The following is a 288,358-nucleotide window of genomic DNA, read 5'->3' as shown; positions in this document are numbered from 1 at the left end:
TCTCCTTTTTCGCTATATATTCGAACACCCCAGTTCAAGTTCGTCTATTTGCTGATGATTGTGTTTTGTTTAGAGAAGTTACCTGCATTACTGACCCCCAATGTGACCTTAACTATAACTTAGGCAATGTGTTGAAAGGGTGTGAGCAATGGGGAATGCTTATTAATGCAACTAAGTGCGTCTATCTCCCCATAACGCGCAAGAAGTCCCCTTGGACAACACTTACATTTTTGCTGCAGCATCTTTACCGGAAGTAACCTGCTATAAATATTTAGGCTTAACATTAACGAGTGCCTTATCATGGAACTTACACACAAATACCATCTGCTCTGCCGCTTTCCGGAAACTATGCCTTCTGCGCCACAAACTCAAGACTGCTCCGCCTAATGTTAAACTACTCTCTTACTTTTCCTTAATTAGGCCAAAGCTTGAGTATGCTTCCATAGTTTGCGACCCTCACACAAAAATTAACATTAAGAACCTAGAAAGAATTCAAAGAAAAGCAGTACGATTTATTTACAGTAAATTTAAGGCCACTGACTCCCCCACTGTATTACTAACTGATAACAGCATTGAACTGTTACAAATTCGAAGAAAGAAAAGTCGGCTAGAGTTTCTTTCAAACTTAATTAATCATAGGCTAACCTTAGACACCGCAAAATACGTATCCCTCTTGATAAGCAGACCCGCTCGACACCACTACCCTCATTATCTAACACCAATTTTCGCAAAGACTGACACTTTTCAGTACTCTTTTTTTCCACAAAATATAGATGACTGGAATAAACTAACTGAAGCATACCCCCAGCGCCCGTGAGCTGTATACAATTTGTGTAAATATTCTTCTTATTTCGTGTATTAATTATAGTTGTACTGAAATCAAATTAAATATTTTCTTAATCGTCTACCTTATTACCAAACAACTTGTGTGAAAAACGGGTTACATACTTGTTTCATCTTGTTCTTCTTTGCATATAATTTTTTGTACGTTTGTCGCCTTGCTTCGAATTCTTGTCCGCATTATTGTATATATAAATGAATAAAAAATTATTTATTTCCTTATATCCTACGAGTAATGCCGAGACGTTGGATCGTTCCTCGCGTGCAGCCAGTTCTTTTGTAAATTATTTTCATTTTCATTACTTCATCATTTCTTTAATTCATTTAGTAAAAACAAGTCATTTCCCTTATGTTCTCTTTAGTGGCTTTGTTGGTTTCTTATGATATGATTAATAAAATTCGGGCCCCTCGGTTGCATTTCTTCGCGTGTATATATATATATATATATATATATATATATATATATATATATACCCCCTTCATTGCTTTAGTTAATTTTCATAACTGAGGTTGTTCCGGAAACAGGAGCTTGATCAACAATCTTCAATGCAGCTATTCTTAAGGGAGTGGCAGCCCTGGGGTGCATTCTCACAAATTGGACGCAGTAGTAAGCAGAGAAAAACAGAAACAAAAAAAGGAATTTTTTTGTTTTTTTAAGCACATGGCTCGACAGCTTCGGGCTCGGGCTATTTATTGTGTGCTTTTCTTCGTGCAGTCTGTATTTCTACGAGTGTCTATGCTGGTGTCCTTGTAAATTTCAAGCTTTCATAACCTTTCTCGGATGTTTAGCCGCAGAAAACTGTTAACCGCCGCGCTGGTGACGCTGCCGATTCTACGTTCGGAAAGAGTACAGGAGTGCAGGCCCACTTCGCCTGCTTCATCCGCCGCTGACAGGCGGTCAAGCTGCCGTGCATAGAAACGGCACGCACGTTCAAGTGGGGCCGCATTGCGAACAAAAAAAAAAAAACGTACACGCGCTGTGAGATACACATGCACACATGTTAAAGTGTCAATTCTGTCAGCATTTTCACTCCATTCGTCCTACTTTTGCCCTTTCTCACTTGGGTCTCGTTTCCTAACTTGGAATGATCTCTATCCTCGCACACAATTTAACACTTTTGTTGTGGGCCTATGCCGCTAACCGGAGATGCAATGCTTTTATATTTGACAAACGTCCGTTCAAAACTAAGTTCTAGCAAATTCTTCTTGTTTTTATGTTCTCAGTGGGTAAAGGCCCAAAGTTTCCAATGCTCAGGCTGACAAAAGTTATGTACGCATTGAAGCCTCGGCACGGCCTTGCAAACTGCTTAGCCTATCTTTCAAGATAAACTTTCATCGTCTAGGAGATGTTTCGTCTTCTGTGTATCCACTGTCTAAGATGAACTACGAGCAATGGGTTGAGGCGTGAAATACGTACTTCACCGACAGTAGTTTGGCAAAATGTGTGCAGTGGATTCTTTTCTGTTCCACGCAGTTTGTTTATGCCACTTGAGACAAGCGCCAAATGTGCATGACTCATACATCTACTGGTTTCACCGTCCCGTCGCTACAGCTTGAGGCCTCCCCGCATGTCGTCTCCACGACTGTAGGGCGCACCCTCGCTCTTTTATCTGAAAGAAACGGTTCAGAATGCTCGAAAGCTTTGCTAATAAGAACGATGGTAAATATACTGCAGAGGGGGAGTAAAACCACGAAGAAGCTAGATTTTCTTACCTGTCCTAAGCCTGCACCGCCGCTGCACTTGTCACGTGTACGCGCCACTATACGTTTCACGCCTCGGCATCTGGGCGTGCGCCTATAAAGTATAAATGCACGGCCACTACCGTCTCTGTGCAATTGCCGCGTTCAGAAATACTACCTGGCTTTATCTCGCATCTGCTATTGTAAATATCAAGAAATATCGTCGCAAACAGGTCATGCAAAAAAAAAATGACCCGGATGAGTGCTCCTGGAAAAGAGTTGCTGCACAGTACTGCATGTTATGCGATTTCGCAATAAATGCTCCGCCTCGCTGACATGAGACGGCCGGAATGAGGACAGATAGTGCGCCTGGAAACGAGCGCCGCGGCCGTCGGGAATGAAAAGGCTCGCATCGCCTCCGTGTCACGGGTTAATGCCACGGCTCACCGTCAACAAGCGGCCAATATGTAGCTGCCAAGCTTTGCTCTGCCTCTACCAATTGCCGATCGCAAAATGAGAGTAGTCATTTGTAACATTGGTATTGTTGTGCGGCACGTCGCGATAAACCACTTCAGCGCATCTACACTGTGGACAGGCGCCAGCACAGCCTGTGGGCGCACCGGTACTCGATGCCTTGGTCACGTGCTGTGCCAACAACCACGTAATGGACCAGCTTGGAAACGTAAGAGCGATGCCCACATTCCCTATTTCTGAGGTGAAAAGTAAGGAGCATAAGGAACCAGAAGAGCAGAGAGATCACCTTTCAAGGTGCCGCCGATGTGTAAACAAGATTGGTGCGGTTTGCCAGTTTCCTACCCTTGCTGGAATAAACGTAGGCTGTTTCGTGGCGATTTCAAAGATGCCTCAACGTGGCGTTTCGCTACTACGCGTCAAACTCGTAACACGCATAATTATTTGTGAGGTTTAACGGCCGGACGCGACACTATAGGGCTTCGAGAGATGCTCCAGTGGGAAACTTGAGAGTTAAATGTAAATCCTGCCCATTTTTTACGGTGCACGGCCAGCTCAGCGGCTATATGCTGGTGAGGTGGCGGGTTCGACACTTGGCCGTGGCTGAGGGCAAAGACGCGTGCTCAGCGGAACTCCACGTGACCAAATTGAACCTGGAGCCCTTGAACTAGCACGGCGTCCCTCATTGTCCTCTGTGCGCCTTCGGAACGGTAAAAAAAAAAGAAAAAAAAAACCACCACAAATTAATGTCAACATTAGCACTCTCGTGCGTTTCCTCGTAACTTGAAGAATAGTGAGACACATTTGACGCTGTAGAAGGGAGCGCTGAATAAACGGAGGTTTTCACTCTGTTTGTTTTTTAATTCGAGGCGTCTGCAGCCATAATGAGAAATGTTTACCCGAAAAAAAAAAAAAAAACTTACTTCCCTTCCGCTCTGTGAAGATGGGCCCCTTAACGGCAAACTGCACCTCCGCCGCGGGTCGACCCGGCATTGCACTGTCTGCGGCCTACGTATGGGAGTTTTTTGCTTACCATGCCAACAACGACACGAAAATTTCCTTGGACGCTAGAGGTATACAGCTTCGCTGTATAATGTCGTACAAAGTGACTGTGCCTGAAGGAAAGGCAAGTGTCGGTGGCAGGTCTTTGAACGATGACGAATATAAACCGTAACAGAGTCAACGTGTTTGGGATCAGATAGTGCCTGGTAATATTAGTTGCTGCTGAATTTGGGGCGCAATGATGTAACCCCCGACTGGTGTGTAGCCGCTGATACTAGTGCAGGAAGTGAATGGTGCTGTTGCGTGCATATGATAAAATCACGAATGTGATGCGCAGGAGCAGCATATTGTTCTGCACAGCCCCACCATAGGTTGCACACGACACAGTTAACAGCTGTCAGCAATGGAAGAAATTAACGTCGTCAATGCACGCAATCCGCGCTCCGAGAAACGTATCTGCCAGTGACGACAAACAAGAAATCGCTGCGTATTAGTATTAAAAAATCTAGTGGTCCGTTCATAGAAACGGGATGTGGGGATATTGTTTTTGCGTGTGAAGACAACCAAAGCACACTTTGCAGCAGGCAGCATTGCTATCCGTGGCGCCCACCGCGAGGGCGGATGGGGCCACGGCCTTGCTTGGTTGTCGGGAAGGGCCGCGGACGTCGAACAGAGCCCGAAATCTCACCCTGCGGGGCGGTCAGTTTGGACCGCGGTCAGCCGCCACGATGAGCGCCTCTCGGCTAGGCTGACCTGTATGCACGCTATTAACTACTCAAAGCGAGAGCTTCCAGATAGCTGGGATTTGTTACCGGCATTGGTCGCATGCACCTTTGACGTCGAGAAAAAAACGAGCGTCATTGACAAACGACACTGCTTTTGGCGGAGCGCCAGAGAGCGGCTCTTCCCACGCTCAGCGGCAACGCGAAGAACTCCGCCGCTGCAGGCCGACAGCGCTGCACGCGGCGCCAGTCGGCCCCCGAGGCGTTCGCTGTGAAAGCCTTCAGGCGGCGCGCGCGCATAATGCATGCGAAAAAGCCGATCGCGCGGCCAGAGCTCTCTCGCATTGCCCACGTGCAGTAAAAATGGGAATGCGACGGGTTCATCAAAAAAAGAAACAAAAAATGCGACACCGGCGGCGAATATGAATGCGTGACAACACCGCTTCTATTTTGCACATCTCACAAGCGCGAGAGGAGCAGCAACTAATTTATTTATTTATTTATTTATTTATTTATTTACTTATGATACCCTCAGGGTCAACAGACATTACAGAGGGGAGTGGTACAAAATACAGAAAAACAACAAAAATTTAACTACAAGAAGCAGCACAATGTTTCTAATTATGCGATAGTAGTTATGAAGAGGCAAAATACATGTTACAAAAAAATACTATATATATACAAAGAGCTTGCAGGGACGACATGGCCACAATTAGCACATGACCGGGGTTGTTGGAGAAGTATGGGAGAGGCCTTTGCCCTGCAGTGGGCGTAACCAGGCTGATGGTGACGATGATATACAAAGAAGCAGTCCAGTTTTTCTAATTATACAGTAATAGCTATAAAGAGGCAGCCTAAAACAAGATGTTACAAGATGTTTAATGAAGACACAACTTTTTCATGATCTGAAATTGTTGCTACCAATTTGGGAAGGCAATTCGAATCATTTGATGTGCGTGGTATGCAGGACTGTAGGACTGATTCTGTTTTACACAACGGAATGCCAACTTTATGAGCATGATCCAGACGGTGCGAAACGTAATGGGAAGGAAGTATCAGTAAATCACCCAGGTAAGGATGACGATACAGTTTGTGAAAAAGGCTTAAGCAAAGCATCGTGCGTCGAGAAGCAAGCGTATAGGTAGATTAAGGTTAGCTTTCATTGCCGTGATGCTCGGGATTCGATTGTAATTAGAGAGTATAAAACGGGCCGCATTATTTTGCACCATTTCAAGCGAATGTACCAAATTATTATAATGCAGATCCCAAACCAAAGCGGCATATTCTAACTTAGGGCGAATGAGTGAATGAGTGGGCGAATGAGACGAAGGTGATTTTGCAAAGTTACGACGAAGATATCCGAGCATGCGATTAGCGTTGCAGACAACATGAGAGATGTGAGTATCCCATGTTACATTGCTACTGATGTGAACTCCGAGGTACTTATATGAAGATACGCTGTCGAGTAGTGAATTATTTAGTTGATAAATGGGTAAACTAGTAATCTTTCAAGACACTCGCATGAATTTGCATTTTTTAATGTTTAGTTCCATAATCCATGTATTGCACCATTCAAAGACTGCGTTAATCTCAGCTTGAAGAAGAGCGGCGTCATTTGGACTTGTTATTTCTCGGAAAATTACGCAATCATCGGCAAACAAATGAACGGATAATGATGATGTGCGCACAAGGCTGGTCAGAGTGTTTACCACAAGCGCGCACGTATGCAATAATACTGTTTCGCGCTTTTTTTTTTGCATCACGTCAAATGTCACGCAGCTTACTTGAGGTGCTGCTCTTACAATGTAAATTCCGTGGTGGCTTTTTTGAAAATTAGCGACAAGAAACCATCTTGGTTCGCAATAAACATTTCAGCACAGTTACATGCACATAACTAGAGCACCTTGAAGATGTTAGACACAAACGTAATGCTGACGAATGAATAATCATAATCTAGAACACAAGTCACCGATTGTTCATTCGTGAAGACTTGGATTGTGAACTTGTAGCTTTTGTGTCGCGACTTGTGAACTACTCGCAGGAACTCGTTCTTCAGTCCGTTTGTATTGCTATATGGGCTTTTTCTTTCCGGCGTGTCCCTTTTTCTTTTATTGCACGTCAAAAAAAGAAAATTCAAGAATGCCACTTCGTACAGTCACTCGATTTTAGCGCGTTCTTTTACATGCGACAACCTTCCTGAAATTAGGTGCAGCGATAAAACCGCAAAGAAATTTCTCGTTTCTCATGTATTTATATAAGCGCTCCCGAGCTAAACATTCCTCTTAAATAAAACTAGAAATTCGCACTTCAAGCAGTTTTTTATACATTTATAACGTTCTCAAGTGTGTTACTAATAAACTTTTTATGAAGGTGCTCAAAACTGATCAACGCACTTCGCCGCTAACGGGGCGTAACATTAAAATATGCATTGTCATGGAAGCCCGTCAAAATTCGTCGTACATTTTTTTTTCTTTCAAGTCAGCTGCGGAATCGCAGTGATTGAAATCCAGCGACTTGCCACGCTGGCTCAGTGGCTATTTCGTTGCAAGCTGCTGTAAACAAGGTCGCGCGATCGAGTCCCGGCCGCCGCGGCTGCTCTCAAGTGGAGTGAAGCGTAAAAAGGCCCGTGGCGTTGGGTGCACGTTGAAGAGCCCCAGGTCCAGAGCCCCCGGTGTGCCTCGTGTCTCTATTGTAGTTATGGCACGTATGAACAAAATAAATTTAAGTCAAACGTGTGCAAAGATAGCCGCCTAATGGCGCATCCCGAACACGAGACCACAGCCACAAGTGTGGCGAATATCAGGCAGTGGTTTGTGGCCGTGATAACGTTTTCTCCGCAGTACTTGGAAACCGTAGCCAGCTAGTGGCATGACTTTGTGTGCTTCTATTCCCCACAAAACACTTTTAGTTTTATTGTTTGTTTTTATTCGCATCGTATATAATTACTCCGTTCTCAGCGCTTATTTTTCGTGTGTTGAATTCATCGGGAAGCAATTACGATTATTTACCACTGTCTGTATTTGGTTGTTTGTTTGTTTGAAAAGCGTTCACTGTCAAATACACGTATCCGTTCTTTTCACTGCATATTTTGGTTCAATTGAACCATATACTCCCTACTCTGACTTCGGGTAAATGTAGCTATGTAGATAAATGCGAGTAACAATAAATAAATGTTATTCAACGAGAAGTTCATCAGCAAGCGCATCCAAAACCTGATGGCATACACATCCTACGAGTGAAATATAGTCCTGGCCACCATTGTCGAGACACGCAGCGTCATACCCGTACCTGTCCCGGAACGCATGCCTATTGCCTGTGCATTGCCTGTGCATTGCCTATGCCCATTCGAGCGACTGTATTTGTGCTGGCGCATGAAGAGCCACTCGTGAATTCCGCGTATTTTACCTGAGCGCCAGAATGGGTGCCACGAACCAGTGCCTGAATTCTTTGGAATTCCGCTAACGTCCGTAACGTGAACAAAAAAAGATAGCGACCGAGAGTACGGCGCAGAAGAAAGAAAGGGCACGTTATTTCAACGCGCGCCGCGCCTGCGCAGTGCACCCGCGCTGGCGGCTGTCGTCTGCGCGCAACACAAACATGTGTGCCACGGTGTGTAAGAACCGCATTGCTCTTCGAGCGTGCGCGATGGTCGTTCGGGAGTACCCGTTGCTGGGCTAGTCGGTTCACGTCGCTCAGCGGGCCACAAACGTGATCGCGCAAGCAGGGAAGGACTGGACGAAGCGTCCACGCGGCAATCGCCGCCTCCTTCGCAGTTTCGCAAATTCGAGAGAACGTTTCTGGTAGCGGAGTTTGGCAGTGGTTGCTCGGTCTGCGATCGACAGCTCCGCTGGCTGTTCCGCCACCGTGCGAATGGCTCGGCCCGAATTTTCCCGTCAATAAAAATTCCTCTGATATATTGAAGACTGTTTGACGTAGTAGTTCTACGGAAACCCGCAAGGTGGATAGAAGTGCATAATAATAACAACAATATAATGATTTATTTCCATCACCATTACATTGATGGAGGGGATGGGAATAAAAGCGATTGACGCTTGACTAAGTTCCCACCCCCCGTACAGCAGGCAAGCAGTGGCATGCGACGGCACCTCTGTCACGACAGCAAATACAAAGTCAAACAAAGCATTAGTATAAAAACAAGTATGCAAAATAAACAATCACCTGCGCGTGTAAAAAAAATATAAACCGATTGAAAAGAAATACAAGTACAGCAACTGAGAACAAAAACGCTAACGAAACAGCGAAATAACAGCAACCAAAAATGCGCTTATAACACAATTAGACACAAAAACCTTCACAGATGTCTAAATGTTGGACAATCAAAGGGACGCGTTAATGAGAAAGTAGTTGCGAAGGTTAGAGCAGCTAATACTTCCTAAGTCTATATTTTCATCAATTAGTTTGTTAAGTAAGGATAGAAGTTGAAATGCTACCATTTGGCGCCCATAGTTTGTTCTTACTTTTGGTAATACGCAGTGTGGTTTATGCCGGCGTGGATATGTGCAATGAAATAATTCAATCGGGGCTAAGTCAGATATACTACTTATGCATCTTCTTTGTTCTAGTTTGTAGGTGCGTAGTAGTCTATAAGCATAGAGGCTGAAAACGTTAATGATCTTGTTCTTGAAAAATAAGTTTTTTGTTGAGTGTCTACTTGGCAGGTTATGAACTAATCTGAGGGCCCGTTTTTCGAGAGTTCCTAGTTTTTTCAGACCGGTTTGTGTAGCAGTGCCGAGACCACAGCCATTCTGTGTTTCTCTTGTGTTGCCCCGAAACCACCGCGTGGCGTACTTCGGTGCGCGTGTGGTTTTCTCTGGCCGAGTGAATTTTCGCCTGGCAGAGTTTTGGACGCCTTCTGGCTAGCAGACGAGAAAAAGAAGCAATGGTCGCTCACCGCCATCACAGTGAAGACTTGACGGATTACACCGTGTTCGCTTGAGCGCAACCTCTCCGGAAAGCCTTGTCTCGCCGGTATAAAATGCCGATCACTATGCGTATGGTGCTCGGTGAACCAAGCGTCTCACGTTTTCGTAGGGGAAAATCAGACATCCACCCGTTCGCAGGCGGTGCTTCCGGGTTCGAATCCCGGACTAGGACGAATTTTTCTTAAAGTTTGAGTCTTTCCTTTCGAGGAACCCGTTTCCTTTGTAGCAATTGCTACAAACGGGTCGATGTCTGAGGTTCCCTTCATTATTGAGCAGGGGCGTAGCCAGGAGGGGGGGGCTTATGGGGCTTCAGACCCCCCCCCCCCGAAATTTTTTCGTGCTGTCCATGGGCCGTCGGCCAAAACAACCCCCTGCGCCGGAAATCATGCTCGATTTTGTCTAGAATGTCCTTTTCACGCTCGAAAAAACATTTTAGCGCGAAAATTGCGAATATGGGCTGGATTTCGCGGCAACGCCCATGCACCGGGAGTCACATATCGTAACGCAAGGAGCTCCATCCGAGCGCAAGCTTGCGGCCGGGCTCATCGCGGCATCTCGCTGAGGCCGCGCAATCGGGAGCACTTGGATTTCAATTCTGACACTTTATGGGTATAACGTTCTAATAAACTTTTGATGCGAAACGTGCATTAATATTTCCAAAGTTGTGCTTTGGATTTTCAATTCCGGAACTTTGTGGTCTTAATGTTCTTATAAACATTTGACGCCAAAGGTGCATTGCCTTTTCTAAAGTCTTAGACCGGAACATACAATGATGCAAGCCAAACCAACACACTTTCGGACAAGTTGACAAAGCACGCAGCGAGATACGATGGGACGAAGCGTTGTGGGGGTTCATTTGTGCCGTCATGTCGCATAAAAAAATATCGACATTTTTTTTTCACCAACGCCAAAGCATCCATGTCAAGACAGTAAAGCCAGCCCGGGTAACTACGTTCTTATATTTTTTTTTCTTCTTTGACTTTTATTCGTGAGGACACATTGCGCCTCTTGAATTTTTTTATTCTCGCTACCCTACCCGCGGGCTGGCAGAGCCAGCCAGAGCGCATGCGTTTTTCTTGTGTTGCCCCGAAACCACCGCGTGGCGTACTTCGGTGCGCGTGTGGTTTTCTCTGGCCGAGTGAATTTTCGCCTGGCAAAGTTTTGGACTTCTGGCTAGCAGACGACAAATAGAAGCAATGGTCGCTCGCCGCCATCACTGTGAAGACTTGACGGATTACACCGTGTTCGCTTGAGCGCAACCTCTCCGGAAAGCCTTGTCTCGCCGGTGTAAAATACCGAGCACTATGCGTATCGTTCTTGGTGGACCAAGCGTCTCACGTTTTCTTCGATATTCATTCGGTAGCCACATTAGGTGCCCAAAGTAGGCATTGGATTGTCGCCAATATATACTCTCCTTTGCGTTTTATTTTTTTTATTATTTCTGTGCCCACGCCCTAAAGAAGGAAAAAAAAATACATTGTTGCGGCGCAGCGAATTGTCGCATGGTGACAGTTTGTTACTTCTTTCGCGGAAAGTAATCGGACACGGCACGCTTCGGTTGCCGGATACTATTATTATATTATTGTAGTAGCAATTATAGGAAGACTCCGAGCGCATTCCTGCTGTCGTCGTCGCACTAATGTTTCGTATGAAGTCTCAGGGCAATAACGTCGTGACTGCGCGCCGCATGCTGCATGTGCGAGTGAAAGAGTAGGCGGGCTGGAATGGGTGAGCCGACGATGGTGGCTCAGTCTTGCGTGCGCAAAGGAGAAAAGCGGGGAGCAAGCGCGCCGCCTTCCGTCGCACGCGATACATCGGGGAGAGTGGATGGAATGGTGGCGGGATCCAGGATTCTGTGAATTTTTGATTGCGCTACATGTTTATTTCCCTTGTTTGACGCATATTATATAGTGACTTTTTCTTAGATACGTAGGTTTATTGGAGACTTATACGTATATTTAAATATCTTGTTGCGAGGTTTTGTGTATACGTGCAGTGAACTTTGTTTCCAGTGACACTATTTTGCCCTCTATCAAGCATTTGTATATTCCACTGTATCTTCGAATTTCTAATGAACGAGGGCGAGTTAAACGAAAGTCAGCCTACCCACCCCGCGCAATAATGGTTCGGTTCATCATCTGCGAGACATGCGCGTAGCACACAGGCATCTTTCATTTACAAAAGTTACACGCAGATGTGAGGGTAAATGTTCTTTAATGCTCTCATACACTGGATTGAACATGGTTGCGTGACGTAATGGACACTTCAGAAGTTGAGCAGCGGGGTGCCGTGAATGTTTAGACAGCATAACGCCTTTCCCAAAAAGAAATTAGTCGCCGCATGGCTGTCGTGTACGTTGAACACTGCATTTCATTGGCCACTGAGAAGCATTGGAGCATACGGTTGAAAAAGGACGTGAAAGTTGAAAAGACGATTCAAGACCAGGCCAAAGCCATCGTGCAATCACCCCCAACACAAGTGCAAACGTTGATGAGCTGATGAGACAAGAACGGAGGATAAACATCGATGAACTGGCAGAGCGTGTGAACATCAGTCGCGGTTCGATTCACACCATAATTCATGAACATCTCGGTCATGGGCCCTTGTGTGCGCAATGGATGCCCAAGATTTTGAACCACCGCCAGAAAAAGGTTCTGCGCTGCCTTGACTCATCTGATCCGGTATCACAATGAGAGTGACGACTTCTTGTCTGCAATTGTGATCGGGGACGTACCATAGTGCCACTACACTCTTAAAATTTTCACACCCTTATGGGTGTAATGCGGGTGTATTCATCTTTTCACCCCTGTAAACACCCTTGAAACACCCTTTTTTAACGGAAAAGGGTGTCCCACAAGAAAACACCCTTGGAGCACCCCAGTCTTTCTAATTTACACCCTAATTATAAGGGAGTAAGTGAACAAGCTTACAGTATATGATAAACGAACATTGCCAGTTAAGGCGTTGATATTGGCTATACATGAAACGCGCGCTACCTGCGCTTGAATCAGGCAGCTGGAATGATTAGATCGGGGCACCTAGGCAGCAGCGCACTGACTCCGAACAGTGGTCAAAACGGAAGTTTCCCACGAATGTTGATATCGAACGGATGACACTAACGCGCAGACTTTGCATAGCCAGATATCTGCAAGAGGATTCATGTGATCAATAGCAAAATATTTACAATGCTCTCACTGAATACTTAAAGGTGTGCAACCAGTTAGACTGGGAATGGTTAGGAGTGAGGGCTAACGGTAAATAGCTCACGAACTTACGGTTTGTAGATGACATTGGTATACTCAGCAACGCTGCAGACTATTTGCAACAAACGTTTGAGGAACTTGTCGAACAAAGTGTAAGGATGATTGAGAGTTAGTATACAGAAGAGAAAAGTAATGTTCCGCAGTCTGGCGAGAGAACGAATGTCATGGTCGGCAGTCAGCCTCTAGAACCTGCGCAGAAATACGTTTATTGAGGTTAATTACTCGCAGGGGCCTCTGATCAAGGAAATTAACAAAAATAAAACATTAGCTGGAGAGCTTACGGCAGGCATTACTAAATCATGACCAGGGAGCTTACTGCTAACCATGGCTTTTTACCGTTACTAACGTATGGGGCCGAAACTTGGAAGTCACCAAAGAAGCTTGGGAAGACGTTGAGGACCGCGCAACGAGCGATGGAATGAAAATTATTAGGCATGATGATAATAGACTGGAAGACAGCGATGTGGATTAGAGAGCGAACGGGGATAGCTGATATTCTGGTTGACATCCAGAGGAAGAAGTCGTGCTGGGCAGACATTGCAATGCGTAAGGGAGAGAACTGCTGGTCTATTGGAGTCGCAGAATGGGTGCTAAGAGAAGGGAAGCACAGTCGAGGACGGCAGAGAATAATGTGGACGTGATGAATTTAGGAAACTTGAGGACACGTGGAACCAGTTGGCACAAGACAGGGGTATTGGAGATCGCTGGAGAAGCTTGCCTCCTGCGATGGACATCAAAATAAGCTGATGATGATGATGATGTGACGACATCCATGCCAGCTTCGCGGCATGTCATTCATGTTATGTCATGCATGCGTGTGATGCACGTTCTGATAGCTCGATTTACGTCGATCGCGGGGGGGGGGGGGGAGGGGCTAGTAGCGGCGTACCCAAGTGGGGCGCGCCGGGCACTTGTAACACTCACTAACAGTAAAATTTTTGCTGCTATGGCAATGGCCCCGCTCCTTCCCCCTCCACGGTCAATTGGGACACCCCCCCTCACACGAAAAAAATTTCTGGTTACGCCACTGTGGGGAGGGGGGTGTAATATTGCTCTAGACCCCTCCCCCTAACTTGTCAACGGAAGCGGGGGACGGGAGGGCAGCTGCCGCCGGGCCGCAAACCTTAAGCAGCCCAATTACCGGCTGTATTTCCCTTTGGCCGTGAATACTGCTCTAATGCCATTACACTGTAGGATTCGTGGCGGTTCGAGGGCATGCGACAATAAAAAAACACACATACAGCCATCAGCAAGTCTTAGCTTGAGCAGATCTTTGGGAGCTGGGCAAGACTCTCACAAAAAAAAAAGCTTGGCACCCCTCTTACAGGCATTGTTTACTCTGGGTCCCACCGCTGACTGTACATTTCCGGTAAAAAAAATCACACAGGAACTCCTCTCGGATTTGTCTGAGTGTGCGTAAGCATTGTGACTCTTCCTCATCTACACGCAGTCCATGTCGTTATCAATGTTATGAGACTTGATCCGACAAGTATAAGCGACAGCGCTGCGGCGACACGAGCTGCTCTGGTCGGCGGCGCAAGCGAAGTACTGCAGCTGGCGGGGCTAGGCGCGCTGGTGACGTTCCGTTCGTTTTGAGCCGTTATCGCTTTTTAGCCCTCCTCATCCGCGACGAACCATTATCAACCGTTCTCCGGCGGCGGCTGCTTGTGGCACGGCCGCGCGAACCGTATCTTGAAAGCGAACTGCATTGTGGACAGAGTGTGCCCACTGCTGAAAACTTCACGCGCTGTGTTCTCACCGTTTACTTCGCTTTGAAAACAGACGCGCGTACACCTATCTTGAAAGTGATCTGCGAAAAGCGCATAGTGCGGCATAAGCTGAAAGCTTCGTGAGCGCAGTGTCCTCGCCGCTTCGGTCGCGTTGAAGCGAGAGCTAGCACGAAGGTGAATTCACTCGCTGCTGCGGGTTCTATTTTCAAAGATATAGTGCGGTACGGACTGACGGACGGATGGTTTTTCTTGTTGGGGAAGTATAGAAATGCTTACGTTATAAAAAAAATCGCAGGGTTCGCGAATTTCGCGATAAGAACCAACACCAACCTACTCCCCCGCCCCCCGCTAAGCGATCCCGTCTTGATCGCCCCCTCCCAACCACGGGAAAAGGGACACTACCTTTCTATCTCAGTTGAAGAAAGGATGATGAAACGTTAACAACGACAATAACGGCATTTTCTAACGAGTTGTCTTGTGGCCTCTGAGATTTGCGCGCGAAGCTGGCGCGCGCGAACCTGAGAGGCCATAATTGGCCGCTTAATAGCATAAAAAGACAAAGATAATGCCAAACGACACAACTAAAAATTGAAACAAAGAACTGATCTTAGCTATACTGTTTGGGGGAAAGAAATAAAAAATTAGACAGCCGCAACACACGCCACTAAAGCCACCACCGCCGGCATAACGCGGAACCAACAGTTGGCAACATTCATTCGCGCGTCATTGCTTCGTCCGCTTCGTCTCCGCAACGAGAGCCGCCATCTTCTCGCGCCTAACGTTTTGTATGGCTTTGTTCTCTGCAATCCGCGCACACAGCTCATCGGTGGCTGCATGTCTGCTCGGCGTCGCAATGGGGCCTGCGTCATTTTCTGGTGCTCGCGCAATCGGTGTGAAACATGTCGCATGTGAAATGTTCGATAGAAGTGCCTCACGTCCAAGTCAAGCCGCCGTACGGGTGTATGGCTGTGCGCCCCGTTCTCGGAAGCGTCGACAGGTTCCCGGCATGCGCATTTCAGGTACGTGCAAATGCGTTTCGCCCTCCTATTGAGCTCCGGAGCAAAGCGTGCAATATTGCATGTGAAAGATGCAGTGCCCGTCATCATGGTGTGAATTTCGAGCGGCAAACGAGAACTTTGGCACTTAGAGCACACCGCGGCTGCCAAGTCAGCGTGGAAATTGTTTTACGTTACCGTAATATGTTGCTGTCAGTCTAATCTGCGGCTTTTGGACAGCTAGCCCATTGACTTTTGCTTGTGGCAGCGATAGGTATATAAATGGAAGCGGTAATAATTTTCGAGAGCAGAGAGTTGTTTCGCTCGATGTTTGGTCGTATTCATGGCGTTATGAAAGCTAGAAAACTAACTGGCTTGATCGTGCTTAGTTCCAACTCCAAGGGGCGTAACGTTGGCGCTGTATATGTTTGTTTTCGGTGTCACGAGTACCACTTTCATGCTTTTGTTGCATGAGAGTGGTAGCTGCTGCATGCCGTCTGGGTAGAACACAATAAAAGCAATTTCCTCACTCATACGTATGCAATGTGACGTAACAAAATTTCCAGCGTTTTATTCGGAGCGTAAATATCCAGTATAGTTTAGTAAGAAACTCAAATTCTGTCTTAGCTTAGTAGGCGTGAAACAAGTGAAACTCTCATTCCTTTTTGAATTGTTCGCCCAAACCGCACCGCCCGCAGATGCGTCATCGGGTAATTGACAGTAGCTTCGCTACGTGAGTTGTTTTATGCGCCAATATTGCCCGGTTAAGTATCCTGTTAATTTATGCCGACGCTCGTTCATCTTGATTTTAAGCGGTTACTATCCCCGAGTACCGGACGATGCCAAACTTGTGAGGTGTAGCAAACGCGGGTAATTCAAAGTGGCGTGGCCGCAAGGTCCTGTTTTTACGTTTCCTGCATTCAAAGCCAACAGACACAGTATCACTGATTTATTTTCCATTTCTGCTGTACTTGATCAATCTAATGTGACAACTGCATTTACTCTTTAATGTTCTCCATTTACTGTGTATTCAGCTTGGCTGCCGCCCTCTCTTCAGAGGATGCCGCTGTGATAGCTCTTTCGTATAGCACATGCCTCTAGGCCCTTGTGTTTCAAGGGCTCTGGCGAGGCAGCAGTGCTCCAAGTAATTTTACCATCCTATATATTTTGTATTTTGCATCATTCTTCCACGATGGATTTTAATCTTAATAGTATTCGTCATTAGTCATCGCCATAATTTTATAGCACGTAGATTTTACGCACTTTACAGCGACAATTGTTAGGCCAGTTTACAGCCAAGTCACATCTTCCATAATACATCGTCAACATTACCACTTGTCATGGCGCTCTTTGGCCAAACCTGGCCCTTGCGCCATAAAACACCACACATCATCATCATCAGCTTGGCTGCCAGAAAATGCTTGAATTTCTTTTAGTATCCAAGGGACGAAATATTTCACTGACGGCCGTGTGTGAAACACGCAAGATGACAAAACTGATGGCAAAATGATGAGATATTTCTTTTATAGCGTTTGGACTCGACTTTTGGTGAGGATGTCGATCGACCTTGGGCCTGGTGACAGCACACCCGACATCGCCAAAGTGCAGCCTATCAGTTGAGTGCCCCCGAATGGACCATCAACATCGGAAAATGAAGCAGAGCCAGGTAGGGGCAATTTTTACTTTGGAACAGAATACTGACAGCTGCCTCTTTTTTTAAGAACTAAATAACATATTTACAAACCAATCCTTTCTCTTTGTGCAGCCTACATAGAATTGTTTTTTGCTTATTATACAGACCTTCAGAAAGCAGTTCTTCTGAACCCTTTTTGCATGCACAAATAAATAAAGAGGAGTGCACTTTCTGAAGAAATTGATGCACTGAAATGTGCGTTCGACACACAGTGAGATGCAAAATAACCGACAACTTTAACGCGGTAAAAAAAAGTTTGAAACCTGTTCTAACATCATAACCCACCTTGGCATACGGATCCAAATATAACAGCAACAGAGGTGCATGCAGAGAAGTGTTTGTAAATGTTTGCAAGATATGTACATTGTCTAAGAAATTGTTTTTATTTACTTGGAGCTTCTTGGTGCCATGGCAGTGCAGTAAAAGCTCAAAATGATGCCTCTGCTCCTAATAAAGCACCTTCAAATTTTAAAATTAAATTATGGGCTTTTACATTCCAAACCTAAAGTTTTGGGAACCTGGCTTCTTTAATGTACACCTGAATCTAAGTGCATAAGCGGTATTGCATTTTACCCTCATTGGAGGGCAGCTGCCATGGCCTAGATTGAAGCTGGGACCAGCATGACTGAGCAGCATGGCATCATAGTAAGTGGGATATAACACCAGGTCAAAATGAGAAATACTGCTTAGAACTACCAACTTCTTGGCTCACAAGCACTTTGCACTAAGTTAAAGGAGTATAGAGTACTGACAGCGACCGTTTATGTACCAATTTCTTTTTAGGCTGACTCCATTATTAGGGTGCGAAGCTTCAATTAGTCAAAACCAGCCTAAATTACAGAACCAGCTCAAAACACGCACCATGTATAGCTGGATTTGGACATGCAAATGGAGTCAATTCATGTCGCCGAAAATGGAAGTGGCAGTCACACTATTTCATGCATTTTGCCTAAAACATAGTCAATAATAATTAATCAATTTCTAAAATATTCTTTTCAAAAAGTTTTTTTCAAGCATGAAAGGAGGAGCCAAATGGTGTTCAGGTGCACGAGCGGTTAGTTGCACGGCACTTCTTGCATGTGTTCACTGGCTTCTTTCAGGCTTGAAAAAAAAAATTTGTTGCACCTACTGAGCAGTAGAAAGCTGGATTGGGAATTTTGCAGGATGCTCTACAATTTTCGCACTGACACTTTTGCTTTGAATAAAATATTTGAGCAGTTAAATAATTGTTAATAACTAATTACCTAATTAGGAAAAATGCAAGAATTGGTTTCACTTCCTCAAAACGATGGCAAACGACATTACCTTGGTGCTGTCCAGCTACGTGGCACTTGTACATATTTAAAGCTTGCACATGTCATACAGACCACCTGGTAATTCCAAGGCATATATAAAAGTGGCTAAGTTGTGTGAGCCAGCCATGTGTAGCGAATCATGAGAAACAGCCATGTTTCTTTGACTTAGGGGCATGATAAGATTTACATGCTCGACACCTTGTATCAGTGTGCTCTAGGCCTGTTCGTAGTTTAGCTGCTACATCACAGTATTTCTCCACGTGTAAGCTCATATGCATCTTTCAAGTATATTGCCTCGTGTGTCCAAAATAAACCATCTTCGCGCTTCCTTCATTTTGTCTTCATCTGTTGCTGTGCTAAATTTTTAATATGCAACTGCACAAATTTTCATCTAGTTTTCATAGTTCCTCGTTGTTTGGTGGCTTTATTTCTGAACAAGTTGTTTTCGTTAAACCCTGTTGCACACAGCAGTACACAGCATTTCTGCCTTGAGTGGGAATTTTTTTTTTCAGATTGACATTAATACACCTTGCCTGGGCAATGTAAGGCATTCTACATAACACGGCCCTGCAATAATGTTTTATATTGCATTCCAGCATCATGCAAAACTGTTTACTTACCAGATTAGAATATGTATAAGTGTTGGAAGTAGCAGAACTGGAAGAAGCCAGCAGATAATGAGGCCAAGGAAAGCATACAGGAACATGTTTTCAGTTTTTTATATGAAGTGTAGAAATGATAAATTCTAGGTAAGTGAAAGTGGATTAAAAGATATCCACCTGTGGGTGGGGAACGGACCCATAACCTTCACATTACGCATGTGATATACTAACCACTGTGGTACTACGGCCGTGTTCGAGCGTCGACAATCTGAGGGGCCATTGTGGATGGTTGAATGCTGCCTCGGTGGCGCAGTGGTTAGTGCATCGCATGCCTAATGCAAAGGCTGTAGGTTCGTTCTCCCCCTATGCCTGGTTGTGTTTTTTTTTGACGATTTTCATTTCCCTTTATCATTTCTACATTTAAATAGAAAATTACAAATAAGTTTCCATGTGCCTTCCCTGGCATCTTCCAGCTGTGATTCAGAAAAATTTTGACCCTCAGTATCCTTTCTTCTCGTTTGGAAGAACAGGAGCTTCATTTTAAAAATAATGAATTCACCTTGTTCAGCATCTCAATGTGGTCTCAAATCTTATCACAGCATGTGTAATACTAAGTGAAGTTTTTGTTAAGATGATGATATAGCATGGGACCTAATTAGTAGCCTTTGTGTACAGATATATGAGTAGTCTAATAAATAGGAGGATTTTAAGAAGCACTTCTAACATGGTCTGAGCATGTGTTTAAAAAAACTCATCTAGCATGATTTCAGGCATAACTGTTGCCCCTGAAAAATATTTGGATCATCTGCATTGGCATTGTTTTTAGAGAGCACCAATACTGCTTTGATAGAAGTAGCCTCGTGGAACATGAAGCATCGCTTCTTGCTGAGTCAAGGAAATATTATCTGCATATCTGAGGTGCATGTGTCATATGCTCGAATGCTGCTTAAAGGCTGCTTAAAGGCTGCTAATAAGAAAATTACTTGACTTGCCTTCCAGAGATTGCTTCAGTAGTCTATGCTACTCGATCATAAACAATTTACCATAGTGAACATTCATCACAGTTGGCTTTCCAATGTTTATGCAAAATACCACAATTGCCTTCTAGACATGTGACTGCACTAAAACTTGGAATTAATGACCAGTAAGATTTATGGGACAGCAAAACTTAGTTTATTACTCCTGTTTCTGCCATAGTTTCTTACAGTAATTACTAGAGGGAACTCTGGTGCTGGAGTCGTACCACCATGGGAATGATGGGAAGCACATGGATTTGTCTGATATTCGTGCTTGTGAATTCAGACGTTCTTGTGGCTTCGTATATTATACGCTATATAAATCTTATTGTTGTAAATTTCAGCGCAGTCTATACTCTTCGAAGTGCAGAAGACGGCGCCAACACGCGCAATTGCTATTAATTGCAACGATTGAGCTTGTCCAGGTGGCCAAATCGAAAGGCGCCAAGCGTCTCAAGGCACTGGTATGCCCGCGATAAATTCATCAGGGCGTTGCACTCGCTTGTCGTTACATGCCTCCGTGGCTTAATGGTTTCAATATCAGACTTCTGTTCTAGAGTTCCTGTGTTTGAATCCTGTCGTCGGACGATTTTAATGTTTATTTATTTATTACACAGTATATTGTTGAAAATGACTAGTTTACAAAGTCACAAAGCCGTTTGAAGCCAAACAGACGAAATTTAGGCAAATCCATGTACTTCCCATAATTTCCATGCTGGTACAGCCGTTCTTGTTTGATCTCCTGTGGACACTAACGTCAGAGTTCCCTCTAGTAATTATTGTATGAAACTCTTATTTCTGCACCTTGCTCGTGCAGAAGCGGCACCACACCTGCTGCGTAAACATGCACTACCTTTCGGCCAAGTGCAGGGAATGCTGTGAACTCGCCCTGTACAAAGCCTGCACTAAGTAAAACAAATCACAACATGCAGTTGCTGCCACGTTGAACTGGTGGAATGAGTAGTGAAATGCAGCACCTCCTGAACTAGTTCAGAAAGTGCAGGTTATTCAAGTGGAGATTATATGGTAACAGAAGTTGGGTGATTCTGCATTACATTCACGAAATATGCTTCATGATACTTTTCCATTTATTTCCTCAGTTATTAAAATCCCTTTTGCATTGTTGGACAAAACTACAGAATGCCAACATATTTTCTAGCATTCACTGGTAGCAAACATGTCAAAACTTGTTCTAGTTTCTGGATTGCCTCTTTAGCCGTTAACCCCCAAGTTAATTCCGGAGAAATGTACCAAATTTTTTACGTACTCAATTTTTCGGTGTCATTCTCATTCTAAAAATATATTACTTCATTGGTCTCTGGTTAGAAATAACACAAAAATAGGAGCTGCTCTTGCGGGCAGCTTTCCCTCAATGCCGACTGTAACTCATCTTTGACAATAAGAGCAGCGTAACATCGGGCAGAAAGAGTGCGACTCGTCATTGGCGATATTGGTACTGCCTCCAGTCACTAGTACAGCTTGGGATCAATGGTTAAACGTTGCGACTTTGTTGCTGCCCAATTTTAATTCTGCATCTGTTACACTTGGGTGTAGCGTGTGTATGTACGTGTGCATGCATTAAAATGACTGCACGCTAGAGCAAAGCAACTGTAGTGCAGAGAGGCATTAGTCATCTTTATATATTTGCTTTGTAAAGATGCACTAAGTTTATCTTTTGCAGTATAGACTTGGCGCTCATTGGCCAAAGATGCCCTTGTGCTACTAAAACCTATCAATTAATTCGCTTTCGGTCTGTGAGTTTTAATTTGTTTTTCTTGAACTGTGCAATTCCCACTCACAGGACTGCATGTCATCTGAGGTGTTCCTTTTTCAATCAAGAATGTTGAGGTTGTGTTTGTGAAACTCGATTTCTTGCCTCAAACGAGCTTGTGCAAACTGACCAAGCTGATAATTCTACCTGCTTATATATTAAGTATGTTGCGGTTATGAACCCTCATAATGAATGACACATAGTATAAAAATTTTATCTAATAAAACAATTTAATGAAATTTTTCATGTTTTTCGTCTTCATGTTCACTTCTCTACCTGTCTGCATGCCTCACATTTTTTGCATATTAAATATCGTATAAACTTAACCATGCTTTTTTACCACAATGCAGGGGGAAAAGGTTCCGGTAACACCATGCATTCAGTATGGTGGCCCAGATGTGTATGCAAGCAACCTCCTTCATGTGGACCAAGAACTACTCTGCAGTGTCTCGCAGACTTCCATACGAAGCCCTCAACATTCTCGTCTCAGTGGAATGGCTGCTCATCTATCTGCGTGTCCATCACCAAGACGGCCAGTTGTAAAGCTCCTGTACCCGTTTAAGAAAGCTTAATGATTTTTTTATTTAGTTTTCACGCTTGGCCGTAGAATGTTAACATTTTTGATGTTTCAAACATTTTTACCTGGCACAAAGTGGTGCAATAACTTTAAACCAGTGTAATGTATTTAAGTGATGCTCACTCTAATGCCTATCTGGTTTTGTTTGTGTTTAAGAAATTTGAATGTCTGATGAGGTAACGGCATTGTAATTTGTCATCGTGGCTCGTTTCAATGAGCTGCTAGGAAATAAGACGCACAACTTATCACACGCCAGTTGTAGCATTTTTGTTTTCATGACTAAAGTATGCACGTTTCAAAAGATGGAAAGTGGGGAAAAAAGCCTCAAGGACATAATCATCCTAGGATTGTCATGTCCTTACAACTCTGCAATGACTAATGCCTCATAGATCTTGGGAGCACACTGGTCGCAATGCCTACAGGTATACTTGATAAGAGAATAGCTTGCACTGAGATTTGAGGTTTGCCACGCAGTTGATGGCTGATGGCTTTTGTTTGTCGTGTTCATGTGACTACTATGTATTCAATATTCATTTAGATGTGCTGCGGTTTTTTGCAGTCACCTATATATATATATATATATATATATATATATATATATATATATATAAATAATGTGTGTGTTCTTCGTTTCAATACAAATTTAGTTGAGAGTTAGCGCTCATCCTGTCTGCTTCTGGTCTGTGTCACTTCGCGCTACAATCCAAGATCATGTTACTGTACCAACTCGCCCAACTTTCTATCCTTGTGTTAAAGACGCGCTCAGACTTGTTCTTACTTATGTGACCGGTTATTTTTGTGATTTATTATAAGATGCAGTGCTTTTCGAATGAAAACGTGATAGTTCGTAGTCAGGTTACTTAAACTGTTCTGCTTAAAATTTAATTAAGCAAGCCTGTGCCATTATTTGGTGCTTATGTCTTTGTATTGGTATGGTTTTACTCCTTATTTTCCTTTTTTACATTTAAAATGTGCAAACATTATTATGTAACCATTTCTCTTTAATGAAATAAATACTTTTCTTCTGACATTTCGTCACAAATTTTACAATGATTTTGTTGAATTAGGTAACCTTAGACTAGCTGATTGTTATTCTGGTAGCTCAACTTACAATGCCTGTGGAATATTCAATGCAAGCACATGGTGAAAAATAAACTAAATTATTGGGTATAAGCAGGTCACTGGCAGTAAATGGAGCATACGTATATTTCAGGAAATAGTGCATGCTTATATATTGAACAGCTGCACATGCTGTTTTGTTCGTAAATGCTGAAACATTATTCGGCGTGGAAGCACTTAGTTCTTTGGCTTTCAGTGCTGCCTTTAAGTCATGTGTGAAAGTACTAGTAGAAGCATCCCGTGGAGATAAATGACAACTTTAATGTATAGAGGTATAAAATGTGTGCTTAAAACGGCAAAAAACTGCTTGACAGGCAAACGTATGCTTCTGTAGTACTGCACTTGTTACCGTCGCCAATCCATGCATTGCTTGCGCTCAATTGCATTCAATATGAGCTACAACAATGAGCTGTAGTGTCTTTCCCCCCTGTTCGAGCTGGTGTTGCGAAAATTTTGGACCAAGAAAAGTGGAGGTTTTTAATTATTTCTGAAATGCATGTAACCATGCCTTTGACTGTGTGCTGTTTCCACGGGGTTATAAGTACTGGTGCACCAAGGTGCGGGAGATCCTGTGTCCTTAGTGCAGCGCGCATTGTTATTGCGCTCTGCATCCTGCTGGCAGTGTACTATCACTGCAGAGGAAGATTACGAAAAGCATGGCCTGTGTGCCTTGCTGCAATGGCGAAACCTTAAATTGTTTGCCTGAAAGGGTCGCACGTTATGCTACCACATGACGGACCAGAAGCGCAATATGAGGAAGCCTCAGATTCTGGCTCATACTGAACAAGGTACTACCATAGCTAAGGCTAGGCAGCATTCACAACAGCTAGTCTGCCCATTAACTACGTGGCTGTAGTGAACGCTAAAATACTTGCAGGGATAACACCCTTTTGGAAGGGTATTGTCCATGCTACACCCATATTGAAAGGGTGGTGTCTATGTTACACCCCATATAGAAAGGGTGTTGTTTGTTTTACACCCATAGGCGAGGTGACGTCATATTAACACCCCTTCTTTTGTGGGGTGTTAATTTGCATCCCGTTGCTTGGGGTGTAGCGATACACCCAAAAAGGGTGTCACCCATGGGACAAGTCATTTACACCCTTAAGGGTGTTAAAATTTTTAGAGTGTACTACGAGCCTGAAACACGACGGCAAAGCTTACAGTGGAAACATTCGAATTCACCGCCCCCAAAGAAAGTAAAGACCGTCATTTCCGCCGGAAAGGTGTTGTTTACTATGTTTTTTTCGATCGTCAGGGGTCATTACTGATAGAATTTTCTAAAGCCGGAGAGACTATCAATCGTTTCCGATATTGTGAAACGCCGGATCGGCTGCGTGTCGCAATCAAGAACAAACGACGTGGAAACTTGACGAATCTTGTTTCACGACCTGGCTGTGGTGTTGGGCTGCTGAGCACGAGGTCGCGGAATCTAATCCCGGCCACGGCGGCCGCATTTCGATGGGGTTGAAATGCGAAAACACCCGTGTACTTAGATTTAGGTCCACGTTAAAGAACCCCAGGTGGTCGAAATTTCCGGAGTCCTCCACTACGGCGTGCCTCATAATCAGAATGTGGTTTCGACACGTAAAACCCCATAATTTAATTTTTAATTTTTCCTCAATAGCCGTCTCCACGTCGCTGATGTGGTTAATACAAAACTGGCAAAGTTCAAGTGGGAAACGCTGCAACATCCGTCATGCAGCTAAGACCTGTCGCCCTGTGACTTCCACATTTTGGGGCAAATGAAAAAACAGCTTAAGGGAAGCAGGTTCGTGTTGGACGATGACGTGAAAGAGTCAGTTGCAGATTTGTTGAAACAGCAACCTAAGAAGTTTTATGAGACTGGAACCACCCGACTCGTTAGTCAATGGGATAAATGTCTAAATGCTCATGGAGACTACTTTTAAATGAAGAACCCCGTTTGTCATATTTGCACTGGCTCACTTTCATTTGACTCGCCCTCGTATATTTTGCAGAACGGCTTTATATAGGTGCTCTCTGTTGGGACAATAATTTCGGTGCAACTACTCACGATACGCGACCGGTGACAGCTGCTCCTCCTTAATACATTGGAATAAATGATAGCGTCATTTAGATTTTTCACTGGCCGTTGCATATGTACAAAAATGTAAACAAAGTTGTTGAATGACAAAGTTTCATTAACATATTTGTCCTCAACTTGTTCATTTCATGGCCTTTACATTCTTTATATCAGTGGCATGTACTGCTTAACTGATTTTAAAACTGATATAGTTCTAAGGATCGTGTGTTTTCTTTACTTATTAAATAGACAAAAACATGGAAGCATTGATATCAGTTATTTTGAGCACAATTTCTGGCACATACGAGTATATCTTCTTATTAAAAAATACATATATTACTTGTTTTGACAGTGCGTAGCGTTCAAGAATTCGCTTGCAGCATCTTTGGCGATGGCAATGCAGTTATTATTCATGTATTTGATCTCTCGACAAATTGTTTAAGAGGAAGCTTTAGCTCGGGCCCAACTCCGACGCGGCCTATTCAAATAAATGTAAAACGCACAAACGCTTTTCTGAGATAACCCCTGGATCACTTTTAAGGGAATTTGTTGAATTTGAGAAAGTTAACTTCTAGTATCTGTTGGAAGTGGAAGTTCGATTTAGGGCATGAATTTTGTTTACAATATTACGAAAAATTTGAAAGCGCGAAAAAAAATAGAAGCACGACGTTTACAAACTAAAAGCTCTTCATCAAAAACAGATATCGCGGTTCTTCAAACGGCATCTATTATGAGAGTCAAAGCGGACAAATTCGGCATGTCAATTTGTGTCTTACGTGAATTAGTTACGTGGTGCACAAACAGTTCTGCAAAAGCCGTATTTCGATAATGCTAAGTTGTTTGAGATTCATTTGTAACATATCGATTTTGTCCGCTGTAGATGTACTATTAGATGCGATTCACAGGATTGTGATATTACTTTTCATTGTTGAGTTACGGAGTTTTAAACGTGATAGTTTCGTTTTCTGAAAATTTGAGATTTGTGCCAATTTTTAATAAAAAATTGACAACCTAAATGAAAAATTCGAAACCAGAAGACAGTAGAATTTAAGTTTTTCATTTAAATGCAACGAACCTCATGAAATTTTGTGCAGTGGTTCCCGAGAAAAACTAATTCACCTTCTACATGTATTTAGATAGGAGCATCCGAGATAAAGCTTCCTCTTAAGGAGGAGGCCAAGCTGCAACATGAGCCCACCTCCCCCCCCCCCCCCCGCCCCACCCGAACAAAATTTCTGGCTACGCCACTGTTATTGCAGACTGTGTTTACTCAAATATTCTGCTTGTGATCAGTTGATGAAGGAACTGTCTAATTCTGTCTGCTGATGCGCCTCTGTTTGAAAGGAAGAGGTTTTATTAGGAATGGCTCATACCCCCTTAAGAAAGCAAAAAATGCAACTTAAGGCAAAGGCTACAAGGGCTCAGCAATGTTGAGGGAACAGTGCAAACACTCATTGAAATCACTCATGCAACACACAGAACAGTATACGTAGAACAAGCACCCAAACCATTGCAGCATTGCATAAAGCATTGCATACCCCCCTGGAAGTACGCTGCGGGCGAGGATGCTCGCCAAGCGAGAAACGAAGTGCGAAGCGCCGGGAACAAGGCCTGCAACCGCGGTTCCTGCTTTACCCACGCCGAGAGGATACAATGTAAAGTCGAAGAGAAGTTGGCGCGAGTCTGACCCCGCCATACGAGCGCGCGAAGCCGCAGTTAAGCGCAGAAAACGAGTCGAACTGCGAAAGCAACGATGCGGCGATGCGAGGCGGCAACGTCGAGAGCAGGGCGAAGCTCGCAGACAACAGCTTGCCGCAGGTCACACTGCGGCTCGTTATGTCTTGCGAGAAGTCTGACCCCTCTGATCGTGTGACTCAATGCATTGCCAACTGTGCAGCAGGCTTTCGCCTTGACGTGTTACAGGAGTGCAACACGCTGCTGAAGTTTTTGCTCGCCTCTTGCAGAGCCGCAATCACCGTTTTGATTTTCGTTGAAGGTCCCCCCGCCCCCCAAACACCGCGCCCCCGAACGAGGATTACGTCAACACAGGGGTCACGTGAGGGCGCTTTCCGAGTCGCGCCCACCGCTGATACCCACGATGACGTAACGACCGTCTTCATCGTCGGAGCCAATCGGCGGCCACGGCGTCTCCCGCCGGAGACGCTGCCGCTGCTCGTCTTTGCTAAATTAAAGCCACTCGCGGTGACTTGTGGCCGGTTATGGCTTTCTCATTTAGGGCATGAAAAACCATAATAATTCACTGAAAGCTTATTTTTGTTGTTTCTTTTGTTTGGGTAGAGCTTAAGCTTCCCTTTAAGAGGAACTTCAATGGAAACAAGAAATTCGGTTTGTCAAATAATTTGCTTTGACCAACTTGACGGACAGAAATTGCGATATAGTTACACCGATATATTAGAATGAAACGCAACACGTAAAAAAAAACTATTGCGCTACGTATAGTTCAAAGCATTGTGTTACGCCTTCTTGGATCATTCGGTACTTCTTGGGTATGGCAAATCGGCGTACAAATACCAAAAGCTGACATTTCCCCGAACTTTCTAAAAAATTCTTGGTGAACTAACGCTGAAAAAAAAGAAGAAAACGCGCAGTCGAATTTAAGGCATTGTCAGCTGCATCAGGTGTGGCGCCAGTGGTGGGTTCTCGCCAGCGCGCTCGAGCCGATTCTCAGCTGAACCTCGAGCTCGTTTCATTATGTGATCCCCGAAGCCTTAACACCGCTGACACTGCGCAGTTGTCGACTGAGTGCTAATGGCGTCCGGCTCTTGTCGAGTGACGCGGGGCCGAGCAGGCAACGGCAGCTGACTCGACCCGTGGCCTAATGCCGCTGCGTTCGGCTTGTTGCTGCTGAGTCGGTCGGCATGTCGTCGGAGATATTTGTGGAAACATACAAGCATTAAAGCATTTGCACTTCAAGCAAGCTGTAGCAAATAAGCAAGTAAGCCCTGTATGCTGCAACCGCCCCAGTGGTGACAGTGAGCGCACCTCTTTCTTGCGTAACCAAACAATAAATCACCCTTAAAACCTGCAACCGTAATCCCTGCTCATATGTATCTTTCAAGTACACTGACCCCTTAGTGGAACAGCGCATGATGCATATTTAACGGCCTCTTCTATTTACTTGATTTTATTTTCTTTCGCGTGGCGTATGTGGCATTCGTGTGGGACCGTTCTCGAGGGTGTGTGACACACAACTAGTGCAGTGATTTAATTTATCCAGATACGTGTCGTAGGCGCTGCTTCTCTGCACCCTCTTCTGCAAGCATCTCCTTTGTCATCGTGAGGATAAAATCTCACTCAATGTACGCCTACCTGCGTGAGTCGGCATTGAGCGGCCTAGTGCACAAAGTTAAATATTTGATAACATTAATGTTGTGACCTTACAAGCGGTTACGCACTGCATAGGAAGAAAGTGAACACAATTGAATGTGATGCCGTCAGTTGTATTTCGCACGCCGCTTGATTAAAGCTACACTTTGGTAAAGATTGAACTCGTGCGGTGTATCTGCATATTTTCTTTTTTTCGTTTCTTGCCGCGATAGCTAGACATTACGCATTCAAAGTATACGTTTTGTTTTCATATTACACTGTCCGCTCATTTCGCAATCATTCTAGCCATTCGCTCGGACTACTCTGGCAGCCGAAATAATCGGTCGGTGAAGCAGCCACGTCAACGAGAAGATTCGCAGAGTGGCACAATGCATGTGCAAAAAGAGGGCCAGGGTTATCTTGCTGTGCCTGAGAGTCGCTTGCATTAGCTCTAATGAGGAAAATGTCCAGGGGCCGTTTGTTCATGAACTCTTGTGATTAGCAACTCTTGCTGCACACGCGAGCCCTTTGTTTGGACAAACACAAGAGAACAGCAAAATCGCTTGTAGCAGAAGCGTCACTGACTCGCGGCTGAGCTCATAAAAGAAAATAATCCTGCGCCAATGGCTGCAGGGCACGGACTCTGGCGGTGAACGTTTGTCCAATAAGACGCCAAACTAAGGCTCCTGCAAATTTTAGCCGGTATCCAGCCGAAGGCAACGCAAGATTCACATAGACTTGTTCCAGATAGGCATAATTTTTTTATTATGTTGGGCTAAAAGTCCGAACGCAGCGGCTAAACAAATAAAAATGAGAAGTCGCTTTTCTTGTTTTCCCGAATATTTCCACTCGTGTGCTACTTGATGACACTGTACAGTTTATAAGTTCCTAATACAGGCTAGCAAGGAGACAACACGCGCGACTAAAACTCGCTGGTATATCTGGTTGGTAGCGCAAAGTGCGGCTTTTTTGCCTCTAAGTTGTCATTGTGTATCAGGCGATCTTTACTGGAAACAGACTCATTCAAACTCACCTAAAGCGCTATTCTGGCACCTGAGCTGGGTTACTTGAAAGGCAGAAATTACTTGCATGACAAATACTCAGCGTTAGAGCAAACATTTAAATTATCCCGAGAGACATCTTCCACCGTGGCAGAACTGTTTGCAATCCTGTGTGCTTTGCGTTTCAATACATCAGAAAAGCATTCGCAAAAATGGGTTATCTTTAGCAATTCGCAAGCCGCTCTCACATTACTTCAGAACAATAAGAAAAATTCTTTGACCACGTTGCTATTGTATGAGACACTCAAAGAACTTACAAAATCAAGCGCAATGAACCACGTAAGTGCGTTTCAGTAGATACCTGGGCACTTCAATATTCCTGGTAATACTGTAGCGGACGCAGCTGCGAGTCGGGCGCACAATAACGCAGAGACAACCAATCTTCCCCTATTGCGTAGTGAAGTCCGTCTAATCGTGAGACAGATTTCCTGTCGCCCGAGCAAAACTACCTGGTTTGATCAGCAAACTAAAAACTCGGAGTTATACTTTATAGACCCATGTATAAACTTATCAATGCTGGAAAATCTAAGAGACAACAGAACATTTGAAACATTGGTACACCGCCTGCGTCTTGGTACTGCATTTGCGAACCACTTCTTGTACAGGATAAAACGTGCCTCTTGTCCGCAGTGTTCTTGTGCTCACCCAGACGAAGATGTGCATCATCTTCTCCTCGAGTGCACGAAATACGATCCACAAAGAAGGGTACTGCAAGCAAATTTGTTAATATTTATCAGAAGACCATTCACTCCAAAAAAAGATACTTGGCCGATGGCCAACTGCGGGCATTTGAAAAAGAGCACTTCTTGCTCTGAAAAAGTTTTTAGAGGACACGAACATTTTGGGAAAATATTAAGTTTCACGTGATCCGAATACGCTGAGTAACATAAATGTTCGTGGTTCATAACTCGTTTATGTGATGATCGCATCTTTTACGCAATATGTATAATTCTGTTCTGTACTTGCAGTGCATTACATGTGTTGTGTGTTTTGGCTGTCCAGAATGCGTACGTGTACTGAACTCATGCACAAAAGCTTGCGATCCATGTACTGTTGGACTGTATATTTTTTATTCATCCAGTCCTCTACTGAGTGTCATATTTTGTGTCGCTATTCTCCCTCTTATACGCAAATTTGTTTGCTTTGCTAAGTGACAAGGAGTAGCCGGTGCCACCATAAAGGCACCGGCTTATATTCATTTCAATAAAAAGGAAACCAGTTCGCTATCAGATAACTAAGAAATAATCACCAATTCGTTTTGAGGCATCCACTCTATGAGCCCGGGTGTCAATTACCGAACGAAGCCAAGCAGCAGCGAAGCACCGAGTCCCGGGCTTCGAGGTTGTGCGGCCAAACGGCTGCGGCCTTCAGCGCCGCTGAATGAGGCCGCCGCCGGGCGGCGGGACAGCACGAGGTGTTGCCCAGTTTTACCTCATTTCACTTTGACCCTGATTACTGCTCGATTTTGCAGTTGAAAATTTGTTAGTTTTCCCTATACATTCAATGATTTCGTGACATCTGCACCAAGATGACGAGTCTTTTTATTTTCTTGGGCACTTGTGGCTCGAGAAGGCGGTTTCGGTTTCGTTCTTCTCTGCGGGCGCTTCCCGCCGTCACGGCGTCCGCGTCCTCGAGCGAGGCGACCGCGTCGCAGGCGCGTCAAGCGAGCGGTGTTCCCCGTCTCGCGTGCGGATCACCGCGCACAGCGAGCAATAGGCTTCGCCGTGTTCGACATTCGCCGTGTTGCGGGCATTTCTCAAGTGCCGCTTGTCCTTGGTGGCATGCAGGACGACGCCGTTCTCGCAGACAGTGACAACGAGTAAATTGCCCACGCACTTTACTACGTCTCTATGACGGCAGCGACGATGAATAAAAGCCTGCACGTCGTGTCATGTTGCTTTTCTGCATCACTTCACGTTATAATCGTAATATACTTTTTTTTCCGAGGCCAAATGCCTCCTCACCTTCCCCCCCCCCCCCCTTATCGCATTACATTCGTGGTCACGTTATTTAGATGCCAATAGGGTAACGCACTCAGCATTAAACGTTGACAGCGTGGTTGGTAGACGAGTACACGTGCTCCTCGAGTAAACAGCACTGTTGATCAGCTGACCCGACATTACGGAGACGACATGGAATATAGCCGAAATACGGCTGTGACGAGAAGGTTATAAAGGAAGAGAGGCTTCTGTACGCGTGCATTAAGTCTGTCTTAACGTGTTTGTTCAGAACTTGCTTCAGCGCGGGGGCTCCTATATGAATGAATGGTAGACAATAAATGATTATTTTGGGTAACCGTTGCACCAAACATGATAAGATTTTTACATTTAAAACAAAAAGTTAAAATCTAGTGACTATCGGTAGCGAACTTGTTATTTATGCCGTCAATTTGAAAATACAAATTGTTTAAAATCGCAAATATTTAGAAAACGACACCACGAAGTTTACATCTGTAACTCAGCAATAAAAAGCGATATCAGAATTCTGTAAATTGCATCTAATAGTACATTTAAAAAGTAAAATATTGATGTATTATGCGTGGCTCTGAAATTGACGACTAACACGTGAGTAGGACTTAAAAAAAATTCTTGTAATCAATGCAACAACGTCAAGTAATATGTAACGAAATAGGAGTGAGACACTCTGTTTAGTCCGCTATTTTGATGAACTTTCTCTTGTTCTCTTCCCGCATGTCTCAGTCGTCGTCTTTCTTACGATCAAGTAGATTCCGCTTCAGGCACTTCACATAAGATATAAATTGATATATCAAATTTGTGGGCTTTGAATGCTCTGCCGCATGCAGTTTACAGAAGCTCAATATCTTCGTGCTTTCATGTTTTGCAAACGTAACAATTATTAAAACTTTATTTTATTACAACCAAGCCTGAAATCAAAATCCAGCTTCCATGAGCCACTAGAATTCAACGTTCCGTCTCAAATGCAATAAATTTCATTAAAATCGGCCGCAAAAACGCTTCTGCGTTTGGCGCCTATTTCAGTCGGCGGAGTCGGCCCGAGTTCCTCTTGAAAGCTGAGAAAGTTGGTAACTATTAAAAATACCGCGTGAAAGAAAGGCGCAGCAGAGACGCAAATAACGCCTTGTGCGTCAATCCGCTGTCGTCAAGCAATAGAATGCGAGAAGGTTACCGGACGGTCACGTGCTGTAGCACACGGGCATTGACGAATCCTTCTCCTCTTCGACAACGTTTCCGGATTGCGACCCTGGATTGTATGACGTCAGGAAAGGCTCGCAAAAATTGAATGTGACACGAAGCGTAGTCCTACTACAGCGACGGACCACATTGTTTTCAAAGGGCAACTCCGCAAATCCTCAAGTATTGTCCCAAGATTGCCACTGTGGAACTCGTCTTCTAGTTATTTCGTTCGTTATGTATTAATGAAGCATTCGAGTCCATGGAGTACTAAATCCGCACTAACGTATACATAATTCTTACTCATAACCACGAAACCTTTTCCAACAATGTTATGCAGATCCAACGCACGTGTTGGAACCTATGCGAAGCGAAGCTTTCGTAAAGCGAATGAGTAAGCGCTACACACGCTGTGCACATCTGTGTCCATCTTCGTGCTACGCAACGGTTACGTATACACGCGCAGCACAGGCCAACATTTCAGGCTGTGAGACTCGGCGACGGAAGACAGCGGTGCCTGTCGAGCCAGTCCGACACACTGCACCTCAACTGCGTCCACCATTCTGCGGGATGGGCCGCACGTACCCGCTTGCACGTGCACAGTGGCGCATGGCTCGACAGTGAAGCGGCCGAAATTTAAGAAAATTTTAAAACATTAGGCAGAACGTCGACTATCATGCGCTATTCTGTTAGGAGCACTGTGTACTTTAGATGTGCCTATTGCCCAACAATATATGTACTGGATTTATGTCATAGCTTTACTTTTTGTCACGTGCGTTCCTGACGACTTCGCAGGTCAGTGTTGCAAGGAAGCCCTTAAACTGGATCCCACTCTACCCTTTCCTGCGCCGATCGATATAGATGCCCTATGTCGTCTCTTGGATTTTTGCCTGAGGAACACGTACTTCGTCAAGTCAAGAGCAAGAATTTCTCCAGGAAAATCTCTGGATCCGGCATGGGGGCTTCTGTCTCCGTCGTGTGCGCCAACTTCGCTTTGGAGGCCATCGAAGCATTGTCGTTCAACCCTATCCTCAGATTCTTTGTGCAATATATTGACGACTGTTTCTGCATAATTTTCCGCAATGACGTCATAAGGTGCTTGGTCCAAGCTGAATTGATTTAACATGAGCATACAGTTTACAGTGGAACACGAAGAGAGAGACCGGCCACATCGCATTCCTTGATCTTCTCATGGAGCGAACCTTCAGAGGCTTTGTCACAACAGTTTATCGAAAAACCCCGTACACATGGAAACACCTCGATTTTCTTTCCGTACAACCCCAAGGGCTGCCTCGTAACTGTTGGACCCGTAACGGCTGCTCACCCCAACTGCTGCGGGAGCTCAAAACGCCAAGCGGCGCCGAAGGCAAGCGCGCGCTGCCGTTCCGTCTAGCAAGTCACGTGACGCGCGCAGAGATCCAACTACTCCACCGGCGTCCTGTATAAAGTGCCATGCGAAGAATACGACGCAGCCTATGTTCTGGAAAGCCTTCAAAAGTCGCCTAAAGCAGCACTAATGCGACGTCGCCAAAGACAACTCTCTTTTCAGCGCATTATGCGAACACCATGAGAAGACCGGCCATTCCATACACTGCAGGGACTGCGCGTACGTTATGGCCACGTGGAAACTATTGCAAGTGTTAAAGGACCCTGCTATTACCTACGCGACTACTCCTAAAATCACTGCGTATTCAGACGACGTGCCAAGCAATAAACGGGACACCGTGGTAATCTGCCCGAAATCTACACAGGCGCATCGCGCCATCTCACCCACGCGAGCAATTGCGTTTGCTGTCGCGCTGCACCCGTACGGACCTCGAAACGTTTTTGTGTTCTTTACATTGCTGGCGAGTATTTGTTTTACTTCACTTCGTTAGCCAGTGCTTTTACTGGGGAGCATACTGTTTTGAAAAGGACTGTTCTCTTGTTTAGCGCATTTGTCAGCCTCGCGCCGAGTCGTTCCCAGCTCTAATGTCTTCGGAGGGCGAACGCTCACGTGGAGGCATTTTTCTCTTTCCGCGAACTCAATCAACAATTCGAAGAAAGTAAAGAGTTGTTGAGATTATTGTCAGAAGTTCCCTGCCTGGAGATCGAAGACCAAAAGTTCCATTGAGCGCATTGCTTCTGTCAAGAGATAAAGTGGCCAAATCAAGTTATCTCAGAACGCCAGTGACACGCCGGTTGACATCATGGTCTCGGAACCGACTTCGCAAAAGGAGCACTTTGTGTGCTTTGACCGCGCTATCGGATAGTGCCGCCTCCCTGCACAATCGAGTCCGTAAACTGATACTCACTTCGAAGGGAGCATCATGTTTCCAATACACGGAAAACCTAATGACACATGACACTGTGACCTTTTCTAACGAGATTTTCAGTAATGTCGAGAAACGTTTATACTGAGCGAATGTGGCTGTGTTTCAGAAAGCTGTTATTTTTCTTTCTTTCTTTTTGATAACTTGGAGCAAGCAAATAAGAAAACGCTATTTGCCAAAATAAGCTTAAGTGCGGTCATTTCTTAGTGTCCACAAAATAATGTTGCATGTGAGACCTTTTACTATGTGGACCCCCTGTAATATGGGGGTGCAGATTTTTGAGCTTGTAGGTTAATTGCATCAATTGAAGTCATAGCGCTAAATTGACGCGGACAAGAAAGGCGACAGGACCTGCACTAACTGTCAACTCTAACTATTAATTGATAGCGCACGTTCGGTGGTCTTTCTTTTCCACGTCAGTCCAGCGCTATGGCTTCAATTGATGCTCCTGTAATCTGGGGAAGACAAAGAAGACGAGTTCTCGATCAGCTGCTAATCCTGCTTCGCTCTGGTTTTTCGGTTAAATTTATGCGTACCGACGCCCCAGGGGCGGGTACGATATCAAAAGCAATGACGGACGTTCCGCCTCCTCTGCCGCCAAGGTTGCGGGCTGGCCTCAAAGCTGCAAGTCGGTCTGCTGCGCCCGACCACCTTAACGCGACTCTGCCAAGGTCATCGAGCTGCTCAGACGTCACGTGCATTCTGACTGCGGATATACCGAGGTCACAAATCGTCGGTTGAAGAGAAAACTTCGTAGGACATCAAGCGTGAATGAGTTTAACTACCATAAACCGCCCACACAGCAAGCGTACACAATCGCCTACATCCCCGTCGCTGCTACAGGCAACCTCAATTCCCTGAATAGGCAAACTCTCAATGCCTATCTCGAAAGGCTGGGTCCAGGGCAAATCAGAGAGGTCCGAATCAATCCCAGAAGAAACATACTTACTGTTGATGTGACTACACGAACCATCCTCGACACTTTGAAAGGTGTAACTGAGCTAGGAAATATACTTGTCCGCTCATTCATCGTACATGGAGGCAGCACCACCGCCGGTGCTATCTACGATGTCGATACAGATATTGATAATGTCGATCTCCCAACGCTAATCTCCTCAACTGCCCATATCACAGACATACACCGCCTTGGACGGTCGAGGTGCATAAAACTCATTTTTGAGGGAGAGACCTTACCAACACATGTAAGAGCGGGTTATGTGCGACATCCTGTTCGTCCATACATCCCAAGGCCCTTGCAGTGCCGTAAATGCCAGAAAATCGGGCATATAAGTGCTGTGTGCGTGAACAAGATGACATGTCCGCGCTGTGGTGGTGATCACGATGAGTTGACGTGTGCTGGCTCTGACTTGAAGTTCCCTAACTGCGATGGGCCGCACGAGGCAACGTCGAAGGACTGTCCAAAATTAAAGACTGAAATGTCCGTGCTAGGAAAAATGGTACGAGATCGACCTACACAAAGAGAAGCGGCTACCAAGGTCCACCGCCGCCAGAGGCGCTCACGTAATCACAGAAGGAGATCAGCGTCGACAACAGGACAACCTGTACTCAAGGAAAAGTCGTCGTGCGCTCCTGCTAGTCCTCAAACGTCAGAGCCACCTTTAACCACGTCTACTCTTCTTGACACCAAGGACACTACTATGTGGCCTTCCCTGCCATCTCGGAGTACAGAAGTGCAGACAGAACGCCAGCGTGAACATGAACCTCCATCGTCGGATGGGCAAATCAAGGCGATGCTTGCACAGTTGATTCGTTCCTTGCGAATGCTGCGCATAGGAGTTAAGACGCCCGTTGCAAAGGCTGCGGCGCAAATTATCGACGCACCAGTGCTTCCTGCTGTATAAAAGCTAGCAAAGGCCATGGCATCATCAACTCCAAGGTTGTCACTACAGGAAAGGATAAGCGCTTCCGTAATATTCCAGTGGAACGCACGAGGTCTACGGGGTCGCCTGGGAGATATTAAACAGAGAGTGCTCAAGCATCGGATTCCAGTTATCGAAATATGCGAGCCGAATATGACATCGCCATTTAGACTCTGGATACGAACGATTCGCGTATGGGACAAGTGGAAATACTAGCAAAGTTTTACTATGTGTGCGATGTAACCTCACGTATTCGATAAACCAAGTTCCGGTGCATAACAGCAACGAGTACGTCTCTATAACACTGAAGCTAAAGCGCCAGATAATCTCGATCATCGGTGGCTATATTTCGCCCAGGGGAATATTTGACTCTGGACACCTGAAACTTGTTCTTGACTCTTGCCAAGGACCTCATATTATTGTAGGCGATTTCAACCCGCGCCACCATCTTTGGGGTAGTAGGATCACAAATCTTCGAGGAAGACAACTTCTTAACTTCACAAGCAGCAATGGTCTTTACATCCTGAACGACGGCTCACCAACATTTCTTCGTGGCACAAGGTACAGCAGCTGTCTCGATTTAGCTATGGCTTCACGATGCCTTTCGTCTGCTGCTGCCTGGTGCACAGATGCTGAAACGTATGGCAGTGATCACCTACCTACTTATGTACAACTGAGATGGTTTACAAGACTTGCAAGTTCTCATACGCGACGCATTGACAGGGGTGCTTTTGAGAACAAGCTGGAAGAATCCTGCAACTGTATAATTTCACCGAAAGAGCTTGAAGAGCGCATTACAGCAGCAATGTACGCAACAACACGCATCATCCGAACATCAAATTCAAGAACATCCGTTGACATTATATGTGAAGAGCTGCGGGCAGTCCGACGTCGCGCCGAGAGAAAAAAACAGGCGAACTAAATTGATATCAGACATGAGGACGTCACGCCGTGTGCAAAAGAAAATTCAAAGATACTCAGACAAGCTCGACAGACAACGTTGGAGGATTTTTTGCACCAGCCCGGACCCAAGAAAACCGTTGTCCACAATATGGCATGTTGTACGAGCTCTACCATCTTCTCCACAACAGCTACGTCCCTTCCCAGCTTTGGCTATAATGCAGACGCGCAGTGAGAAGGAAATCGCGGAAGATTTCTGCGTACACCTCTCCGGATCTACAACATCAGTAGCTTCAGTGCTCAGGTGTGCTCCTCCAACAATGGATGATCGTCTCGACCTCCCATTCACGCTGCAAGAACTACGTGCAGCGATTTCATCTTCAAGACACTCAAGTGCGCCTAGTCCTGATGGCATTACCTATTCTACCCTGCGCCATCTAAGCCCTCGAGCGACTGAAGAGCTTCTGGCTTTATACAGTCTCTCTTGGTCCTCGGGAACTGTGCCTGCACACTGGAAGACAAGCAAAATCGTGGCATTACTGAAACCAGGCAAGACACCCCATTCTATGCTTTCCTACAGACCTGTGGCGCTTGCCAGTTGCATAGGTAAAACCACGGAACGCATGGTTTTGACGTGCGTGGAGTGGTTTTTGCAGAAGTGTAATATATATCCAGACGCAATGACACGTTTCCGAAAGGGTAGGTCGTCAATCGACAGCGTCATTGACCTAGTAATAACTGTTGAACATCAGAAACGACGCCATCGATTAACGACTGCCGTCTTTCAAGATATCAAGGGTGCTTTTGACAACGTTCTACATGATGCAACTTTAAATGCCCTAGAATAATGTGGCGTCGGGGGACGTATGCATGAGTGGATAGCCAGCTATCTTCAAGAGAGAACGATATTCATGACAACTCCAGACGGTGACACAAAGAACCCCCCCGTCAATCGTGGAGTGCCTCAAGGAGGCGTATTGAGCACAACCTTATTTAATATCGTTCTCATTGAACTGGTCAAAGAACACGCTGGCACAGTCTCGGTCTCTGTGTACGCAGACGACACCTGTATATGGACCACGAGCTTAACGCGCTTGCAAGTGCAAACGAAGCCGCAGCGCGCGGTGTCAAAAACGTCGACATACCTAAACAGTCGCGGGCTGCAGCTCTCGCCGGGAAAAAGCATAACCATAGCATGTTACACGGAAGTCAATGGCCTGCTACCCCGTTATGTTTGATGGGAAGATTATACCTTCAGTAACCCACTGCAATTTTCTCGGAGTCATCATCGACCGTGACTTATCTTGGTCGAAACACCTCTCTGGATTAAGAAAAAAGCTGGACAGCTTTACTCAGATCAATCGACATATGTCTCGAAAATCATGGGGGCCATCCAAATCATCTCTTCTGCAGCTCTACCAGGCACTTTTTGTTGGCTACTTCCACTACAGTGCGCCTGTACTTTCTCGGTTAGTACAACTGCGGTACGCACACTTGAAAGTGCTCAGGCTCGCGCACTGAGAATTTGCCTAGGACTTCCACGATGTGCGTCTACTTGGGGCACTATTGCAGAGGCACGTGCGTGCCCAGCTCGAGTTTATCTGCAACATGAGCCATTGCGAGTGCATCTAAGGCTACTGACTAGACACAGGAATCATCCACTCACTAACGTCACAAGCGTACGGCCTGTGTCCGCCTACTCGAAGCCGTGTTGTCGCAGCAAGACTTATTGCCGTCGGACTTCGAACCATATGACATACCCGAGGTTCCACTCTGGACGATGCCAAAGCCAACGGTGACTCTCAATCCCTGGAATAACGAAGAAGTCAAAAAATGCCGCTTGCTGGCCTCAAGCATATCGCGGTATCATACATTGCTTACATGTATGGATATTACGAACAAGTTTTTACAGATGGTTCTGTGACACAGACCTCTTCCGCGGTGGCCTACATGGTACCAGGAATGGGGATCGCACAACGGTTCAAGATAGGACACAGGACGTCGTCTACAGCAGCTGAGTTGACCGGAGTTCGAGAAGCAGTTCGCTGCATACTGCAACAGAGTGTCGAGAAGTGGACAGTGTTCTGGGACTTAAAACCAGCACTGCAACTCATCAGCAATTATATGAATGACAGAACCGCATACAGTCCTCTGGTTTATGACATCATGTATCTGCTTTCTGAGGCGTCTCATTCCGGGCTTACCATCATGCTGCAGTGGATTCCTGGCCATTGCGGAATAGCTGGAAACGAAACAGGCTGACGCGGAAGCAAAAAAGGCGCACACTGACGAACCATTATAAAAATTGATTTTTCCCGGTATGAGATTAACGCCTTGCTCCACACCTCCATTAAATCTTCTACGGCGCGACATTGGGACAACCCCGAAAATCGGCAAGAGCGCCTCCATAGACTTGACGCTGGATTACAATTCCGGCTTCCACTTCGGTTGCGGAGAAGCCAGGAAACACTCATTCATCGAACGGCTGGGTGTGGCATACACCCATCGATACCTTCACAAGATTGGACAAGCACCGGACCCTGAATGTAGCGTCTGTCACACTCTCGAGACAATAGCTCACGTACTTTGCGTGTGCCCTCAATATGCAGCCGAACGAAGAACACTCAAATCTAGTGTTGACTGCTTGGACTCCCGCCTCTTTTCAGAAGAAAAGCTTTTGGGCGCGTGGAGGAGTGTTGACTGTGCCCAACGCGCTATAAAATCACTTTTCAACTTTTTAAGTTAGACTGGTTTAGAGGATCGCCTCTAGAAGCTGTGAGACGTGCAGTCAGTGCGAAATGTGTTAGCGCAATAACTTTTTGTGACAAGATTACTATCTGTATGGACAAGATTACTCTTACGTGTATTGCGTCTTCACTGCGCACCCGCATATCGGACAACGTGTATCTCATTGTACCATAACATAATCACCCACCACCTACCTTTCCCTGTATTTCCCACTTCCCCTTTCCCCAGTGAGGAGCAGCAGGCTAGAGACGCGCTCTCCAGGCCGACCTCTCCTCCTTTCTCCTCATTAAAATCTCCTCCTCCTCCTGTAATCTGTTTGATGCAACAACCCGCCAAGGGTAGACGTTATTGACTTTACTGAAGTTAATTCGAGTGCTAGGCGACGCTAATATAGTGTATTGGTGCATCTTTTCTAGCCCATGTTCCGACTAAAAATGATGTAATCATTTATTGACGGGAGATCGTAAAGATGTAATAGTTCAGCGAAAATCCGCCAGGTGAAGAGAAGTAATTAATAAAGCGAAAATTGAAATCCACCCACTCGTAGGAATTTTAAAAAGTCTATTCAACTGCGAGTCTATTCTTTCGAGGAACCCCTACGGGTTCCTCGAAAGAAAAGACTCGCAGTTGAAGAAAAATTCGTCCTGGTCCGGGACTCGAGCCCGGGACCACCGCCTTTCTGGGGAAGCCGCTCTGCCATCTGAGCTAACCAGGTGCTGAGTTCTTGTAGTGCGATAGCAATTACATGACACTCCAACCGCATTTCTGCCATCGGCGTCGCCGTGAGGTTCCGTGTAAAGTCTAAGGGCGAGAAAATCGTCGACACGCGTCGTATGCTGTGATTGAGCCGGTGATCGCGGCTCAATCTCTCGTGCGAAAGAGCGGAAGCGCGCTGCTTTGCGTCAAGGCTCCGGGTGGAAGGTAGGGAGGGGGTGTCCTCCTCATGGTGGTCAGGGCGAGCGGGCGCGCCTGCCCGGGTGCCTTGAAAGGCGACGGGGACAAGGTTCACCGGGGGGGTAGGGTGTGGGGGGGAGGTCGGCCGCGCGCCGCTGTCTCTAGAAAGCCATCTCCGAAGTCCACCACGCGCTGTGTTTTCGCTTAGTTCGCGTTGATGCGAGCGGCAGACCCAAGGTAATTTCGCTCGCTGCTGCTACCGCCTTACTTACCCCAGCTTTCTGACAGCGAGTTCCCGCGGTCATCGAGTGGCATGCGTTCCTCTTAGCTATAGTGCGCGCGTGACACCATGTTTTCTGATTTAGTTAGTGTGTCTGTTTACAACTATACACGGCCGACAAAATAACTATCTTTACTTCATATAACGGACCCCTAATTTGCTATCGCGATCGATGCTTCGCCTTTCGGGCGAAACTGCGACATATTTTTCTGGGTCCCAGCATTGGCTAACAAAGTGCCCGTGTTGCTCGTGAGCAACCACCATGGATTTAAAACGGCTGCTTTCGGGCGAAACTGTGCGGTTTACCTTCCAGAAGAATCTGCACGCTCATATTCTGATGCGTTGGCTGCACTGCATCGGGATTGTCGAGACAGAGCAAAGGTTCTGCCGTAGCGAAATGTGGCACAGCTTCGGTTTAGCGTTTTAGAATGTTCGGTGACATCGTTTCGAGGCCCTGCTTTCGAATCCAAAGAGCTGTAACGGGTGCTTGAACGCGCCTCCCTCCCTCCCGACGGAGTCTTGCGTGTGACGGTAGACGGCGCGCTTCGTCCTTTTAGTGCGCGAGATTGAGCCGCGGTTGCCTGAACACCCTCGCACGCCTTCACTCGCACATACAGCATACGACGCGCTGCGATATTATCGCCCTTGGAGTTTATACGGAACCTCAAGGCGACGCCAACGGCTACGGCAGAAATGCACTTTGAGTGTTGATATAATTGTTATCGCGATAAAGCTTTTCTTTTAGCCTGAAACAAGACCGCGAATACACGCAATATTGCCGCGCTAGTGGCCTCTCAAGACCTTGCGTGTATTTGCGGGCTGATTTCACGCCAGGAAAAACAATTTTACGTAGTAGGTATTGAGCAACAGAAAGCTGTACCGGGAGATTTTCATACTGCTCTACAATTTTCTTATTGACACTTTTCATCAAATTATAACATTAAAGAACTTGTTTAATTACTTAGGATTGGGCATGTAATGCGGCGGAATGCAAAAAAAAATATGAGTATCTCCAAGCGACGGCAAAGAACACTGCCGTGGTTTTGTACCGCTACGTGGCACTTGCATGTTTTCAACTCGGTGCATATGATAGCTGGGACAACCTGTAAAAGAGAACGTTATGCGTTCACAGAAAGGTTGGTGCCCGTGCTGCCATTTGTAATATGCGAAATTGTAGCGGTTAGTTAGTTGCGCACGCCCCATATGCCTGCTTTCTTGAATTTTGTCTACTAGCAACCAGAAGTTATGATCAAAACTACGTTGGACGTCTGCTTACGCGTGGAGGCAGCTGTCGGCTCTGCATCATATTTATTTCAATGCTTAGCTTTCTTTAGGTAAGTTCAGCCCGCTCTGCGGGTTTACTATCAACGGAGTTTCTTTTGCGAGAGAAGAATTCACCGCGTTCACAAGCGCACGTGAAAAGGAAAATTCAGCTAGGCTGCGTATGGCGGACGCAGCCGCTGTGGCGCGTTAAAGTCTTGCGCGAGCCGCCGAGGGTGTAGGGCGGTACAGAAATGACATAACCAAACACACAAATTGGATTTATTGTGCTACTAAAAAGCTTACGTGCCCGATACGAACCTCCGTTATGCGCACGTTTAATATCATTAATAATAATAAAAAGCTTACGTCGCAATTAGTGGGGTCGTATACGGTGCACTGATGCAATACTCATGCGAGGGAGAGCTCTCCGAAGCGGCCACTCGCGCCGAGACCGAAGCGACAAGCGGCGCCGTTCGCGCTGCCTGTGCGCGTCGCCGCTCGTGCGCCCTCGCCGCGGGAGGCGTGCGGGGCTGCGACGACCCGGGCAGCTGGGCCCCAACTCGCCGACGTCCAAGGCGGCCGACGAGCACGACCGGTCTGCGGACTTCGGCGGGATTGTTGCCGGCGAGGGGGAAGGGACGCATCACTGGACGAATCTCGTCCCACCATGATTATGCGCGTCCAGCGTGCATGCTGGTGTCTACACAAAGCTTTCTCGAAGGGGGCCAACCAAGGGCGATGCGGACAACTATGTCCACTCCCATCCTACATATACCATGTGTCCCGCATAATTTGTGCCAAATTAAAAAAAAAGTATATATGGAAGTGCCATCTAGCTGGACCAGACAAAGGTAATGTTGTTTGCCGTCGCTCGGAGCAAATCAGACAATGTTTAGTATTTCGCGTAAATACTGCGATTAAAGAATGCCGCGTGACCAGACGCGCGGCATTGTTTCTTTGTGTGTGTGTGTGTGTGTGTGTGTTTCGCCGGCTTTCTTTAAGGCTTGGAAAAAAAATTATGCAGCACGTATTGAGCAACAGATCGGAAATTTCTCAGGACGGTCTACGATTTTCTCATTGACGCGTTTGCTCTGAACATATTATTTGGGCAGTTGATGTATGAATAATAACTAAGTATGTGATTAGGCTCCAAGTCAAGTCAAGGACCGCGCCAAGAGCTATGGAACGAAAAATGTTAAGCGTAACGTTAAGGGACTGGAAGAAAGTGGTGTTGATCACAGAGCGCACGGAAATATCCGATATTCTACTTGATATTGAAAGAAACAAGATGGAGCTGGTCAGGTCATGTATTGCATCGGGCAGGTTATCATTTGACCATTATAGAAAAAGAATGGGTGCCTGTGGAAGGGAGGCGCAGTCGAAGACGGCAGAAAATTAGGTGGGGTGATGAAATGAGGAAATTTGTAGGTGCAAATTGGGATTGGCTAGCGCAAGACAGGGGTAATAGGGAATCGCTGGGAGACGTGATCGTCCTGCAGTGGACATCAAAAATATAGGCTGGTGATGATGAAGTGATCATGATCGTGATGATGCAATTAGGCATAAATACAAAACTAGTCTGACTCGCTCCAAGCGATGGCAAACAACAGTACCTTGGATCTGTCCACATACGTGGCACGTACATATTCTTACATCTTGACACAAGTTACGCGGGGAACATGGTATATGCTACGTGTAACGACACGCTGTGCTTGTTTTTTTTACCACAAATATCACAAGATTGTTGTCATGCAGCTTTTATGTTTATGCACTACAACGCTCACAAGCTGGGACGAAATGAAAATATCAAACTTGGCGGATGCGCGAAGACGACGCTAGTCGAAGGAAGATGGCAGGTGTGTGTGTGTGTGCACCTGTGAGAAGTGCGGCCCGCACACACACTGCTCTGACTGCGTTCGCGCATGCTGTGCGTCACGGCAGCGCGAGCCCATCCTTGAAGATATATTCACACACCCAGTGGCGCATAAGGAACGCGTATATAAATAAAGTAAATCATATAAGTTATGGTATACAGTGCGCTATTGCAAAGAAGTTGGTGTGCTTTGGGGATACTTGTGATCCGACGTATTATTTTTTCTTACGTAAAACAGGTGCGCTTACTGGCCCCAACTGGTCCATCACCATACATGTGCCATAACCTCATGTGCGGCGCTTATATTTGCGCATTCGGTGCAAATATAACCTCCGTGAATGTATCCACAAGTATATTCGCCAGGATGCCGATCAATCCAGCAAAAGACAACAACCAGCTGCAACGTCAAGCCCGGGAGAGTAAGCAAAGAAAGCTTCGAAGTTAAAAAAAAAGTACAGAAGAAAAAAAAGGGCGGGGGAGGGGGTTGTGAGAAATGTGGAATCGGTACCTACACATAAAATGAAATTCGATGGGTTACATGCGAGATGAGGGCGGTGTGAAAAGGAAATTCGGTCATTTTAATGCTTATATACAATTTATCAAAGCTTGTAAAGCAAGTCGATTTTCTGAAGATGAGCAAATAGGTTTAAAGCTTGACATGAGTGGCTAATTTTGTCCATTAGGTTTTGATAAAATGTTTCCTTTTTCTCTGTAGGTCTGGTATTCTACTAGCACATGCCCAACAGTTTCCGGCATATGCCCAGTATAGACTGTCCGAGTCGGCATAAATAACTGCTGATGCATATAACTATAGACAGACATCAAATGGGATAAGGACGTTGTGTGCAGCACCTGCCTAATTGCTGTAGTGCGACATGCCCATTCCGGCTCACATGGAAAGGACTAGCAACAGGGAAGTATTCGGCGCCATCGGGCGCCCGCCAGGCTAGCCGGTCCGAAATAGGCGACGTCGGGTCCAAGTTGAATCGGCTCGCTGTAACAGTGTTTGAGCTGGCGGCGGGCTCGGCAGTGTCAACAAAACCTGTGGGCGTTCCTCTTGCTGGGCCCTCCTGGGATGGGCTCGATTTAAAGCTGGCCCTCGAGGCCGGCGGAAAGCAATATCCCCCGTGGCGCGCCGCTTTTCTTGGCGCGTCTTGTTTGTGGGACGAACACCCTGGCAGTGCATGCCATCGATGCCCGTTTCACTGCTCACGTTTCCTCGTAAATTATTGCGGGAGAAGGAAAGACCCTAGAAGAAATGCCGCTCGTCTGCCACGTGCATTCTATTATGGTTGTGCGTATTCGTCACCACTGCATAGTTCCGGCATAGCAATCGAGGAATCGGTTGCAGCGCGCACTGAGAGCAATCGGCGCGTCGAACTCCGTCTCGGTCGTCGGCGGAAACAATGGCCGCTTCGTGCTGGCGTCAACAGCGGGCGCCACTCGCGCCCTCGTGTCGCCGATCCGCGTTAGACAAGGCACGTGGGGGCGCCCCTGAAACGGAACTCTGGTGCTGTCGTGGCGACGGCAGTAGGCACCTTTCATTGTACTCGCTTCCTTTTTGCCCGTGATTACCAATCATACGATTCGCGTTCGTCTTGGCAGAACTAGCTGCTCCGTGGGGAATCGCAATTCATTAGAGGAGACGCAAGAGGTAGGTCTGAGGTACGGTAGCCTGCTGCTGAGGATAAATGAGGAGCGATGAGATGGGATAGGCACGAAAAAGCGTTCGTGTCCGAAGAGCCCTTTCACAGCTTGAATCTACGGCCTGTTCTCACCGAAAAATACATGCCAGCCTCGCTGGCTCGCTTCGTGATGCCCCGTGAAGCGCCCAGTAACGCTTGTTTGTACGGACGTTCGAGGTGCATCACTGCCGCCGCCATCGTGGTCGCGCTGTCCTGCGAGCCGGAGCATGCGCGGCCAGCAACGACGGAGTGAAGTCGACGGCATTATTCAATCGCCTCGGCGGCGGAGCCAGGGATAGCCTCCCCTGCTGCCCTGAGCGTTGTGCACACGATACTATAGAACTGTTCCTGCTGAGCTGATATTTACGTGCACTGCTCTCAGCGGAACGGGCAGTAAAATTCGAGCTAGCATCACGCGATATCTCGCCCGACACTTACTAACGCCGATGGTACAGTATCGTGCACCATCGAGGGGCGGCGACGTCTGCGACGCCTCCGGCGATGCTCCTCACCGCTTCAGCATTGTGAGGCGCCCGGCAGGGCGCTGTTCCTGCTACGCTGCCTGGCGTCGTGCAACAACACGTCGCACACGCGTACATACCACTGCCCGAGGAGCCCGAGAGCAAAGCGAAACCTGGCTAGCGCTGTCGACGCTTTGCCTTTTGGACAAAACTGGGAGATATATCACTGAACGTCCTGATGTTAATTGGCGCTGTCGAAGATGCCAATGCCAGCAGGTGACAGCCGAATCGGAAACGAGCAACTAGTATATTTGCTTCACTGTCTTAGACAGTTCGTTGGATGCGACGCAAATACTGTGGCGTAAATGCAACACGTAGATAGCCTGTGCAGGATAGCCGCATGGTACGATGGATGCCACACGGCGTCCTAAATTTCAGATGGGATTGGTGCCTATAAAAATATTTGTTGCAATTTTCTTATTTAGCCCAATCTACCGCTTTCTGCACAGATCCGGGGAGAAAAGAATTTCAGCCTGGCCTTGAGAATCTGATGGTGACGGCCATGTTATCGCTATTCTACAGAAACTCGAGCCGTGTGACACACTGCCGTCGCCCTGTCGCGGCGGCTTCCGGAAACGCACCGGACGCGGCTGAGCGGACGCACCGTCAAGCTCTGCTCGGTTAGTGGAAACCAGGCCGGGGGGCGGCGGGGCTGTCTCAACGAGGCTTTCAGAAGTAATCAAACTTTCGCGTTGAAAAATGCTGGACAAATTCGTTTCTAGAGCTCCAAGTTTTGAAGGACTCAATGCGAAATTTAATTTACCATCACAATTCAGGTTTTCGTTCAAGAAACGAGCTGCGGGCCTTGTAATAAGAATAAATTACCATTCTTAGACATAACGACATGTACTTCAGAAAAGCGAGCACCTGGAAAGGGTCACAAATTTGGTGACGGTGTTAGGTTTCTAAACAGTCTGTTGCCTCTTCAATTTCTCAATATGATACATTGAAGCATCTTGTTTTTCTATGATTAAGAAGCTTCTTCCCTATGCCAGAAGCGTGTGATAAGGCCCAGTTGGCCCTCGTTACAATTCTTTCAGAGATTCGCCGCAGCACCGCAAGAATGCCATTGTTATGGCAACCGAAGTAGGTGGAAAGTTTAACCTTGTGAGTCCTTGTGGGGCATCTGAACGTAATTTGTGGGAACCTCTTTCTTTTTGTAATGTTGACTGAATGGCCCCTGAAAGGTCTGCTCGCTCTAACACCTGTTCTGTTGCAATGGTTCGAAGACAAGTCTGGACAACTGTGGCGAAGCGTATATGCATTGACACCAAGACTTTGGGCGAGCCACGTGAGGGAAGCACCACGACGAAGTAGGCCATTGTTCGAGGTGGACAAAGTGAGCAGCTTCGCTGCGACAAATGGCGCACACGTTGCTCAGCTCAAATTGGTCTTGCCGTTGCCCAGCCAAAGTGTAGAGGACATGATGCGCTAACTAAAGACTAATGCGGGCGCTATGTTGGCGGAAAAACGAAATAAATCAGGAAACAGCATGACCTCAGATCGCCAGCTTTCGAAAGTCATCGTTCCCCTTTGTCTGTTCTTTTTCTATTGGACCTTTGATTGTCGCCCACCACGTGAATTCGGCTGCCAGGTATTCGGAGGGCTCTAATCGACGAGTCCTCGCTGAACAGGCTGCGCCAACTGCACGTAATAACCCGGTATAAAATCTGGTCCTTTCTTGTAACGTGTATTTATTTGTAGAATTCTGTTCGTTGCAATGAAAAAAGTAAGAGGGTTTACATGTCAAAACCACGATCTGACCATGAGACACCGTTTTTGACCACCTGGGGGTCTTTAACGGGCACCTATGTCTAAGTACACGGATGTTTTCCCATTTCACCCCCATCGAAATGCGGCCGGCCGCCATGGCCAGGATTCGATTCCGCGATCTCGTGCTTAGCCTTCGTTGCAATGAGCGGTTGTGGTACTTGCGAGCTGTTCCCGAGCCCGTTCCTTCTTTTACAGCGTAAGCTGTTATGGGCTCATTCCTATGGCCGTTTCGGTTGGCGATATTGTCCTCCGCCGGTGTCCGTCAGAGCTATCGTCAGAAATGAGAAAAAAAAGAACACATCAAACCCGGGCATGCTTGCGCGGGAGGCCGATACTTAATCACTGAGCCAAGCCAGAACTTGCAGTTGAAACATGCCCTACAATCGCGTCCTAGCACGCGAGAAGACAAGCGACGTGACATACACGCCGCGCAGCGTGACTATGTAACCGCCCTGTTTCAAAGGGGATGCTAATCTGTTGTCATCATCATCATCAGTAGCATCGTATCGTGCCACTTGTCTTGCGATGTGAGACGCGCCGCGTAGCGTCTATACGTGTGCCCTTTGCCTTGGAGTTACATATTATTACACAAGGTGGCACGCCATGTAGCAGTTGATTGCGGTACAAGGTGGGTAGAGTAAGTTTTGGGAAGAACAAGATTGTGGAGACGTATAAAAATTGCTTTAATGAAAAACGTGCATGGCATACCAGATGAAAACAAGCAGGTTAGTTGACCGTGACCGCCACGTTTCAATGGGATGCCATGAAGTCATCCTCATCATCATCTTCATTAGCATCATGGAGGGAGAAAAGCGAAGGAGAGGCCCCGGCCAGCACCGACGTGCTGGAGAAGGTGTGACAGAAGTCAGCTGCTGCTTTTGCAAAGGAGCACTGCTACTGCTACCCTAAACAAGAACGTTGCCACAGTAACCGCGCTTTTGAAGCTGTCGCTGCTGCTCTCGGCCTCTGAAAAGTGAGATAAGATTTTTCGGCCCGTGTCTTCCTCGCACCACATTCTGTTGGCGAGTCAAGCCCACTTTGGAGCGTGGTATGTAAGCTTAAAAGTTGTGTTTCGAGTCTGAGTGCGAGTGTCAGCCAGCAACAGAGACATTCAAGTAACTATGGCGCGGGTATTAGTCGTCTTTCTCAACGTGCCATGGAAAAGGGCAGGAGCACGTCTGTTTCACTAAAAGTGCTACAGAAGTTTCGGCAGCTTTGTTCTTATGCGCGTCGGCTACACACACTTCCGCAAGCTCGTAGCAATGCAAGTTCAAAGCTCGCGTTTATTGGAGGCGCAAAGAGAGATGGCACACCCACACGGATGCATTCCCGGCTTCAAAAACGTGGCCTCTCCCGTTTCGTTTCTTTCCTCCACGATTAGCATCGTATCCTACCACTCGTCACGCGATGCGAGACGCGCGGCGTAGCGCCCATGCGTGCGCACTTTGTATTGAAGTCGCATATTATTATACCAGGTTGCACGTCATGTCGCAGTTGCATAGGTAGTGGTACAAAGTAGATAGAGAAGGTTTGAAGAAAAAGAAGACTAAGGAGACGTATAGAAAAATGCTAGAATGAAAAACATGTATAGCACACCTGATTAAGTTAAGCAGGCTGGACGACCCTTGCAACCTTTGAGAGGGAGCGCCAATAAATCCACAATGATTGGCTTCGTTTCGTGCCATTTGTCACGCGATGCGACATGCATGCCGGGTAGCATCAATACGTGCACACTCTGCATTGCGGTTGCGTTATATTCAACCAGATGTCCCGACATATAGCAGATGAATGCTGCCTGTAGTGGGACTTGAGTTAACTCAAACAGGCTAGGTGACTATTTGTCGCCGCCCTGTTTCAAAGGGGATTCCAATAAATAATTATCATCATCATCAAGAACATTGTATCGTGCCACGGGTCAAGGGACATTTGCGCCGCGTAGCCTGGACGCCCGTGCTTTCTCTTTGGTTACGGCGCCTCCTCGCGACGTGCGAACCGCCGCTGGAGAAGCGAATCGTGCAGCTACGCTCGCCGCTGCAAGCAGGCAACGTCGGGCTCAGCAGACCGCTGTGCATCCCAAGTACGAGGGAGTGAGAAAGAACTACCACGAAGTCTTTATTTCCATGTCGCGCTAATATGTACTCCCTTGACTTGAACGAACTCGTCCAGCAGCATATTCATCATCATCAGCCTGTTTTATATCCACCGCAGGACGAAGGCTGCGATCGCCAATTACCCCTGTCCTGCGCCAGCCGATTCCAACTAGCGCCCGCGAATTTCCTAATTTCATCGCTCCACCCTTCTGCCGTCCTCGATTGCGTTTCCCTTCTCTTGATACCCATTCTGTAACCCTAATGGTTCAACAGTTATCTAATCGATGCATTACATGACCTGCCCAGCTCCATTTTTTTTCTATTGATGTCAATTAGAATATCGCCTATACCCGTTTACTCTCTGATCCAAACCGCTCTCTTTCTGTGTCTTAACGTTATGCATAGCATTATTCGTTTGCGCGTTAGCACTCTTTGCGCGCCCCTTAACTTGTTCTCAAACTTCTTTGTCAGTCTCCAAGTTTCTGCCCCATGTGTCCGCACCGGTAAAATGCCTTAATTGTACTCTTTCCTTTTCGATGATAATGGTAAGCTTCCAGTCAGGAGCTGACGATGTCTGCCGTATGCGATCCAACCGATTTTTATTATTCTATGAATTTCCTTCTCATGATCAGGGTTCCCTGTGATTAGTTGACCTGGGTAAACGTATTGCTTCACAGACACTATATATAGAGGCTCACTGGCGATCTCGAACTCTTGTTCCTTTGCCCGATTATTCATCATTATCTTCGTCTTCTACAGATTAATCTTCAAGCCCACCCTTACACTCTCTATGTGACGGTCCTCAATCATTTGTTGTAACTCGTCTGCATTTTTGCTGAATATAACAAGGTCACCGGCAAACCGAAGGTTACCGAGATATTCGCCGTCGATCCTTACTCCTAAGCCTTCCCAGTTTAATAGCTTGAATTCTTCTTTCAAGCACGCAGTGAATAGCATTGGAGAGATTGTGTCTCCCTGTCTGACGCCTTTGTTTATAGATATCTTCCTGCTTTTCTTGTGTAGAATTCAGGTAGCTGTAGAACCTCTGCATATATTTTCCAAGCTTTTTACGTAAGCGTTCTGGGGCCGTATTCTGTAACGGTTCGCTTTGGAACCGGTTCGGTCTGGCTGTTACGTCAAGGTGATCTCACTCGGAGAAAGAGTGGAATGTCGCGGCGCGAGGGAGACCAATAAACGTGTGGCGTTCTATCGCAAGGTCACGTCATAATTTTTGTTTGTACTTTGTGGACGATATAATAACTGAAGGATGTTGCTAGTTCGGTAACAAAATATCGGTTTATATGCAACACCCGCGCATTTAATTTCCAGTTATGACTAAGCTTCCGACGCAGAGAGCTAGTGGTTTAATTTTATCTGCGTTGCTTCATTATCTTTTTATCGCTAGGTGGTGCGCCGTACGTTAAGCAATCAAAGCGGTTCTCTGTGTGTAGGCCGCGGCTCCAATAGAGTTTAGTTTAGCCGCGGCTGAGCTTCTCGGGGTGGACGATTGCGATGAGCGTTCCGTCGACGCATGCCTCCGCTTCGAGAATCGTGCCGTGGCCAAGAAAACGTTCTTGACCGCGACTTTCTCCTGCAGCGTGGAGAGAAATCTCACACCCCTTTTGCCTTAACTGTAATGACCCTGGCGATGGCGGTAATGATGCGCGACTGACCGACCGTTGCGACATCCCAATAGTTTCTACATTCCAGACGCACTGCTGAAAACAAGCCGTAGGAAAAAAAGGACAAGAAGTAGAAATGTAGCGCGCACAACATTTGCGGCGTAGTGTCAACGCTACTAAATCTTGCGGCCCGCGATATTCTAGCTCATCGCAAATGCATCGCGTTCTGTTTTTGGGGCGCCTAAACTGCCTTCGCAACTCGCCTTCGCTCATGTCGTAGGCGTCGCACCGTTGCCTCTCGTCACGTCGCTGTCTTAGGGCAACGCTCGTCAGCAACACAAGCAAAGAAGCCCCTATCGGCATCCCTCTCATCGCGCCGGCCAGCGCGAGACTAGTAAACAGCCACGGTTGCCCTAGCAACCATCAAGATCATGCTCGCTACCGCGCGCGACCCTCAAGCGAACCACTTCTCCGCGGTTCCTCTCGTAGCAGACGACGGGTTCCTTTCCAGTTGATTGACAACCCGTGTGACGATAACAAAATTTGTTGTTAGGGCCACCAGCGATGACGACAACGAAGCGCCGGCCAATGGCGTTCGTGAGAGCGATAATATTTTGATAAACATTTTATATATTACTGGGAGGGAGTCATGGGCCTATAATTTTTCAATTCTTTAACGTCTCCTTTTCTGTGAATTAGTTTAATGTTTGCATTCTTCCATGTCTGGGACCCTTGCAGTCGATAGAGACTTCCTATAAAGAGCTGCCGGTTTTCCAAGCATTATGTCTCCTCCATCTTTGATTAAATCGACTGCTATTCCATTTCTCCTGTCGCTCTTCCTCGTTTCATGTCTTGCAAGGCCCTTCTGACTTTTTCTATCCTGTTCATTACTGTTTCTAATGGAGGTATCCTTACTCCTCTGGGTATTGTACAGGTCAGTGTTGAATTTTTCAGCTTCTTTTACTATATCTTCGAGATTACTGATGATATACCGAATACCTGATACCGAATCAGTTTGACGTAAGGTCTTTTTCGGAAGTGTTTCTGTAGTACTTGGCGTTATCTACCGCCCGCCGTCATCAAACATAGCTCAGCTGCTCGCTACATTGATGCCCGAGCGTATCTTGTCTTCTTCAAGACTGATCTCGCTCGGTGATTTTAACGCCCTCGGTGTTTTATGACCATATTTATGGCTCACCGGCTATGATGTGGAGACAAGCAAAGGGCTGTTAGATTTTTTATTATATTTTGGTTTAAAGCAAATTGTTGAATCGAACACAACAGGCGCTGCAGTTCTAGACTTAGTTTTTGTACGACCCCGGCTTTTTCGACGACGGCTTCCAATGTGAAGTCACGGATGGGGTGACCATAAGGTAAGGCCGTTCTTGTATCCATTTCTGTTCCGGTTCGTAACACTCCTTTTGTTTATTCTACTTTTCCTCATTTTTTACACGCCAACGATGCATCTATTATTGATCTATTGATGATCTAGAGCGACTAACCGAATCCAGTGATGTTAACTTCTTGGTGGCTTATATTGAAAAGATTGTGGCAAGCTGCATCCAACGCTTCGTCCCTATGAAAAAAAAAATAAATAAAGCCTAATCAGCCCTGGATTTCGCGTGAGATACTTCACCTGTCGCGTCGCGTTACTAGGTTAAGGCGTTTAAAACGAAACGGTGATCCCCTTAAAATAGCCGAATTTAATGTAGCCAAGGTGGAACTTTGTTTCAAAATGAATTCATCAAAAGACTTCTACTTCAGCGTTACATTACAAGGTATAATGAAAAATAGCGCTAGAAAATTTTGGGCTTCAATCTTGCCCAGCTCAGCCTCCACAAATACAGTTGCCATAAATAATTTCCTTTGGAATGATCCATTATTTATCGCTACCGCATTCAACATATATTTCCAATCGGTATTCACAACGATAACTTCGACTTACCTACCTTCAGTCATGCCTCACATTATTCAATTGGCGATATTACCGCGTCTCTCGAAGGTGTTTTGAATTTAATCTTGCGCTTAGAAATAAAAAAAAAATCATGTGGCCTTGATGGCATTAACAACGCTTTTCTTGTTAGAGATTGTGCTTGGAGTAGTCGATATTTAGCTGTAATTTTTCAAAAGTATTTATCTACTTCGTCAGTCCCTTTGGTTCAGAAATTAGCAAAAATTCTTCCCTTGTATAAATCCGGCAACAAACAGTCGCCATTAAGCTAGCGTCCGATTTCATTAACGTCTCAGTCTTGTAAACTTCTTGAACATATAATCTTTCAGCATATTATAGAATTTCTTGAAAATACCAACATTTTGAGTAATTCCCAGCATGGTTGTCGTCGCGGCTTTAGTACAATAACTCAGCTCGTAGAATTCTCGCATGATCTTTCACACGCTCTCGACACTGGAAATCAAATAGATGCCATTTTCATGGATTTTTCCGAGGACATTCGACACTGTGACACACTCAAAACTTCTCCATAAGCTTCGCGCTGTACTTAAAAACTCTTCCTTAGTTGAATGGGTCGCTAGCTTTTTACATAACCGTTCCCAGTATGTTTCGTTTAATTCCTCAAACTCGTCTGTAGGAAATTTGGCGTCCGGAGTTACCCAGGGTTCAGCGCTGGGGCCACTTTTGTTCATACTGTATATCAATGATTTGCCGAATCATATGTCCGCAAAAATCCGCCTTTATGCTGAATACTGTGTGCTGTATAACGTATAATGCTGTATAATAAACACGCAACAAAGCGCTATTGAAAACTCGCACGTTGCGAAAAGCTCCGCGTGAAACAATATTGCTATCACTTAAGTCGCTCATCCCATCCATTCTCGAGTATGGTTGCCCCATCTGGAACCCTTATACACTATCTGACATTAACACCCTCGAATCAGTTCAAAACAAAGCAATCCGTTTCCTATACCGCCGTTATGACTGGGACTTCTCACCCTCATCTGAGGTTCTTGCACTAGGTTTGCAACCTCTGTCTGATTGACGCGATCGTGAATGCCTTAAATTGTTGCATAACCTCATTAACACACCATGCTACTCATTAAAGAACAACTGTCTATCTCCTGATAAATTGAGATCTACTAGGAATAGCCACACACTTAACCTTGCACTATTTCAACCACGTACTAACCTATTTATGTTTAGCTTCTTTCCGCGTACAATGGAAAAATGGAATGTACTACCAGGTGAAATTAGGTCACTGCCTTTAGAGGAATTTTCGTATAAGTTAACTTGATTCATGCTGTGCTTATTATTACTTATAATATCTTTTGTTTTGAAGTAATCGTGATTCTTACGGTGTCGAAGTTGATTTGTGCAGAATAATGTTTTGTTTAAAGCAATGTACAAACCTACTCCTGCGATAGTCCAATCGACCCGCCAGTATGTGTAAATAAATAAAATAAATATTACCATGCTTATCTTTCAGTGCATACATCTTGGTTGGTCCTATGCCAAGTTTCTTTCTGACTGATTTCAGGCTGCGACCATCTTTTACGGCTCCTTTAGCCTTTCTGACGTTGTAGGTTCGAATATCACTTATTTTCCCCTTGATGATCAGTTTTGACAGTTCCGCGAATTCTACTTTATCTCCTGAGTTGGACACGTTCATTCCTTGTCGTTTCTTTATTGGGTTCTTTGTTAGTTGGGAGAGCTTGCCTACTGGTTGCCTTGGTGCCTTGCCTTCCACTTCAATTGCTGCCTCCGAAGCCTGCCTAGTTACGGTTTAATTCATTAGCTCTATGTCATCATCATGTCTCTGTTCTAAGGCTGCAAATTTGTTTACGAGTACCAGCCTGAATTTGTCTGCTTTGACCCTTACTGCCTCTAGGTTGACCTGTTTCTTCTTGACCAATTTTACTCTTTCCCTCTTGAAATTGAGGTGAATCCTAGCCCTCACTAACCTATGATCACTGCACTTTACCCTACCTATCACTTCTACGTCGTGCACTATGTTGGGATCGGCAGAAAGTATGAAGTCAATTTCATTTCTTGTGTCATCATTAGAGCCTTTCCAGGTCCACTTTCTGTTGCTACGCTTTCTGAAATTCGTTCCTGAAATGTTGCTACACTTCCATTATTCTAAGCTCATTCCTTTGTGCTAATTCTACCACCATTTCTCCTCTAGCGCTCTTAGAATCGACGCCGTAGTTGCCAATTGCTTGTTCACCAGCCTGCTTTTTCCCCACTTTTGCATTGAAGTCACCCATTACTACAGTACACTACAGTTTGCACTTTTCTAATCGCTAATTCAACATCTTCATAAAGCTGATCTATTTCCTCATCATCGTGACTGGATGTTGGAGCGTAGGTTTGTACCACCTTTAATCTATGCCTCTCATTAGGTTTGATTACGACTACAGGAAGGAGGAAGGAATAAACTTTATTTGTCCAACGGTTATTGATGTTGGTGCCCGGGGCTAGGCTGCCAGGAGTACATCGCCTGAGGGAAATCTTCTGGGATCCTCGGCAACAGCCCTGGCCCGCTGGACGGCCCATTCCTGGTCTTCGGGTGCCTCGCTGAGGAGAGCGGCTTGCCATCTCTCAGCGAGGCGCCCCGCTTCAGAGGGTCCTGCTGCTGCTGTCTTCCCCCTTCCTCTTGGTCCTTCTTCCTCATGGCGTTGGCATTCCCAAAGCACATGGGCCATATCGGCCCGTTGGTGCTCGCACCACGGGCAGCCGGGCGACGGGTGCAGCGCGGACCACAGGCGGTGTAGGTGGTAGGGGTTGGGGAAAGTGCCCGTCTGCAACCGTCTCAGGTCGACCGCTTACCCTCTAATTAATGCTGCAGAATTCGTCAATGTTGCGTGTTATGTCCTTATGGATTAAGAATCCTACTCCGTATTGCTTCTTATCTGGGAGACCAATATATCAGAGGACATGGCTGTTATTCAGCAACGTATAAGCCTCGCAAGTTCTTCTAATCTCCCGAAGGCCGATGATGTCCCAAACAATGTCTTGATAGTTCCTCAAAGAGTCCCGCTAAGCTGGCCTGACTCGACAGAGTTCGGCTGTTAAAAGTTGACAGGGTCAGTTTTCATTGACGGCCTGTCCGGACCCAGAGATTCTTAGCACCCTCTGCTGCATTACAGGTCTGACCGCCGCTTTGGTCAGGTGCTCCGCAGCTGCTGGGGACTGAGGGCCATGAGTTAATTCTAAGAATCATCAGGGAGGCAGTGGCCAAATACTGCACCGGGGAGGCCAATTCCTGTTCTGGTGAGGGAGTGTCTTTGCTTAAACTTAGTGGGCCTTCCTAATTTGGTTGTACCTGGATTAGTATAGCCCCACTCGCTCTCGGCATCTTTTGCCGGTGACAGGCGTCACTCCAAGCGAGCAGATGTCGCGTACTGGAGGAGGTGAATTTCAAGCTCACCGTTGTAAAAAAAAAAAAAGAAACGAAAAAGGAACGCTATAGAGCGATTCCAACTTCCGACTATGGCAACCGTGCATTCGACATAGCTCAGTCAGATAATCCCGTAGGCGGCGAGGCTACCTTATCGCCGACAAGTGCAGCCCAGAGGGCCCTATACATGAGTAAAAGCTTATTTGATTTATCCGCAATAGATAGACTCAATATAGAACGATTTCTAAACGGTTCTGGCCCCGTAGTTCCGGAATCGCACGTGCGCAGACGGTGGTGAACTCGGCTAGGGAAACCCTAGAGGCGTACCAACGACCATTCACAGGTGAGAATACATGCTCATGATCTATAGGAGCACAAACGGAAACCCGCGAAAAGAAATATAAGTGCAAATGTAGAAGAAATAACTAGACGCAAACTATGCTTTCTTTTTCTTTTTTTACTTGATGAAACTCTGTGTGTGAACTATGCGATTGTTGACGTTACGTTATTTATTTCTTATTGTTTGCGAGCTACTGCAAACCGTCTCATCACTTTTTCTCTTCCTTCAGCGCTGAAATTTCTTTTTTTTGGTGGGGGGGGGGGGGCTCTTTTTAGAAAGTCAGCGTGAGGCATGTCGGTAGAGTCAGTTTAAGTCCATTTATTATATCTCAAGTGCCTGGAAACATGCTTGAATTATCCGCGGTAACGGGTTTTCATGATCGTGGTAGGTGGCACGGCATAGCGTTTCTCAACGGTTCAAACATCGTGGTTTCGGACTCTCCCGCACGCAAGCGGCCATGAACGCGGCTAGATACACGATATTCTTTCGGCGGAATTGAACAGCACTTAACAATAGTGCGAAAAAAAAAGAAAATTAGAAAATGAAAGCGCTTTCAGCACTTGTCGCGAATTCACTAGTCGCGTCAGGAGGGAGGTACACCAAACAGTTCGCGGTCTCGGCTGCCTGTCTCGTGCATCGGAGAAGTCCGTCCGCATGAGACAGAACTGGCACTAATGCGCCGCGCAAGGCTGAGACGTCGGATGCGAGAAGAGTGCACTGACGGAGACTTTCGCTCAGAGGCAAATTCTCAGTGATGAGACGGGCCGCCAAACAACAGTTCTGAGCCGCGCGTAAAATAGACGACTTTGGATGCGGCCTCGCACTATGATTGGAAAGTGCTTATACCACGGCTCCTTTAAGCTACAGCGTAAGCTTTTGCCTACGATCAGTTAGACATTGTCTGTACACATCCCGCGGGAAACCTATTGATCGACGTCCCGTTTGCCGCGTAACTTGCAATACATGCAATTTAGAAGTTGCAGATACATGCTCGTGATCTACAGGAGTAGAAACGGGAATTCGCGAAAACGAATGTATATATATATATATATATATATATATATATATATATATATATATATATATATATATATATATATATATATATATATATATATATATATATATATATATATATATACGCGGAAACTTTCGCTCGCGAACGCATTGGAAGACTCCGCCACCGGGTTCTCTGCGGCACAAGACTCATACCGCTGCTCGCGTTTAAAATAATGATAACCTGCACGATGCACTCGCTTTTTACTCTTTTAAAGATAAAGCTTTTCTTAACGAGTTAACACCACTTTTCCGTATAGGGTATGTTTCCAACCTCTATCGTCCGACGCAGACAGAAGCCTTCAAGTGCTTGCACGGGAGATCACGCTCTCTCTATGGTGCACACCAAGCAGCCAGACCAACCGCAGCAATCATCAACACGACCTGCCCTCATTGATGCATCTGTGTATGCCAACTGGACTTCGCCGAAGTAAGGCCACCCTGCTTTATCGCTTATGGCTAGGGGTGGCCTTCACGAAATCCTACTCGTTTCGCATTGGAATGGCCGACAACGCTCTCTGCAATGCCTGTCTTTGCGAGGAGACGCTGGAACACATTCTGTGCGACTGTCCTGAATATAATGTTCAGAGACAGTCCATGGCGTCCGTTCTAGCGCACCTGGACAACAGACCATTGTCAGTTGCAACCATTTTCACATATCGCCGACAGAAGACATCGCAGCTGAAGGCGACGCAGGGACTACTTCGGTTTATGAAGGATACGGGCTTGGACAAGCGGCTGTGACAGTGATGTCGCGTACCGCGCAAGAGTGACGGACTGTAACTGACGATGTGTTTGCTGTGTTATGTGCTCTCTCTCTCTCTCTCTCCTCCTCCCATCTTTCATCCCCCCATCCCGCTCCCATGTGTAGGGTAGCAAACCGGTTACGCTACACTGGTTAACCTCCCTGCCTTCCTTCTCCACTTTTTCCTTCCTTCCTTCCTTCCTTCCTTCTATCGTGGGCTCAACCGGGAGATAGTGGAGCCTTAATATTTGCACTGATATGGGCTACTGCCCCAAGGACCACTGGTCGCCACAATGGTCGTCGTGATGCTTGACCACCGAGCAAGCTCGCTGGGCACGAAGTCCTTACTATCCTATAGAACCGTTTCTCAGGCGCTGCAGGAAATTTGTGCTGCGAATGCACTCCGTACAACCACAAGCTTGTGTCTCCGTGAACGCCGATCGTAGAGCTCTTGCATGAGCAGCTTCCTCTTTGGCTGTTTGTGGGTGCAGCTAATGACGGCGCAGTGCCGCTCGGATGAATAACCTTTGTGCATCGCGCTCAGCAGGTGCGGTAAAAACATGTCTAATGCGAACAGCTCAGCTGATGCCGGCAAGAAGACATCCAAAAACGCAGCAACATGCGAACAAGCACTGCAAGTGCAGCCATTTTCCCCCATTTCCCGCAGCCCTCCTGGTCTATACAGCGTTTTTTCATGGGCGCCGCCATGTTGCGTTCGCAGTGGCGCCATCTGTGGACAGTCGGCATGCTGGCTTGAGCGAGCGCTCCGTGTTGTATGCCAAGTGTACGCTCGGCGGCAGTTTCCTAAGATTGTTGTGCAGTCTGTTTCTCATGACGCGGCGTCTGTTACCTGGGTAACGATTCTGTGAGACGTACTGAAGCGATTTAAGTCAGCATGGCAGGAGTTTCTGCGGCGTTGGCGAGGAAGAAACACCCATCGCGACGTGTGCGCACATGTTTCAGCAGGCCTCGGAGATCAGTTTTGTATAATTCTGAAAGTTCGTCTCACTAATCTGACCTTACTGCAGCATTCACACTGTGGGTCTAAGCTGTGGTTTAGCAGTAATGAGCAGTTCCGAAACATATGATGATACCAGCATGGGTATTGTTCTGCTACGCAATAAGTATTGCTCTTTACTTTTACAGGCGTTCAAATTGTTACTTCTAGATATACTTAGTGACTACCCTGTTTGTTGGACAGCGTTCCCGCCCACGAATAAAGTAGTTTTGGTTAGTACTTAGAGCATACCGTACCGTCGGAATTACACTTGTCGAGTGGTCGAATAACCATCTACATGCTACGCGAGCGTCCATAGAGACGTTCATGCTAGGTTATAGAGGTGTTTGTTCTACATAGCAAATGGTCCAAACATGTGGCATGACCATACAAGATGGTATTGCGGCGTTAGCACGTTTCTTTTTTTTTTCTCGCGAAAGAAGAGGATAGCAAACGATTTTTTTTTACTTTTCCGCCCAGTCCTCTATGACGCACTCAACCGTTTACGGAAATTGTGCCCTCACAAATAGGCGTCGGATTATTTTTGTGCGATGGCCTTCGAATATTATTGCTCTACAGGGCAAAAAGGCAATGCCGAAACACAAAGCTCATACGTATCATTCTGGTTTACCAGCCGCAGTGATGGCTGTGTTGAGTAACGCCATCGGCCTCATACATGAGGCTATGGTGCCGATGGCTTATTCAACTATTTTAAAACGATTGGCGCTTTGGCGTTTCGGGGGTTGCATTGGTTTGGATGTACACAGCATGTACTTTTATGCTTTAGTTTCCACACCAAGCCATCACATAGCAACAATATTTTTAATTCATGCTGGCACTTCACAGACGCCGGTTCTCTTCGTCGAGTGCAAACCGATACAGCCAAAATAGCTGACAACATTTATGTACAAACACATCGCGGCTGATGATGCACGTCGCTTGTTCGAGCGCCGGAAATAAATTTCGGCGCATTTTAGCTACTGCTGCACCGAAAGGCTACACGGTGGTTACCCGACAACCTTGTGTGAACTGACGTCACATAATTTTCCCAGAAAACGAGATGTAGAAACTGTCCGACAGCACGCGACAGCAACACATCCACGCAAGCTGCCGACAGGAGGCGCGCCCTGCTCCTCCTCGCCCGACGAGGAAGGCCTACGCTGCCAAAGTAAACCTGCTCTTTCGGCAGGCGCCATTCACATACCAGCGATTTCAGTCGAAATCATGATGAGTACAACCTGTCTACGAGAGCGGAGCCTTCTGCGCTTCGAGCGGCACTTAATCTTCCCGAGTCACTTCATCTCTGCACCACTTTTTTTGACACTCGGAGGCAGCCCTCCAAAGTATTCGAGGTTTAACGCGCCGTGCCTCACACGAACCACTGCATCAGAGATGAGCTAAAACACGGGGAACGCGGAAGACGGAAATTCAAGACGAGGAGCAAAACGAGAACAAGGTGAAAGCATGGAGCCAACGTGTAGATAAGTGGACTTGCCTTTTTCAAGGCCTTGAGAGACAAGACATTTACCATCGAGCAACAGAACAGGGAAATGATGTATTTTATCAGTCACTGGCACCAAACTCTGGTGTCAGTGAGTATTACGGTGCCGACAAATTTTGTCTTTTCTGCGTACGACAGCAGCAGATATGTTTCATTCCCACTGCCAAGAACAGCCGCAGCAGCTGGTCTCGCAAGGGATTGTACATACATTGACCTTGAGGAACTCGAAGTCAATGTACCTGCAATTCTGTATGCACAATTCTGTTCTTCAATTTCAAACTCGAGAAACCGAGTTTAAACAACATCCGCGCACATTCCCTGGCTTCTGAATTGAAGGCTTGCATACCGCCTGGTCTACCAATGTGCTAAGAAACCCTGTCGCACCGGTTGTGGCATGGCGTCGTGTTTATCAAGTCATACGTGCTTATCGTTGGGTGGGACGATAGTCCTTTTTTCTCATACTCGCGGCTGTGATGAAACAATCGTATATATGTGCGCCTGCACACGTTACATAATACACGGCAGCGTTGCCTTGCGCTAGAGACGCTGGCTGGCCGGCCGCTGTCGGAGCCAGTGGTCGCGACTGAGGTGTGGACACCGTATTATAGCGCTAGTAGCCCGCTTCGTGCGGCCTGCGAGTGCGGCTTATGCCGCCTCGGAATTGTGTCTGCTTCTCTGCTCGTCGTTCTTGATTCCCGTGAAGTTGCCTGCATAGCTCGGCCCCTTTCTCTCGGCCTCACCTATCATCTTGCAAAAGGACAGCACTGCCAAGTATGCGGTGGCCACAGACAAAACACGGAAGATAAAGAGAAATAAAAGCACTGCGAGCACCTGCGACTCTTCCGTTGCAAGTTGCTAGATGAAGTCGTCACTCTATTTTCTTATTCTTTTGTCTTGGCAAGACCGCCGTTCATTGAAACGGGCACCAGTGCTCGCACTAAATTTATTACGCTTGCTTGACGCTCACTTGGACAAAACACCTTCTGCTACGCAAGAGCGACGACCACAAAAGGCGCAGCGGCGTACTTGTGCAGTCGGTGATCGATGAAGCGCACAAACGGTGATCTTATCGGGGACAATATTTTTTAAAGTTGTATTATGGAACCGCGAGACCTAACTAAAATATAGCTAAACTCGCGAAATACGTTTTGAACACCCGATTACAGATCCGCGTTTATTATATGCACAGCTTTTATTTTGTTGACTTTCTATTCGCAGTCACAGCTCCTCAACAGTACATGTGCTCCACAAAAATATTACGTGTGTAAGAACATATGAAGTCTGTAAATCTGCGGAGCGAAATTTCGATGATGAGAGGTTCGTCGGCGAAGCAGATCCTTACTGGTTTTTTCCTTAGTAAATTTGACGGGTCTGCCTTGAATAAAGCAGCTTACGTAACGGGGCTCCTTTGATGTCTGCTAATCCACGCGCGGCACTGGACCACGCAGGTAGCGCACTCTGCTTGGCGGCGAAAATAATTTGAAAATGGTAGAACAAGTTGGCATCCCGTGCTAGATGGATTCCATCAGCCGTTTGCTATGAAACATTGCCCAAATGTTGTTCCTGATTTTGACACCTCTAAAGTACATTTCTTCAGGTTAAAATTCATGGTTTTTCACATTATCGGGTAGCATAAGCATTGACATTTTTGCCCCTGGCAATATTCTGCCTCCACTGCGATCGCGTCGGCTTTCTGCACTTGCAGGATACGAGGACCCTCGGCTGTCGCTATCTAAGAACGCGAAGCAAGACATATATACATACATTCGCACGCACCCGAATAGCGCTTCTTCCGTTACAGTTCATCAATTTTGTCCAATACGCATGCAAATATGCCCTGATTATATAACTATTCGCTTCATTTTTATTATTTTCATTCTTACTTCGCGCATGGCTCACAGGCTTTCATCCTTGTCGGTATTGGCTACTCGGTGAGGCGGGGAAGAAAAGGGAACGCATTATGAGATTGATCGTTACAAAATGCCTACTTCAGTCGTCTTAAGCACCGGATATGAAAGTAATTTCATTTTTTTTCACAAATGCACGTGATTGTTCACGTGTAGACGTTAGTGCGAGACCCAGAGCACAGAGGTACGGTTGTGCGCAACGACTTCCCAAGAAACGAGGCAGGCTTTCTCAACTCGGAGCTAACGGCGCAAGACAGAGAAGAGCGGCGAAGAATGGCGTTCTGGTCAGGTGGGCACCGTTATTCATTCTCATGCCATTTCTTTTCCTTTGTACACTTTGGATGATGATGATGATGATGATGATGATGATGATGATGATGATGAAAAACGTTTATTCAACAGATTGAGAGTTTGCAGGCCAAAAGTTGCCCTCTACATAGGTGGAGTCCTTAGTCTGGGACCCCACTGCACGAAGCTGCTACCCGCGCCCGTTGGACTAGAGCCCTTTGAGACTCCAGCGCCGAGAATTTGAGTAGGGCTGCCTCCCATGCCTCTCTAGTGGGGGAAAGGCTGGGGGGAAGGGATGGATTCATCTGACATGCCCACACCATGTGAAAGTTATCGGAGACTTCCCCACAGTGAGGGCATCGGCCATCAACTTTTGGGTCAAAATGTTTTGCTATTGCAGGACACAACAGGGTGTTTGTCTGCAGGCGCCCCAGGGTTCATTCATCGGCCTTACTCAGGCCCTTAGCAGGGACCGGGAAAAGCCGATGACGTTCGCAATAGTCTGCCAGAATTTCCCTGAACCGCAGAAGCGGTTGTCTAATCTCTGAGGCTTGGTTGAGGTGCCCGGTGGGTAAGCACTCGGGCGGCCGCGTCCGCAGCCTCGTTACCTCTAAGGCCCTGGTGGCCCGGTGTCCAAATAATGCGTTTGGGTGAGAAGTCCGATTGCCTCACAGCTTGCTTTAAAATGCGGTAGGCTAAAGGTGATACCTCGCCCGCCAGGTAGTGCTCACAGACTCTGCGCGAATCTGTGATGATTACCTTCGAATTCGAGTCCGAGGTGGCAAGTGCTATAGCAACCTCATCGGCCTGCGCGGAGTTGAAAGCGTGGTATGAAACTCCGTTAACTCGTTGGTCCTGGTGAACTACGGCAGCCGTGTAGAATCCAGTGGGCGAAGGCCCTGCCACATCAACGTAGTATAGACCCTGCTTTAATCCATATTGGTGTTCGAGAGCCCGAGCGCGCGCCTTTCGTCTGCCTTCATGTGTCTGCGTGTCCATGTTGCGCTGTAGTGGTGGAACCCAGAACTTGTGACGCCAGAGCTCCGGAAGCCTGCATGTCTCCTCTGGAATGCGCTCGTGTTGTATGTGCAAGCGGTCTAGCAGGTGGCGCCCAGACACCGTCTGCGAGAGTAGCGTGTATTGGTTCACAAGTTGGGCCTCCTCCAACTCCTGGTAGGAGTTAAGCACACCTAGAGCCAACAACTTAGCGTTGCAGGTAGCCACCGCGAGGTCCAAAGCTCGCTTTGTAACCTTCTTTATGATGGCGTCGATGCGTTCATCGTGTTTCCTTGTAGTTCGATGGTAGGGTACGGAGTATAGGACCCTGCTGGTTACGAATGCATAGGCGAGCCGAAGCGCGTCCCTGCCCCGCAACCCGCCGCGTTTTTTGGAAACGCGGTGGATCATACGTCCGACCTGTTCGCCTACGCGTTTGACTTTGTCGATAGTGGATTCCGGGCTGAGTCTGCGATGGATGAACAGACCCAGGATCTGGATCTCCTCGACCACTCTAATAGGACCTCCCATCAGAAAGAGACGCAAACTCGTGTTGTCTTTGGGATTGGTTCTGATGTAAAGAAGTTCCGATTTCGCAGGAGCGCATTGGAGACCACAGTGGATAGCATAGCTATCGACGGTGGAGGCGGCCGGATCCGTGAGCAGCGTGAGACGAAGTGTGTGTATTAACTCTGCCAGTTTGCGTCCTCCCTCTGGCCTTCTCAAAGCGGTATCCCCAATGAAGGCTGGGAGCGTTCACGTCCCCAACAATCACGAGAGGATCCTTGTCAGCCGCTTTGAGCGCGCGGTAGAAGATTTCGTTGAGCGTTACGCGCTGCTTGTACGGGGGCAGTAAATATTAAGGATATGTATTGACTGGTAATGGCGCTTAAGTGGTAGGACCTTGACCATGGTGTATTCCTGTTCAATCTCCAAGTCGAGATCGGCCGGGACTGCGGTGTATGCCTTGTTCACCAGGATGCACGTTGTAGGACATCCCTGAAACGTGCTATACCCAATGAATTTAGCTTCCCGGGTTCCTGTAGAGCCAGGATCGCCGGCACGGAACCGAGGGACTGCAAGTAGAGCTGGAGGTGCGACCATTTCTTCCAGCTCCGAAAACCCCTGCTGTTCCATTGTATGATCTCGAATTTCTCTTCTACGGCCTTATTATGGGCTTTCCGCTGGGGTCGGACAGCCATAGTGAAGTTTGTTTTTAATTGTGAGGGGCATGCCCACTCCCCGAAGGCGATGGCACCTCAGACTGAGGCACCACGATCTCCGGGGAGACGGCAGCCGGACTGTGTTCCTGGGAACCTATGGTCTGACGAGGACCACCTTTCGCCTACGCGAATCCGGTCGCGGGGAGCGAGAGCGGCTGTTCCTAAATTGGACGCTAGCCTGTTACTTTACTGTGGACAGGACAGTGTCAATCACGGCTGGAGTTATGCTCTGCACAATGTGCGGGAGCTGTTGTTCCCAGAGTTCCCGGAAGGAAGCCCTGATGTCTGCTAAAATTTAACTGGCATCCCCGCTATTGTGCGTTCTAAATTTTCCAAACGGCGCTCGCATGGGCTCGACTGTTGTGCTGCCCGAGCACTGCGAGACGCTAGGTAGTCCTCACGAGGCCCTGTCATCTTGTTCTGCCACCTCAGCTTGCTGCATGGGCTCCGAAGGCCCGTCCTGTGCCCGAGGCTCCGTGAGCCGGGTACAGTTTGGAAGCACTGCCTACTCACTGAGGCTGATCTTGACATAAATACAACGCCACACTTTCTGAACTAACGATTGCGCCAAGCCGGAGTGCGCCGAAGCAATCCTTCGTTGCCCTGGGATGCTGTAAATGCATCACGTGGTCCCGAGAGCAGGACCGAGAGTGGGCCCTGAGGAGGCCCAGAACGTTGCAATGGTAAAAAGATAAATACCCCAGAAAGTGAACGGGAATACCGCGCCAGCGTAACTCAATTGGTAAGAGCATCGCACGCGTCACGCGTTCCATGCCTACTTTGCCCCCCCCCCCCTCCGGTCGATACTCCTATGGTTGAGTTTCAACGTCTATATGTTTGTACGTGTGTGTGTCCGTTCTTTACGTTATGTGGCGCCATGCCTAAACGAAATCGTGACGAGCGCTCAAACGAACGGGAACGATCGGCCTCGCGCGCTCTCAGAAGTGCTGTTCACTACAAAAGAAAGGGGAAAGAGGCGAGACAGGGACAGCATAGTAACACAAGGTGTCACACACGTGTGATAATATTAGCGTAAAGCATCGGAAGTCACGCAAAGGCGAACCATGCTGTTGAAACTTTCTCGTGTCGTCAAAAGACGTCTAGGCAGCGCGGAGCATCTTGCAGGTTGGGTGTACACCGCGACTCTCATGCCCACGTGGCAGTTCTCGTAAGAATAGTTGCAGGACCGGAAGCCGGTATGGGAGGCCCACATCTTGGGAGCTCTAATGGTCGCCCTTATGGAGCAGTGCCCCGAAAAAGGACAGAACGTTGAAAAAGGATGTCAGAACTAATAACAGTTAAAAAGAAAATCAAGCGTTGAAAATGACAGCATAAGTCCTATTTCCATTACACCAGCTCTAAAGCCTGCGCCTTCTGCTTATATTGAAGCGAGTGGATGGCAACGTATAAAACAGAAGGCCGCGACCAAGGCAGCAGCCACCTATTATGCGGGTAATCCATTTGCGCACGGAAAAAGAAGGAAGAGCGCTGCGTGCAGGCGAAGCAAAGCAGCTCGCAAGCTCGCGAGGTTGTGACTACGGCGACAGTAGCGAAAATTGATAAGCATGGCTGAACGGAAAGTGCACCCTGCTGGCCCTGAGAGGAGAGCGCGAAACGCACGGGGTCGTGAAAAGCCCAGAGCGCGCAACGCACGCTATGTGCCAGAAAATGGAGGTACAGAGAAGGACTGCTCGCGCACAGACAGCTGGCAAATGCCCGGTCGCCCTCTCACCAGATACACATCCGAATGCTCACTTGCGGCGGCAGTTGTACAAGTTGTGGCCGAAAATTATGCAGCTCGAACGTCCATGTTGGAATCTCTGTGAAGCGACTTTTTCGTGAAGTGGTGCAGTAAACGCTGTTAAAGTAAATGTGATGCGTCTTTATTGCCATCCTTTGAAAGCTATAACCTTACGCAGCGTTTTGTGCAGACACAGGTCAGCGTTCACGAGCTACGGCGAAATGCAAACGGCAGTCCATGGTTCGAATGAACGCCGTGATACGCAGTTATGACGTCGCGAGGAGGGAAGAACGTTGAGGAGAGCTCTACGCAGAACAGACGTGCAAGACGGGAAAGTCAGTGTCAAGGTTGGCTGTCCCCAGCAGACGAGAAATATTGCTTGGACATCTATGGTACGCTTATTCTGAACATTGTGAACAGCTGTAAGATATCCATATAAATCCAGAATACCAATAATAGACATATCCAACGCTACAAAACCAGCGGTGGTGGTGGCGGTGGTGTGTGTGTGTTGCAGCAGGCGGGGTTAGCCTTTATTCCGCCTGAGCCTCTTATGAGTGTCACTATGTGTGTCACCAGGTGTCGAAGAGCCCTGTCCTGCATGAAGGCAATCGGCAGTCGTGGCACCCTCTTCCTGATTGCCGATCCGACGAAAACAACGTCTTGAAAGGTCCTGTACGAAAGACCATTCTTTTGCAGGCTGCGACCATCGCTTCCCCTTCTGCGTCGAACTGCGGGCATATCCAAATGAAATGTTCGATGTCGTTGATACCACCATAGAAGCTACAGAGCGGGAAAGCGCATCATCCAGTCTTGAATAACCGAGCCGGGGCGTACGCGGAGTCGGTTCTCATGCGGTACAACAGCGTTGCTTCTTCGCGAGTAAGTCTATGGGTCACACAGGCTTAGTGTGGAGTCTTATGGATCGCCCTAAGGTCAACGGGGATTGCGTCCTTGGGGTTCTGAAAAATGTTTAGCGCTCTTACTTTTGGGACACATGTCAGGGCTAGGCGTACAAGCGCGTCAGCTTTTTCATTTCCTTCAATTCCTACGTGGGATGGGATCCATTGAAATTTGACGTTATATCCCTTGCTCATTAGAACTCTGATCAGTGCGAGAGGTTAGCCTGTAAATCTCTCTCGAGGCTGGCCACGCTACAAAACTCCATGCCATGCTGCAGGTACGTTGCAGAAAGAAGCTTGTATCTGTTTAGTAAAATGCGCTATAAGTACATTACCAAGATAATGTGTAGTACATTCTTTTTTATGTGCGCGAATAGATTAGTTTCTTTCTAGTGGCAGAAGGCGCATTGCACATAAAATTTCAATAAGCTTGCTGACAACAATCACAACTCTCGCGACTGCCCGGTACCCTACGATCTTTTGCAGTATGGTGGTGAAAAATGTTTATTGAAATACATCTCCACTTTTGTCGGAGGACATCATTCACATGGAGGGAAAAGAGAATAACAAAAATGGATAAGTAGAAATAGGGAGGATATTTTGGGGTAGAGCTACAGGCCAGCAGCCCCGCTTCGCGAACAGTGGCTCTCCTTGTTGTTCCCGCCGCCACGCCGGTAGCCATCAAGTGTGATGGCGACCAGCGCTCATAAAGACCGGTCTTATTGCTGCGCACAGCACGGAACATTTTTGCGAGGTGGACACACAACAAAAGGTCTTCTACGAAGCAGGCTATATCTTCTCGAAGTGCGAGAGGTGGTGTAGATGGCTGACCTAGAGGTTTCAGGCATTCCTCATGCACGGATGAACACGCCGTCCGAGTCCGGGGCCCTACGTTAAAGGCGTCCACGCAATCCTCCCAGAAGCAGTTTTCTTCCTCTCGTTAGGCTTGCGATCCGCATTATAAATAATAAAGTATATCAAGCGACAAGTGCGTGCCTTAGGTTACCATGCATACTGTTCATAGCAGCCACTTGCGGACTTTTCGGGAAAAATATATGGGTTGTAAGCAGGATGCAACACTTCATGGAATTTAACGTTGCCGACAAAGGGCTTACTTCGTAATTCTTAATTCTTTGTGGGCTGCCACATTTTCCCATTCTTGGTGCATAAAACAACATATACTAAAAAAGTCGTACTAATAAATTCACATTCAAGCCATACACATAATTCTCTGATAGCTATGCCGCTTTCATTAAAAATTTCCCCAACTATAAGCGCGCTGAAATGTGGCAGTTTTCTCGAACTACGTTCTCATTCAGAAATATTTCAGTTTCAAGATGTAAAGAACAAACGGACTTGCCCGCAAACCAGTTGTGGCCAAACTTCACGAAGCTTCGTCTCCCAATGCGCCTTGTTTGTTGGGAAGCCGTAATCCCAGCCCCGGGGCCGGAAGTTCATCCCGCAACGCCATTACGACTCAGACCCATGCGGACAAATAAAAACAAAGATTGCTCTTTAAGAACCGACGATAACGATGCTTCTTAATGCGAGATTTGAGCACAGATGTATACGTTTTCATTTCGCGATATATTGGCTGGCGCGGACAATCTGTCTCGTGCGGCACGTTACAAACGGAGCGACGTGTGGCACAAACGCTTCGTTAATCGGGAGAGCGCGAGAAGCAGCGCGGCGGTGACGCGCGGGCGCGATTCACAGCAGCCACCGCAGACAGACCTCCGCTCATGCAGCGCTTTGTTTCCTTACAGACGACGCGCGCAACTCTGGCGCCGTCTCGAATAGAAATCCTCGCCGCAAAGCGCGGCACTGCGCCTTTCATCTCACGCTTTCGTCGTACCCTCCTCCGGCCGCATTGCTCCTCGCAATCTCTTCGCTATCGCCGTCTTTCATCCTTCGCTGTACTGTTCGTTCGCTCGGTTACGAGGGACGACGTCGACGCTCGACGCAGGAACGGGCGAGCATCGGGTGAACGACGCTCTAAAACGCTGCGCGCGTTAGCGCGTTCTGCACGCCAAATCTTTGCGGGATGCTATTCGAGAGAGTTTTAAAGCGAAAGCTTTACTACGCCAGCCAGCAAACCATTTCGGCTCGTCGCGCAGTATGCCGTATGCCATATGCCGTGTCCGACGCACTACCTTGAGCCGCCGTTGCCTAGCAACGCCGCAGCCGCGCTCCAACAGATGGCGCCGCCGTCGACGCTCGCTCCCCTAATGTGCTCCGCTGGCGTAGAGGGAGAGGAGGTGTCGCCTCGCGGGGGTATATATATATATGCGCTTCGCCTCAGTGTATTTAGCCGTTATGGAGAGCGCGAAAGAACGAAGAACGTTCTTTTGTTTCATTCATTTGTTGTCGAAATTTGTTGTTGAAATGTTGTCAAACAAAAAGACGGCATATGCATTGGGTCATGTATTGCTCCCCGCTTAAGTGACTTGTTTCTAGCTAACCGCGACCAGGTTCTTGATGAACGCCTAAAAAATGACACCGATGTCGCGAAAGTGTTCAGATTCGTTGACGATTTTCTAATCATTTTAAATAACAAATCAGGCAATTGTGACTCGCTGGTTTCAAAAACCGTAACCTCATTCACTGAAGTGTTGTCCCCTTTGTCTTTGACACATGAAGTCCCCATAGGCAATTTCATAAGGTTTTTAGACTTGGGATTGTACTTTTATCCACAAATGACATGCTGGAGTTATCAGCCGAGAAGCAATAAGCCAGTCCTACCATTTCATTCCGCTCATTCAAAACTTGTAAAGCGCGCAGTAGTGACATCGTGTTTTAACAATTCTTTGACGAAGTCATGTGACCACAAAATGGAAGCCAGTTTCAAAGACCAGGCCAAGCGCCTGGCAGATTCTGGTTACCCGATGCGTATGATAACTTCTGTCGCGGTGGGCTTAAGCAAAAAGTGCAAAAACGCGTCGAATGCAAGCAGTACCAATGCTAGAGCAAAGAAAGTTGCTGTGGTACCATACATTCGTTGCATTTCACATAATCTCAGAAGAATAGCGGCGAAATCGGGAGTAGACGTGGTTTTCTCTGCCCCTGAGCGTCTATCGAAGCTATGCAAACAGGTTCACACCGAAAATAACAAAAGGCACTCATGTTCTACCCAACATCGCGAACAATTTGTAACCTGTACTCATAAGGTTGTCTCTGCCATCCCACTTTCATGCGGAAGAACGTATATTGGTCAAACCGGCAGATGCATCAACGAGAAATTAAAGGAGCATCAATATAACGTCACTAAGGTAATCTCGGGTCATTTGGGTATTCACTGCCGAGATTGTTCCTGCAAACCCATGTTTGGAATGGAAAAACTTTATTTCTCTATATCTCAGAGAGATTGGCGGTGGGCCGGTGTCTTCATGTTTTGAGTCCTGGCCGGTTCACAAGGTCGGCGCCCCTATTCCAGGGCAGCGCTGCGTCTTGCTGCCTCGCAGGGGTGCTGCACAATTGCCCGTTGGGCTGCGAGCTCGCTGCTGGTGAGCAGACCCTCCCATTGTTCCGCACTTGGGTTACTTACTTTATGGAATGCGAAATTACGCTTGCATTCCCACGTGATGTGGTATAACGGGGTAGTTGTTCCGCACCACGGACATGTATCCCTGTACTGGGTGGGGAACATTTTGTGTAATGTGTGCAGGTTGAAGAACGTACCTGCTTGCAGTCTTCGCCAGCTTACTGCCTCATGTTGTGTGAGCGATGTGTGGGGTGGGAGGTATTTAAGTCTCCTTCCTCTGTAGTGGTTAAGTATTTCTGCATACGTCGGCTCCACCGTTAAGGGGGCCTCTAGGGTTTCCGACTGCCCTGCTCGGTGCGTGAGTTCGCGAACTAGGCGGTCCACCCTTGAGTTGCCCTCTATCCCGGTGTGTGCCGGTATCCAAAAGATCCTATGTTTTATCTTTTTGTTAGGAGGCTCTGTTTTGAGGAGGATTCTCAGTGCTTCCTTACTAACTCTGCCTTGTGTGTAGTTCCTGCATGTTGCTTTGGAGTCCGTTAGAATTATCAGAGATTTGTTCCTGCGGTAACCTTCAGCCGCCGCTAGAGCTACGGCGACTTCCACCCCTCCGTTACCGTGCAGTTTCTCAGGGTCGCGCAGCTAATTGGTTCTCCCGTGTGGTTTACCACTGAGCACTTCCATTCTGTATAAGGCTCATAGCAGGATGACGAGGGAGATTGTAGAGGCCTACGAGATAGCAAAATTAGAGCAAAAGTGCGTAAGCAAGCCTTCGGTGTCACTATCGGAAAAGGAGATACGATTCCTTGGTTTGTCTTTGTTACGAATGCAGTAGATGTTTTTTTTCCCTTGCCTTGCTCACGTGTCCGGTTCAACGAAATGTACCACTCAATGTTCTTTTTTGATGTTACGTTTGTTTCCGCTCGCACGGTATATATTTATCGAAGCGTGCGAAAATAAAATCTATAGTTGAAAGTGAAGCGCTGTGTCTGTGTATCTGTTTCTTTCTTCGTCCTCGTCCAGTCGCGCTTATACACTCTACCATGGTTCCCTGGTTGCCAACTTTCTTGATTTCTTCCTTCATTCTGTGTGCACGCTTTTGAAATATTTGTGCAGTTTAGCCACCCATTTCTTCTATGTTCCTTAGTTTTTCTTCAAAACTGATCTTGGACTGCGCTCCTGCGACTTCAAGAGAGGCCCAATCCATGTCATACTGCACGGCATCATTGGTGGTTTTATACTGTGGGCCTCGAATGCCAATCGGCCCAACGACCTTTGCGTGGCACCCAAGCTCGTCAGATTTTAAACGCAGAATGGTATTCGCGAGCTTCAGTACTGTCACCCTTACCCATTCCCTAATTCCTCGCACCACCTTGTACTCCCTGCGGCCCCAATTAGTGCTGTATATCAACTTATCGCTGCATTCCGCTTAAGCCTAATATCTTGGTGGATGTTTGAGTAGGACTTCCCTCCGTTTACATATTCACTTAGGTATTTAAACACCTGGGTGGAGATGCCTGATGATGATGATGATGATGATGATGATGATGATGATGATGATGATGATTTAATGTCGTCCCCTTTTAAACGAGGCGGTGCCAAATAGCCACCTAGCCGGCTTTGGTTAATCAGGTATGGTATACATGCTTTTCATTCTAGCATTTTGTTATACATCTCCTTAATCTTTTTTCTCTTCCTAAAAAACTTATGTCCATCTTGTATCGTCTGTAACGGATCCGGTCGTCTCAATCCCTTCCCTGCTTTTTTTCCACCATTACTGTAAACGTCTTTGCTGGATGGATGGATGGATGGATGGATTCTATGAACGTCCCCTTCCATAGAACGTGGTGGTGGGTTGCCCCACAAAGTTCTTGTTATTATATTGCCAAATGCCCTAACTATGTTGAAAAGTAAAAAAAGTGAAGGAAAAAAAACACGATGAATTCCCATAACGAAGCTTTCAGAACCCCTAAGCCGAAAAAGCCTTTCTAGGCTCATGTTGAAGTTTGTGTCAGCAGACCTCACCGCCCAAGTGTCCGCCAAAGCGTCATCACGCCATATGAAGAGAGATTAAAGACAGATTAAAGAATGAAAAATAATTGATAGTGACAGTTAGTGAATGATAACGTTATAACAGAGATTGGTAGAGGTTAATGATGACTAGTAATGACTATTAATGACTACTAATAATTCCGAAATGACCAATATTTCTGACGACGGCTTGTTATGACCACAACTGATTAGGGATGACTAGATATGTCTAGTAATGAGTAGTAATGACTAAATGATTTCTAATGACTTGTAATGACTACTAATTACTACAAAGTGACCAATATGTCTAACGACAACTTCTAATGACCACAATTGATTACAACTGACTAAATATGCTTAGTAATGACCAGTAATGACTAATAATGACTGAAATGATTCTTAATGACTAGTAATGACTACGGAATGACCAATATGTCTAGCGACAACATGTAAGGACCACAATTGATCACAAATGACTAAATATGCTTAGTAATGAGCAGTTATGACTAATAATGACTGAAATGGTTCGTAATGACTAGTAATGACTAGGGAATGACCAATATGTCTAACGACAACTTGTAATGACTACAATTGATCAGAAATGACTAAAATGCTTAGTAATGACCAGTAATGAGTAATAATGACTGAAATTACTTGTAATGGCTACTAATAATTATGATATGACCAACATTTCTAACAACGACTTGAAATGACCACAATTGATTACAAATGTCTAAAAATGCTTAGTAGAGAGCAGTAATGACTAAAAGAAAGAAGAGAAGAAACTAAGAGAAAGAGGCGTATGATAAGAGGAGCAGGAGTAGGCTTTCGGCCATTCACCTCTTACGAGAGATCATAAGATGACCCAGTAATGACCTACTTTTCTTCCTCCAATCTTCCAGTCGCCTGTTACTAATCTTTATTACGGACATGTTTACTTTCCCTCTGCCCTCGCTGAACCCAAGCTATTCAAGGAGTTCAGTGGTGCCTAAATCGACCGCTGAGCAGATATCTTCACATCCTAATAAAACATGCTCCATTGTTTCCCTAGCTTTACCAAAGCAAGCACGTGCGTCTTCTTCATTCGTATATCTCGCTTTAAAGGTGCGTGTTCTAAGGCATCCCGATCTCGCTTCGAAAAGTAATGAGCTTCACTTTGAGTTATCATAAATTGTTTCTTTCCTGATTTCGTTTTTTCCTCTGCAGTAGTTACTCATGGCAGGTTTCTTTTCCATTGCCGCCACCCATGAGATTATTTCAGGCTGTATGACTTTCTGCTTGACGCTCTTCGTTGCTGTGTTGTTCACCCTACCGGCCGCATACTTGCTGGTAAGTTTCATAGTTCTTTTCCTCGACAGTGAAAGCTGTTTTGTTTTCTGTACAAATACATCAACACTCTCTCAGCCCAATTACTTTCTTCCATATGTCTCAGTCGTTCTTCATAATCAATATTATTGTGACCTTCCTTCACTTTAAACCTTGTGCAGCCCATATCACCCTGCACAGCCTCATTTGTAATCGTCCCATGAGCGCCCAATGCGAGGCGTCCCACTGACCTTTGGTTGCCGTCGAGTCCTTACTGCACCCCTGATTTCAAGCAAACAACCGCATTTCCAAAAACAAGACCTGGAACCATTACACCTTTCCACATACCCCAGAGCACCTCGTACCTATTGTGTCCCCATAGCGCTCTGTGCTTTATTATGGCTGCATTTGGCTTCGCCTTTACTGTTATTGTTTTTTACTGTGTTTCCACATATCTATTGCCTTCGTTTATCCATTCCACGATATTTATATTCTTTTATTCGAGGTATTTCCTGGCCGTGTATTGCCGCTGTCTGTTTACTGTCCTCGATGAATACCACAGCACTAGATTTTCTAACGCTACATTGCGAACCTAAATTATCGGCTTCCTGTCCACAGATATTAGCCAGACGTTGCAAATCCATTTGCTTGTTAGCTAGCAACACAATGTCCTCCGCATAAAATAAACCTGGGAGCTGCTGCTCTACTTCTCTACCCTACAGTTTGTATGTCAGATTAAATCCGATATTATTTCCTTCTAACGCCCGCTCCATCTTGATCATGTACATCATAAACAGCAGTTGGCATAAAGGACACTCCTGCCTAAGTCCCTGGTTGATGTCAACTTTCTCCTCGCTCCTCATCCCTTGCCATTCAACGCAAACGGTGTTTTCTAGGTAAATCTCTCTCAAAAGCTGCAGAAAATCGTCACCTAAGCCTTCCTATTCCAGAATATTCCACAACATGTTGCGCTCTACGTTGACATACGCTCCTGTAATGTCTAAAAAGGCCACGTGTAACCGTCTGCTTTCTACTCTTGATATTTCAATACACTGAGTAAGAACAAACAAGTTATCATCCAAACGCCTACCTATTCTGAAGCCATTCTGAAGTTCTCCCAAAATACCATTATTCTATGCCCATGCTTGCAGCTTTAATTTGATTGCCTGCATGCTAACCCGTATATTACCGATGCAATGACCAACAGTCTATACGAGTGAATTCTATCTTTCTCGCACTTACCTTTATAAATTAAATTCATTCTACTTTTTCGCCAACTGTCTGGTATTCTATTTGTTTTAAAGTTTTTGCACTGCTTTCTCCACAGCTTCCTTACTTTTTATTGCTAGTTCATCAGTCAACACGGCAAGCTGGGCGAGTTGGTGATTGAACATGTTCGTATGGGTGGGCAGCGCAACCCGGACGAAGGACGAGAAGAAGTACACAATACGAGCGCAGACTAACAACTGGCTTATTATTTCAAGCAACGGACTATAATATACAGAAAATGTAAACACGTGTAAAGTGACGTTTACAAGGGTGTTAGCCTATCTTGTCATTCAAATAGTCAGTTTCTTTATCCTGAGCCGCTCACAGGCATGCCCGAGCTCTTCTATACCGGGCGTGTCCCCCTGATGACCTTGAAGGGTGCTGCGACCTAACTGCTTTAGCAGTGCATGCTGTCAAACCCGCATCATACAGAACAGCCAGGAAGGAGTACCCAACGCCACATAAATCCATCGATAAGTTAGAAGAGAACACTCTTAGGAGACTACAAACTAATGCATACCCAACGCCAGTTAAGCTACACCAAGGGTACCCTACACTATACTCCCCGCAATGCCCACACTGTGGAAATGTAGCTAACCTCTACCACATGGTCTGGGCTTGCCAATTTAATCCAATAGTTGACCCCATTCCAAATCCCTCAGAAGAGCAGTGGGAGGCTATTCTGCTCAGCGATGATCCTGACCGTCAGCACTGGCTGGTGGGGAGGGCCAACGCAACAGCAACAACCAGTGGACTACCGGACTAGGCGGCCCACCCACGAGTTCTACGAATATTCTTCAATTAAAAATGTTTTCAATCAATCAATCAATGCTTGCATGTGCTCTCGGGATGCTTTCTGTCGTTCGGCGATCGCTTCTCGTATATCCATGTGCCACCAACATTTCGGCTTCTTTTATCTTTTCCAACGAACATGCTGTTTCCCTTTCCGTATTTCTGTCGTTATTAGACTTAAAAGCTCACTATATTCCGACTCTTTATTTGGCCATAGAAAAAAGAAAGAGAAAGAAGGAAACTACCGAATTATTTAAAGGCTAAAAAGAAAGAGAGAAAGAAAAGGAAACTACCCAGCTATTATTGAAATGCTAAAAAATCAGCAAATGAAAAAAAGCAAGCTCAAAGCATGCGCAAAAAGAACTTATGATTTTGTTGTCGCCACGGAGCGCTGTAAAAGCACGTCCATCGGCCACAATATCCGCCACCTGAACTGGTGCTTCCCTCTGGAAGCGTCATCTAGTGGCGCCGCCACGAATTGGCCTTCTATAATGCGCCAGTGGGACGCCGGTGCGTGTTTGGTCCCAGCTCCTACCTCGCGCTTCCCCGGGGGCAGGCTACCCATAGTGGCGGCGCTGTGGCCGTTCTTGGCCTCCGAGGCGAACCAACTGCGGAGACCCAACTCGGGGTGGAAAGGCACGCACGTTCGTGGAGCAGCTCGCTGAAGCGTTCGGCGGCTGTGCTTGAGGAACCCGTGCGACGTGAGCTCGGTTCCGCCCAGCACGGCCAAACTTTAATAGCGCTACTTTTTTCATGGAAGACGTCAGCAGAAACGCTTAGATACCTAAGTGGTCACAGAACAAGAACTGAGTCAAGTAGACTAAGACGGCTAAGCGCATTAAAAACACAAGTACGCCTGACGTCGGGCACAAAACGTTGTCGCTGTGCAGTCCAGATGGGCAGCAAGACTTGTCGCATAACGCGAGGCGAAAACTGTGCGCTTTGAAGCCGAAAAACTCCCCTGCGTCGCGTCGACTCAGTAGAGTGTTTTAGCTGAGCGTGTTTAGGGCCCGCTCCGCTGCGAGTTTCCCCGTTATGCCACAGCAGAGCGGCGGGCGATTTTCACCTTTTAGTTATGCGTTCAGCGGAGCGGAGCGGACCTTTCGTTGTTGCAGCGCCCTCTGGCCAAATTCAAGGCAATGAAAGGAAATAAGAACACCGAATGATCACTTTTATAAAGCAGACGTATATATATATATATATATATATATATATATATATATACACACACACAACTTATTTGTCCACGAAGTATCTAGACGTGCCCTTGTAATGCGTTACCGGTGCATTTTATCCGGTGAAAAATAAAGCGCCGTCTTGGGGAACGCCACCTGACAGCCATCGAGCTTGCTTTTGCACACAATCCTATCCTTTTTGACGCCAACGCTAGCCAACGCGCTGCACAGCACGCTCCGGCAGCTTGTAAGCGTCTGTCGCTTCGCTCGCCCGCGTGCGGCGGCCAAGCAGAGGGCGCATGCGCCTTCCCACTTTCGCTCCGCTCAGCCGCGGAGCGAAGAGTAAAAACGCCGAACTAAAACACTTTATTGCCGCGCAGTGACGCCGACTGTACCGAGCTATTGGCTGGACCACGCACGTATTCTTTCCATTGTGCAAAATGCGCTGTTCAACTGCACAACGTGCAACGGGCTAATTTGCACATCAGTTTGAGAAGTCTACGCAGCGCGCGAATAACGGCCATGTGCGCGGCTTGTCAAGGGAAACAATTGACCGACTATTACGACATTCGCCGATACGAGATTTGAGCGCAGCTCTATGCGTGTTCTTATTTCGCGATATATTGTGGCACTGCACCGAAGCCACGCAAGCCGCTTTACACACACTTAGTTTCCGCTGCCCGCAATTGAAGCTTACGCAACCGTAATGTTTACAGGGCAACGCTCGCGGCGAACGCTACGCGCGAAGGCTAGCTCTCTAGGTCTTTCGTTTCCTTCCCCCGCTCAGCAGGCGGCCGCAGATGCTTAAAGATGCTCAGCGCCATCTGGCGGTGCTTCGAGGCGGCTTCCCTCCTCGCGCTCGCCGTGCCCTCCAGCGCTGCGTTTGTTCTTCGCTCGGTTTACGCCGAGGGAGGAACGGGCGTCCAAGAGCCGCGCTGCAAAATGGCGATGGCATCTACCGAGAATGTTCGCATCTCATCGAACCGTAAGCTTTTCCGAGGTCCACGTGTTAAGCATGCGCATACAGGTTGCCATGGAGGCGAGTCAAAGCGGGGGACATTGCATCATTTTCTGAAACAGTCGCATTGGATCCCAAGCTACCAAAGGGTCTTTTGCCTGGCATCGAAGGCCATTTTGAATGTGTCGCGACAGCGCGCACCCGATGCGCACTTTTAAGGAATAATGCTTGCCGTCCTAATGGCACCGTTCTCTCTTCCCTATGTGGCCAGAAAGCGTTCATTTAGGACAAAGCAGCAGTGCCCTCACTGACTAATTTTGCAGACAACTTCCGAGGAAATAAAAGGGGTTGACCAATGACGCAGCAGTTGTGCGAGCACGAAGCAAACATGGAAACAAAAAGTACAGCGAATGCCTGTTACTTCAACGCAATCGCATCTCTTAGAAATGTACAAAAGGCCAACTTTATAAATGTTACTCTATTACTTTCAATAAACGGGACACGCTAAAGCGTATTAATACGGCGCAGCACACTTGACCAGCAAAAGCTTGGCGATGGTGTACGAAGCCGCGAAAGAAGTGCCGCCGCCATATATCGAAATTGTTTCGTGTTAACGGTGCAACAATTTAAGCCACCCTGAGGCGACGAATGAGGAAACTTGGACTACGGTAGGAAACTATGTTACGGGAAATTGCAAAGGGGGAGAATATATTGCAATGCATGCGCGTGCTTTCAGAACCTCGTGTGAAAATACATCCAGCAATAGAACTGTCTGCTATTGCTGTTAAATTTGCTCTAGCACAGTGCCACTTTCATGAAGAGCGGAGGTTATCAGCGCCAAAATTCGGACACTTACGCAAATATAGTGTGCCTGTTTGTGTGTTTGCATGTTTAATCTTTAAAACACCTAATCATTATTTTAAACAAAATCGGAACCGAAGCGTCTTTTTTTCCCTCAAGTTCATTAAGGAGATTTGAGCAACGTTGTGAATGCGAGTGTTCTTTTGGGATTCTAAACTGCAGATATCCGTACAGGCTTCGTTTTTCTTTAGGCAAAAATGAAAACTATAATTTCTATCGCGTCAAGCTTCTCCTGTCCAACAACTGTATTTGCGACGGACGAGCGCTGCTCCCGATGTCGCTAGCGATCTTCGCTTTCGAGATTCACTCCGAATGAATACCGAAGATGGTGAGGGTAAAAGCCGGGCGACGGAGTTTCCTCGCTGCACACAAAGGCAACCTCATTGCAGTTTGTCTGCGCCAGGTGTGACCAGTCCGTTTACTGGACAACCCAAATAAATTGTATAATCGCAAGTGCAGGGTTAACACTGTCCTGTCACATAAACCTTACGTGGATGAGTTTGACGTGCATTCGAAATATTTACCGTGGAAAATATCCTTATTCCTATATTTATGATTTAGGAAAACAGGGCCCCTCGTTTCCGTTTCTTCTTGTTCATTACATAGCTGAGGTCTGGTCGACATCAGCTTTGGTGCCTTCAGGTAGCAAGGAGGGCGTAAGAGCCAGTTGCCTTCTCCCAAATTGAAATACCATGAGACGCCTTGCGACAGAAAAGATGTTCTAAATCCACCGCCAAGGCCATGAGTGGTGGCGCTGGCTAACACTCCCAGGCCTAACTCTAGCACACGTAAATACCCAAGAAAATGGACGCGAAAACAGCGCCGCGGTAGCTCCATTGATGAGAACATAGCACGCGTAATGGGAAGACGTGGGTTCGTGTCCCATCGGCGGCCAGTTGTTCTTTCTTCTACTTTCACTTATCTTTAGTTTATACATGTCAATTAAATAAACATTCTTCGTATGCTTGTCATTGTCTGGTTGTGGTTCGCATTTTTCCATGTCAGTGTAGTACGAACTCCCACTGCTGAGCTGTGTGTGACGATCCCTTTTCGCGGACGTTCCGTCCCTCTCTCCGCATAGCATCTTGGGACAGCGAAACCCCCAGCGGCTACATGGCCTCCCTCGAAACAAGCCCGATCGGTCTCCACACTCATGCATGCACAGTCGGCGTCAATAGTTTACTGCGTGTTACGTGAATAATTTCAGCGCTGTTCTCGCTTGCTGGTCGCGCACACTGGTCCAGATAGCACGTGTGAAGTCCACTTTGCGGGCCAGAAAATACTCGGCTTGTACACCGGGTTTGCGGGGCGCAGAGATGCTGCGCCCCGTAAACTTTTGACTGTACCTAGATTGCCCGAGGATGCTGAACTCAACAAGCAGGTCTGCGAGCTGGACGCGTGGGGCGGACTACATTCTTAAACACACTATCGCTGCTTATCTCACAAGTGATTTAATAATATAACAATGTAACAATGGGCGCGCAGGCCTGACCAGGGGGTGTCGGCAACTTGTTGGTCCCCACTTATTCCGCACAAGCAGCACCCAGTGAAGCGCCCGAGGTACTCTGCCCGGCGTCTGAGGCAGGTGCTCGCTTCTGCTGCGGTTGTGTCCGGTGACAAAACAGAAAGTGCACGGAGGTGCAGGGATACGGAGAGGCCAGGGTACAGACTACGAAAAGTTGATCACAATAGGTTCCCCAGGCTGCTTACGCAGCTTCTTTAGGACCAGTGCCCAGGGATTTATTCTCATATTGCGGCCCCTGTAGTAAGAAGAGAGAGAGAGAATGCAAGGAGAGGAAAGGCCGGCAAGCCAACCAGGCGACCGTCTGGAACACTGGCGATTGGACAGAGGGGGAATAGAAGCAGGAAAAGAGGGAGAAAGTGAACACTTCGTCCAGCACGAGGATGCCCCAATAAACGGTCACTCACGGCCGTCCACTTTCCAGAACTGCACCAATGCGCGGATGCGGTCACGGCACGAGTACATCTGTCTCAGAAAATGAGCCGGTGTTCAGGAGAGAGAAGACATCGCGGCGAAGACAGATGCTCAACCAGAGGAGTCACAGGTCGGGCTATCGGCCATCCCGATGCCTTAAGAGTTCGTCGATGCTACCACAGCCGGAAGCGGTAAATCAACGCTTCTTTCGCTGCGTGAAAGGACGGACATCACTTATAGCCGAAACAAGAGGCCCCACTTTCGCAGTCGGCGAAGAAACAAATGCGTAGAGCTACGCGCTGCTCAAAAATATGCCGTTCGTTTTACCTCATCAAGCTTTCTCCACTTAGCCGGAGGTACACACCCAAAATCGACGCTTAATCATACCATGGTTCTCGCCGCGAAATAACACGGCTAAGTCTTTTCCAGAAGCTATTCTTTCGAAATAGGCACTCTTCATTGCCATTTGGCTAACCCTCGATTATTTAGGGCTGACCACAAACAAACCCGGCGTCCCTGATTAGAAATACCTCCGATAAGCACGCGCCTTCAATCCAAAAACGTGCTTAGCATGCAATCACCTCCGACAACGAGCCACTGGAACTGCTGATAAAATCACGTTCTAACGCTCCTGTTCTTTAATATGCATCTGACCATCTGAATTAGGGTTGTGCCTTCGTTCAACTTTCTTATTTGCAGTTGGCGTCTTGTATCTTTTCGGTATATTGTTATCTCCCTCACTAGTTCACTTGGTACTGCTGTATATACTGTACATCTGTTTTTATTTGCACTTGTGTTTGCTGGTTTCGTCAACTGCAATGATGTTTAGTTCTATTTCCCCATGTTTGCGACACTTTTACTTTACCACGTGCCTTCTAATGTCAACGGCATAACGTTAAAATAATAAATAAATAAATAAAAGTTGGTGAAGGTTCAACACATGCATATTAACATTTTTTTATTTATCAACTGAACAACACTAAGTAATATGAATACTTCGAGATAATTTATAAGCCAATAAGAAAACGCATAAATTCCTGAAAATCTAAAGAGAAGAGACTTCAGCGATTCTTTCCGCTCTGCACACGCTCGAGCCGCCCTTCGCCGCAAGCGGGCGGTCCGTCAATAAGCTGACGTCACGAGGGGCGGTCGTGAACTTTTGCCTCCGTGCGGCGACCGCAAAAACATGGCGCTGGTTCGAAGCGCGAGGCCTAGGCCCCTGGGCTGAAGCGGCAGTTTGCTTTTTGGTGGGGTTTTTGTGATCGTTGCAAGCGCTATTCAGCACCTGCGAAGCTATTCGTCGAACGCAGCAAGCGACCTTCCTAACCTCTTCAGCACGTGCGATCGCCATGTGTTTACGCGAGGGTCGGAAGGAATGAAGCCGCCGATTTCGTGCGTCTCGGGCAGCGCTAGATTAAGGGCGGGGCGGGGGGGGGGGTTAGGGGGCTGCAGCCCAGGGCCTCACCTCGGAGAGTAGGAGAAGGGGCCCCATATACATGGAACTATGGGCAACGGAACTTCGAGTGACATGTATGAAGCGAGAAAACCAGAACGAGCAGACGGGGCCCCCCACCTTATGTAACCGCACGCGTTTAGCCTGATCATTTGGGGAGAGCTTGTCGAGCTGCAAGAACAGGAATCCCCCACCACCCCGGCGGGGCCCTCTTTCTTACGAAGCGAGGTGAGTTTGCTTGGAAGAGTTTTCGTGGTTTCCTGTCAATCCGTCTGTCCAGTGCTGTCTGGAGAGGAGTGGCTAGGGGAAACACCTAAAACATGTAATGTGGGATGAGGACCTAAATCTCCCTTGCCCCTCGTCCCCACCACGCCACCCTCCACCTCTCAAACAGCTCCGCCGCTGCCCTTCTCATAGAAAGGATGGGCTGCAGTACTCAAGAGTGCCTCCCGTTCGACTTTTCTTTACCGGGATGGTGATTTGGATGGGGGAGGATGAGTCCGATAGCAGATGATGATGAGTCTGATGGCAGAGTCTAGGCAGGAAAGAAGACGTCACACGTGCTTTTGTCCGCGTGCCGTGGCGCATGGAATGTTCACTGTTCGGGCTAGGGTTGTGGAAGAGTGATGGGGGAAGCTCGAGAGCTGGACACAAAGGGCTGTCTCCAGGGCCCATTCCTGCCTTGTGGCTGCGCACCTTCGCGCGCGCTCGACGGAAAAAGTACGTCAGACTGGCCGCCGAACTTTCCAGAAAGATGTAGAAAAAGATGACTCAGAGGTGACGGATGGCGCGTAGCTTCGCCTGCGCTCGGAGTTGCCCTCTCCCATTCGTTCTCGCGCTTGGCGTAGACGGGGCGAAAGAAAAATCGAGAACCTCCCAGAACAGATGATTGCTCTTAGCCAATAGGAAGACGAGACCGGAATGGGAGAAGGAGTGAGTTTGTACGGAGAAGGAAGGAATTTGTACAAGGAACTTATGCGTATGCGAACGCCTGCTTTGGCGCTAGTAACAGACAGACGCGGCGTGCGTCTATAAAAGGAAGTTGATCGCGGGCTGCGATTCAGTTCCAAGCCGCCGGTTAAGCTTGCATAAGCCCGCCCGCTGAGGAGCTCCCAGAGGACGCACGACTCTCGGCCAGCCACGGACCATCCAGGCAGCGTGCGCCAGTCATCGGGATGGCCACCGTTGGACACCTGCGGTCGCGTCGTACTGGGGAAGTGCCCGATGAACAATTAGCATCCATTCATGCGAAAATGCTTGGTTGGAAGCATCAAAGTGGTGCGTCTAAACGAAAGGCGAAGTTAGAAAGAGAAGAGCGTGAAAAGAAGCTACAAAGATGACAAAGTACCCACTGAATGCAGCTTCCGCGGAGCAGTATAATCGCGCTACCCAGAGTCCGTGTAAAACTCCCAATAGTACCGACCGTGCTTCTGTGGAGGACTTGCCAGCTCCAGCACCACGGTTTCCTGGCAAGAAGCAAGGTTTGACTCGTCTTGGTTGTATGAATCCTGTGAAAACGGTGTCAGCCTTGGTCGTCCATATTTCTGGGCAGCCGACGCTAACCGAGCCCTGTCCTGTTCCTGAGCCAGCAACGTCTATGCTACTCGGCCGCGCCCCTGCCACAGAGCTCCAGGTGTCCGGTCCGCCACGCCCGATTTCCACTGCTGCTGATCAAGAGGTGCCAAACCTCCCCGATGAGCCTCCCACTGACAAGCGCCAGGAAACAACACTCCAAGAACCGACTGACTTGTTTCCTGTTAATTTGGCTTCAAATAATCGTGTTCCCACCCACAAAGTGTGCCTCGAGAGGACGAATGAGACGGCTTCTCGTTGCGGCAACACAGAAGTACAGACACCACTGCAGCAAGAGGTACATTGCGAGATTCTCCGAAGTGACCCTGCTAAGTGGCCGGAAGTTGTTACTGACAGCTTTCGTAGTGTATGCCTTGAGAAAGGGCCATTGTATTTTAAATATAGGGCAGAAAATTTTCCGGCTTCCAAAAGGCAATACAAAACTCAGAAACGCTATATGTCACGTCATCTTTTCATGCGAAAGGCTGTAAATGGGGAGGCGTACGAGCGACACTGGTTAATGTACTCGGAGTCCAAAGGTTCCATTTACTGTTCCATGTGCAAACTATTTTGATTTCAAGCAACCCCAGTGTTTTCACCACACACGGCTTTTCTGATTGGGAAAGAGCAGAAGAAAAGATTTGCGCACATGAAAATAGCGTCGAACACCGGAACTACGTGGCAGCATGGCTCGCCCGCTCTAACTCGAGCAGCACAATTGACAAGGCGCTGGTTAAGCATCTTGTCACTGAGACCGCTTGCTGAACAGAGGTATTGAAGCGCGTAGTCGTTGTAGTTAAGCTTCTAGCTGAGCGCAACCTTGCGTTTAGGGGCAGTGAGGAGATTTTTGGTTCACCGAGAAATGGCCATTATATGGGAGTGCTTGAGGCCATTGCCAAGTTTGATCCCTTTCTAGAGGAGCACATCAAACGCTATGGGAACAAAGGAAAAGGTCACCCATCGTATCTGCCAAAAACCGTTTGTGATGAATTTATCGAGCATATGGCAAAGGCTGTGAAGGAACGTCTCGTTGACGAAGTGAAATGCGCAAAATATTTCTCTTTAATTGTTGATTCGACTCCAGACCTTACTCACGTTGATCAGCTGTCAGTTGTTTTACGATACTATTAAAATGGGAAAGCGTAGGAACGCTTTCTTGGATTTGTTCCAATTGAATCTCATACCTGATTGTATCTTTTCGATACCGTGAGGTCCCTCTTGAAGACCAATGGCGTCTCAATTGATGATTGTAAGGGCCAAGCTTATGATAATGCCAGTAATATGCAAGGAAAATCCTCGAAACAACTGTAGTTAAGGAAGTTTTCGAAGGTGTACTTGGCGTAACGATATCGGGAGCCGAACGCATTCACCATCTTGGTAGGCCAAAGCAGGGCGATGAAAAAAAATCCAGGCCTATCATAATGAAGCTTGTTGACTGCCAAGACAAAACCAACATTATGAAAAACGGCTCAAAATTGAAAGGCTCCACGATTTCCGTTGGTGAGGATTTTTCCCAGCCTATCCGAGAAATTAGAAGCAAGCTATGGGCTCACACGAAAGAAAATCGTGATCGACAGGAAAAAGTACGCCTTGTGTATGATAGGGTTAAAGTAGAGGGAAGGCTCTTTTCTTGGGACGAACGCAGCAATAAAATGATAGTAGTAACAAAAAACGCTAAGCAAGAGGCAATGAAGAAAGATGTACCAAGCGAACAACGTATCACGAGAAGTCGAAGTCAGCAACAATAATCAAGATAAATGCTCGCAGTCTCGTTAATAAAGTAGATCAGCTAGAAGGAATACTCCTGGCACATGCACCTGATATCGTCAGTGTCACAGAAACGTGGCTGCATTCCGGTATTTCTGATAAGGAAGTTGTGCCGCCAGGATATGTGATAGTTCGCAAAGACAGGCAATCACGTGGTGGGGAGGTCGCGCGTCTCTTTAAGGAAGGGATCCACTTTTTTACTATGCCCGACGTAAAAGATACTGACGCTCTGTGGTGCAACGTGCATTTCCAAGATACGATCGCTAAAGTGGGCGTGTTTACAGGCCCCGAATGCTGAAAGTGTGTGCCTTGAATCTTTACTGGACTATATGCTATGGCACGTGCACGGGGGCTCGATTGTACTTGCTGGTGATTTTAACTTTCCTGCGATTGAGTGGTGTTTCTTTGCCCCTGAAACAAAAGCTCAAAGCATCCTACTGGACATTATGCTTGGCTTTAATCTTGATCAGTTGGTTTCCGCCCCAACTCGTGTACATAGAACATCATCCTCAATCTTAGACCTTGTCTTTGTCAGTAAGTCTTCCTATAAATGAGTCGTGAGTAGACATACTTGATGGATTATCCGACCACAAAATTGCCTTATGCTCATTGAAATTCACTAGCCCACCTACATTACGGGGCCAATTAAAGCAAATACCCGCGTTTAACATAGCCAATGATGATGCTACAATGACGTACCTTGCACACGAGTACCCTGAATTTCATGATTTTTGTACCGATGATCGTTATAGTATTGACGCAGTTTGGCTAAAATTCAAGTTTCATGTCGTGCATTGTATGCGTAATTTCGTCCCAACTGTGTACAAATCAACTCACAAACGCAATCCATGGATCACGCGCGAAATAATTCATACTAAACGTAAAATCAAGAGGTTACGAAAAACTAGCAAGCAACTGAATGTTTCAGGCTACCGTTCTCAAGTAAATTCCCTTACATTATTACTTAAGGAACAAGTGCATAGCGCTAAACAAAAGTTCTGTGGCTCTACATTGCACGAGTTTATTAAGAACGCGCCCCACAAATTCTGGCAGTATGTGAATGCAAAGCTAATTCAGCTTCACCAGATGAGCTAGTTCAGGCTAGAGCTCATGATTTTAACGACTATTTTTGTTCGGTTTTCACAACTGATAATGGTACTGCGAAAATAAATCGTTCCTTTTACAATCAGGATAATCGATTGCTAGGCACGCCTACTTTATCGGAGGCAGGTATCCTTTCACTCCTATTAGGGATCAATGAAAAGTAGTGGCCCCACAGCCTTTTGAAATGGTACGCGGAGCCACTCAGCAAATATCTTTATCTCATATATTCCAAATCTTTGAAAGACGGTTGCCTTCCTGCTGAATAGAAAATTGCTAAAATTACTCCGACACTCAAATCAGGTAATGCAGCGTCTCCTTCAAATTACCGGCCTATTTTGTCACTTGCACTTGCAGCAAAATTCTAGAACACATTGTATTAAAATTTGTAATGTTTTATTTAATCGAACAATATCCTCCACATGAATCAGCATGGTTTCAGATCAGGATTATCCACTGCTACACAGCTTGTCGAAACACTGCATGACCCGGCCCTTGCCATTAACGTGCGTATTCAAACTGATGTCATTTTCCTCGATTTCTCGAAGGCTTTTGACCGCGTCTCGCACACTAAACTACTCCTGAAACTTAGTTACATATTAGGTTATGGCCCAATTTACCAATGTATTAGTATTTACTTAACTGACCGCTACCAATTTGTACAGACCCGCCGTGGTTGCTCAGTGGCTATGGTGTTGGGCTGCTGAGCACGAGGTCACGGGATCGAATCCCGGCCACGGCGGCCGCATTACGATGGGGGCGAAAACGCCCGTGTACTTAGATTTAGGCGCACGTTAAAGAACCCCAAATGGTCGAAATTTCCGGAGACCTCCACTACGGCGTGCCTCATAATGAGATAGTGGTTTTGGCAGGTAAAACCCCATAATAAAGGGAAAAAAATACCAATTCGTACAGTATGGCTCTCACTGTTCCGACCTTGCTCCAGTGTTATCAGGCGTTCCCCAGGGATCCGCATTAGCTCCAGTTTTGTTTTTAATATTTATAAATGACTTAACTAACTACGCTGACGGGAAACTCAGGCTCTTTGCTGATGACTGCATGCTCTATAATGAAGTACGACACCGAGATGACCAGGTGAAATTAAATAATGCCTTGAATAAAATAGCACAGTGGCGTGCACACTGGCAAATGACAATAAACATTGATAAAGCCGTATTCATGTCCATTACAAATAAAGCGTCTAAGCTTGATTTTCCGTACCATTTTAACGATTTGCCACTTCGAAGTGTAAACCAGTATAACTACCAAGGTCTCATAATATCGTCGAATCTTAGCTGGACAGAGCACTTCCGTCAAGTGTCAAATAAAGCATTAAACAAACTGTTCTTCATTAAACGAGCCTTGTTATATCCTGCACATGAAACAAAGCTTCTCGCATACGTCACTTTTGTCCGCCCCAGTCTTAGAATACGCGTAATACTGTGTGGTTCCCTCACACTGCGAACGATATCGCCATTTTGGAAAGGGTGCAGCGGAAAGTGGTGCGTTTTATCTTTAACAGATACGGACGGCTTGACTCGCCTACGGCTCTGTTGCAGCGTTCCGGTTTAGCTACCCTTGAACGTCGCGCAAAGCTGTTTGGGCTCAAGTTTATATACCAACTATTGCACAGATCATTCCGTATAAAACCCGACTCTTACTTCAGATTTTGTGACACTAGACCGACCAGAAGAAGACATGCATGGGAACTTGTAGAATATCCGTTTATTAATGATGCGTTTCGTTAGTCTTTCTTCCCACGCTCAATTCGTCAATGGAATACACTGGATGTAGTCGCAAAACAGCAGCCAACACTACCAAAACTTATCCAATTAATTGAGCACGCTGTATTAGCCTAAATGTTGTCAATGTAAGTAATAAAATTGCTTTCGCCATGCAATCTATCCCGATTCAGTTTGTGATAGGAAAGCACTTCCCTACACTTTTTTTGTGCATTTTGTATTTGAATGGTGCTTTATACTCTGCATTCTTTTTCCTCTAGTTTCCCTGCTGGTTGATGTACATTGACTTCGTTGTGTGTATTTATTATGTATGAATGTACTACTGCTATTCTTGTATAGTCTCCAATCATTATGCGCTCTTCTTCTATAGAATGTATTAGTAGTGTTCACAGAAGTGACTCGTTGCTCACCCCCTGTAAAAATCCCCATGGGGGTTGACAGTATACTATAAATAAAATAATCGTAATCTAAACCGCATTCCCAAGAAAGACGTCTACCCCTTGCCTCGTATTGACGACGCCCTCGATTGTCTCCACGGCGCCAACTACTTTTCATCAACAGACCTTTGGTCTGGTTATTGTCAAATTTCTGTGCATGAAAAGGACCAAGACAAGACCGCGTTCGTCACCCCTAATGATCTATATCAATTCAAAGTTATGCCATTTGGTCTACGCAACACCCCAGCAACGTTGGAACGTATTATGGACTCTGCTTTAAGGGTCCAAATGGTCAACATGCTTCTGCTACCTAGACGACGTTCTCGTATTTTCACCTACATTTGAGACACACCTTGAGCGCTTAGCTGTTCTTCAAGTCTTCCGCGAGGCTGGGCTCCGACTAAATTCATCGAAGTGTCACAACGGTCGTCGGCACATTACGGTGCTGGGCCACCCCGTCGATGCCTCCGGTATTCAACCAGACCCGAAGAAAGTTTGTGCTGTGACGTCTTTTCCTGTACCTCAGTCTGCAAAAGACGTCCGAAATTTTGTAGGAGTCTGCTCCTACTTCCCACGATTTGTTAAAGACTTCGCAGGGATTGCCCGACCACTTATTGCTCTTCTGAAGAAGGACGTGCCGTTTACGTGGGACCCCCGCTCAAACTGCCGCGTTTGCCCCCCCCCCCCCTCACCAACGTTCTCCCCACACCCCCTATACTGGTCCACTTTGACCCGTCCTCTCCTAGAGAAGTGCGTACCGATGCCAGTGGTCATGGTATCGGAGCCATTTTAGGCCAGCGCTAACAGGGTCAAGATTGTGCTTTCGCTTGCGCTAGCCGCCTCCTCACAGCACCGGAGCGCAGCTATTCCATTACAGATTGTGAATGCCTGGCTCTCCTCTGGGCGCTTTCCAATTCCGCCCGTACTTGTATGGCACGCACTTCTCTGTAATCACGGACCACAACGCGCTCTGCTGGCTTTACTCACTCAAGGATCCTACCGACCGGCTTGGTCGCTGGGCTTTGTGGCTGCAAGAATATTCCTATGTAGTAGTGTACAAGTCGGCTCGATTACATCAAGATGCAGATTGATTATCACGGTATCCAGTGGACGAACCACCCACCGACCCTGACCCCGATGCCGATGCTTGCGTTTTCTCCGTTTCTCAGCTGCTACACGTTGCCGACGAGCAACGTCGTCATGCCACCCGGCGCGCCATCATTGATGGCTTGAAATCTTCGTCTTCTGATTCGTCCCTTCAACTATTTGTTCTCTGGGATGGTGTATTAAACGGCCACAATCTACGCCCCGACTGCCCTGCCCTACTCGCCGTCATTCCAAGCACTTCCGATCAGTTGTTCTCCAAGAACGTCACGATTTACCAATGGCAGGTCACCTTGACGTCTCTCCCGCACCGACGACCGGATTCGCCGACACTTTTGGCCATGCCTTGCCCGCTCCTACGGAGATATGCCGCGGCGTGTGAAAGATGCCAGCGCCGAAAAACACCATTGGAGCTCCCTGCCGGGTGCGTTAAACCGCCCGACATTCCTTCAGAGCCGTTCTTTCGCGCTGGCTTGGACTTACTTGGCCTTTTCCTCTATCCACGTCTGGCAACAAGTGGGTCGCTGTGACGACAGATTACGCCACGCGCTACGCCATCACCAGATCGCTTCCAGCAAGCTGCGACGCGGATGTTGTCGATTTTCTTTTACGCGACGTGACTCTGCAGCATGGTGCTCCACACCAACTGCTCACTGACCGAAGTCGGAAAATTTCTTTCTAAAGTCATCGCCGATATCCTGCACTCCTGCTCAACCAAGCACAAGCTGACTACGTCTTACCATCCCCAGATTAATGGTCTCACGGAGCATCTGAATCTCACCCTAACAGACATGCTTGCAAAGTATATCTCGTCCGACTATACTGATTGGGACCTTTCCCTACGCTTTCTCCCTTTTGCATATAATTCTTCGCGTCACGACACTGACGGTTATTCCCCGTTCTTTCTGTTGTTCGGCCGAGAAACCACATTGCCACTGGACGCATCCCTTCCATCCGCCGCAGCAGAGACCAGCGAGTATGCATTTGACGCCATCACCAGGGCAGCCCAAGCACGCGAATCAGCCCGCGCTCGCCTCCTGACTTCTCAAGAGAAGCAAAGACGTTTGTACGATCACCAACACAGAGACGTCCACTTTTCACCTGGATCTCTGGTACTCCTGTGGTCTCCGACTCGTCACGTTGGCCTGTCAGAAAAAACTCCTCTCTCGGGACACAGGCCCATATCGAGTGCTGCGTGCCGTGAATCCAGTCAGGTACGAAATCAACCCAGCCGGTACCAGTGCCTCAACTGCCACGATTTCCACTGACGTTGTGCATATCGCACGCCTCGCACCATATTACTATCCTGTTATCACCGATATTTTGCCGCATCGGGACGGTGCTTCTGCCACCGGGGATAATGATACATGCATATTGCGTGTTTCTTGCGGGTGATGCACGCGGATGCCCCAATGAAGACGACGAATGCTCTCTGGGTCTGGAGCTGTCGGCTGAATTGGCCTGCGTTGCAGTTATCCTTTGTAAATATTCTTTGTAATTAGTCTCCAGTTCTTAACCCTTCGTTCGCGTAACAATGTGCTTGATAAAGATCCAACATTGAGAAGAGGGTTCTACGATGTAGGTTGGCGAACACTTGATTTGTAGGTCGTAGCGGGTACGATGCCTTTTTCGCATTAACAGTACTCCTTTATTCACTACATACACTGAGTGTACCGTCGGTCTTCCGAACAAGTACCAATAGGGCTGCCCATTTGGTATGCTGCGTTGGATTTAGGATGCCTTGGCGCTGTAGACGATCAAGCCCGTGTTTCATAGGCCCTTGCAGCAGCAGTGAAATCCGACGAGCCTTTCGAAACTGCGCCGTCGCACAGTCTTAGAGTTCCAGGTGAACTAAAGGGACCCGTATTGCTGTCAGTGTCTTCCGTGAAGGCATCTGGGTGTCGTCCCAGGACCTCTTATCTCTGGCGCTGGCTCTCCAACATAGTTGATCCCCTTCACCTGAGTGTAAAGTGCTGGCAACCAATTTATTCCTAGGAGGTTGTACCCGGTGACCTTCATAACCAACAACGGCAGCAGAGCGTCCTTTGATCTCAACCTCACACGAACTTGTGCGGAGCCCAGGAAGCGTAATTCTTCCCCTTACCATGTGCCCAAATAGAGGGGCTCGCTTGAAAGCCACGGAGTGTTTTTCTTCAACATTCTGTAGGCCGTGTCCTCGCTTATCAAGGAGCATGCCGCACCTGTGTCCACCTCAAACTGGATCGGCTTTCCCTCCACTTTCAAGTCCACGACAAACTTGGGGCAGTGTGTACCTGCACTCACTGTGTGCAGCTCGCAGCAGGACTCACTGACATGTAGTGGATTGACACTGTTTGCCCGTTGCTGCTTGTTGTCGGAGAGTGTTTCCGTGTTTTTCCTTTTCTTCGATATGCAGGCACGCTCGGTGTGACCTTTCTTGGAGCAGAAACGGCACCCGGCTGTGTTAAATTTGCATGTTTCAGGGTCGTGCAAGCTGTCGCATAGATAGCAATGACGTGCTGACGTATGCTAGCCTCTTGGCTTGATTTGCGGGGTCCTGTTAATTTCCACCGATTTACGGAGTTAATTTCCACTCCCTTGATTCCTCGCTGATGCTTTGACGCACTTTCCGCTGAGAGGGCTAAGTCCACAGCGCGTTGAGATGTCAGGCCTTTTTCTGCGAACAAACTCTGCGGAAGATTTTCGTTCCAGACGCCGCGGACGAACCTTTCCGGGATCATCACATCTTGGGGTGGCATAGTTTGTTTCGCTGCTGAAGCGGTCGTTTGGGTGTCAAGTGACGTCGTCAATGAAGTAGCTGAAGGCAGCGCTCCGAAGTAGCAGTCGGCTGTCAAGGTTGTGAGGTCCGCAGCGTAGCTGCTGATCAACTCGTCTGGCCGTTGGTCACGTCTTTGAAACACGTACCGGCTGTAAAGCTTGGATGTCCTGGTGTCGATGTGCCGCCTGAGAAGTGCCACTAAGTCATTGAAGTTGACTTCTCCCGGAATCTTCGGTGCTCTAAGCGCGCACACAGTGTTCGAAAGTATCGGCTGCACAAAGCGTGAGGAGAAGTGCCCGCTTCTTTGCTTCGTCGCTGACGTCGTTCGCCACGAAGTAAAAGTCGAGGCGCTGGATCCACAATTCCCAAGATTTGCCCGAGATAGGCTCGACAGCGCCGTGCATTTGCCCTGTAGCCATGGCCTTAACTTCAAGAGCTTATCCGCTTCGCAACTCCTGCCTCGTTGGCAGTGTTAAGTACGGGGTCTGGCCCCGTCAGTGAAAGTAGTGCGCATCGGTTGCTGGTAGAAAACAGACTGAGTTTATTTTCTTCAAAAGACGCAAGCGAGAACTGCATGTGTTCGAGGGGGCAAACTCTCGGTCCCTATCCGGTAGTCGAGACGCTGAGGGCATCCTCGCTGAATGCAATCCTCGTGCACCACAGTATTGCTCGTTCTGGGCTGGCCCCTACTCTTGGAGCCTGCATGGAGCACGAGACCCTTGCTCGAATGACCCGCCGCTCTTGGTGCGCCATTGTCTAGTGGTTAGCGCGCTCGACTGCCAAGTGCAGATTGCATCACTGGCAATGGGCTCAAATGCCAGTGGAGGCAGCTGTGGGAAATGTTTTATTTTTCTTGGTGGTGTGCATAGCGAACTAGAATATAATATTGTTGCAGGAAGAAAGCAGGCCCACGAGTTTAAAATATAGTATATTTACAACTGGTGTATATGGCGTTCAGGCAACTGCCAGACTTCGTCTTCCTCTCGTCTAAATCAACTTCTTCCTTCCCTTCACCGTAACAATATAATAATATTTGGGGTTTTACGTGCCAAAACCACTTTCTGATTATGAGGCACGCCGTAGTGGAGGACTCCGGAAATTTCGACCACCTGGGGTTCTTTAACGTGCACCTAAATCTAAGCACACGGGTGTTTTCGCATTTCGCCCCCATCGAAATGCGGCCGCCGTGGCCGGGATTCGATCCCGCGACCTCGTGCTCAGCAGCCCAACACCATAGCCACTGAGCAACCACGGCGGGTACCGTAACAATATAGTGACACGACCCGCAGGGCGCGCTTGGTTTTGCGGCGTCTTGTTGCGCTCTGGAAATCAGTTAGAAGCGCTGCCGCTCTCTTTCGCACTGCGGTGCGGATGACTGGGCCTGCGCAGGCGCAAGTTTTGCAAAGTCGATCGTTCATTGCCAGATCATGAGTACGATGATTGGGCTTAAGTAACAGCACCGATCGTTTCGAAATCTGCAATTATTGCGTGCGGGAAAGCCCCCAAAACCGTGGGCCGCCATGCAGGCGGAACCGTGTGCGCCTCGAGAATACATTGTAATTGACTATAATTCTGTGGCAATAACAAAGTTTTGGTCGATGAGGCCGCCTGATGATAAAGAAAAATCTGTTGTGCATCACCGATCACGTCAGCGGTCGTCGTAAGCGTAACAGAATGGATGGTCGAGCCATACCCAGCTTCGAGCACTTACTCTGCTTTCAGTGGGCGGCACTCGGCTAACTTTATAGAAAGTACCCACCGGAAGCCAAACTCGCAAAGCTTTCCGCTCGTTGGCCCACCGCTTTCACTAATATTAGGTCCGACACCACGACACCACTAGGCTCTTACGAACAATTCTCGCGCGCGAACACTTTACAGCGATAGCTGCGATGGCGTCTCTCCCCTAGTCGCTCTGATGTCTGCCGGCACCCAACGCTGGATTCCAGGGTGTTTTAACAAATTTTATAAAAAATAAGAGAAAAAGTCTCAGAGCCCAGCGGCCTTTAACTTCGGATGCACAGGCTCTACCTTCCAGCCACTCAGCGCGTTTTCGGCTGTTTACGGCAGCGAAAAGTAGACAGTACAAGGGCTCGTACAAGTGACAGTAAATCCTCAGGCAAGCAGACAGATGCATCTCACAAAGACATCCATTCTGGCTGAGGCCTAAATCATATCATATGGAGGATCTCCGGCTTTTTTTTTTACGTTAAACATGGTGTTGAGATGGGTGGTATACAAGCTTCCTTCTTCAGGCTTTTCTGTGTAGCGGAGCCAGCACAGGGACACAAAGAAAGAACAAAGCACACCAACACAACGCTGTGTCTTGTTCCTCCTCTGCATCCCTGTACTGGTTGCGCTACACCCAAAAAGCCTTCAAGATGACGCACCAACAATTCCAAATATCAACACTGATCCCTCACGGGGGTTCTTTGGATGACATCCTAGAAAAAGATCGAGTGCCTTCAGTCTATAAAGCAGCGTTCTGCAGTCTATTCACGCGGACACAAGCGCCGGTCTGTTGATCATAACAGCCTTTTGCCTCCAAATATGTCTTAACTTAGAGGGTTGCGGCCGGCAGTAAAAAAAAAATGATTTAACCCCAGGTGACGGTACATTCTGCGGACGCCTTTTACCACACATTGGGGTGCAGACCTCGTGCAAGGAACGCGATAAATTGGTGAAGGGACTAGCACATATTCTAGCGCGGCTTACAATGTTTTTCGAGAAACATTGAATGTGTACTTCCTGATAGAACAAACTTTTAGCATGAAAAATGCAGCAATGACCTCCGCAAAAGACCTGGAGAAACAGCTGGTATGCGCATAAAGACATATGTCACAATTGAGTCGGGAAGACAACGGACAAGACGAAGCTGCAACACATCATGTAAGAACGGACTATCAGCATGACAGAGGAATACAAGCGACAGATCAGCTGCCTGACAAAAATGTGGACCAGGCCTAGACATGATTCGCGTTCTTGTCTATAGCGATGTTGCCCTCTTTTTAGCGATAAGAAATGCATTGAATCAGTCATTCCCATAACAAAGACGTGTCGTACAATTTGCTATACTAGTGTCAATCACAACACAAGTTACTGATTGTGGCTTGATGCGTGATGAACTACCTCTTACCATTATGGTGGAATTCCGCGGAGAAAGAAATCTGCGATCCCTGTGAGTGGCTCGTGTAGTTTCGGAACAGAAATGCTCACTGGATGGCAGAAGTTATTTGATTACCGAGGAAAGTAAAATTTTGGAAAGGACGGACTTGTTTTATACGCAGGCGAGCTGAAGCCCGCCGTCTAAGTAGACTGCCTTGAATACGCGTGGGAAGTGTTGCGCTGTTCGAGCGTGACCACACAAGTGCTGCGTCACGTTTTGGCCGCGATCACTTGGAGCTCTCGGTGCGAAGCAAGGCGACGAGGCAATAGATTTCACCCTCGAGGACGTAGCAGCCCAACCGCTCAGCCGATGCTGCATAAAAGAATACAGCTCCTGTATAGAGTACTGTGTCTGGCCTCTCGAGCATTGGCTAAAGCGATTGGCTGACGCCACGCTCTGCAGCTTATGCACAAACTCGCGCCGAATCGAAGGAATACGTAAACGAAGCCAGTGGCAAGACGCGAAATGCAGGACAGGAAAGAGGAAGAAGACGAATTAGTGCCTCTCTGCTTCGCGATCGGATTATTTACGGCAAGGCTGCACCGAGGGCGAGCACTGACGCCTCTTGTCAAAAAGTGCGTATTTTGAAAATTAGATTAGTGAGAAAAAAAAACACAATTAATCGAGCGCATCTGCGAATGTTTACTCCTATCTTTACCGTGCTAGACAAATTGCGCATATTATGCATCGTCTATCGTGCCACTCTTTCGCATAATGGGCGAAACTGCAACTTTCTTTTTCTTCCTTCTTTTTTGCGAATTGGAGCTAAATTTACCAAGCTTTTCATTAGTAAGTGGCTGCTTTCCACTGGCAAGCCGTGCGCCATAAGCCGAGCAGCACGACTCGCTGTCATCTTTCCAGACAAATAATTTTAGCGTTAGAACACTTTTCTGGCCACGTGCGCGTGCACGTGCAGCATAGCCTCGCAGCCGAGAAGCATGGGTGGTGGTGCTGCTACAGGTGGGGTTAGCATGGCATACCTGGCCGGCTATTGCTCCACCTGAATGCCTCTTTCCCCGCCAAATATGCCACCGTGTGGCAATCAGTCCTGTCTCTCGCAGAAATTTTGAACCAGATGGTTAGTGCTCGAGTAGTCATAATTAGAGGTAAGCTTTAAACAAGGACCATTCTATAACAACGGCTGCTTATAATTGGAACATTGCTAAATCATTGAATTCCATTTCCTTTGTTTTTCCGTAATTCACCACAACCAACATAAGAGAAACCAGCATGAAAAGCAGCAGCAAATATTGCCGCTCTAATTCTAAATGTGCTCAATAAGGAAAATTTTGCTGCTCGAAACCCCTTGTCGGCGACAATTTCAGAAGAAAAAAAGACAGTCGCCCAAAAGGCCGGAGGCGGCTGGTTTTGACTGTGCCAATGTTTAGACAAGCCTGGCCGGTCTGCAAGAGCAGCGCTGCGTAATTTTCCCCCGCAGGACTTTTCAGTCCGCTGCAGCCTCTCAATTATGCACGCACTGCCCAGTCTGCTGCTGGTGCCGTGCTACCACTGCCGTCCCTGCTGCTATATACTCGATATAATCAAATTTTCAAGTGGCGCTTCACAATCTTCAACATTTGCTTAATAATTTTTTGCCACGCTTGCTGCAGCTGCGGGTTACATTTGGCCGGAAGGTAACGTGGAATCTGTGTCATCAGCATCGCCGCAACGAGGCAAGGTCAGCTCCTCTGTGCGGCGCCGTCGGTCGATGCGGGTCTCGCGCCAACCCTTTCGCGGGTGGGTGCATAGTCTTGCCGCCACACTCTCGACAATAATTTAAAATGATCACAAGGTGGCGTGAAGAATGTCATAACTCCAAGCAATTAAGTCAACCTTAGTGACAAATTAGTAAACGATAACTTTGAACAGTCAAAAGAGGGCTAATTTGAACAGGTTGGTTCATAATTAGGCGAATGCTTTTGAACGTAAAATGAGGCAGGGAGCGTAGTCACGAGCGCTTTGAACTTCTTATTATTAAGGTCGCTTTCAATTATATAAGCTATTGACGCAGTATTTTATAAGTGAATGTTACTAGTGGGGTTGAACACATCTGTATTCTTGGGCGTTGTTTCTATCGACCAGACTCTGGCCGCTAGCTTACAATTGCTAGTAAGCACAGCGGGGCGTGGCACTTGCGGAGGCGCCGGACGTTTGCGCGCATGCGCGAGTAAGAGCGGATGCGAGAGAGAAAGGGTGGGGGGGCTTTTGCTCCTTGAATATATGGCTATGCCTAGGCAGTACGGAGGAGTTTCTTGACGCGTGTTGTAGGCGTTTGTCCCTAGGCGTGCCGGCATTGCGGAGTGGGGTCGAGTTTGTTTACGCTCCGACGCTGGCTGCCGGCGCGGTGAAACAGGTGATAACATCGCAAATGTTTCCGTAGAAGCAGTAGGGACGTTGAAGAGGCCGGTCCGTATATATTGAATATGAAGAAGGCAGAGCGCTTTAGCAACCGTGGTTGAACGGGAGTGGCTGAATGGTGATGCTCGACGCCCCTGCAACCGCTATGAGAATACGCCGCGTCCTCCTAACACGTTTTACGCTAACCTAACCTAACGTTAACCTAACCTAACGAAGTCGAGACAAAATGAAAATAATGGTCACGACGTAACTGTTGTGAGAATAGCCACGCTACTTTGACGGCTTTTACGCTAGCCTAGCCTAACATAACCTTACCGTAACGTAAACTAACCTAACCCAACCTAAGCTGACGTTAACCTAACAGAACATAACGTGCCCTGGACTCAAAGATAATAATCCGCACGGCGCAACCGCTGTGAGAATACGCCTCGCCACCCTTTACGCCTTTTACACTAACCTAACGTAAGCTAAGCTAGCGTTAACCTAACAAAAACTTCAGTTGACCTAACCTAACCTGGACGAGACGTAAAGCCAATAATCTTCACGGCGTGACATGAGGCAATCGCGTTCAACCGTCGTTGGTAAGGCGCTGTGCATTTATTTCTCTCAAAAGGTATACCACTGAAAAGTCCAGCTCCCGAAAAGTGCAGGGGAGCAGGCCAGGCATCTACTACGGCCCTTATTGCCCCCACGGGAAAATCAGTAAAGTTATTCTTTTTTTTCTTTTTTTGAAGGTAGAGTGCCGTAAGGCGCGACAAAGTTATAATCCGGCATGACTGACTTAGCACCAGCGCCGCATGCGTGAGAAAGTCTATCCGACGCACCTTCACACACAGCGATCACCAAATCGGGCGTCAGTGCTCGCTGGTTCACCTGTTTCACCGCGCCGGCAGCCAGCGTCCGAGCGTAGACAAATTCGACACGCTTGAGCACAAACGCATACAACACGTGCAAAAAACATCTCCACCGTAGTGCCTAGGCAGAGTCAGATATTCAAGGAGCAAAGGCCCTCAGATTTTCTGTCTCACCCGCTTTTACTCGCGCCTGCGTAGAAGCGTCTAGATTCTTGTTCAGTCGTGCTTACACCTTGTGTCATGGATTCAAACCAACTAGGCCGCCAACGTGTTTCAGCTAAATTAAGCAGCACAGTGTCACGCGCGCACAGGCAACCACGAGCACATCTCGCTCCATGAGCGCGGAAGCTTGCTGGGAAAATTCTGGAGTACGGAATCGTGGCAGCAGCAAGAGAATCGGCCTTCATGCATCTCTCGCTTCAACGCTAGCTAAACGTCGAAAGCACAACGCATACGAAGCTACCGGCACTACGCGCACTCTACAGATTGCTTTGAAGATAAGGCCGGTACGGGCGCGCATTTTGGCCGGGTCGCAGATTGCTTTCAATACACGCGAGCGCCGGCAACGCGTCCCTACGGCGTCCGCCAAAGGCGTCTACTACGCCGTCTGCTATTCGTGTGGACAACTTCGTAGTAGATGCCGCGGTTGTCTCCCCTCTGTACGGAGCGCCGGGCGAGGCACCGTAGCAGCCGCCGGAGAAGAACGCTCCTCTTCCTTCCCCTGACCCTCACGCGTGATCGTAGAGGGCACACATCCGGGCACCCTTCTTTCCCATCATGCTTATCCAAGCTTAGGCTTTCCGGCCCACCGCTTCATCACATGTCGTCCCTTGTCATATCTTTTTATATCCCCCCCTCCCCGCCACATCACCTTGTATATAAGCGCGTTTTTAAACAGCATTAAACAATTTGGTAGTTTTCGCCACGTATAGTCTCGTGCAATGTGACTTGCAACACCCTTGTTCGTGGTCAAAGGGGCTCCAGGGCTGCGCAGTGGCTCTGACATGCGAAATGGTGGCTTAATAAGTACCACTAATGTAAGCTGTGTTTACGTCTGAAACATACCCTGTGGCTGTGCTGCTGTAATGTCTTGGAGCCCCTTCGACCATGGCCACCGGTGTTGCAGGTCACACTGCACGTGACTGTACGTCCGCGTCTTGTGCCTTATGTTCGTCAGTGTAACACTAAGCGCAATACAATCATGAACGTCCACCAACTAGCCCCATTCATTGCTTTGCGAGAAACCTGATTTCTTGATTTCTGGCGGGCTCCCTCGTGAGGACAGGGTCAGTGATAACCGATGCGAACAAGTCACAAAGGCGATCTGTCGCCTGTTCATCGCAGTCTGTTGTGTTGAAAGCCACAAGGAAGTCGTCCACGAAACGGAACACTCGAACGGCGCTCGTGTCTCGCAAGACTTCCAGAAGTTGTCTGTCCTTTCGAGACGAACCGGCGCCTCGAAAGCCGCGCTCTCCACCGCGCGTTGAGCCCACCGAGAACGTCGCGTGTCACCGCCGAAGACGCTGACGCGAAGCCTGGAGTCGCGACCGCTCAATCCGCCGCGGTCCGCGCGCACCGTTCTTTTGCGCGGTTGAGAGCGCTGCGATGCGAATGGCGCACGAGCGCAGTGGTTTTCTTTCCTGTGTCGCGGGCTTTCTTTAAACCCTGCAAAAAAAATCACCACGCAGCATGCACGTTGCCACAAAAAAAAAAAAAAAATCTGCATTCGTCGTTTCTTAATCGCCTCTACAATGCATCGAAACGCACTTGGCCCTAAAGCGAATATCAAAAATTTTACATAACTCATCTTAGTTAATTAACTAATTAAGCGGGATATAACGATACTCTAAAGAGCGCCACATGACGGCAAAATAGATGCCATTGTTTCCATTCAGCTGTGGCAGAGGACTTTTTTTCAATTCTTGGTTCAAGTTACGTGAAGCGCCCTGCACATGCTCAGTGTATTTTCAAATATATGTTGATAGACCGCGCGCGGGTTTGTCGCCTTGCTAGTCCAGTCTTCGCGCAGTGCGCTTCACCGCATTGCACGTGCGGTGCGCGTCGACCTCCGAAGTTTGCTCGGTGAGAGCGAAATGTTTATCGCCGGTCGCCTGCTCGGTTCACTGGGAGGGAACATCGGAACAGCTGAACACGCGCCAGAAGCTCGTCGGCGCCCACACTTAAGGAAAAGTAGGCAGCGGAATTTATGACGGGATAAGAACGTTCGCGATCACTTTCGAAGGCTCTGACGTCAAGCAAGCCTCGGGCGAGTTCGTACTTGTCTAACGTGGCTCGCCGCGGTCGTACTTTCTTTTTGTTGGCACTGAGAACGTCGAGCTATCGGAAGCACCGATGCGCACAACTGGGCAGCCACCGTAAAAGGAGTCTACAGCAATAAACAAAATAGTACACCACTTGGTTGGCCGTAAATGGCTCTCGCTGCGACCGGGTTTAACGCGAGTTTCCCGGAATGAGAGCGAAATGAACCACAGCGAGAGACTGCTCGCGAGATTAAAGCCGGCGGGTCAAAGAGCGCCTTCACAACGCGCCACGAGGCTCGGCCTGAAACGTAATTAGGCCGCGCATCGTCGCAAAGGAGGCGTGGACTGAACTGGCTAGCGCTTCGGTGGATTTGAAAAACGACTTTCATCGTGCCTCCGTAACCCTACACTCAGGGCAGCGACCTTCGCTTGTGCCTCACGGTTGCCGCAACCTTCTCTGTCCCTGAAATGTAAACAACTCGGTCAGCAAGGACGGCAGCTGAAACGCTTTCGTGCCGTTCTGTGCGATACCTTTTCGCTGGCCTACGGCATAGAACTAAACATCGTGGCTTCACGACTAAATTAGACGAAAGGATGGCACATTTTCGGCTGTGTGCGCGAGCACCGCTCAACCTGTCGGGGAAACAATCTCTGCAAATGAATTGCTCAAGTTTTCGCTCGCTTTCCGTGCCCTTCCCACCGAAGGGCCCGAAATGCATCCTCCAACTGTATGCACACTGACCGATCATCATTTGCATCAACTTACGTCTCCAACCACGTGTTCACCTGCTTGTGATTACACTTTCATTGTTTCAAAGCAGATGCAGAAGACGGACTGCGAAAGTCCAAACGAACTTAGGAATCCACACGTGGTCGGGTCTACATTTCAATTTAAACACATTTTTTAAACATTGCTTTTTTAAAAGTAATTGCTTGTTGCGCATAATTTTAAGATTTCCTCTTTCTTTTGCCCTTCGCCTAGTACAGGGCCACTGGCTACAGAAATGTCTCATCAGGCCGGCCTCTCTACACGTGACGTCAATAATCTTGACCCTCGACAATTTCAGGGGACTACCAGAAATTATGCGCATACGTTGCGCTGGATAACAAAAAACAAATAAAGTCTACCTTGAAAAAACAGTGCGTGTACAAATTGTGGCTAGGAGTGTGCTTCCTCGGCTGTACTGCTCCCTGTTGGCCCTGAGACGAGACATTCGCGAAAGGCGCCTCCATCCATGTCGCGACCCTCCTGTCTCGGCTACGTCAGTCACGGCGCTGCTTCGGTAGCTGCGCCCGGTAGTTCTGTCGGGCAGAAGTACCTTGGTACCTCGGCGAAGAAACTTGACGAGTTTTGAGCGTTATTGAACCAGACAGTCGCATTCAAAGGTGTTTCTGCCGTTGGCGCCAGCTGCGCATTACCTTTTATGCAGGTTTATAAGAGGCAGTTACATGACGGACCCAGCACTCTGGCATCGACACCTAAATTTGCGCGATACAACTCTGACGCACGAGCGTTTTTGCACCGCGAGCGTGCCTCATTCCGCGCAGCTGCGCGGAATCGAGCGAGCGCCGTAATGAGTCGGCGCGCCCGCAGAGCTCTTCCGATTGCTTCGCTCTCGGCGCGGACTCGACTCGAGGTGGGCATTAAAACGCGCCGTCGTTTTTTCGCACCGAGGAGTTGTCTAACGCAAAGCCTAGAGGAACTTGAGCGAGTTTCTCAACTTGAGCGAAAACTGAAATAGATTGTCAAATTAAACTAAAAAAAAATCATCAGGAACACAACGAAGGCTGTTTTTGTCGGTCCATGATCAGACTGCATAACTATCGGGACTAGCGGGGCTAAATCTGCTCTATAGCGCGCATCCGTATGCTAGCCACCCCCAAGCTTTTCCATCATTTGGCCGAATTAAGTGTGGCTACAAGAGCGAATAATAAAGCAAATGACAGTGAACGCACAATACTCCCGAAGTGAAACGCGTCAATTTAGGGCTAACTAATGCCTATTCGCTTGCGCTATCTCCAGTTTGTGTAACATTGGCGTATAATTGTGGCTCGTACACTTAGACCGGCGCCCGAATTCATTTTAGTCCAGGGCCCACATTCATAAGAACGTTCTTACGCAACAAATTTGGAGGGCGCTTAAGCTTCGCTTGTAAGAGTCGAATGCGATAGCATTCAAAGACCCCTGTTTAAAACACGTTGGCGGACTAGTTCCTTTGAATCCATGATAGTGTGTAAGCGCGATTGAACGAGGGCGTAGAAAGAAACAGATACACATGTTTTTAGACTTGGGATTCAATTTTTCACCGCAAGAGGCCTACTGGAGTTAGCAGCCGAGAGGCAATAAGCCATTCCTACCATTTCATTCCGCTCATCCAAAACTCGTCGCCCCCCCCCCCCCCCCCTGGGAGCCACACTAGGCCTACCTGCCCTAACTTCAACACACACGAAACAAAAAATACACGATGGCAATGGCACAGCACTTGTGTAAAATGAAAAGCCCAAAATCACGGCGAAAGACCAAAGTACAGCATACAATGAGGAGAAAATAAAATAATGTGCATTTTACAGCAGAATGAATAAAGATCTGTCATGAACAACACGGTACAACAAACCCAAACCAAAAACGAGTGTCACATAGATCAAGTAAGGCTCATAAAGTACGTTCTTAATGTTTTATTTGTTTCGTGGGACTGTTTTATTTCTGGGGGTAAAGCATTCTAAACCTTGGCTCCTGAAAGCTGCACGAATCTTTCACCGTAGATGTTATTATTCGGTGGCAGATTAAAGTTACTATGTGTGAAGTTTCTCGTGAGTCGAGAAGGAGAGCGACACGGGTAGGCATTGAAAGGTTGGTATATTTTACTATGTTGTTTACGCACACCGCTATCTTTAAGGACCGCAAAAGGTCAAAAGGAAGGATATTTAATAACTGAAAAATTGGTTTACTTGGTTCAGTATACTTGCTTTGTGTTATAATTTGGATAGCCTGTTTTTGTAATCCCCCGATAGGATCAAGGTAAGTGTTGTGTGTCAAACCCCACGATTCTACACAGTAGGTTAAATGACTGTTAATAAGGGCAAAATAACGGGCACGCAGTGTATGTGTGTTAAAACAATCGCGGGCCTGTAATAACGCATACCAGCCATAAGGCATAATCTGATTTTTCCAGTGAAGATGTTCATCTAGAATTACACCAAGGTACTTAAATGACTGTATTCGTTCGAGTGAGTGGTCGGTAATGAAAATGTTAATTTGGAAGCTGTCAATGACTTTTGCTCGTGAGCTAAATACTACATATTTGGTTTTGCTTGAATTAATTGTTAGCTTGTTGGTGAAAAACCAGCTTGTAATTTTTTTCAATTCAGCGTTTGTCTTTGCTTCTAGAACCTCATGGTTGTCAGCTGTTACTATGATCGCAGTGTCATATTCATACATTAAAATATCAGAGCAACTTAGGACCTTCGGCAAATCATTCAAGTATAACGAAAATAACATGGGCCCTAAAACGGGTCCTTGAGGAACACCAGTCTTTAAATATTGAAGTGATGATATGATGTTATCGATAACTACAGCTTGTTGACGGTTTTCGATGTAACTGGACAGTAAGCTGTAGACTGCACCGCGAAATTCATAGTGGTTTAGTTCGTTGAGCCTAATAGCGTGATCCACGGTACCAAACGACTTCTTTAAATCAACAAATACAATGGCGGCCAGTTTGTTTTCATGTAACGCTGTAATAATTAATTGAGTTAGGCTTAGGACTGCAGATGCCGTTATTACACTAGGGTCAACGGCCAATAGATTTTCATGCAGTAGGGCATAATCTATTTTAGATACATGCTTCTTCCTCTCACGCTCTGGTTTTATATCAGTGTCAGCAGCAACAAAAAGTGGGAGGTGATCGGAGATCGGTTCGCTGTAAACTCCAGCGCGTATCCCAGTTGGTATATTTCTTAATGCATGATCATTAATAGATGAAGAGGAGGTAGCTACACGCGTGGGTGTATTAATCATATTTCGGAAATTGTACGATGTTAACAGGGTCACGTAGTCTTTGTGGCATTCAGTACTTGTATCAATGTTAAAATCGCGAACAATAATTATGCGTTCTGAGTGTGTAGTCAGCATTTCAAGAATTCCTTCGAGTTTGTCAAGAAAGGACGAAAGGCGTGAATTTGGTGGACGGTAACAGTGAATGAATGGGGCATGGGAAAGTGAATGAATGGGAATGGGTAACAGCGGTAACAGTGAATGAATGGGGCAGTTTTAGAAACTGTTTCCATGTCTGTATGATTGAGGGTGACTGGTGCCAAAAACGGGAAAGGTAGACCATTTTTTGAGAAAAAAGGCAACACCACCACCACGGTTTTTTTTATTCTCTCGGGTGAGATAGCATAACATAGCCAGGGACCATAACTTTCTCATCTTTTTGCAGCCAGGTTTCTGTAAGTGCTAAAATATCAAAAGATTGGGAATATCTTGTCAAGGAAGCCACTAGAAGGTCCAGGTTCCTCCTCACAAGCGTATTCTTGCGGAAGAAACCATGTTGGTCAAACCGGCCGGCGCACCAATCAGAGACTAGAAGAGCAGCGGTATAACGTCACTAGGCTAATCTCTGGTCATTTGGGTATTCATGCCGAGACTGTTCCTGCAAACCCACGTTTGAAAGTACTTCCATTTTGTATAGGGTTGATAGCAGGATGACAAGGGAGATTGCGGAGGCCTATGAAATTGCACAATTAGAGGAAAGGTGCGTGAGCAAGCCATCAGTGTCGCTATCTGAAAAGGAGATACGATTCCTCGGTTTATCTTTGTGACAACTGCAGTATGTGTTTTCATCATGCCTTGCACACGTGTACGGTTCATCGACATGCACCACTGTACGTTCTTTCTTGCCATCACGTTTGTTTCCGCTCGTACGGTATATATTTATCGATGCATGTGAAAATAAATTTTACAGTTGAAAGTAGCGCTGTCTCTGTGTATCTGTTATTTTCTACGTCCTCGTTCAATCGCGCTTACACACTCTATCAAAGACCCCTGACTGCTTTTCATGCTTCCCGGCCACTGCAGCTTATATGACCGTAATGTTTACCGGGAAACGCAGGCGGCGAACGCTATGCACGAAGGCTAGCTTTCTGGTACAAACCTTTTGCGTGGATCAATCTCCTGTTATTGTGTCGCACTGTATTTCAGTCTGGGAAGCGCTAACATAAAAGATATGCGCTGTCGGTGTTTTTAAAGCGCCGCTCTTTGGCGCCCGTTCACGCGGTTCGCGTCGCCGTCGGCCTCGCCGTAACCAAGGTCATCATCCGCGCGCTGCGCTAGCTGCACGCACTCCTGCTGCCATCTCTCGCGCGCGGCGCGAATCTTGCGAGTCTCCCCTTGTCCTCCAAAGCCGGATCACATGTTGTCGCCTACCCTCTCGCCCCCTTCCTCGCACAGCGCCGTTGCGGTGACCATCCACTCCGCTAACGTCCACTCCGCCCTCGCCGTCCCTGCTCCCGCTGTCGCGGCACTGCCGCGGTGCCGCTGGCAGACGCTCCTTGCCGCCTCGCGCATGATCCACGGCTTTCCGCTCATCCGTCTCCGCGTCGCGCCGCGTGGCGGTACGGCTCTCAGCCGCGTCTCTCACTTCCCCGATTGCGGGGCGCGTTTCTCAGGGGCATTTGTCGCCTCTGGCAGTGCTTGCGCTTGGCTGTCCTTCGCCCGCCTCCACTCTTGCCCTATACCTCCTCTTACCTGGTACAGCGCTGTTGGGGTGACCCGAAAGACAGTTATAGCGTTTCGTCCCCTTACTACTACTTCCCACCCCAACCTTGTGCGGCCACATTTAGGCCTGTCTGTGAGGGAATGAATGTGTGACCTCTACTAAATAGTCATGTTCTCCACCCGTTTCCTCATCCCGCCTCAGAAGAAATATTAAATAATAATTGCTAATCCCCCCCCTCTCCGCGGCGCTGGCCGGATAGCGGCGGATCGCGGTGTGTGCTGCCCAAGCGGAAACGCAGAACGACGTCCGTTCGGCACTGCGTGTTCTGTATGCGGTTGCTTGTTGTTGAAATAACGCTCAAATAATGCTCTCAACGATCGCGTTACCAAGAAGCGTAATCATAGACCAATTTTCCCCCTCTTTTTTTCATTACATTTGTTTGTGGGCTGCCATTGTCAAAATTGCGAGCAACAACTTTTTAAAGAATTGAAATACAAGGTATGAGCAACTTTAGTAGCAGAAGAGCGGCTGGGTATGAGTGGTTCGGAATTTGGTCATAAATTCTTTTTGCCGAAGCTACGTCCGACGCCGGATTTTCTGCGACACAGGGCCCTTCACACTGTCGCGTTATTTTTTTTCGTACAAACACATACCAGCGAGTCCTGGCGCTGGACACATTCAATCACCGGAGGCGTATGGCGAATAACACCTACGAAGTAAAAGCTTTGTGAATTCGACCCCCAGGGGCGACATGCACAAAGCCAACTTAGGAACAAATTCCGCCGAAAATCTTGCGAAATAACCGTACTCGAAAGACTAGAAACGGTCCCACGATCAGCAAGCTGACGATGCCCGGCACTACAAAGACGAGCATTGTAGTCTACATCAGCTGTTTATGCAATGGCAGCACAGGTGCGGACTTCCGTACTTGCGTTAAAAGTAAGCGTAAGTCGATTTGCAAAACACATGTGGCGCCACCAACCGACGTAAGAAGAAAGTTCTACGATAGGGGAACATCTGTCTTATAAGAACATAATCTGTCGAGCTGCCGCCGCGGGGAAGCGGCGGAACGTACTGTCGCCGCCAAATGGCCGGGAGGAGGTTATGACGGTGCTGTCTTATTATCGACGCGCTTTGACTGACCATATAAAAGCGCTCAGCGCACTTCAATTTCAATCTATTTCTTATCCTTTAATATGCATGCGACATCACACTATTAACTGACTGTACAACCCCCGTCAAGTTAAATGTTCTACTCGAGGACAAACGTTGAAGCCATCGTGATCCTTGTTTAACGGGACTCTAAAACAAGTTTGACGACTGTGTACCAACGTACTGAGTCAGTAGAGCAGATCCTTCTGATCATTGAGAGACAGATTTAAGTGCTACATTTAAAGCGCGCCATTTATTACAAGTTTTTAAAAAACGTGCATCGCTAGCGATCGCAGCAGTGCCACTCCCTTGAGTATTCCCCGCTACGTAGCGAGAGCACTCGAAGTCAGTCGGGCAAATGCCAGTGAACCATTTATGTCCCATAGATGTCCAAAGAACATCATACTTTAGGCGTTGCACACATCCTATAGACATCTATATTTCTCCAAACAACATTGCAAATACGTACTATGGATAATCGAAGTCCTGTTCCGATCACGTTGCTGTAAGGTTGAAAGGATGTCGCAGCTGGGCATAAGTGACCTCTGATAGATCATTTTAGCGATGCAGGAGGTTCATAGAACATCTAATGGATATTTCCTGTTTACGCTATAGTAAGCTGCATACCTGCAAGTGCTACAGTAGAGTGTGTGGCCGAGGCATAACTGAACACATAGTGTGCGGCATTGGCCAGCCATCATTGTACACAAGCACGCGCTTGTGATTTCGACTCGGAATGCGGAGCTGGTTGCCTTAGTGCGATTACGTCACCTGTATTTTGTTTGAAGCTTGTATTATCAGCCCGCCATTGCAGTGCCATTTCTATCCGCGATTACTGTTAAGGTGGCTAGCACTGTTGTTGCTCCTCCAGTGCAATACGTTTTTCGTGCTACTGAAATTTCGATTAGACACGGCAGCTTTCATGGTGGTAACAAAAGCAAAGCTACGTACATCAGAAAACTGGGTGCATGCCGGCTATATCATGTTACAAATGCAGCGATCCTGCTAGCCACCATAACAGTATATTGCCAGATGGGAATGGCACTGCCACGGAGAGAAAACAACGTTCGGCCAAAATACGGCTGGCGTTTATCGTAGCAGGGCGAGCAGCGCTTCACTCGATTGACTGGCCGACGACATGCACCGCACCGTTCGTTATGCTTCGGCCACGCGCTCCGCTGCTCGCACTTGTCCTCGACGGCGCATCTACCGAGGCACACCGATGCCACAGTTGCCACCATTGTCGGCAAGTAGCTGATAAACTTGTCAGAAATGTTTCGTGAACATCTAAACGTGTAAATGCCAAAATATAGATTGCAACGCTCATGAGGTATCTTCTTTATTATTAGCAAACTCCTTAGATGGCTCATCGGTAGAAAAACCCAATGTCCGGCTTTATGGCACCAAAATAGGGGCTCGAACTCTTGACCTTTGGTGTTAAGTACGGTGAAGCGAATTAAGGCACAGTTAATAAGATGGAATTAATCAGTGCACTCCAACCCATGACCTGCAGTGGTGGTAGTCCAACCCACCTGGAGAGATGGGCGAACCAGCCATATCTTCAAATAAGATTCGAATTGACATCGCGAAGGTCACGAGTGGAACACACCATCTTTGGTTAGAGCCGAACCCACGAAATTTGGTGTTAATTAACGCGAATATAATTAAGTCACCGATAATTAAGATAGCGTTAATTACGGCACTCGAACTCTCGACCTTTGGTGAAAGTCGCACCCACGACCGTCAATCACGGCAAAGTTAATTAAGGCATAGTTAATTATGGTCGAGTTAGGGCAATCGAATCCATGACCTTTGGTGGGAGAAAACAAGTGATAGGAAATACATTTGGAATAACAAGTAATTTAATGAATGTCTTGTGAGCGCCCAGGCTTTCGCCTTCACCCTCTTTAGCGTATGCTAAATGACTCAACTTTTGTATGTAGTTCTACCACTCATCGAAATGTGAAATCTTAACTCACAGAATTGTAGTTCTGTATTTTGATCCTCGTGAATTATTACAAATCCTGCAATGGCTACATGAAAAAAGCGAGTTCAGTAAGCACTAGGTAAAGCTCACAAGTGGGACTCACAATGTCACATCAACGTTACTTTTTATTCATACAAATGATAAATCTTTGTTGCAAAGATGATTCGCACCCAGCCAGGCACGGGTATGAAAACATTCACGGCAAGTTATAGCTGTATACAAACAGGTTAAACGTGGATATATATATAAAAAAACAAAGAACTTCAATAAGAAATTCTTGAAAATTCAACTTTACTAAAACAAAAGTAATGAGTAGAGGGTGTGAACACTCAGAAAATTACTAGAAGTCACAATGCGACAGTTGTATTTAAAAAGAATAAAGCTGATTATTAGGAGGTTATTTAATCATATCATATACTAAAAGTGACCAAAATATGGCCCGCATGCCAGCACCTGCTTCTGGGGCCACGAGATTCAAGAGAGAAAGCTAGTACTTTCTAGCTATCTTTAAAGATGTATACTAAGAGAAACTCTACACAAGCAGAATCCCGAGAAACTCTACGCAAGCAGAATCCCAGAAAAACATAATGCTGCTAGAGACTTCGACATAAGCATTGCAAATGACAAATATCTGTGACACTTGAAGAGGAGCGCTAGAAACCAAGCGACAAGAACGCGTCTGAAAATGAACTACGAAAACGTTGCCCTCAGGACGTAACTATAAGCACTCCGCAAGGCGGACAAACGTATCGCAAAGAACACTCAGAAGAACAACTCTAAATTTCAGTGCGCAACCTTGCAGTTCTGCCTAGTATATGCGTACTAAGGCCATGGTCAACCGAGCGAAGGTTGAAAAGACAAATGAAGCACACTTCATGCTGCTCGCGCGCGGTAACTTACCTTGCATTTGCGTCGAGGTGCGCGCTGATTTGATATCCGTGGTGATGTGAAGTCAAAGATATATTAAGTTCAAGCTTCCTTTTTTTATATAATCTATCGAAATATATGAGCAAGTTGAAGAGTACATATTTTTAACATAGAAATAATAGATATAACAGAAAGAAAGCGTTTATGTATGAGAAAAAAAAAGGTGTAACCAAAGCCGAGAGTTTTGGCTTTTGACGCGTGGCGTCCAGCAGTGGGTACAGAGGTCGTGCAAAATTGCTACTTATAACCACGTTACATAAAATAAATGCGGTCATAATTGAAATTCTGGGCTTTACTACTTCAACTCGAATTTTCAAAATGAACATATGGATAGTTTGCAATTCAGGAACACATTCTCTCTCTCTCTCGTAGGATCTCGAGCATGCACATGATAGGGAAAAACAAAGTAAATGCCCGGCCACAGTGCTGGAACAGACAATAGCGCAATTTTTCATTTCCCGGCATCTCGTCGTTAGGCATTAGAGACAATTTGCTTGTATATCTGCGGCATGGTGCGCTCATCTATTCACAATGCACAATATACGATTAAGGCCTTCGATACAGCTGACCATCAGATATTATTGAATAAGGTTAACAATCAAGGGTTTAGGAGAAAAATACTGAACTTACTTTGAAGCTACCTCAGTAACCGCAAGCAGCATGTAGTACTCAAAAATTACACGTCTATTTCACAAATCGTACTAAGCGGCGGGCCACAGGGTTCCGTTCTTGGGCCCATGCTCTTCTCACTCTGCATAAACCATATTCCTGCAACGCTTAGGCATGTACAGGCTTTGATGTATGCTGACGACACAGGCCTTGTATTCACTGGAGACAGTCTGCTTGATATACCGGATAAAATAAATGCAGAGTTGGATAAAGTTTTTAAGTGGTTCACGTCCAATCAACTGACCTTCAATCTTAGTAAGACTAAGTATACAGCTTTTCATTACAGGAAGAAGCAACTAATACTGGACCATATCACTACGAGGTACCAAACTTCAACAAGTTGTCTTTTACAAAATATTTACGCATTTTCTTCGATCCAGACATCCACTGGAAAGCTCATATTGAACACCTTTGTTCCAAGCTTCCTTACGGTTGTTATATTCTTCTTAAGGCTCGTGAATGTTTAGAATACCCTATCCTACGCATTCTGCACTTTTCTTTCACTCAAAGTCACATGTCTTATTGTATTTAGTCATGGGAAAGCACTTTTATAGGTTACTTTGGTCCTGTGTTTCGTCTACAAAAACGCGAATTAAGAATTATCACTTCTGGGAGCACACAATCCAGTATGTGCTTGTATAGCTCATTCCATGTGTGGCCGGTGCATGCATTGTATGCATTGAAAATTGCTGAGGTCATTCATAGTATTATTGAAACCAATAATCCAATTCCTATTACATTGTTTAAAGCCCCGTTACGAAATACAAGAGCTGCAACTAACCATTGTTTTAATCTGACTCCATGTCATAATCTGTACGGGAAAAGGCTCGTGGAATTTAACGGCGCACTTGTTTAGAACCCTCTGCAAATACTTGTAAAACAAGCCCGCAACTTTAGGTCTGGTAAGACAATACTTTTTTGAAAAATACTGTAGCTAAAAGAACACTTGCTTTATATTTACATTCCTGTTTAAGCTATGTACGTTAATTTCATTGTTATGCATTATGTCTGTTTTATTTGATAGCGTGCGTGAAGGATAAAAGTACACTAAGAATATACTTAGCTTCGTACTAAGTTGTTATGTATGTTATGCATGTTAACTTTATTATGTATTATGTATGTTGTCTTGTTTGCTCGCGTGCGGTGTTCTTTGTACGCTGAGTATGGACCCGGGGCTAGCTATGGGTCCAGTAATGCTTTCGTATTTTGTAGAATATGTTGTAAATTAGTAATGAAAATAAAAATGCGCGGAAGCTTTGCATATGCAAGAGATGTCCAAATCACAGACATTGGACGTCCTTTGAATTACCTTTGAATGCCATGTACTTGTGGGGCTTATTATAGAAGTGAACTAGACGTCGTTTAATGTCTTGGATATGTGGTCTTCTGTGATACGTCTAATGGATATTTGTGGTTTTGTAGTATAATACGTCTAGTGATGTATAGAAAGATGGGTATGCGAAAAGCGAGCATAAGTACCCAGCATTGAGGTCATACCTTTTGGATGCATCTTTTTTGTTCCACTGGGCAATTCAACCGTTGGATAAGAGTTCGGACGGATAAACATTCGGTGTCATGTTACAATACGACAACCTAAGGTTACAATACCCTAAGACTCGTACAGGCCTTAGTTATTATTCGAATCACGTATGGCTTACGTTATCAAATACTGAACAGGGAAGAGGAAAGTTAGGCCAACACGATAATTCGAACCGCTTTCAAGGCGGTTCTGTGCCCGCCTAAGTGTACCTACACGGAGCGCATGCTAGTTTTGGGAGTACACAGTACTTACGACGAACTGCGGCAGCTGGCCACTTTGATGTGACAGAGGGAACGCTTGAGCTTAAAAAGAAACTGGTAGGGCAATATTGGCTCGACTCAATATACCAGCATACCCAATTTACCTCAGGCCATACCTTTTCCTCCTTCGGTGCGATCCAACATAACAACAGCTACAGTTCCCAAGATAACGCATCCCCGGGCACAGCAAGGAAAGGCGCAAAGCACGCGCACATTTTAAATGGGTGTACTTCAATAGCCCTAGAGGTACAATATGCACTACACGGAGGCAACTGCGTCCACAGCTAGGCGACCGGGCAGCGCTACCAAAGGAGGTACACGCCCTCGCATGCTCACCGTAATACATGTATTCTGGGAGTGCACTGAGCACCCTCATAGGCCAAGGAACACTAACAAAATGGAGCAGTGGGAGGCAAAGCTCGCCGGTGCGACTTGTCAGCACAAAAGTCCTTAATTAGCCAGGTCAGGCAAAGGCCAGTGGGGCCGTGAACTCTGATTACCCCTCCTTAAAAATCCTTTCCTCTCAAATAAAGTTTCTCTATGTCTTGTTCACTTCCCGGATCGCGCGTCGGCACCTACGCCACCACCACTGCACATGCCCGGACCGATTAGTAGAACCATCTCCCTCGAGACCCTAGTAGCAACGCCGGAAGGCGCTCTACAGCAAGGATGGTGCCAAACACCCAATTTAGGATTTGGCAGTGGAACTGAAGGGGACTCCACCATAAAAGATGCACCTTGCAGCAGTTTGTTCGCACTCACAAAGAAAAGCCACATGTTATATTATTGCAAGAAACGACGACTGATCAGGTTTCACTCCCGGGATACAAAGCTGTTGCTCTCCGTGGGGACGGCAGAGGAATCTGCACATTAGTCAGCAGCAAGTTCACTTTCGTCGCACACGATCTAGGGGTCCGTCCTAGCAAGACGGATACCTGCCTAGTAGAAGTCATCCCAAGTCAATCCAACATTTCCAGCATTTTTATACTTAACGTATACAGCAGCCCGAGCGATCACAGAGAACGTTTCAAAACCATCATCACGAGGGCAACGAAACTCGCCGGAAATTCTGCACTCGTTGTGGCCGGCTATTTCAACGCCCCCTTTCACGCGTGGAACTACACGCACGACACGGTCAAGGGCAGAAGCCTGTGGTATGAGGCGGGAGATGCGGGACTCTGTCTATTGACGGAACCAGCCTTTCCCACAAGGCGCGGCTCCTCCTCGACCAGGGATTCTGTCCCGGATCTCGCCTTTGTTAAAAACGCTGGCTCAGCCGTGCGGTCGAATATGCTCATAGACCTCGGTAGCGATCATTACATCACGGCCACTAGCTTACAAGTGGAGAAGTAAAGAAAGAAGGTCTTCTCGGTCCCTGACTGGGACAAATTCCGTGAGGTTCGCAAGGCCCGCGCCACCCGTGGAGAAAAGCCAGAGAGTCTCGTCTAGTGGTGCGCACTAATTCTGCAAGATGTCTGCTCCACCACCAAAACTAGAGAGACGGATCTACAGACAGACAAAATGGATAGCAGGCTAGCACACCTTCTCGAGGCCAAGCAATCACTTCTCGAGAGGTGGAAAAGCCAATGCTTGAATCGCAAGCTCAGAAAAAAAGATAGCCGAGATCAACAAGCAGATCGACAAGCACTGCCAAGCCCTGTCTAGGCAGCAATAGGACGAAATTCGCAATTCAATCGACGGGCAGGTTAGCACGGGAGGCAAGTGGAAACTTCTCAAACACTTACTCGATGACTCCGGCACCAAGTCAAACCAGAGAAGTGTCCTCGCTAAAGCGCTCCACGAAGCCAAGAAGTCGTCTTCGGAAGAGCACGTGCTGGAGATACTAGCTAAGACGTAGCTGCCGCTCAAAACTGTGGTCGATGAGGCGGAATACCCAGTATACCAAGGGAAGCCGAACTTCGCGCTGGGCGAGCCTTTCAAAGTCAGTGAAATCCGCCGCGCCCTACACGACATCAATGGTAGGTCAGCACCCGGCCCGGATCACATAAACAACAAGGCTCTCAGAAGCCTAGAGGACGCATCGATCGAGTTTCTCACAGACGAGATAAACCGGATTTGGGAGGAATTTAATTATGGGGGTTTACGTGCCAAAACCACTTTCTGATTATGAGGCACGCCGTTGTGGAGGACTCCGGAAATTTCGACCACCTGGGGTTCTTTAACGTGCACCTAAATCTAAGTACACAGTGTTTCCGCATTTCACCCCCATCGAAATGCGGCCGCCGCGGCCGGGATTCGATCCCGCGACCTTGTGCTCAGCAACCTAACACCATAGCCACTGAGCGACCACGGCGGGTGATTTGGGAGGAGGGAATTGTACCAGAACAACGGAAGTTGGCGAAGGTCACACTCATCCCAAAGCTCCGTAAACCACCGGGCTTGGACAACCTCTGCCTCATCTCATTGACGTCATGTGTAGGGAAGGTGGCCGAGCACGCCATTCATAACAGAATTGCCGAGTATATCGAGACCAACGACCTTTTCCCCTCACAACATGATAGGTTTCAGGCAAGGCCTCTCCACCCAGGACGGCGTGAAGCTTATCAAGATCCAAATCCTGGAACGCTGCACTCGGGACATGAGAGCCATCCTTGGTTTGGACCTGGAGAAGGCCATTGATAACATCCGTCACGAGTTCGTTCTCGATGCCATCTCCAAACTCGACCTGGGCTCATCCTTCCATTCCTTCGTCAGATCTTTCTTGAGCAAACGATGCGCCATCCTCAAGTCTGTAGGTATAGAATAAGAGAAAATGGAGCTGAGCAGAAGAGGCACCCTCAAGGGGTCAGTAATCTCACCGCTCCTCTTCAACATCACAATGGTCGACCTCTCAAGATACCTAGGCAAGGTCCAGGGCATCGGTCACACGATCTAAGCGGATGACATCACTGTCTGGTGCGTGGGTGGCATTGACGGACAAGTCGAAGCCGCTCTCCAGGAAGCTGTCGACACTACAGAACGCTTTCTAATATGCACGGGACTCCGGTGCTCCCAAAAGAAATCGGAGCTCCTTCTCTACAGCCCAACTAGAAAGGGCCGCAACCCACAGAACTAGAAATCCCCACTGAAATCGACATTAATCTCTACACTAAGTGCCGAGATCTGGTTCCCAAAGTCGCATTCATTCGAATCTTGGGAATGACACTCGAAGGGGCGGGCACAAATAGCATCACCATTCACAAACTAGCGAAGAAGATGGATAGCGTCATTGGTCTAACCAAGCGGGTAGCTAACAGAAGGAGAGCCCTGAGCGAAGAGAATGCGATAACGCTAGTCCACGCTTTCTTGGTATGCCATTTCACGTGCGTAGCGGCCATGCACGTCTGGAAGAGGGCCGAGCAAGACAAGCTAAATGCCATGATAAGGAGGGGGATCAAGAGCGCGCTCGTACTACCAAACTACACACGCACCTACGGAATCCTGCAGTTGGGTATTCATAATACCCTGGAAGGAATTGCAGAACCAAAGAAAGGGCACATATTCTCAGACTCTCCTGCACCAGGGCGGGCAAATGACTCCGAACAGAGAGGTGCGTCCCCCCGGCCACTGTCGAAGACGTCTACCAGGGCCTTCCGAAAGAGCAGAAAGAGAACATCATCATATCACCCGCCCCGCACAATATGCATCCCCAGCGCAACGTAGAAAGAAGGAAGGCCAGGGCGGTGGCACTCCTACGCCGCGCGACAGAACTCCCTGGTGGCAGCTGCTTCGTTGACGCCGCCCACTATGGCAACAGCAACAATTTCACGGTAGTGTCGATCAACAATAGGGGTTCGACCGTTAACGCCGCTTCAGTACGAAGCACGTCGTTGCGTGCGCCCGAGCAAGTGGCCATTGCCTTGGCCTTCTGGACGACAAACATGCCCATATCTTCAGCGACTCCAGGCAGCCATCCGAGCCTTCAGCGTTGGCGCCATGTGTAAGGAAGCCTGTCGCATCCTTGACGGTAGAAGCATCGCCACCCACACTCTCACGTGGTTCCCCGCTCACATGGGATCCATCATGGGAGGCCTCACAAACCTCAACGAGCTGGCCCACTCCAAGGGGAGAAGTCTCGCTTTCCGCTACAATGGAGAACTCCACCACCGGCCCGCAGTGGTGGAGAACAGAGATCAGCCGACCACACGCAATGAAATTACGCAGCACTTTATCTCGGCAGGAGAGACTTCCCCCTTCCTCACAAGAAGTCAAATAGAGCGCAGTCATTGGCCCTCAGATTATTGCAAACAGGTTGGCATCTCAGCGCAGCTTTATTCCACAAACTTTATCCCGACACTTATGCCACTAGTTCTTGCAGACACTGCAATGACTTCGCTACTAGACTATATGCTCTGGCGTTGCCCCTCGTTATGAGGAACAGAACAAATCAATGAGGACAAGTGGCTCTTCGCTATCAAGCGCCCCGATGCCGGGGCGCAACTATGGGCTGTCCAGAGGGCCCATGATGCGGTGGTCGGGCATGGCCTGACTGTCCCAACGTGGGAGCGGCCCGCAGCGCGCTGAGTCTCGTGCCTCAGGACCTTCTTAAAGTTTTGCATCCATCCATCCATCCATCCATCCATTCATTCGTCTATATATATAGTCGCTTTCTAATGGATTTCCAATGGCAATGACGCTCGCCGTTGACTTGACTTGCAATGCAAGTGTGCCGATACACAGCCTAAGCAGACAACACAAGCGCGAAAAAGAGACGACTGCCGACGCTGTCTTTCGATTGGCTAAAGACTTATTCTCAATGCCAGGAAGAATGAGGTCTGTCAGTCTGTTCATCCGATATTCATTCCTCGTTTTTCTCCTCTCACTCACGAAAGCGTTTGTAGGCATTTGTAAATATGGCGCAGGAATTTTCTTACACCACGTAAAATTACATGGGGCTGCTGCGTGGCTGCTCTGCAGTAACGCGACAGCGGCTTCCGGGGCCTAGAATCGCGGAGGCAGATAACCTCTCTCTCTCTCTCTCTCTTGTTTCGCATTCCAAAGCAAGTACGATGCTGCGCGTACTGCTGTGCGTGTGGTGATAGCAAGATGATGGGATCACTTCTGTTGCTTGCATTGCGCTCTTCTGGCAGCGCATAGCTTCGTTTAATGCGTTCGGACGAATCTGCGACCCAACACGCGCAGGTCGTACTGAACAAGCTTCACACAAAGGCCGTGGGGCAAAGGACGACCCAATAATTGTTTTTTCACCTTGTTGAACTGCCATGTGTACGCTCAGCCACAAGACGAGTCTTCGGTCTCGTTTCACGCTTCTCCGGCGATCGTCCCACCCGGCCTCACAAAGTCAAGCATCTGCTCCCTGCATCGAAGCGCGAGCGTTGTGCGCACGACTTTCGCCCAGATTCTTAACGACATGACGTGCCACTCTCGAGTAATTGCATATATGGTGCGTTAGAATTTAAGGTGTCCCTGTCGTGCTCCCTTCCGCAAGTATATTGCATAAAGGCAACAAATGAGACATGCGCAGTACAATACTGGTAGAAAAATTTCCTACGACAGCTTCAAAAGCTAGACCCATATTGTTCAATATTTGCAGCAGGATCACTGGACCCGCCTATAATAGCAGGAAGCAAGTTCCACTTCTCAATAGTGCCCGGAAAGAAACTAGATTCAATGCGGTTTGTCTTCGCAAATATGCAAGTACGCAAGCGAGTGTTCAGGTCAGTGTCGAATCCTTCCAGTCGTGAGGGGGAGAACACAATCAGGCAGGTTGCATTTATTTTTTCCTGTATTTAATCGTGTGTACACCGTGATCGTGTGTCATGCATCAAATCCAATTTTGTTACCGGCTTCGCAAAAGCTTTACAAAGCTGTCGCCGTATCGTCAACTTCACTTTTGCACCGAATATCTCCAAATTGACCATTCTTTGTAAGCTGCCGTTCCCAGTTACCTCCCCGATAAGACGACTTGAGCAACGCCAAGAGAGTTCTGGGTAGTTTCTTGGGACCAGCCGACCTCGCGCACAGCGGCTTTGTTTGCCCTAAAGAGTGCCGGAACACATTTGCCAGGAGATAGAGCTATGTTTTATCGCCGTCTTGGGGAAGTTAAAAATATCTGGCTGCTGAAATCGTCACCGAGAGAGAGCCAGCGAAGCAGCGGTGATGAAAGCGACGAGCCGTGCACAACGACTGCAGTTCGTCAAGCTCCGCTGCCCTCCCCCCCCCCCCCCCTAGTGAGCACGCTAGTCCTTGCGTTCCAGCGAATAGTGCAGTGCAGCCGCAGCTTTCACCGCTTCCCTGATGTGCGCAAAGGAATTGGGTTCAGTGCTTCCCTTCCCATGATGTTACAAGTGCACTGTTATATCGCAGTGAGATTTGATGAGAATGATGAGCTAACGAACAGTAACACGTACAGAGAAAAGACGGGGAATGCGGGAGATGGAAATTCAAGACGATGAGCAAAACGTGAACAAGGTGAATGCTGGAGCCAACGTTTCGACAAGTGGACTTGTCTTCTTCAAGGCGACGTATGCTTTCCTCGCCACAGTGTATATAGGTGGGGTTCTTCTAAAGGGGAGAGGGCGTGAGGCGGGAGGATACGGAAAAGAGGGAAAATGTGTTAGCGTGTCGAATTGATAGTAAAGAAACGCTTTGTACAAGATCAAAGCCAGCCCCCTGCCCCCCCCCCCTCGATCCCACCCACCCACCCCGGTCTGTCAACGCAGGCGCGTTAGCCGGCGTGTCAAGGCGTCTGACACGCCGGCTGACAAAAAAAAAAAAAAACAAGAACAAAAGAAAAGGAAAGGAAAGGAAAAAAAGAGAAAAAGCGGGGGGGGGGGATACGCCATGAAATCAAACTAAGTGTTGTTGCCTATAGCTTGAAGTTTAGCATAGCGAATAGATTCTAAACCTCCCTTTGAAACGTTTATGCCTATTGGCTGCAATGTCTTGAACTTATGGATAATGTATGATTCTCTGCATTTTCTTTCTCGTTCAGAACGGAAATTTGACTGTAAGATGTAGAGTTTAAGTTCATCAAAGTTATGACCTAGTTGGTTGAAATGCTCGGCGACGGCTGTGGGAAGCTCTTTAGCTGTGTCCGCGCGATGTCCGTTTAATCGGACGTTCATTGATTGTCCTGTTTCACCGATATATTGTTTCTTACAGAAGGAACATTCAAGCATATAAATCACATCCGAACTTGTACAAGTGAAGCTAGATTTGACTTCATGTGTATAACTATTTGCGCTGCTTTTAATTTTAATGTCACTTTGAAGGTGCCTGCAGGTTTTGCACCTAGGGCGACAACATGTTTTTATTACGGAGGAATGCTGTTGGCTGACTTTTGCGTGCACTAACATGTCTTCAAAGTTCTTGTTTCGGCGATAGGTAACCCTGGGTACATCCGGGAACGCTTTTCGCACGCTCGTTACTTGATAATATTGGGTGGTATTTTCTTAGGATGTTGTTTATGTTTGGGAGTGCACTAGAAAATTTTGTTATAAAGGCCGGCGGTCTGCCCGATTCTACTGTGGGCTGTCTCTTCGCCAATTCCGACTGTCTCTCCAATCTTGACGCGGCATCATAAGCTCTATCGAGAGCAACTTGGGGATAGTTCCTTTCTGCTAGCGTTGATTTAAGGTCATTTAGGTGGTGGATATAATCGTGGTCTTCGCTGCAGATTCTTCTTATACGTTTTGCTTGTCCGACAAAAATTCCTTGCTTGCAATGTCGCGGGTGATGACTGTTGTAGTCTAAATATTGCTGGCTATCTGTAGGCTTCCGGTAAAGTGTCGTTCTCAGTTTTCCGTTTTCTATGTAGATCGTCGTGTCCAGGAAGTTGATCTGACTAGGAGAGTGGTGAGCAGTAAATTTAATACTCGGGTGAAAGCGATTCAAATGGCTAATTAAGTCGGTTAAGGCGCTTGTGCCATGTTCCCATATTATAAATATGTCGTCAATGTAACGAAGCTAGGCGTGGGGTTTTAAAGGGTAGAATTTTAGCAGGTCTGCTTCAAGCTGTCCCATGAAAATGTTCGCATACGTGGGAGTGAATGGCGTACCCATGCTAGTGCCGAAAATTTGCAGGTAGTGTATAGAATCGAATTCGAAATAGTTGAGCGTGAGAACTAACCTAAGGAGCGATAAGGAAACTTCAGGAGCGTGCGCCTGGGGATTGATTGCGAGGGATCTAGAAACGGCTTCAATTCCTTCACTCATGGGAATGTTGGTGTAAAGGGCAGACACATCCAAAGTGACTAGAATAGCGCGGTCGGAAAGGATTTGGTTGCCGTTGATCCCGTCGATAATTCGAAGGAAGTGCGGCGTGTCTTGAACGAAAGATGGGAGGGTGGTGGGTATGTTTGACAGGTGGTGATTTAAGAATTTAGATAGTGACTCAGTAGGTGTGTTGTTATTAGACACAATAGGCCGACCTGGGATTTCTGCTGTAAATATTTCTTCGACCGGAACTTTATGTATTTCAGGAAGAAGATAAAAGCGGCCTGCTGTTTTGTTCTTGGGAATCATGAAGCGATATTCAGATTGCGTGATTACTTCCCTGGACAGGAGCTCCGCTATTGTGCTTATCACAGTAACACGTACGGTCACACATAGTTACGATCATGTGGCTGGTGGAGAAGCTTCGGCTATCGTAGTTTGGTTACAGCAAGCGCTGCGACCGCAAGTCACAACGTTCCCTATACATGTTACTTGTGTGTTGCTGTCACTGAAATCTTTCCGTGTAGATCGCCGGCCAAAGCTAACACGGATTCACGGGCCACGAAAGAAGAGGCTGCACTTTTACGTTCGCCACACTGATTGGATGGCGCGACCCGCATTTCAGCTTCGCTGCACAGGCCTGGCGCGATGAATTGGGTCGCGGGGTTTGGGGACATTCGAAGGCGACAACGGCGCAAAGGGTGTCGAAACAACACGGCAGTTTAGGGCCCACCTGGCACCTCCCGGAGGGTCACACGCGGCCAATGTCCGTCACGCCCCCGTGTGTCCGATCGCATTTACCGCTCTTTCGTCGGCGCGCAGCGACGCCGTGTCAGAGTAATGGCACCACTCTCTCTCCACATCGGCTTAGCCAGCACACCATTTCTGGCCCGACCGGTCATATTATTGTCAATTTTCGTTCCAACTGGTAGCATGCTATTTTTTTCTCCTCACATTGAAGAACGGTTTTTGTTACCGAAGGGCACGTGTTCATAGCGTCCGGTCAGACAGCAGATCTCCTTGCTTCCGCCCCTGCTGATGTGTGCTTTTTTTCCCTTTTAAATGCGGTAGCAGTTACTTTCTTCCTGAGCTCTTGAAATGGCTGAATTCATTGTGTGCAGTGTTTTCACGGTTGAATCCAATTGAACGCGACAAGCCTCGAGTTCATGACCGACGCTTGGTTTCGACATCGACGAGCAAGACACGCTATGGTGACGATACGCCGTTCCGCAAGAAGGCTTTTTCTCGCGAGGCGAAGTCAGCACTGCTAATTTATCCTGCCAAGGAGCAAACGAGCTGCCTGACAGAAAGAGCCATCTTTTAAAGATGGCTTATGCACCGTCGCTGGAAATAAAGAACTTGAGAGACTTGCGGCCTCATTTGAAAAGCGGAGTGACGTTTTCGAAAGCTTAATGTAGTATGAGACTTGCGGCCTCATTTGAAAAGCGGAGTGACGTTTTCGAAAGCTTAATGTAGTATGACTCTGCAGAGTAAAGTATTTCACATTGTCTATATAATTTTTCTCTAAATCTCAGTCACAGATGAAGCCCCTGACAGCACGCACAGTCTATCTTTGTCATCTACTGACCTTCGTTTAATAAAGACAGATTTTACGTGCCGTTTTAACTCGACTGGATGGCAGACGGTTGAAAGAAAACAATTATATTTTGCCTCGACCGTCGTCCCCACCAGAGTATTTCACCTTATTTATTCCACCTAATTTATTTCGTGCCCACTTGCTTCTCGCAGGTGCAACTTGGTTAACATTTTCTCCTTTATATCTGTTATGCCCTCCCTGGTCGTTTTGGTGTCCACCTGTGTCCGCTGGTGACGTGATTCTTTAGACTTATGCGCGCACAAAGATTGGATGTCGAACGAAGAAGGAACACAGCTTGACGTCCTGTCTTTTAGGCGCGCATAAGTCTCTAAAGAATCATGTACAACCAACTCGCCCAAAACGTGACGATGCTGGTGTCGTCGCTGGAATCCCCCCGCCCCCCCCCCCCGCAAAAAAAAAGAAATATGCAGATCCCACGCAAATGTGGGAGTCGATGTAAGCGAAGCATTCCGTGGATGTTTTGATTGACGGTAATTAGCGGAGATGTCGACGGCTAAACCTTAATTTCCTCAACGTTTATTCTAACACGAGAGTAGAGAGTTCATGTTAAACGTTACCTTGAGGGTAACACTGCTGTTTCTCTGTGTAGTACACAGAGCACAAAGGGAGAGGTGTTTGCTTGAGGCGTTGTTGTGCGCCATATTTCATAACCTATGAGAGGGCTACGCATAGTCATTGCCTCACATGGCACATCGCATTGTGGCAGAAGTATTAAACTTGAATTGGATTATGGGCTGTACGTGCCAAAACCGCAACCGGATTATGAGGCACGCCGTAGTGGCGGACTACGGATTAATTTTGACACCGTGATGTTCTTTAACGTGTCCCACAATCTAAGTGCACGTGCGTTTTTTGTTTGGCCCAGTCGAAATGCGGTTGCCGCGATTGGGATCAAATCCGCGACCTCTAGCAATGCCATAGCCGTAAAGCTAACGCGGCGGGCACAGAAGTGTTGATTTGACGGTCGATCGCTTCCATAGTGTCGCCTCGACCCTGCGGTGCGCTTTAAAGGGACACCAAAGGCAAATACTAAGTCAATGTGAACTGTTTAAATACCATCTCAGAAAACTCGCAACGTTTGTTTCGTGCCAAGAAAAAACTTAGTGCACGAGAAAACTGCGTCTTAAGCATCCGAATGCTTTTCTTTCTAAATGCAAATGTCCCGCCGCCCAAACGGGTGAGTCGTGACGCTGCACGCGCCGTCGCCGCCCTTTGCCGCCGTCGGTGAGCAAAGCGGCGCCCGACGCGCGGCGGCACCGAGTCTAGGCGAGAGATGGATTCGCTGCTGCGACTGCTTTTTGGCGAAGTGGCGTGAACAGTTCGGGAATCCCGCGGCATCACATGGAAGTTGCATTCTCTGCTACTTCTAGTTTGTGCGAGTTTCGCGAGCCCGTAAAACCTGCACATCACTATGCGACCAGGAAAGTACTGAAACGCGAAAGCGTGGGCAGCGCAGAGTCGAGCGCGAACGAAACCGTTCGACCGCCCCGTCGTTGTCAACGGCGATTTCAATGAGTTCTTTTTTCTAAAGATGAAATAGCACTGGACAAGTAGCATTTTATTTCATCCTAAAGTACAATTCTAGGATGTTTTTGCAACGAGTGTTGAGCACTAGTGACAGAATTTAACTGAGGAGTGCTTTCGTCATCGGGCAAGTGCTTGGATGTCCAGGGGGAATCTGTAATCATGTCCTGCATTTACCTCAATTTCTCAATTATTGACCCCTTGTTAGCAATAATATTGACGCCTTAGAGGTTCTCGAGCACTAATCTGTGGCTTTAGCTTGACATGGTATTTGCTTTTAGTGTCCCTTTATTTATTGCGGCTCTGCTTCCGAACGCCCTGCGTAGTTTGCCCGGTTGACATATTTGCCTGGTGTTATTTTTCAGAAAGAGCAGCATCGTACTGTACCGTACCTTGAACATAAGCTTATCCAGCTTCCACGAAACAGCCGTCCTATAGTATTAGTAAGGTTTGCTTACCTTTTCACGTCACTCCACCCCCCCCCCTCCACCTCCCTTGTGTAGCAACTGCCTCTTCTCCTCCTTACAGTTCTATCCACGTCCCCTCTGGACTCGCACCTTAGTAGAATGGGAAGCGGTGTAGTTCCTGCAATGCTTCCAAATAATTCACGGATAATCATTACACGGATGACTATTAGACGGATAATCACACGGATTATTATATTTACACGGATAATTACTTCACGGATAATTACAGCTGTCAAGAGGCTAATGTAGCGACGGCCAGGGAACTCTAGAGGGAATTGTGCACATTCGACGCGGTCGGGCGAAAACGAGTTTCTAGTGTCACCTTTCCTCTCTGACTCGCTCCTGTCATGTTTGCACACGCTGTGACCCCCCACCCCCGACGCGGTGTGCTTGACAGCAGCAGCAGTGGGAAAATCGAAGGAAGAGGCAAAGAAAGCTTCGCTTTAATACTTTGCTTTATTACTTTAATACTTTAATTACAAATAAATAAATATTGTGCCGCGATGATTCTGCCGATGCAGCATACTCACCCAGCGTCGATCGGCCAGCAGCTGCCGCTTATGACTAACGGCCATTCAATACACCCGCGCGCTGCGCGAAGCCGCCGGCATTCTTTGTGGCGTTCTGCATTCAGGTTCTCGTCTTCTGCTCGTAATGGCAATGCTTTGCGGTCCGCTCCGTCTTCTTCTGGAGCTCGGATTTCTGTCACGCTTACCGGACGGCGCTGCAGACGTCGTCTCGTCTCGCTGCAGCGCGAGTCCCATTCCGTAAGCAATCTCCTGAAAAGAAGCGAAGCGCAGACGAGCTTTCGCCGCAGTAGCCACGGGGGATCGAAACACTGCCGAGCTGCGAGCCACTCGCAAAAAACAAAAATGATAGTAGTAATAATGAAAGGGACCTGTGCACAGAGTCTGGTGATTTACGAGTGAGGAAAGGAATGTCAAATCAAACATGTTTATTTTGCAGGAAGAATACAAAGTTTCCCAGCGGGATGCAAAGACTAAAGGTGTGACAGCCTGACAAGGTCTTGGCTCCCTGATTAACAAGACGGTCTGCAGCAGTTGAAACGACTCAATATACGCTTCATCAAGTACAATGTGTCGGCTTCTCTACATAGGATCAGACACGTATTTGTTTATACATGTGCATTTAGCACGCTCTACAATACATTATACATTTAAAAAAGATAAACAATATTGTTTGATTCCATTTCAATTTAAATTTTCGCTATTACCAGCAAAAAAAATTCATTTCAAAATATACAAACATAATTTCACATTTATGGATGGACTATGAGGTTAGAAGTCAGAAGGAATGATAACTGCGTTTGAGTTTCTTGGCTTGTAATGTAACTTCAATATTCGATTCATGGAGGTTTAATAACTGCACTACTTTATATTCAGGGGCCTGTTTGCTATAGTTCGTGCCTACTTTTTTAGTTTTTCGGCTTGTGCTTCTGAACCAATATTCCGTGGATACAGTGCTTGGGAAGGCATCCTGTAATTTTTGTTTATGTGTGTGTTGCATCAGCTTTAGATTATATACTTCTCTTGCGGATAGGATTTATTGTTTAAGAAAAAGTGCTTCAGTGGCTAGCTCCTCGGCATGACCTTTATATTTTTTCTAGGATACGAAGCACGCGCTTTTGCAGGATTATTCATCATCATCATCCTCATCATCATCAGCCTGGTTACGCCCACTGCAGGGCAAAGGCCTCTCCCATACTTCTCCAACTACGCCGGCCAAGTACTAATTGTGGCCAGGTTGCCCTGCAAACTTCTTAATCTCATCCGTCCACCTAACTTTCTGCCGGCCCCTGCTACGCTTCCTTTCCCTTGGAATCCAGTCCGTAACCCTTAATGACAATCGATTATTTTCCCTCCTCAATACATGTCCTGCCCATGCCCAATTCCTTTTCCTAACTTCAACTAAGATGTCATTAACTCGCGTTTGTTCTCTCACCCAATCCGCTCTTTTCTTATCCCTTAACGCGACGCTCATCATTTTTCTTTCCATAGCTCGTTGCGTCGTCCTCAATTAAAGTAGAGCCCTTTCCGTAAGCCTCCAGGTTTCTGCCCCGTACGTGAGTACTGGTAAGACGCAGCTGTTATACACTTTTCTCTTGCGCGACAATGGCAACCTGCTGTTCATGATGTGAGAATGCCTGCCAAATGCACCCCGGCTCATTCTTATTCTTCAGATTGTTTCAGTCTCATGATCCGGATCCGCGGTCACTACCTGCCTAAGTAGATGTATTCCCTTACCACTTACAGTGCCTCGCTACCTATCGTAAACTGCTGTTCTCTTCCAAGACTGTTAAACATTACTTTAGTTTTCTGCAGATTAATATTTATACCGACCCTTCTGCTTTGCCTCTCTAGGTCAGTGAGCATATATTGCAATTCGTCCCCTGAGTTACTAAGCATGCAATATCATCAGAGAATCGCAAGTTACTAAGGTATTCTCCATTAACTCTTATCCCCAGTTCTTCCCAATCCAGGTCCCTGAATACCTCCTGTAAACACGCTGTGAATGTCATTGGAGAGGTCGTATCTCCCTGCCTGACGCCTGTTTTTATTGGAATTTTGTTGCTCTTTTTATGGAGGCTGTAGAACCGCTGTAGATATCTTTTAGTATTTTTACATACGGCTCGTCTACACCCTGATTGCGTAATGCTTCCATGACTGCTGAGGTTGCGGCTGAATCAAACGCTTCCTCTTAATTAATGTGAAAGCTATATATAGGGGTTGGTTATATTCCGCACATTTCTCTATCACCTGACTGATAGTGTGAATATGGGCTAATGTTGAGTAGCCTTAATGAATCCTGCCTGGTTCTTTGGTTGACAGAAGTCTAAGATGTTCCTGATTCTATTCGCGATTACCTTTAGTAAGTACTTTGTAGGCGACGGGCAGTAAGCTGATCGGTCTATAATTTTTCAAGTCCTTGGCGTCCCCTTTCTTATGGATTAGGATTATGTTGGCGTTCTTCCAAGATTCTGATACGCTCGAGGTCATGAGGCATTGCGTAACAGGGTGGACAGGTTTTCTAGAACAATCCGCCCACCATCCTTCAACAAATGTGCTGTTACCTGATCCTCCACAGCTGCCTTCCCCCTTTGGATAGCTCCCAAGGCTTTCTTTCTTCTTCCGGCGTTACTTGTGGGATTTGAAATTTCTCTATACTATTCTCTCTTCCATTATCGTCGTCGGTGCCACTGGTACTGCATAAATCTCTATAGAACTCCTCAGCCACTTTAACTTTATCATCCACATTAGTAATGGTATTGCCGGCTTTGTCTCTTAACGCATACATCTGATTCTTGCGTATTCCTAGTTTCTTCTTCACTGCTTTTAGGCTTCCTCCATTCCTGAGAGCATGTTCAATTCTATCCATATTATACTTCCTTATGATAGCTGTCTTACGCTTGTTGATTAACAAGCGTAAGACAGCTCGAAAGTCCTGCCAGTTCTATTCTAACTGTGGGGTTAGAGGCTTTCATGCATTGACGTTTCTTAATCAGATATTTCGTGTCCTGCGATAGCTTACTAGTATCCTGTCTAACGAAGTTACCACCGACTTCTATTGCACATTCCTTAATGATGCCCAGAATATTGTTGTTCAGTGCTTGAACACTAAGGCCCTCTTCCTGAGTTAAAGCCGAATATCATTTCTGTAGCTTGATCCAGAATTCCTCTATTTTCGCCGCGCCAGAACATTACTTCCTAATAGGCTATTTTTGCTTTTCTAGTGTTGTTGTTCAACCTGTTGCGAACTTGTTTCAACTCTCGTAATATTGTAATATCTCTGGCAGCTAAAAATCTGTGAAAATGCGAGTTTTTTTCTTGGTCGATTCTTTTCAAAACGTTGCTATTTATCCATGGCTGCATATTTTACCCTTTCTTAATTTGAACTGTGGTAGCGGAAAAGCAGTGTTGTAGCATTCAACAAAGTTCTCTAAAAAGTTTCATATGCTTTATCTGGATTTTCTTGCAGATACACACGTGACCAGTCAGCTCATTTAATTAATTCGCTAGACTTAAAGAGAGTTTTGTCATTAATACTTCTATATCGCGGGAGGTTTGGACGTTTTTCTTTAATGAATAAGTATTGTGTACGAATATAAATAGGCAGGTGATCACTAAGCCCTGAGTACAATATATGTCTACGTTGTAATCGTACTTGCTTAGGCTTGTTACAGAGACGTCGATTGATGTGGAGCTGTTGTGAGTAACACGGGTAGGCTCTAAAATAGCATTTTCACATCCATAGGATGCTATAAGGTTTATCAGATCAAGCGCATACAAATCTTCACTCATAATATTCATGTTTACATCGCCCATGATAAAATATGTTTTTATGTGTTTAAAACAATGCATAAGTTGTTCTAAATGGCTTAGAAATCGGCGCTTGTATCCAGCTGGGGGTCTGTATACTACACTAAGCAGAAACGAGTTCGTTTCTATTGCTAGGCATTCTATGTCACCATTACTCATAGAAAGACCATCAAGTACTTGAAATGAATATTGCTGGTTCAGGTATATAGCTAACCCTCCGCCTCTTCCAGCGCGATCCAATCGCACTGCAGAATGATTGGTGAATTCAGGAGACATGTCAGTATTACACAGCCCTGTCTCAGGGAACAGTATTGCATCAGGGTCAGCATGAAGAGAACTCAGAAATATATCAAATTCCTCTTTCTTATTCTTAAGACTCCTTACATTTTGATGTAGTAAGGTAAAACCAGATCTAGAACAAGCATCACTACTCATTGGTGCTGTTTTTTTCCATTGACAAGGAAAAATATTTTTTGTTCATTGTGTCCTCCCTTTTTTCACTTGATATCTAAGTCAGCAGTGTTTGTTATGCGGATTACATCTCAAGTTTCATCTTTGCGAGCAAGAGATTTTACTCCACTCGTCCACACGTATTTCCATGGTGCGGATTTCTTTTTGCTATCGCTGCACCAAGGAGCTGCTTGTTCTGTCGTGTCAGGTGCTCGTTAACATAGATGGCACTATGTGTGCCCTTGTGGCCTAGGTCAGTCGAAACCATCTTCTGTTTCTTTGATTTCGCGAGTAGCGCATTACGTTTTGTGCGTGAAATGAACCGGACAACAATGTTTCGTTTTCTTTTTTGCCGTGGATACCCTGTGGGAGATGTCGTCGAATACCCCAATGTGCGCCGAAGACCCCAATCGGAGCGCATAATTTAGACCTACGTACTCTACAAACTGTGCTATCCTCATTGCACGTGTCGCTGGGTGTGGCAAAACAACTTCTTTAACCCAGTAAGTGCCCGCAAAAAAAAAATTTGAAAAATGCGTTCGCAAAGTCAGATTTCTTTTATTGTACATCTGCATAGACAATTTCTTGCGGATGCCAAATATATATAACTTGTGAGTAGTAAAATCATAACTTGTGTCTGAAAATACGAAATAGCATGAACCATGTACGCTGGTCAGAAATATTAAAGTTAATAAGAGTTTCGTCGAAACCGCTCGATGCTGCGGGTACACTTTAGAGCAACCATTTCTTGAGAAAGGCTCGCAAACTCGAAAAGTCATAGTTGTTGATGAACTATGGAGGACTAGAGCCTTGCATTCGTAGGATGAATCTCCAAACACTGTACGGGGCAAATTCGGCGGCATCCAGCGTCCGGCGTCGGACGCCTTTGCGGCAAAGTGATTTTCGAGCCACCCATACCAGGTCATCTATGTGACGTAAGGAATTTACTGAACTAGTTGAATTGTTCAACATAAAATACTTGGAAAAATCGTAAACTACCACATACAACCTACAGGCCTGTAAGATCTCGGATTGCAATTTGACTGTAAGAGAAAACCTAATTCTGTTACGCGAAAACTCACAGAAACCTCTTTTCCAGCGTTTCCAGAATTCACAGACCGACCGCGGCGTATGTCGTTCTGGGTTCCTTACAACACCTCCAGCTGGCGCTCGCCTCTGCCGCATCGCGGCCCACGCAAGGGGCCGTGTTTCTACCACAAAGCCCGCCTTCGTGCACAGTGTTCGCGGCGAGCGTTTCCCGGTAAACATTAAGCCGAGACCACACGTACACTTGCGGACGCGCGCTAGCTCGCGTCCGCGCGCCTAGCGCCTGCCGCGCCTCGCGAGGAATGGTGGTTTGCATCCACAAAGACGCGCGACAGCGCGCGCTCACTGGGCTCACTCACAGACGCCTAGGCAGGCGCCGCTTCATACTTTGTTACTGACAGCGTTTCAAGATGCTTCGATATTTATAAACGTAATTGTCATATTTTTATATCTGTTAGATCAGTGCAAAAAGGAAGGAAGAACCACATTCTTGCACGATATAAATCTGCTTCATTGATAGTAGAACGCTCCGCGCCGTAGCTGCGTAGCCAGGCGCGCCGACGCGAGGCAACCCAAGCGCGCGATAACAGAGAGGAGCTGTTCCCCGAGATCACGCCGCGTTTCGACGCGTATGAGCCATGCCGCACCGTGTGCGCATGCGTGGGCGCGTGAACGCGAGCTTGCGCGCGTCCGCAAGCGTACGTGTGGTCTGGGCTTTACGGTTACATACGCTCCAGTTGTTGGGAAGCTTGAGAAGCAGTCAGGGATCTTTGAATGCTGTCGCGTTCCACTGTTAAAGGGGAAGCTTAGGCGTCCTGCAAATTTCTTGCTGGTGTTGCCGATGCATTCTTTTGGTCTAATGAGCGTGGAAATAGAAAGAAGTAAAAAGAGAAAAAGCAAGCGGAGAAGTACAAGTAAATCTTGGCTTTTTTAGCATAACGCGAAGGTAGCGGTTGCCTGCGCTGCATTCAAGTTTCACACAGTAGGCCTCAAGTTACGTTGGCGGCAAACCACAGGGTACTTACTTTAATGACGCAATATACACGCCGGCAATCGAATACTGCTTGCCCGACAGAACCTCTCACAAGCTCCAACTCTCGGTATAATTTCAGACGTTCTTCTTTTATATTTTTTGTATCATCTTCACATCTCTGTTTACCACTGAGTCTATATTGCTCGATGCTAGGCAATGTTTCCGGTCTACAACTTCCGGCGACAGTTTCCGATGCACGAATGGAGTTTGTTTGTTTGTTTCGCAAGCACGTATTTTCCTACGTCCTTGAACCCGTGCATGCACACGTATAAAGTTGGAGCCACGTTTTCTGTCGTTTATTCGTCGTGCCAAATGTGACACCACTGGTGACGCAGAACAAGCAAGCGAAAAAGAAAAGGTTAAACAATGTTCGAAGGAGCCTGCAAGCAAGGCGCAGCCCTGTGCTGGTTCGAGGTGTGCGTAACATATAGCTCGCAAAAAAATTTCGATATTCTCCAGGCTCACATGAAGCCATGAAAGAAGACAAACAGCCAAGAAGAGCTGGATACATGCCAATAAAATGCCAACGTGCAGTAAGCACTAGGCAGTGAATTTGCTTGGGTAATATTAAACGACACCGTCGACGCCACACCTGTTGCCATGGCTACTCTAAAAAAGGAGGAAAGCAGATATAGCTCGTCAAGTCCAAAGCGTAGTGATTGGCCACCATAGAGGCAAAACGCAGGTGACGGAGTTCGGCAACATGAGAACAATTGATAAGATTGAAGATTAATGTTTTCTTTCAAATAAGATTATGAAAAAGAAGCGAAATGCTTTGAGTCATCATCATCATCACCAGCAGCAGCAGCAGCAGCAGCAGCAGCAGCAGCAGCAGCAGCAGCAGCAGCAGCAGCAGCAGCAGCAGCCTATTTGACGTAGGACGAAGGCCTCCTGTGATCTCCAATTACCCTACATGTGCTGCGCCAACCGATTCGAACTATAGCGCCTGCGAATTTTTTTATTTCATCAGCACACCTAGTCTTCTGCCGTCCTCTACAGCGCCTCACTTCTCTTGGCACCCATTCTGTAACCCCAATGGTCCACCGGTTATATGCTCTACGCATTACATGACCTGCCCAGCTCCATTTTTTTTTCTCTTAATGTCAATTAGAATATCGGCTATGCCCGTTTGCTCTCTGATTCACACCGCTCTCTTCCTGTCTCCTTAACGTTACACCTAACATTCTTCGTTCCATCGCTCTTTGCGCGGTCATTAACTTGTTTTCCAGCTTTCTTGTAAGTCTGCAAGTTTCTGTCCATTATATTAGCGCCGGTATATTGCATTGATTGTACACCTTTCTTTTCAAAGCTAATGGTAAGCTTGCAGTCAGGATTCTTTCAGACAGGAGTGTTAGTTTTTAACTTTACAATTGCTGTGCGTCATATGACTAAGGAGATCAGGAAAGAAGGGACCGTATCGCGGCCTGACAAAGCTTCTATCTCCCGAAAGTGCCAGTGGTATGCAGACAGATAATCGACTCGACAAGCCCATCGCGAACCGTACTTTCAGCTATAATTACTACAACAACAAGAGACTCAAGTTTAAAAATTAACACAAAATTAAAAATCCGCTTTCGGTTGCGCAGGAAGGCATCAGCAAATATTTTGTTAAGATTTCTAAAAGAGAGAGCTGAGCATGAGGATCATTTAAGCTATGATTATTTATAGATAAAAGAAGAGCACACGAAATAAATAACAACATCGAAATAATATTTGCACGTTCAATTACAGATTGTGTATAAGCTCCTGTGCACATGTCATTGTTCTGTGGCCCTCGATGCTTTCCGCCAACCGCCAGATGCTTGGCGCGCCGTGTTTGAAGCGTGCGATATTAGCAGCGCAGCAGAAACAAAGAAGACGACGCTCAACTTTTGCGCTGTCTTTGCGGATTCCCAATAATGAGATGAAGTAATGAATGAAGTAAAGAAAGCCTTGGGAGCTACGCAAAGGGGGAAGGCAGCTGCGGAGGACCAGGTAACAGCACATTTGTTGAAGGATGGTGGGCGGATTGTTCTAGAAAACCTGGCCACCCTGTTGCGCAATGCCTCATGACTTCGAGCGCACCGGAATCTTGGAAGAACGTCAACATAATCCTAATCCATAAGAAAGGGGACGCCAAGGACGTGAAAAATTATAGACCGATCAGCTTACTGCCCGTTGCCTGCAAAGTATTTACTAAAGTTAATCGCGAATAGAATCAGCAACATCTTAGACTTCTATCAACCAAAGGACCAGGCAGGATTTCGTAAAGGCTACTCAACATTAGACCATATTCACACTATCAATTAGGTGATAGAGAAATGTGCGGAATATAACCAACCCCTATATATAGCTTTCACATTGATTATGAGAAAGCGTTTGATTCAGCCGCGACCTCAGCAGTCATGGAAGCATTATGCAATCAGGGTGTAGACGAGCCGTATGTAAAAATACTAAAAGATATCTATAGCGGTTCTACAGCCACCATAGTCCTCCATGAAAGAAAGTAACAAAATTCCAATAAAGACAGGCGTCAGGCAGGGAGATATGATCTCTCCAATGACATTCACAGCATGTTTGCAGTAGGTATTCAGGGACCTGGATTGGGAAGAATTGGGAATAAAAGTTAATGGAGAATACCTTAGTAACTTGCGATTCGCTGATGATATTGGCTTGCTCTAATAATTTAGTAATTGAGGGGTCCAATTGCAATGCATGATGACTGACCTGGAGAGGCAAAGCAGAAGGGTGGGTCTAAAGATTAATCTGCAGAAAACTAAAGTAATGTTTAACAGTCTCGGAAGAGAACAGCAGTTTACGATAGCTAGCGAGGCACTGGAAGTGGTAAGGGAATACATCTACTTAGGGCAGGTAGTGACAGCGGATCCGGATCACGAAACTGAAATAATCAGAAGAATAAGAATGGGCTGGGGTGCGTTTGGCAGGCATTCTCAGATCATGAGCAGCAGGTTGCAATTATCCCTCAAGAGAAAAGTGTAGAACAGCTGTGTCTTACCAGTTCTCACGTACGGGGCAGGAACCTGGAGACTTACGAAAAGAGTTCTACTTAAATTGAGGACGACGCAACGAGTTAGGGAAAGAAGCATGATGAGTGTAACGTTAAGGGATAAGAAAAGAGCAGATAGGGTGAGGGAACAAACGCAAGTTAATGACACCTTAGTTGAAATCAAGAAAAATAAATGGAGGGCATGGGCAGGACATGTAATAAGGAGGGAAGATAACCGATGGTCATTAAAGGTTACGGACTAGATTCCAAGGGAAGGGAAGCGTAGCAGGGGGCGGCAGAAGTTAGGTGGGCGGATGAGATCAAGAGGTTTGCAGGGACAACATGACCACTATTAGCATAGGACTGGGGTAGTTGGAGTAGTATAGGAGAGGCCTTTGCCCTGCAGTGGGAGTAACCAGGCTGCTGCTGCTGCTGCTGCTGCTGATGATGATGATGACGATGGGGATGATGAATAATGAGATAACTAACTATCGCTTTAAGCTCATCATCATCATCATTGTCATGTACGCCGCGCTTGCTCAACCGGCGTTGTTTTGACGACTATGGCGACGGGGAACTGTGAACCAATACGGCCTCCATTAGCCGAAAAACATTTTCCATGCGCTGCGCACAGCTCCGCCGCCGTCCGCGAACAGCTTGTCGTAGCCTTCGGATTACATCAACACACACCACCGCTGTGAAGGCTCTCTTACACTGGGATATTCGGCGTCTGCACTGTGAAATGAATCACACCCTTATAAGTGAAAAAGGATATAATTCGCAGCCTTAGATCGTTTTTGGGTGCTTGGATGTGATACCTATTTACACCCTCGCTAGCCTTTTAGGGTGTAGATTAGTGTAGAGCGGCGGGCAATTTTCTGCCGCCGAAATGCCGCGTCCTCCGCACTGCTCGCGCATCGCACCAGCGTCGTGGTACCGCGAAATGTTAGAAGGCGCGTGACATTTTCCGGCGAGCGCGATCTGGTGTGCTTGTCACCAGGTGGCGCGCTTGTCACCAGATGGCGAGCTTGTCCATCACGCCTTACTACGCCCTTTTGTTGGATTTTTGGGCAGTGTATTTACTTCCTAGCACTATGAACCAACTCGCCCAACAAGTTCTATTAGTACGCGAGATCCGATGGGGAAACGCGCGATCTGGCGAGCACAAGTTCAAGAGCACCGACTTTTGGCTGATTTGGCTTTGCACAGCAGAACGCGGTCGAGCGCGCACAAACAAGGACAGGTGTAGACAGCACGAACGCTTACTTCCAACTGATCGTTTATTCACAAAATCGCATAATACGAAGACGCTCCTTCGTCATATCACAAGAGTTTCAGAAGAGTTTCTGAGCATGGTCACATGATGTCGGCATTTCGCTATTGTGGCGTCATGAAGAAAACTATTTATATTATGAAATTTTCTGAATAAACGATGAGTTAGAAGTAAGCGCTGGTGTTGTCTACACCTGCCCCTGTTTGTGCGCGGTCCACCGTGTTCGAATATAAGTATTTCCGCAATTACTCGCCAAGGCCGGGCTTTCACTGTTCTTTTTTTCTCTCTGCTCGCGTCAAGTTGATGCGCTCCTAATTTCATCGACAGTTCGTCCTTCACGATGCAATACTTTTGCTCGTGCTTGTCTTGGACGAGCCGATAATTTCTCAAATCCGCTACCAATGTCTCCGTGGACGCGGCAGCCGACGGCGAGACGCCGCACCGCCGCGAGTCTCACGACGCAGGTCCGGCGGCCGTAGAATTTTCGGTGGAATTCACCAACGCTGACTGGGACACGCATGACTATTACACACCGAATGTCTGAACGAGCCTTCAGACCCTGTCTTCAGAACTTAAACGCGCAGAAATTACATAACGCTATCATCGCGCAATGGCACAGTGGTTTTCACATGCGTATCGCTGCAGTGACAAGAGCTCGACGTTCAGTGGCGGTGGAATTGCGTTTCAAATGCTCACTCTGCTATTGCCCGCTTCTTTGGCCCGCGGTCGTTTATGTAAATACCAACGTGTTCCAACATATTATGTGTTCTACCTCTATTACGAAACCATTGAATATGAAGCACCCGTATATCAGCAGGTTGGGTGCTTTAGAGCAACCTATGAACCGACTTAAAGATTATGCAAATTACATCATGATTTATTGATCGATTATTTTCAACGGACATGCGCTCCCTGCCAGAACTGTGTGGCTCAATATGCCATTGTAATTAAGCCGATTTCTTGGCACTTGGATTGTCTGCAGCGGGTCTTCGTGCACAAACTTTCCTTCGCCCCACGGCAATGGTAAAGGAGACGGCCGACGACGACACAGCAACGTCGACAACGACCACAGACGCGGCTGTTTCGACCTCTCGACTGCCGTTGCAGCGAATAAAAGGAAAAGCGCAGCGGTGACCGTGCAGTGAAGTAACCTTCGGAAAAAGGAAGGCCGCGTACCTTCAGCGCCACTGAGATATACGGGCTCAAAATTCATACCGAATGGTTCGACGGGCACTCGCATGATCTCCAGCATCACGCTCTGGAGGTCGACTGCGGTGAGTGCGCGAAACTATCTTGGGAATGAGAGAGCAGTAGTGAGTTCAGCTGCCCCATATGATTGCGAAGGTCCAAGAGAGAGAGAGAGAGAGAGAAAGGCAAAGGAAAGGCAGGGAGCTTAACCCGAGATTATCTCCGGTTGGCTACCCTGTACTGGGGAGGGGCAAGGGGATGCAATAGGTGAGAGAGAGAAGGATAAAAAGGAAAAGAACAACCTAAACACACACACGCACGTACACACGAACTGTTTCTTTGGGCACTGTCACGCAGCCCGCCAAGGCGTTCCTAGTCTTGCGCAGTGTCACCGTACAATTCTACGTCCCACAGTTTACAGTCACAATTTGTCAGAAAGTCCCGTGCTTTTCAAGTATCGCAGCAGCGCCTTCATAGCAAATCGAGCTGACGTTCGCGTAGGCCAGTTTCCAAGGATCACGTTTTCTGACATTGAGCGCTTGTCCAGTTTGTCTAGGGCGGCTGAAAGGACCGCTCTTTGTGGGTTAAAATGAGAGCACTGACAAAGAAGATGCTCGATTGTTTCATTGCACCCGTAGAAGTGACAAAGTGGGCGGCTGGCCATTCCGATAAAGAAACAGTAGGCATTTAAAAATGCTACTCCAAGCCACAGACGGACTAGAAGGGTGCAGTCACGTCGTGGAAGCTCGGGTGGAATACGGAGCTGTAAATTAGGGTCCAGGGTATGAAGGCGTGCGCTTGTGAAATCGGATGAATTCCATTGGGCTAATGTCAGGTCACGCGCAAGTGCGGAAAGTTTTTTCGCTGCGTCGGCTCTCGAAAGAGGAATGGCAACGCAGTTCACGCCGTCATGGGCAGATCGGGTAGCTGTGTCTGCTCGATCATTGCCGTGTATGCCACAGTGACTAGGCAACCACTGATATATTGTCACGTGGTGGTGACGTAGAATAACACAGTAGTAATACTGTGAACGACAAAACTAACTTTTATTGGGCGAACATGTGCCCACAAAACAGGCTACACTTACAGCACAACGATAGCGGCGAACACGCTCGGCGATCGTCGAAAATCTGATCAGCGGGTCAAGCGCGTCGGCTTTTATACAGCAGTCATCGAATGTTCCAGACTAATCGTTGGGACCCGCATGCCTTCTACACAGTTCTACACCAATCGTGTCAAGCGATGAAATCAGATAACACAAGGTTCGGCGACAACAGACAGCGGATAGAAGCATCGATAACTTTCCAGAAACTTCGGATACATGCAGGCGCGTCCCGCGCTGTGCGATAACATTTCTTAGGCGGCAAAACATGTCGCCCGATAAAGACAAGTACACGTGTCAATACCCCCCTCTTAAAAAGCATCGACCCGATGCTGCAAACAAACGAAAGTAATAAACACTTGTAGCAAAGAAAAAAAACAATATAAGGAAAGTTCGTTAGCGTCCGTAAAACGGTTTTAGACGCACCACGTGGACCACTTCAGGTCGTGCGCGACGTCGCTGTAAATGCGAAATGCCGTCTGGCACGACCTCATAGTCCAGTGCGCCAATACGTCGGATGACCTTGTAGGGTTCGAAATAGCGTCGCCATAGTTTCTCACTCAGTCCTCGTCGGCGTATCGGGGTCCATACCCAAATACGGTCGCCGGGCTGGTACTCGACGAAGCGTCGTCGGAGGTTGTAGTGTCGGCTGTCGGTATGCTGCTGGTTTTTGATCCGCAGACGGGAGAGCTGTCCGGCTTCTTCGGCGCGCTGTACATAGGTAGCGACGTCAAGATTCTCTTCGTCAGTTACGTGCGGCAGCATGGCGTCGAGCGTCGTCGTCGGGTTCCTGCCGTAAACCAACTTGAACGGCGTGATCTGTGTTGTTTCTTGCACCGCCGTGTTGTAAGCGAATGTTACGTACGGCAGGACGGCATCCAAGGTCTTGTGTTCGACGTCGACGTACATTGCTAGCATGTCGGCGAGGGTCTTATTTAGCCGTTCCGTAAGACCATTCGTCTGTGGGTGGTAGGCAGTTGTCCTCCTGTGCCTTGTCTGACTGTATTGCAGAATGGCCTGGGAGAGCTCGGCTGTAAAGGCCGTTCCTCTGTCGGTGATGAGTACTTCTGGGGATCCATGTCGCAGCAGAATGTTTTCGACAAAGAATTTCGCTACTTCGGTGGCGCTACCTTTCGGCAGTGCTTTAGTTTCAGTGAAGCGGGTGAGGTAGTCGGTCGCCACGACAATCCACTTATTTCCGGTTATTGACGTCGGAAAGTGTCCCAGCAAGTCCATCCCGATCTGCTGGAATGGTCGGCAAGGTGGCTCGATTAGCTGTAGTAATCCGGGTGGCCTTGTCGGCGGTGTCTTGCGTCGCTGACAGTCTCGGCATCTTCTGACATAACGGGCGACGTCGGCGGTCAGACGCGGTCAATAATACCTTTCCTGTATCCTCGACAGCGTCCGGGAGAATCCAAGTTGCCCAGCGGTTGGATCGTCGTGTAGGGCGTGCAATACTTCTGGACGCAGTCCTGACCGGACAACAAGAAGGTAGTCGGCTCGCACTGGTGAGTTCTTCTTTACGAGTAGGTTGTTTTGAAGCGAGAACGAAGATAATCCTCGCTGAAATGCCCTAGGGACAACGTCGGTGTGCCCTTCCAAATACTCGATGAGGTTTTTCAACTCTGGGTCTGCCTTCTGCTGTTCAGCGAAGTCTTCTGCGCTTAAAATGCCGAGGAAGGCGTCGTCATCTTCGTCATCTTGCGGCGGCGAGTGAATGGGGGCGCGTGATAGGCAATTGGCATCAGAGTGTTTTCGTCCAGACTTATAGGTTACAGTGATATCATATTCTTGCAGTCTTAGGCTCCACAGCGCCAGCCGTCCTGAAGGATCCTTTAAATTCGCTAGCCAACGCAAAGCGTGATGGTCACTCATGACTTTGAATGGCCTGCCATATAGGTACGGGCGAAATTTCGCTGTAGCCCAAAGGATGGCGAGGCATTCTTTTTCGGTTGTAGAATAATTGCCTTCCGCTTTTGACAACGACCGGCTAGCGTAAGCTATCACGTGTTCATGACCATCTTTTCTCTGGACTAGCACGGCACCGAGGCCTTGGCTACTGGCGTCAGTGTGGATTTCAGTATCGGCGTGCGCGTCAAAGTGCGCAAGTACAGGCGGCGACTGCATGCGTCGTTTTAGTTCTTGAAATGCGTCGGCCTGCGGCGTTTCCCACTTGAACTCGACGTCACATTTACTTAGCTGTGTCAGCGGCTCAGCGATACGTGAAAAGTCCTTGAAAAATCGCCTGTAGTAGGCACACATGTCAAGAAATCTACGCACTGCCTTCTTGTCCATGGGCTGCGAGAATTTTGCAATGGCAGCTGTCTTCAGCGCGTTGGGGCGAACTCCAGACTTGCTGATGACGTGGCCTAGGAACAGAAGCTCATCGTAAGCGAAGCGGCACTTTTCTGGCTTCAAGTGAGCCCTGATTACTTGATGGCCTCTAGTACTGTCGCAAGCCGCCTAAGGTGATCGTCGAAATTTTCGGCGAAAACGACGACGTCATCCAAGTAAACAAGACAGGTCTGACACTTCAATCCTGCTAACACCGTGTCCATGACGCGCTGTAATGTAGCAGGCGCCGAGCAGAGTCCGAATGGCATGACCTTGAACTCGTAGAGGCCGTCTGGCGTGATGAAGGCGTTCGTTTCGCGATCTCGTTTGTCGACTTCTATTTGCCAGTAGCCAGACTTGAGATCCATCGACGAGAAGTATTTTGCATTGCAGAGCCGATCTAATGCGTCGTCTATCCGTGGTCGGGGGTATACATCCTTCTTTGTGATTTTGTTCAGTCGACGATAATCGACGCAGAAACGTAAGGTGCCGTCCTTTTTCTTCACCAAGACAACAGGGGATGCCCACGGGCTTTTCGACGGCTGGATGATGTCGTCGTGCAGCATTTCGTCGACTTGTTGTTTTATAGCTTCACGTTCTCGCGGCGAAACTCGGTAAGGGCTCTGGCGGAGTGGTCGAGCACTCTCCTCGGTTATTATGCGATGCTTGGCGACTGGTGTTTGTCGAATCCTCGATGACGTCCAAAAGCAGCCTTTGCATTGTTGGAGCATACTTCCGAGCTGCTGTTGCTTAATCACGGGGAGACTTGGATTAATGTCGTAGTCTGATTCGGGAACCGTGGTCGTCGGGGTAGATGCGGCGGAATCAGAGAGGACAAGGACAAACGCATTACTGGTTTCCAGAATTTCCTTGATGTACGCGATCGTCGTGCCCTTGTTGATGTGCTTGAACTCCTGGCTGAAGTTTGTCAGCAACACTTCAGTTTTCCCTCTATGCAGTCGAGCGATCCCTCTCGCGAACAAAATTTCACGGTCTAGCAGTAGACGTTGGTCACCCTCGATGACGCCTTCTACGTCGGCAGGCGTTTTGGTGCCTACGGATATGACAATGCTGGAGCGAGGCGGGATGCTGACTTGACTTTCGAGCACACTTAGGGCATGGTGACTACTAGAGCTCTCCGGCGGTATCGCTCGATCTTCCGACAGCGTTATGGACTTCGACTTCAGGTCAATGATTGCGCCGTGTTGGTTCCGGAAGTCCATGCCGAGAATGACGTCTCGCGAACACTGTTGGAGGATAACGAAGGTGGCAGGGTAAGTCCGGTCATGAACGGTAATTCTTGCCGTGCAGATTCCAGTCGGCGTAATGAGGTGTCCTCCAGCGGTCCGAATTTGGGGACCCTCCCATGCAGTCTTAACCTTCTTCAACCGGGCGGCGATGTGTCCACTCATTACGGAGTAATCGGCCCCTGTGTCGACTAAGGCAGTGACTGCATGGCCGTCGAGAAGCACGTCGAGGTCGGTGGTTCTTTGTCTGGCGTTGCAGTTGGCTCTTGGCATCGGATCACGGCTGCGTCGTGTCGCACGGAAGCTGGAAGGTCGCGTCGTGAAGTCGTCTTTCGTCGGAGTAGTCTTGGCTTCCCGACTTCTTCGGGACGGCGGCGTGTCGTCATTAGGTCGTCGAGATGGTTTCTTCGTCGTCTTCGTCGGCGGCGGAGGATCTTCGTCAGTTCGACGAACAGCAACCGCACCTCTATCGGTTGCTGCTTTTAGTTTTCCTGATATGGGCTCGCAGGGCAGCCCCAGGCTCGGCCGGTGTATGGTCGGCGCTGTGGTGACGGTAGCGGCCTGGTGACGGCGAACGCGACGGTCGTCGAGGGCTCGATTGAGTAGCGGCGAGGTAGTCGGCGATGTCACGTGGGCGCTCTCCAAGCTGTGGACGCGGCGCGTTGACGGCGAACCCTCTTAGTCCCAAGTCGCGGTAGGGGCATCGGCGATACACATGACCGGCTTCTCCGCAGTGATAGCAGAGCGGGCGGTGGTCGGGGGCTCGCCAAAGTCTGTCTTCCTCGGGTAGCTGCGCTGGGCGACGGGTGGGCGTGCTGGCGGCGGCGGCGGTGGTCGACGGAATTGCGGCGTTGCAGGGCCCTGGCGTGCTCGTGGAGGGGGACCTTGACGGGGGGGTGACGGCGGCGTAGGTCATCGCTTCTGGCTGGGGCTGCGATGATTGTGGTTGTAACTCGGGAACTCCGAGCGATCGCTGAACTTCTTCGTTGACAATTTCGGCGACTATGGCCACTTGAGGTTGCGATGAAGGGAAGATCCTTTGAAGCTCCTCTCGTACGACTGCCCTGATGGTCTCGCGCAGGTCGTCGGTGGCCAGTGACTGAACTCCGGCGTTGTTTGTCGAGCTCGTGCGGCGGTTGAATTGCCGGTTCCGCATTTCGAGTGTCTTCTCAATGGTGGTGGCCTCGCGAAGGAAGTCTTCTACGGTGGTCGGTGGGCTTCGTATCATTGCGCCGAAAAGTTCCTCCTTTACACCACGCATCAGCAGGCGGACTTTCTTTTCCTCGGACATTTCCGGGTCGGCGTGGCAGAACTGACGGTTCATTTCCTCAGTGAAGATCGCGATCGTCTCATTCGGCAGCTGCGCTCTGGTCTCAAGTAGAGCTTGGGCTCGCTATTTTCGCACGACGCTTGTAAATGTTTGCAGAAAGCCGCTTCGTAACAGGTCCCACGTAGTCAATGTGGCTTCTCGATTCTCGAACCACGTCCTGGCGGCGTCCTCCGATGCGAAATAAAAATGTCGCAGCTTGTCGTCGCTTGCCCAGCTGTTAAACGTAGCGACCCAGCCAGCTTTCCCGGTCCTCAATTGTGGAACCGCGGAACGTCGGTGGTTCCCTGAGCTGCTGCAGCACGATGGGGGACGCTGGGGCTGCCATTGGAGTTGCCTTGGGCACAATCTTCTTGGTCTCAGGTGGGAGTCCGTGCTCCGGGGGCAGCTGTTGAAGACGACGGCTTGCTCGATGTTCCGGGACGGCTCTGGTGTTGTCTTTGCAGTCCGGGCTTGAATTACGGCTTGTCGTGGGCGTCCAGTACAAGAACGTAAAACACCTCCACCTGATGTCACGTGGTGGTGACGTTGAATAACACAGTAGGAATACTGTGAACAACAAAACTAACTTTTATTGGGCGAACCTGTGCCCACAAAACAGGCTAAACTTATAGCACAACGATAGCGGCGAATACGCTCGGCGATCGTCGAAAATCTGATCAGCGGGTCAAGCGTGTCGACTTTTATACAGCAGTCATCGAATGTTCCAGACTAATCATTGGGACCCGCATGCCTTCTACAAAGTTCTACACTATTCGTGTCAAGCGATGAAATCAGATAACACAAGGTTCGGTGACAACAGACAGCGGATAGAAGCATCGATAACTTTCCAGAAACTTCGGATACACTCAGAGTACACTTTGTAGGGCGGCCTTGGAATCCCAGAAGACTGACCATGCGTGGGGTGGTTCCTCCTGAATGAAATGAAGAGCCGCACGCAGTGCTACCAGTTCAGCAGCTGTCGTTGATGATATATGTGACGTTTTTAGCTGTATTTTGACGGATCGTTTTGGTACCACCTCAGCGGTAGCTGCACTTGCAGATATAACTGAGCCATCGATGTAAACGTGTACGCGGCCACTGTACACCTCATGTAAAAGTTCTAATGTGGTCTGCTTAAGGGCAGACGACGCCATGTTGGCTTTCTTCATGATTCCTGGGATGGTGAGGCGTGTTTCAGGTCTGCGCAGGCACCATAAAGGTGAGGATGGTCTTGCTGCAGGCATGTAGTTTGATGGCAATGAGGTACGATAGGCATCAATTATACGACTGAAAGTTGTGTGGCCTTTCTGCGGGTAGAGCGGCAAGATGGTGAGAAGGTAGTTGGGCAACGTGCCGAATATGCATGCGCCCTGAGAGCGTCGGTTGCCAAGTACGTTGATATTGGGTGATCTCGAGCTATGACAATCGTTGCCGCTGTTGACGCACACCTCGGAAGAGCGAGACACGTCCTTAGGGCTTGAGCTTGTAGTCCCTGGAGTACACGCAGGTTTGTTTTGCAGGTGTTACCAAGCACAGGGGGGCTGTATCTTGCGAAACCGAGGAACAAGGCGTTATAAATCTGCAGCATTGACCACACCGAAGTGCCCCATGACGTTCCACCGAGAAATTTGAGGAGATGTATTATTGTCAATAATCTCTTCTTCAGGTATGAAACATGCGGGCTCCATGATAGGTCGTGGTGAATAATTACCCCTAGAAAGCGGTGTTTCCGTGCATTTGCGAATGCCTGCCCATTGACATTTGCAGTGTAACGCTTCATTGCCTTCCGAGTGAATGTATTGAGGCAGCATTTCTCTGAACACAGCTCTAAGTTCTGTTTTCGCAAGTACAGTGATGTTAGCGTAGCTGCCATTTGTAGCCGTGCTCGTACCTGCAGTCGTGTTACAGCAGACGCCCAAATGCAGATGCCGTCGGCATATATTGATACATGAACTGTGTTGGGCAAGCATCTGACTAGGCCAACGAGCACTAGGTTGAATAGCGTCGGGCTCCTCCCCCCCCCCCTAGCACTCCGCCTTGCGATACTCCACGGAACGTTTGTTGTTGAGTCGTGGCGCCATCCTCGGTCATCACGAAGAAATGCCTGTCGGTCAAATAACTGCACAGCCACTGAAAAGTGCGGCCACCAATTCCGGCTTCAATCAGAGCATCTATAATGGCAAAATGTGTTATATTATCATAGGCGCCTTTTATGTCTAGGAACAATGCCGCAGTGAGTCATTTCAGACGTTTTTGATGCTGAATAAACGTAACCAAATTGATGCCATTGTCTATAGATGAGAGCTCACGCCAGAAGCCAGCCATAGCATCTGGGTACACGTTGTAGTTTTCCAGGTACCATTCAAGACGCGTCAAAAGCATTCTTCCCATTATTCAAAATTTCCATTGTTCGAAATTCAAAAAGCCATGCAAGAGGCTACGCGTAATTTTCAGCCTTTCCCGAATGTGAAGAATTTGAAGCCGAACTGCAGCGACTACGAGCCATTCGCCGGCGGACTGAAAGAAGGTATAGAAGAAATAAATCCATCCATGATCTCAGAGAGGCAAGGCGAATGCAAAAGAAGATTCAACGCCGCATTGATGCACTACAATCTCAAAGATGGAAACGTTTCTGTGAGTCATTGGATCCACGTCAGCGATTATCTCAGATATAGAGAACCGTGCGTGGGCTTCGCGTATCACCGCAACAGCGTGTTCCTTTCAAATCCCTCGCTTTGCGCCAAGGTCGCAGCGAAATTGACATTGCCGAAGAATTTTGCTCAAGACTTGCCAGCTTGCAGCTCCAACGCGCCCTTACACCCATGTGCCACTCCTGTGCCACGGGATTCCCACATGGATGTAATGTTTTCGGTGGAGGAGCTTGAAGCGGCACTGGCGACTTGCAGGCGCTCTTCGTCACCTGCGCCGGACGACGTTACCTATGCGGCGCTCGCCAATCTTGGGCATAAAGCACGACTCATGCTGCAAAACCATTACAACGAGTCTTGGCGCAACGGTTTGTTTCCACGTGAATGGAAATGCAGCCGCTTGGTTCCACTTCTCAAACCTGGTAAATCACCGTTAAACATGTCATCGTACCGCCTTATCGCTCTGGCCAGTTGCACGAAGGCCCAAGCTGTTCAAAGATAGCAAGGTACTGAAGGAGCAGGTAAACTTGGACAAATTGGTCGACGTTCAGGCTTGACAAAAAGAAAAAGAGAGAAAGAGAGACAGCAGACATGAGGCGATCCCTTGAGCTCTGCACTCATTTACACTGCGATGACAGCCTTCTCCCCCAGTGAAGACCAGCATCTTATTTGATGATGACGTTAGGCATTTATGCCGTGTAAGGTCAGAACGAACGCGTTTGCACGTACTCGCTTCTCATGGGTCTGTCTGGTCGCCTGCTAATACCTTAAATAGTTCATTTCACTCACAATGCGGGGAACTGGGCAAGGACCCAGCGGTTATAGAGTGGCTTGTCAGGGGGAACATCCTGGACGCCTTGGGTGATGTCGGCCTAGGCGGCCTTGTTTTTCGGTGGATATCCAGCTTCTTGAAGGACAGGTCATTCTTTGTGCAAACAGAGGATGGTGCGTCATCACAACACAACACCTACCGTGGCGTACCACAAGGCGGAGTCTTGAGCCCCACTCTATTTAACCTCGTACTCATCGATCTGGTTCATACCCTTCCGCAAGCTGTCCATGTGTCCATCTATGCAGACGACTTATGGATTTGGTCATCAGGAGTGACGCGTCCCCAGGTGCGCGCCAGACTTCAAAAAGCGACCACACTAACATCAGGTTATCTTGGAGCGCGAGGTCTGGAGCTGTCCTCAGAGAAATGCTCTATAGTGACTTTCACGCGCAAAGCAATGAAACGGTACGTTATCAGTATTAATGGATAGCCAATTGCCTACGAGAAGACGCGTCGTTTTCTAGGAGTGAAAATAGATCGAGACCTTTCCTGGAGTCCTCATATCTCCTACCTAAAAAGGAAATTAGTCATGATAACCCACGTGCTCAGATTTCTTGCGGGAAAGTCATGGGGCGTGTCTGTGAGTGCGATGCTCCAACTCTATAACGCACTGTTCCTCGGTCTCCTGCGCTATAGCTTACCTGTACTGGGTAGGACTGGTAAGACCAGCCTCCGTACCCTCCAGTCTTTACAAGCTCAAGCTCTGCCAATTTGCCTTGGTCTTCCCAGATGTGCATCCACGGCAGCAATAAATACAATAGAATCACACATGGCCACCCCAGCAATACGTATCTTCAAGACGACACTTTAAGGATGCATATCAAGCACTTCGCCCGACTTCCATCGTATCATCTCGCCTCCCTTCCTGCGGCTCAGCCTCGTTCAGCGTTTAGCAGGATTATTGTTGCCAACCATGGAACTTTACCGTCAAACTTCACGCCTGCAGCACGAGCATCTCTACCGCTGTGGTGCCTCCATCCACTCCAGGCTCTTCTTGTTATTCCCGGTATCAAAAAGAAAACGGAGATGTCAACTTTCACCCTCAAACAAACCGTGCTTTCAGTGCTACATGACAAGCCTCTGTCTCCTCTAAAAGTTCAGCTGGACCAGTGGTGATTTCCGCAGAGTCTGTCACCCTCAAGTTCAAAACATCTCACATTACATCATCGACGGCTGCAGAACTCGTAGCTACCCGTGCTGCTCTGGAGTTTATTGTTCACAAATCATCACATTCATGGTCCATCTTATGTGACTCAAAGGCAGCTCTCCAGTGTCTGATGTCCCCTTTTAACCACGGACCAAATGTGAAACTAGTCGCAGACATCCGACTACTCCAGCATCACGCAATCAACAAGGGACACAACATCATGTACCAGTGAATACCGGGTCACGGTGGAATTTCGGGAAATGACAGTGCGAACGACGCTACCCGGTCGGCCCATGATGGTGCCCAGATTATGCCCATACCGCTGTCAACAACAGATGCAGCCACAAGTCTTCGCTCTCTCGCCCGCGAACCTACGCAGAATCTGAGGAGCACGAGTGAATTCACGAACGCACGTCTCCACAGATTGGATCCACGTCTGCAACTCCGCCTACCACCAGGGTTACCACGAGCGGAAGCAACACTTCTGTGCCGCCTGTGGCTCGGCGTGGCATTAACGAAGTCCTATTCATTCCGCATTGGAATGGCCGACAGCTCTACTTGTGACACCTGCGGCTGCGAGGAGACGATTGAGCACCTTCTTTGTGACTGTCCCCGTTACAAAGTGCCAGGAAAAGTGCTCGTGACCGCGCTCGAAAAACTGGACAATCGCCCCTTTACAGAAGAAAAAGCTCTAGGACACTGTTCCAGATGGGCTTCGGCACTCAAGGCCTTGAGGGCTTTGCTGAAGTTTTTAAGGACATGCGAATTGTGCGACCGCCTTTGAATGTTGTAGCGCGTAGTATCGCGTTACTGTGTGAATTTTCTGGTTTCCATTTTTCCCTTTTCTTCTTCTTTCTCCTTTTATTCTCTTTACCCCTTTCCCCAGCACAGGGTAGCCAGCCGGTACTTAAACTGGCTAACCTCCCTGTCTTTCCTCACCTTCATCTCCTTCTCCTGGTCAAGGGGAAAGAGTGCGTTCGTATAAAAACATGTTTTAAGGTAAGAATAAAAATAAAGAAACAATAATTATAATATATGAAGGCAATTATAATTGTGTGACACTACAGAAAATATAGAGTGGATTAGATGGGTTCAGACCTTTTCTTCTGTGTGACGTACGCCACTTCCTTTCTGTATGTTGTAGCAATGCATGATGGGGAATTTTAACTACGCATGCATGGACAGACTTAGGCACTCTCAAGCTTTCGCCCCCTCGTCTAGGTATGCTAAACATGTTCAGTCTAAAGCATAGCTTTATGAACCCCTGATTCGCTGTTGGTTGGGCAGAGGCTTATGCTAATATTTCTTATATTTCTGTTTACGCTGTTTACGGTGGTTGCACGTTTTACTACTTAAATACATTTGGTACAATAGTCTCCGTGCACCATGTTTATTTTTACTTGTTTGTGTAAAGCCGTCCCGTTTCTTTGTTTCCATAACTCAATAGGACAACCTACGTATGCAACGTTACCGCAGCGTGGTATTTTAGATGACCTTCAAACTTGAAGTTGCCAGACACACATATGTTTAAATAACGTTTTTTGTAAATCGATACGTATGCCGCAAGTGAGGGGGCAGTCGTTGTGTCAAGGGTTTTGTGCTTTTAAGGCTCGATTACTCGTATCGAAGGTCCCGCCTTGGACCTTCCAATAGACTCCGAGTACAAGACTGCAACTTAGGTTTCGAGCGAAATGACGAAATGCCACCTACGAGGTTCTAGCGATTTTATTTTCTCTGCGCATTTGCAGCAACTGCTACAGCACAAGGCACTTCGCGCGTGCGACTACTGTGGGCTACTGTGTAAACTGCGTGGCATTGTCGCTGTTAACCTTGTCGATGCCTTCGACGTTGCTTTCTATCAGCAACTTTATTCTTGGTGCGTCATCTATTTTGGGCGTGTGCCACGATCGACGCTTGTCATCATCATTGTCGCGCGCGCCTTCCTTGTGCTGACGACACTGTTTTGAAGATGTTGACAGCGATGAATTGCGCGCAAGTACACCGCCATTTTGTCAAGAACAATTCCTATGCGATGCCACTTGCTCTCGTAGTGTGCATGGAGCCCAAAGCTTTTGGTAATTAACCGGCGCGCTCCACTCCCGAATACTCATCGCTTTGCTCACATGGGTTCGAAGGCCGCTGAGGTAGAAAAATTAGGGTAGGTTCACACGCGAGCGCTCCTGCGTGAACCTGTCTCAATCCTTAAGTCTCTGTGAGCATTGCTTTTTGTCAAGTATGACAGAAGTAGTGTTCACGTTGTATCTGAATGAATATTTCTTTGGGGCACCCGCAGTGCGATGTTAAATATATTTCAGGAAGAAAATTATCATTCGTATCATAAATTATATATGAAATGATATCAAATTATTATATAAGCTAGCTTTACCGCTGTTCTGCCGGAGTCGAGACGCATGGTGCGCAGCTTCCGAGTCAATCCGCCTTAGGACAACTCTTTTGTTGCCCGAATGGGTCGCTGATATAGACGAGCTTTTATACCTTTGTAGCTAATGAGGGCTTTTATTTTGTGAAGCATTATTATCAAAAGCCAAGAATTAAGCATCTCGAGGCATTCTGGCAACTCTCTGCTTGTTTCGTTTCTCCCTGCTTGCTCATCAGTTTTCCATTCAGAGAATGATTGCCCCATCAGTGTTCCTCAGCTGTCAACGTGGTGTCTGCCTCACAGCCCCTCGGCACGCATTGGAACGCAATTTAGGGGCCTCGAGGATATGCTATTTTCAGAGGAATCGATAAAGACATATTGCGAGGCGCATTACCTAGCAAGGTTGTGACGTTTCTAATGATTGCTTGCACTAAAGGAAGTGAGCGATGAGTAAGACCATACCCTTTTGACCTAAAACAAGACACAGTGTGACAACCATGTGACAAAGTCCACGCAAATAAAACTGTTGTGCTTCCTGAAAAGAAAATGACATGCTGGCATTGTGAGCAAAACGAAAAAAAAAAAAACTACTGACGACACGCTCGGGATGTAACGCGATAGATTTATAGAAATTAAAACAATTGGTGATCTCCCATGAGACGGAAATTCGGATTTTGAACAAAACGCATACGCTGTAGGACATCTGCGAGAATCTCGCAAAGATATGGAACTAAATATTTTTCAGAGTGTCGTATCAAAGTACATTGTATGAGTGATAGTAACTTTTGTGAAAGCTGCAGTCTATCACGTGCACTGCAGGCGTGGTTGAAGTGGCCTCCCGGGTTAATCCATGTGTAGCAGGCGCGAACTGTGCAGGGTTCTTGCTCGCGCCACGCAATGTCTCAAGTGCAGCATTCTCTCAGGTTGAATCCACTGCGCCTTGGCACGACGAAGAGCCTCTCTTGTGTCGCAGTCTTTTCTAATCGACGCATACTTCGATGCCAGGCGAGGGGCGCGTTGCTCGTCGGCCGTCTCCTCGTAGCGGGCGACGTCGCTTATCTGCTTGAGCAGCGGTCGAGCGTTTTTCGGGCGTGTTTCTGCGAGGCTTCATACGATCTCGACCGGGTGAGGTGGGTATTCGTCGCAAGAATCGGGAAACGACGACGAAGGCGGGCATTGTGATGCTGAAAAAGAAAGCAGGAAAAATGTATTCGCTTCCTTGGTACATGGTTGTGACTCTATCCGAGTCCGAGCGGTCTGCCGCTCGGACTCGGACAGTCTATCTAACATAACAGTCTAACATAGTCTAACATAAGCCATAAGATAGTCTGACACGGAGTCAGGACGGCCTTAAATAACCCCTCGCGGTCTTGTGGTAATCAATGTCTCCTTGGAAAAACTTGGGGAACTTGTGGAAGTGTCAGTGCTTTTGTCAGGTTGTGAAGTCGACGAGGTCCTCCCCTTCGTGCCTTCTCCTTAATGTCTGCTCAGGGCGTCTGCTCAGGACGCTTTTTCGGGGAGGAGGGCAATTATCTCGACATGGAAACGCCCGCTTGAATGTTTCCCACACTTGAGGGGTCGATGATAACAGTCTGACACACTCGGTGAGGCGACCGCCGCAGTAGCCCATGGAAAGAGCGAAGGCGCCAAGCGATGCCGCCCTCTCACGTGACGTCGACGTAGTAGTTTGTATAGTAGTAATGACAACAACAACAATAATAGTATATCAAAAAGCACTAGCGACGGGGTGTTGACACAGGTGTCTTGTAGCCTCAAGATTTATCCAGCTTCCAACATTTCGCGTCTAGTTCTATTCCGGCTGCTGCTCACGATCGTTGTCTTCAAACTCTCGTACGCAGCAACAGTCACTATGGTCGAAAGCCAAATGTGCTGAAATAGTTCTACGTTGTATTTTCTCTCTGATTTGCTCGTTGAGAAGAATGACTCTTTGTCGTACACACATTTTTACAGAACAGTACACTACACTTTCACAGCAGCTTACTAACATCTGATGCTGTTGTTTAGTGCAGCTATATCAGCTGCACTATTAACCTGCCGCCATAGACCAGCGAGGTGGTTAGTCTCATAAAAGACTACGCCTGGCCTCCTGCTGACCTTCACGAAATTATGGGAGAGGTGATGCACGTGACTGAGACTTTCCCAAAACTTCCCCTTCCCAGCTTCCAACTTTCTTTGTGCGCTTCAGTGGGTTGTCGGCGACAGACGACAGAAGCCGCTTCGGGTGCCCTGTAACAACAAGGCGAGAAACCTGAGTACGAAAACTATCTTCAGACATGTGATCTTGATCGTATGAGTTAGTCGGGCAGTGAAGAAACCTTGGCCGTATAACCGCTTTTAGATAAGCTGAGAGCGTGACAAACTGATTTGTGGAAATAAGGCTACTGCGGCCATGGAGCCCCAAAGTAGTGGCATGGCAATGGTAATAAGCAGGCGATCCGTGTATTCAAGTGGCGTATGAGACACTGTTGTAATGTACAACTTAAAGATGGGCTGCTACAAATTTTTATAAAGCCATTGCTAGAGATGAAATGTGTAGTCAAGGGTTCGACGAAATATCAACTGGCGAGGAGCGAAGATTGGCAGCTGAAAAGGCAAGTTCTTAATTATTTTTTTTCTGCTTTTGTCAAGAGTTGGTTTTTTCTGACAAGATGGAATGTGTATGTTTGATGGTTAAAAGAACCACAATGGTGGCGACCAAGGAGCACTCATTAGCTCTTGCATCGGCAAGGGTGGCGAGAGCTGGCTAACATTACGTGAAGATCCTCCTTTCTTTGGAAATCCCAATTACAATGGCCGAATGCGTGCTGAGTGGCTATTTGTGTTGAGAAATTATTAAACCCTGAGTTCGTACCCGAATTTTCCACAATACAGAGAAAACATAGAAAGACTAATTATGCGCCTCCAAACAGCGTTTGTTAGTGTGGCGTACAGTCCACCTTCAAGTAGGCAGTCAGTATTCTGAGTCGATCGAAATATATTGCATTACTCATGTCGGTCGGGTTTACCTTTCGTAGTAATGGATGATGTCAATAGAGACGTACTGTCGCTGGACGCCCCATCTCGGCTGATGACGAGTTCGTTCGCGCGCGAGACCGTCAGCGCGGGCGCGGTGCGACCGACGTGGCGGACACGCACTGGCCGCGATTGCGGCTGCGTTCCGCGCTTCTGCTCGGCGTCGCCACTTAGCCAATGGAAAAGAAAACGGTGCCACTTCATGAAATCAACGCGTGCGCACGTTGGAACTATTTCGTCACCGAGTTATTGAAGAAATCTGGGAATGCGAATTTGAGGAAGTTGACTGTGACTTGGCACATAACCTGTTAATTGCGAAGCTCACGTAATCGTATGATACCGTTTACCAGGAAGTGCTTAACGATTTTCACCGTAAATAATAAAGAAACCATGGAGAACAAATTATTTGCATAAAGAATTACGAAACAAATCGCATGTTCCATGCATTTCTGAAATCACGCGACATCCATTTCCCGTAACATTATGTTCAGCGAGTTTAGGAATCGGCTTAGTCGCCTGTCGAAAAGGCTAAAATGAATTACTGTGAAGACGTTCCCGGCCCAATACGCAATGATCCAAGGAAAATCTGGAAGGAGATTATTATTTTTCGTTTCGAAAACATGTACATTTGACCGGAAAGGGAAAGCGAGGAACATGCTGGCGACTGCCACCCGAACGGGCACGACACCTGCCTACTTTTCAGATAGGAGGGGACAGAAACATAGAAATGAAAGAGCGGAAGAAGGATAGGGAAGCGGAAAGAAAGAACAAGGTGAAAAATCTCAAAGAATTAAGTAGAACGCACACAGCCCAGGTCGCACACAGTAGGGCCGGTCACTGCAGGTCACGCTACTAAAGAATGTAGAAATAGAAGAAATAGGTTTTGAGGTCGCGTCACCGGAAAACAGAAATAGGCTACAAACGTGAACTTATAGCAAGTTTCTTTTATAAAAGTAAGTAGAGCGCCACACGCCTGATCGCGTCGAGGCGCACAGACACTAGGGTGCGAACATTCGTCGAGTGTCGTACAGCGCAGGCCAAGGCGATGATAGTCCCTCACAATTATGGGGCTTTACGTGCCAAAACCACTTTCTGATTATAAGGCGTGCCGTAGTGGGGGACTCCGGAAATTTCGACCACCTGGGGTTCTTTAACGTGCACCTAAATCTAAGTACACGGGTGTTTTCGCCCCCATCGAAATGCGGCTGCCGTGGCCGGGATTCGATCCCGCGACCTCGTGCTCAGCAGCCTAACACCATAGCCACTGAGCAACCACGGCGGGTATAGGCCCTCACTAGCGACGTGCACTGCGAATTGGGACACTCCCACATCAGGGGCTGAAGCGTCTCGCAGCAATGGCAACGCGTGCGTAATGGACTGGCCACACGTCCTTGTCGGTATGAACAGGTTCGCACACGCAGCCAACCTTCAGCTTGAGTAGTTGCGCTGCAGCACGACGAGGCAAGCCTCGACCGCGAGCACGGGTCGGGACATTTGCGACGCGCTGGTCTGCATGCTGCTTGTGTCGGCGAATCAGCAGGCGAGCTTTGTGGAGCTTGCACGATATTTCAGGGCAGACGCAGTCATTATGAGCGCAAGTGGAAGCCAGCCGATCGACCTCTTCATTTCCAGCTCGTTGGGTCAGGGCCAGATACGGGTATTCTCTGTGGCCACGATGCAACGACGGCAACAAACGACTGCTCCGTGAATAGTTGTGATTCTAACGTTCACTGTGACGGAGAGGGACCTCGTCTTTTGTTAAATGCGAACAGCATTCACACCTCCCAACGTGATATTAATAAACCCTGTCACGTAGGTGCCGTGGCATTGAATGAATTATTAATAAAATCAAGAACAATTGTGCTGGTGGATATGAAGTAGTAACATGCAGCGGGGGTTATACATACACAGCCGAAGTAATATCAGCTCCACTCTCCCATAACCATCTTTTGCCACGGGGAATGTTTCCCAGATAACTTGAAAATTTTGGAGCGCGCTTAAGGTTCGCCTGTAAGAGTGGAACGCGATAGCATTCAAAGATCCCTGACTGCTTCTCACGCTTCTCGGCAGCTGCAGCGCATGTAATGTTTACCGGGAAACACTCGCGGCGAACGCTATGCGCGAAGGAAACGCGGCCCCTTGCGTGGGCGATGGATGGGTGGGATGAGCGTCCCCTTCGGAACGGGTTGCGCCACCAAGCTCTTGCTGTTATACTGCCTAGCGCCCTAACTAGGTTAAAAAAGAAATGAAGAAAAAAGCCATATGAACTCCCACAATCCAATTTTCTGACTACCTATTGCGAACTTTGCTTTTGTACCTCTCCGTTCCCGGTTGTTTTCCTATTTTCTTCCACCAATCTTTCAATCACCTCTTACTAATCTCTACTGCGGACATGTTTACTTTTCCCCTGCTCTAGCTGAACCCAAGGTCATCAAGGAGGTCCTAGTTTCCCTAGCTTTACAGCAGCAAGCCCATGCTTCTTCTTCCTTCTTATATCTCGCTTTATAGGTGCGTGTTCTAAGGCATTCCGATCTCGCTTCGAAAAGTAATGGGCTTCCCTTTGAGTTATCATAAATTGTTTCTTTCCTGATTGCGTCATTTCTTCTTAAGTAGTTACTCATGGCAGGTTTTTTTTTTTTCGATTGCCGCCACCCATGAGATTATTTCAGCATCACTGACTTTCCGCTTGATGTTCTTTGTTGCTGTGTTGCCCACCCTACAGGCCGCATAGTTGCTGGTAAGCTTCCTACTTCTCTTCCTCCACTGTGAATCAATGTTTTTCCTATACAGATACCTGGAGCACTCTCCCAGCCCATTCACTTTCCTCCACATTCCTCGGTCGTCCTTCATACTCAATTTTACTGCGAGCTTCGCTCACTTCAAAACTAGTCCAGCCCATACCGCCCTGCACAGCTTCATTTGTAGTCTTCCCGTGAGCGCCCAATGCGAGACGTCCCTTTGTTTCCCATCGAGTCCTGATTGAAAGCACGCGGCAGAGGTGGGCGCCACCCGGAAGTGCGTCCAGGAAGCGGGAGCGCCGCTACGTGGACCCCGATATATTCTTGCGCCGGTGCGCGCAATCCGAGAGCTATCAGGTCTGTAGGTTGTGTGTAAGTCGTACTTTACAATTTTTCTGCGCATTTTAGCTTGAGAAATACAATTAGTTCAGTAGCTTCCTTGCGCCACGTGGAGAGCCTGGGTACAGGTGGTTCAAAAATCTTTTTGTGGAAACAACGTCCGACGCTGGACGCCGTCGCCACCACCGACACCCGATTTTCTGCGACACGGAGACCTTAACGCCATCGCGGTAAAATTGCTCGAGCTTGTTCAGAGGAGGCAGCAACAGTAAGCGTCCGCTTACGGACACCTATATCCGTTTCGCCTGTAAAGTCAAAAGTATATGAAAGTGCAATAAATGTGAGGCTGCAGAACTTTTTGATAATTATAAAGTTATATATGATGTCCAATTTGGCCTTCAGAAAAACAAGACTGCCGAACATGCAATTATTAACAGAAAGAATCATATAATAGACAACGTTGAGAACAAATTTTACGTAGTTGGCTCCTCGTTGACCTACGCAAGGCCTTTGACACCGTGTGTCATGACGGTCCTTTAGATAAACAGAGCACATGTAGAATACGAGGCATTACACTTACTACATCATCATCATCATCATCATCATCATCATCATCTTTTATGTCCTCTGCAGGACGAAGGGCTCTGCCCGCGATCTCCAATTACCCTTGTCTTGCGCCTGATTACAACGCTGCCTAACCTGTCCGCACCAATATTGGGTCATAAACAACGGGTCGTCAGCGTACGTTGAAGAGAAGAAAGGAGTGCCGCAGGACTTCACGTTTGGTCCTCTACTATTTACAGGTTACGTAAATGACCTGTGCTGCATTGCAGATTGTCCGAAACTAGTATTGCACGCTCACGACACCAATACCTTTTTAGGTGTCGGGTGCTTTTGCGGGTGCTGCAAGGAAGTGCAAATTATTTTTTTTTAAAATCAATTGTCTTCTTGGTTAAAAGATTATGTCTGAACAATAATAAGACAAAATACATGTTATTTTCCCCAGTGAACAAGTCACAACATGTCAACATGAGCATTTCCTAGCAACGCGACACGTTAGAGCAGGTTGACTAAAAAAATCCTAGGAATGTTTTTCAGGAAAACCTATCTTGAAAGGAACACATGGCAAGGTTGACGACAGAATTGAACAGAAGCGTTGGTGCTTGCACATAGTATCTTGATTTACACTGTTGAGGCTAAAAATATGCTGTACTGGGCCCTTTCCCATTCTCGAATTTCTTATTGCGTGCTTGTATGCGGTACAACGACGACGAACAATTATTTTAACCTATTATTTTTTCATAAAAGGGTGTCGAAAATATTGGAAAAATTTCAGAGCCCCACACGGCGGAGCTGCGAACACATCCGCTTTTTGTAAATGTTAAAAGTCAATCAGGCGTCCTATTTCAAACTGCTCCAGTATGAATAAGTTTAGTCATGCAGTAACATTAGTTTGTGGTAGCGCCCATTCTGTCTGGTCTTCCTTTATTGCGCGTGAAGTCAAATATGAAGTTCTCTTGTACTACAATATCTCGAGGAACCTCCGCATCTTTTTCACAACCGCGTTAGAATGACTCCGAAGATTGGAAGTAAATATGAACGACAACAGACCACATATCAGGTACCTGCATTGCTAAATAACATAAACTGCTTAGACATAGAACGCACAAGCTGCAAAAAGTGTTTAAAATGGTTTTGATTGAAAATAACTTTGAATTGTTGTAAATTTTTAACGCGCTTATATTTCGTTCTGACAATGTTTAGCATAGAAGTACCGCCTGACACTATGCTGGCCTATATTTTCCTTTTTATTTCGTGTGCTTGTAGAATGCACATGTTTCTCTAAATTGTGTATGATGATCACCTATGGCAGTGTGCAATTAATGTTGTGTGGTATAAATGTAGAGCTGTGAATCTAATAGGGTCCCTAACGAGTATGCATTTGGTCAATATCACGTTTTTCAAATGAGTGCAAAACTACATTTATTTTTATCTTGCGTATTTTAATGTGATAGTTGACGCGATTTGGTTACAAAAGTGTGCATGTTGGCCTGCATGCCGCACTGTATTTGGAGCAATGGCCTCTGTCGATAAATTAAACCTTTTGTCTCAGCTTCACCTTCTGTTCCTGCAACGAAAGAAGCAAGGAACCGGACAATAGCAGGGTAGCGGTCTGTCGCCTCGCGGTGGGAAGGCCCAGGGTGCGCGTGTTGAGAAGCACGAGCCGGAACCTAGGAATACAACGAAGCCGTCTTGTGGCACTTGGCGCGTAGCAACGACAAGCTTGAGGCTTTGGGAGGCATTACAGCCACGAGAACGTAAGTCCGTGTTGTCACAGTTTCAAAACGCTAAAGAGTCGCCAACATAACTATAAATACAGATGAAACATGCAGTTCCTCTAATTTAATTATCTCGACAAGGCAGGAAGGTACTTGAGCAATTATAATGATGCTACGTTGCGTTGGTGGTAGTAACAATTTTATTGACAATCCGGCAAATTCGTGGCCTGGGACTAGCCGCCCCCGAGGAGGCCCGGAGTGCGTACAGGATTTATGTCGTGATTTACACTTGGACTACGCGGAACAGTCGCGCGCTCACACTTCCACGGCGTTGTCATTCAACAACCAATGTTATATAAGTTGTCCATTTAGCATGAAACTTGCGCGCAACCAGGTTGGCAAAAAAAGCTTCGCTGTAATGAGCCCGTGATCGATCCGCTATTGGAGAGGCACATAATTCAATGAGAAAACCCAACATGGAAAATGTATATCCAAGCTTACACTTAAAAAGGTTAAAGCAACGCAGTAATGGAAACAAAGCGAGGCACGTCGCGCCGGTCAGCGCCGGTCGATCCTTTCGAGCGCCTCGCAAGCTGCTCGTTCCTTGTGCCTTCAGCCGGAAATTTATACTAGGTCGATCATTTGGTTACGTGCAGCGTAATGCACACTCATTTTACAATATAATTGCCGCATTTTAAGAGAAACGTATGAAGCTGTTGTGAACAAATGGAGGAGAATTTCGCCCTTGGGACAACAAGACTTGGTACTTTGAAGGCATGCCCATTAATTAGCCTTCCATGTAGCTGCTCTACGTAGAATTGGATGGACAGCGCCCACAAAAGTAGCGTGGGGTTATGGTGCTGAAAAAGTACAAACAGTTTAGAAATATGCAAACAAGAAATCAGCCGAAGGTGGACTGGAATCTGTGTTCTCTAATAACGCAGAATAAGGAGAAGCTCGGTCCGTTTCTATGTTGCCAGAAGAGAGCGAGACGCACAGGATGTTGCGAAGTAATTTGACGCTGTGATTAAAACTTCCCTAAACAACAACACACAACAAAGACAACGTCGTACCACTGCCCGCTCCTAGCGAGGCATTAAATCAGAACGCCAAGTAATGTATACTGCGGCTTCGTGACGATGGACTTGAGAATTTGTGCTACTATAAGTAGCGTAAAAAGAATAAAAACTGAAATTTCCCGATCATCTTCCGAGCCGCACAGCATCGGAGGATATGCTGCAACCACGAAGTTGAAGTAACAATATCCTGCTAGACATCTTGTGTCGGTTTCGAGAATATATGCTTAAAACGAGTGGCAAAAAATACGATGTTTCAAGTTAACATTTCTGTGGACTGCGCAAACCTGCGTTTCGAAAAATATAACATTGAACAGTCGTGCATTACGTTGTGCGTTTCGAGGATGTATTTTGCGGAGCTCGCGCCAACTTGTATTCCCGCTTGAACAATTCTAAATTAATGGAAATTCGTATGCGTGAGCCTCGTGTTTCACACGACTTATCGCGCCGAACAATGCAGGTAGCGCATTGATCACGTGACAAGGAACTCTCGCCCTTCTACTTGCGGGGTTTCTCTGTCACCACTTTTCCTCCACTGTGCGCTTGCGTAGCAATCCTCGTTAACTGAGCGGGATAGCTATCTGGTGTACATGTGTCCCGTTCTACGTGGACGATATCGCCTTATGGATTACAGTGTGCTGTACAGCAGCTACGCGGAACACATTGCCGGCTGAGCGGTGGGCTCGAGCTGTGTTTTACTGCCTGGTGACGAACAGCGTTTGGCAAGACCGTGAGAGAATTGGGACACTTTGTTTACAACTCTGTTGACGGCGTCTGTGCGCGTACACTTACAATGGTTTATCAAACAAACGTGCTCATGTTCTCGAGAAGGCCCTGAGTGGGATGTGTTTCATACAAGAGCGCACTGGGGTGGTGCGACAATAAGTAACATTCTCTTTCAATACACAGAAAGGTTGACACGCGCTGAATTCTGAGGACACGCTCACCTGTGAGGTTTGTGTGCAAGGCAAAGCAGCGTAAATCTCTTTGTATCCTCCTGAAGTGCTAGCTATGATTCATTGGCGCTAAAACCAAACAGAATTTAGGCTGGGTAAGCGCCGTATTTGCCAAGAATGAGCGGCTGATCTCGTTCTTTACGGCAACAACCTACAAAGGTTCGCCTCTTCGGACTGTCCAGCACAATGAGTTGGCGGGCTAGTTGGTGCGAATCCATATTTACTTTGTTTTGCGCTAAACAAAGTAATTGCATCTTCGGACTGTCCTTGCGGACTGACGTTCTTCGCTTTCCCGCAGAGCACACCAGTTGTCTGCTCCTTCAAAGGGGCACGGAACTACCCCCCTCGGGATTGGCGAAAAAAGACAATCGGCGGATGGCATATGCGCTGCTGCGAACGTCTCGGCCAAATTTGGCGTTCGTGCGGGGCACGTCGATCACGCGAGCGAAACCTTTCGCTCAAACTCTCTCTCTTCCACAAAAGTCTGCTCCTCGCTCTGTTCTTTACGCTTTATTTCGTAATATAACGGATCCTCGCACGCTGCAATCGGCCAATAGCTGACATCAGTCAAGTAGGGTGCTTGGACCAATGCGCTTCTTGCTACTCTTACTGCGTATATTAATTGGTACAGTTAAATAAACAGGTTGAAGGAAACGAAAATCTGCTTTCAAATTTCGATAAAAATTACGTACTTGCGGAGGGAGCCGACTGTCGATCGCCTGCTCACGCTCGGCCACACGTGCAGGAATTCAGCTTTGACCTCGCTGCTCGTCGCATCGTTGTCGTGGCCAGCGGGTCTCGACTGGTTTTGAAGCCTCGAACCACGCGAAGACGGCGCGCACGCTATGTCCTGGCCGCTCCCGCCTGGGCAGACCACGCTTCGAAAAGAGCTTCAACATGCGCAAGGGATCGAGCACCACGACCCAACAAGCAGCGAGCGCGCCAAGCGCGCCCTCGAGCCCCGTCGTGCTCAAAGCAAATGCTGCAGTTGCACGTAGCCGCTACGTAGACACTGCGGCCGCTGAAGGGTTGTGCGACAGTGCGCTGTATACGAGCACAGAAGGCTGAACGCACTGCGGCTCGCCGAGGAAAACCGCGTTTGCGTGATTCGTATAGGCGCCACAATTTCAAACCGTGGCGTCTACGTGAACGTCGAAAATCAAATTTGAACTGCGCGCCACAGTGACATTCAATAGGCGGAGCGGTGTGGCATACACCGCTCCACCGCAGCCTTCGCAGTGCATATAATTGAAGGAGCGGAAGCGCCGCGAACGGTGTGTTTCATTGCCAATAACTCCGCTTCTGCTGAACGAATTCAAGAACTTTTTGCGGCAAAGTATTTCTGAAGTAGTCCAATTTAACTTCATAATGCATTTCTCGACTTCAATAAAAACTGATTCAGGGCCCCTTTAACGACCCATTTTCGGTTCACGATGTGTAAAGGAGTGCCTAGTTTTTAGAGAATTGAAGCACTGGGCTAAAAACACATAAATACTTCGTTTAGCGCAAACAACGGACACAAGAAAAGGCGACAGGACAAGGCGCTTTTCTTGTGTCCGTTGTTTTGCGCTAAACGAAGTATTTATGGATCCGCACCAACTAGCCCGCCAACACATTGTGCTAAAAACACGTGTGTTTGGATTTATTGCGATAGCAATTATATTCTAGGCGCTTTTTTGCCGCCCTCGCCGTGCTCTACCGTATGAAGTCCAAGGGCCATAAAACCGTCGCCGCGAGCCGTATGCTGTATGTGCGAGTGAACGCACGTGAGGGTAGCCGACGATCACGGCACAATCTGGCGCACGCGAGGGAGGAAAGCAGAGAGCAAACGCGCAGTCTTCCGTCGCGCGAAAGGCCGTTGGGGGACGGGAGGGATGGAGGGAGCAGGATCGACATTGGGCTCCGGCAGCAACTGCGTATTTCGCTACCGGGCGCAAGGGAAACTCACGATCGCGGCACAACTGGCGCGCGCCAGGGAGGAAAGCAGGGAGGCAGCGCGGGAGCGAGGGGGGGGGGGGCTTCATACTCCGCCAGCAACGGAGTATACTTAGCGCGGCGGCGCGCGGTGGCGTGCACCGTATCTGAAAAGCGATCTGCCGAATACCTTTGTGTGTACTGTGTTCTCGCCGCTCAGTTTGTGTTGAAGCGATAGACAGCGCGAAGGTCACTTCGCTCACTGCTGCTGCCAGCGTTTTGGCAGACAGTGTCTGCGGCCAACGAGTGTGATCTGTTCATGTTTGATTGTGCGCGCTGACACCATGCTTGTTGATTCAGTTAGTAAGCGAATCTTTCCCAGTTTATACGACCGATAAAACTGCTATGCTTACTTGGCAAAGCTGTCTATTAATTGCTATCGCAATCGACGCTTCACTTTTCCGACAAAACCGGCACTTTTTCTGTATCTTTTTACAATACTGGTCAACTTATTAGGAAGCATAACAGCAAAGATCTGCCACTGGTCATGCTATAATTATCATTTAATTACCAACTTTTAGCAGCGTGACAAAAGCATTCAATAAAGCCTTGACAGGGCTTCTGTTATTTACTATTGTCTAAATGCGTGTTCCAAAAAAAGCTTTACGTGTTTTACAGTGCTCGCTGAGATGATTATTTGAGGCATTTGCATGACGCATACTGAAAGGGAGCTGCTGAAAGCGTATTCCATATACAAAGATCCTGACTGTCGCGTTGAGAAGGTTTCTCTGTGCGATCAAGAAAAATGGAACTGTATTTTTTTATGTCTACAGGCGTGTGTATCGTGTGTTCGCGTGAAGAATGTGATTTCTTGCGCGCATAGCAGTGCTCTGTGGGGATAATACATATTTTCCACCACAACAACACTTCTTAATCATGTGCTGGGCACCGTGGAGTGAAGCCTTGTAAAAGTCAGGCGTTCCTACTGTACCGTGCCCTGTCTCGCTTTCACGCCGGTGAATAACGCATCACACTGCACACAACGAGCTGGATCACCTCTGTCACTTCCAGGTCTCCTGCGATATACACCTGAGTGAGGCAAGCGATTTAGACACGTCTTGACGCGTTTTCTGCAAAAGAACTGCAATGTCGATACCCTTGAAGAGCTCAGTAGAATGTCCTTCGTCATCCTCAGACATTTGTGCGCCCCACAATCTTCCTTAATGTTCTGCGCTCACCAACGCCAGACAAATGTGGAAGGAAGTTATCTGCGGCCTGGCATTCCTATTGAGGGCTCAATCCTGTGGATACGCTCCTCTTCAGCTCCGAACGACAGGAAGCGAGGCGGATGCCCACAGACATTCAAGCGCAGAACGCCAGGCGCCGGCGCCATTTCGCTACGCTTGCCGGTGGTGGTGCAGCTGGAATCCTTGAAGCTTACAACATTCGGGCCGTGTAGGAAATTTACTCTGGTATTTCACGCATGCAGTAAAGGCTGGCGCCAGCGACCTGACTGCAAGGCCGTCGTAACGTGCTCCGGGAAAAGTAAACAAAAAAAAAACTTTCTCTCTTTTGAAAAATTATTCAGCGAGCGCAAACAAATAAGCTGTCGTTTTCTTTCTTTCCCTTCATTACAAAACTTTCTTTTCCCTCCATTACAAAAATAACCGTGAGCGTGCATGGAAACAGCTTTATAGATGACCTTCAGCTGCGTCTTCCCACGCAATTTATCGAGTAATTCCATGTTCTGAACGGTAACGACCTAGCGCTGCATATAGGTGCTTGTCTCACTAAGGTGCCGATCAAGAGGCCGCCTTTCGCAAACAGGACGACAGCATTTCGCAACTGCATGCGTTCCAATATCGGTTGCGCTCACCGTGGCTACCAAAGAAAAAAAAACGGTCATTAGTTAGTGCACTGTAACTTAACAGCAAAGAACAATCAACCATAATACGTAGCTTCCGCAGCGATTGACCCTAACATGTCAAGATGTCATTGCCCCCTTTGCCACGCATTTGGAATGATAAGAAAACTTTCGAGTGCAGTAAATGCCGTTTGGTCGCACATCGCACGCACAGACTTGTCTGACGAATGACAAGCCAGAAGGGTGGGAAGGGTGAACTCGATTGCAGGCAGCTGTCAAAGAACTGGAAATCCATTAAAAGGGCGACTACACCAGGCACGGGTGCCCTTGAAGAAACCTAGCTAGCCGGGTTTCGGCCAATCGGAGCTCACGAAACTGGTCGTTATATCAACGACGAGGAAATTATGTTTTCCCAGCACGTACGCGAAGCAGCGCTTGGGAATTTGGCCGTACGATTGTCTGGTGGACCTTCAACAGCGCTGCATGGTTTAGCGGGAAAAAAATTGCGCCCAAGAAAGAAAATAAGGACCAAGGTGGGGAGAGTCGAGGGGGGCTTTAACACGTAGCTTCGGGAAGGCCGGTTTCCCTGTGCAGACATATTAATCACTGCATTTGTCTTGATTCATGCGTGGTAATTGCCGCACCGCAAAATCGATGGCGAACGCGGCGCACGTCGACCGACGAGGAGAGAGTGCACGAGGGCGACTGGGGACTCGGCGTTCTCGTTTCCAGTGATGCCCAAAGGTGCTTCAATGAGAGGCTGCGATTCGCTTTAAAAAACAAATAAAGAAGAAAGAAATGATATTCGCGAGTGAGACTTGCCGGTGGGGGAGTGGTGCTAGTCAAGCTGCGAATATGCAGCCTTCCCCCGTTGTCCTCAATACTAGGGTGCGTTTAATCGTGTGCTTATGGGGTGAAATAAACCAAATTAAATGTGCATTTGTTAACTCGCTCGTCGTGTCAAGTGGTCAACAGACTTTCAGGTTCCATCCGTCTCTTCTCGTTTCAAAAAATTGCGTCACTTGAACTTGCGAGAGTACTTATTATTTATCATATCAGGAGAAGCCAACAAACAAAGACGCCAAGGACAACATACGGGAAATTACTTGTACTTACTCATTGTATTAAATAAATGATAAATTCGGGCCCCTCGGTTAACCCCCTTTCTTCTCGTTCATTGCTTAGTATTTAGCAGTTCTTTTCTGTGTGCTTGTGTGTGTGTGTATGCGTGCGTGTGTCAGAAAGCATGACGTGGTGCCACCAATTCGTATTTACGACGTAGAAATAACTCCAAATATGACGAAGGTAGGCTAGAAGCGGTTAGAAACAGTGTCGCTCAACACAGAACAAACTTGTCGGCGGCCGGTCAGCAGAAGGCAGGCACTTCGACGGGTGTGCAAGGCTCGAGCCACGCGACCCGCTCAATTGACGTTCGCAGCCTCTTGCTCGGCGTCCAGAGAGCCTCGCAGACCAGAGCTGCGCGGGCCGTGTTCGAGAGAGCGCGCTCGGCCAAAAGCAGGCATTCCTGGGCAAGAGGCCTGCAAGCGTGCCTTTCGTGCAGACGCTCGGCTCGGTTGCGGCCCCTCTGCGTACGACACGTGAGGTCCATAAGTGGCGTCGAGAGACAGCAAGGCGGAGGAATATTTGATGACGGCGGGATGTCTCCACACACGCGCCGGAGCCATCTCCGAGTGCGGTGGACTCGAGTGGTGCAGGGCAGTCTCGGACACCATCCGTAGCGGGGGGGTCATTTTTTTACCGTATTAACCAAACACCCTCTCAAGACATTACGAATGGGGAGCGAGCACAACTGCACAATCAGACCGAAACACGCCCACTAGCTATAGCATAAGTTAGGCGTGTGTTCTTTCTAAAGCGTGAATAAATGTTAGCCGTGCGTTTGCTTGAGCCATTTCCGCGCCGTAGTGCCGCCGTCTGCAGCATGCACAGACAATTCACCGGAGAGTGGCTTCGCTAATACAGCCTACCCGGCTTTTCTCTTTTTTTTTCTTCGTTGCCTCGCAGGCCCTCTTTCCGCATTTCACTGCACTCTTGTTCGTGCATTTGAGTCATCACACGGCCCCGCATGGGGTCTTTTTGATATGTCATCCAGGGCTTACCAAGATTGCCCCAGAAGCTACGTACGCCAACGCTCAATGTCTGAAAGCAGCACGTCGCGCACTCTTAGGGTAAGCGGGGACGACAAATCGAAGAGCCCACGACACCAGGACAGAGCGATAGAAAATCCGAAGGCCTGGACACGCAACTCTCGCGACCGCCGGCTGACAAGTTCCCAAGACAGACGAGAAACGACGAGAAACTGTGTCGCGTGCTGTCGGACACGCGCGACTGGAGCGGCGCGTGAGCGAGACGAGTATTTGACGAACTCTTCCGAAGATCGGTGTATGCCGTACTACAGGTGCGATAGATTTCAACAAGGCCTTTCAATTCGTCGAATACGTTAGCTGTGCATCTTGAACGAATACCGCACGAATTTCAGAGCTGTTCTGGCGCCGCTTTGAAAGTACCCATTCGGAGGTACACATACCCGCAGTCACCAATCGCAATTCCGGCAATCGCAATTTTGACAGCGCTAAGTGAACGGGAGTAGGATTAAGAATAGGGGCACCAGAGGCGGTGGACGTCTCTCGTGCTCCTTGTCCCATCATAGCATTCTTGCACAGGATTTGTCTTTACACAACTCGAGCGGTAACGGGCATACAATGCCTGAAATCGTTTCTTTGTTTAACTGATGGCTCCTGACCGCGCTCGTGTCAAAATCCGGAGTTTTCGGCGACTGCTGCAGCACGTTCGACGCACACAGGTTCGCACAAGTATGAACGCTTTCGAATATTTCTGGTTGCGCTATAGCGGATGTGCAACGCTACCTCCGTTACTTGTTTTCCTGTTGTCACGTAGTAGAGACGGTGAAGGAAGCAGCAAAACTGTGAATGACGAACGTAGCGTTTTATTGGGCGAACCTGTTCCTTCAAAAACAGACTACCTTCAAAGAAATACGATAGCGGCGAACACCATCGGCGATCGTCGAAAATCTCATCTGCCAGTCAAGCGCGTCGGCTTTTGCACATGAGTCGTCGAAGGTTCCAGAGCAATCGTTGGTGCCCGCGTGTCTTCCAGAAAATTCTAGCCAATTTGCGTCGCACATGCAGTGTGATTACAAAGATTCGGTGACAACAGACAACTGGTAGAAACATCGATAAAGTTCGAGAAACTTCCGATGGATGCAGGCGCGCAGGATGCAGACGGTAAAAAGCGGTCACCCGAAAAAGATAAACAAATACACGTGTCACTATTTTCTGCTTATCATTCGGACACTTTCTCTAAAATCTTAACTGGTTATGTTGTCACAGTAGTCGCAAAAGGATATGTCGTCTCCTTTCTGCCACCTGCGACATGAATGGAATTATTGAACTTGCATAATTTTAGCAGAACTTGTTTCTGGGCGAGTTGGTTCAGATCTAATGAATACATTGTTGTGCTAACAGGAAAATAAAAGACTTAGGAAGACAGGTGAGAGACGATAGGTCGAGCGCTCAATTTCATCAACCTACCACAAACTGAGCTGTCGACACCCGTGTACGCAATGGAGGGTCTTCCAATTACGATACACCTCTCTGTGCGCGGTAAGAGATTCCCAGTCAACTGTTATCAAAACCGTTAACTGCTATTGAAAGCTGCAGACACCTGTGCTACTTGGGCCGAAGCGCTGACCAAGCATGTGGAGTGAAAAAGTTAGTGGCATTTCACTTCGGGAACGTGGGCGACGTGCAAGCGTGTGGGTGCCATAGGGGCACACGACGCTATCGGCTCTCGGTGCGCGTAGACGCCTACACTGTCCGCATCGCAGACCGTATTCAAGACAGGGCTCGCGCGGCCACACCATACGAATCAGCCGCTGGAGTAGAAAGCCCCGTTGTAAGCATTCGCTTACTATCTAAATTACCTAGCACGGTGCCGACGCGCACAGGCAAACATGAACACACTGGATGACCACGGACACTCGCTGCCAAAACGCCGGCATGAGGAATCGCGGCGGCAGCAGTAGCGAGTGAACAGACCTTCGTGCTGTCTATCTATCGCTTCAACGCAAACTGAGCGGTGGTTGTTGCGCACGTAGCGTACGCAAAGCTACGAACCATTTCCAGCTTCCTGTGATCACTTTGTCTAATACCGATGCATAAATGTCAGTCACTTATTCAGATTGGAAACAACTAAGCTGCCAGCACAGATGTTTTAGAGGCACCGGATTTAAGTGGAACCAAGTTAAGAACGTATTTTTAACAAGTAGAGACTGCGAATTACAATTTAAAAGTTAGTCATATGAGTTTAATATGTTAGGATAAAATATGTTAGTCATAAAGCATGAGTTGTAGGCGCTTGTTAGATAATTAATTGAGGATTTTTATGAAATGTAAAGAAAATCATCAATTTCTGGCAACTGAGCAGATTGATATGCGAGCGGGAGAGAAACGTAGCAATGTGAGCAAGTTGACATGGCTTGCCTATTTATAGACCTTAAGTTGTCCGAAGGAGTCATCGGCACAATGGTGTGGCGGCTTGTGGAAGCGCAAGCGGGCTTCACTGCCGACGCGTTCAAAGACGATACGCCTTTTCAGCTTTGCGGCTCACAGGCACAAAGCCGTCCGAGTGCGCGTCGGGTGCAGCTCGGCTGACTCCCTGTCGGCATCACTCGGTCAGCCGTTCCGCTTGCTCAGCATTGAGTTTCGTGAGCCAGGTGTGCTTCTAGAGTGGACAGCGTCGCCGGGAAACTTCAGCTGTGAACACCAATTACTGCAGAAAATGCCCTTTGTCCGTTTGCCGTCTCGGAAGACTGGTAACGTTGTCTTGAGTGTATGTAAAATAAGAGGCTTCTCCTGATGAACATAAATGTCACCATACTTTAGAAACTGTTTGTTGTCCAACACGGTTTGTTGGACGTCTTGAATTTCGTTTGTCGAAGAAATCTATAAGTCCCTTATTCTTTTATGGATAAATACAACTTTTTTGTACGTCCGGCAAGGTTTAACGCGACCCGGGCTCAGGTCTCCCACGGGGGAACGTCAAGGCCCTGCCTCAACGCCGCCTTACGGGCTTGCTGGACTGCCCACGTCTGGATTCCGAGGTCTGAGCTGCGCAGAGCGCCGGCCCACCTCGACGACAGGGTCTCAGGAGTAACTGCCATCCCTCCTATGACTACACTGCACTCCCACAGCATGTGTTTGGGTGTTGCTGGCCCTTCCTGGCACAATTTGCACGTGTCGTCCTGATGCTTATCTGGGAAGATGTGTTTCAGACGGAATGGATTAGGGAAGGTGTTCGTCTGGAGTTGTCGCCAGGCGATGGCCTGCCACCTGTTCAATTTGGGACTCGGCGGTGGGTATATCCTTCTGGCGTTCAAATATGCACTGCTCATGTCGTTGTATCTGGTGAGCCTCTCCCGTTCTGCTCGAGAAGCGTTCGCTATCGTGCGAGAGGCGTTGCCCTGTTCGGCGCGGCGGCTCATGTCTCGTGCCGTCCGGTGCGCCGTCTCGTATATGTTCGGAAACGCGTCGCTTACCATGGTTACGTGCGCGAGGAACCATATGACACTCCAGCTCGCGGTTTTGGATCTGCTCGCTTTGGCCAAAATGGACAGGGCTCCCTCGAAAATTCGACCTTTGGCGTAATTCTTTACTGCCGTTTGCGAGTCACTTAGTACGACTTCGCATTCCTGTTCTGCGAGGCCCAGCGCAATCGCTACTTCCTGCACTATTTCCGAGTGTTTGGTGTATACACTGCATGTGGTTCTGATTTTTGACTCTGCGTTTATGACTACGGCGGTGTATTTCTGGCCGTTCGGATATTCGGCTGCGTTGACAAAGCGCGCGTTTCTCTCCCTGCCGAATGAACGGAGCAGAGCCTCGGCTCTTGCCTTTCTTCTACCTCGGTTGTAATCGGGGTGCACGTTTCTTGGGATTGTTGCCACCGTAATGGTCTCTCTGATTTTGTTGGGGATTTGCATTTTCTGGCCGTGCTGGTTGTGGTACGTTATGCCGAGCGTGTTCATTATGCACCTTCCCCTCGTGGTGGTCGACAGGCGTTCGAGCTGCGAGATGCGTTGTGCTTCGTCTATTTCTTGTAGGGTGTTGTATATGCCCAGCTGAGCCAGGAGCTCGGTGCTCGTCGATTCCGGGAGGCCCAGGTCTACCTTGTACGTTTTCCTTATGAGCGTGTTGATCTTGTTCTTTTCCGCGACGTAACAGTTGTGGTAGGCGGCTACGTAGGCGATGTGGCTGACAACGAATGAGTGGATCAGTCGAATGACGTTTTCTTCCTTCATGGCCGCGTGTCTATTGGTTATTCTCTTTATGAGTCTCGTGCCGCTGGTGACTTTGCCTTCGATCTTCCTCACGGTTTCGCCGTTAGCTCCGTTGGCCTCAATGATCATTCCGAGGATTTTGATCTTGTTAACTTTGGGGATTCCGTTTCCGTCTTGGGTGTAGAGGCCGATTTCCTCGTGCTCCCGGGGTCCTGTGTAGCTCTTTGGTGGCATGCCTCTGCGCATGGGCCGGCAAAGGAGTAATTCGGACCTGCTCGGGGAGTATTTGAGGCCCATTTGTTGGAGGTACTCTTCAAATTTGGGAATCGCCGTTTGTAGCGCGTGTTCAATTTGGCCGTCACTGCTGCGGTCCGCCGAAATTCTTATATCGTCTGCGTATATAGCGTGTTGGATTCCTTGGATTTCCCGTAGTTCGCTGAGGAGACTTAGCATGACTAAGTTGAAAAGGAGCGGAGATATAACTAAGCCCTGGGGGGTACCTGCACTTCCCTGGTTTCGTTCTTCGGATTCGAGGTCGCCAACCGTCAGGGTGGCTTTGCGATCGTTCAGAAAGTCCCTCAATCAGTTGAAGGCCCTTTCCCCTAGGTTCAGATTAGACAGTTGTTTAAGATTGACTCGTGAGAGACGTTGTCGAATGCTTTCTCCAGGTCTAGTCCTAGGATGGCGCTGGCGTTGCTTGTCTTGTCGTCAAGGATCTGGTTGTTTAGTTGTAACATGACGTCCGGCGTGGACAGGCGGGATAGGAAGCCTATCATGGTGTGGGGGTAGGTTTCCGTCACTTCTAGATGGCTGTTGACACGGTTCAGGTAGGCGTGTTCCAAGACCTTACCCACGCACGACGTGAGAGAGACTGGGCGTAGGTTCTCCAAACTCAACCGCTTTCCGTGCTTGGGAATGAGGATAGCCTTGGACCTCGTTCACTGCTCCGGGATGCGGCCTTCTCTCCAGCACTTGTTCTATAGCCTGTGAGTTTGGCGACAGATTTGTCGTCCAGGTTTTTGAGCGTTTTATTGTTAGCCCTCTCCGGTCCTGGGGCTGACTTGCCGTTGAGTCCTTGGAGTGCCGCTCTGATTTCCGCCTCACTGAAGTCTTATCTAACTTGGGACTAGGACTGCCAGTGTACCCGGCCGTGCTCGACCGTCGGTCGTTGCGGGAGGTACTTGTCGCAGAGTTTCATGACGATTTGCTTCTCGCTCGCCGCCCCTTTTTCTTTGAGCAGAAGTCTCTCCATGTCGGCTCTTTGCTTGGATTTGCATTGGGTTTCGTCCAGCAGGTGCCTCAGCAGTCGCCACGTACTTTCGTTGTGGAGTTGGCCATCCGCAGCGTTGCAGACTTCGTCCCACTGTTGCTTTCTCAAGGTTTTGCAGCGCTCTTCGATTAGTTTGTTTAAGTCGGCTATCTCTTTTTTCTCAGCTTTCGATTGAGCCGCTGGCCTTGCCATCGGGTTTGTATGGATTTCTTGGCTTCCCAGAGGTGGGCGAAGCGACTGTTCAGCTTCTCCGTTAGGAAATTGGGAGTGATGGTTTGCGTGGCCTCCCCGACATCCCTGGTCAGGTCCGCGATCCATCTGTCAATGTCGCCAATTGGCTCGTCGTCTAGCCTGATATCCAGGTGCTTGCGGAACTTGTACCAGTCTGTCCATTTGAAGCTTTTGACTGGGAGGGTGGTTCCCGCTCGGGAGATTGTGATCTCGATGATCATGTGGTCACTACCTAGGTCTTCTAGGGTGTTTCTCCAGGTAGCCCTTTCGATGTATTTTGATCATTGTTAAGTCCGGTGTAGTATCTCTTGCAACCGAATTGCCCGTGCGCGTTGGGGCCCTGGAATCAGTGATGAGCGTGCATTCCAAGTCTTGCGAGTCCTGCCATAACTGTTTGCCCTTGGTTGTGGTGGCCGTATCCCCAGGCATGGCACGATGCGTTGAATTCCCCACCCACTATTGACGTAAAAGTGAAGAAACGATATGTAGTCACCTTATAATAGCCACGGCTACGACTTTTCGCACACCAATAATAAGAATATAAAAAATGTAGGTATTAAGAAAAGAACCAACATCCTTGGGCCTTGGCACACATTGAGGCCCCAGGAACAGGGCGAATGCTGAAAAGTGCCTTTCATCTGGGACACTCGTTCAAAGCCTCATGCGCCAACGTGCGTGTTTCTCACTACTAGCCGTCAAAGTGGGCGTCCCAGTTCCATTGTTTGCGCTGACTCATAGGCTCCCGCCATTGACTCCCTGTGGGTCCCTTCGGGATTCTATGATTTCAGCTGCAGCAAGCACAAGTTTACTCGACGCCGTATTTGTGGCGCTGTCAATGAAACGAAGAGGAAGCAGTATTCCTATTTTGTGAAGGCAGTTATAGACCTCAACGTCCTTCTCACGGTAGCCCCGTTTTGGCTTATTTTATTCTCTCTTATTGGAATACCTTGGCAGACAACTAGCAGCCACGTTTCGTTCTGCTTCTCAGAAAGGCGTCTTTACCGCATGCATAAGATGCCACATCTGTAGGTATTTTCGGCCTGTTCATTTGAATACCACGTTGTGTAACGATTAGACTTTGCACTCTGCCTTCTGAACGTAGTGGCCTAAGTTGGATCCACTTTTTCGTCGGACAGCCCTTTTTAATGCTTTAGTTATAAGAGTGTCCAAGTGAGAAACACTACGTGTGTGAAGTGTGGGAAGCCGTCACGTGGTAGAGGTAGATAGGGAATGGGAGAGCTTAGTAGAGCATGTACATGTACACATACACACATGCATACATACACCCACACATACATACACACACACATACACACATGCACGTACACATACACACGCACATACATACACCCACACATACACACATGCACGTATACATACATACATACATACATACATACATACATACATACATACATACATACATACATACATACATACATACATACATACATACATACATACATACATACATACATACATACATACATACATACATACATACATACATGCATGCATGCATGCATGCATGCATACATACATACATACATACATACATACATACATACATACATACATACATACATACATACATACATACATACATACATACATACATACATACATACATACGTACATACATACATACATACATACATACACAGTGCCACTGACGGTGATCTACTCCGGACTACTGTCAGTGTGACTTCGCTCCTCGAACAGGCAGGACGACTGTCGAGTCAGATCCGGAACAACACTTTGCCAAGTGGGGAACGCGGTTTAAATTATGGGACAAGGACTTCAAACCGGTGCGACGTAATGCCAACGCATTTCTTCCTCATTTATCGCTAAATGGTCACTGAGTTAAGTTTTCTATGTAACGCCCAGCGCTCCTTGCTCTAGATGCTGAGTCATCCGATATCTTCTGGGAGTGACTACGACATCGCCTTCACGGAAATGTTGGATGAATGTTTTCATCCAGCATTTCTCAAAAATGTCTCAAAAATGTCTCAGCATATGGCTGAGACATTTTGCGAATGTCTCTAGACCCCCAGTGTTCACTCTCTGTTGCACTAGTGCATGCGCGTTCATCGGTATCTCTACTCGAGGCGTGCGTGTGCATACTGGACGCGTCCTGCACCTGCCACCAGCAGTTCAATTGCGCTTCTTTGCACACCGTGTAAACGCTGCAGTTAAATCATCGCTGGAGAAAAGTTACGTGCCGCGGCCAATGAATGTCTCTCTCTGCGTTTGAGACTAGCAGTAAGAAGCACTGATTTTAGATTGCAAGGATGCTCCCTTTTGCGAAAACCTCCTTCAAGGCATACACAAAGAGGCATTTGACGCAACACAATTGTCGATTCGTTCGTTGCCTCTTAGAAATACCGAAGAACATTATTATCCTTCTGTTATTGCTGTCCTTACAATATGTTTGTGTTATGTGGACTCCATTGCCTATGGCGGAGTAGAACTTGTAACACGCACGCGAAAAGACTGCGATCGTTGTTTTTGAAGTTTAAACTTTAAACGATTTAAGTTAAGGGATTTTTGATTAAACGTCTTCTTGGGACGAAACAGTTCGGTAGATTTCTTTCTACCCTTCACAAGTAATTTTTCTTGAAGATGCAATACATGAGCTAGGCTTACGTGATTGTGTGCATGCGTGTCTGCGTGTGCGTGTGCGTGCGCCCAATAGCACCCGATGCGTAACTCAAGCAACGCCTGCACACTTCGGAACAACGTGGACACTTGCTGCTCGAATGCCAAATTATTCAACAGTCGTGTGTAGCGCTGAGCAAATGCCAGCAACTGAATCTTGCTCCAACTGCGCTCAATGGTTTTTTGTTGTCGTGATTAAACTCGATATGAGGTTCACGATGTTTTACTAAATCTATTCTTAATCACAGGACTAGCTTCTCGTTTGTCATTTCCGTTGTGTGATGCGCTGAGCCTCACTTATTCTTCACCTCCCTTGCTTAATTTCGCTTCTCTTCAAGTGGGTTGGCGTGGTGTCCTCTATGTGGAGACAATTGCTGGCCAACTTGAGAGAGAGAATAGAATTTACTGACAGGAAAGAGAGAGGTCGACCTGAGCTACCGCGCTCCAGTCTGCTACTCTGCACAGGAGAAGAGGGAAGGGGAGTGAAAGTACTAGGATGGGTGAGGATGATAAGAGAAGTGGTGAGTGCTTGTATATGAGACAGTTACCTTGCTAGAGCCGCTCGTTAGCTTGGTGTCCTGCAGAAACTTCAACAACACTTTAGTTGCACGTATTGAAGTTGCAGTATCCGAGTGGTCGAGAATAGCTTCCTCCGGCAGTGGTTGCCTGCCAACGCTGGCTAGGAAACTTTCCAACGTCCTTCGCTCCAGCATATATGCTGGCCCACTTAATTATTTCCCTCTGCGCGGTGTTTATAACATGGTTTACATGATTAATAATAATGATACATCCGATCACCAAAACAGTAAAAGGAATCTATAAAGACAGCCGCACGTGTCGTTAAAGACTGGTCATAGTGTACATTTAGTCATAGAAACGTGGGCACAAGAGGAACGCGAAGGACAAAATAACTGTGCTGTGCTTTGCTTTCTCCTCTTCGTGTCAGTGTTTTCTGCTTATAGCCACGCTGCATGAGCAAAGTTTCCGACATTCTCTTGATTCCTGCATGAGAAGCGGCGATAGATGTGAGCTGACGGGTGGGAAGGTGAAAGCGCGATCTCGCGACCCGTTTAAGCGCTCTGTATACCAATTCTTTACAGTACACATGGACATTTGCGCGCTTTGAAGCAGACCCTGCAGAACAGTGAAGCACGAACATGTGCACAGCCGAGCCCGGCCAGTGAAGCGTGCCTGGGCTGCGGGAAGTGCGGCGCATCAGCCGCCAGCAACTCTTTCGCGACCTCATTGCGCGCGGCTGCATTAATGGCCCTTGGTGGATCCTGAGAGGCCGCGCAGGTGAAGTGGAGCGCCCTGTTGCTTCGATCGGCGGCGGTGCTGCACGCTCCTGGAGGTGGCGTGCGCGGATGGCCACTGTCGCCTGCCAGGCTCCGGCATGGCCCACAAGGCCAACTCAATGCTAGGGTTTTACGTGATTATGAGGCACGGCGTATGGTCGGGGACTCTAGAAAAATTTTGACCCCCTAGGTTCCTTCCACGCGCAGCCAAGTCAAATGCGTTGTCGCGTTTCGCCCCCGGGATCGAGTGCGTGCTCAGAGCTCGACCACCGTGCCAAGAGTCTTGTTCAACACTGTCATTTTGCCTTTTGTTCGCTGCACTCTCGTTCCGCGTAAACTACATTGATTCAGTGGAACATCTTCGACAAAAAGTGGAATGTACGTGATGACTAAGATGGTCTAATAAGTTAGTGGCACTTATAAGGAAATTAGGAGTATTGAATGGATGGAAGGCTTTTATTGATTATTCAAGCGAAGGGAAAAGGGAATGAGGAAGGGGTAGGGTTGGAGGGAGCGGATAGGTGGGTGCTTATTCCAGAGCATCAGTCACCCTGGCTACCCTCTCTGCCTGGTCTCGGAGGCCCCTTTCGGTCTTCAGCCCCGGCGGGGCGAGGTGTCTACATTGAGAGTGTTATGCGGCAGCAGTAGCATGGAAAAGGACTTTTGGCGTCCATAGGTTCCACTTGGTAAGCATATCATTTTTTATAGATATATGAAACTTACTCAATTATGTGCAATGCGATTAGGAGTGTGCTGTTGCATCGAGATATGTGTCACTGAGAATTCAATTTCGTCAAAAGGTCGTGCAGTGCGGAGCGACGATAGCGGGTCTACAGATGCGCATCGGCGAACAAGCAAATTATAAAAATGCAACTTCCTGAAAAATTATTCCACCAGCTGTTCTTGCAAGACGCCGTTACCGCACGGCAACAGTTACTTCAGGCACCACGCCCGAGAGCACATTGGCAGTACATTGGCCATATCGAGTATACTGCAGCATCGAACGTGTTGCACAACACGTGTTTGAAAGGCACCCTTGTCCAAATGTTGACGGGGTTGCTCTCTCCCAGTTGATCGACACAAGTCTCCAACTTTATGTGACACCGTTGTGTTATTTCAAACCCAACCTGAGTAATATGTAATCCAAACAACGCAACCGGTAATCTATAGAAAGTCAGAAAAAGATTCACTGTAAGGCAACGCTAACAATTCTGAGCACCCTTAATACAGAGCCTAGTGATGTGCCGGTGAGATGCGAGGTTGCGAACCAGTAGACCAATCACACAATCAATCAATGGTGTTTGTTAAAGTGCCGTGGAACAACCACTGGAGTCTTGGTGCTGGCGCGCAAAAACAAAAACAAAAATAATAATAATACACAAAAATATTATTAATTATGATTATTATTACTTTTCTGCACATTTTGTCTCGCGTATTTTTAAGCGCACCGGTACGAAGAACCCGTAGCTATCCACGGGCACATACGAAGTGGTTAAGGGCGATATGAATTGCGCAACAGCATGTTATCGCGTAAATAACACTGGGAACTAACGCTACATGGTGCTGGTAGTAAGTGTGGGAAGTCAGTTCTTTACGCCCCTTTCGTTGTGAATTGCTAAAGGTCACACAGCCACGCTGCTGAGACGCTCTGAAAGCAGGTCATCTGGCGCACCTCGTCGGCTCCGTAGGCGAGCCCGCTGCCAGGGCACGGCTGCCCCTTGGTGCGATGCATTTGTTATGGGCGTCGCAGCATGAGCAGCGCCCGCTTCCCGCCGGAGTGGCCGAGACAAGCGACGCGAATGCGCTCGCTTCTCTCCGAGGCCTCGGTGGCATGCCTTTGCCCAACCCGCAATGGAAATCAACGCGATGGAAATCTGCTTTTCAAAAAAAAGACAAAGGGGCCTCAAGTGATAGTGCACTCATTCTGCCTTCCAAGTAGCAAGCTGCTATTATACAAGCAAGGGCTCTGCACTAAAGCGAGGCTTTCATTGACTACCACCTTGCAGTTGGGCGTGGCTGAGTTTCTCGCTCAATAAAGTGCAACTATTGCGAAGACTAACAAAAGATGGTGACTTGGTGGGTCATCTTGGCACTAGTGCGCGGAATGCGCACTTGCAAGAAATTTTATATATATATATTGTAACGCGAGCCGATCCTCCAGCAAGTGTCAATGAAAGCGTGATAATGATATCGCAGTACAGCAACTCAGGTGAAGCTCGCGTAGCCGCACTCCTTGCCTGATTTGTGTGTCTTCGCGCATACTCGCGGCGGCCCCTCAAGCAGCTCTGACAGAAAAGACGCCAAGCGTGAGGGGGGCGGAGAGGACGCACTTGCGCAGTGGCGCTGGTTCATAGGTCACACATTGTGCTTACATAGTTCAGTGCGGCCCTAAAGGACGTCTTACAACGTCTCGATTGTGGTTTGCAATTAGCAATATTTCTGTGAGGCATGTGGATACGGTAAGCATCAAGCGTTAGTTCCGTACGAAGGGAGTTCAATAATTTATGTAGCTCAGCTAGACAATAGAAAGTTCTTACAAATTATTGTTTCATTTCTCAATATAATCTGCTATAAGCTCCACAGACTGGAACTATTCTTCTTTTTATTAATTTAACCTATTGGAAAAAACTGTTGTTTTTAAACATCAAAGCCGGTCATCACAGCTTCCTATACGTTGGTGTCATTTGAAAACCATTCTCCGTCGAGGGTTTCCTTCAAAACCGTTAACGGAGAATTATCAGAGGGAAGGTTTGGGTACGGGCTAGTTGGTATTCCATGGTATCAATCGTCACTTACAGCGCATGCATAGACGAGGGACAAAAAAGAATGACGAAGACAAGCGCTGACTTCCAACTGATTTTTATTTTGAGAAACAAACATATGTGTACCGGGACACCAAGACAAAAGCGCCCCCTACAAAGCATCAACGCGACATGAGTATGCATTGAAAATTCATGACCTAAGATGAACGAGAGCGCATGTGCGACCTCAGAAAAACCAGTTTGTCTTTTAATGCAATTGATGGTTTGCTAACTGAGTCACCATCGGCAATCGCTGCTGCTTCAATGATAAGCCTCGTGCATTCATTAGAATGCCTAGCTAAGATAGTGGTTTCTTCAAAAAGCGGGATACAGCCGCATTGTGCGCAATGAACACCTAGAAACCCTTCCCGCCCTTTGTGCAGTTTATTGCTGTGTTCTTGTAACCTAACGTTAAGACATCTCCCTGCTTCCCTTTGTCCTTTTCCGCGTGATTCGGACTTGACAAGGGGCATTGACCCATACGCTCCTGCTTTTTCCACGTGGCGGCCTCAAGGTAGGTGCTGCTCTTTGCAGCTAACCCCTCGCCACATTGCACGCATTCCACGTACTTCGCTGGCACTCCTTCTGTCATGTCGGGGGACTGCGTTCCACTGTCACGACCATACTCCTTCAAAATGGCGGCCCTTTTCAGTTTTTTCTCGGCTACTTGAACGCTTTCTTCAACTACCTTCCGTGCATCACGCTCCCTATTTAGCTCATTTTTGTGCTCTTCAACCTGTTTGACAAGCTCGTCCTGGAAAGCTTCCATTTTCTCCAGCCTAGCATCGACGTCACAGTGTGTACCAATTGACTCTGTACCCTCTCCATTCTCATCCGTCCCCTCATCTGCCTTGAGGGACCCCCCGCGCACTGCCCGCTTTCCCGACTTTGTTCCCATGTATTACACGACTTTTTGTAATGCGAATACTATAATGCTCTAATAATGCAGAGCACGTGCCTTCTGGCAAAAACCGATACGTACAGGATCTAAATCCTTAAAATGTCGCAAAGTAATTCTCACCAATTTTGTAAAAGCAATCAATGCCGCAGAGACTTAAGCTATGACACGTTTTCGCACGTGTTCAACCACGCGGCCACGCTCTCAATTTCCTACCAACACACACACAGTAAAACCCCTAGCTATTAAGTCTTGCCACTTGCAAGCTACTATTTAAAGGCTATAAAGACTCAACGTCCCACCCGGTTGAGCGTGTTGAAGCAAGTGGTGCGAAACGACGATCTGGCTATCCTGCAAAACCAAATGTACACGAAACACACCAGCACACACGAAAAAAAAAGAGGGAGGTAAAAAGAGAATAAAACTACCCAATTATTACTCAAAGGCTAAAAAGATCAGCAAATCAAACACAGAAGCATGCACAAAAACAGGATTTCGTCGCCGCCACGGAGCGCTAAAAATCACGTCCATCCGCCACAAAATCACGAGGATGCCGGCGCTCTAGATCTCGAACCTCAGCGTTCGCCTTGCGACCCGGTCGGCGCGGAGGCGAGCGTCATCTGGTGGTGCTGCAAAGAACCTAGTGGTGCAGGCTGTGAATGGTTGATTTTTCGGCCGCGGAAGCAAACAAATCCCGGAATCATATACATCTTCGCTGTAACATATATATCACAGCGAAGCTGTGTAGGATTCCGGGATTTGCTCGCCTATATTATTCGTCAGACGTGTCATTACTTAAATGAAGAGAATTGATTTCTTCGGCTATTGATTACTTTTTAAAGTGGCTAGCTTTCTTCGGCTCTTTGCCCGGTTTTGTGCTCGTACCTACTCCGCTAAGGGCACTTGTTCTCGGTCGACCGAGTCGCAAGGCGCCATCATCGTCACCGAAGGCTCTTTGAGACGCACGTGTTGTGACGCGATACATTTGTGGCGCCTGAAACTCTCTCTACTGTGGCCGGTGGCAGGTTTTCTCCGTCGCCTGGTTTGGCGGTTCCAGGACAGGTTTGTCCCTCAAGTCCGCTACACGTCGCTCTTGTCGAGAAGCACCGAAATGGTCTGTTCCCACGGGTAATACACATTTTGATGCCATATAGACGCAAGCAAATCTATGACTACTCTCGCTGTTCCTGTGCCCGTCAGCGGCCGCCGCTAATGCTTTAACCTAATTTGGTTCAGAAACCAAGCCGTTCTTTCTTTTGCCCTGCCATAAAGGAATCCAACAACCTAGTCAAATGCATCTACAAGAAATGGCTCCCAAGATGGTAAAAGCCCGTGGCAAACATTGAGCAACACATTTTTCCTAGGGTTCATTTTCAGAACCGATCAACAGGAAAGGTCACTAAAATCTGTGTGGGCTAGCTTTGAAAAACCTTTTATGCAGCCCTTTTTGACACTTTCCACCATATCCTACAGTTCGTCTTGACTAAAACTTGGAATGTACGGGCAAGGAAGCTTTAGTGAAGTGGTAACTGAGGAGGAGGAATAAACTTTTGTTGTAGAACCAGCACTTTATGATGGCCAGGCCTAAGCCTCCCACGAAGGGACGTCGAGGGCTTGCCTCGCCGCCGCCTCGCGGGCGTGCTGGGTCGCCCAGGTTTGGTCGTCGAGGGCGGAGCTCCGCAGAGCCTCATGCAACCTCGACGAGAGAGTCGTGGTGTTAGTCTGGGTGTACTGTGCTGGGCACTCCCATAGCATATGCGGAAGCGTAGCCGGGTGAATTCCACAGCACCGGCAGTTGGGGGTAGTGTAGACGTCCGGAAATATAAGGTGGAGGCGGGCGGGTGAAGGGTACGTGTTTGTAGTAGACGCAGGGTGGTAGCCTGCGCCCGGCTGAACTTTGGGTGAGGCGGGGGGAAGATTCGGCGACTGAGGTGAAAGGCCTTAACGAGATCGTTATAAGTTGTCAGACTGTCCCTGGTGTCCAACTCATCTCCAGTGACTCCGGCGCGGTTGACTAGACCTCGCGCATTGGAGTGGGTGACCTCGTTGAGATTGGGGAGGTGTGGGTGGACAGGGTCCGCATGGGCCGGGATCCATGTTAGGGAGAATATGCTGTCTTTAGACCCCTCGTATGAGGGTGTCGAGCTTGTTTTGCTCAGCCCGGTACCAGTTGAGGTACGCAGCAACGTAGGTAATGTGGCATATGACAAAGGATTGGACGAGTCGGAGAAGGCTTTCTTCTTTGAGTCCTCCTCGTCGGTTAGATATACGTTTAAGAAGTCGTAGGGTGCTTTGCGATTGGGCACAGATCTTGTTGAGAGCCAAGGCGTTGGAGCCGTTGGTAGAGATGGTGAGACCGAGAACCCGGATACTAGGGACGTGTGGGATAGGACTGCCATCTTGAAGGCGTAGGGTGATGGCGTCACAGGGTCGGTGATCAGATTGGTATTTGGGAGGGCGACCCCGCTGAATGGGCTTGTATAACAGAAGCTCCGATTTAGCCGGCGAACAGCGCAGTCCGGTCCCTTGGAGATAGGCTTCAACCGTGTCAATCGCCGTTTGGAGGACTGATTCCACTTGACCATCACTGCCTCGGTACGACCAGATGGTGATGTCGTCGGCGTAGATGGTATAGTTGATATTGTCGACTTGCTGTAGGTGCTTGGCAAGGCCAATCATGACTAAGTTAAATAGCATGGGAGAGATAACTGAACCTTGCGGGGTGCCTTTGCTGCCAAGGGGAAGCTGGTCTGATCGTAAATCCCCGGCCGAGAGGGTAGCCATGCGATTGGAGAGAAAGTCACGGATGTAATTGTAGGCTCGCTCTCCCAGCTGGAGGTTGGAGACCTGGTCAAGGATAGCTGCACGGGAAATGTTATCAAAGGCTTGAGTGAGGTCGAGTCCGAGGATGGCTTTCATGTTACGGGAACGATCGTTTAGCACTTGATGCTTGAGCTGCAACTGAACGCTTTAAACATAATGGTATTTCATGCACATGTGTTCACTTTCATCTTAAGCAACCTGTAATTTCATGCAATCTTTATCCACCACAAAGGTCACAGCTGTATTATGCAATTTATTTTTGTTGATGCAATATACCGCTCACAAGCTATGCCAAAATGCCCTCCCTCCAAATCAGTCGGATGATGCTGATTATTATTATTATTATTATTATTATTATTATTATTATTATTATTATTATTATTTATGTAACCATACAAACACACGAAAGACACAGGGGGGGGGCAAGCTTACAACTGCCACCGAGAGGGGCACAATGCCTGCTGACTCTTTCGGCAGGAGGGAATGAAAAGAGGAGGAGAGGAGAAGAAGACGGGAAACAAAGAAATAGTAAAGAAAATACGAAATAAACAAATGACAGAGACACGGACAAAAGAAAGTAGGGACACGGAAAATGTCTATGAACGGGAGGCCAAGTCCGCATGACACTTAGCAAGGCTCTATGGGCCTGGTCGCGTTGAGCAACACTCCCTCTCGGAAACAGGCAACCACCAAGGGTCGTGCACTTGAGTCCAATCAGTCCACATTACGTAATTGGCAGTGCACGTTGTGTGACGAATGCGGGACACTCCAATATAAGGCGTTCAAGTGTCTTACAGGAGTCACAGGACGTACACGACGGACTGTCCACACGTCCTTGACGATACAAACAATCGCGCACCAACACAGAGTGCTCTGTCACTACAAGGCAAGCCACGACCACAAACACGGGGAGGGAACGAGCCATTTGCAACACGCTGGTCTGGGTGCTGCTTTAGGAGGTATCGGCGGATTAACACACGGGCGTTGTCAATCATACAGCAAATTTGTGGGCAGTCACTCCCGTTGAGAGCACAGATTCAAGCGAGGCAATCAGCCTCTACATTTACGCCAATAGCCACGTGCGAAGGTATCCACTGGGCAATGAGGGACATCCCACGAAAAGTGATTTTGTCGCCGGACTCTAGTATACTGCCTGGAACTGGGCTATTGGCATCATTTCTCTACAGCCTGCTCAGGGCAGCACGAGAGTCTGAAAGGATGACGACCTTTGATGTGCATATTTCTTCCTGTACGTAATCCAGAGCAACATGAATCGCTGCCAGCTCCGCAGTTGTTGATGAGGATGGATGCGGGGTTCGAAACATCCTTCTTATGTCAGTCGAAGGACAGAAGAAAGCTGCTGCAGCGCCTTGAGCGACGCTGATTACCGATGCGTCCGTACATACCTTAATATGGTGTCCACATTCTTCAAATAAGTGCAGCTGGGCCAACTTGAATAGTGACGAAACAGGCTGGTCTAACTTTTTGTGTATCTCGGGAAGATGAATAGGGAAGGGGCATTTGTTGTTGTGTTCCTTCGGAGTTGTCAGTGAGGCAGTATCTTGTGAACTGCCAGCAATGGCAACGAACAATGCCGCTATTTTCCCCATGCGGGATAACGGTCGCTGAATCAGCCGTTCAATAAGTGTTTGTCCATCCGATGCTCGGTGCAGACGCTCTACGTGATCTGACTGGAGCCTCAGGGGCAGCTGGTGTGCTTCAGTGAGTAATGCAAAAGACCGCGCCTCATGAGGTAAGCCATCAATGACTCGGAGTGCAACATGGTGGTCCCGTTCCAATTTAGACATCGAACTACGCGGCACGTTCAACACTGGCAAGGCATACATCATTCCAGAAAGTACAGATGATTTATATACCTGTAGTGCTGTGATCTGGTCACAGCCGTCGCCCCTAGAAGTCAAGGCTGCCACATATTTGAGTAGGGACAGCGATTTGCGCCGCACAGAGGTGGCGGCAGGGCGCCATGATAGGCGATAATCGATAATTACGACCAGGTAGCGGTGTTGCTGTACCCAGTCTATCGGTGTAGCTCCGAGGTTAGCCGTCTCATGGTTCGACGAGCGCGTTGTCTAGGATGATGCGCAATTGCGGCTGACTTAACGGGTGAAAACTGCAGACCAACTTCATCCATGTACTCTGATGTCACATTCCGAGCTCTCTACAAGATTCCACGACCATTGATTCACAGTGCGATGTCATCAGCATAGATTGCTATGCCTATTGGAAAGTCGGATGCAAATTTACCAATATATAGTATGCATACACACTAGCTTGTCTCGAGAAGAGTGGCTATGACAGGTAGGCCCACCGAAAAGTACGAAACGCAACACTTAGGGATTGTGTACTTCTGGCGCCACAGTGGGACATACCCATTCTGTAGGATTGACCCAGTGACACATAGGAAATCGCTAAATCAAAGAAAGTCGGGAAAAACCAAGAATCCGTTGAATATAATGCGCTATTAAGCTTCAGAGATGCCTACGAGCAGAAATATGTTCAGAATTTTTTGTTGAAATTTATTTTTTATTACGCAAAATACAGGGGAACCTACTGGCCTTTAGTTTCAGCCCATTTTTTGATAATTGCCTTTGGTGCACATATTACATTCCAATATAAATGCACAAATATATCCTATGAGATTTCGACGAACAAGGAAACGTTCACTTTAAAAATTCTGATGTTCTTCAGCGTTCAGAACGTTCAGAACGTTCTTTAGCTCAATTTCATTCCATATTAAAAAATTAGAACGGACAGCGTCACAAGCTGTCGTGTCATGCAGTTTTTTACGCATAAGTGCAAATTTACCTTCGAGGTTATTCAGTAAAAATGTCCCCCTGTGTTACCTGCATCGCCAGTCTGTGCAAGCCCACAGAAATACATCGCTCAGGCTCTGCCTCAAGACTTGTGCCTTGACATTTGCCATACCACTTGTACGAGTTCCGTAGGTGGGCCGAACTTTAGGGCCTTGTCTGATGGTTGCTTTGTCACTCACAATATGAGAGAGTTTGTCACGCTCGAAGGCTTTTTTACGAGGCAGTGTGCCAGAAGCCAGAGGATCTCCGTGAAAACTACCGTCATGAGCTCAGGGCAGCACCAGTTAAAGGTGCCGCAAGAAACCTCATGCAAGGGATCGGTTGCTTCTGCCAAAGCATAAGTCGGCACATCCCGATGCTACGATCAGTATGAGGCAAGCAGCCACGAGATGGCGCCAGAACCTCAGGTGAAAAATTTGAGTTTCGAGCTGGTTGCCTATAAGGGCAAGAAAATACCGTAGCAAATATTCGCAATCAGATGACGCCTGTGTATGCTGCAGCAAAAATCCGGAGGCCACCCTGCACATGCTAATGGAATGCGAAGAGATTCACCCAGCGAGACCAGCACGTAACGTACAACTTCCAGAAGCGCTTGAATTCAAAGTAGATGGGAGTATCAAATGTTCAGCAGTTGAAATAAGCAAAGGACGTTTAAGGTATTGATGGAAAAAAAAGCAGGGAAGAGCCTGATACTACCGGATCCATTACAGACAGAGGCAATGGTGCAAGGTAAATACATGTAACACAACTCACTATACATGACGAGCACACAAGCATGATTTTATAGGAACAACCTCCTCTCCACTTTCATCCGTGCCCTGTCCTTCCGCTGATTTAAACAAATAAAAGGCAGACGTTGTTCTGTTGTATTTAGGTTGACCGTCATAGGTGACGTAGCAGACTCGTAGATAGCAGCAGTCGATACTAATTTTATAACTCGCAGATAATGATGAGGTAGGAGAATAAGTTGTGTGGATGTTAAAAAATACTTATGAACGACAGGACCTGATAGCGCTGTCGCTCAGCATTCACGCGAGTAAAGCTTGAGGACCTAGGACCTTTCCTTTTTTTTTTTTATTGCGATGCCAGCTATATGGACAATCAAGGTGAATCCGCGCCATCGTCACCGCCGTGATGTTCCACACAACATCGCAGCCGCGCGCCGTATGATGCAGGCGTCTGAGCCGAGAAGGACGGCGGCCAGATGCGGCGGTGCGTGCCTTCTCGCGCTCGCAAAGGGAAGAAGGTGCGCGCCGTCTTCTCACGCGCGCAAGGGGGGAGAGCGTGGAGAGTGCGCGCGCCGCGAGGGCGGAGGGGGGGACAGCTTAGTGCGCAAATCCTCTTCCACTCCAGCTGCGGTGGCTGAGCACGGCCACGCGTCTTGGAAGCAGTCTGCGCTGGGTTTAAAGGCTAGCCGACCTGAGGTAGCTGATGGCTTCGTGTGTACTGTGAGCTCGCGCGCATCGTTTGCGTTGAAGCAAGAAGCAGCACGAATGGGAATGCACTCTCCGCTCCTGCCTCTCGCCATCACGCCAGAGCTCTGACAATGAGTGCCCACGATTACCGAGCGAGATGTGTTCTCGTTTCTCTGTGCGCGCGTGGCAACGTGCTTGTTAATTTCATTCGTAAGCAAATGTTTACAGCTGTTTTAGGCCGCTCATAAAGCGGTTAACTTTACCTCGTAAAGTTGTCCAATTATTTGCTGTCACTATTAATGCTTCGCCTTTCGGGTGAAACTGACCGTTTTCGTAACAAAGTGACACCGACCCTGCTTATCCGCCAGCAACTTCTCGACTTCGATGTTGCTTTCTTTTTCTATAGCGAAACTGCGCAGTGCAGAGTGGTATTGCTTTCGTAATGTCCGTAGCACTACGTGACCGATATTGAGGTCAACGAGTAGCAAGCAAGCTTATGAGAAGGCATTTCATTGAAATGATTTCAAATTTATGGGCACAATGGTAACGTAGCAGGGGTTTCATTATGCAAGCGCTACCCCTATTTTCCCTTATGGAAGTAAATTTTTTGAAGTAATTTTATGGAAGTAAAGGCGGCGTTTCCAAGAAAAATGGCAGCAAAAGCAAGATCTAAGAAGACCGTATGTTTTGTATGCAAGTCGGCAGCTAGAAGCGTAGAGCAAGTGTACGTATTATCGTTCTAATGCGTAACTGACTTCCTCTTCTGCACGAGACCTTTTTTCTTTCGACTCCTTCTTGCGTCTTTCAACGTATGAACGATTTGAGAGGTTATGCAATTGATGCTCGAATGAATTTTTTGTTCTTTGCTTGAATATCATCAAACTATACTTAATAACTGTTTTCTTCGATACGCCAAGAGAAACGGGGGCTTGGATGCTGAGCTCGGCCGCTCGGGAGCTCGGCCAAGTGAACAAGAAGTCTTCAAATGCTGAATATTCAAGAAAGTCCCCCCTCCCCCCATAGAATTGTCGGGCCTTAGAAACTGCACCCATCCATCAATCGCTATTTATTTCAAACCTCTCAGTTGGAACGCGCACAGTGTGATCAAAGTCTGTTCTGTCACCTACAGCCAAGGCTATTTCAACGTCCCGGCTTCGCCACTGTCACCCCGTGTGTCGTCTTAGAGGCCGCGACACATCGACTGAGGCAGCCATTCCGAGAAACAGCAGCGCTACGCTTGCAGGTAAACTAGACCACTGACGCGGAACGGCGAGAGGGCCGTGCAACAGGGCGGCGCCATTCGCGCGCTTAATCGCGCCCCACAAAATGGCGCGCGCTCTCATCACTGTTTTCGGTCCGTCCGACGGACGTTCGGCGTCGCCAACTCGTTGCACGCAGAGCGCCACAAAAAACGCGCAGCGAAATGCGCGCTCGTAAAAGCTGCCCGCAGATTCCAGTTGTCCTGCTCTCTTTTTACAACGACCACACGTGACCTACTAATTTGTTCTTAAGAGGGCGCAGGCGATGCTCGCTTTCAGTGGTCTCCACGAAGGGACATATATTTGCACATGGAGCGACGCCCGCGCAATGCAGCGATACGCTGCTGCTGTACATTTTGTTGCATCCGTGAAGGCGGGCTTCACTTGTGCATTTTACACCGTCTCTTTTCAAAGTGTTTTCTTTTTTCACGTGACCTTCGTATGACATTGAGGAGAAAAGAAATTCTCAAAATCAGTTGCTTAAGTTCGAATACAGCTTTTAGAAATCGTCTGCTGCAAACAATGCCCGTCCGTCTTTGCAGCCGTTCCAACCTTCAGCCGAGGCCCGGCGACAAAACCAGCTCGCGCTCTAACTAGTCGTCGAGAGGGACAAGGAGGACAGTTAATTTCAAGGGAAATAAGAAGTGATAGGCCGCCAAATAGCAGGCTTCCCTCGTGGTCAATAAAACGGAACGCCCGACCATCTGCTGGCAGCGCCAGCAGCAGCTTGATCCTACGCGCAGCGTTTTTAAGGAGAGTTTCGAAGTGACGAGAAGCCGATCACCAAGAGGCAGTGATTGGCTCTGTAATCTTATGAGAGAACTGCAGCGTGCACAGTCGAACGCTTTTGTAAGGAAGCGCTTGGGGCTTCCGAAATCATTGTTTGCGTACGTCACTGCTTTGCAAAGGTCGCGCACAGGACCGCCCAACATGGAAAGCATTGTTCCTTCCTTGTACAGGTCATTTCATTGTAGAGGCCCTCGACTGTGGTCCTTAAATATCACTCCATTTTCCTAACATTCTTCGAGTGCATCTGCACGTCGAATATGATTAGCGAATGATGGCGCAGTGGAATTCTTTAGAATCTGTTCCTCTGCCTTAGAGCGTGCGCGTGTTGCGGCTTTCAAAGGCCGGCCTGGCCCTTACTGTTGTGGTTTTCAATGGATTTACTTTGCCCGGCACCAACCCTAAGGTGTGAGTGCGTGTGCACACAGCCCCTGCAACATTGAAAGTGTCGTCTGTTTACCCAAGTAGCTCACTGATGTGCGGTCCTATTCCGGCTGCATGTATAATCACAGCACGGCGGCGTAGCACCCCACGCCGACAAGCGGTCACGTAGGAATAACTTTGCCGTGTTTTCGAACTTGCTGCTCGGCTGAACATCGCCGGTGCCATTCCTGGAAAGGCCGACGCGCCCGAGGCAGCGTCTCGCTGCTGCTCGCCCACGCCATCCACGTGTGTGCATCCGGAAGCCACAGTTCGGCACTCTCAGCCCATTGAGGCAGATGTTTGCGCGCCTTCACCGCCCATCAATCGCGCTTCGTTTTTGCTGCTTCCACGCGTCTACGGCCAAGCGGCAGCAGCGAGCTGCAAAGCCCCGCGCTTTCCAGTAAAAAACCGCGCAGCGCAGAGCAAGCTCTCATCGCGCGCACAAATGCCTGCCCGCAGTCGTCTGCTCTCGCCAGTAGCGAGGCCTGCGATGTATTTGATCGCGGTGTGCTTTGAAAAGCTACGAGCATGCGATGACGGCATTCTGTCCGAGATTTATTTAACCCGAGCGCTTCTCGGGGCGCGAAAGGGCGAACGCGTTACGTGCCTTGCCCGCACGGATGTTGCGAGGCAGAGTTTACGTACCGGATACTGTGTGTGCGTGCCCGCACTACCGCACTACTCAGTCGAGCAGAGAAAGATTTCTGACGTAAAACCGCGGATGCCAATAGAAATTGCTCTTTCGGGCTCAAGTTCCTACCGCGCAAGGTGCACCCGACCCAGTTAGGCAAAATAGAAGCAGGTGTCGCAATACGACCGAGAATGGCAGAGAAACGCGTAGGAGAGTTTGGCTAGTGCCTGAAAGATAGAAAACAAGAAACATTTCAGAGTCTGCAGTGGACACAGTCGTCCCTGTCATTCGTGTTGGTGACGATAAGAATTAGAGACACTCAAGGAAGGATTTGCGTTGATCCTAACTTATTGCACTCTATAAGTGAGGGACACTACTTACATCTCACTGGTTGATTTTCGCAGTAAGCTTCTTAGCCTTATATTTAAAACTTTTCACACTACATTTACGTACCCAAATAGTTAGGAAAATTATGCGTACGTCAGCAGACAGCAAAAAATTGTGACATCGGCGACGCAGTCATGATGGGCTGGTCATACAAGACGGAAGACGGAACAGCTCCAGTTGTAGTATCATACAGAGATTTAATTTTTTTTTTAGCAACAGAAAAGTGACTTACAATTGAAGTATAGATATCACGGTCACGTTAGGTTTACAATTCAAATATACAGTTTGGCCCCCTATGATAAGGAAAGAAGTTGACTCGCCATACCGGCCCTGCGAAAGCGGATGTCCAGCGAAGCTGCTCAAAACCACCGCTACAACTGGTCATGGAGGTATGCCATGCTTTATTGCTATAGAGCAATAGTAGTAGTGGTAATCTTCACAGCACGCCTCCGCTGGTCGTACTGCCGTTTCTTTTTCCCTGTGCTGCTCTTCATATTCACGCTGCTACTCGGGAGTCCTAAGTACGCGTTGCCTACCCATAGCGGTGCCACAACAACAATAAAATCAGCTGCTAGGCTGGCTCCTCTGTATACGAAAGGCTAGTGGCGCCACTTCCCACGTCGCAAGCTGCCGTCGCCGCGACAGCTTGCGCTACAATAATCTTTACTGGGAGGCGTATGTAGGGAGCGATACGTGCTTCGCATTGTAAGGAGCGCCTCATCTCCCATTACGCGGTTCCGATGCCTGTTTTGTGCATGCTCTTCATTGAAACGAATGCTGTTCTGTATGTTGTATGTATGATTCCAAAGAATAAATTCACTTTTCGCTTCACTTTGCTGAGTGCTTGAAGCCTGCTTCACCCCCGCGGCGAGTCGGCCCGGCATTGCACTGCCTCTGCGTTCGGCCCACATTTCTACTCGCGGACAACGACACAAAAAATTCACAGACGATTACGGTACAGCCTAATGCCAAATTTGAGCGCAGCTCTAGATGCGTTTTCATGTCGCGATACAATGGCTGGCCCGGACATTCTGTCTCGTGAGGCACACTGCAAACGGAGCGAAGTGTGAGACGACTGCCTCGCTAATCGGGAGATCGCGACAGGCAACGCTTAGGTGGCGCGTCGGCGCGATTTACAACAGCTGCCGCGAACAGACCTCCGCTCATGCAGCGCTTTGTTTGCGCTACTCTGGCTTCATCTCGTAGCTATGATCGCGGCAGAGCCCGTCTTGCACGGCCCTACGCTTCTCAGGCTTTCGCCGTACCCTCCCTCGCCGCTTTCCTCCTCGCGCTCCCTTCGCTATCGCCGTCTGTCAGCCTTCGCTGCGCGTTCGCTCGGTTACGAGGCGCGCCGACGCTCGCAGCAGAAACGGTCGCCGCTGCGCTTTAAAATGCTGACCGCGGAGATGCTAACTGCTTCGCTGTAATAGATGGCGCCCTTATGTGCGCTATTAAATGAGGTTACGTTTGTCGATCCTATGTGGCTAATGAACAGTTTGGAGCCTGTTCTCGAGGTTATCTTGCTGAGCTATCAAAGTTCCCATAAAGAAGCTCTCGCGAGAGATACGCGAATAAACATTTCACATTCGGAGGCTTGCTGAAAACAATGAGGGCTCAAAGAAAGGGGTTACGTTGTCGTCGTCCCCAACATCACCAATTTTACTTCTAGCAATGTAAAATTTAACAAAATCTGCAAGTCAGAGAAATAGGAAAAACATTTTTACGCGAAATTTGGAAATATTCATGGCAATCCTCGCCAGAGTGATGGTAGTTACTTAACGCACACATACCACTCCCCTATTAACTATCTGAGCATTGTGTCGAACTAGATAACAGAATCAGTTTCAATAATATTACACCATGTTCCAATGCTTTTGAAACCGTTCTAATTTCTCGTCTTTTAAAAGCGACTGTACGTCATTTCGATATACAATTAGCTCTAGCCTAAAATGCATTGCGAAAGCCTCTGGGATTGTTGCACGTCTTTATCTGTAACCTGGCTATTGTTTTGCCCCACTGCGTGACTACGTGGAGGCAACGGGCGCTTCCCCCTCCCCACCTCGTTTCTCTGAAGTGGTTTCACTTGGTGACAACCTGCAAAGTTCCAGGAAACTGCCGAGCCCTTTCCGTGGGTTGAACAGAGGAGTCCGCAGGCACAGAGCACCACGACGAATCCACTGGCAGCGTTAAGAATTCCACAGAACTGCTGACCCTTGCCGTGGAGACCGGTTTCACGCAGCTTGAACTTCTCCCTTGACGAAAGAGGACAGCGACGCGGTTGACATCAGCACCGGTCCTGCCTCGTTCCTGCCGACGATGGGACGCCTAAAGGGATTTAAGGCAGAGCCGGCCCTTCGTTTGAAGAGAGAGTCGCCACCAGTCGCGCCGTCGGACTGGTGCGCTCTTCGGCACCGCTACTTGCATGCTATTGCCTGTACATGTTGTGCAAAGCTTTTCGTCTCCTCTTCGTCTGCTACAAGAGTCCGCCTATCGTCTACGAGCCCGAGTCGCAATACTATGCACCTCGCCCAAGTTTGGAATGCATCATGATGAACACACGTTCAAGTACTTGGGTGAATTTTCATGGTTTTGAAAAATTACCAAGGACCAGCTGCGGGCAAGTGCTTTTGGTCAATACATATTAATTCCCAAATGCAACGCGCCTTCTTCAAATAGTGCAAGGTAATACTCCCTCCTTATAGAATAAAGTAATGCATTTTAAAAATGTGCCGTCGTTAGTGCACGAACAACCCCAATTTCATCTCGCAAGTGCCGTGAAACTAAACTAGAATGTTTTAACTCCTCAAAGATATTTTCAGTGCAATTTAAGGGTTTTTTACGGGCCTAAAACAAAACTCTGGCTATAAAATATGAAGGATTACGATTAACTGTGGGGAGATATAAGGCTCCAAACTGCACTGCAGGTATTGAGCGACACCTTCCTTCTCCCCTTCGCCTACAGCATGCTTAAAGCATGAGCGTTATTTCTTTCTATACTGGGCCTTAGTGCTGGCCTGAAATAATGTTTTTGTTTCATTCCTTTCTTCCTTCCCTCTTTCCTTCCTTCTTTCATTCCGACCTCATATGGCACGGATGTCGGCAATCGAACGTGCCACTTCGTGCGGGTAGCGAAATAGTTAACAGCTCAAGCAAATTTACTTAGGACATCCGAAAAGAACCCGTTTATATCGCTCCATGATTTCTGTTTTGTTGCGATAGCAATTAAATGGACACTCCAAGCGCATTTCTGCCGTCGCCGTGAGGTTTCGTATAAAGTCCAAGGGCGACAATACAATCGCCCTTGGACTTTACCGCCACTGGACTTTAACACCCATTGCGCATCGCGGTGAATGCCAGAAAGTTCATGGCATGTACCGGTTAGCAATTGTGTAAACTTGAAGGAACCAGGCTTTCTTTCGTCTCGTAGGGCGTTTTGAAACTGGAACTGCCCGATGAGAAACACGCCGCCTGATAACACATGACAGCGAATTATGTGCGGCCAAGCCGGGCGTCCCAAAGGCGCTCGTGGAAAAATTATTTGCGAGGTCACAACGCAACAAAAACGTTCTCGGTGATGCGAACAAGACGGGCCACTAATTGCGTACGACACACACTTGAATGAGCTCATTGGTAAACGACCTCCCCCACTCGAAATTTCGCGGCAGACGCACACCATGGAAACGAGCGACCATCGGCTCAACAAGAGCGGACACTCTGCGGCAACTGCCGAGAGGAAACGCCTAGTCTTCACACGGGTGTGAATGAACGAAAGGCATGTGAACTGGAGTTAATATGCAATACCTTATTTTTTATTGTTTCGAGCTATAAGTAAAGTTTTTGCCTGCAAAAGAAGTTACACTTTACGACCTATTCTTCGTGCGTTACCTAGCCACAAGCCAATGGGAGGCCAGTGCATGCTCCAGACACGCCACCGAAGCGAGTGAGGCCGGCTGCCCATGATCGGCGACTTGTTGGTCTTTTACAGCGATCGTGCTCGTTAATTCAGCTAGTAAGTGAATGTTTCCAAGTTTATACGGCCGATAAAACTACTATCCTTACTTCGTATGGCTGTCTAATAATTTTCTATCGCAATAGATATGCACCACCTTTCGGGCGACACTGCGATATTTCTTTTTTTACATTTAATGTAGCTCTGGTTTCTTGAGCTCGGCGTATTGTTGCGTTCCTCTTGCACTTCGACACGGCACCCCTGCGCTATTGGACCATGGCCAGGTGAGAAATTTTGTTTGACAGTCTGCGTGACAGCGTGCGCTACATTTTGTGAGGCAGCTCGGCCGTTGTGGCGCAGTTGGTTTGGCGTGTGCTTAATCTTTCTGGGACATGTTTGCGGCGCTTTCTCTGACGACCAACATTATCGTAACTTATTTCGGTACTATTTGGGGTACTTTTGTGGCACACTGGCCGCACAAGGCGTTGTGACGCAGCTGGCGAAAGACACAGCTCGGTCATTGTGGCGCAGTTAATTTAGCGTGAACTGAATCTTACTGGGACATAATTGCAACTATCTTAAGCGCTGCCCCCCCCTCCCCCACCAAAAATAATTAAATCCTTTCGGTACTCACGCTTGTCTAAAATTCCACAAGCGATCGCCAGTATCAACAACACTGAGGCGTGTCGCTTGCGCCGAGGAGCTCACAAGCCAGTGACTCGTACCTGGAAAATTCTGTCACCTGGGCGACTGGAAGCAGGCTGCACGCACGCGATTGTCCTGAGCGCGCGCATGAATGCGAGCGTCTGGCTTGTGGCCGTCGCTGTATGCGTGGCGCACCGTCGCGTCGGCTGAGGCCGAGTCGCATTTGTGCTTTTACAGAGCAGGCAATAAGGCCCAGGAATGGGGAATGTTTTGAAATCAGATTAATTCAATTCTGGGGTTTTACGTGCCAAAACCACGATATGATTGTGAGGCTCGTCGTATTGGGGGACTTCGGATTAGTTTTGACTACCAGGAGAGGTTTAACGTGCCCAGTATGCACGGAACGCGGACGTTTCCGAAAGATTCTCCCCGTCGAATCGCGGCCGCCGCGGCCGGTATTTCATCCCGTGACGTCGTGCATCGCGACGCCATAGCCGCCAAGTAACCGCGGCGGGTTTGCAATCAAATGACTGAGTCATATTTTATGCATCGTGTTCTTGGGATGCCCGTTCACCACTTGCGCAAGTTTCGCCTGTACAGGCAGTTTTCGGATAGGTTTAAATAACAAAATGGCACGTGCTTGTTATTTTTTCAACTGAAGACGTTCGGCGAAGCTTCATGCGGGAACAACTGCTGTTTACCTGGGGCCACATCAATGAAAGAACGCACAAAAAGCCCTAAATGAGGATTTTTAGAGCAAAATAAACATTTCCTCAATTCACAAGGCGTCTTCGTTCAGAAGTACATGTATGTTGCTGGGCTGGTCGGTTCATATTGATCAGCAGACCATAGATATTTATGGTCATTTAGCGCAAACAAGGTAGGACGGAAGGGAACAAGGGGAGCACCAACTTTCGACTGTTTATTCTCTATTGTATAACATGCAGTATATACACGCAGATGAATACGCAACATACAAAACAGCTTCAATCGCGCAACACCCTAATTCCAGCCGCCTATAAAAAAAAACCTTCTTTCTGCATTCAAAAGTAAAACTGATGTGTCGCTAATACAAGACGAGCCTCGCTCTTTATTATGAAACGCCTCTAACAATTCACGTGCTGTGGTGTCCCTGCTTCTTGTAAGAGTCCCTCTCTTGTCCAGTCGTGGCTCACACGGATGAGAATTGCAGTGCTTAGGCAATTGTGCTCCGTCTTTACCTTTTAGTGAGAGCTCATGTTCCCGCGCACGCTCCTTTACGCATCGCCCAGTGCGGCCGACATAATCTTGCCACAAGACAGCGGAAGCTCATACAAGACGCTGCCCGTCAACCGATAATTCTATTTTAGGCCTTGTTAACATCCAAGTAGGGTAACTAACAACCACTTTACATAATTCAAATCTTGGTAATAATGCTCTATGTTCTTTAACAACATCATGGATATTGCTTTTGTTTCGTTCGGTAAGCGCTAGGTTTAATGGACGCTTCTCGTGTTGGGTTAAGCTGCGATAAATATGTCGGCATGTTTCAACAGCTCGAATGACTAGAAATGGTGGGTGACGAGCTTCAGCAATTACTACAGAACTCAATATAGCCCGCGTAACCCCGAGACACACTCGCAGGCTCCTTGCCAGTAAACGTTGAAGGCGTTCCTCAGAAGTTTGCGATAAACCATGGAGAATAGGTGCCGAATAAGCATTTTTTTATGTTTTATGAGCGCATTATGAACTTGCAATAGTAAATATACTGATCCCCCCCCCCCATCCCCCCACGTTGTTTCAGCGAGTCGCCGAAGTGTCAATGGCAGAGGGCGTTGCTGAGAAGATCGGTGAATTTGACTCGATGCTTGGGCAAGATGAGCAGCCTTCTCTGAAGATGGATCGTGTCGCTCGCTGACAGAACGTTGTCGACCTGAGTGCTTTAGAGCTGCGGAATAGTCCAAATTGTACCCTTGCTCTTTTTCTTTGTTGGGAGTTGGAGGCGCATATCTTACAGTATCAAGGTTGGGTGGAGGCGCATTACGAGGAGGCAGCCTTCCGTATTTCAACTCATGTCTACGTAACTTTGAGGTAGCTCTGCTCTGAGGGCACCAGAGTAGGAAGCTGTGTGGTTTCTGCCACAGTTGCCACACTTTGGCTGACACACAGACTTGCGCTCTGAATGGTTGTGGTCTTCTGAGCATATCTTCCAGCGACGGGGACTGCGGCAGTTCTTCACTAAATGTCCAAATCTCTGGCAGTTGTAGCATCTCAGAGCAAGACCATGGTATTTTTCTACCCGATGACTCGTGAAGCCCAAGTGCACGCGTTGCGGCATTGGTTTGTCTTCTCTGAAATTGAGAATAACGGTTCTCAGAGGGCGTGATTCTATCGCTTTGTCTTGTATACTCAACTGGGACATTGCATATCTTGCCAACACTTTTGGTACAGGATGCCGGAATTGGCTTGACTTCAAAACCAGCCACTTCACTCATCGAGAGTAGGTATCTTGCATATGAGAGGGCAGTAACATTGACAGAAAAACTTCCCCATGTCTGTTCACGCACAATGACTGTACGTTTTCTTTTGCCGCGGAAACAATTTCTGACGCAACGCGGTTTGGATTCGTTTGCCAGAAGTTGCGGCCTTCTTTTGAGGGTCGAAAAACAACTGAAATTCCCTCAGGCCGCTTCTTTCTCTAAATTACCAAGGATAACGACGTATCACCACAGTTTATGTCTTCACCTTCGCTTAGCTCATAGGGGGATGTCCTGTCTTCGTCAACCCGTGGTTTCTTGGATTCACTTTCTCTTGTCTCAGTCAGATTCCCTGAAGATGCGCTGGAAGGTAGAGCAGCGTTGAAAACTAGCATCGCTGGCTTGATGACATTAGGCGCGTGTTGTGGGACCTCCGAGTGCGGCGCCGATTCTGCGGCACTCATGCGTCTAGGAACACGCTGTCGGACACATGGCTCGTGCCGGTGTTTTTCGCTGCCTACCGCCGTGGTAGGCGTAGATGCGCTGCAGAGCGCTGCAAAACCACGCGATATTGTGCGTGATCTTTATCACGTCCGTATCCCACGGGATGTCTGTTCGCTCTGGAAAACAGCATAGTCTGAACACAGCACTGATTCTTCGAAGAAAACAGGAAATAATATCTCACCGAAGAAGCAGCGGCAGCTTGGTGGGACTTGTTGTTCTTCTCTTCCGCACAAAATATCATGCATCACCCTCTCAAAAGTGGCTGGCGCGTTACAAAGGCCGAAGGGCATCACGGTGAATTCGTATAAACCGTCAGGTGTTACAAATGCTCTTTTAGGCCAGATGGTGCCATGTCAGATGGTGCCATGGGGACTCGCTAGTATCCGGAGCGTAAATCCAGCGAAGAATGGCGCTCCCTGCAAATGTCCTTCCATGTTATCTTGTTCAGACTTCGGTAGTCGACGCAGAACCTAATGGAGTCATCTTTCTTAACGAGAACGACCGGTGACGCCCAGGGGCTGTTTGGAGGCTGCACAACGGCGCGCTTGAGCATGTCAGCAGCCTGGTTGTCAATGCGCCTTTTGCGATGCATTGTGGTGCCATCGTGCGGAGGCCACGAGAAACAATTTGGCAGGCGCCGCTGAGGGCCGCCGACAGCCGCCTCACGCTAGAGTTACTGTATATGCTACCACAGCTACCTGCGGTAGCATATACAGTAACTCTACCTCACGCGAGACTCGTGGCCGAACAAGCAGCGTGTGAGACAAGATCAAAACAACGTGTACGTGCCGTCATATTTTGTGATCGTCATCTAGCCATTGGGCTTAATTAAAAATTAAATTATGGGGTTTTACGTGCAAAAACCACTTTCTGATTATGAGGCACGCCGTAGTGGAGGACTCCGGAAATTTCGACCACCTGGGGTTCTTTAACGTGCACCTAAATCTAAGTACACGGGTGTTTTCGCATTTCGCCCCCATCGAAATGCGGCCGCCGTGGCCGGGATTTGATCCCGCGACCTCGTGTTCAGCAGCCCAACACCATAGCCACTGAGCAACCACGGCGGGTGTCCAGCCATTGAGCTTGCTGGTGAATGCTTTGTACCCGAAGGTTTCTTCGGGGCGACGTACGGCTGGAAGAATAGATTCGGCAACGCTTTACAAGCTCCTCCTTGGCCTTAAGCCGCTGCACCAGTGGCGTAAAGTGAATAATTAATAAAACAGTTTGCGTACGCACAAAAACACATGACTCGAATAGGGCATGAGGTGTAGTTTTTAGGGCGAATATCACGTTTCACCACTGTATGTCTTTCTTTATGGTGTGCCATAGTGCTAGGCGTACATACATACAAAGTCAGCGGGGAGGCCAACAGAATGCCATGTTGCACACGTTATTTACCCACATAAAGGGCGTGTGCATCTACCAAAATGTCAAAAAGGGTCAGAATGACCAAAATCGGTGATACCTCCTGTTTGCGGGGCGCCTGTCTTCCTCGTAGAACGCGCCGCGGTACGAACATAGCGGTCGACCCTGTCCTCTTTTGAACTGGTACATGTACTACACAAACAGCGTCGGTATTGTCACGTAGTAGTAACGGCAACGAACACAGTAGCAATACTGGAAATGACGAAACTAACTTTTATTGACCTGAAGCTGTGCCCACAAAAAAATAAAGGCTACACTTAAAGCGCAACGATAGCGGCGAACACAGTCGGTTATCGTCGAAATCCGATAAGTGGGTCGATCACGCGCGCCAGCTTTTATACACGAGTCATCGAAGGTTCCAGAGGAACCACTTGTGCCCCCGTGTCTTCCAGAATGTCCCACACTGGAAGACTGGAAGTTCTACAGTTCTGTTGCATGTATTCGCGTAGCACATACATGCAACCAAATTACACAAGGTTCGGCAACAACAGACAGCGGATAGAACGATCGATAACATTCGAGAAACTTCCAATATATGTCGGTGCGTCCCGCGCTGAGTGATAACGTTTGTTTGACGGTGAAAAGTGGTCACCCTAAAATATAAACAAGTACACGTCTCAGTACGATGACCATATGTCTGGGTGACAGCGAAGGCGCCCCTGAAATGTGTCAGTTACACAATAAGGCGCGCCACGCCACTCCAGAAACGCCGCACAGGAAAATGAGCCTTAGTATATACCGTACTACATCCCGATTCGCTAAACGAACATAAAAGCCTTCTTCAAGTAAATATTACTTGGTGCCGACAAGAATGACGAAAGGACAACTATAGCAACGATTGCTAACTAGCGCCATCAGCTACTTCCACAGTGCACGCTGTTTCCCGCGTCAGCCGGGCTGTGCAGGTGAGCTTGGCTCCGACAGCTAACCACGCCGTCGTCACGAGCATGCGTTGAGCGTTTCTAAAGCTGCAAGTGTGCACGGTGTGAAGTTGCGAAATGACGGCCTTCTAGCGACGGACATACAGAGACGATAGAAAAAAAAAATAAACACTTCACGTTTCACTCAACCAGGTCGTGCGAGCTCAGAGATCGTTTGTTTCGCTAGCTCCAACATACGTTTGCGTCTTCGTGGAGATTATTGGCATGAGTCAGTAATGACAATAACAGAGAGGTAAACTGCATATGCCAATACACACCTGTCACAAAGTGTAGCTCTACTGTAGGCTTCACGGCGCTGTCGATCGAGCTTTACCGACGGAAATGGGAAAATCCGCATTGCCCTACTTTGATGGTCATGGTAGGTGCAGCCGTAAACGAGACACGACATTGGCATCGCGCCAAATTTCGATGGCAATAATGCTCGAAAATCACTGCGCGCGCGCGGCGGCGAGAATGGCATGGTTGTCAAGTGAGTGAAAGAACTTTATTGGAGTTCCGGCGAGGAGGCGAACTTGTCGCATACCCGGCTAATCCCACTTCTGGACTGGCAGGACTAGCCAACCGGCCTGGTCACGGGCACGCTGGACAGCCAGGATTTGGTTGTCTACAGCGGGGTCCCGCAGATGCGAATCGCAGTCCTCCCTTGCTGAACTTGGGGTATCTAGACCCGCACTCCCGGAACATGTTTGCTAGAGTGGAGGTCTGCCCGCTTGACGGCCAAGCGTCGTCGCGATGTATGTCGGGGTAAACAGTGTAGAACCGCAAGACACGGATACGTGCCGGTCTGTAAGAGTCTAAGAGAAACGGCTGGCGCCCCATTCCACTGACAAGTGCAGCGCCTGCCACAGCCGTACCCCACTCGCTCAGAGGAGAGTCGAGTCCCATCGTGCGCCTGCCAAATTGCTTCGGTCCTCAGCCGCTAGGGCGCTGCGCAGTTCGGCGTCGCAGAAAGCGGATTACACTCCGCTCCGAGGCGGATACTCGATAAGGGCGTCGCCGTAGAGGTTGTTGTACCATGCTACGAGGACCACGTCGCGACCACGAGGCGACGGGAGCTGCCATACTACATGCACCATGTGGCTACCACACGGCGACGGGAGCTCCCACTTCTGCGCGACTAATCAAGAATTCGACACGGGAGGCGACTTCAAGAAGCGCCCAGCCATCTCCGCGGCATTCTGCCATCTCCGCGACGAATCAAGAATTCGACGCAGGCGAGGTCATCACCCTGCCCCGCCTGTTCCCGCCGACGAGAACTCACCCAAACCGGTTCTTGCCGACGACGGGTCGCCGAAAGGGAGAACGGGCCCATTGTGAGAAAAAAGAGTCACTTGCAGCCGCCCAGTCGGTCTGATGCACACGAACTGCTAGATGTACGCTATCATCCACTATCTGTAAATACTGTATAAAGTTTTTCGTTTCTTCTTCGTCTGCGGAAAGAGTCCGTCTTTCGTCCTCCACTCCGAAGTCACAACAAGGTGTATGACTTCTTGTATCTATCTGGTGAAAAATGGTCGATGTGCGACCCAAACCGGAAGCATGGCTGTCAAAAGAAGCGCCGAACTTCTATAGGAGAGTGAGAAGCTGGCTTCGTTCAGAAGATGACGTTCCATCGTGCATGGAGCAGTGGAAAGCGTCGAGCAGTGGCTGATCAAAGGCAGGTCACAAGCAAGTGCGCTAAAGTCCGTAGAAGTAGAAGCGGCAGGAGCATCAAAGATGCAAAAGGTGTCGGCTGGTTGAACGAGGCCTAGGCATCTACCATGAAATAAAGGTAAAGGACACGCCGCGGAATTGTCGACGAGCATATTCGTGACGCCACTGCGAAGCATAGCAGAGCATAGGGCAGCGGAGAACATTTGCGGCAAATGGACATTTGCGAGGGCGTAAAGAGAACAGTACCATGAGAAATGGCGCATCACACAGGCACAAGCAGGAAAGAGCACGGAGAGACGGCACTGTCTTTGGGCACAAACAGTTTATCCCTACAAGGACGGTTTTCGATAGTCTCAAGTTCGTGAAGGGCAGAGAGCGCGAGTTCGGCGTGACAACAGTCAATAACGGCGTTATTATTTGCAAGGAAGTCCCAGCCTAATATTATGTCATGGGAACATGACGGCAGCACGAAGAATTCGACGGTATACACAAGTCCTTGAATGAGGACCCGAGCAGTACAGGCCGCGAGAGGCGTAATGTTTTGAGCGTTCGCGGCTCCAAGGGAGTGGTCAGAGAGGCGCCAGAACCTTTCTTAGTGTGCAACAGGGTTTGGCGGAAATTACGGAACCGCGGCTTCTGTATCGACAAGTGCCAGGACAGCCATTCCTTCGACAGAAACTTCTATTACGGTGGTTGGAGAGTAACGAGGACTTCTGAATTGCGATGTGGATGCAGTTCCTGCCTCGGGAACTGCGGCCATCAGTTTTACTGTTCGGTGGATTCCGTACGCCGACGCATCGGGGAAAGCGAGTGACGACGTGGAGGCGGTGAGCGGCAGGTAGACGTGGGTGAGCGATCAAGGCAAAAAGATGTTGGAAAGCTGGAAGGCGACGAGGAAAACTAAGATTGGAAAGATGGCGGCCGCCGTATGTTCGGAAAAGGAAACATGCGACGATGGCAATGGCGCGCCACGTGACCAGCACCACCAAAAACAAAACATGTTGGATGGTCATGGAAGGTGCGCCACTGGTGGGAGTAACCTCCGAATCGTGCCTTAGAAGTCGGAAAATGCTCTCGCTTTGGTAACGGCGCAGGTCGGCGGTCGATGCATAGGGACGGCGAGAGCGTTTGTTACGATATCGGGCAACTGTTTCGGAGTACGTGAAAGGTGGAGTGACTGGCGTCGGGTCACAGGCTGGAGGAATGGCTTGAGAAACTTGTCTTGGATGAAGTCGCTCATCAGAGATGGCAAAGCGGGGGGTGGTTCCTGGACACAAGGAATCAAAGATAGCTGGTGAGCAACCTCTGCGCGAACGAACTCCTGAATCTTTAGGTACAGAGTAGCATGGTTGTCGCCGACTCCACGGCTTGACAAAGAGTCGGCGGGCGCAGGGGGACGTCGGGTGTGAAGCCGTTATCTGCGTGACTCATCGTAACTCTGACACAATTCTATTACTTCGACGACAGTGTGAGGACTCTTCGATAACAACATTTGGGACACGTCGTCCTCAATACCCTTCATTTTATGTTTGGTTTCTTCTTCCTCTGATTTCGACGCGTTCACCCGTTTGCAAAGGTCAATAATGTCCTCGATATAGCCCGCGAAATTCTCTCCTATCTCTTGGGATCGTGTACGCAAACGTTGTTCTGCACAAAGCTTTCGTACGGCTGGCCGACCTAAAACTTGTGTAATGCTGGTCTTCAAGACCAACCACGCAGTAAGGTCGGCTTCATGATTTAGAAATCATAGTTTCGCAACGACCGACAGATAAAATACTATGTTTCTCAACTTGCTAACATCGTTCCACTAGTTATGGGCACTATTAGGATCGGCCTGCAGCTATTTCAGCCCGCTGCACGTGTTCCAATCCAACCGGGACGGGGCGCACTTCAGAGAACTGCGGATAACCGGCAGCCACGTGGCGCGGGGTCAGCTCAGGGGAGTTCTCGAGGGGAGGTAATTGGCGGAACCTCCCCATGAGCTTTTCGAGACACCAGAAAATGTGCTACCCGGCTGTGCCACCCGGGACGGCTCAGAGTTCTACGAAGCTCCTCTGACGTCGGCTCCGGACCATTACACCTGTGTGTGTGTGCGGCACGTGTATGTAAGCCCTCATCCTCCTCCAAAAGGGCGGGTCATCTTCAATGACGTCGAACAATGACGTCGAGCAGAGTGCATATAAGCAGCAACTGTCGGCTGCTAGAGTGTGCTCGTTGTCGTGCTAGAAATGTACTCGTGAGCCGCGTGCTCGTTGTGCTTGAAATGTACTCGTGAGCTGTGTGCTCGTAAGCTGTTTGCTGTATGTTAGTCTTGCGGTCTCCATTTGGGAGTCACGCTAGACTGTCGATGTATCTCATGTTAAACTGTAAATAACATGTAAATAAATCCTGCTCTCCTAAGTCCCGTCGAAAAGTCAAGCTCCTTCCTACAGGTACGACTGCCAAATCTTACATCTGAATGGCAGCGGTGAGATCGGCCTACAGCTCGTAGATCGTCCGACAACTCTAACAAATGGTGGCAGCGGCAAGATCGTCCGACGAATCTTACATCTGGTTGGCGGCGGTGAGATCGACCTACGGCTCCTAGATCGGCCTATGACTCGGAGACAGCAACGGCAGCTGACAGACGTTGGGACATGGTGACCGACCGGTACCCTGATCAAGTTGGAGGCGACTTGGGATTGACCACCTCTTGAACTGACTGGGTAAGGCGGAGTAGGACTGGTGATATAGTGCTACTTCAGCGGGTAAGCGTTTCGTTTTGGCTGTAAGATTTACCAGGCTTCAATTTCCCTGTGTTTTTGGATTTGATTCGCTGGGGATCTTTTACTTGAATTTTTATTTGCGTGGGTATCGCAGCAAGTACTGTGTGACAGCAGAGCCAAAGCTTAAAGTAGCGACCTTCGTCCTAATGTGTTTGACGAGAGCTCACCTGTTGTAGTTGTGTGAGGAGTTCGAGGTAGACGTAGAGAAGGACTCGAAGGAATCAGAGATTCGTAACGCCATTCTGCAAAGTGACAATGATTTGAAATTCATAGAACAAATTGGCAAACGAATTCTAAGCAAAAGACAGGAACCGGAATCAATTAAGCAAGAACGCCAAGAGCGCGAGCGAAAACGCCAAAAGCATGAGCAAAAACGGAAAGAGGTTGAAAAGGTAATGGCAGCAGTGAAGGAACAGATACAAGATTTGCAGCAGTTAAACGAGCGAGGAGAACAGCGGCTTAAGAAATCTGTAGGCTGGAAGCAGCGAAAGTGGGAAGTAGATAGCAGATTTCGCTCGAAAGCCGAGGAAAGTAGTAGTACCTGTGAGAGTAGCAGCACGTTCATAGGTGAACTCGAAGTGCTAGCAGCTAACGAAGCCTTAGGGGCAGCAGAGGCCGTTAAAGGCCAGAGTGAGAGCGACGAGGCGCTGTGCCAACAGAGCACTGTAGAGACAGCTAGGCCAGCTGCGAACAAATTGGCACAGTTACCGCGCGTGTGCGTCGCATCTCGCGGTAGCGATGTTGTTAGCGAGGTGCAGAATACTGCGGACTTGACAGACGCGAGCACCCATGTCGAGTCAGATCTGCGTGCCGAAGTGTGGTGCGAGCTGAACGATGCAGTTGAGAGTAATTCTCAGGATGGCGAGCTCCGTAGCTCGAGGGAAGACCACTGCATGGTTCAGGGATTGGTGCGGCTCTCCGCCAGTCTAGGTAACCAAGAGAGGGATGATTTAGTTAAAGATCATTCGGACTGTGCGGGTAAGAGACCGATCCGGGCCGACGAAATGTGTACCGGCCAGCACGAGGCACGAGAAGGCGGCATGAAAGGGAGTAAAAAGAGAAAGCGCCGCAGAAAGAAGCGCCGTAAAGATCAGAATGCGGTGAGTAATGTAACGCCGCCAAAGACGGCGACAAACACAAAAAGGCGGAGCGCGAAGAAAAGCCACCGGTCGAAAAGAGACCGAGAAGCATGTTCTGCACGGACGCGGACAAAGGGCACTGGGCAGTTAAATTCCTCGTCGTTCCGTCGTTCTTTTCGAAGCTCAGCGTGTAGGGCGAGGGAGCACAAGGTTGCAAGACGAGACCAGGTGGGTAGTAGCGACGCGGTCAATCGAGGTCGTGATGAAAGCGGGGCGCCAGGACGCAAATTGTCAGGGGACTATAACGTCTTGGGGGAGCTGATAGTGAGTCAGCCCTTTTGTAATTCCTCGGTAGCCAGAGTAGCTTTCGAACCGAGACCACCTCGAGTACGGCTCAAAAGTATGAGTCAGGCGTAAACGTTTGCGACGGGAGGCCAAGGGAGCTTCCGTAGAAGTGAGATGTTTTGTTTTATTTTTGAACATTTGGAAATTTTCGCGATTTGAGAATAGAGTTTCTTTCAGTATGTAAGGTATGAGCTTTTTTATGTTTTGTTTGAGAAGCTCGAGATTTGAAAGACGCGTTTTTTCTTTTTTGTAAACATGTAGTATCGCGAGGTGTTCATTAATAAGTATATAGGCTTTCTTTTTTGTGTGTGCGTGAGTAACCTGAAGGTCAAGGTTATCGTTGAGAGGCCTATCGTAACGCGCGTGTGTATTAGTTAACCTTTTTTATGTTTTTTTTTATTTTCTAAGGTTAAGCGCGTAGGTTTTCAGTAAGTGCGCAATTTGCACTGAGAAACATTCTTATTCCCATTAGCGCGTGTCCTTGTGCGGACGGAGGGAAGTAGACGGTTTATGACTGAGTTGCTCGTGTGTGTTGAGGGCAGCCGTATTCTGTCTTCCTTAGTGAGCGTGCGTAGAGCTAGATATCAGAGAGACATTTGTTCAAAGGTTCCTCTGTGTTGCGTAAGTTACGCAAGTTTGGTTGTTCGTTTAAGGAATGTGTCCTGTAGGGACTAAAGGAACAAATGTGAGTAAGCGTGATGAAAACTTTGTATGTGACGCAAGTACGCGTTCTGAATAGAGGCCACAAAGCTAGCGCGTTTGTAATTACGTACCTGTGGAGTTGGACTGACGGTTCAGTGGCAACCATACATGAGATAAGTACGCCACTGTGACAGGGTAAGAATAGGCTGTTCGTGAAGCTAGGCTGCTTAAGTTATGGTCGGGTACTGGTAGTAGAGAGCCTTCGGTTCAGTTCTGCGTAAACCTTTACTCTTGTGCAGCGCGATAGTGAGACCTGGTTAAACTCAGAGGAACGTGAACGCTCTCTTTGGCGGCACGAAATTTTGGGGCGAAATTTCGTATTCCCAGTTGAGCGGCTTGCATGGAAATTGTGATAGGAAGCCTGGTGGGTTAACAGCTAATTCCGGGCGTTTGAACGCTGAGCGGTATTGTGTTGCCGGGTCGACTCTTCTGTGCCAGTTGTGAGATGGTTGAAGGCATTCCAAGAGCGCAGGGGTTGCAAAGGGCAAAGCCATCATCTTGCTCGCCAGCCATTCTCTTCCTGCCCAGCAGTTACCAGCACTGGCCAGGCGAGATTTTCCGGGCCATGGAGGAGCTGCTAGGATCGGCCTGCAGCTATTTCAGCCCGCTGCACGTGTTCCAATCCAATAGGGACGGGCCGCACTTCAGAACTGCGGATAACCGGCAGCCACGTGGCGCGGGGTAAGCTCACGGGAGTTATCGAGGGGAGGTAATTGGCGGAACCTCCCCATGAGTTTTTCGAGACACCAGACAATGTGATACCCGGCCGCGCCACCCGGGACGGCTCAGAGTTCTACGAAGCTCCTCTGACGTCGGCTCCGGACCATTACACTTGTGTGTGTGTGCGGCACGTGTATGTAAGCCCTCATCCTCCTCCAAGTCGAGAGCCCTCATTCTCCTCCTAAAGGGCGGGTCATCTTCAATGACGTCGAACTATGACGTCGAGCAGAGTGCATATAAGCAGCAACTGTCGGCTGCTAGAGTGTGCTCGTTGTCGTGCTAGAAATGTACTCGTGAGCTGCGTGCTCGTGAGCTGTTTGCTGTATGTTAGTCTTGCGGGCTCCATTTGGGAGTCACGCTAGACTGTCGATGTATCTCATGTAAAACTGTAAATAACATGTAAATAAATCCTGCTCTCCTAAGTCCTGACGAAGAGTCAAGCTCCTTCCTACAGCTACGACTGCCAAATCTTACATCTGAATGGCAGCGGTGAGATCGGCCTACAGCTCGTAGATCGTCCGACAACTCTAACAAATGGTGGCAGCGGCAAGATCGTGCGAAGAATCTTACAACACTCACTGGCTCGTAAGAGGAAATCCAATCCTTAACATCTCTGTCATCTGTGCCGGAGAAGAAAGGGGGATCGCGCTGACACATGGAACCTGCACAAATCAGGGTGGGTAGCACCGTTGGAGGAGCTGGAAGAGTGCATGCGTCGTCGTGCATGATGGGGGTAGAGTGGGACTCCGAAGGGCGGTCGAAACCCAGCAGCCTCCACCACTTGCTAGGACAGCACGTTATCCAGGAGCGGAGCCCGCGTGACGCCCAGTGCCTCTGCGCGCTTATCATTGCTTACCAATACACATTCATGCGCATGCCCGGTGGGCTTGCATGGGGGCTCAATGCATGCCATGCGTAAACCTCGGTGCATCGGTACGAGCTTCCATCGCGGGAGCGCTTACACCAGGTAAGGGCTCTGGGCTACACCAATCGCTAACGAGTCTTCTAGTGTTGAATTGTGGGGGCTTATACTGCAATCGTAGAATTGAAACCAGCCAGAGTTAAGGCATATTCGCTTACTAGAAATCCCAGATGTCCCTCGATATCCTACCCTAGAGCGCGAAAGCATGATGTATTTGCGATTCATCGGACACGGTGGCATTCTGTCGTGTTGAAGCGAAGCTTTCCTTGCCTCTTTCCCTCGGTTTGGCGTGGTTTTCCGGTTTCTGGCCGCATATGTTTGTGGATAAAGAGAAGTTTAGAAACTGAAAGCAAAATATGTCGAAATGACAGAGATAAATCTCCTCCTTGGGTATGACGTGACAAAAGGCATGAGGGAGGCAAAGCTGCCCAAAAGCTACAGAGAGACATAACAAAAAGTCCACATTGCGCACAAACGTAAATTTGAAGGACAATCCAAAAAGAAAACTGCTCGTACGTCACGCCTGTAACGTCAGACGACTGCACCCGGATGGCTGTCCTTTGCATCTCAACTTCCATTCGATGAGCGCGGTTGCACTGGAAGGTCTTCCGACGACAACCCTGGCTCTGCTCAAAGGGTCAAGACGTGCAAGAATTCGGACTAGTTGGTCTGTCGTACTGGGAAACTGAGTAGAGCTAAAAGGACAGACACGACGACACACGGCGCCGGGTGTTCGAGCATTTATGGCTTCTGCACGGCTGCTGAGGTTCCCGCCCGAAGGTTGTGTAGTTGAAACGTCCCGCAGCTCAGTCTACGTTTTATTGCTCGGTGGTTTGCAGTTTTACTACATGACGCGTGCGCACGTATTGAATTGATGTTTATACCGCAACACGAAAAAATGTTCCGAGGAGAAGAGGTACCAGATGTGGTAACAGCTTGAGGAGCCCTGACTGCCTGGCACATGGGGCAGCATAAGAGCGTGCGGATATGGGAGTACAACCCAAGACGAAGCACACACATGAGTTATAGAATGTCACTCGAAAAGGAGATTATAAAGCAGATGTCAAGAAAAAGGAAGTCACTGTATCCCATTATTATACAAACAGTAAACGTACTTCTTTTGGGTATATGCCAGATGTGTCAATGTTACTTTATTTTGTGGTTGAGAAGTGCAGGCAAATTGAAATTTTAAGATTTGATTTCTGCAATTGCTTCTACATTTGACGACATACCACACTTCAGATACGCGTATATGATAAGCAAGGAAGTTTTTCGCTAGCTTTGCTAGGCTTGTTATTGCGTCATTATTTTCTCGTAAACTAAGTTTATATAAACATAGCTTCTACTCATACGTTGATGGAGCCTGAATAATGTGGTGCTTCTGAAGTAAGTCTGCAGCGTAGTAGCGATACGGTGCTTTACAGGCGAGGCGCGAAGCTCTTTTTTTGAAAGACTAAGGTTGCTGATTTTTGCAGCTGTTGTTCTTGACCATACAAGAAACGCGTAATTTAATAAAAAAAGAAAATAAAGAGTTATATATGCGTATGTTAACAGAGGTAGGGAAATAGTAGTAGTAGTAGTAGCAGCAGGGCTCGTAATGCCGGTTGTCCTAGATAGCTTATTAATAATGTAGCTCACGTGACCATCACATCTCATATCTTGTGAAAAATACACGTGCAGTGATTTGAAGTTTTTTACTACGTCAATTTCAGATTTATTTAACCAAATTATGGCCGCTGGAGATGTGTGTGGCGTCGGTGAATTAAATCAGCCTTCGTTTTATTAATGTTTATTTTTAGGTTGTTCACTTGAACGGTTGCATTATTTCAGACAATGCGCTATTCTCTATTCGCTATTCTCTCGACTACGTAAGTTGGCGCACGATTTCCTTGAAAAGAATAAACTCGTGTCATTAGCATAGATTATATAATGGGCTCTTTCATCAATACGGACAATCTCATTAATATAAAGTATGAACATAAACGGTCCAAAATGCTTCCCAGCGGGTCACCTGTATTGGATTTTATTCAAAAATCTTTTTCTTCAAAGAAAACAAATTGAGCATGGTATAGCAAATAAGACTTAATCAATTGGTAGGCAATGCCTCTTATATTGGTCCACTTTGTGAAGCAGAGTGACATGATTAATGAGGTCGAAGGCTTTTGAAAAGCTTAAAGAAAGCCCAAGTGCCATAGTTCTGCATTCAAAATTTTCTGGAATGAATTCCTCTGGGCCAGTAGTGCGAGCTATGTAGACTTGCTTCCGCGAAAACCATACTGTGCAGAACTTGTCAAGTTGAACCGGTCAGTGAAAGAGGTAGGGCTTTCCAGAATTATTTTGCCCAAACCTTTGGAAAACACAGGTAGAACCGATGTAGGACGGTAGTTCGATATGTCATTTGTTACCCTTGTTTATGCACAACTGTTACTTTTGCTATCTCCATATTTCGAAGGAAAAATGCTGTAGACAAGCACAGATTAAAAATGTAGGTAAGGTAGGGTGCTAGTGAATTAATGACGTATTTTTCAGGCTTCATTTCAATATCGGCCGCGTCAGCGGCTTTGCTATTACTAAAGGTTAGAAATGTAGCTACAAGCTCACCATAGCTCTAAAATTTGGTTTTGTTACTTGTGAGTTTGCGAAGTACTGCTCTGCCTGTTTGAGTCAGCTTAAGGCGTTCCAGCTGGCTGACTCTGTGCGCTTCACTCATTTCTTCCCAGGTGTTATGGAGGCCAAGTTTCAGGAGTCTCGTGGTTGAGGTCGCCCTGGGAAGTCCTAGTGCGCTCTTGATTGCTTTTCTGATGAAGATGTCGAGTTTTTCAATTTCAGCTTTCTTGAGGAGTAGATACGGGGTGCCATATGTGGTCCGGCTTATAAAGAGTGCTTAGATTAATTGGACGGTTTCTTGCTCTTTAACTCCTCTTCTTTCGGTGGTTATACGCCGAATGCGATAGGTTACTTGTGCTATGGTCTTCTGAAACTTCGGAAGTGTAGCTGTGCCAGAACCGTCTTTATGTATTGTGAGGCCAAGGACGCGGTGGGAGCCAACTTGAGGGATATCGATTCCATTGAGTCTGACGTTGGGATCTGGGGCGCCGTAGGCTGGTGGTCTTCCCCGGGTTCTTGCCTTGAGTATAAGTAGCTCTGATTTTTCTGGGGCGCACTGGAGACCACATCTTGAGAGGTGCTGTTGTATCTGATCGATTGCCTCTTGGTAGTTTGCTGTTGGGCGGTTGTGGACGCTTTTGTCCATAACGTTATAATGTCGGCCTATATTGCATGGCTTAAACCTTCGATGCCATCGAGTTGTTGCGGGGGGCTTAATCATGGCGAGATTGAACAGCAAAGGTGAAATGACTGACCCTTGTGGAGTTCCTTTGTTGGGCATTTTGAACTTGTCGCTTCGGATGTTGCCGATACCCACCGTAGCCGTGCGATCTTTGAGAAAGTCGTGTAAGTATTGGTAGGTCAGGATTCCGCAGTATGTGTCTTGGAGATTCTGGAGGACTGCTTCATGCTTCGCATTATCGAAGGCTCCTTTTACATCCATTGTTAAAATAGAAAACGTTTTGTGGCGTTCTGGTAGTCCAAGGGGTCTTTCTTGAGCTGTAGTAGTATATATATTGTGCTGAGAGGAGCTCTCGAAAGCCAAACATTGCGTCAGGCATGAGTCCTGAGTCTTCGAGGTATGTGGTTAGGCGATCGTGAACCATATGTTCGACATGCTTTCTAGCGCAGGAAGTAAGGGAGATCGGCCATATGTTGCTGATTTGTTGTGGCTTGTTGTGTTTTGGGATCATAATGACTTCTGCGTGCTTCCATTCTGCCAGGAGCTCACCTTTTTCCCAGCAGTTATTCATGTAGTCGAGGAGTCCATTTAGGGCCTTGTCGGGGAGGTTTCGTAGGATCTTGCTGGTCACCTTGTCATTTCCTGGCGATGTGTTACGGGTCAATTTGGCAAGGGCGGCATGGAGTTCAGGAAGCGTGAAAGGGCTGTCGAGGTTGAGGTTTGGTTCGCCTTTGTACGCTCGGGGATCGGTAACCTTGAGGGCATTGTCTCCGACAAGTTTCCGCTTGATTTCTTCCAGAATTTGTTTCTCAGTTCTTGGATGGGAGTGAATGATTTTCTTGTTGGGTCTTGGTTTTGGTGGTAGCTAGAAGCGCTCGCAGTATATGCCAGGTCTTCTTCGTTCTGAGTGTGCCTTGAAGTTGGTCTTGAAATCCAGCTTTTCCAGTTTTGGTCACTGCCTCAGATATGCACTACTATATACAGTGTGTAATGCCTTCCAAACGTTTTCTGTGCGTCCTTGTCTGGAATTGAGAAGGTTAGAACAATATTGCTTTTTTGCATCATGAAGGTGTTTAGTGACAAAATTTCTGTACCTCTTGAACGGTTTGCGGGCTTCACAAGACTCACTCAGTATAAATGCCTTAAACAATTGGTCCCGCTTACTTATTAGCTTCAGGAAGTCTCTCTTTGCCCAAGATTCTTTTCGCATCTTTTGAACGTCTTGACGGCTACAGATGGACATTATTTGAAGGAGGGCGATGACAAACACAATAAATTCAAGTACCACATCTGACAGCAAGCGTTTCGTAAAAAGGAGCGATACAGCAGAATTCTGACATTAATTCAGAATCGATTGAGTTTTAGATTAGCATAGTTACGCCACAACCCCTTTTGTATGTGCGGTTCACGTATTACGATTCATCTGTTGGAAGTGTAAACAAGTTCTCTTCCGAGGCAAACCATGTTCGTGAATACTTCACAATATCAAAGCGTACTTGTGCTTCACTAAAAAGATGATCGAGTTCATCCACCTTATTTCTACCGGTATAAAATGAACACAACTAAGATATTTTTTGGCAACCAGTACCACGGAAGTTTTCAAGGTTTATAAACTCTACATGCACCGGAGAGGAAGAAAGCATGACGAGAGGAATATCAAAAGAAATATCAGAAGGCAGTGCCACGTAAAAATATATCCCAGCTTATCAGAGTCAGCCGCGCAACGAATGACAACGGTGCTATCGCTCTCTTTTCATTGCAAGAATCTTGTTCTCTGTCCATTATGTTGCGCGGTGGAGTAGCTCTGTTCTGATGGGTCCTGTTCTCAGGGACCAAAATACCCCATAAGTAATTCCTGAGGGCTGGCCGCTTTTCCAGCCACTTATCACGGTATGACTGCTGGGAAAACCGAACAATAATTCCAGGCGTTTTGTTGGGCTTTCACGTAAGTCTGAATAGCGTCGATGTCATTCCTCGTCAGCTCTGGTACGTCAACAGTCTTGGCCACATCATTAAACTTGCACAGCAAATCCTCGTTTGGCGAAGCGTGAATGCCGTGAAATTCTATGTTTAGTTTACTACTGCGAAACTCAAGGTGATTTAGAGTCGCTTTCAGTCGCTGAATGTCATCTGAAGTGCAGACCGCCTCTAATTTTCCGACACGCCTGTTTAAGCTTCTAATGTCTGGTTCCTGTTTAACTTGCCGGTTCAGGATGTCATCATACTTCTGGGACAATAGCTCAATTGAGTCTCTCCTCAACTTGAGCAGGCAGCCTTCCTAGAGCATCAAGCCTCCTAGTTATATGTGCCAGATGGTTAGGTCAGAGTTCACGTTCGTTTTGTCCCCACCTTTAGCTTTTGATGGACGGCAAGCAATGCATCGCCATGCCTTGCGGCCGGTCTCGCCTTTGGTCTTGAATGTTGACTCCGACCCGCCAGAACAATTACCAATATGATAAAAGGACTCACATTTGCTTCACTTCAGGACGCGTCCGTCATGTGGCAGAGACTCCCGTGGTCCAGAAGTACGCGGTAACACTCAGTTTGACAAAGGCACACACACTACACAGTATCGAGCAAAGCACAGGGACACGGTGGCAAGGTGGCAACGGCGGTAGCGGTAACGCAGCGTTAAGCAGAAAACTAGATACCAACCTGGATAGGCAAGAGCCGATAAGGCGAGTGTCCTTTTACCACCGCCGCCGCCAGCCGTATGTCCACTTGGAACTTCGGCGCCGGAAACGCGACAACGCTTGCAAAAGGTCAATGACGTCAATAGGAAGGCAGTTCCGCAGCACGGCAGTAGTTATCTGGTTGTCTGGATGGGCAATAAAAGAAGAACCGATAAGGCAAGCGTCCTTTCGCCACCGCTGTCGCCAGCCGCGTCTAATAGGACGCCTCTCCGATTAGCCTCCTGTCGTGTTCACGTTTAGTTTAATTAAGGCTTATAGTTATGGTGTCACTGTTGTGCTTGCCTGCTTATTGGGAATACAGTGTCGTCAGTTTCTTACTTTAGGTAAGCGGTAGGTTAACTTGGACAAAGATTTAAGAAAAGCTCCGGAGCTCCAGAGAAGTCGTACGAACTGCATAGTAGCGGCAGTCGTGTGTACTCACAGCCAGGTTATTTTCATCACGAAATATTATTTGCTTTCAATTACCTGAATTTTTACTTATTGTTTGAATCGCAAACAAGCCAAGTACAAAGCAGAAGGCCACCTTAAATAACCTCCGAATCATGCATTTATTTTCTGCTGAAGTGTACCTGGTTGTTTTTTCCAAGACACAACAAAAGCTTACGAAATACGCGATGTATGAAATAGATCCGCACTCGCACGCTGCTACTCAAGCGCCTTCAAGCAACCTTTGAAAGATATACGACTTCATTCGTTTATCGCATCATCGTACAAGGCTTCGTCTCGCAGCATGGCTCGAGAGGTTTGGCGACCTAACTAGCGCAGTGCGATAAGCGTCAGCATCTGCGGACGCAAAAAAATGTGCTCGATCATGAGGCACTCGGGACAGCTTTGACCTTCGCGTATCATTCAACAAAGGTAGAAAACAAATTCAACTAATGTTTAAAAAAACAGTGCGCAAAAGAGCACGAAACAAGGAAAAAGTCAGCTCTCGGAAGAACAGAAAAGCGCTACTAAGGAGTTTATCTTAAAAAAATAATAATGCACCAAAAGCACGTAAGGCATCTCAGCCGCCCACAAAGGAACATCCAAAGATGCAATTGGTTTAGCCATTTGCCCCTTCTCTCTCTGGACCTCCGGAAAAGAGGCAAAACAAAGCAGTTTTTACCAATTTCTGTCTTTGTCGAAAGTTTTTTTATGTAAGGATATGGTGACATCATGAAGGTGCGTTAAACAGTCACGTTTTTACAGCAGTTTCGAGAGGTTATTTTCCACTGATACTTATAGAACGTGCTCAAACAGGTCACCGTCTGAAGCCAATACAGTACTTGCTTCTTTACAACACTTGCGCTGTTGCAGCTTTGACCAAGCACGTTGGAATCTCGCGGCAGACTCTTCTTATTTTTGCCTTTAGGGCGTCCGTTGTGGTAGTTTCGCTGCTATACACGCGATCGTTCACGCAGTCCCTCAAGAAGTCCGGTGGTATCATGTCCTGCGAACTCGCAGGCCAGGGTACAGGTCCGTGGCGGTCAATCCACCGTCTAGGAAAAAGCTTGTCGAGCCCCGCTAGAGACCGACTACAACTGTGCGCAGGAGCACCATCGTGTTGAAACTTGATGTTCCGAAGGTACGCAAGTGGAACGTTGCAACAGACGTCGTTCACGGGGCCCTCGAGGATGTCGTTGATGTAGTGTTGCGTCGTTAGTGTATTGTCAAGAAAAGATGGGTCCGAAGACGTTGCCATCAAAAGTACCACACCACACATTAAACGACCACTGGTTTAGGTATCGTGTTTGTGCCAGCATGTGGGGATTCCTATCACTGCAGTAGTGCGCGTTGTGAAGATCAACTTGTGCGTTTCTGGAGAAATTAGCTTCGTCCGTCCAAAGCAGGCTTGTGAGACATTTCGGTTCTTCTTCACATTTCGTGAAAGTCCTGTGCCGTTTCCTTGTGAAGCTACCCGTCTTTCTAAGGACTTAGCACATTCTAAGGATTGTTGACGAACCAGGTCATCCTCCAAAATCATCATCATCATCATCATCATCATCATCATCATCATCATCCTGGTTACGCCCACTGCAGGGCAAAGGCCTCTCCCATACTTCTCCAACAACCCCTGTCATGTACTAATTGTGGCCATGTCGTCCCTGCAAACTTCTTAATCTCATCCGCCCACCTAACTTTCTGCCGCCCCCTGCTACGCTTCCCTTCCCTTGGAATCCAGTCCGTAACCCTTAATGACCATCGGTTATCTTCCCTCCTCATTACATGTCCTCCCCATGCCCCCCCATTTCTTTTTCTTGATTTCAACTAAGATGTCATTAACTCGCGTTTGTTCCCTCACCCAATCTGCTCTTTTCTTATCCCTTAACGTTACACCCGTCATTCTTCTTTCCATAGCTCGTTGCGTCGTCCTCAATTTAAGTAGAACCCTTTTCGTAAGCCTCCAGGTTTCTGCCCCGTAGACTTACGAAAAGGGTTCTACTTAAATTGAGGACGACACATTCCCTCATCCGGAATAGCTTGGTTGCCTTCCTCTTGTGGCCTTGCGCCGCCCTCAGAAACAGGATCATTTAAGCCTTCTGATCATTTGTAAACGGCACGACTGCCTTCTTGAAGAGGAGGTCACTGGCGTGGTACCGTTGAGATCTCCTGTTATTATCTACGCACCGACACATCAAGCGAAAATTATTTACGTGATCGACAACAGCATATACTGGCCGCGCAGATCCGCCACAATGCATTAGATGGACATAGCCTGCGCAAGGTTTGTTTCTATTGCTAAAGGGGAACAAAAGAAACATACGTTCCGGGCGCTCCTATCCACAGAGAACAAGATGAGTGCGCAAAATTACAGTTCCAAGTACGCCGTCACGGATTCGCGGCTTCGAAATACCCCCCCCCCCTCCCCATCCCCCTAAGGTTTTTGTCCGCTTATCAATGCCTCAGCGGCCTGTTCTCAAGCCCTGTATGGAGCTGCCGCCGCTAGTAAAACCATGTATCCGTGGCTATTCGCTTGGGAGCGCTTGAGTAGCGGCGCGCGAGCGCGTATCTATTTCGTATTTGTGGATGTTTTGCGCGCCTTTGTTTTTTCTCAGAAAACCACGAGATCAAGAGCACGACATCGCGGGATTGAGTCCCGGCCGCGGCGGCTGCATTTGGATGGCGGCGAAATGCGAAAACACCCGTGTACTTAGATTTAGGTGCGCGTTAAAGAATCCCTGGTGGCCGAAATTTCTGGAGTGCTACACTAATGCGTGCCTTATAATCAGAAAGTGGTTTGGGCACGTTAAACCCCATAACTTAACTCACTTTTCGAGGGAGGAAGAACTTGCCACTTGCAGTAGTGGGCACAGTGCAAGAGAAGAGGCAAGAAGAACAAGATGGAAGAAACGCGCGTGCTACCCCTGCCCGCGCGATAGCCAGGTCCCACCGCCGTGTTTTCCGGGAGCCAGCTGTCTGTATTAAACGTCGCGAGTCCTTTTTGAAGACACGTGACGATATATGTTGATAGTTTCAATACAGAGTTAGGTGAGAGTGAGCGCTCGTTCGGTATTCGTCTAGTCTGTGTGTGCGTCACTTCGGGTTACAATCCGATATGTCACCTTACGTTGTAGGGCGCCTCGATATCAGCGCGTGGAATAAAAGACCTTGAACTGACATTTATCACGTTTGCCGGCAACCGCTGTCGTCTCTATAATAGTAGCGTTTACTTGCCTTCACACGTCACCTCCATCCCACCCACTCTTGAATGGGAACTGTGAGCGAAGAAGTGGGAAGTGGGCATAAATCAGAATCAGAATCAGGAAGAAGTATAAGAAGTGGGCATAAATCGCGTTGAACCAGAAGTGGGAAGTGGGCATAAATCAGAATCAGAATCAGGAAGAAGCATAAGAAGTGGGCATAAATCGGGCATAAATCGGGTGGGCATAAACCAGGGCAGCCGCTTCGCGACTGCCCTGGTTCAACCCGATTTTATGCCTCCTCTCCCCTTCCCACTACCATTATATCTAGCTTCCTTCTGAACTTGCACATTTGTAGTAAGGTAAGGGCTTGCAGGGGGTCCCGGATAATTAAAGCTGTCTCGAGGCTAAGATGGCGACGTCCAGGGAGCACCAGACGGCATTGTGCACATTCAACGCGGTGGGGTCCAAACGAGTTTCACGCGTCGCCTTTCCTCTCTGACTCGCTCGTGCCATTTGTACACTCGCTTTGAACCACCCCCCGACGCAGTGTGACAGACAGCAGCAGCAGCAGCAGCAGCAGCAAGGGGAATGTCGAAGGAGGAAGCAAAGAAAGCTTCGCTTTAAAGAATGGAGTGCGGAAGGGCATGTTATGCGTAAGGTAGCTAACCGGTATACCATTAGTTACACAATGGGTGCCAAGGGAAGAGAAGCGCAGTCAAGGGCGGCAGAAAATTAGGTGGGGTGATAAAATAAGGAAATTTGCATCCGAATCAGCTAGCGCAAGGCAGGGAAAATTTGAGATAACTGGGGAGGCCTTCGTCTTACCGCAGACATAAAATTAGCCTGCTGCTGCTGATGATGATGGACAAAACTATTCACCGACGATTACGATACTCCCTAATGCAAAATTCGAGCGTAGCTGTATACGCTAAAGAAACGCGAAAAGATAAAGAACTGATAATTAAATGACGCTTCGGCTCGCCATACGCGAAACTTGTTCACAATAAAACGCATAACAGAGGCACAGCGTATTTAAGTACGTTTCGGTACGTGACGCAAGCAGCGAGTGTACACCGTCGAAAGCGTCCCGTCATTCCTATTTAGCGTGTGTGCTGTGGTCTTTTTGTGGAAGGATTCTAGGTGCATGCGTGAAGCAAGCTTCTTTTCCTTGGCCAGAACAGGTGCACTTGCCCAGCCAATATTATGGCCTGTCGATTGCACACGTTCAGGAAGGGCACTAGGGGCTACGTGTCGTTTACTGACGTCATACTCATGCTGTTTCACACGTTTTTGAAGTCATCTGCCTCGCTGATATACTTGTAATCACAGTCAACGCACATTATGGCATAGACTACATCGGGGAAATCTTTTTGTGGCAACTTGTCTTTTATGTTTCCTAAAATGTTTCTTACTTTGCGTGGGGTACAATCGCAATTCTGACGTCGTACCTGCGCATGATAGGAGCGATGGTCTCGCTTGTGCCAGGAACACGTGGAATAGTAGCTCGCTTTTCTGGAGACGACATAGAATGCTGTCTTGCTAGGAGTGACAAGTTCTTTTCTCTACCGAGGCCAAAAAATACGGAGCGTAGCCACATGTTCTGAAATCTTCACACACGCTCTCAATATCACGCATGCAGTCCTCCTGTATTGTGCAAGGGGTTTTTGCTCGCTGTAGCAGCGTAGCAGGAACAGACCTTTTGCGTGAATGCGGATGTACGGATTTAAAATGCAGGTACCGGCCTCTATGCGTGGTCTTCCTGTAGACATTGAAAGACAGGCCAGAGTTACCGCGCTTGACAAGAACATCAAGAAACGGTAGAGAGCCGTTTGATTCTGATACTGAATCGCCTTTTCCACGCAGTTAAGGCGAGCAGAGAACTGCTGACTTGTTTCATGCGCTGAAACGTATTTAATACGGTGTGTCTCTGTTATGTGTTTTATTCTGAACAAAGCTCCTGTATGGGAAGCCGAAACGTCATTAAATGTTCAGTTCTTTTCGCCGGTTTATCTTTTCGGGTTTGTTCAATGTATTTCCCCTGACAGACGGGTCGCCGCGAAACTTTGGATTTCAGCTATATACGTGCTTTCATTTCGCGATATATTGGCTGGCGCGGACAATCTGTCTCGTGCGGCAGGTTCCAAACTGAGTGAAGTGGGGTCAGACTGCCTCGCTAATCGGGAGATAGCGAGAGGGAGCGCGTGGGGGACGCGTAGGCGCGACTCGCAGTAGCCGCCACAAACGACCTCCACTCATGCAGCACTTTGTTTCCATACAGATGACGCGCGCTACTCTGGCGCCACGTCGGAGTCATCATCGCCGCAAAGCCCTTCGTGCGCGGCACTATGCTTTCCTTCTCACGATTTCGCTATACCCTCCTCCTTCGCTTTCCCCCTCGCGCTCTCTTCGCTTGTCGCTGCTTTTTCTCTCCCCCGCTGTGCTCCGTGTTTGCTTTCATCTTTCACTGTGCTCGTTCGCTTGGTTACAAGATAGGACGCAACGCCGACGTTCGCCGCAGGAAAGGGTGCCTAAGAACTGCGCTCCAAGCAAAAATTCACCGATGATTACGATACGCTCCCCAATGGGAAATTTAAGCGCAGCAGTGCTTTTATTTCACGATAGATTGGCTGGCGTGGAGAGTCTTTTTCGTGCGGCATGCTGCAAATGGAGCAAAGCTTGACGCGACTGCCTCGATATTCTGAAGATTAAAGTTAAATTAAATATAAATTATGGGATTTCGCGTGCCAAAACCACTTTCTGATTATGAGGCACGCCGTAGTGGAGGACTCCGGAAATTTCGACCACTTGGGGTTCTTTAACGTGCACCTAAATCTAAGTAGATGGGTGTTTTCACATACATCGAAATGCGGCCGCCATGGCCGGGATTCAATCCCGCGACCTCGTGCTCAGCAGCCCAACACCATAGCCACTGAGCAACCGCGGCGGGTATTCTGACGATTGCGAGACAGCGCGTGGGTGACCCGTGGATTCGATTCCAGGAGCAGCCGCCGACCTCACAGACGAGGCGCGCAACTCTGGCGCCATCCGATAGACATCATCGCCGCACTACACCTTTGTTCTTCCCCTTAACCATGCCCTCCTCCTCCACTTCCCACCTCATGCTTCCGCTGCACACTCCTCCTTTGCTTTCCTTCTCGCGTCTTTCATCCCCCGCTGCGCTCCGCATTCACTTTCATCTTTCGCTGTGCTCGTTCGCGCGGTCACGCAGACGCTCGCCGTAGGAACGGGCACCTAAGAGCTGCGCTCTAAAGGTACAATGCAAAGAACGGTTGTGTGTGGGAAGGGCCGGGACTGACACTTAGGCATTCGTGCCTTTTCGTCAGCCTCTTCGACAGAGATTCTTTGTATTTTCTTTTGTCAAAATAATCATTCATTCATTCAGGTGTACGCAAGATATCCTTTATTTTATGGTCAGTGATGATTGAACTTCAAAACGAAAATTTAGGACTACGAGGTAAGTTGCGTTGATTATTGGTACCGAGCACGCCACAACGCGTTAGCGAAACTCTCCTTAATAGCTTCGCTGCGCAAACTACAGACGTATAGTAGTACTTTCCTTTCTATGATTGCGCACAGTGCTTCAGCACATTCGCAAGTAGTACGTGTACGTGTCCACGAAAAAATTAACGCAAGTATAGCGTGCATAAACAAGTATGTAGGCACATGGTAATTAAAGAAAATACTCCCCCGTTTGCCGAGATCATCATTTCTTGCAGTATCAAAGTTTGGTGCCTCTGGGGAAAGAAATACGTCGAAGACCATAACTTGACAACTGCCCGCTTAACCTGTAAGAGATTCCACACTGCTTGGGATTTGCACTAGCAGTAAATCGGTGATAACTGACATTGATCTCTTTTTAAAAGCACTCATAGTAACTTTCAGACATCTCACATTTGTTTCGTTGCATTGAAAAATCACCTTCGACCTTCGCAGATTGTTGAGCGTTTCGTACCAAGACGGTCACGCACAGTATTTAGCAATGCTGGAACGCTCTGTGAAAGGGGGCATTTATTTAAAGTGAATCTTTCTTTCTCAACCTTACCGGGCTTTTCGTGTGCGCGGGTGCTGCTATATATCTCGGCAAAAAGGTCACCTTTACAACGGAATGAATTATTTTCCCGAAAGTGGGATTGAACCTCAGCAAAGCAGCCCGATGCTCTGACTATAACGACAGTCGCACGCTTACTTCTGTGCTTCCAATGTCAACTAGCTCTTTGAGGTGACGACCACGTGTGTCGCATTGCAAGGCGAGAATGGAATGGGATAATTTACAGGATTGAATTAGCCGCTGCACGAAAGCTTCGCTTCGCAGGGATTCCGAGATGTGCGTTGTACCTATGCACAACCCACAAGCTGGGCTGGTTACGGGCAGCTCTTTTCGGATTCCTGATGCGTCGATTTAAAATATACATTTCTTACCTAAGCCTAAATGAGAGCGCGATATAGGCGAGGTGAGTTACCGGTAGCTCGTGCGTTTAGACTAACGATGCGCTTCACGCAGTGCTTATGCATCGTTGTGAGCCGGGGTGAATGGCAAGAGGATAACACGCCTTCCAGAAATGAAACATTCGGAATGACCCTTCGTTCGACGTTTGGACAAATGTCAAGATCCCACAATACGAACCACGTTCAATTCGGTATCAGCTTGCGAAGGAGGAACTCAGATGAAACGCTTTCAAGCGGATAGGCTTTTAATTATCGTAAGGATATATTTATTGAAATTTCCTTCCCTGCCATGAGGTGAAAGCTGATTAATATGCATATATATATAGAGAGAGCAAATGATAAAGGAAAGGTAGGGAGGTTAACCAAGACTGAGCCCGGTTGGCGACCCTACAATGGGGAAAGCGAAAAGGGGACGGTAAGATTAAAAGCAGAGGAAGTCTGCTGGGGATATCGTTCGGTCACTCAAACCGGATCAAAGACGCTGACTCAATCCAGTAGCCTTCAAGTATCGCAGCAGCGCTTTTGTGGCCTTTTGTAGCGCGATATGCGAGGCCATTGTCCCAAGATCTTGTTCAAGGTGAAAGGTGTTCTATCTAGCTGATTGGGAGCTGTGCAGAGGTCATGTCTTTCGTTTTGAAAAGATGGGCAGTAGCACAGTAGATGTTCTATAGTTTCCTCTACACCACAGGCATTGCAGTCGGCGCTATCAGCCATTCCCATAAAAAAACGTATATGCATTGGTGAATGCGACGCCCAAGCGTAAGCGGCACAACATTGTTTCCTCATTTCGCGGAAGCCCTGGTAACAGCCGCAGTTGCACAGAGGCGTCGAGGGAACGCAATCGATCTTTGGTGAATTCAGGCGTGTGCCACTTCTGTAATGTCATACGGTGTGCTAGCTTGCTTAGGTGTTGGGCTGCGTCGTTCCGCGATAAAGGTATAGAAACAAGGGTTGCTCCTTCGTGTGCTTTCCTAGCAGCTTCATCAGAGAGGTCGTTGCCGGAGTTACCGCAATGGCCAGGCAGCCACTGAAACACGACGTGGTGTCCTCTCGCTATCATACGATGGTGCATTTCTCGTATCTCCGACACTGGTTGTTAACAGGATCCGCGACGAAGAGATGACAGAAGACATTGTAAGGCCGCCTTCGGGTCGCAGAATATTGCCCACCGATTAGCAGGTTGGTTGTTAATGTAATCGACGGCACCTCGGAGGGCAACAAGCTCCGACCCGGTCGATGTTGTCAAGTGAGAAATCTTGCATCGGATGCTAATTGATCGTGATGGTATAACCACTGCGCCGGTGGAGCTGGTCTGAGTGGAAGAGCCATACGTATATATGTGGACTCGGTCAAGGTCGAACGTGTTCAAACAATCCGCAGCTGCTTGCTTCAGGGCCAAAGTAGGCAGGTCGGTCTTCTTTCTTATCCCTGGAACCGTAAGACGCACTTGAGGTTGTTTTAAACACCACAAAGCTGAGGTTGAACGTGCTGAGGGTGTGAAGCCCGATGGTAGACAGGCACGATGAATGCTGACCTCGTTGGAGAAGGACACCTGTGGTCGTCGTTCTCGCAGGCAGGCAAGAGAGCTTGACTGCATGCGTGAAACATGACGAACATGGGCCCTAAGCGTGTCAGTGCTAATGCAAGTCGTGATCGGATGGTCTCGAGCCATTATAATGGTTCCTGCTGCTGAAGCGCTCCGCGGAAGGCCTAGGCAAATACGTAGTGCCTGTGCTTGCACGCTCTGAAGTTCTCGAATATTTGACTTGCATGTTTTAGCAACCACGGGAGAACTATAACGTAGCAATCCGATAAACAGTGCTCGAAATAACTGTAGCATGGAGCCCACTGGCGATACCAATATATGCATATATATATATATATATATATATATATATGCATATATATATATTGACACGTGTACTTGTCTTTATCGGGCGACACGTTTTGCCGCCTAAGAAATGTTATCGCACAGCGCGGGACGCGCCTGCATGTATCCGAAGTTTCTGGAAAGTTATCGATGCTTCTATCCGCTGTCTGTTGTCGCCGAACCTTGTGTTATCTGATTTCATCGCTTGGCACGAATGGTGTAGAACTTTGTAGAAGGCATGCGGGTCCCAACGATTAGTCTGGAACATTCGATGACTGCTGTATAAAAGCCGACGCGCTTGAACCGTTGGTCAGATTTTCGACGATCGCCGAGCGTGTTCCCCGCTATCGTTGTGCTATAAGTGTCGCCTGTTTTGTGGGCACAGGTTCGCCCAATAAAAGTTAGTTTTGTCGTTCACAGTATTGCTACTGTGTTATTCAACGTCACCACCACGTGACATCAGGTGGAGGTGCTTTACGTTCATGTACTGGACGCCCACGACAAGCCGTAATTCAAGCCCGGACTGCAAAGACAACACCAGAGCCGTCCCGGAACATCGAGCAAGCCGTCGTCTTCAACAGCTGCCCCCGGAGCACGGACTCCCACCTGAGACCAAGAAGATTGTGTCCAAGGCAACTACGATGGCAGCCCCAGCGTCCCCCATCATGCTGCAGCAGCCTAGGGAACCACCGACGTTCCGCGGTTCCACATTTGAGAACCCGGAAAGCTGGCTGGAAACGTATGAGAGGGTCGCTACGTTTAACAGCTGGGCAAGCGACGACAAGCTGTGACATGTTTATTTCGCATAGGAGGACGCCGCCAGGACGTGGTTCGAGAATCGAGAAGCCACCTTGACGACGTGGGACCTGTTCCGAAGCGGTTTTCAGCGAAAATTACAAGCGTCGTGCGAAAAGAGCGAGCCCAAGCTCGACTGCAGACCAGAGCGCAGCTGCCGAATGAGACGATCGCGATCTTCACTGAGGAAATGAACCGTCTGTTCCGCCACGCCGATCCGGAAATGTCCGAGGAGAAGAAAGTCCGCCTGCTGATGCGCGGTGTAAAGGAGGAACTTTTCGGCGCAATGATACGAAGCCCACCGACGACCGTAGAAGAGTTCCTTCGCGAGGCCACCAGCCTTGAGAAGACACTTGAAATGCGGAACCGGCAACTGAACTGCCGCACGAGCTCGACAAACTACGCCGGAGTTCAGTCACTGGCCACCGACGGGCAGTCGTACGAGAGGAGCTTCAAAGGATCTTCCCTTCATCGCAAACTCAAGTGGCCACAGTCGCCGAAATTCTCAAAGAAGTTCAGCGATCGCTCGGAGTTCCCGAGTTACAACCACAGTCATCGCAGCCCCAGCGAGAAGCGATGACCTACGCCGCCGTCACCACCCCGTCAAGGTCCCCCTCCACGACCGCGCCAGGGCCCTGCAACGCCGCAATTCCGTCGACCACCGCCGCCGCCGCCAGCACGCCCACCCGTCGCCCAGCGCAGCTACCCGAGGAAGACAGACATTTGGCGAGCCCCCGACCACCGCCCGCTCTGCTATCACTGCGGAGAAGCCGGCCATGTGTATCGCCGATGCCCATACCACGACTTGGGACTGAGAGGGTTCGCCGTTAACGCGCCGCGTCCACAGCTTGGAGAGCGCCCACGTGACATCGCCGACTACCTCGCCGCTACTCAATCGAGCCCTCGACGACCGTCCCGTTCGCCGTCACCAGGCCGCTACCTGTCGCCGCAGCGCCGACCATACACCTGCCCAGCCAGGGGCCGCTCTGCGAGCCCATATCCGGAAAACTAAAAGCAGCAACCGATGGAGGTGCGGTTGCTGTTCGTCGAACTGACGAAGATCCTCCGCCGCCGACGAACACGACAAAGAAACCATCTCGACGACCTAATGACGACACGCCGCCTTCCCGAAGAAGTCGGGAAGCGAAGACTACTCCGACGAAAGACGACTTGACGACGCGACGTTCCAGCTTCAGTTCAACACGACGCAGCCATGATCCGACGCCAAGACCCAACTGCAACGCCAGACAAAGAACCACCGACCTCGACATGCTTCTCGACGGCCATGCAGTCACTGCCTTAGTCGACACAGGGGCCGATTACTCCGTAATGAGTGGACACATCGCCGCCCATTTGAAGAAGGTTAAGACTGCATGGGAGGGTCCCCAAATTCGGATTGCTGGAGGACACCTCATTACGCCGACTGGAATCTGCACGGCAAGAATTACCGTCCATGACCGGACTTACCCTGCCACCTTCGTTATACTCCAACAGTGTTCGCGAGACGTCATTCTCGGCATGGACTTCCTGAACCAACACGGCGCAATCATTGACCTGAAGTCGAACTCCATAACGCTGTCGGAAGATCGAGCGATACCGCCGGAGAGCTCTAGTAGTCACCATGCCTTAAGTGTGCTCGAAAGTCAAGTCAGCATCCCGCCTCGCTCCAGCATTGTCATATCCGTAGGCACCAAAACGCCTGCCGACGTAGAAGGCGTCATCGAGGGTGACAAACGTCTACTGCTAGACCGTGAAATTTGCGTCGCGAGAGGGATCGCTCGACTGCGTGGAGGGAAAACTGAAGTGTTCCTGACAAACTTCAGCCAGGAGTTCAAGCACATCACCAAGGGCACGACGATTGCGTACATCGAGGAAATTCTGGAAACCAGTAATGCGTTTGTCCTCTCGGATTCCGCTGCATCTACCCCGACGACCATGGTTGCCGAACCAGACTACGACATTAATCCGTCTCCCCGTGATTAAGCAACGGCAGCTCAGAAGTCTGCTCCAACGATACAAAGGCTGCTTTTCGACGTCATCGAGGATTCGACAAACATCAGTCGCCAAGCATCGCATAATAACCGAGGAGAGTGCTCGACCACTCCGCCAGAGCCCTTACCGAGTTTCGCTGCGAGAACGTGAAGCTATAAGACAACAAGTCGACGAAATGCTGCACGACGACATCATCCAGCCGTCGAAAGGCCCGTGGGCATCCCCTGTTGTCTTGGTGAAGAAAAAGGACGGCACCTTACGTTTCTGCGTCGATTATCGTCGACTGAACAAAATCACAAAGAAGGATGTATACCCCCGACCACGGATAGACGACGCATTAGATCGGCTCTGCAACGCAAAATACTTCTCGTCGATGGATCTCATGTCTGGCTACTGGCAAATAGAAGTCGACGAACTAGATCGCGAAAACACCGCCTTCATCACGCCAGACGGCCTCTACGAGTTCAAGGTCATGCCATTCGGACTCTGCTCGGCGCCTGCAACGTTCCAGCGCGTCATGGACACGGTGTTAGGAGGATTGAAGTGTCAGACCTGTCTTGTTTACTTGGATGACGTCGTCGTCTTCGCCGAAAATTTCGACGATCACCTTAGGGGGCTTGCGACAGTACTAGAGGCCATCAAGTAATCAGGGCTCACTCTGAAGCCAGAAAAGTGCCGCTTCGCTTAGGATGAGCTTGTGTTCCTAGGCCACGTCATCAGCAAGTCTGGAGTTCGCCCCGACCCGCTGAAGACAGCTGCCATTGCAAAGTTCCCGCAGCCCATCGACATGAAGGCACTGCGTAGATTTCTTGGCATGTGTGCCTACTACAGGCGATTTGTCAAGGACTTTTCAGGTATCGCTGAGCCGCTGACACAGCTAACTAAATGTGACGTCGAGTTCAAGTGGGAAACGCCGCAGGCCGACGCATCTCAAGAACTAAAACGACGCATGCAGTGGCCGCCCGTACTTGCGCACTTCGACGAGCACGCCGATACCGAAATCCACACTGACGCCAGTAGCCTAGGCCTCGGTGCCGTGCTAGTCCAGAGAAAAGATGGTCATGAACACGTGATAGATTACGCTATCCGGTCGTTGTCAAAAGCGGAAGGCAATTATTCTACAACCGAAAAAGAATGCCTCGCCATCGTTTGGGCTACAGCGAAATTGCGCCCGTACCTATATGGCAGGCCGTTCAGTCATCAGTGACCATCATGCTTTGTGTTGGCTAGCGAATTTAAAGGATCCTTCAGGATGGCTGGTGCGGTGGAGCCTAAGGCTGCAAGAATATGATATCACTGTAACCTATAAGTCCGCAAGAAAACACTCTGATGCCGATTGCCTATCACGCGCCCCCATTGACTCGCCGCCGCAAGTTGACGAAGGTGAAGACGCCTTCCTCGGCATTTTAAGCGCAGAAGACTTCGCTGAACAGCAGCGAGCAGACCCGGAGTTGAAAAACCTCATCGAGTATTTGGAAGGGCACACCGACGTTGTCCCTAGGGCATTTAAGCGAGGATTATCTTCGTTCTCGCTTCAAAACAACCTACTCGTAAAGAAGAACTTCTCACCAGTGCGTGCCAACTACCTTCTGGTTGTCCCGTCAGGACTGCGTCCAGAAGTATTGCACGCCCTACACGACGATCCAACCGCTGGGCACCTTGGATTCTCCCGGACGCTGTCGAGGATACGGGAAAGGTATTATTGGCCGCGCCTGACCGCCGACGTCGCCCGTTACGTCAAGACATGGCGAGACTGTCAGCGACGCAAGACACCGCCGACAAGGCCACCCGGATTACTACAGCCAATCGAGCCTCCTTGCCGACCATTCCAGCAGATCGGGATGGACTTGCTGGGACCCTTTCCGACGTTTAATAACCGGAAATAAGTGGATCGTCGTGGCGACGGACTACCTCACCCGCTTCGCTGAAACTAAAGCACTGCCGAAAGGTAGCGCCGCCGAAGTAGCGAAATTCTTTGTCGAAAACATCATGCTGCGACATGGCGCCCCAGAAGTCCTCATCACCGACAGAGGAACGGCCTTTAGAGCTGAGCACACCCAGGTCATTCTGCAGTACAGTCAGACAAGGCACATGAGGACAACTGCCTACCACCCACAGACGGATGGTCTTACGGAGCGGCTAAATAAGACCCTCGCCGACATGCTAGCAATGTACGTCGACGTCGAACACAAGACCTGGGATGCCGTATTGCCGTACGTAATATTCGCTTACAACACGGCGGTGCAAGAAACAACACAGATCACGCCGTTCAAGTTCGTTTACGGCGGGAACCCGACGACGACGCTCGACGCCATGCTGCCGCACGTAACTGACGAAGAGAATCTTGACGTCGTTACCTATCTACAGCGCGCCGAAGAAGCCCGACAGCTCTCCCGTCTGCGGATCAAAAACCAGCAGCATACCGACAGCCGACACTACAATCTCCGACGACGCTTCGTCTAGTACCAGCCCGGCGACCGTGTTTCGGTATGGACCCCGATACGCCGACGAGGACTGAGTGAGAAACTATTGCGACGCTATTTCGAACCCTACAAGGTCATCCGACGTATTGGCGCACTGGACTATGAGGTCGTGCCAGACGGCATTTCGCATTCACAGCGACGTCGCGCACGACCTGAAGTGCTCCACGTGGTGCGTCTTAAACCGTTTTACGGACGCTAACGAACTTTCCTTATATTGTTTTTTTCTTTGCTACGAGTGTTTATTTATTACTTTCGTTTGTTTGCAGCATCGGGTCGATGATATTTAAGAGGGGGGGTATTGACACGTGTACTTGTCTTTACCGGGTGACATGTTTTGCTGCCTAAGAAATGTTATTGCACAGCGCGGGACGCGCCTGCATGTATCCGAAGTTTCTGGAAAGTTATCGATGCTTCTATCCGCTGTCTGTTGTCGCCGAACCTTGTGTTATCTGATTTCATCGCTTGGCACGAATGGTGTAGAACTTTGTAGAAGGCATGCGGGTCCCAACGATTAGTCTGGAACATTCGATGACTGCTGTATAAAAGCCGACGCGCTTGACCCGCTGATCATATTTTCGACGATCGCCGAGCGTGTTCGCCGCTATCGTTGTGCTTTAAGTGTAGCCTGTTTTGTGGGCACAGGTTCGCCCAAGAAAAGTTAGTTTTGTCTTTAACAGTATTTGCTACTGTGTTCGTCAACGTCACCACCACGTGACAATATATATATATATATATATATATATATAATATAATTTTCTTTGTTCTTGAGACCTCCTATTAATGTAAGGTTGCACTCTTTTACAACCTCCTCAATTAAAAAGTAAGTTATGAATAATAAATTATCGCGTTAAATCTGTAAACGCACGCGCAACAAAAGTCCTAGTCCATTCCCCATTATTCACTCAATGAAAATGTCGCATGTTTATACTGTCACGTTGTAGTGTTGTAGTAATGTGAAGAACAAGGCAGTTCCAAAAGAGTGAGTCACGAATCTAACTCATTATAAAGCGAGCTTGCGCTGGAAAAAAGATGTAAAACTCAAAGCACAATGATGGCTGTGCGAAGTAGTGCTTCGTCTGAATCTCATTTACGGATCAAGGCATCGGTTGATCAAATTGGAATGCTCGAACAAGGCAGCGCAATCTCGGGTCCTCTTGTGACCGATAAATGTTCACTAGTATTCGCTTAACGCGTGAAGTCTGCTTAGACAACGCTCTTCGCTTTTGAATCTGTTACAACATTCTGGATGTTTGAAATACATGCAGGTGCGTGTTGAGCTAACAGAAACTTTCAAACAGTGGTTAGACGCTAAAGAAAGCTCACCCAAAAAAGAAAAAAGAATAATTTACAGTTGCTTTAAATATTTGCGGAAACAGTCATCGTGGTAAAAGGGTTCATAAGACTGCACAGCGGCGCCGATATACCAAAAATAGAAAAGCTTAGCACTTTCTAATTACTGGTATTTAGCAAACCACCATTTCGTGTGTCAACGTAGCCGTGTAGTCCAGGGGCCAGTTCCACCACGCGCACTGTGTCGGAGCTCATATTTCACGTGACTGTACGTATGTCAGCATTAATTGTCACAAAATCACATTATTTTCTTTTTTATGTCTCAAAATTGGGTAGCCAAAATATATGCAGCAAAATCTTCAGCTTATTTCTGTGCCCACATTATTCTCATCCTCATCAGCCCTCATCATTTTGTGCTCCTTGCTTACTATATTGACTGCATATCCCATTTTCAAAATGAGGCATTTATGGTCACTCCATATGCTGCTGAACCCTTCCTCGTCAATGACCATTTCACTCAAATTATCATGAATTGCTTCTGTCACCAAACAGTAATCTATAGTCGATTGCCGGTTTAGCACTTCCCACGTGGTCTTCCCGTCACACTTAGGTCCTGCATTCACGATAACGACGTTATGTTGCTCACAATGATCTTGCACTGACTCCCTGCTGTTAATCAGTATATCCTTCTAGATCCTATGTGGGCACACATGTCAGATAATAGGATAATTTCGGCACCATTCCGGAAACCCTTATTATCAGCATTTAGACATTCCGCTAACACTTGATTCTTCTCTCTGCAATTATTTCCGGTCCACAAATACATTGCGCCTCGCCAAGTTTTCTTCGATGGATGGATGGATGGATGGATGGATGGATGGGTGCTATGGGCGTCCCCATTGGACACCGTCCCCGTTGCGCCACCAAGCACTTATTAAATTGCCTAATGTCCTACCTATGTTTAAAGATAAAAAAGGAAAAGAATAAAAAACACGATGAATTACCAAAAACGAACTTTTTGAACCCCTATTGTGAACTTTGTTTTTGCACGCCTCCGTTGTTTGTCGCTTCCCTACTTCCACCAATCTTCTAATCGCCGTTTCCTAATCTCTACTGCGAACATGTTTATTTTCTCCCTGCTCTCGCTGAACCCAACGGCTTCAAGGAGGCCAAAGATGCCTAAATCGACCGCTGGGCAGATATCTTTACATCATCAAAAAATATGCTCGTTTCCCTAGCTTTAGCGAAGCAAGCACGGGCGTGTTCTTCCTCCTTATATCTCGCTTTGTAGGTGCGTGTTCTAAGGTATCCCGATCTCGCTTCGACAAGTAATGAGCTTCCCCTTGAGTTATCATGAATTATTTCTTTCCTGATTTCGTTTTTCCTCATCAGTAGTTACTCATAGCAGGTTTCTTTTTCCATTGCCGCCACCCATGAGATTATCTTAGCCTCTCTGACTTTCCGCTTGACGTTCTTTGTTGCTGTGTTGCTCACCCTAGAGGCCGCATGCTTGCTGGTAAGCTTCCAAGTTCTTTTCCTCAAATGGGAATCAATGTTTGTTTTTTCTGTACAAATACCTCAACACTTTCCCAGCCCATTTACGTTCCTCCATATTCCTCAGTCGTTCTTCATAATCAATTTTACTGTGAGCTTCCCTCACTTGAAGACTGTCCACTGCTTCATTAGTAGTCTTCCCTTGAGCGCCCAATGTGAGGCGTCCCACAGATCTTTGGTTGCCACCGAGTCCTTATTGTACCCCTTATTTCAAGCAAACAACGGCATTTCCAAAAGTAAGTGCTGGAACCATTACACCTTTCCACTTACCCCGGAGCACCTCGTACCTATTGTATCCCCATAGCGCTCTGTTTCCTTATGACCACATTATTCTCCCCCTTTGCCGTTATTGTTTTTTCCTGTGTTTCCAGATATCTATCGCCCTCGATTATCCATATACCGAGGTATTTATATTCATTTACCCGAGGTGTTTGCTGGTCCTGAATTGACACTGTCTGTTCACTGTTTTCATTGAATACCATATAACAACTGATTTTTCAACGCTAAATTTCAGACCTGTATTCTCGCCTTCTTGTCCACAGATATTAACCAGAAGTTGCATATCACATTCCTTGTTACCTGGAAGCTGCTGCTCTACTACTGTACCCGCCTGTTTTCATGAGAGATTAAAGCCGATATTACTTCGTTCTGGCGCCCTCTCCATCCTCACCACGTAGTACATCATAAACAGCAGTGGCGATAATAAGCACCCGTGCCTCCGTCCCTTGTTGATATCAACTTTCTCTTCGCTCCTCATCCCTTCCCATTAAACGCAAACTGTATTTTATAGGTAAATTTTTCTCTAAATTTTTATACAATCGTCGCCCAAGCCTGCTCCTTCCAGAATATCCCACAAAATGTTGCCGTCTATGTTGTCATACGCTCCTGTAATGTTTAAAAAGGCCCCATATAACGGTCTCCTTTCTACGCTGGATATTTCAATAGATTGAGTCAAGACTAATAAGTTATCACCCAGACGCCTACCTATTCTGAAGCCATTCTGAAGTTCTCCCAAAATGCTATTATTCTCTGACCATGCTTGCAGCTTTATATAGTTGCCTGCATTGCTAAACTGCATATTGCCGATGTAATGGTGAACGGTCTATATGAGTGAATTCAGTCTTTTTCTCCCTTACCTTTATAAATCAAATTCATTTTACTTTGTGGCCAAGTGTCTGGTAATCGCCTATCTTTTCAACTGTCTTCTACTGCTTTCAACAAAGCTTCCTTAATTTTTGGTCCTAGTTCATTAATCACCCTAACGACAACCTCGTCTAGCCCTGTGGCTGTGCGCTTAAGAATCTTCGGCGGAGGCGAGCGCCATCTGGAGGTGTTGCAAGTAACCGGGCGCGCCGCTCTGTGGCCTTTGAGGTTTTCGCGCGCAAATCTGGGAGGCCACGGCCGCGGCATAGAATTAGGTTTTCTTGTACATTAAAGTTACAATCCGACGCTATCACGTCTGTAGGTTTTGTGTTAGTCGTACTTCACGGTTTATCTACGTATTTTACCTTGAGAAATTAAATTACTTTAGTAACTTCCTTGCATCACATGGAGGGCCTGCGTTCTTGGGTATGCACAGTTCGAAATTATTTATGTCGAAACGATATCCAGCGGTGGACGTGGGACGCTAACGCCGGATTTTCTTCGACACGTGGCCCTTAGCGCTACCGCGTTAAATAGGGCAGCTGTGCGCTTTTGGGCCTCTAGATAGCAGCGCTCTAGGAACTACGACTCGCACGATAAGGCGTTCCTGCTTCTCTCTCGACGAGCCAGCTGCCTTGTGGGTGAAACCATAGATGCAGCGGAAACTCGTTACTAGCTGATTAACCCTTTAACTGGAAAGATAAGAAACACCTCATCTAGAATGCTTTTATTGCTTTATTTCTTCTTTATGTTCTTCAAGTACATACCAAATTAAATACGAAAAGGTTTCTCTGAAAACTAGGTGAGCTACAGCGGGTCGAAAATATTGTTGACCAGAGGGTTAAAGGTAAATGTATGGTGGAAAACTTGTGTTTCTTACTTACTTGGACAGGGTAAATGTGTGTTCTTGAGATGCACATCTATGGAGAAAAATATAGCTGTCTGAAACCAAGGGAAAATTTTTCAAATTAACTATAATATGACCACCACGTTCGCTAAGAAGACCATGACGAGGTGTTGGAGTTTTGTCACCAATAGATCTGCTGCTCACGGTTGACGTTTTTGTGAATACCACTGTTGAGCAGCTAGAGTCTTGGTCAGGAAACTTGAAGCCGCTATGAACGGCCGGGCTGCGCTGCGCTGCTCGCTTGCGCTGAGTATAGAGAGGGCGAGGGAAGCACGTCTCTCAAGCATCCTTTGATAACAGCGCTCGAGAAGAACTAGTGCAGGGTTCGCGCCGCCAGCTGCAAGGTGGTCTTGCGGCCGCAGTGGTACTCACGGCGCTTCGTACGAGTGGTCTGGGCGAAACTGCCCGGCTTCCACGCAGCGCATTTTAGTATAGTAATTGTCCTAATCATCGAAATTTTGTATTACAATTTTATGCTACACATTGAAAGGCGAGAGTCTTCGCATTAAGCTTTTAGATATACATCTTGAATGTATTTCTCAGTGCGATAAAAAAGAAATGATAAAACGAAAAACTGACATCTCTCAGTGCTGTCTAGCATTCCAAGTTTCATTGTAATATGCGGCAAATTCACTCATCCTTTGTTTAGAAAGGACCAGAAGCAGTAATTTCGACTACAAATGCTCTCTTCGGAAAGGGCCTGTAACAACCGTTACAATATCTCAAATGCGTAGACCGCACTTCTCCAGTAAAGAACGACCACACGGTTGCGTTCGTTGAAGTTCTTTAAGTAAACCCACAGTGAGATGAAGAAACCTTTCCGGGACTAGAAGACGTTTGCCCTGCCTGAGTTGCCGATTGAATTAGACCCATACCCTCGGCCTTTTGGGAAGTGCCCACTACCTCGCCTTTTTGATACCTTCGTGCAAACTGCTTCATTGTCGTTAGGGCCCCCTTTCAAGCACACACGAGGCCAGTGTAAGCTCGTCCCGCTTGCATTGGACATCATGTGTTTGAATCGCGTAACGTAGACCAGAGCCACGAGATTATAGGATTTTCGCACAGTGAAGGCATCACGCCGGTGGTGCAGTCACCTCACGGGTTCACTGGAAGAAGTATTTTGGATATGTGTACAGAAATGTCGTTCGCCTTTAAGCGAAATGGCTTCACAGGTAGCTTTCTTCTTGGGCGGGGTTATACCTAGAGTCGTTTCAACCAGAGACATTGCCTAGTTTACACTCAAACACAAGGGCAAGCTGCAATTGTTCGGGGCGACCACAGACCGAACCACAATCAATGCCTTGAAGGCATGCTCCCCCCTGTGATTTCGTCGAGAAATGCAGGTGCCACCCTGAAGCTTATGCTTTCTTGAATAATTTGCTACTTGTGATATTCATGATGCCAAATACGAGATGCCATTGTGGCACATTATTTATTATAGCATTCTGCTGCTGAAGTCAGATCTTAGCTACGATCCTTGCAAAATGCCCTTGTTCGATCATCCGCAGGACTATTCATAGCGCTGTTCCTTTAATTTGGTCCCGGAAAACATTACCACATGATTACGATACTCGGAATTGCGAAATTTGAGCGCGTCGCGTTGGACAGCGGTCGCCAGAGATCCCCGCCCGCTCATCCAGCATACGCTGAAAACGGCATGCAAGCCGCTCGGGTGGGTTGCGCTTCGCCACCGTCGCGTTCGCTCCACACTCGCCGTACTAGTTTTTCACGAGCGCTCATATCAAACGACGCTTGAGAGTAAAGCCTGTTGAACATGATGCGATTTTAGACGCACCGGAAGTGCGATTTCCGTCGTTTGCGACGAAAATCGCAGTCGTAGTGCCGACTGCCCGATTTTCGGCTGCGACCAACCGGTTGGTCGCACAGTCGCAGCGCTCGCTGCGATTTTCTATCGAAATTGCGCGTGGAGCTATTTCGCCGGTTTGTTTTAGGAAATGGCGTCTCGCTCAACAAGTACGATGCGCAGAGACGTGGATTACCGAATTCGGTGCGTACATGAAGGCAGCATAAAAAACTTATACCGCAGATTCCATTCTCCCATTTCTACGCATTCGGTGACACGCTACGCATCAAATGAAGTGCATTTTCACGTTTGCTTCGTACAGCTTTGCGAGTTTCCACGAGGCGACATGGCATTTTGGGTCTTCACAATTTTCTTTTGCTGAATAGCATACAAAAACCGCGCGTACGGAAGAGCTTAAATAACTTCAACCTCGGCAAGGCTAAATGACAAGACAGCAAAGTACCAGAAGTTTCAACGTTGCGCTGAACGCGGTACGGCTCAGTTGCATTTTCTTGTCGGTTTTCAAGCTTGAATTTCCCGATGCATCTTGAAACGTTATCTTACCACACTTATTAAATTTGACACAGCAGGAGTGTAGGCTATCGTAATGAATTTTCTACGATAGCATTAAATCCGTGGCTTGGACAAACAGCGTCGTTAATTTGTTTTCGAATATTACATGCACGTTAAGTTCTACCTCTTTTCTGGAGAATTTCTTTTTCTTGCACAGAAACCAATAAACATCGAATATGTTGCGAACTTTGTATCCTTACTGCACCTGTATTAAGATTTGCTTTGAAGGCAATTAAATTTGGAAGGTAACTCTACAGCTAACAGATTAAGCAAATTATTCGCTTGCTATAGTGACACAGTGACAACGTACCCTCCTGCAGCGTCATGTAAAACTCGTGCAACAACGCGAAAAGCAGGCAAACAGTCTGTTATTGTCGGGACAAAACAGTAGAAAACGACACGTTAAAGAAAAGTAAAAAACTGTGCAATGAAGTCAGCCAGTTGAATCCCTTCCTGTGAAACTTTGAATCTTTTAAGTAGAAGCAGTTCTTGCACGTTCATAGCTGATCAAGTGTGCAGAAACATTCATGTCTTACATGCTTCTAAAAACAGTTTCTAATTAGTTTGTGATCACATATATTAGTGTCTAAACCCATATAACGATATCTGCTGTGATTAGTATCTATATAAGTAATGAAATCATGGTACTTGCAAGATCAGCCGGGGATTTTAGAACAAATTTCTGCATATACACTATGCAGAATATGTCGTTTATTTAATAAATGACCACAAACTTCTTTTTTTTTTGCCATGACAAACTTATTCCAAGTTTTACCTACATGGGGGGAGGCAGGCAAAATATATCTATAGACAAAAATATTGTACTTCAATTTATTCACCTGCCACTGTGGCTATAGCATTCTGCTCCTAACACAAGGCGAGGAGTTCAATTGCCAGCCATGGAAGTCGCCTTTCGATGGGAGTCATGGGTAAAAAAAAAGCTCTTGCACTTAGATTTAGTTCATCAACATTTATTGAACCCTTAAACTTCCAAATACTATTGCATAGGGGGGCATGCTTATGCAAAATCTAACACCAATCGAAAGCAAAGGACGCAATTGTAAAACAACCAATTTTCGTGGTAGTTAGAGCGTGTAAACATTTATTGCATCAATATGTATTGCTCAACAGCACTGCACAAATAATCATAATCAGGTACAGCAAGTACTCTGTCAGTAAGCAGGTGCTACAGATGTATAAATGTCAACACATGAATGCTCATACTACGTCGCAAACACAGCCCAAAGAAAACCTTTTTCAAGAGTTGTCCCTTCTGGCAGATATGAGTGGGCCGTAAGCAGCAGAAACTTTATTGCAGGGCATTGTGTAATACCACTTATCAAAGAATGAAGAGCTGCAGAGAGTGAAGAGGCTTAACAGCAGCAGCAGTCCATCATGCTACTCTAATAAGAGGAACGATGAGCAAAAAAAAATTATGGTAGAGCACTTAAGTTAAATAGTAACTTTTTGAAAGACAGAAAATTTCAGGTGAGAGTTGGAGGTACACTTGGCCCACCTACTCCAACAACGCAGGCATACCACAAGAAGTACTACACCCTATGGTATATTACAGTCTATGGGAAGCGATCTTATACAGAAATCAAGAATGACGCACAAGCTCTCGACAACACTGCAGACTTTCATGGCCAGGCTGGCGTCTCACTTTCTGATAAGTCAGCTTACATCGACGTAGGAAAAAAGACTAGAATCAAGAACTACCTAGACTGCACATTGTGCTCCACATAGCTGGACAAATGTACCCTCAAGTCAACATCCACAAATCATCAGCAAGTGTAAGAACATGACAGCAGAGGCAGCACGAGGGTGAAACAATTATGCCATGCCTGGACGCAAATTCTACACCTGGTGAAAGAATAATCTTGAAATCATGGGGGTGGACGAGTGGATACTGTGGAAAATCGCAGATGCTGTGCTTGTGTCCAAGGTACTGTACGGTATGAATTACCAGTAGCGCACAAAAATTACAACTAATCGAATACAGGCATCGGCTAAGAACAGGTCTTTCCGACTTTACCATGCTTGAAGACCTCTATGAGAAAGCAACACGCAACAAGCAACAAGCACCTAGACGGAGTAGAGTTACAGCCTGCAGCACAAATTCTTTACCTCAAGAGCTCAAGACCTGGTCGCAATATACTATGCCAGCTCGCATATGACATGCAAAGACGACTACCCCTCCCTTCACAAAGAACCTCGGGAGCACCTGAACTTGAAACACAACAGGCCCATACCGTGCAACATGGGGGCAAACAATTAGGCCAGGAGACTATATGCTACTGCCAAACATACAGAGGAGGTTGATAATCATGAATATGCAAGCAAACATCAGACACACATAGTACACTGATGTGGCAATAGCATTGTAATAGTAGTGTGACACTACATAAAACTAAACCCCGTATTAGTGAGTACCATTTCAGATCATCCTACCCCGAAGAAAGCTGAACTGAAAGCAATCAAAGCAACAGTCGTAGTGCAAATTACACCCTGCGCAACACCCGGCACACCTGCATGGACTCACCAGGAACTGACTGGGTCTGCACATCACACAAGATTGTCAGGAAAATGAGGAGATTGACACGCGACTTGCAAGCAGATGGCCAAGAATTAAATTACAGGATAAATAGGCATGCAGATATTCCAGGACAAAAGTGGGCTTATAAGCACGACATAAGAACTCAAAACTGGCCGAGTTGGTGTGTATTCATTATTTATTAAAGTGCTACAGATAGACAACGGACAAAAACGGAGTGCTCTGTGTGTTCACTTTGTTTTTGTCAGCGTATTTCTGTTTCACTATATTTAATGAATGCATGAGGCTGCACAGGCGAAGAATGGTGCCTTCGCCCAAGGGCCCGATTTTACATTCAAATCGATGCACACACACACACACACACACACACACACACACACACACACACACACACACACACACACACACACACACACACACACACACACACACACACACACACGCACGCACGCACGCACACACGCACACACGCACACACACACACACACACACGCACGGACGCACGGACGCACGCACGCACGCACGCACAAATGTTGCAAGGGTGCATAGCACGAAGCAGTATCAACAGGATGACACTACAGATGGATGACGACTAACTTTCAACTGAGGTTCATCGTAAAAATGTGGTGAGTTATACAAAAAAACAGAAAAAAAGACATCTTTGAAGGCTAGATAAAAATTGGTGCTTGATGCAGCCAAACATAAATAAAAATGCTACAGAAAGAGAATAATAAAAATTCCAAGTTCAGAAAAAAATCATTGCGATTGCCAATCCTGCATGTCAGCACCTTTCAAGAAACACTATTCTTATTCCAATAGACAGACTGACAGCTTGCTTATGCGAGCGCACTCTTCCAGTTCCATGCCATTCGTAATAAAAAACGAGTTTCTTGAAAGGTAGCCACATGCGCACTTGGAGATCACAATATCTTTCCCTAGACTTGTACTTTTATATGTATTTTCTCGCTTCCCCGCATTTATGTTTGGTTTAATAAAGTACTAGTTTTAGCAGGTTTTATTGCTGTACTACTTTCTGCTAACCTTGTTAGATCATTGCATTTTCACAATAAACCTTTTAGTTAGAAGTTAGCGTACCCTGTACTGAGTGCTTCACACTATACCTTCTTGCTACATTGACCAAATAAAAGATATTATAAGGTACACAGAAGCATCATTAAGGCCATTTAAATGACTTGTTGCAGTCTAAAAAAAATAGAGTAGCCTGGCTACAAACGGCACAAGCGAACACATAGGACGAACAAGAAAACCGAGATGATATAACAACCAAAAGTTTAATGTACACACCGAGTAAGTACTGGCTGACAAGCAATAAACCGAACATACACAAAAAGGAGAAGCAAAAATTAATGTGTGCGTCCTGACAGGGAATGCATCCATTTCTAATGGAGACCATGCTGACAAGATTCTCCTAGCATCTTTAGATCTACAGCTTGCATAATTTCTCTAGGCAGTCGATCTGCACAGAATGCTAGCATCTTACTCTACAGTGTACGCTCAGATGTCGAGAGTGCATTGTAGAGGAAGAAGCTAGCGTTCTGTGGAGATCGTCTGCCTAGAAAAATTACGGAAGCTGTAGATGCAAAGACACTGGGAGAATCTTGTGTCAGCATGGCCTCTGTTACACTTTCAAAGATGGATGCGCTTCCTGTTGGGATCTGTATGGACCCACGCAATCGCCATGTTTTTGCTTCTTCTTCTTGTGTAACTTCGATTTATTGCTTCTCAACCAGCATTTACTCGGCATGTTCAATAAACTTTCATTTCTTAGTGCACCTCATGATCGTCTTGGTCTCTAGCAGAAAGATGTTAATTCTTTTTACAGTGAAGCTGTATATGCCTAAGCGAAACACTCATGGTCCGATCACAAAAGCCCTAGTGGGGGGGGGGGCATAGTTTAGGGGGGAGTGAGCTATTGCATTTGTCGTACGTGACGGCCAGACAAATTTCTCATTGGGTAGGCACAGAAATGCTTATGCATTCGAAGCATATACATTTATCTACGTATTATTGCAGGGAAGGCACACAAAGGGGGACGGGCTTAAGACAAGATCATGATGTCATAATTATCTCGCAGCAAAGGTGCGGCGACTCATTGGCTACATTGATAGTGAGGTCGTTTCCCTCTGGCAGCACAGCGTGCATGCAGCAGTCTCTCTCCGACTTTGCAATAGGTTCAATATATGTCCCTATATTTAATTAAATTAGATGTGCTGCCCAGGTGTGTCCTTTGGTAACTACAGTGCATAACCGAGGCATAAATACTATTATTACTGCATTACGAATCACAAATGCATAACGTAATTAAAAACGACTTTGATGGACCCCCTGGATTAACACAATGAACCACTCATTGCACTTTCCATGATGGTGATCTTGCAAAGCGCGATGTGTGGCATTCCAAATAAACAATGTGATAAACCGAAGCCAAACGCATGCGTAACCTCATTAAGAAACACAGACATAACTAATAACATAAAAAGACTTGAATAAACTGTCGGAATTAACCCAGTGATAAACACCGGGGCCGCACATTTCAGCTTCCCTGGCTTACCATCTGTACAGGGTGCATAGGCAGGAATTTTTGCTGTTACTGTTTCTTAAGTATTGTATAATGTTGTATAAGGAAGGTGTACAATCAGTGCATTTTACCACTGCTGACATACGGAGCAGAGACTTGAAGATTGACAAAGAAGCTTGAGAACAATGTAAGGACCGCACAAAGAGCGATGGAACGAAGATTGCTAGGCATAACATTAAGAGACAGAAAGAGAGCGGTTTGGATCAGAGAGCAAACGGGTGTAGACGATATCCTGATCGACATCAAGAGAAAGAAATGGAGATGTAAAAAATGGTCATGTAATCCGCCGGTTAGATAAGCGTTGGAACATTAGGGTTACAGAATGGGTTCCAAGAGAAAGGAAACGCAGTCGAGGATGGCAGAAGACTAGGTAGAGCGATGAAATTAGGAAATTCGCGGGCTAGTTGGAATCGGTTGGCGCAGGACAGGGGTTACTAGAGATCGCAGGTAGGTGCCTTCATCCTGCAGTGCACATAAAACAGGCTGATGATGATGATAATGTTGTGCCAGTAAAACACGTTGGGCTAGTTGATGCATTGTATTGGTGCAGCTTTTTTTGCTGGTTTTTCCTTAATGTTATGCCGTTCTTCATTTTGTAAATACTTTTTATTCCTTATCACCTAATACTCCAACCTTGCAGCCTGCGAGGTATATAAATAAATAAGTGCATAAGCACATGTCATTGATTCATCTGCATAGACCTCGCACCATTCCGTGCTAAACAAACGTCACTGTGTTGATGTCTCGCAGTGTGCATCTACATTAACTGCCGTTTGCATTTCGGTATAGTATGTGAACAGTGTAGTGCATAAAGAACACATGACGTTACGGTTGGGACCTATGCGGTGCAAAAGCAAACCTTGCAAAAGATGACACGTTGGATTGTTGCAAATAAGACAATTTATATATATCATAGTTACATCAGCAGCATTTATTTGACCACTTGACTAAAACTTCACTTCGAATAGATTCCAACACGTACACGGAATGTGCAGTTCTTTTGCTTATTAATGGGGTCGTTACTGCATGGCCACATTGTAGATTTGAAAACAAGGTTCAATATATTCGTTTGTTGCAATATAAAAGTATGCGTAGATCACTGCGATTGCAACACCAAAACTTGATACAAGCATGCACACTATAGAATGCGGACAAATGCTCAGGACAAACTCAAGAATGTTCGCATCCTGATACTTATGAAAGGGAACAGTTTCTTTCCATGGCTGCCAATTAATGAGAGGGAGAAAGAAAACTTAATGGTGTTCGGGGAACAAAAACGCATTGATAAGCTTAGAGATATAGTCATTGCTTAACACTTTCTAAATGAATAATTATAACATGCTATCGACATTGAAGCAGCCTTTCGACAGCAAGGAATCAGTTATTGCAGATGAACATTCAATTGCAGGGAATGCAAGCAGGCACACCATTCTGCCAATATAATCTGTTTAGGAGTACCAAATTGCAATAAACATTGTAGGATCTGGAGGAGAATCCCAATTGCTGTCCCCCAGATTTTAGGCCTTGCCGTTGGGTGCGGGAGTTGGCCTAGGTTGAGGAGGACGTCGGGATGAAAACTGGATGTTTATTTACATTATGTACAGTGGGATTACAAAGAAATTAACAGTCATAAAGTCATTACGGGCCGGCAGCAACTCGGACGCTGCGGCCCGTGGCAAGAAGCTCGAAAGAGATGAATGAAGGAATGCTCTCTTGCTGCTCCCGGTCTCTGGCTTTTAAGCCCTTCGGTGTCTCGAAGTCACGTCACGTTCGGCCAATCGGCGAGCCCGCTCAGGTGAAGCCATTTTCGGCCAATCGGCGAGCCCGCTCAGGTGTCGTCATTATCGGCCAATGGTAGGCGCCCGCGCGATTGTGTCACACCCGGCGGAGAGGGTCGCTCCTTGGTCCCCAATTGTCCGAGTGCTTACTTCTCTCTGCGGTCTTGCCTTCCCGGTCTTCTGCAACTACCGTGACAAAGACGGACGGACGGGATATCTGCCAGGGCTTCACGGTGCATTACAACCGTCTTGCCTCTTGGACCCACGTTACCTGGAACAGTGCCAGGCTCTCGCTTCACTTTCGGGATGAGTCAAGCAGTGAATAGCAGTGAATCCCGGAAGATATTAATAAACAAAAACAACTTGCAGGATGGGCTGGGTGGTAATCGAACTAGGGTCTCCGGAGTGTGAGACGGAGATGCTAGCATTCAGCCATGAGTTCGATGGTTCAAAGCGGAACAAAAGCGCCTCTAGTGAATGCGGTGTTGCCTTAGAAACGTGCCATAGGAAGTTATACTGCGGTGTATATCGCTAATTATGAGCATGTAAATTACAGAAGTCGCAGTTAAATGAGTAGCGAAGTACGTTTACGCTGCATTTCTTCTGCGCTTGGCGCACACGCAGAGACATCTTGCGGCAAACACAGAAGAACCCCTCCTCTAAATGTACGGCGCTGTCTCGACAGGTGGGGCGCCACTGGCCCGCTTCTCCCCTTCGTCTCGTTTGAGCGCATTGGGGCCGTGCGGGGACCGATGCGAGAATGCCCCAATACCCTTGCGTTTAATAAGATTTCTCGCTCTCTCCCCTTCCAACATCCAGCGTGCGTCACTAGAACCCTCGTGTTTAGGCGACGCGGCTCCTCTTTCCACTCACAGCGCGATTCCTAGGTGCAGCGTCCGATGCGGGACGTCTCTGACGTGATCGCTGCGCCGTAGCGCGTCTGGTGGGAAAGCGCCCCCTGCGATGTGTGCCGTGCTGCTGGCGAGGAGTCATGCATCTGCGTGGTGCTCCCAAGCGAGATAGAAAACGACCCCATCGAGGCGTCAGCCCCATGATCGCGTCCGCCTTCTTGGCGCGTCGCGGCCCGGATGTCCGTGCCGATCACGACGTTTGGCTCACGTAGATCGCTTCTTCCTCCGAGACACCGAGTTCGTTGGTTCGTTTCGCTTGCTCAGGCGCACTTTTCGTTGCCGCGCCGAACGCTGCGTTGCTCGGCGCTCACCGCGTGATTGGTGAGTGCAAAGAGCATGCCGAGCGAATGAGTGGGCCGTGCGAACGGGGTGCAATAACGCCATCGTGTTCCTCTCTTGAAGGCGAAGCTTAAGCGTCCTCCAATGTTTGGACCAAGACTGTGGATAAAGTAAATTGAAAGGCACAGACTAATATTTGATTTTGTCTAGTGTTCGTAGATGCTTTGTAAGGTCAACAATGCAGCTAAAGTCAGTCACATTGCCAGCACAGATGGTCTAGTAACGTTGCCCGTAGCTGCGTCGTGTGCGGAGGCGTATGGCTGGCGTTCAGTTAGTTTCCGCTGTTGCCCGCTGCGCGGCGCGCTGTGTGCACTAGCGAGTCTCGCCTGGCGCCTGCCGGTTTTTGCGCTGCTATGGTGTCGCGTTTAAATGCACGAGAATTCGCACTACTTTTTGACTCTTGGAAACAGGCTGCCTGCAGCTTTACCGGCTGCGATGGAAGAACGCGCCGCAATGATCTTCTCTTGGACGCGACAACGGCAAAATCGTGTCCTGTCTTTTTTTTTCTTCTTTTAATTACCGCCGCGACGGGCCAACCGAGTGCTTACAGTGTTAGCTGCACAGCGCTGCCATTGCAAACTTTCAGCGCCCTGTTGCGCAACGCTCGCGCCACGTGCCGTGCCCTCATTTGCGTGCATAAATACAACAGCGGTGCAACGCGTTTCTCGAAACCAGAGTATTGTTGCTAGAGATTACGACGCAGCAAAATTTGTCAAGGCAAGAAATGCGAAACGCAAACACCCAAAGCCCATCAAAAGAGGCGACAAAGCCACCGCGCGTCACTTTCAGAAACGACACGAGAGCGTAATTTTTAGCCAATACTTGGCGGCGGCTTCGGGAATGCGCGCAATACATCGTTTTCAACCTGGAAGCTCCTCTTGTGTCTATTTTGTTGCAACCGCGCTTCACGCATGCATGCACTCTGAATTTTCACGATGCTAAGCGCCTGCGCTCTAAAGGCTCGCCGACTCTAAGGTGCGCTTTTTAAGCCGATACACACGGACGAGCTTTGAGCGAGGCGAAACGGCGTCCTTTGAAGCCGCCCTGCACCGCGAACATCTCTTTCTGCCACACGTTTTCTGTGTCCGCCTCGACTTCTTCACTGCCAGTCGTAAACGAATTAAGGGAAAAACGCCGCTAAAAGCGGTTTAGTGCGAACACACAGCGGCATCGCCGCGCTTTTTTTTCCTTTATGCTGTGGGCAATTCGTCAAGCTGATATCGAAACACGAGCACGACGTTAGCAACAAGCATAGAGGCTGGTCCACTGGCGGAGATTACTTTCCTACGTGATAAAACTTTGGTGGATCAAATGTTACACGTTAGAACCTATGATATGCGAAGCTTTCTTGATTTGCGCCAGCTAAATATTAGGCAATGGGAACCACAATGCACCACTTGTATTTGATTTCGAACCCTTATGTACTTACTCATCTCTGCTTAAGTGCTTACGAGCACAAGTTCACATAACCGTGTGCAACGTGTATGCAGCGATGGCTATAAAGTGAAGACAAACGAAGCGTCGTGTCAAAGAAAATATATGCGAGTATTAAAATATCAAACTGTGCAGCTGCATTTTGCTTGAAGACAAAGTGGCAACTGCTTGAACGTAGTGCGTGGGCCAAGCCTGTCGGGACCGTCGCACCAAGACCGTCTTGGTGCGACGGTGTGGAAGTGCTTTCCACAAAAAGGACGCGAAGCGCAACGCATTGCTGTCCGCTGCCTATAGAAACATCACAGGTGCCATTTATGCTGTCTATTTATTCTTGCATTCCAGATGACTGGCGAATGCGGCAGGATAATGAAATGACTGGCTTTTAAAATAAATCTCCGAGGAAACATTTGAATAGAACGTCAGATAAGTGCTTGCTCAAAGCATTTAAAGCTACGCTATCGAGACCAATTACTCGGGCGGAAGTTTGCAGAGGCCGCGGGACTTGGCTGCACTAAGTGTTTCACTGCGGTGATAACATTTCGTTCATCGCATGATGTGCCTTGAATGCCTTCTACAAACACATGCTGGTCGTCACAGCGTACTACAGTTGCTCTTTGCGAAGCACGCGTACTAAGCGAGGCTTATTCAGCGAGCTCTTTCAATTCCGTTCACGCAGGAAGCGCCTCTTGCTCAACGCCCGCCAAGCAGCGGAAAGTGTTCACCTTGTCTGCGTTACGAGCGGGACGACTCATTGTTATTCGGCACCGCAAGAAGAACGCGCTGCGAGCGTCCACTTTCGGACAGCGGAAGGCCGAAATGGCCTTGAATTTTCTCACTTCGCTTTTCTCAATGAACCTTCATTTATAAATATTAAAGCGAGGCAGTGTCGTCACTCTGCAGGTTAGATAAGTCTCCGTGTTAAGTGTGGTTTTATAGAGATGCCCGTGATGAATTTTGTGTTGCACGCCAAAATCTGTGAGCCAAGCAGGCATTCTGTTCGGGACCCAAAGCGAACGACTGCGAAGCGCGCACGGAACGCTGTCGGGTGAAGTCTGCGTTGTATAGAAGCCGTTCATTCTTTTTTTCCTTTAATTTTAGCGTTTAGCTTTAAAAGAGAAAAAAAAAGTACTATCCACCATACTTTGCTCTCTGCACAGCAGCCTATTTACGACAGAACAGAAAACGTACAGGCTGCTGCGTAGCGACCCTAGACCAAACATTTCTCCGCATGGGCGATCAAAAAGAAAAGAAAAGGTAAATAGGCAAAGAAGTCGCAACATTGTTGAGCTTGACAATGCACCACGGTTCAAAGGCAGATTCCACAGTCCTAGGCGACATGCAGGTGATGTATGTTAGACGGGAGAACAGCTTTCATCCAGAATTTGTGCATAAAAGGAAGAACTACTTTCCGCTGCTTGCCTCCACGCTGATTCTTTATGCGTACATACACTGCCGAAACGCTACGAAGATACCGAAATTCTTTGAATATCCAATTTAAAAAGGTATCCGTGCAACTACAATGAGCTTCAAGAGTTATACTTTATCAAACCAGCATTTTACTTTTTCTTTTGGGAGCCTGTTCGATATGGACGCGGCACATTTCTGAGCGCAATTGCCATTGCAGTTTCTTTTCACCAAAAAAAAAAACAGACAGGTGATAAAATTACGCCAATATGTAATAAAGCTAGCCTTGGAAAAAGAACTCCAACTATTTTCTGTGCCTGGTTCGCTCGCCTTGTAAGTCTCCATGTTTGGTGTCTTAAAGTACAAGCACGCCTCTGTGGGACAAACGCCTTTCTCGAATATATGGCAATGCTGTTTTTAGTTATTTTCCGCACTCGAAAAAACATTTATACAAACGGCAATATTTTTTTTCGATTGCTGAATTTTTATGTCTTGGGGTAAATTATTCGTGCTTTTAAGAAGATCGATACCACACTTTAGAGAAAATTGGACCTCCAAAAGGGATGTTTCGCTAGACCTTTTGTTTCTGCTGCACTAGGACATGTATTGTTACGTTCTTTCTTTTTTCGCTTCTTTCTTTCTTTCTTTCTTCCTTCCTTCCTTTCTTTCTTTCTTTCTTTGATTCTTTCTTTCTTTTTTGGGCAACGTTTTCCTTACGCCATACAAAGAGCAACAGAAGACACTATGTAATTTTCTCATGCTCTTCTTCAATTTCACGAGAATCACACAAGGAGACAACAAATTTTAACAGATGAGTCTTGCATTCAGGATGGTTCAGCGTTTCTTATTGTCGATGCAGCCTCGGGGAAACAGCGTCCACTGGAGATTTCCCGCTCGGCGTCACCCGCTACAGCAGAACTATGTGCCATGCTGGAAGCAACAAAATTTATCACAGCAAGTGACTCGCCTAAGAAATGGGTTGTGTGCTCGGATCGTAGGTGCTAGATTTTCTGCACAATATCTACTGCCAAGGTCTCATACATTGACGTTATTGTTTCAATAATGGAACGTGCGCACCTCTTGTGAAAAGATGTACTTGTTTCAGTGAGTACCCACACATGCCTATTGAATTAATTTGGTTTCCAACGGCGAGTAGTGTAGAAACGGAGTGTAGAAACGCTCCGCCCGACTCCGACAAGTGGAAGAGGACCCTACGAAGCCCGCTCCTACAAGACCAGCAAAGGGTTGTCCAGCAGGCTTGCGCAGAGGCCGCCAGGTACTTCCTGCCGGTCCCTGCGTGGGAGACGCCCACTGCGCGCCGAAGTGCGTCCCGGAGGACTTTTGTTAAGTTTGTCCAATCCAATCCAACCGCGAGATGAAAAGGCAAGACGGGCCTAAGAATCTTTGGTCCCGCAATACCGCTCGCACAAAAACATCTTAGGACCGATTTATGCTCAAACCGCCCATGGCCGCACGCCGCACCGCATGCAGGCGGTTCGTGAAAAACGAGCGGTCATCGCTATCGGTCACAAAATTGCATTTACGCTGAAACCGCATGATGTGATGCGGTTCGCATGCGCCCTATGGTTGCCCAAATAGGTAAACAGCAACTGGCAACATGCATCAGCGAGTTGGCAGCCTCGTGTGCTGGCGATCAGCAATATTTTGCGCCGTGCCAGGATTTTGTTATTACGTTTGCTCTCTTATTAGTTATTTTTTTTAGTTAGCTCGAGTGGTTCGCATGCGCCGGCATCCGCACTTCGGTTTGGGGATGCGACGTCTGTTGAAAGCCAGCTAACATTCGGCAGTGCGCAGAGCAACACTGTTCGAAGTCGGCAACTATTGCTAACAGCACACGACACTGGCATAGTTTTCTCGATGTAGGTTGAAGGTTCCGCGTCATGGTGAAAACGCGACTCTTGCACTGTCACCTTCTGTGCGGCATGGGTGGCGTTGACGTGGTGACCCACTTTTGGAACACTGTGCAGTCATCTTACTTTTGCCGCATTTCTTTATTTGTTTATTGCTACTGCATAATGTTGCAGCAACATGCGTCACTGTGTGCTCGGTTATGTATGGCGCGATGGCGCACTTTTTGTACCTGTGCTCTTGTTTTGTGGACAAGCGACGCACCACCGCTCCTCGGCTGGACAAAGCACCAGCGTGGAAGTAACGGGAACCGACCCCATCCCGAGTCGAGTTCTGAGAATCCTTCGTCGTCGCCCTCAGCGTCCCGGCTACCGGACAGGGACCGAGAGTTTGCCCTCTCGAACACATGCAGCTCCCACCTGCGTCTTTTGTAGACAATAAACGTAGTCTGTTTTCTGCCACCAAACGATGCGCACTCCTTTCACGGATGGGGCCAGACACCGTACGTAACACTGGCCATGCGGCAGGAGTTGCGAAGCGGATAAGTTTTCGAAGTTAAAGCGGTGGCTACAGGATGAATGCACGGCGCTTTCGAGCCTTTCTCGGGCAAATCATGGGAATCGTGGATCCAGCGCCTCGTTTTTACTTCGTGGCGAGCGACGTCAGCGACGAAGCAAAGAAGCCAGTACTTCTCCTCACGCTTTGTGGAGAACACTGTGTGCGCGCGCTGATAGCGCCGAAGATCCCGAGAGCAGTCAACTTCAATGATTTAGTGACACTTCTCGGGCGGCACTTCGACACCAGGACATCCGAGCTTTACAGCTGGTACGCGTTTCAAAGAGCCGGCCAACGGCCAGACGAGTCAATCAGCAGCTACGCTGCGGCCCTGGAACCTTGACAGCCGACTGCAACTTCGGAGCGCTGCCTTCGGCTACAATATCGAAGACGTCACCTGACACCCAAACGACCGCTTCAGCGGTGAACCCAACTGTGCCGTGATGCTCCGGGAGAGGTTCATCCGCGGCGTCTGGGACGAACATCGTCCACAGAGACTGTTCGCAGAAAAAGCCTGACATTTCAACGCACTGTGGACTTAGCCCTGTCAGCGGAATGTGCGTCAAGGCATCAGCGAGATATCAAGGGAGTGGCAAACTCGAGGGAAATTAACAGGACGTCGCAAATCAAGCCAGAAGGCAATTGCGTACGTCAGCACAACATTGCTATCGATGCGACGGCTTGCGTGACGCTGAAATGTGCCAATTCAAGACAGCCGAGTGCCGTTTCTGCTCCAAGGAAGGTCACATCGAGCGTGCCTGCATCTAAAGAAAAGAAAAAAGAAAAACACGGAACCACGCTCGGACAACTAGCAGCTGCGGGCACACGGTGCCAACCCACCACCTGCCAGCAAATCCTGCTGCAAGCTGCACACAGTGAGTGTACGTACACACTGCCCAAGTTGCTCGTGGACTTGAGAGTGGAGGGAAAGTCAGTCCAGTTTGAGGTGGACACAGGTACGGCATGCTCCCTGATAAGCAAGGACACGGACTACAGAATGTGGAAGAAAAACACAGCGTGGCTTTCATGCGAGCCGCTCAGTTTGCGCACATGGTCAGGTAAAGAATTACACGTCCTGGGCGCCGCACAAGTTAGCGTGAGGTTGAATTCAAAGGACTGTCTGCTGCCGTTGTTGGTAATGAAGGGCACCAGGTGCAACCTCCTAGGAAGAGATTGGTTTTTGGCACTTCACATTCAGGTGAAGGAGATCAACCACGTTGCAGAGCCAGCAGTAGAAATTACAGAGGTTCTGGGATGACACCCAGATGTCTTCAAGGAAGACATTGGAAGCTATACAAGTATACCTGTATACAGGTCACTGCAGCACTGCTCACAGTGGACACCACGAAACGACTATTAAGGGTGGAATGCCTCCCGTTCTGAATTTCCGCTGCACCAGCTATCTCCCAGTGCGTGAGGGAGACAAAGATACCTGGAATTCCAGGGGTGAGTGTTCACCTTGACGACATTATTGTCAACTGGAATAGTGTAAATGAGCACGCACAGTGCCTTCAGGGTCTCTTCGAGGCTAACTGAGAAAGGCGTACGCCTCAAGAAAGAAAAATGCCGGTTTGGAATTATGTTACTTGAGTTACTGGGACATCGAATCGACAGAAATGGTGTTCGCAACACCGAGAAAAAGGTTGAGGCTATACTTCAAGCACCCAAACCTTCTGACAAGACATACCTAAGGGTTTTTCTGGGCTTTATTTCATTTGACGGCTGCTTTTTGAAGAACGGAGTGATGGTTGTGGTGGAATTGTATAGGCTGCTAGAGAAGAACACGCCCTGCAAGTGGAAGAACAAAAGCCAATTTCGAGGCACTTAAGGAGATGATCCGTGCATCTGCAGTACTCGCTCCCTACGACGAGACGAAGCGCCTTCTTTTGTCCGTGGACGCATCGCCGTACGGGGTTGATGCCGTCCTCGCTCGGGAAGATGCTATTTGCCGAGAGGCGTCCATTGCATTCGGTACATGAACACTGGGAAGTGCCGAAAAGAGCTACTTCTAGCTCAACAAAGAAAGTATAGCAGTAATCTACGGCATCAATCATTTTCATAAGTACATAGCTGGCCGGCATGTGACCATAATAACAGGTCGCCAGGCATTGATTGGAATCGTGAGTAAAACAAAGCAAGTACCCCGGGTCTTTTCATAAAGGATGACGCAATGGTGCCTTAAACTAGCAATGTATGATTACAATTAAGTTGGTGTACTGGCCAGGGCTACTGCATAAAAATGCGGACACTCTTATTGGACTTCCACTACCGGCACAAGGTGATGAGCCTTATCCCCCGGGAGACGTGCTCATGTTGGCTACCATGCCCAACTTCGAGCTTTCACCACGCCAACTAGCACGAATGACTCGAGAGGGCTTAGTTTTGTGCCAAGTGCTGGAGGCTGTCTCAAACGGTGAAGTTCATAAACTGCCGAAAGAACAGTTGTCATCATGCCGGATGGTAATAACTCCAACAAAGGCGAGGAGTTACCTTCCTAAGCTCGCACCTGCAAACCACCGCGTAACTGTGGCCATGAAGGCATGCGCACGAAGGTACATTTGGCGGCCAGGCATTGACGCAGATATCGAACGGCTCGCTAAAAACTGTGCAACTTGTTATCAACACCAAAGGACACCAGCCAGGGCACCAGTGCCCAAATGGGAACGCACAAGAACGCCTTGGGACACAGTTTGCGCAGACCTCTTTGGTCCAGTAGAAGGCAGAATGCTGCTAATTGTTGTGGACGCATAGAGCAAATGGTTAGAAGTGTGCTCCATGCGCAGTACATAATCTGCCACATTGATTGAGGAACTCCGAAACCTTTTCGCAGCTTTTGGGCTCCCCAATGAGCTTGCGACTGACAACGGACAATCCTTCGTTTCAGTAGAAGTTTGAGCTTCCTAAGGAAGAATGGGGTGACCCATGTAAGAAGCGCACCATATCGTCCTACAACGAATGGCCTAGCAGAAAGGATGGTTTTTGAAACAAAACGAGCATTAGCCGAAAACAAGGACGGAGCATTCGCATGTAGGCTGGCCTAGTTTTTGCTAAAGTAGCACACCACCATCTGCACATCAACGGGCGAAATACCAGCAGCACTTGTGTTCGGGCGTGAGCTGGATACAGCTCTCACGCGTATTCAGCCCCAAGCAAAAGCGAACAAAATCCACACCAACTGCAACAGGGACACAAAGTCGAACGTATACTCGCTGTAGCACAAGCAGTTTTCTTACGAAACTTCGGAGGGAACCAATCTGGACGGAGGGAACGGTTTTGGAAAAGATAGGCCCCAGATCGTAGCTCATTAAAGGCCCTAACAGGTTAGTGCGATGACAATGTGACCACATCAAGCCCGACGCTTTAAGACACCCCACAGAAGATTCGGCGACACAGGATAAGAGCAGTGTCCCGCTCCCATTTATGCTTGCGATAAAAGCAGAAAACTCCACGTCGTCGGAGGCCACTCTCTCAGGAAAGCTGGAGCCTTCGCAATCATCGGTGACCAAGCCAGAGATTGGCACTGCCCCTGAGACCGCGCCGAACACGAATGCAGAGTCATGCCCGCAACGGGAACGACGCCCTCCGGATCGCTACGGCGACTCCAGCTGAGAAGGGAGGAAAGTGTTGTGTACAAACGACGCACCACCGCTCCTCGTCTGGACAAAGCACCAGTGCGGATGAAACAGGAAGCGACCCCACCCCAAGTCGAGTTCCAAGAATTCTCCATCACCCACAGCGTCTCGACCACCATCAGGGACCGAGAGCTTGCCACCTCGAACGCATGCGGCTCTCGCCTGCGTCTTTTGTAGAAAATAAACTTGGTCTGTTTTCCGCCACCAACCGATGCGCATTCCTTTCATGGATGGGGCCAGCCCATGTACGTAACAGATTGCAATAATACGCATGCACGAACACACAGGTGTATCGAAGCCAATGAGCAAAGGATCTATTGCAGCAACAGCGTAGCACGCTGAAGCACCGCAGCGTTAACTATTAACAGACTCCTATACAGATGGTTCTATTATCATGGAATACAGGTGCATTGATTGACAAGTCACTTCATCACCGAGCACGCGTGTGAATCATCAACAACGGCGTGTTTATTCAGGTGCACTTTGCTACTGAGGTCTTTTTAGTAGTTGCCAATAGTGAGCAATTGATTACATGATGTAATATGGCATCGTACTTCGGAACAATGCTGTAACACCGAATGAACGTACAGGAGCACTGTGCGACACACACAGAGCTAGTATTTGTTCATTCTATGTTACGTAATTGCTTCAAAGTGCACTGCCATATTAAGTCATGACTAAGCAAAGAGCCCACCAGTAAGTCTTAAGCAATTGATTACAATTATGACAGACATAAAAGTGATATGTACATATCATAGTTACTTCTTCGGGCAGAGATGCTTGTCAGATATGTTTTCAAGAGAAGAATGTTTGCATGAAAACAAATATTAATTCGTATTGCTGAAAAGACTCCATATAGGCATGAATTCACGTAATGTTTTCAAGTGCTAAAATGTCCCTGCAAATAGAAGTAGTGTTATGTCATTCATGCCTTAAGGGATGACAGAGGTCTACGGGGGCACACAAGGCAGCAATGCCCATGCATAAAAGCCTGGGTGGCCAATCTGCTGCCCCTTCACTATTTATCCATACCTCTACCAGCATTTAAACAATGTACCGCCTGTGTTAAAAGTGAATACAGGCATGCTTGCTCTTTCAGCAATGGTGACAATCAAGGATGATTGCCTTGAGACCGTTTGCTGCTGTCAACGTCATTTATTCATGCATTCTCTTTTTATTTTTTCCCTAGACAACAAAGAAGCTTGCACAGTCAGTAAGCTATAGCAAAGTAATGTTATTTGATTGCGTTGGGCATGACCCAAATGTCCCATTCATGTAGTGACAACCTAGCTAGCTAATGCACAGCCACATTAAAAAGAGAAGTGCATAGGCTAACAAACAGGTGCACAGTAACTGTACTTCATCTCAAAGCAAACCAAGATTATGAAGCAACTATAGAGATCTAGATTAAGGGGGCGCAAGCGTTGAGGCCCCGTAGTACTTGGGTTCTCAACGATTGCATTCCCCTGATCTAAAACTCTCTAATAAACTTTGCAATGAGTGCAGTGATCTTGCATGTGAAATGGTTGATGTAGTAAGTCGTTTTATATTTGCCTTTCTTAATCAGTAACAGCTTATACAGGTACACGACAATGAAATGAAATGCTGGCTCATATGGTGCACAAGACACAAGTAGGGGAGAACATTTGCCATGTCTGCTGTAACACCAATTCCAACATGCATTAGCTTGTAGGCAATGAATGCACGTTCATTGTGTCAGTGCAACTTGCACCTACCTCTAATGAAAGCACACAATGTCTGCATTGTAGACATTAGTTCATTAGCACCGTGTGCATGGCAGCACAAGAAAGTAAGGGAATGTTCATTGCCATTTTTTATTTTCATAGCCAACAGACAGTTTCTTGGGTGGAGCTTTGTGACGAATTCATAATATGTTCTGTGTAAATCTGCAATGCGGACATGTTCTATTATACAATCACTTAAGTAGTCAAATGAATGCACATGGCCCCATAAGCACTGTGAAACGGAATGCAGAAATTTGTTGTTAAGAAGCCATAGCGACTCGCACTCTGTGCTGAACATAAAATAGAAAAAAATGCGTAGTGGCAAATTGGGTGCACATTCTCATCTGTCACACAAATCCATAGATTACAAGTAACCTTTAATTCATTCTCGTATTGCTTACAGTTGCACAAACCTTACTGCAGCATCCACTGTGGAGTAAAATAATCTTGCAAGTCACAGCTACTTGTTCGCTATATTAATATATATTAGCCCCCAGGCTCTCCTGTATTCCTTCGCGCATGCTAGCATAGCATGGCTGTGCTCGATCACCTCTTTCCATTCCACTGAAATGAACATGGCATATATTTGTTACCAAAATATTCTCTGAAGCATAACTGTTTATCATTCTTTAAGCCTCTGAGAAGTAAAGATGGATGTTCAGCCTTGCTGTTGTGGCATTTCATAGGTTCTAACCCACCGTCATATTTCTAAACAAGCAATGATGAAATTACATAGTCAAGCCATACCATTAGCACAACTGACGTATTGCTTCCCCAGGGAGTCTCACTGCCACCATCCCAATTTTGTAAATACTTGGACATGTTGAAGTTAACTTCACAGCCTATGTTTTAACACGTCAAATAAGCCTGAGAAACCCAACATCCCTTATATCATTCTCTTAATCACTTGAAATACTAACTAGCACATGGCATGTAGTCATATTATATTCTGTTTGTATGTTTGGTGAATTGCACAAATCATTTTTGTCGCCCTTACAGCCCAGCTGATGCTATCTTTCTTTATAACAATTAAGCAACAACCTTACTTGGTGCATTGCCGTGGGAACTATAACTAGCTTCACAGTAGCACTGCACATGCACCCTCAGAACACATCGTAGACATGCTTATAGAGGTACCAGAGGCTGACCACAGTCAGCACAATTTTGAAATATAGATGAACAGGGTGCGAATTCATGTGTATCAAATAAATGTCTGTTCCATTGAGAGGCTGTGTACTTGTGTGCGATATAGTTATTGATTCACTACACTTATGGCAAAAGAACAGAATGCACAAAAAACAAAATCAAGTTCTCTCTGAAAAGCTGCTTTTTGCCACTATTATATGCAGCAAAGTAAGACTTCAGAAAGCACAAATATGGTTAGGGCGCATCTTTGTGCACTGTATAAGAAATAGAGGTGGGCGAATGTTAATTTTTGTCAAACACAAATTGAACAAGAATAGTAAGCATCAAATATTGAATAGTGACACGACGACGTTAGTACTTGTAATAGCCCTATTTATTTCCATAGATTTAGGTACTACCTCTTAACCAACTGATGCAAAAGATAGCTAACTATTGGGGACAAAGGACAAGTTTTAAATGCAAGGCTACTAATTGTTATGCTAAAAAAACTACTTGAATAGTCTATCAACAACTTAAGAGCCTTGTTGTAAAGAAGATTTCCAAGAAATAATGGCTGCTGTATGAATAGCTTCCAAAAATGCACAATAATTTAGTACCGAAAAACATGAAAGTTGTAGAAAAAATAAACCTAATGAGTTACCAATGTTTTGCGTACACATGTAACAGGACTTGTTGCTAGGAAAACAACACAGACTTGTCGCATAAAAGATAAATCTGCTAGATCAAGAGATGTGTGGTTGGCTTTTATGAAAAAAAAAGCCTATGGAAAAGTTTTGTGCCAATATGGCTAAAAGATACTTTTGTCACCATGCTAGCCTGCTAGTCTTTGGGAGGCTTGTCACATATTCGTTGTTAAAAAACTTCCAATTTATATATTGACATAAAAGCCTCGCCTGATCATGGAAAAAGAATAGAATTGTCATATAGCATACATAACATTTAGAACATCAGGGTACTATTTTTCACATTACACAAATACTTGTGAAAGACAAAACTGCAAGAAACAGCATAACTTAATCCGTAACTGATTATGTCAATGAGTTTCCCATTTCATGTGGAAAAGTTGCATAGGGCAGATGGGATGTGACATCTGTGTTTCGGAGATGCATTATTGTATCTGAGTACAAGTATTATACAATTGATCATTCTGGGAATAAAGAAATAACAGGCATTGATTACCAGAATGTCTTCATGTCACTTCTATCTGAAAAGTGACTATCATTTCAAGTCAAAGTTGCATTGAGCATCATGTTTATGTGCCTGTATATGTGCATCCCATGAACCGTTGCTTTATGTTATGACGAGTGTCATGTCATTCGTGTATGTAATTGTGGTTTTACAAAATACACCTATAAAACTTTTGATCAGCATCCTAGTACATTTCCTTGTATTTGCACACAGGCTTTCTGTCACAACACCCTCTTCGTACCCACGGTAAATACTGCAGTCAGTAAAATGGAGCTTTATATTATTTCCTAAACTGCTTTCATTCCAGCAAGTAGACGCCGAGCAGACGCTGTGCCACAAGTGAACATTTATGAGAGCATTCATCCTTGCTGTCTATTAAGGTGACTGCAAGGTAAATGGAAGGAAAGTGTACAGGTGAAGCAAAGCTCCGCTATCGCATGCACGTAAACAATGCTTATGGTTATGGCATCCAAACATTTCTTGCGTCAATCCTCCAACCATGCAGCATGTACTGACAGGATGGAAAGCAGACACCGAGCAGACGGCGCAGCGCGATGAACACATCTTGAGGGACATTCAGCCTTCCTATTATCTAAGGAGTTCAGCAGCTTCTCCAGTGCTGCAAGGAACTATTGAGATGGAGTACAGCTCACAGAACACATTGTTAGCGCGAAAGGTTGGTGTGGTGTTCCAGGGCTTCCGTGAATGAACAGGTAGACTGAACTTGAAACATGTTTTATTTCATGGCAGCAACTTAATGTGACAGAATGACACCCAAGAAATATAAGGACAAAAAGCACACCACAGCTTGGCGGCCAGCGATTATATACATATAGTGGGTGAGGGTGATGCGATTGCAATATGACCCGCGTGGCAGAAAGGGAAGCGCTATCACACACGTACACGTGTGCAGATATGCGACAGTTGGGCAGTGGCAGAGAAGGTGCTCTGCTGTGTCGTCACACGTGCAAAAAATTGCATAAGGAGCATTTGCATAGCTTACATTACAGCAGATGACACCTAGCACAAAATAAATAATTACAATACAATGTGTTCTGTGAGCTGTACTCCATCTCAGTAGTTCCACCGGATGAAGCTGCTGGGCTCCTTAGCTAATGGGAAGGCTGAATGCCACTCAAGATGTGTTCATCGCGTTGTGCCGTCTGCTCGGTGTCTGCAGTGATACAACTTCTAAGCTGTTCCCTAGCCTCCCCTCTTCATAAAGTGTAAGATGTGCAGAGACAGCGCTGGAAACAAACGTGTACAAAGCAAGGAATCTGCTTTGGTACAATACCTATATTGAGATGCATAAGAGCATAAGCGACCAGTGATGCTTCTGCAATGTTTATTACTTCAGAGCACATGCAACTGACAGAAAAAATTCACAGACGATTACGATACTCCCTAACACGAAATTTGAGTGCAGCTCTACACGTGTTGTCATTTCGCTGGTGTGGACAATCAGTCTCGTGTGGCATGTTGCACACGGAGCGAAGTGTGGTGCCACTGCCTTGCTAATCTGGAGATCGCGTGAGCCAGCGCATGGGTGACGCGTGGGCGTGATTCACAAAAGTCACCACCAACAAACCTCCCAGACATTGCGTGCTACTCTGGCACCATATCGTAGCTACTGTCGCAGCACTTCGCTTTTATTCGCACGCTTTCGACATACACTCCTCTGCTTACTGCCTCATTGTTGCTGCACCTTCCTCTCCGCTTTCCTCCTCGTGCCTCTTCTCACTTGCCGCTTTTTTTATCTCCCACTGCATGCTGCGTTCGCTCTCATCATTTGCTGAACTCGTTCACTCGGTTAAAGGAGTCAAAGAGTGGTCCTCACAGCACGAAAAAAGCTAAAGGGAAACCAGCGATAGGAATCCCCTGAATGCATGCACTATAAACCACGTTAAAGGATTGATTGAATGCACGATAGACGTGGTCTACAAGATACCTTTGGCACATGGGGCTGATTATGTGGGTCAAACAGACAGGTGCGTAAATGATTGACTGTGCGAACATCAACACAACTGCATTCCGATACAAGCGCCCAGAGACCTCGCCATATATTGCGCTTCATGCCATATCTTCCAGAGGATGGGCGTCTGATCTTGCTGAAATGTAGTAACTAAAGAAAAAGAAGTCGTGGAAGCCTACATCAAGATGACCCCATGTGCCATCTATATCACTCAGCAAAGAGATTAGATTAATGACTGACAATAGATGGGATGGCTCGACTGGGAAGAGCATCCCTGCACAGGCGAGTAGGCTATATGAAGGTCTCATTTTCCAAAAAATAAAACAGTTGTTAATCTGCACTCGGGTGCGGTGCATTGTTTTTCTTAAGTCCTGTCCCTTCGTAACTTTGCGCAACAGTGTTATGTCGAACCAACTAGCCCACTGGGAAATTTCCTTTAATTATATGTAATATGCTCTGCGTGCACATTTATGTGTCTTGTTTGCAACGCACAAGTGAAACACAGTACAAAAAAAGATGCAATATTGGAGGTGAGCAAATAGAGATTTTTCGGACCAAATAGAATAGTGCCACAAGCAAATTGAATCGAATACTTTTTTAAAAGCGAATAGCCATTACCATAATTAATACAAACTGATGTTTACATCCCAGTATTTTTGAAGTTAGAAAGTTTGTATCATATAGTACCTTATTAAGTATTGCATTTGAAAAACACAAATTGAGCATTACGAGCAAACACGTACTTTATTCGCATGCACAAGGTTCCCCAGAGGATGCAAATGACCACTGTAGAGCCTGTAAAGTGTGGCTACCTGAGAGACCTAGCCTGCTCCACTACACAAGTTCTCATTTTTTATGGCTAATAGTATGCCTGTCGCAGTGAAAATTCGCCATACTTTTCTCCAATTTAATGTTTATGTGGGTGCGGTTGGCATTTTGAAATGCCCGGAAGGTATGAAAAAATATTCACAATTACAAAAAGTGATCACCAAATCGAATAGGGCACTATTCGCTGCATAACTACAAAGTTGCAAATATTCGCATATCCCTATGCAATACCAACAGCTTCAAATAATCGTTTCGACACTTACATAAACACTACATGCTCCAGCAGCCAACAGAACATCATATATTGACAAATGGTGTTTAACGGGGCTAGTTGGATCATTCTTCGAGGATTGTAGCAGCAGCACTTAAGGAACATGAACACAGAAGGAACGACTAGACGAGTACGCAGCTGCACTGTCAACTAATTCCTTAATTGAAATTACCAGTCTTGTTTATTTCGTCGCCATATCTCTTATCTGTTTGAGGCTGTCTAAAAAGGTGACTTCCTTTCTTGTCAAGCCGACTGATGGTGTGCTTACATATTGCGCTCCTGTTTTACTTATCTCAAATGCCTCAAGAATCTCCCGAGTTAGCCTATTGTTCCTTTTCAGGACTTGCACTTCATGAAATTTGGGGGTGCACGTGCTTACTTAGCTATTTTGTCCCTTCTTGTTCATATTGCAACGTTTGCCGTGCAAGGCCAGATTGCTGCCCAAGGGTCCCTGAAAGTGATGATGGGGGCTCTCTTGTTCAGTCATTAAGGCATCTTCCTCTTTGCCCTATGTATTGTTTTCCACAGGACAGGGGGATGGCGTACACTACTCCTTTGACGCAATCGCAGTCGAATCGAAATGAACAAGAAGGGACAAGATAGCCAACTAAGCATGTGCACCCCCTAATTTCATGAAATGCAAGTCCTGAAAAGGAACAATGTAGGCTAACTCGGGAAATCCTTGAGGCATTTGAGATAAGCAAAACAGGAGCGCAATGTGAAGCACACCGTTAGTGGCCTTGACAAGGAAGGAAGTCACCTTTTTGAGACTGCCTCAGATATATAAGAGAAGAGGTGTGACGACGAAAAAAATGAGAGGGAATTTCAATAAAGAAATCAGTTGACAACGCAGCTGCATCCTTATCTAGTCGTTCTTTCTGTGTCCGTGTTCGTAAAGTTCCGCTGCTACTATCCTCGAAGAATGAAACAACTGGCCCTGTTAAACACCCTTTTGACATTCATTTTCAGAACTCTGAGCGTTCCTACTTGTTTCCTGCATCTGCTTGACTCACGTCAAATATGTCTTCACATTGCCTTCTTCACTTGCTGGGCCTGCTTATCCTCATGTTGCATCAAGATGAGTGTTTCGGCGGAAGACGTTACGTTGCTACTCAGGATGTTGTCGCCTTCCCAAGGACACGCAAGAAGAATTATGAAGATACTGCGGGCTCAAATATGGAAACAGATTCGCCTACTCACCGACTTCCTCAAGGTGAGATCCTCTGGCTAAAAATTCTATCGCCTTCACTTGGCCAGCGGCAGTTTTAACACTGAACACATGCGGAATAAGTTGTTCCTGCCAATTCTGAAGTCAACAATACAAGGTCAAAAAGAGTACGAGAAGATAAGCAAGAACCCAGTGGTCACAGAAGGACAGGTGCAGCTCTCACAACGTTTCTCAAGAAGTATTGGAACTCGGTCCAAAATTTGCGATTCCTCCGAGACTAGACGCAGCAGTGAAGCTTGCCATTATCAGACAAGTAGCAGAAAAAGCGAATGAAGAGGGTGCTAGCAGAGTTGTGGCTGACGGAGTAGATACACTGGCTCGTACAAAAGAATGCAAACGCCATTTGCACAGTTTTGTTAAAACTGTAAAGTAACTGAAAAAAGAAAACTTCATATTGTGCCTTTCAGACAAAGGGGGATTTGTAGTATTTGAATCCAGCAGCTACAACACAAAAGCATTAGAAGCCATCAACAAGAACTTCTGCAAGGTAGAAAATAAAGACCTAAAGAAAGCGAAAAGAAAGGTCAAGATGCTTCTAGAAGAAACAACTAATGGTAGCCAGCTGTGCAACAAGGTTAAAGCAGCAAAAACCACCACGCTGTCGGTGTTCTTCAGTGGAAAAAGCCATAAAATCGGTACCCCCTTCTACGCCATTTTATCGCAAGCAGACACGTGGCAATTGCTGCTTTCAGCACACCTTTTCACGCAACTTTCTCAAGTTAGGGTAGAAGATCAGTTCATGATTAGGAACTCTGAAGAACTAACCTTCGAGATAAGAATGTACGAAATGAATGATTGGTACGGGTTCTCGATTGACATCGAAGATATGTATTATTCAATACCGCATGCGGATTTGATGAATGTACTGAGAGAGCCTATCATGGAGCAAGGAGTCATTCCATTTCAAAACTCCGTAGGAATGTCTGTGGAGACCTTCTTGGAGCTGTGTAGCGCCTATTCTGCTGGCACAATCACGGTACATGATGGTACCTTGTTTGTCCAAAACAGAGGGGTCTGCATGATCAAAAACAGCACCAATCCCGAGTGACTTGTACTTGGCAGCATGCGACAAGAAAATTCAAGGATCCATCAGGAAAGGCGTGTCACACGGATCTATCGATATGTGGAAGACTTCTTGATACTGTGCAAAGCAGAGAATGCAATAAAACACGTTGTGGGGCTAGTTGGTGCATAGCTTTCAATAGATGAAGCGCCAATAGTGATGGCACACTAGGAAGGAACAAAGACAGGACAAGGCGCTACTTACAACTGTTTATTGAAGTCAAAGGTGGCTGATTATATAGCCATTGGAAGAGGGGGGCGAAAAAAGAGGAACACTGATTATGTGTATGCGCACGTGCGAGAACACTGAAGGTATATATGAAGGAAATCGCGTTTAATCTAAATCTAAAACTTATCTATGAACATGCTTTCAGTCGTGTAAATATTCAGAGACGGGGTGCTGACACAGGCGTTCCCTCTTTTCTTAATCTGGTTGGCCACCAACAATTCATGCGCCACAGAATCTTTACTTTTAAACATGATTGTTGTATCATGAAGCCTTGCTTCACATACTTGTTTCTTCTAATTCCCTCAGGCCTTGCAATGAAGCGGCAATGTTGAACCTTATCCATTTTTCAACGAAAGCTTATGTTCCCGCAGGCAATTATTAACACATCGGCCAATTTGGCCGATATACTCTTTCCCACACTTCAGCGGTATACGACCCCTTCTTCACACTTAACAAAACGGTTCGTATGTTTAATTGAGTTTTATTTGTGCTCAACAGCTCTTTGTTTTCAAAGCAAGTATTATGTGCAAAAGAAAGGAATTTGTATTTGCTCGTGCGTGGCTCCCGTACTTTGCAACATTTTACTTGCTGGCATCGACAGAGCGCTATCCAAGGTGTTTGACGGAGGCAAAGTGCTCACGGTTTTTAGTTATGTTGACGATTTTTAATTTTACTGATGGAATGATCTCCTGTGACTTACTCGCATACTGTACAGGGCATTTTATCTGATTTTAAGCAGCAAGGCAAAGGCTTAGATTTTACTTTTGAACTAGCCAAGGATAACAGCTTGCAGTATTTAGATCTTCACATAAACCTTACTGACAAAAGTTCCTGCTGGATGTACCGACCCCGTGCCCTCAAGGAATTGTAGCCGTATGGGTCTACACACTCCAAGACTGTTAAACGTGCGACTTCCAGTATGTGCCTCGAATCCGCCCTGAAAAAATTGTGCTGTCATAAGGCACAAGCAAGCTTTGACGAACAGATACAATAGTTGAGGAAGGCTGGCTTTCCTTGCTTGGTTTTAAACGCAGTTTCGGAGGCGTTATTGAAAAAGGCGAAAAAAGAAAGAAAAAGAAGTGAAGATCAAACATTCGAAAAGAAAGCTAAACCAGTCGTGATACCATAATTTCATAAAGTGGCGCATAGTCTTAAACACATCGCCGTGACATACAAAATTCCTGTGGTTTTTTCTGCGCTCCGAAAACTTGCTACTTTGTGCCGCCCGATTGCTTCGGATGACTCTAAGAAAGTCGGGTGTTCTATTAAACATACGAACCCTTTTCTTAAGTGTGTTGAAGGGGTCGTATACCGCTGAAGTGTGGGAAAGAGTATATCGGCCAAATTGGCCGATGTATTTATGAATGCCTGCGGGAACATAAGCTTTCATTGAAAAATGGATAAGGTTCAAACTTGCCGCTTCATTGCAAGGCCTGCGGGAATGAGAAGAAACAAGTATGTGAAGCAAGGCTTCATGATAGAACAATCATGTTTAAAAGTAAAGATTCTGTGGCGCATGAATGGTTGGAGGCCAACCAGATTAAGAAAAGAAGGGATGCCTGTGTCAGCACCCCGTCTCTGAATATTTACACGAATGAAAGCATGTTCATAGATAAGTTTTAGATTTAGATCGAACGCGATTCCCTTCATATATATCTTCAGTGTTCTCGCACATGTGCATTCACATAATCAGTGTTCCTTTTTTTTCGCCCCCCTCTCTCCATGGCTATTAATCAGCCACCTTTGACTTCAATAAAGAGTCGCAAGTAGTGCCTTGTCCTGTCTTTGTTCCTTCCTGGTGTGCCGTCCCTATTGGCGCTTCATCTATTGAAAGAGAATGCAACCGATTACCAACAACTAAAGGACACCGTACTGGAGTCCTTTCGACCAACGTGCCCAGAGCTGAACATCCCTTATGAGCATCCGAACCACAGTCCCCTGCAGTCCTCGACATTTTAATAGAATTCCAGCCAGGACATCTACACTGGGGGTACGAGCCCAGAGCACAGAACCAATTTCTTCCCTTCACGTCAAGCAATTTCAAGACTGTAAAAAGGGCAATAGTGAGTACAGCGTTTAGTTCAGCACTAAAGAAATCATGCCAGCATCAAAATGAACAAAGTTTTCAGCGGCAGTTAAGTAGGTTGAAAAATGCGGGGAAAACATGCCGTGGGAATGCTATGCAACATAGCTGAAGGCCTCGTAGAGAAGACTAAAAGAAAACAAGACAGCAAAAGCGGACCGGAAGTTGCGTATGCCAAAAATAATTCTGCAAAAATTCCATATGTGCATGGACTGACCCACAATCTCATCAAGATTGGCAAAATACACGGCGTCCGAGTAGTGGGCTCAGCACCAAACAAGGGAAGAAGTATGTGCGCATGAGTGAACCAGGAAAAGAAGGAATGCAATGTCAGATCACGCACCAGAGCAGATACTGCGATTGCGTCAAAGGAGTAGTGTACGCCATCCTCCTGTCCTGTGGAAAACAATACATAGAGCAAACATAAAGATGCCTTAATGTTCGAACAAGAGAGCATGCATCATCACTTTCAGGGAACCCTGGCAGCATACTGCCCTTGCACTGCAAACGTTGCGAAATGAAGAAGGGACGAGATCGCTAAGTAAGCACGTGCACTCCCAAATTTCATGAAGTGCAAGTCCTGAAAAGGAACAACAATACACTAACTCGGGAGATTCTTGAGGCATTTGAGATAAGTAAAAAAGGAGCGCAATTTGTAAGCACACCGTCAGTCGCCTTGACAAGAAAGGAAGTCACCGTATTGAGACAGCCTCAGACAGATAAGAGATATGGTGACGAAATAAATAAGAGTGGCAATTTCTATTAAGAAATCGGTTGACAGTGCAGCTGCTTCCTCGTCTAGTCGTCCATTCTGTGTCCGTGTTCCTTAAGTTCTGCTGCTACAATCCTCGAATCATATATTTACCATACCAGTTGTGTTGTCATCTTCATGCTTTGTTACGTGCATATGGCTTTTTATCAAAAAATGCAAATTGTCAAGAATCAAAAGGAAGTATCTAATTTTCACACATTATATGCTTATCATGCCGTGCCACTGGTGTTGGCACTAACAGTGTGTACTCAGATACTAACAAGAAACAAGCAGCTGAATTTCTTGCACATGCAAGGTGCTCACATCCCTCAGTATAAGACTGTACACTTTGCTTAATCTAAAAATATACCTCAGGATTTCTGCTGTTCACACCAATGTCCACAGGACAAAAATGGACGAGTGCCCGAAATTTGCGTTCATGAGAACAGTGCATATAAGCGCGCCCACATTTCACGACAGCGCGCATGTACTCGTGTAACTTTTCAGCTGTTCCTTATATTGCCCTCATTGATTACAAACACCTTCATAGCACAGGAATAACTTCTTAAAAACACACAAGATACGCGAACGAGGCAGAAAGGGCCGGAACCAAAACTCGCCCTCAACGCTTATGCACGGTTCACTTCAGAACATATGCATATTGCATGAAACGAACACTTATACGCCTAGCACCACTGCGACACATTGCACGTACACATCACAGTACGCTTACGCTTCGTAAATGTAAGAACCCTAGCGCTCGAACGTTCTGTAGGTGTTCGCGGTCACCAATGCGCATCGCAGCCCGCAAAACAGCCCACACGAAGCAAGACACAAACAGCACATTACGAATGACTGCGATGAGGCGATAATTAAGCTCATCGCTACACATCGTGCCATCACTTCTGAAACACAAACCAGTACTGCACAAACTTGCAATCTTGGTATCGATGAAGCGCGCACACACAACATCCACGAACACCACATGCTGAGGAGGGCGATCGCAATCGTTTAATTTTGCCGCGTACCGAACTAGTGTCATGCTTAGAATTCAGGTGTGTGCGATGGCCTTCGCATTTGCAATGTACATGCAAAAAACGGCAAAACACATGAAATCGCCGGTTTCATTCCTTCCGACCGTCGCGTAAACACAACACACATCCGTCTGTTTCCTTTGGCGATCGCACGGACTGAAGAGGTCAGGAAGAGTACAGCTGCTTGTTGCGTTAGACAAATAGCTTTGCAGGTACTGAATAGCTCTTGCAATGATCACAATAAACCACACAAAAAACAAACTGTTGCTGCAGCCTAGCGGTCTAGGCCTCGCGCTCCGCTTCGCTTCGAACCAGCGCCATGTTTATGCGGTCGCCGCACGGAGGCGGAAGTTCACGACCGCCTCTCGTGACGTCACGTCGGCCATTACTGGCGAACCGCTCGCTTGCGGTGCGGCCTGCGGCCATGGGCGCTTTGAGCGTAAATCGGCCCTTAGTAAGGCTGCTTTCTGGTGCAGGTTGATGCTCATTCACGTGGTATTTGTCATCTTTGGCAGGGTTTCTTGATCAGCCGGAAAACGTAAGCACGAGATTGCCGTGCTGCAGAAAAAAATGCCGAGTTCGTTCTTCCTTATATTTGTCTACAACTTCTTCATTAGCAACTTGCCAGTTAGAAAGCTTCATTTCCTGGTACACACTTTCTAGTCTTCTCCTAGCCTCTCGAAGTGCCGTCTGCATATTCTTGATGCTTCCTCAAAGCCCCACGAGTCCCATCGAAAGCTTCCAACTGTGGTGTGATGTTCTTGTGATGCCTCTGGCTCAGAGTGCCATTTACAAAACTAACTCGTTCCGCGTTGGAATGGGTGACACGCCTATCTGTGATTATTGCAGAAGCAAAAAAAAAAGAAACTATTGAACTCCGCTTATGACTTTGTCCTCAGTATGAAGTCGAGCCTAAATTCCTCCGTACATCTGACCGGCTGGATTCGAGAAGACCAATGGTCGTGCGTGTCGTTCGCGCAGAAAGCAACGAGAGCACTACTGAAGAACATTACGTCGACAAGTCCGTTGATAGACTTGCTGCGCACCTTCACGTGTCAGTGCAAACCAGTCCCTCTCTCTCTCTTTCTGTTGGTCCTTACATCCCCAACAAACGGCACACACGCCCAGTTATCCCCATCTCACAGCACCGTGCCAGTGGCGACTTCCTTGTCGATATTCTTTACACGTGGGTCGAAAGCGTATTCTTGTCCTAATCATCTTTAGAAACCTGCATCTATGTGAATCAACCTTAGAGGAGTCACGCTGAGGAGCCCACAGATAAAACAAAAGTTCATCGCAATTGATCAACTTGAAGATTAAAAGCCATTTCCATTAAAGTCCAAACCACCACGGGGAGATGATGTTCATTTATTAGCGTCCCCTTTGAAACGGGGTGGGGACAAATCGCCTAGCCTGCTTGAATGAATGTTTTTAACTCTAGCATTCTTTTATACCTCTATTTATTCTTCTAATTCTACCTAGCACCACTGCCTATGCATTTGTAATGGATCCTGTAGTATCAACCTCTTCCCTGCTTTTTCCCCCGCAAATACTCTAAACGTCTCTTGCTTGTTTCCACTGTCGACCGGCTGATACTTCCCTCTACTTTAAATCCAAGTGCTTTTCGAGGTTGTATGTTACGTGCGCGCCTCGATGGGTGAATCCCTTCTTATTCCATTAGGATGTGCTGAGTGGTCTCCGGATTCTTGCTGTGCCACACATGTCTTATCTAGTTCCGAATATTTTCTCCGGTACGTTTTCGTCCTTAGGCAAGCAGCTCGAGCCTCATATAGCTTGATATATGAGGCTCGAGCACTGCCTTTGGTGTCGTCGTACAAATTTGCCTTTCTAATTTCTTCGTTCTCATTCTTGTGAATCTACATGGTCCTTCTTGCTTCCATTCCTTGCAACGAAATAACTGTCTCTGTTTCTCTCACTTTCTTTCTGATTGCTCCCGGTTGTCTATCTACACTTTCAGTTACCCGGTACTTGGCTGCCAACTTTCTTTACCTCTTCCACCATTCTGTGTCAACGCTTTTTAGGTACCTATATTGTGCTCTTTAGCCACCCATCTATTTTGATTCATGTTCCCGAGTCTTTCTTCAAAACTAATTTTGCTTTGCGCTTCTCTGACTTCAAACGAGGCCCACACACTTGTCCCCTTGCACTACCTTAATTGTAGTTTTTCCGTGTGTGGTGTTATCAAGCACGCGTGATGTAACGTTATCAAGCCCGCCTGCTGATGTATAGCATAACCAAGACGGATTACACGTGTCGCACGCTTGCTTATCATGTCCAGTCATGTGACCGTTTTCTGCTTCTTTATAAAGCCAGTAACACTTAGCAGTAAGGGGCATTCTTTCGTCTTCACTACCCGCCGGCTACGTTCCGTTATTTCAGTGGAGACGAGGATGGGATCGGCTGCACGATGACAGCCAGGCCGCCTGAGTTCGACGACACGACCAGTAGCTGGAACACTTACCGGTTCTATTTGGAGGCCTTCTTTGAGGGCCACAGCATCACATATCCAGGGAAACAGCGTGCGCTTCTGGTGTCAGCACTAAGTGACAACGTGGTTCGCGTGCTTCAAGGCCAGTGCCAGTCAGAATCGGTGGACCAGCTGAGTTATGAGGCCGTCGTACAGCCCCTGGACAACCACTTCGATCCCCAAGTCAATGAGATAGCAACGAGCTACACTTATTTGATGCAGAATCAAGCAGAAGGCGAAAAGGTACGGCATTACATAACCGACCTGAGACGTCTTGCAAAAATTGCAGTTCCGATAAGTTTTTGGATCGCATGTTGTGGGATCGGATTGTCTGCAGAATCCGTGATGAACAATATCGATCACACATATTGTCGCAAAAGAAGTTGAGCTTGGCGGAGGCAAAAGCTTTTGCTCTAGCAGCGGAAACCGCAGAAACGAATGTCCGGGCAATGCAGCACAGGAGCTTCAACAACAACGGTGCTGCCAATTTCATTCAGAAGCATAGGATCAATCCTGAGAAGTCAGGACGCGGGCATGGATCCATGACCGAGGCTACTCAATGCCGGAGAGGTGGCTCGAACCATGTTTCGGAAATGTGCAGACACAAGAAAGCGACGTGCTACAAGTGCCGCAGGAAGGGACACCTGGCAAGTATGTGCTCCATTGGTCGCGCTAACCCCTCAGGAACGTGCGGTGTGAAGGAGCTGGACGGCAGTGACGAAAGTGGACAAGAAATGCTCTGCGCTTTGGTGGCTCACAGCTACAGTAGTAACGAGTCCGCACGGCCATTCGATAGGGATTTCATCTGGGAAGGCTGGAAACTACGCATGCTGGTGGATAGAGGGTCCATTGTCAGCGTCATTCCAAGGACGGTACTCGAAAACCATTGCGAATGGTGGCCGACACTGAAGAAGACTTCACTGAGCATGACATGCTTCCTGGGACCTCTGCCGGTCCTTGGCCGAGTGGCGATGAAAGTCGAATGCGGTAACACGCAAGTGGACAGCTCGCTGGTGGTAGTGGATGGCGACGGGCCTCTGTTGTGCGGCCGGAACACTATCCAAGCCTTCCGGAGTGCTGGCATGGCACTACTCGAAGAATGCGCGGCGCAGAACGTAAATGTGGTTCACTGTGACGCAACGACAGCGAAACTTTTGGCTAAATTTCGAGAAGTTGGGTTGTTGCAAGGGGCCGCCCGTGAAACTACACAAAAAAGAGGCCGCTGTGCCACGCTTTCTCAAGGCTCGACCAGTGCCGTACGCGCTTCGAGAAAAGGTGTCTGCAGAAATCAACCGCCAAGTACAGGAAGCAGTGCTTTCTCCCGGGAGAGTTTCTGAGGGGGCTACGCCCGTCGGGCCCGTATGAAGCGAAACGGTGATATTAGATTGTGCAGCTACTTCGAGCTAACCGTGAATCAGGCGACACATCTGGAACAGTGCCCGTTGCAGAAAATTGAGAACATCTTCGAATCTTTGTACGGGGGTGAGTTGTTCACCACTTTGGATTTGCGGCATGCGTATAATGAACTTGCACTGGACGACGCACAAGAAATTGCCGGGTTGAACACACACAAAAAGGGTTGTTTGCATACAACCGCCTCGCGTTCGGCATTGCTCCGGCTTTTTTCCAGCGCCGCCTCGAATCCGTTCTGCAAGGCCTCCCTCGCGTCAAGGTGTACTTGGATGACATCATTATAGCCGAAAAGGAGAACGACAACTCAACTCTCCGGCAAGTCCTCGAGCGGCTGCGCGACAGTGGACTCAAGTTGAACGGTGTCATAATGCAGTTTCCACGAGAAGCAAGTTTCGTTCTTGGGCCACAATATCGACGCAACTGGCCTACACCCCCTGAGAATATGGAAGCCATCACCGACACACCAAGACCGGATACGGTGAGCCAGCTAATATCCTTATTGGGATTGCTGACTTGTTACGCCAAGTTTTTGCCTAACCTTGCAACCACGTTAGTTCCGCTCTATATGCTTCTGTCTAAAGGAGTACGATGGCTATGGATAGCCGAACACGAGAAAGCCTTCCAGGCAGCCAAGCGCGCCATGGTGGCCGCGAAACTACTCGTGCACTACGACCCCGAAAAGCCGTGACCGCTTGAATGCGACGCCTCGCCAGTTGCAGTTGGCGCGGTGCTGTCACACGGAATTGGGAGCACAGACTGTCCTATATCGTTCCGTTCGAGAGCACTGACACCTGCTGAGCGGAATTATTTGCAATTGGAGAAAGAAGCGTTAGCCTTGGTGTTCGGCGTTACGAAGTTTAGAGATTACTTGTTGGCGAAACATTTTACTCTGGTGACGGATCACAAACCACTGACAGGACTATTTCACCCGGAGAGGCCGATTCCGCACATGGCCGCAGCAAGAATTCAACGGTGGGCATTGCAACTATCGGCTTACCATTATGATCTCGAGTACCGTCAAGGACAGCTAAATGCTAACGCAGACGCTTTCAGTCGCCTACCACTGCCGTACTTAGGTGACCGAGGAGCGCAAGAACCCATGGAATACGTGCTTTATGCGCGGGGCCTACATTCCATGACCCTTTCCGCTCAGCAATTAGCGAACCTGAGCCGATCGGACGATACGCTGCATCAGATCAGGGGGTGGATTACACGCTGTGTTGCCGGCAGCTGCTGAACTTCCAGCTCCATGGCCGGCGAGCAACAAACCATGATGCAGGTTGCATATGGACTTCGCGGGCCCCATCAGTGGCTGCCAAGTTTTCGTGTTGGTGGATGCCGAGACGAAGTGCATTGAGGCCATACCTTTGAAGACCGCCACAGCCGAGACGGCCATTCAAGTACTTCAAGGTATTTTTGCACGTTTTGGCCTGCCCTACTACTTAGTATCTGATGATGGACGACAGTTTGTAAGTGCCACTATGTCCAGTTTCTTGCAGGAAAGCCAAGTGAAACACGTCAGAGCAGGCCCATAACATCCTCAGTCAAATGGTTTGGCGGGACGGGCTGTACGGACAGTAAAGGAAGGGCTTCGAAAGAATCCGGCAGGTACACTGCAGGAGCGGCTAATCAAGTTTTTATTTCGTTATAGAACGACACCATTGGAAGGAGGTAAATCGCCCGCACAACTTCTGTTGGGCTTCGTCCCCGAACCAGGTTGACAGCTTCACTTACAGACAAAAAGGTTACAGAAAATGATGGTTCCGGCGAACCTGTTCTAGGAACAGCAAAAGAACCAACACGGTATCAACCTGGCAAGCATGTATGGTCATGCTAGTTTCAATCTGCTCGGAAGTAAATCCCGGTGACAGTAGTGTCCACGACGGGAGCACGCATGGTTACACTGAAAACGCCGGAGGGACCGCAGCGGCGCCACGCAGACCAATTCTGGCCACGACTTGGCACAGGGTCGTCACCTAGCAAGCCGAGCTCAGTGTAGCTCCAGACAGGCAGCAGCTCATCGAGGTACGGACGCACGGGAAGTCAGCTCTCAAACCGAAGACCAACAGCCATGCTGTCGTTCGACTCGCCTACGGAAGCCACCAGATCGTCTCACTTACTCCAGCTTAGGGGGAACGGATGTAGTGTTATCAAGCACGCGTGATGTAACGTTATCAAGCCTACGTGCTGATGTATAGCATAAGCAAGACAGATTACACGTGTCGCACTCTTGCTTATCATGTCCGGTCATGTGACCGTTTTCTGGTTTGTTGTAAAGCTAGTAACACCAAGCAATAAGAGGCACTCTTTGGTGTGCCACTGCCCGCCGGCTACGTTCCCTCATTTCACCGTGGGTTTCCAAAGTCAACCAACCCACCGATCTTGCCTTCCAACCCTGACAATATATCTGATTTGAGGCACACAATGGCATTTGGGAATGTCAGCGCTGGCACCATGACTCCTTTGAAGATTTCACACCCTACCTCATATCTAATTGTGGCCCCAAAGGACCCTATGTTTCATTCTTGGTGCATTCCGCTTCCCTTTTATTTTCAGATTGTGTTGGTGGGTGCTTGAGTCAGTCTTTCCTTCGTTGATATATCCGCCGATGTATTTATATTGCTTTACTATGGGTATGACTTGCTGTTGAATCAACACCACATAGTTCCTCTTCTCTTCTAGAGAAATCAACCGATTTTTCTGTGATTTTTAAGGCCTAGCTGTATCGTTTTGTTGTAGTGCATATTGGGCAAGATCTGTAAATCTCTTGCATCGTCAGTCAGTAGCCCTGTGTCGTCCGCACCCATTAGTGCGAGGAGCTTCCGTTGCGCCATTTGTCCAATACGCGAGTATGATAAATGAAATCACGCTTGACTGTTTTCGAGTTGTCTTTATATGCCCTTAATATAAAGCATAAAGCGTGAACAACAATGAAGACAGAGTACATCCTTGCTTCAGTCCTTGGTAAATGTCCACCACTTCATTACAATTTCGGCCCTATCATATAATTTTTACTAGGTTGTCTCTATATATCTCCCTCCGCAGTTCCACAATATCGTTATCTATGCTTTCGTGCTTGAGAATAGTCCATAACAACACCGTGTCTACGTTGTCATAGGCTCCTTTGATGCGGTCTAATGCTTAATAGCATTTCTATTGCCTAGGAAATGCTATTCATAAAGGTCTATTCTGAGCTACTGATATCTCTATGCCCTGAGTTGGTACCAAAATATTATGTTCTAAGTGTCTGCCTGGTTTAAACCTATTCTGTAGTTCCCCCAGTACATCATTCGTCTCCACCCATTTTGACAGTTCTAATTTTATTGCTTGCATTACCATTCTATATAGTACCGACGTTACTGTAACTGGCTTGTACGACCTCGTTCTATCGTTATCACCTTTGCCTTTGTAGATTACGTTCATCTTGCTTTCACGTCATCCAACTGGAATTTTCTTCGTTTTAATCACTTGTTCAACAGTTCAAGTTTTCTGTGGTAAATTGTCATCTCTCCGGCTTTTCTGTAGATGCTGGATCTGTTTAAGTTTGAATTATACTTTCTTTTGTACAGAAGTTAACCTTAACCGTGTCTGTGATGTAACACAGCGCATCCTCTCTTTCGAAGAGGTTGCCCTTTAAGTGCTTTATCGCTGCCTGCAAATTTTCATTGGAGCTCCGAGGGCTCCTACATGGTTCCGGAATCCCTTTGGTGTGCCTTTGCATCTTTTGCGAGTGTTATGCACGCAATGTTCACTTGCGTATTTAGTTTCCTTTGCATGAGCTGACTCGGCATCCTTTTCATTATCGGAATTTGGTCCATCGAAGCAGCACCTCTTAATAATATAATGATTTATTTCCATCCCCATTACATTGATGGAGGGGATGGGAATAAAAGCGATTGACGCTTGACTAAGTTCCCACCACCCGTGCAGCAGGCGAGCAGTGGCACGCGACGGCACTTCTGTCGCGACAGCAAATACAAAGTCAAACAAAGCATTAGTACAAAAACAAGTATGCAAAATACACAATCACCTGCGTGTGTGAAAAAATATAAACCGATTGAAAAGAAAGACGAGTACAGCAACTGAGAACAAAAACGCTTACGAAACAGCGAAAGAACAGCAACCAAAAATACGCCTGTAACGCAATTAGACACAGAAACGTTCACAGATGCCTAAATCTTGGACAATCAAAGGGACGCGTTAAGGAGAAAGTAGTTGCGAAGGTTAGAGCAGCTAATGCTTCCTAAGTCTATATCTTCATCAATTAATTTGTTAAGTAAGGATGGCAGTTGAAATGATACCATTTGGCGCCCGTAGTTTGTTCTTACTTTTGGTAATACCCAGTGTGGTTTATGCCTACGTGGATATGTGCGATGAAATAATTCAATCGGGGCTAAGTCAGATATATTAGTTATGCATCTTTTTTGTTCTAGTTTGTAGGTGCGTAGCAGTCTATAAGCATAGAGGCTGAAAACGTTAATGATCTTGTTCTTGAAGAATAAGTGTTTTGTTGCGCGTCTACTTGGCACGTTATGAACTAATCTGAGGGCCCGTTTTTCGACAGTTCCTAGTTTTTTCAGACCGGTTTGTGTAGCAGTACCCCATACTAATGAGCAGTAGTTTAGATGTGAGCGAAATAATGCATGATATAGAGATAGTTTTACCTTTTGTGGGAGATAATTTTTGGAACGCGTTATAAATCTTACGGCTCTAGATGCCTTTAATGCTACATTGTCTATGTGGTCGTCCCCAGCATGTTTTCGGTGAATGTTATGCCAAGTGATTTGAATGACCTTACTAACTCAGTCGGGTCTTTGTTATAAAATAAGTGACCTAAATCACCGCATTTTCTTTATTTTTGAGACGAGAAAGTACTGCCTTTGACTTTGCATTATGAACAGACAAGATTTTTATCGGACCATATATGTATTTTTTCTAATACCTAATAGCATTTCTAATGCCTAAGAAATGCTATTCATAAAGGTCTATTGTGAGCTACTGATACCTCTATACCCTGAGTTGGTACAAAAATATTATGTTCTAAGCGTCTGCCTGGATTGAACCCATTCTGTACTTCGCCCAGTACATCATTCGTCTCCACCCATTTTGACAGTTCTAATTTTATGGCTTCCATTACCATTCTATATAGGTATGTATGGTTCGTGTAATCCCAACCTTTTGGCTTCTCGATAATCCCTAGATGTCTGCTCACGCTCTTCTACAGCTTGCTTTATTTCCTTATGTTCTACCACTTGCGCGGTTCCCTCTTTCCAATCCAACAGTTTTTTGAGTGCAGTTCTTAAGCGCCCAGTCCTGCGTTGAGCGTCGGCGGCTAATTCGAGCGTACAAGCAGAGCAAAGGACGATAGAGAGAACGCGAAGCGTTGAATGAAAAGCGAAGAGAGCGCGAGGACGAAAGCGCCGGAGGAGGCGGGAAGGGGAGGATGAGCGTGTGGCGAAAGCGTTAGAAGAAAAGCCTCTGCGGCGACGATGGCTACGAGATGGCGCTAGAGTAGCGCGCGTCGTCTCTCCAACAATGCTGTGCAGGAAAACAAAGCTCTGCATTAGCAGAGATCTGCGTGCCGCGGCTGCTGCGAATCGCGAGTCACTCACGCGCTGCCGCTCGCTATATAAACTGTTCCTTTATAATCATGATACAAGCCGCTGACACGCGAAATGAAAACACGTATACAGCTGCGTTCAAATTTCGCATTAGGGAGTATCGTAATCGTTGGTGAATTTTTATCTCTGCCTGTCTATAGACGACTGCCTGTGGAAGTTGCCTGTCCTTTATACTTATTCTCCCTGTTAACTGCTGTAAGGTTCTGCTGATCACGCAGGTCCAGCAATAGAGAACCGTTGTAATCAGTATATCCGTCTAAGCAATCCATTTGCTCATTCATGACTACCACTAATATCACCTGACCTGTTTTCTTCCACTGAGTATTATCGATTCTAATGCAATCAATCAATTTCTTATCTTTAATCACTGCTATCACTACCTGACCATAGTAAAGATACTCCCACCCACGTCTTTCTGCCTTGCCATGAGACGGTAATCCACAAATGCTCCTTACGTGTCTTTTTACCGTTTGCCACTTCAGACGTCGCTTAATTAGCATGCCTCCGCTTTTCCTTGACCCAGTCATTCTGTTACAACCTTCCCGTACAAAATTCTCAGTAAGAGGCAGCGGCTTCAAATCTCGTAGATGCGTTTCGGTCAATGCGTACACGCTAATCGCTTCATCATTCAGGTGCGTTTGAATTTCGCGCCATTCTTCCTACTTACGACCACCCTCCATGTTTAGGTAAAAAATTTTACCTTCTCTAATCCTTCGTGCGTCTTTTCCTGACCCCTTGTGATATAATACTGCCCTTTACTGGTGTATCGCTCCATTCAATACTTAATCTTCTTACCTGGTCTCCTGGGCCCCGCCTAAGGAAAGCTACAGCCCGCACCGCCAATCGACGTCCAACCGGTGTTGCGACACTTTCGCTAAAACGTGCACAAAAGCGCCTCGCGGCCTGCTCGGCCCACTTCTTGGTTGATGCAAATGACCGTAAGATTCATTGCCTTAGCTGGCGTCCTAATTTCTCCGTTTCCTCCTCCTCGCCGCCGAAAGCTGCACCTGGACTCCCCTCCTGTATTATCCTTGCCCTTTGCTTTGTTGCCTTCCGCGGCCGGCACGTCAGTGGATCCCGTTCGTGACCACCGACGACGTTTCCGCCACTGCTTTTCGGCGTGGTGGTTTCGGCTTCCTTACCTGCTCTAGCTTCATTGCCAGCGCCGTTCACGCTTCTCACATCGAAGCGTTCCCCATTGCTTTGCCGAATGGCGCGCCTCAGCGTCATTTCTACGCACGCTAGCTTTTCTTCTACCTCCTTCCTCTGCTTCTATTCGCTCTTGAGTTTCTTTTCTAGCTTTCCAACCCGCATAGCTAGCGTGTTCTTCTCCTGCTCTAGACGGTCTAGCCACGACCCTAGCACACACATCCTACAGATAAAAGCTGCCCCGGTTCGCTTCGCGTACTGGCTCGTTTCTTGAAACGCGTAAGAGCGCTTCCACTCGGGGCAACGCATGCGTGGGTTCCTCCTAGTACGAACCATCATCTTGTACTGGCTAGGCGCAGTACAAAGTAAGCCTACTTGTGCGAAAAAATACATTTATTCATTACCTACTTATATCTCAGCAAAAAGCCGTAGAAACTGAAAAGCGTGAAAAATAATTGAAGAATATTGCTTGGCTAACCTAAGGTTCTTACAGCCAAATGAGCGAAATATGAAATGAAAACTTGTACCCTTAACACGGTGGTCCTGCTGCGCTGAGAAGGCTCGTTCTTTCGGCGTGCTCGAGAGAAGGCGCGTGTTGCGGCACCTGACGGCAGAGGAGAAGCGCGCTGCCGCGAATGTCGGACACGCGGTGTTCAACGGGCCGAGCGCTAGCAAGGAACACACAACGCGCTCACGGCCCACTCGTCTCAGTGGCAAAACAAGTGCTGCTCTTCGTTTGCCTAGAATCACTGCTTGGGTTAACAGCGCAAAACGCAGACGGGGCACGAGACGAGAAGACGACAACACCAGCGTTCATTTCTGCTCGCCGTCTCTGCTGACCACTGAAAAACACGAGAGGAAAAACCTTTCCGCGGCGGCGCACGCCAACTGCATGAAGAGACACGTGAGCAGTACTCCATGACGTGTAGCAATATTGTTACGACGAGGAAGCCCGACGCACAAATGCGTGCACAATTATTTACATGGGGAAAGGTTTGCGCTAATCGCGCAGGCTGGCACAAACGTCCAGGAAACAGTCTATCACTTCCTCTCTCTTGCGCGCGCAGTCCTGTTCAAATGCACCGTAACAATATGTTGTTTACATAGGTCAGAGTCCACGCGGGAGTTCAAAGTGGGTTCGCTATTAAATTGTGAAATATATATGCATCAATGTTGTGTTACACCGCGTTATGCTCTCTCGCAGCCGATACAGTAGTTAACCCTGTGGGAAAATTATGCTCATCTGCTTCTTACCCGTAAATTCCAAGAGAGGCACTGTTTGCGGTTGAGATTTCTATCTTGTCACGACGTACCAGACTCGCGTTCATGTCAGAACAATCTTCCTGTGGAACTATGGAGACGTGCGCGTCGGCGTCTTTCAACCAAGTCGGCGGCGTTCGCAAACTGAGCACGAAATTCAGCTCTGGCACTTCACGAAGCACGAAAGGAAGCGAACAGCACGCTTTGCAGGCGAGGAGATCTCTCTCGCACATACGTTCCCCCGGCCTCCTGCTTTTTTTTTCCTCCGCGAATTTTGCACCATAGTGTTTCAATGAATGATGATTGGTACATAAATCATCCTTGAGGCGTTCTGCAATATAAAGGTACTCGAAAGGCTTCTTCCGAAGCCTTTTCTCTTCATTGGAAGATTTAGTACAATATTTTATTAAACAGCCCTTACAGAGGCCTCTCTTCCTCGTTTTGCGTCCGACTAATTAACGTTACGCAAATGAGTCGACAGGAAGCCCAGAGACAGGATGGTGCAGAGCTCGATGACGTGATGGCCACACATGCAACCGCCATTTGCCTGCCGGCCCTTTCTGCGTCAACAAGTGGCATTCATCGCGATGAAACAGCGAGAGCACGCGACAAGCCGAGATTCGATGGCCAGTCGCGTTTCTGCCGATTTACTTGGGGGCAGCGAGCTGGAGGACATCGCAACGCCCAACTACTTACAGAGGGAGCCCTCTAAGAGGGTTCTTTGCAAGTCGCAGGCATGACTGGGAACGGAGCTTAAATCGATGAGAACCAAGCGGTGGATGCCGGTTTTGCGAAAACACAAAAGCATACCTCGTGTCTTTCGTGGTGCTTCCTTGACAGAGTGTTTGCTCCTGTTTTTATGGTAACGTTCCCTGGCGTCATGCGGGCCCTTACTGTTGCAAAATGTACTTGGAAATAACGTGAAAAATAACGTGACATGAACAATTTATTCCGAATGAACCTGAATGTAATTCAATGGTAGTGGTAACCTTTGCCATATAAGAAATATGTGACCTCCTCACAGACTAGTAATGTATTTTCGATGTTACTGCTTGAAAGAGCCATCGTCCTTGCTAGGTCACTGAATATCGCCAGCCGCAGAGTGTTTCCTTCGGAATAATCACCACCACAAAGCTCTGCATTCAAATGCACACGTATCTCACCCAGCTCGTGCGCTTCAATCGCAGGGCTCTCAAAGGTGAAACGCACGATGTCAAAGCACACGGCTTATGGCGCACACGTGACAAGTCGACGTTTAGAATACACGGGTGAAAGAAAGCGCGAACGAATGACTTTTTATTCTTACAAAGCTGCGTTTTCTTTTATGACGTGAGAGTGAACATGCGAGTTCTTCAACTGCGCCGGTTCACGATGTTCCACTTTAAGCGTGCGCGGTGGCCAGGAGGTCAAACTACATTTTCGCCTCTCGTCATTTTCTTGGTCCGGTATTTTCCAAACGCACCCGCTGTATAACGCATTCGGTGCGGCCCTTCAAGCGCGAGCGACTGAACTGTCGGTTCGCATTGACACGTAGCGCAATGCGTGGAAAGCCGGTGTGCAAACTGCTGGCAGCCAGCCTTTAATTGACTCACCCTCCTGTTTCACCGCATGAAAGTTACTCTACATCACGTTTTTCCTACATTCCATGAACTTGTTTACTTGTTTTACTTAGAAAATGTACTTTTCTTATCCCATTGGCCTTTTTGCATAAAGCTAGCAGTTTTAGAGGCGCTGTGAACAGTACATCTATTTGTTTTGCAGCGATTTTCTTCACTCTGTGGGACACATATAAGCAAGAACCACCAGGCGTTTCGTGTTGGCTTTTGCTTCCTCCGTCCAATTCTTCCCGGCTATCATATTTAGCCGGCCACGTCCTTCAATGCAGCAAACAGCGTCTTCTACCGCCAAGTTCTGCCAACTTGCCTTCTTTGTAGCCTCTCTAGCAGTGAACGCTGGAATTAATGGCGTACTTAGCGTAATATACGGCCACTGCAATTGCAATATTTCAGTTTTTGACTATTGTGGGTGGGGGTCACAAATTGCGTGCCCGCGTTCACCTCGACATGGCCACCATTGCCGCCGCAGCTACAGCGCCGCTTACACGGTGGTAGGGAGGCAACTTCCTATTGTTCCTGAGCTTGCCGGATGGGCTGGTCACGTGGGTCACCAGAGCGTAACGAGGGACGAGGTAGCCTTGGCGAGCAGGGCAGAGTGGCTTGGAAGACGGAGCGGCGTGGTCGCGCAGTGAGGGACAGCTCAGCATGTGGTCGGCAGGCTGAGGGTCTTCGGCGGCAGATCGACAGGCAAGTCGGTCACAGTCTTTGGAAGCGAGGTATCAGCAGGCCGACGCTCCTTCAGATCGAGATATCGGCGAGCACACCGCAGATAAACCTCGTGTTCCAACGTGCTCTTAGGACTTTCCGCCGGACTCTCTCTTTTGGTCGCGTTTCATCTTTAATGTAATTGTTCATCGCGTGTTCATTTTTGTACGTTCTGTTAGTGTAGTGTTCGGGGCGTTTATTGTCGCGTATACTTTTCATTTGTGTCGGATACTTTTTTATTATTTCGCGAGTGTTATAAGTTCTTGCGTGGTGGGCTTCGTGTTACGCGTTGCGTCGAGTTTGTGTTTGTGACCAGCGCGCCTTCAGCGAAGCGTTGCAGCCTATTGCGTGTAGTGTGCTTATTATTTTCTTCCTCATGCCTCTGGCATGATTTTATTTTATTAAACTGGTAGTACTTTTTTACGTTGCCTTCAGTCTCATGCCTCTGGTCGACGGTCGATCAGGTGTGGACCTTATCGCCGGTCAGCAGTCGACCCTTCCACAGATGCACGCGGGGTGGATTTGTTGTCGCCCTATCCCCTCCGTTTCAGAGCGTGCGGTAATAGCCAATCTTTCACAACCATTGGGCCAGTAAAGCTACACGAAATATGAAAGAAGTGAGAAAAATGAATCTGCTGCTGGTCTGCGGGGTAATACGACACTCCAAATGAAGTAGATCGAAGGCCAGCGAAATGCGACGAGACCGGGAATAAGGTGACCCTGGGAGCCCATTATTTTCGGGGCCCCAGGTACAGTCGCGATCAATTTGAATGTGGTCGCTCGAGCGGCGACCGAAACTAGGAGCAGCGCCATGTTCCGTCATCACCGTCGGTCGAGAGGGAAGCATCAGATAGCTCCCCTCTCTCTCTCTTTTGGTGTTCCCTGAAAAGCCGTCACTCCCGTCACCATTCATGGCATAACCTGCGATTTCATTTCGATTGCGTTATGAGCATTTGCACGGAGGCGTCATTGTTAGCCAAGATATGCATGAAGAAGCGACGCACACAGATCATTGCCATGAAAGGGAAACAAACGCAAAAGTGTGGCGAGTTGGTCTTGGGGGTGATGGTTGCAGCCTGGAAGAGCATAATAGGGGAAGAAGGCAGCCCAATTTTTATCTTCGCAGTTCCGAAATCGGCCGCTATGCTGCTTGGAAGGCCCGCCGGTCGATGCTCGCGCGATCACCTTCAAATTGATCGCGACTGTACGCTTTGATCCTATGGGCGAGGACGAGCTTTATTTTTGTTCTGGCCGTGGCAATGGTAGAGTAAAATTTAAATAAAAGCAAAGGGCCGACCAAATGTGGACGCTAAAGACGACAAAGTCGAAGTGCATGGTGGTTCAAATTATTCAATTATTGAATGTTGATTATATTTTGTCTCTTCCTGCCTCTTTTTCGTATTCATTATTCACAAATTTGGTATCTGATTCGTATCGTGTTTCATGCGAAATTACGTCGTCCTTGATTTCTTGAGACGGCTCATTTCCTCTCCGCTTTCCTCCCCAGCACGCGAGAGATTGAGCCGCGATCGTCTTCACCCTCGCGCGCTTTCACTTGCACCGTGTTGCGACGCCAGTGCGTTCGAGCCTCGACCGGCGTTGCTGTCGGCAGACCATGACGGCCAGGCAGGGACGAGGCCATTTATAGGTCGAAACTGTTTATTCAATGGTTGGTGAAGGATATGGAACAAGAGAATGAACGAATGTAAAAGTACATTGCGGGGCCGCTTAAATAGACCCACTAAAATCGTAGGCGGGATTTTGCACGCGTCAACGTCACTTGACAAGTACTGAGTCCCGTCGGTGCTTGGCGGCTGCTCCTTCTCTCCTGGGTGACGTTGCACGTGCTTGCCTCTGCTGGCGGCAACCCGCGGGTGCTGTTTGGTTCGCGGAAAGGGTCTCCCCTAAAGTCGGACAGTTCGCGGAAAGGGTTCTCTCCTAGAGTCGCACAGTTTGTGAAAAGGGTTCTCCCCTAGAGTTGCGCACACACAAAGGGGCCTGTGATCACTGCGGGGCGCCCGCTAGACCGGCAGCCACTCGAGACAACCATAGCAGATTAGGGATCCGTCCTCCATTTCGATTAGGCATGGTCCTTGTGCATCCCTTTTGCTCGGGGTGTTACACGCCAATCGTAACAACCTACTGCATGGGGCGCGCCGCGACGGTGTTATCTCCCTTATTAAAAACGCGAGAGAATGGCTCCAACATCAAGGGCCCACTCGAACCTCGTCCTCCTCTTTTCTCTACAAGTGCCCATTCTTTATTGAAGAGGATGAGCAAAACGAGAACAAGGCGAAAGCAGGAGCCAACGTTTCCACAAGTGGACTTGTTTTCCTCAAGGCGACATATGCTTTCCTTGCCACAGTATATATTGGTGGGATTCTTCTAAAGGGGAGAGGGTGTAAGGCGGGTGGGTGCGGCAACGAGCGAAGGTGTGTTAGCATGACGAATTAAGAATAACCGAATGCTGTGCACAAGGCCAGGGGCCCGGCCATCTGTCAACCATGTGTCAACGCACGCGTGTTAGCCGGCTTGTCAACGGCGTCTGACACACTGGCTGGAAAAAAAAAGGAAAGAAAAGGAGAAACAAAATACGCTAACAAAACAAACTAAGTGTTGTTGCCTATAGCTTGAAATTTAGCACAGCGAATAGATTCTAAAGCTCCATCTGAAACGTTTATGCTTATTGTATGCAATGTCTTGAACTTATGGATAAGGTATGATTCTCTGTATTTTCTTTCTCGTTCAGAAA

At 47.5% G+C, this 288,358-nt stretch overlaps 1 pseudogene; it reads right to left on the bottom strand.

Annotated features, from left to right (window-relative positions):
• Positions 1-65,493: 65,493 nt before the first annotated feature.
• LOC142586399 (uncharacterized) lies at positions 65,494-186,271 on the bottom strand (annotated as a pseudogene).
• Positions 186,272-288,358: the final 102,087 nt, after the last annotated feature.

Source organism: Dermacentor variabilis, chromosome 6, assembly GCF_050947875.1.
Source record: "Dermacentor variabilis isolate Ectoservices chromosome 6, ASM5094787v1, whole genome shotgun sequence".
NCBI classification, from domain to species: Eukaryota; Metazoa; Arthropoda; class Arachnida; order Ixodida; family Ixodidae; genus Dermacentor; species Dermacentor variabilis.
The sequence above is the reverse complement of the archived record's forward strand: the minus strand, read 5'-3'. Positions and strand labels throughout refer to the sequence as shown.